At 38.4% G+C, this 250,443-nt stretch overlaps 1 protein-coding gene across 1 annotated transcript; it reads left to right on the top strand.

The window, feature by feature from the left end:
• Window positions 1-141,371: 141,371 nt before the first annotated feature.
• On the top strand, window positions 141,372-233,913 carry GLRA3 (glycine receptor alpha 3). The gene is made up of 9 exons (XM_039348840.1): window positions 141,372-141,881; window positions 161,109-161,236; window positions 170,036-170,103; window positions 197,665-197,888; window positions 205,807-205,889; window positions 218,759-218,896; window positions 220,767-220,981; window positions 221,739-221,885; window positions 230,841-233,913. Exons 1-9 carry the CDS (start codon window positions 141,811-141,813, stop codon window positions 231,120-231,122), a joined length of 1,356 nt encoding a protein of 451 aa, XP_039204774.1. The 5' UTR covers window positions 141,372-141,810; the 3' UTR covers window positions 231,123-233,913.
• The last annotated feature ends 16,530 nt before the right edge of the window (window positions 233,914-250,443 follow it).

Here is a 250,443-nt window from a genome sequence, read left to right as displayed (position 1 = left end):
GTCACCACAATGTAAAAAAGATATTGAGACTCTAGAAAGAGTACAGAGAAGAGCAACAAAGATGATTAGGAGACTGGAGGCTAAAGCATATAAGGAAAGGCTGCTGGAATTGGGTAATAGTAGTAGTAGTAGTAGTAGTAGTAGTAGTAGTAGTAATAATAATAATAATAATAATAATAGGGACTAATTCTGGCTGCACAAGACCAAGCCTTAAGGACAAATGCATATAAAGTCAAAATTGAGAAGAGAGCAACAGACAGTAAGTCTGTTTCTTCTATGCAAAGAAGCTGAAGAAACAGTGGACCACCTGGTAAGCTGTTGCAAGAAGATTGCACAGACTGACTACAAGCAGCGGCCGGGATATGATCGGACTCGCGGTATGACTGGATTATTTTATTGTTTTACAACTGTTTTTAACTTTGTACGCCGCCCTGAGTCCTTTGGGATTGGGCGGCATATAAATATTTGTAAATAAATAAATAAATAAATGACAAAGTAGCAACAATGGTGCATTGGAAGATCTGCAAAAAATATCATTTGCCTGTAAGCAAAAACTGGTGGGATCATAAAATAGAGAAAGTCATAGAAAAATGATAAAATTAAACTGCTCTGGGACTTCAGAATTCAAACAGACAAGCACCTGCAACATAACACCCCAGACTTAACAATTGTCGATAAGAAAGACAAAAAAGTCTGGATAGTGGATGTGGCAGTGCCTGGAGATAGCAGAATAGAAGAGAAAGAAATGGAGAAGATAACAAAATACAAAGACCTACAAATAGAAATAGAAAGACTGTGGCAAAAGCAAGCAAAGGTAGTACCAATAGTAATAGGCTCCTTGGGTGCAATCCCAAAACAACTGGAGCACTCCTTGAACACCACTGGCATTGACAAATTTGCTATTAGTCAATTGCAAAAGGTGGCCTTACTAGGAACTGCTTCCATCCTACGACGATATCTGTAATACCATCAAACATCCACATCTGTCTATCCCAGGTCCTGGGTAAGGACTCGATAGGTAGACAAAATGCCAAATCCAGTCTGAACATCTGGCTGACTGTGTGATGATTGATAATAAAATGGGAAGACAAAGCACTACATGGCCAATACATGAAAAAAATAGCTGGGAAAGCAGATAATAATAAAACCTGGCAATGGCTAAGAGCAGGAAAATTGAAGAAAGAGACCGAGGGACTAATTCTGGCTGCACAAGACCAAGCCTTAAGGACAAATGCATACAAAGTCAAAATTGAGAAGACAGCAACAGACAGTAAGTGCCGCCTATGCAAAGAAGCTGAAGAAACAGTGGACCAATTGGTAAGCTGTTGCAAGAAGATTGCACAAACTGATTACAAGCAGCGGCATGACAAAGTAGCAACAATGGTGCATTGGAAGATCTGCAAAAAATATCACTTGCCTGTAAGCAAAAACTGGTGGGATCATAAAATAGAGAAAGTCATAGAAAATGATAAAATTAAACTGCTCTGGGACTTCAGAATTCAAACAGACAAGCACCTGCCCACATAAACCCCAGACTTAACAATTGTCGATAAGAAAGACAAAAAAGCTGGTAGGATGGGCAGTGCCTGGAGATAGCAGAATAGAAGAGAAAGAACTGGAGAAGATAACAAAATACAAAGACCTAAGATAGAAATAGAAAGACGTGGCAAAAGCAAGCAAGGGTGCAGTACCAATAGTCATAGGCTCCTTGGGTGCAATCCCAAAACAAATGGAGCACCCACTGAACACAATTGGCAGTTGACAAATTCGGGCTTAAAATTTTTAGGGTCAATGCAAAAGGCGGCCCTTATTAGGAAACTGCTCTCCATCTGCGAAACGATTATCTGTAATCCCAATCAAACAGCCACATCTGCCGATCCCAGTCCTGGGTTAAGGACTCTATAGGTAGAACAAAAAATGCCAAATCCAGTCGGAACATCTGGCTGACTGTGCGATGATCGGCATAAAATAATAATAATAACGTTGGAAGGGACCTTGGAGGTCATCGAGTCCAACCCCCTGCTCAGGCAGGTAACCCTATACCATTTTGGACAAATGGCTGTCCAGTCTCTTCTTAAAAATGTCTAGTTTAATGAAGAGAAGGATGAGGGGGGACATGATAGCAGTGTTCCAATATCTCAGGAGCTGCCACAAAGAAGAGGGAGTCAAGCTATTTTCCAAGGTGCCTGAAGGCAGGACAAGAAGCCTTCACGTGGTGTTTCAGTTGTTTTCGGATTCACCCAAGGTGCCTTTTACTATTGGTATTACCCTTGCTTCCTTTGCCATAGTTGTTCTATTTCTATTTGTAGATCTTTGAATTTTGTTATCTTTTCCAGTTTTTTCTCTTCTATTCTGCTATCTCCAGTCATTGCCCCATCCACTATCCAGACTTTTTGGTCTTTCTTATCAACAGTTATTAAGTCTGGGGTGTTATGTGACAGTTGCGTCTGTTTGAATTCTAAAGTCCCAGAGCAATTTAAGTTTTTCATTTTCTATCACTTTCTCTATTTTATGGTCCACCAGTTCTTGCTTGCAGGTAAATGATATTTATTGCAGATATTCCAATGTACCATTGTTACTATTTTGTCATACCATTGTAATGCCAAGTGTTCCACTGTTTCTTCAGCTTCTTTGCATAGGTGGCACTTACTGTCTGTTCCTGTCTTCTCAATTCTGGCTTTATATGCATTTGTCCTCAGGTTTGGTCTTGTGCGGCCAGAATTAGTCCGTCCCTCTGTCTCTTTTCTCAACTTTCCTGCTCTTAGCTATTGCCAGGTCTTGTTACTATCTGCTTTCCCTGCTATTTTTTTTAATGTACTGTCCATGTAGTGCTTTGTCTTTGCATGCCTCCATTCTGTTTTTCATTTGATTTCTCGTAGGCCAGTTTGGTCTCTTCAGTAGTCAGTAAGCCTTCCTGGAATACTAACGTCAGTGCATCTTCTTCATTGTCTTTCAGATGTTTTTCCAAAGCCCTTTTTTCTTCTTCAACCATCTGATGTACTTGCAACATTCCACAACACCTATTTGCCTTGTTAGACAGAGCCTGTCGCTGTTATTGCGAGGATGAAGGGCATGATTCATTATCATTATTTTCTAGTCTTCCTATCTGTTGTTTTTAGTTCTATTTGAGTCCACTATTCCAGCTGTGTATGTAATGACTGGAATAGCCCAAGTTTTGATTGTCTTGATGGTATTTCCTCCATTGAGTTTGGACTTGATGTATTCACCTCTAATCTTTTTCTTGACCTCAGTGTGCTTGATGTCAGGTTGAAAGATACCCAGGTACTTATAAGTAATCATCTTCATCCAGACTCTTAATATTATTTTCATGTGGCATCTTGATTCCTTCATTTTTCACCATTTTTTCTTGTTTGATAGAAGTGTGGCACTTTTGAACGATCAAAATTCCATTGCGATATCTTGGTTATATATATGGACAGTGTTAAGTAGCGATTCTATTTCAGCTTTTTTTCATACACCTTTAGATCGTCCATGTAAAGGAGGTGATATACATGGCCTGAGTTATTCAGTATTGTTGGCAGAGGAAACAGTGCAATGATAAATAGTAGTGGTGATAGTGAATTTCCTTTAAATATTTCTCTCTTGATATTAACCTTCCTTGAGCTTCCTTGTTTCTAAGTGGTATTTCTTCATTAGGTATTCTTTGGTCTTCTTATTCTTCAGCTTCTTTTCTTTTATCTGTTCTAGGTTGCTTGCATTTGATCTCAACTTGATGATCTTATTTTCCAGTCTAATCTTCCATTTTTGTGGGTCATTGCTTGGTTTTTTTTCTCTTCTTTGTTGATTTTGCATTCCAGGTATTTTTGCAATGAGTTGGTGCTTATTGCAGTATTTGCATCTTTTAACACTTGAGCTAGATGTTACTTTGGAATAAGTTTCAATACAGGCAACATTCTGATGTTTTTGTGCTGTTCTAGATGCTCAGTTATTCTTTGTTTTAATTCTTTTATTTCTTTAGTTAAAGGGCTTTGTTATTCCTAAGGCAGAGAAGACGGTGCTGGTTTCCAAATGAAAACAATTTTATATCTCTGCTGGATTCCTGTACAAACCTCTGGTTTGCCTCTAGCAAACATCTAGCACGGACCTTGTTAATCTGGGCAACATCTGAGTTGGTATGGTTTTCTGAAATTTATGTCTCACCATATTTTTAATGGGAGAGACACTCTTTGTCTGACTCCTCTGATGAGACCTCTCCAGTAGGGTTGAACCTCTGGCATAGCTCTCATCTTCCTCAGAGCACACAAGCTCCACAACCACTTCAAGTTAGTGATTCACTGAGGGTTGTTATTATTTTTTTAATGAAAAACTTTCATAATGACTTTGAAGAGTATTTTGGAAAATCTCTTGTACAAGCATATCAACCAAAGAAGAAGGGCTGAAATTCAATACCAAGTCTTTTAATTTTGATTTATGTTTCTCTCTCTTTCAAAACTAGTTTTGTGAAAGCAGCAACAGTATGTGTTCAAAATTCCAAAATGTATCCACTTTTCCAAAAATCTGAGAACATGTTTCTAATGGTTTTGTAACAATTTCTCATTCCTTAGTGTCTTCTTCCTAAAATGGTAATGGCCTGGATTAAAATATTAATCTGCCTGTCTGAAGAGATTCCCACTTGTACTTAGGCACTCAAAGGACATAATTAATTTAATCTTCATAAAGATTACAGACTCTCTTATAATTTAAGAACTCCTGCAGCTTTTCAATACTCTTTCAAACCTTTTTACAGCTATTGTGCTTGCCAAAAATGTTGATACTGTATTTGAAATGCTGCATTTCAGGCTACTTACACACTAGATTCAAGGTGTGGTCTTTTTAAAAAATAAAAGAAAACTATAACTCTGTGGAACTTTTTTTTATAGTTTGGCATTTTATTATATTCTATTCTTCCTGAAAATATATTTCACACCTCATAAATTATGCTTATCTTGCTAGAACTAATCTGGAGAAATGTAATCACATTTAAGTTGTACTGAAATCAGTAATTTAACTATATTTTAAGGCGAATATGTTGCATTATTTTGCAGTCTGAAACTAAAAATGTGTATAAAGATTTATGCTGGATTGATATACTTAAAAAATTAACATGTATAAAAAAATAGTTCAATGTATTTTGAGACCCAGTCATAGTTGTCTGCAAACCATGGTTTGCGACTTAATGTTGTATCAGCTAATTTAATAGTAATTTATTGAATATATTTAACTCTTTCAATAAATCATCAAAATAAGTAAGTACTATTTAAAGTAAATTTATTGAAACAGTTCAGTATAATTAATTCTCACAACAAATTACTTCCTGTGCTTTTTAAAGAATTAGAAAATGCATTTTAGGAATGTAAGAGAATAGTTCTACAAAGATAAATGGTTTGCAAAGATTTTTGTTTATATTGCTTAAACACTATTGATGCGCAATTAGCATGGAAAATAATTCACTTCTGTAGAATTTAAATTTCAAAGTTACATTTTTTAAAAGATGCATTAAATGGCTGATTCTTTTTTTTTTTAACCAACAAGACAAAACAAAACAAAGCAAAACATAACACACATACACACAATATATATACTCCTCCTTTTTTTACAGCAATTGCATAATGGTAATCTATTATTTACATTTCCCCCCTTATTCTTCTTTAAAATATTTGTTCTTATAGCCCTGTTATTTCTTATTTACAGTTTTCTTCCTTCATGTTCTACTTCTTACTAAGAATAATTCATATTATTATTATTATACATTATTATACACATATTTTCACTTTTGACCTTTCCAGATTTATTCTCCTCTATTATTTCTAGTCTCCAACCAGACATACAACTTGTTCCATGTTATATAATACTCTGTGTCTTTCTTTTCTTTTATCTCTTTTGTTAATTTGTCCATCTCAGCACAGTCCAGGATTTTTCTTATTACTTCTTCCTCTGATGTATATTATTATTTTTCCAGCACTGTGCATATGCTATTCTTACCGCCGTTATTATATGTAAAATTAAGTACCATATTTCTTTACTATATTTTCTGTTTAAAATACCCAACAAAAAGATCTCTGGTTTCCAGTCTATGGGTTGGTCTATTATTTCTTCAATCCATTTTCTTATTGTAGTCCAGTATTTTTTTGCAAATGGGCATGTCCACCATAAATGATAATATGTTTCATGTACTTTTTTACATTTCCAGCATGTTGGCGAATTGTTCTGGAACATCTTGGCAAGCTTTGCTGGTGGAAGATGCCATCAAACATCTTCAACTGGTTTTCCTTGAATGAATGGCTGATTCTTCTACTGACCCAAATACCTCATTAAACTATCCTCTAGTATTAATATTTAAAAACAACTCTTGATGGTATTTGAATAGTTCCTTAATAAGAGACATTGCTTTTGTAGAATATATTAAAGGGAAACCTTTAATATATTCTACAAAAAAACAAAACAAAACAAAAAAAAACCCCAAACCTCTTTTAAGGCATGTATTTGTGGATATGTAAAGAAGGTCACCTGGTCTAGTGGCACCAGACTACAAAGCTGTGAGTTCTAGTTCCACCTTAGGTTTGGAAGCTGGGCCAGTCACTCTTTCACTTTTCACAATGTGAGACTTGGCCAAAAATCCATTCTATCAATTCCTGTCACAAGCAAATGGATCAACACTCAGTTGATCAGAAGAAAAGCTAACCTGCAAGTAAACAGTAGGAAGAAAAAAATGTGGATGTATAATAATTATTTTCGCCACTAAGAAGAAATCTACAATTTTGCACAGCAAAAAAGATGGTGAAAGGTTTATTGATATCATCTGCTGGAAACCCTACTTATAAATAATACAATGAGACCATTTATAAAGTATTTAAATCAGCTAGGGTTAACCTGAGATATCAATCTCCAGACAAATGTAATATTTCTTGAAATATATTAAGCAAGAATATTCTTTGAGGAACCTGGAAGTTACCAGCTTACCAGATGAACCAACAAACACAATTGAATGTCATTTCTGGAATCCAAGCGCAAAATCTAATAACAATCTTTTTTTTAAAAAAAAAATACACACCAGAGGATGGTTTAATGAGGTATTTGGACCAGTAGAAGAGTCAGCTATTTAATGAACATATGTTAAAAAATGTAGCAGAGAATAGCAACTAAGAACATTTATAATCATAAAAAGCTTATATAGTTATATAAATGTGATATCTTTGCAACTGTAGAGCGAACTGTAAGTTTTAAAGCTTTTTAGCATTGGTTTACCATATATTTATCAAGAATGTGAAAGCAGTTTGAGCCAACCTCTGTTTTTACAAGAAATTAAATAAAATCTATGAAATTGGGGGGAAACCCTAATCAATATGGTATTTCAAGTCATTATTGGTCTAGAATTTTTATAGAACTGTTGGCACCCATATTATTAGAAATTTACAATGATATCGTATTACAAAATTTCTTTTCTCATTCTGAGATTTATGCTATTGTAATATGAAAACCAGAGAAAATCCTAGCAGAAGTTATAGATCAATATTGCTACTCAGTATCAAAGTATCATTATTATTTATTTAACTCAATTAAGATTAAATAGATAGGCAAAACAAGATTATTTAGCTTCCTCCACTGAATAGTTGATATGTTTAGAGCTGTGAAAAGCTTCTGGAAAGTAATAATGACAGCCCTTGAATCATTTTAGTACTCTGAGAAAAACATGTCTGAATCTATGCTCACTATTAGTACTCTTTGGAGACTAAACTTTTTAAAACAGTTTTTGAAGTTGGAAGATATGGACAAGACACTTGCATCGATTCAGCATACAAACAATAGTTTTATTATGTACATGCTTACCTAGACAATGAAGCTTTAATAGAATGGGACTTATGGGGTTATTCAGGTAGTAGTAAATATCTGCATATAAAATACCAGCCCTAGAAAACGTGCATTAGCAATCCATTTGAGCCTTGGTGGTGCAGTGGTGAGAATGCAGTATTGCAGGCTAATTCTACTGACTGCCAGAAGTTCAGCAGTTCGATTCTGAGTGGTTCAAGGTTGACTCAGCCTTCCATCCTTCCAAGATCAGTAAAATGAGGACCCAGATTGTTGGGGGCAATCTGTAAACCACTAAGAAAGGGCTGTAAAGCACTGTGAAGTGTTATATAAGTCTAAATGCTATTGCTATTGTTCCCGGTTGGATTTCAGGGTTTTAGTAATAATGTTTAAGGCCAGTATTGGATTCAGATCTTAATAACTAAGGAAATTCCTCCACCCATATTTGTCTGAACAGATGTTAATCTACATTTGTGAGTGGTTTGTTAGTAGGAGATGTTCTTATTCTGTGCTTTGAAAGAAGAATGTTTAGCCTTTCACAATCAAAATTTAATGTCCAGAGTCTGACCATGACTTTTGCCTCTTAAGGGTACTCTGAAAATTGCTATTATGTCTTAAACTGTGCATTTATACATTTACTACTGATAGAAGAGAATATTTGTAGCTCAGGGTTGAACTGTTGCGTCTTTGGTGCTCTCAGAGCTTGGTTCTTTTCTTGAAAACATTTCATTATTAAACTAGGTAACAGCATCACTGCTAGAAAAGAGTGGATTTTGCTCTTTTTTTATACTAGTGGCTTGCCCTGTCATTGCTGGTGGGAATTCCCTGATTAGGCTTGTTTACTGTTATCTTGTTTGTCTGAGTTGGTAGTTATAAATAAATTAATTAATAGTCTGAGTTCTGGACTTCTAGGAATTCTTAAACATTTTTTCCCAGTTGAAATTGTGGTTAAGTCTCTCCGTGTATTGAGAAATTACGGAGTTTTCATCATGTCTTTTGGAGTTCATGGATGCGTTCTGGTAATCTTCTGCCTGTTGGTTCTACTTAGTGTCTGTTATAGTTCTCACACTATATGTTGTAGATGACACCTAGTTTTATTTCTTGGGCAACTGGGTCTTTTGGTTTACTAAATATATTTTGGAAGGCTTTTGTTGGGTTGTGTGCTAAGGTGTTGCTATGTAGTTATAATAATCTGTTGTTTGTTTCTGAAATGTTTTGATATATGGTAGGGTTATTCTTTTTATATGTTGTGTTGGTTGTGCTATAGAGGTATGAGTGGTCAGGCACTTTTTGATAAAGTTGTATAGATATCCAGTTTGTTGGAAAATGTTGTATAGGTAATCTGTTTCCTTTTTATTGGTTTATTGCAGTGTTGAGGTGGATGTTCCTCTGATTTGTTGATATATTTATCTATCAAGCAGAAAATAATTAGTGAGGGAGAAGTTGATGAGGTCCATGATTCTGGATATTTTGATCTTACTGAATTTGATTAGTTGGATGTATTGTGTGGTTTCATTTAAGATTTCTTGAATAACATATTCATGAATTATTCATGAATAATTAGCTGTATTTATAATTACCATCTAAGTCAAAAAATTAAAGAAAATAATACAGTGAGAGCATTTAATCTTGCTCTGACTTTTGTCAAGATATTGATTTCTCTGCAGTTGAATATTCTATAGTAAAAGAATGAGAGTGCCAGTTTGGTGTAGAGGTTAAAGCACCAGCTTAGAAACCTGGAGAATGGTAGTTTTACTTCCAGTCCTTGTGCCAGTCACTGTGGAAGGAACACTGACAAACCATTTATGAAATCTTGTCAAGAAAACTGCAGGGACTGGTTTAGGCAATGCTGACTTGAAGACACACATGCTTACAAGTAGAAGAATGAAGAAATCAGATTTATAGTTCTGTTAAATGATAAGCCATGATTGTAATGTATTGAGCTGGATTATGAAACAGGTTACTGAGAGCTGTGCAGGTACCATTAGTAGACAACGTGGCTTGCTAGCTAGACTTGCTGTCTACAAGACTGATTAGTATGCATCTGAACTGGAGAATATGGTGCATTCATTGGCTGACGCCGCCCAAAGCTGAATGACTTTTTGTATGGCCGCCATTTCATGGTCTTCACTGACCACAAGCCTCTTCTGGGGCTGTTCACTATGAACAAGCAGACACCCCAAATTATCTCTCCTAGAATGTTGATGTGGTCAATATTCCTCTCTGCTTATGACTATTGCCTGGTTCACAAATCGGGTAAGGAAATGGCCCATGCTGACGGCCTAAGTAGGTTGCCTCTACAGCTATTAGAATCAGATCAGGGTTGTGCCTGTGGGGTAGCAAGGTAGTGATCTTGACCTCACTGAGGACTAGAGTCCTTGATTCTTTGCATGAGGGACATCCGGGCATAGTCCGGATGAAGGCACTTGTGCGTAGCTACCTCTGGTGGCCTGGGCTCGATAAAGACATCGAGGCCCAGGTCCACAGGTTTCACATTTACCAGGAGTCAAGGCCAGAAATGCCACATGCTCCTGTACATAGATGGGAGACCACACAAGCCCCTTGGTCGAGGATTCATATCGACTTTGCTGGCCCCTTTTAGGGGCAACTCTTCCTCATTGGTGTGGACAGTCACTCCAAGTGGCTAGAAGTCATTCCAGTGTCTGCTATGACTACTGCCAGGACCATCCAGTTGCTGAGGGGCATCTTTGCAACGCATGGGCTCCCAGATGTCATAGTCTCAGACAATAGGGCTCAATTTACGTCCTCAGAGTTTCAGTCCTTTTTGAGGGCAAATATGATTAGGCATGCCACTTCAGCTCCTTTTCACCCGGCCTCTAACAGCCAAGCGGAATGCATGGTTTGCATAACAAAGGAATTCTTGAAGAGGATCACCCATGGAAATTGGCATCACAGGTTGGTAAACTTCCTACTCTGCCAATGCATAGCACCCTGCACTTCTACAGGCAAGAGCCCAACTGAGTTAGATGGGGGCGCCGGTTGATCATGAAGCTGGATCGCTTACATCCAGACAGGCTTGCTTCACAAGTGCAGCAGCCTAAGCCACCGAGGCACTTGCAAGAGGGTGATCTGGTTTGGGCACGCAACTATGGACCAGGGGCACTATGGGTGGTAGCTGTGGTTTGTAAGGTGTCAGGGCTGCTCTCATATGAAGTGGCCCTGGAAGATGGTCTTGTGCAGAATTCTGGCTTGGGCCTACTGGGACAGGCCAGCCACAGGGAAATGGACAAAGGCTCAGGTCTACTGGAACAGGCCAGCCTTAACGAACCAGTTCTACCCATGTAAGATGGGTCACACAGCCCCGGTCTGCTGAGCCTGGCAGGTGAGCATGCAGATCGGGAGCTAGCAGCAGCTCTGAAATGCTTGGAGTGGGTGAAAGGCCCACTGAAGTTTTTAAAGGACTACATAAGGTTTCTGTCTTTGCAAACTTAAAATGCTTATGTATGTTCCTTTGAAATGTTGAATGCATATGTACTTAAATACTATGTATGTTTCTTTGGAAAATTGGAATGCTTATGTGTTTCCTTGTAACTGAAATGCTTAGGTATTTGTGATTCTGACCAGTGTAACATCAGGCTTAGATATCGCTGAGTGTCAATGTGCCTTTTGAATATGTGTGTAAATTTTGAACAACAGACAATGCCTTGTACGTGTTAAAGAACCGGGGGGAGGAGTGCAATGTATTGAGCTGAATTATGAAACAAGTTACTGAGAGCTGTGCAGGAACCATTAGCAGACCACGTTGCCTGCTAGCTAGACTTGCCGTCTACAAGACTGATTAGTATGGATTTGAGCGGGAGAATACAGTGCATTCATTGGCTGATGCTGCTGAATGTATAAATAGGGGTGGAACAACATTTGTTAGGTTCTATTTTGACCTTCAATAAAGAAGCACTTGTTCCTATTGCTGCCTCTTCAATGCTGAACCAAGCAGAAAACAGAACAATGATACTATATTTATTGTCCCAATTTCTTGAAGGCAGTGGAACAGTTTAAATTCTGAATTAAGAGGTGGAATAATCTGTTGGACACTGTTTTGTTCTGTTATATATATTTACAATTTTAATAACAAGGTCAGAGTTCTGAAGTACTTGAAAATCCTTCTGTTTTCCAGTATCTGGACTATATAAATATCATCAACAACTTTATTGAAGTAAAAATGAATTCTGCTGAACTGCTAAACACATGCAGTGTTTCCAAAGCTAACATTTGTTTCAGCCAGCACAATTTTTAATAGGCTTAATGCTGTCTTAACACTCAACAATCATTAAAAATATAGTATCATTAAATACAATTAAAATTACTATTATCACTTTAAGAGCAGATAAAATGTCCCTCAGGCTTACATATGGCACTAAAACTGTCCCTACAACATTGTTGAATTTAATTAATTCATTTCAGACCAGGTTCTTCAATTAAAAAACAAGTGGATTCTACTCATTTGCATTCTCTGAATGACAGGGAAAACTAAGCAAAATATCTGCATCTGATTATATAGATTATTAAGTACACTGACTTATACAGCATAACTTTTTTAGTTTATGTGAATTAGAGATTAAAAGATGAAATAGTAGCTACAATCCATTGCAGGTGATACCTGCACTTAAATGCAAACTTAATGAAGCATTTATTAATACAGATTCTGAACATTATCTAGTAGTTATAGAAAAATATAATTACATAATTTAGAAAACAGCATTGCATTTTCAATACGTTACATAACCAGCTTGCAGCAACTTCTTTTTGAGGCACACCGAAGGACAAAAGGGCAAGTGCTAAGGTTTTAGAATGAGAATCTGATTCCAAAAGAATTCATATTTTTATATCATAGTTAAGGATTTATTTGGGAGTTAAAAGGCAAGAAGAAAAAAAAAGGGGTTTTAAAAAAGGAATACCTTTTCCTTGAGTTATTTCAGGATCTGCTCCCCCAGCCAATGGACAACCACTCACTCATAAAGACATACATTGAGAAAAACAAAGTAAAGGCAAGACAGGAAAAACAAAGAAACTTTGAATAGTGAGGTAGATGACAGTAAACATTTTTTAAATCACTACAAGACATGTATTATTCTTCTACTTGCTTTCTGGGATAAAACAAAAATTAATGAACTGTTTCAAGATGCCCAATTGCATTACATATTTTCTGAATCAAAGAAACGGATATTAAGTAAACTTAAAAAAATGAAGTCTGTTCAGGGCTGTGCATATTAGATAAGATCTGTCAGTAAGCCTTTTCACGACTGAGTGAATGATTATTATAAATCATTACAATAATAGTTTGAACATTGTATGGTGTTTACCTTTACTGTTGATGATAGTTTAAAATTACTATTGTTAGCTATTGAAAGAAGAGTGGTAAAAATCTATTCTCTTAATCATGTATAATTTAATCTCTTTTAGTGGACTGTTCATGCATTACATCGTGATTGTGCTTTGTATTTTTAAAATGAAGGAATCTTTACAAATAGAGATACATAGAACCAGGATTTATTTTCAAGTTTACAAAATCTAAGTTCTAACCAAGGGAGATGAAAACATAAGGACTTTTAAGAACCCAGTTTGGAATTATTTCATTTCCATGTATTATTGAAATTGCTTTATAGGAATAAAACTGAAATTGAAATGATGCTTTGTATCTATGATCCCGTTCCAAGACATAAGTAATATTCCTAACTTTTGTAATATCTAGTTTTGGAATGCTTATCTATCCTTAATATATTATTTAGGGAATTATGACCATGCCTGTTTACAGTAAAATTGAATCATAAGAAAAACTGTCTGGGATGTGGAGTCGTATTACTTTGTATTCAGTTGTGGGGCTTTAAAAAACTTTTTTAGACAAATTGTCTACAAATGGGGAAGGGCCTAACATACATGATCACTTCAGGAAATCCTACAAAAGATTCTTATAAAATCCTACAGATAGTCCTACACTTATATGAGTTCACAACATGTTGCTGCAAAAAGAACGTACAAAGCAAAACCACCAGCTGTCAAATGTACTTCTGAAACCAAACAACCACTCTTACCCCTAAGTGAACCAATTAATGTACATTTGGATATTTTATTAAAAATCTGGAAGGAAATCTAATGAAATATCTGCTCTACTCTATTGAATAGAAATAAAACTGATCAGTTTTAGAGAGTTCAGCAGATTCCTAGGAAGAAATAAGTCAGTCTTATCCTTTTTTTGTAATTACACTGATTATATAAACTGTCTTCATAAAAATGTGGGCAAATCATTTTATCTAGAGGTAAAAAGAAGAAAATATAATTTTACAAATCAGAATATCATATTATTATTATCTTAAATTTATACTAGCTGCCCCATAGACTCTGGGTGGCTTACAATTCAAGTAGAAAATAATAAAAGTAGTTAAAAATATGGAACCCACAGGCAATTTGACGAAAGCAATCATAAAAGTAATAAACAAAACCAAACCAAACAGGGGCCCAACAAACCACATCAACATGTGACCAAAACTAGGCTGAAAACCTAAAGAGAGGAGGCTAATTCACTTCTTGGTGGGTGGGGATGCTATTCCAGAGAGCAAGAGCATTGGAAGATCACTCTCAAAAGGGCCTTCGTATCTTGAAAAAGAAAAGTACTATGGAAATAACAGAAGTTAACAAATCTTGCTCCACCCTACCTTACACCCAAAATAAATATTGAAACAACTTCTTGATGAATGTCACTCTCTTCAATCTCTTTTGAGTTTGTGAGCTATATGCATAAGAATTTCATAAGCATATTATGATTTGATTAATTAAGCATGATGTGTACTTAATTAGAATTATGTTCTAATATTGGACTTTTAGCAATCAGTGCTTTCCTTATTGAGCACAAGGAATTTTAATGTGAAAATATGCATATAGACAAATGCAAGAACTGTTTTAAGAATATTAATTTTAGTAAGTGGGAATAAAAAGATATATCTTATCTCCTGCATAGTTATTTTATTGGTGTTATTGTTTCTTTTAATAGGATTCAAAGATTAATAATCCATATAGAGGCAGGTTATTCCTCTAATTAATTGTTCTAACTGTCAGGAAATTTCCCCTTAGTTCTAGGTTGCTTCTCTCTTTGGTTAGTTTCCATCTGTTGCTTCTTGTCCTGCCTTCAGGCGCTTAGGAAAATAGCTTGACTCCATCTTCTATGTGGCAGCTCCTGAGATATTGGAACACTACTATTATGTCACCCCCCATCTTTCTCTTCATTAAACTAGACATACCCAATTCCAGCAACCGTTCCTTATATGTTTTAGCCTCCAGTCCCCTGATTATCTTTGTTGCTCTTCTCTGTACTCTTTCTAGAGTCTCAACATCTTTTTTATATCGCAGTGACCAAAACTGGATGCAGTATTCCAAGTGTAGCCTTATCAAGGCATTGTAAAGTGGTATTGACACTTCACCTGATCTTGATTCTATCCCTCTGTTAATTCAGCCTAGCACTATGTTGGCTTTTTATACCAAGCTTTATTTTGTCCCAAGAACCAGTTTGGTGTAGTGGTAATGTATCAGACCAGAAACTGGAAGTTCTTATCCTGACAATGGAATGAAGCCAGCTGGATGACCTTGGATCAGTCTCTCATTTTCAGTTCTAGGAAGAAGACAATGGCAAACCACTTCTGAAAAATCTTGCCACGAAAACTGCAGGTAGACTGTCTTTGAAAACTTCGCAAAATTAAATGGAAGAGAAAAATATTCTTTAGCCAAACTAGCTTATCATAATTTTTACCAGTTGGTAGGAAATGTCCAGTTTTAACTGAAAATTAAATGGGGAAATTTTTCACACAAAGCATACTATCTACTATCTCAGAACATTTTCATTCTCTATAGATTACAAATCATACAAGCACAATAGAAAGGCTAGGAAAAATCCAGTAATGAAATTCTAGAAAATAAATTGTGACTTAATTTGAAAGAGGCTTTGCAAGTTATTTTATTGGCTGAAACAGAGCATAAACAACATGCATCACACATGCACTGCAAAACAAAATATATGGTATCAAAGGCTTGTCATTTTGAAATTTATGGCATAGAATCCCTTAAATCCCATGTAGATAATTCATTCAAAATAAATATAGCAATGGTAAGAAAAATAACTTATTTTTGTTTCTATACTGTTATGTATCACCAACCTGAGAAATCAGTCTAGCTAACGGTGGGAGAGACAATAACTCAAATAATGCATGGCCATGCCATGAAGGACTTTAAAGATCAACCACAGCACCTTAAACTAGACCCAAAACAACCTGCCAACCAATGCAGCTCACCAAGCACAGGTATAAGCTGTGTTCTTCCAGAAATACATACATATAACTACTCATGCTGCTGCATTTTTGCACCAGCTAATGTTTCTAGATACTCTTTAAGAGCAGCCCTACATAGATCACATTATAATAGTGCAATCAGAAAATTGCCAGGACTTGAGTGACCAAGAGTATAACCCTTCTGTGAAGGAATGAGAGAAACTGGCATACAATATAAAGTTTTATAATAATATTTATAATAGTATTTTTAAAGAAATGTATGTAACATGAAATGCATTTTCATCCTGGTCACTACTTTTTAAAATAACTTTCCTGCAATTCTAGTCCAATTTGGGATAAGTAAAATTTGTACAGTCCTGCATTAGTGGAAAGGGCAAGTTATTTGCACAGGTCCATCCTAGTTCACATTAGGGCATTTTCACTTGCAGTTTGTGGGATTAGAAGGCTTTAGGGACATATATGTACGTACTGTAGAATTGTGGAAATAAGAATATTTTTGTCCTATATATTAATGCTAGTTCTATAAAATTAAATCAATGGTGAATACATTAAATGATTGCAAGAAAACTGATTGTTTCTGTCTCCCACCTCTCCCATTTTTCTGGTTAGAACACATTCTGTATATAGTGTTCTTTTCTAAGGTGTCAAGAAATTATTTGACATTTCTTTGACTGTTTTCATTTACTTTGTTGCCAAAACATTGCTTTTTCTCTCTGCCCAGGACAAACTGTTCATGAAATTTTCCTGCTAGCAGAAGCATTTCTTAGTTACAAGATAGCTGTAGGATATGTGAGTCTGCTGTTTTCTTAAGAATCTTTTCTGGGTTACTATTCTTCATTTAAAATCACAGGAAGATAGGAAGCTTTTTCAGATCATAAAGAAGAATCTAAATAAACTGTGAAGGGAAAAATAACTTCAAGAAACTAGAAAATATTCTGACACGTTTATGTTTTTCATTGGTAAGCTTACAAGAATCATTTATAATGAGATTATGGCAAAAAAGTCTTCATTTGGAGTGCATGGGACAATAATTAAAAATACTACTCCACGGGTTATTCAATATTTCAATTGAATTTCAATAATAGGTTAGAGTGAATGTATCTGTTCCTTGATCAGATGTCAATAAACTTTCTTGTTTGTTTTAGGGTAGTCAGGCTCACTTAGTTATTTTGTTATGAGGAACATATTAGGGGAGATTCCCATCTTGTGTTATGACAGGAAGGAAGAATACAATTACAATAAATAAAAGTCCAGATTCTTCCTTCCTTCCCATGGGATCAAAGAAAAAGAATACATTTATGAAAAATGTTATGTCCCGAGCCTTGCAAACGGCTCGGGCGTTTGCAGGCAGTCCCGGGCAGGTGCAAAGCTGCCTGGGACCAGACAGGCTGTCGCCAGCGCTGTGCGCATGCACGGGTGCTGGCGCGGGAAAAGTAACACATTTACCCGGGAAGCGTCTATATAAGAAGCTGGGAGGTTTTGGGAGCTGCTGAAGCCATCTACTTGTAAGCTGAACGCTGAATAAAGGAAACTGAGAACTTCAACTGCTTCTCGTGTCTGCTTCCCGCCAAGGACTCAACACTGGCGACGAGGTGGGATGCCTTGCACTACCTGGAAAGGAAGAAGTGTAAGCTTACCCAAGGAGTCCTGAGCGGCGGAAAGGAACGGCGTCGACTCGGCAGCTGCCCGCCAATCCGGTGCGCATTCGGGGGTAGGCTGGCTGATAGACCCGTCTCCTGAAGATCTGAAGATGGCAAAAATCGGAAGGCTTTCGGAATTCGACGTCTCACATCCAGAGCGGTGGGAGTCATACGTAGCCAGGGTGGAGAACTACTTCAAGGCAAACCAAGTGAGGGAAGAGAGCTTGAAGGCTGCCACCCTGCTTTGTGTTTGCGGTCAAGACGCCTTCGACATCGCAGAAAACCTTGCAGCACCTGTTGCAGTAGAGTCTGTCAGCTACGCAGATCTGAAGAAGCTACTGAAAGAGCACTTCCACCCCAAGATGTCCATCATCGCATGGAGCCACACCTTCGAGCAGAGGGATCAACGGCCCAGCGAGTCGGCCAAAGAATTCATCGCCGCATTACGGAAGGCCGCCAAGCACTGCGAGTTCAAAGACCTCGAAGAACGACTGAGGGACCGATTCGTGTGCGGGTTAAGGCATCGAGATCTACAACAGAGACTTTTCGCTAAAGAAGAACTGTCCTACCAAGATGCCTTAAGGGAAGTCACCACAGAAGAAGCAGCAGGCGGCGCTATCAAGAACATGCGGCCGATCAGAAACAGTCCAGAGGTTGCATCCGTGCACCAGGAAGACGCCCAAAGGAACTCCGAGGAGGATCCAGACGAGGAAGTCGACCGTCTCCACCCCACGACGGAAGAAAAACAGAAGGGAAGCTCTTCAGCTCCGCTCAAGTGCATCGGCTGTGGAGGTCGCCACAGGAGAACCGACTGCAAGTTCCGCTCCGCTACCTGCCGGGCATGCGGCAAACAAGGACACATTGCAGCTGTGTGTCTGGGCCGACGAAAGGTACAACCTCAGGAAGAACTGCGCCTGAAAGGTACCAGATTCCCCAGCCAGAATAGGGTAGGGTTTTGCGCTTCGCGAAGAAGCATCCTTAGGACAGGCACACACAAGCCAATTAAGAAAAAGCTGTCACTCAAGGTGAAGCTACAAGGGGTTCCATTATCTATGGAACTAGACACAGGGTCTGCCTTTTCAATTATCTCCTTGCATACATTTAGGAAGATTTGTTCCGGTAGTGGAACTCAGGCCAAGTTAAGGCCTTCTGACATTGTGTTAACAGATTTTCAAAATTCAAGAGTGTGTGTTAAGGGGGAGGCCACCCTTAACGTGCAATACAAGAGTTTTGAAGGTCCACTAGACTTATTAGTAGTAGGGGGTGAACGAACGAGTCTCATAGGACTCGATTGGTTTGAGGCCCTGGGGATATACGTCACAGGACTCAACAGTTTACAAACACTCAACCTACAGGAAGTCTGCAAAGAATTTGCAGATGTTTTCAGCCCCCAGCTAGGCACATTAATAGGACCCCCTGTGTCCTTAAAGCTAGACCCCACTGTCACTCCCATTAGAATTAAAGCAAGAAGGGTCCCTTTTGCTTTAAAGAGTAAAATTGACACTGAGTTAGACAAACTGATTCAACAGGGAATCCTAGAACCTGTTGATTCCAGTCCTTGGGAGACCCCCATTGTCACGCCTCTAAAGGCAAATGGGGACATTCGCATTTGTGCTGACTACAAATGCACTCTGAATAAGGCATTGCAGCAACATGCCTATCCTGTTCCTGTGGTCAGTCATATTCTGGCCTCCCTCAAGGGGGGGCACGTTTTTGCAAAGCTTGACCTAGCTCAAGCGTATCAACAGCTGCCTGTTGATGATGATGCTGCTATAGCTCAGACTATTGTGACCCACAGGGGAGCCTTTAAGGTAAAAAGGCTGCAGTTTGGAGTGAATGTCGCTCCTGGGATTTTCCAAAGCGTAATGGAAAACACACTACGGGGTATACCAGGGGTTTGCCCCTACTTTGATGATGTCTTAATTGCAGGAGACTCCACACACATTCTAGCTGAAAGGCTAAGGGCTGTTCTGTTAAGATTCAGGAAGTCAGGCCTCAAGCTCAAAAAAGACAAATGCAAGATTGGGGTGCCTTCTACTGAATTTCTGGGGTTCAAAATTGATGCTGCTGGGATTCACCCTGCTGAATCCAAACTGACAGCTATTTTAGAAGCACCTAGGCCAAAGTCCAAGGCCGAACTTCAGGCCTTCCTGGGCCTCCTGAATTTCTACAATTCTTTTCTTCCACGTAAAGCTAGTGTAGCTGAGCCTCTTCACAGGCTACTAGACAAACAAGCAGTGTGGCAGTGGTCACATACACATGAGGCTTGCTTTAACAAAGTCAAGGCCTTGCTCACTTCTAACAGTGTACTTGCACATTTCAACGAATCTCTTCCTGTGTGCATCGCATGTGATGCGTCCCCTTACAGGGTAGGAGCTGTCCTGAGCCACCTCAGGTCTGATGGAACTCTGGTTCCTGTTGCATATTACTCCAGAACATTGTCTTCTGCTGAGTGCAACTACGCTCAGATAGACAGGGAGGCTCTGGCTGTTGTCGCTGGAATTAAAAAATTCCACGATTTTCTCTATGGCAGGCATTTCACGGTCTTTACTGACCATAAGCCTCTGCTGGGACTGTTTACCACACGTAAGCAGACTCCCCAAATCATTTCCCCTAGAATGCTTAGGTGGTCTATTTTTCTGTCTGCATATGATTTTTCTTTACTCCACAAGCCTGGGAAAGAAATGGGCCATGCTGATGGCCTCAGTAGATTGCCTCTGCCAGTAGTAGAAGCTGACCCTGCACCAGCTGTCAACATTCTATCAATCCAAGCCTTGCCCGAGCTCCCTCTTTGTGCCAGGGATGTTGCCGCTGAAACAGGTACAGATCACACACTTTCACGTGTCCGTTCCTGGGTTTTGTCCGGTTGGCCTGAGCACTGCCCTAGTCCTGAGTTTCAGAGTTTCTGGTCCAAAAGAAACGAGTTGTCCCTTTCTCAGGGTTGTCTGCTTTGGGGAAACAGAGTTGTCATTCCCACCTCAATGAGGACTAGGGTCTTAGAATCCCTCCACGAGGGTCATCCTGGCATTGTTCGTATGAAGGCTCTTGCACGCAGCCACTTGTGGTGGCCTGTTTTAGATAAGGATATTGAGGCTAAGGTGCATGCATGCCACCTGTGCCAACGATCTCGCCCAGAGATGCCCCAAGCTCCCGTGCATAAATGGGAGGAAACGCAGTCCCCATGGTCTAGGGTGCACATTGACTATGCTGGACCCTTTCAGGGCCAGTTCTTCTTGGTCCTTGTTGACAGCCATTCAAAATGGCTTGAGGTTGTACCTGTCTCTTCCACCACCACTGCAAAGACTATTCAGGTACTGAGGGGGATTTTTGCTGCACACGGGCTTCCAGATGTCATCGTGTCTGACAACGGCCCTCAATTCACTTCCTCCGAATTCCAAGCTTTCTTACAGGCTAACATGATTCGTCATGCCACGTCTGCACCCTTCCACCCGTCCACCAACGGTATGGCTGAACGTATGGTGCGCATCACAAAGGACGCCTTGAAAAGACTCACCTACGGGGACTGGCATCACAGGTTGGCTGACTTTCTCCTTTCTTATCGCACCACACCGTCCACTTCTACAGGGAGAAGCCCAGCTGAACTTCGTTGGGGGCGTCAACTTACTACTAAACTTGACTGGTTGCATCCGGACAGACTGCCTTCATCTACCTCACATCCTAGGGCACCTAGACAACTACTTGTGGGTGCCCCGGTTTGGGCTCGCAATTACGGGCCTGGTCATACCTGGGTCCCCGCTTCTATTTCCAGGGTCACAGGTCCTCTCTCCTACGAGGTTGCCCTGGACAACGGTCGTGTCCTGCGTCGGCACATCGACCAACTCCGCCCTAGGCGGGACTTTTCAGATGAGACTCCTGGGTCTTTTCCAGGGGGGGAGGGGGACCCTTTGGAGCAAAGGGAAGGGCACGAGCTGCTGCCCATCTCCACTGATGGAGCCACAAACGGCCCATCCCAGGGTTCCGCAATTGCTCCGAAAAGGAATTCATGGAGCTTACCCACACAACAGGCACTCACGCCTACTCCAGCCAGGGAGTCACCCCGGGGGCATACTCACCTTCCACACACATCACACAGCACTCCAGTCACGGAGGATACCCGGGGGCATCCCAACAAATCATTCCCCGCAAGAGAGCTGGCACACAATCCCCAAGGTTGGCCTGACCTTACCCCAAATTCTACAGGGGGTCAAACATACAGGGAGGTGGTCGAGGAACCAAGTCCCGACTACAACACCTCTAGCCCAAATCAGGGAGTAACTGAGTTTTGGGAAAGTACAGAAACCCACACAAGCCCGGACACAGAACGGGGTTCAGGGAATGGTCAGCCTCCTGACAGGTCTTGGACGGACCTAGGAGGTTCAACAGAGACTCCCAGCAGTGGCTATCACTTCAAGGGGCCCGAGGGTCTACAGCTAGGCAGGTCAACCAGGTCATAAAGTGACAGAAGCCCTGGCCTGACGAGCCCGGTGGGCAAGCAAGCAGGCCAGGCATCAGGGCACAGTCCTTGGAAGGCACCAAGGCAAAATAAGGAGAACAGGCTCACATCTCCCTCCAGTCAGGGAACTCATGCTAGTAACCCAGAGCTGAGAAGGTCACAGAGAGCAAAGAAGTCTCCTAAATACTTAGAGGATTACATAACATTGCTGGCTAAACAAAAGCCAGGTAACGATAGGAGCACTGAGAAGCAGAACACTGCATAAAATAAATGATTATATGTTGGTAGTAGTTTTAGCCCGGGGGAAAGGGGTGTTATGTCCCGAGCCTTGCAAACGGCTCGGGCGTTTGCAGGCAGTCCCGGGCAGGTGCAAAGCTGCCGGGACCAGACAGGCTGTCGCCAGCGCCGTGCGCATGCGCGGGTGCTGGCGCAGGAAAAGTAACACATTTACCCGGGAAGCGTCTATATAAGAAGCTGGGAGGTTTTGGGAGCTGCTGAAGCCATCTACTTGTAAGCTGAACGCTGAATAAAGGAAACTGAGAAGTTCAACTGCTTCTCGTGTCTGCTTCCCGCCAAGGACTCAACAAAAAAGGCTGGTGTTTGTGGCATATTTCACTTATCTATTAAGTCAAGAGACAGGCAACCTGCTGCCTTACAGCTCCATGCAGTTCTCAGCCTAATTTGAAGCCTACTGTACTGGATATTCCTATAGTAAGTGTCAGAATCCAATTATATTTCATCTTTAATTATCAAATATAGAAACTCCCAATTCTGCCTTCTTTGGATTCTGCCATAAGAGGGAGAGAAGGGGGAGAACAAAGGGGCTTTATGGCCCTCACTTCCTTCAGTACACTTCAAAGAGCTGAATGCTGAATGTGTGTTTATTGTAACATCAAAGCGTTAGCACTAGAGGACCTTATCATAACAAAGCAGGGTATTTGCCTTTCATGTAGTTACCTGAAGTCTCCATCCAGACGGAAGAAAGAAGAAAGGGGGTGGAATTGTGATACTTGAAACTATCACTGGAAGGGGGGTTGATTGGGTGGGACTACTGGGGAACCCCTTAAAACCTTGAATGGGAGAGCTTGGACCCCAAGTCCTGTCTAGCATGCCTGCAACCATTTTCTCTTAATAAAGGATTCCTGTTGGAAGAATTATTCCAAGAGTTCTGTCTTCTTAAGATGCAAAGTGGGGTGGGTCCTTACAGTAAGGGATACTTGCCCATTACCCTTTTACCTTCTACTTAGGTTAAAATAAAGAAGGCATGAGAAATGATTCTACAGTTCAATAATAATTCTTACTTTTATTTCTCTCGATAACCTACCATCACTACTTGTATAAAAAAATATTTGCAATGAATTATTTTAAAGCCATACCTGGGGAGGCAAGATGACTCTTATGGAAAGATCAAATAAATGGGTCATATCTGTTTGGAATCCTATTTTGATTTTTCAATGCAATTTACACATTACGTTATGTCAGTATCTTACATGCTACCACTTAGTCTGGGTAGGTATTGACAATTTTTTGATCTCTGGGTTTTTAAAATTTTTATTAGATTTTTTTTCACCTGTTGTGAACCACCCAGAGATTGAAAGCCTGTTTGATAATGGCTTTATCTATTCAGCTTCTGTATTTCCTTCATCACATTTTAAAGCAGCAAAAATTACTCTTCCATTGAAAACATAGCGCAGGGTTGAATAATGAATTATTTTTTGACATATAGAACATCCTTCCTAAGCAAAATTTCCTTTCTATTAACCAGATAGGCAGTAGATTTGTGACTGAGGTGTCAAGAGAGCAAACCAACCTTTCATGCTATGTAAATTTCATTTGCAAAAATCTTCACATGAAAAGTAGGATACCAGTGGATGACAAAATAAATATATTTGTATCTACAACATATATATAAAACCTGAATTGTCCGTATTAATTATCCTCTAAGTATTAATATCTTAAATAATGAAATAAAGTGAAAATGAGAATCTCACATTATGCTTTTTTCTGCAGACATTTCAAAGAAGCATCTCTAGTAGCAATAAAAATGCATGAACATATTTTATATATGCACAGTACTGACCAGCCTCCTGATAGTCACTAAGCAGATTCTTCAAAGGTCTTTCATATCTGTTCATTTGCTTAAAAACGCTTAACACAGAGAAAGATATGCACAAGTATTACACTGATTTCTTTAGAGCAAATCTCTTTACATTGTTCCTGAGCCTTAAGTACCATGTGAAAAAATGCAAAGATATCTCAATTGGCCCACCTGGCACTTTTCTTTGCGCATGTGGCATATATGAGGGCATTTTGTTTGTAAGTTAAAAAGATGTCATTTTCTGGGCAAAGGTACTGAAGTAGTTTGCCATTTGTAAATTATGTTTGTGTGTGTCTAATGGTATTAATGAGATCAGTCAAAGTTGCTGGATGGACTAAAACAGATATTTTTGGTTTTTGACAATTGCATATGTAATAAAGAGGTTTTCTTTATTTTTCCCTTTATTTATCCCACCTGTGCTCCAAGTGTAGTCAGCTAAGTTAAAATATTTGGGCCTAAGTAGGTTCATTTAGTCTTTTGGTCTTGGACTTCATATCAATTTTTTTTAGGAACATACTTTATAGAAACATGTAGAGAAATTTGTGTGATAGTATTGTGTAGATTTTATGATAATTTAATACTGTGGTATTATTAGGATGGGGGGGGTTGGCAATCGATAACAACATAGTGTGATTTTTGTTGTTGTTAGTTGCGAAGTCGTGTCCGACCCATTGCGACCCTTTGGACAATGTTCCTCCAGGTCTTCCTGTCCTCTACCATCTTCTGGAGTCCATTTAAGCTCACTCCTACTGCTTCAGTGATTCCATCCAGCCACCTCATTCTCTATCGTCCCCTTCTTCTATTGCCCTCAATCTTTCCCAGCATTAGGCTCTTCTCCAGTGAATCCTTCCTTCTCATTAGGTGGCCAAAGTACTTGAGTTTCAACTTCAGGATCTGGCCTTCTAAAGAGCAGTCGGGGTTGATCTCTTCTAGGACTGACTGAATGCCTTGCAGTCCAGGGGACTTGCAGGAGTCTTCTCCAGCACCATAGTTCAAAGGCCTCAATTCTTTGGCACTCAGCCTTTCTTATGGTCCAACTTTCACAGCCATACATTGCCTGGACTATATGCACTTTCATTGGCAGGGTGACGTCTCTGCTTTTTAGTATGCTGTTTAGATTTGCCATAGCTTTCCTCCCCAGGAGCAAGCGTCTTTTAATTTCTTGGCTGCAGTCCCCATCTGCGGTGATCTTAGAGCCCAGGAAAATAAAATCTGTCATTACCTCCATTGCTTCCCCATCTATTTGCCATGATGCCATGATTTTCGTTTTCTTAATGTTGACTTTCAAGCCAATTTTTGCACTGTCCTTCTTCACCTGCATCAAGAAGCTCTTTAGTTCCTCTTCACTTTCTTCCATTAGAGTGGTATCATCTGCATATCTTAGGTTGTTGATATTTCTCCCGGCAATCTCAATTCCAACTTTTGATTCATCTAGCCCTGCCTTTCTCATGATGTGCTCTGCATATAAGTTAAATAGGCAGGGTGACAGTATACAGCCTTGCCGGACTCCTTTCCCAATTTTGAACCAATCAGTGGTTCCGTGTCCAGTTCTCACTGTTGCTTCTTGACCCACATATAGGTTTCTCAGGAGACAAATGAGATGGTCTGGTACTCCCATCTCTTTAAGAACTTGTCACAATTTGTTGTGATCCACACAATCAAGGCTTTAGCATAGTCAATGAAGCAGAAGTAGATATTTTTTCTGGAACTCCCTAGCTTTCTTCATGATCCAGCATATGTTAGCAATTTGATCTCTAGTTCCTCTGCCTCTTTGAAATCCTGCCTGTACTTTGGAAGTTCTCAATCCACATACTGCTGGAGTCTAGCTTGTAGGATTTTAAGCATAACTTTACTTGCATGTGAAATGAGTGCAATGGTGTGATAGTTTGAACATTCTTTGGCATTACCTTTCTTTGGAATTGAAATGTAAACTGACCTTTTCCAATCCTGTGGCCACTGTTGAGTTTTCCAAATTTGCTGGCAAATTTAATTGTAGCACTTGCTGCATCGTCTTTTAAGATTTTGAATAGCTCAGTTGGAATACTGTCACCTCCACTAGCTTTGTTGTTGCTCAGATTTTCTAAGGCCCATTTCACTTCACATTCTAGGATGTCTGGCTCGAGGTCAGTGACCACCCCATTGTTGTTATCTGGGATGTTAAGCTCGTTCCTGTATAGTTTCATTTGCCATGTGTGTTAGATGTCTAGTACTGCTTAAATGGTTAAATTCTATTAGAATCTTTATGTTTTTTTGGGGAAGAGATTGTCTTTTTTTTATTTCTCTTAATTTTTATTTTGTTGTTGCTGTGTATTCAGAAACACACTCTCCCTCCCTTCCTCCCTCCCTCCCTCTCTTTCTCTCTGTAATCTCCTAAAAGAACCCATGTGAACAGTTCTAGTCTTGAAATGATTTCCAGTTATAACTGAGTTGCATTCTTTTTCCAAGAGCCTAAGTCACATAATCCAGCAGTTTGGAGTCCAACATTAAATTAGGTATATAAGAAATTATTGAAAACCCTTATATCACACCCCAGCTAATGTTTGTATCACTCTTTCAAGATAATTCTGCCTTTGTCTTTCTTCTCCTTTTCCTGCTTTCTCAACCTTTTGGGTCTAACCTGCCAATGCCATTTATGAATCACTCATACAAAATCATCCAATTTAATAATACAAAAAGTCAAAAACTGGAGGTGCTAGTAACACTTTCTACTGTATAAATGAAGCAGAGGGTGTCAAAAGGTTATTATTTCATCAAATTTAAAAGCATTTTAAAGCAACATCAACATACATATATTCCATCTAAATATGCTGGAATATATTATAATAAATTTGATCACTATTATAATTCTCTTTGATATAAATCTTGTAGCTTGTTGGCTACAGTGTTTATAGAATGTAATACTTCTAAATTCATATCATCATAATTTGTAAATACATAAAGCCCTATGTTTGTTATTAATGAGATTAACAGAACTAACCATATTGATTCCATTTATTTCCTTTAAAATCTATTTCCCAGCTATTTTTAAAGGTTCATTTCTTGATCAAAAGACAATGCTGTATTGTAGTCACATTATTTGTGCTCACTGTAGAAAATTGCCTGACTAATTTTATTATGTTCTACAGTATGTGAAATGACTGAAAATTGCCTTGAACTGCCAAAATATCCTACATTACAATTTATTCTAGGGGAGATAAATCACATTTTCAAACCGAGTTGCTCCTAACCTTTTTCAGGTGACTTTTCTAACATTCAATAGACATTTGAAAAGTTTAAATTAAACCAAACCCAAGCCATGTCAGTTATAGCTATTGCAGCATTTTGCCTTGCAATTTTTCTTTGTCATACAATAATAACTGAACTCTGACAACTTTGTTTCACTGCTGAATCATAAAAACTGTTGCAATGAAAATAGTATTTAGGGATGACTGAGGTTATTATAAGAAAATTCAAGTACCTTATAGAATACAGAATTGGAAGAGACCTTAGAGGTTTTTGAGTCCAATCCCCTGCTCAAGCAGGAAACCCTATTCCATTCTGAACAAATGGCTGTCCAATATCTTCTTTAAAAATGCAGTGATGGAGCACCCATAACTTCTGGAGGAAAAGCCATTTCACTGATGAATTGTTCTCATTTTTTGGAAATATATCCTTAGTTCTAGATTGGATCGCTCCTTGATAAGTTTCCATCTGTTATTTCTTGTCCTGCCCTCAGGTACTTTGGAGAATAGACTGTCTTCTCTGTGACAGTCTCTCAGATATTGGAAGACAGCTATCATGTCACCCCAGTCCTTTTCTTTGTTATATTAGACAATTCCAGAAACTGTTCATCTGATGTTTTATCCTTCTAATCAATTCTGTTGCTCTTCTTTGCACTCTTCCTAGAGTCTCAACATCTTTTTTGTATCATGGTGACCAAAACTGGATGCAGTATTTATTTGTTTGTTTGTTATTTATAAAATGTATAAGTATCAGAGCAGTGTAAAGTGGTACCAACATTTCATGTGATCTTAATACTATCCCTCGGTTGATATAGCTAGGATTGCATTGGCTTTTTTGGCAGCTACAGCACACTGCTGACTCATAGGTAAATGGCTGTCCACTAAGATTCCTAGATCCCTTTCACAGTTACTGCTATTGAGCCAGGCACACTTATTCTATACCTGTATATTTGATTTTTCTTACCTAAGTCTAACACCTGATTTTTTCTCATCACTGAATTGCATTTTGTTGGATAGGGCCCAATGTTCAAGTCTGTCAAGAGCCTTCTGGATCTTCAGCCTATCTTCTGGGGTGTTGGTTATTCCTGTCAGTTTAGTATCATCTACAAATTTGATGAGTTCCTTTTCTATCCCCTCATCTAAATTGTTTATGAAGATGTTGAAGAGTATTGGGCCTTATACAGAACCTTGAGACACCCCACAGCATGCTTCCTTCCATGTAAATGTAGTTCCATATAGGACTACACATTGAGTGTGATTGATCAGCCAATTATGAATCCATCTAGTGGTGATGCTGTCTATTTGCATTTTTCTAACTTACCAAGAAGTAAGTTGTAGTTTACTTTGTCAAATGTCTTATTAAAGTCAAAATATACTATGTCCACAGCATTTAGCTGTTCATTAATTTAACCACTTCGTCAAACAATGCAATAAGCTTTGATTGTTTTTGAAAAACCTATGTTGGCTTCCAGTAATATCTTTGCTTTTTTTCTAGATGTTCATAGATCTGTTGGTTGATTGTCTTTTCCAGGATCTTCCAAGGTATTGATGTCAGACTATTAGGTCTGTAGTTTCCTGGATCCAATTTTTTTAAGATGGAAATCACATCAGCTCTTTTCCAGTCCTCTGGTAGTTCCCCAGTACTCCCAGAGCTCTGAAAAATATGGTTCAGTGATTCTGAAATTATGTCAGTTCCTTCACTCTGGATGTAATCTATCTGGTTCTAGTCATTTAAACTTGTCTAGAGTGGACATGTATTGTCTTATCATTTTCTTGCATACTTTGACTTGTATTCCTAATCAGTCTTTTAGGGTATCACTTTTGATACTTCAGACTTTTTTTATGTAAAGACAGATGCAAAGAATGAATTAAGCAATTCTGCTTTCTCCCTGCTTTCTGTCATCTCCTTGCCATTTTCTTCAATTAGTGGACCAGTCGTTTCCTTGATTTTTTCTTGTTTTTGTTTACATGTTAAAATAAACTTTTTAAATTATTTTTGATACTTATCACAAGTTTTAGTTCATTCTGAGCCTTAGCTTACCTGACTTCATCTTTACAGATTTGGGCTATACGCTGGTATTCTGCTTTGATTATAGATCTCTTTTTTATTTTTTATGATAGTCCTTTTTCTGTTTCAGTTTGTCAGTTTTATATACAATGATAATAACACTTTTTCACCCTTTTTATTTAGAAATAGTTGTTTATGTTTTCATGAATTTTTATTGTCATGATTGGGAACAAAAGGATCAAATAGGCCTCTCTAGGTCTGATAATAGTCTCAGCTATTATTATTTCATTATTATTATAATGAAATATAATCACCCAGATGTTCAGACTGGGTTTGGCATTTTTGTCTACCTATTAAGTCCTTACCAAGGACCTAGGATAGGCAGATCTGGATATTTGATGGTGTTACAGATATTGTCGCAGGATGGAAGTTGTTCCCAGTAAGGCCGCCTTTTGCAATTGACTGATGGTGAATTTGTCAATGCCAATGGTCTTCAGGTGGTGTTTCAGTTGTTTTGGGATTGCACCTAAGGTGCCTATTACTATTGGTTCTCCCCTTGCTTGCCTTTGCCACAGTCGTTCTATTTCTATTTGTAGGTCTTTGTATCTTCTCCAGTTCTTTCTCTTCTGTTCTGCTATCTCCAGGCACTACCACATCCACTATCCATACTTTTTGGTCTTTCTTATAAACAGTTGTTAAGTATGGATGTAATGTGGCAGGTGCCTGTTGTTGAATTCTAAAGTCCCAGAGCAATTTAATTCTTCATTTTCTTTGACTTTCTCTATTTTATGGTCCCACCAGTTCATTCTTGCAGGCAATTGTTGTTTCTTGCAGATCTTCCAATGCACCATTGTTGCTACTTTGTCGTGTCACTGCTTGTAGTCAGTCTGTACAATCTTCTTGCAGCAGCTTACCAGGTGGTCCACTGTTTCTTCAGCTCACTTGCATAGCTGCACTTACTGTCTGTTGCTGTCTTCTCAATTCTGGCTTTGTATCCATTTGTCCTTAAGGCTTGGTCTTGTGCAGCCAGAATTAATTCCTCGGTCTCTTTCTTCAATTTTCCTGCTCTTAGCCATTGCCAGGTCTTATTATCTGCTTCTCCTGCTATTTTTTTTTAATGTACTTTGTCTTCCCATGCCTCCATTCTGTTCTGCATATGGGCTTTCTTGTAGGCAAGTTTGGTCTCTCCAGTAGTCAGTAAGCCTTCCTGATATACTAACTTCAGTGCATCTTCATCATTGTCCTTCATATATTCTTCCAAAGCCATTTTTTCTTCTTCAACCATCTGATGTACCTGCAACATTCCACACCCACCTATTTACTTTGATAAATAGTCTGTCAATGTCATTGCGTGGATGAAGGGCATGATTCATTGTCATTATTTTTCTGGTCTTCCTATCCATTGCTTTTAGTTCTGCTTGAGTCCAGTCCACTATTCCAGCTATGTACCTAATGGCTGGAATTGCCCAGGTGTTGATTGCCTTTATGGTATTTCCTCCATTGAGTTTGGAATTTAAGATCTTCTTCACTCTCTTGATGTATTCACCTCTAATGTTTTTCTTGACTTCAGTGTGCTTGATGTTGTCAGGTTAAAGGATACCTAGGTGTTTGTAGTAATCATCTTCATCCAGACTCTTAATGTTATTTTCGTGGGGCATCTTAATTCCTTTAGTTTTCACTATTTTTCCTTCTTTGATAGTGAATGTGGCACATTTGTTCAATCCAAACTCCATTGCAGTGATTCTATTTCAGATGGTGTTTTTCCATACAGCTTCAGATCATCCATGTAAAGGAGGTGAGATAGTCTGGCAGATGTTTTTTTATTTTTGATATTCATGGCTTTAATTATTCAGTATTGTTGATAGAAGGAACAGTGCAATAACAAATAGTAGTGGTGATAGTGAATTTCCTTGAAATATTCCTCTCTTGATATTAACCTCTCCCAGTTTCTCACCATTGTCATGCAACTGTGTCTTCCACTGTGCCATCTATCTTTGCACAAACTTTCTGATGTTTCTACTGACTCCTGTATTTCTAGGCACTTGATTATCCTGTCATGTGGCAGAAAGTCGAATGCCTTTTTGTAGTAAATCCATGCTACATTCAGGTTGGTCTTCCTTCTCTTGCAGTTTTCCAAAATATTTTTGTCAATTAGGAGTTGATCTTTTGTTCCTCTGCTATTGGGGCAGTTTCCTTTCTACTCAGGTGGAAAGAGATTGTTTTCCACTAGATGCTGTTGGACTGCATTAGCTACCACACCAGTTAACAATTTGAAATTTGTTAGTAAGCAAGTAATTGGTCTGCAGTTGCCTATGCTACCACTTTTACTGGATTTTTCATTATCAGATAGGTTTTCCTAGATGTTAGCCACTCTTCAATTTCACTTCCTTTTAGTATGTTATTAAATTGCTTGGCAATGAGTGGGTATAGACCAGCTAGATGTTTCAACCAAAACCCATGCAATTCCTGTTCACCTGGTGCTGACCAATTCTTGTTCTTCCTTGCTCTTTTCTCTACTATTTCTGCTGTTATTACTAGTTCTTTCATATCAATTTCTTTTTTATTCTTACCCACCTCTTTTATCCAAGCTGAGTCTTTGTTGTATTTCTTTGGGCTATCCCATATCTGCACCATTGTTTCTTCCTTATCAGGTACTGACTGATTCATTGCAGTTTCACTATTGATGGATTGGTAGAAATGTTTCTGACTGGATTGAAATTGGAAATTCTGGATATAATTTACAATTCGAGCTTTGTATCTCCTAATCTTGGTTATAGCTGTTATTTTCTGCTTTATTATTTTCAGTGCTTCCTTGATCTTCCTTGTTTCTAAGCTTCTTTACTTTCATCTGTTCTAGCTTGCTTGCCTCTAATATCAACTTGCTGATCTTATTTTCCAGTCTAATCTTCCATTTTTGTGGTGAAAAGTTTGGGTTTTTTCCCTTCTTTGTTGATTTTGCATCCCAGGTATTCAGTTATAACTGCATCTGTGCTGTACACTACTTGATTTGTTTCTTACAGTGAGTTGGTGCTTATACACTTGATATTGCAGTATTTGCATCTTTTAATGATTGTGCTAGATGTTTCTTTGGAATAAGCTTCAATGCAGACAGCCTTATTCTGATGTTTCTGTGCTGTTCTAGATGCTTAGTTATTCTTTTATTTCTTATAGTTAGAGGGTTTTGTTCTTCCCGAGGCAGAGGTGAGGGTGCCTGGTTTCCAAATGAAAACAGTTTTATATCTCTGCTGGATTCCTCCACTGCCAATTCCCCCTCGTTTGCCTCTACATTTTGAGTTACTTTGGAATGGCTTTAATTTCTTTGTTCTGGGTAAAACTTTTCAGTTCTTCCAATTCTGTTTCTGTGAATACTTTATTTTGCATTATAAATCAATGTTGATTTGCTAGCCTCTGTTCTGTTATTTCAGATTCTGGATTTTGTTTTTTTCAGAACTGGTACATTTGTTTCAAATATCCTCTTCATGCTGAACTTGATCTATAATAACAGATCATTATTTCTTTGTTTTCAGTCACTTGTGTATTTGCAATGGGTAAACACAGTGGTGGGATTCAGCCAGTTCGCACCACTTTGACAGAACCGGTAGCTAATTTTTTGTTGCCCAGGCCCAGAATAGACTTCCAGAAGCAGCATCCATACAGAGAACCAGTTGTTCACATATTTGAATCCCATCACTGGGTAAAACCTTTTGTTCCAATAGTTCTGCAGTTGTTTGCCCTGGTTCTTCAGCCAACAGTTCTGTCCTGTAGCCCATTTTTACCAGATATCCAGGAACTCCAATATCTAGCATGGACCTTGTTAACCTGAGAGACATCTGAGCCAGTATGGCTTTCTGGAATTTACTTCTCATCCTATTTTTTATGGGAGAGACACCCTTTGTCTGACTCCTCTGATGAGACCTGTCCAGTAGGGTTGAACTCTGGCATAGCTCTCATCTTCCTCAGAGCACACAAGCCCTTACCCACATTAAGGTAGCATCTCAATGGAGGTCACTACTATTATTATTATTATTATTATTATTATTATTATTATTATTATTATTTCATTCTTATCATTAAATAAGCCTGCTAATGTGTAGAAACTAAAACCTGACTTTGACATTATTTGAATACCAGGACTGATATAATTTTTCTTGTTCAAAGATTTAGAAAATCATCCCAGATATTATATGGCAGAAATGAGAATTGGGAATATGGAATTTTTATGGAAATTAAAAGATTTATATTTTTAGTTAAAAGATATGTATTTTAGACTTTCAGTGTTCTGCTCCTAACAGCTATGCTTTGTTCTGAAATGGTATAAAGTTTATTTTAAAAAATACACATTGCATATGAAAACAAAGGATACTTTGTATAGCAATGCAGTCTTTAGGACTGGAGGAAAAAACAAGTTTTGTGATGTAAAATGACAATTTGCTATACTTTGAAACAAATAGAGAGCTCTTCCCTTAAGGTTGATTTTGGAACAAATGTACAAATGCAACTGTCATATGAATCCTCTAATGTTATTTTTCCCCGTGTTCAAGAAAGCTTAAAATAACCAGGAGACAATGCAGAAGGAACTCCTGTTCTATTATTCTGTATGTTGTTTCCTATCATCTTTCCAGATACGTATGGCCACCATCAGTCACTTGAATATTATTATAATGTGCTGACCAGAATTCTCAAATTTACTAATTGTCATTTCATGTGTCTCAATTATCATTGCTGCAATGTTTTGATATAAAGGATCAAATTTTGATTCAAAGCATTATTATTTATTTAGGTTTTCCTCATGTTATCCTCAATACTTACGAAGCATTGTGAATCTTGACAAGAATGTGCCTTATTTTATTTTTAATTTGGTGTTAGTTCTATCAGTTTTATTTTGCAGAAGACATTTAAGTTTATACCTATTATAAATTGTTACTCAATTAACTGGAGTTAGTTCTGTATAACTACTATAGGTCTAATGTTTCTGTGAAAAAAGTAATATAGGTTTTAAATTATTTATTCAGTTAATTACTGAATTTTGAATTATTTTAAATCTTTTGGAGTGCTATCCTACAGAGACTTACTTCAGATCAGGCTTTACATATATATTTTTTCTTTTTCTTTATCCCAAATTAAAAAATAATATATGATTAAAACTGTCACTAATTTATGCTGAAATTTCTATATACTAAAAAAATATTACTTAATAATGTGTATATCAACTTGGATACATTTCTAATGTAAAACTGTTGATTTATATAAAGTAAACTGATATAATCTTAGCAGCCTTATGTATATTGCATCAGATGTAATACTTCTGAGGCAATGGACATAAGGCTGCTAAGATGGGAACCTGAACTCTTGAGGCCAGAGAGAATCTTGTACAAATGTCTGACAATAAGAAAAAAAATTGGCCACATTTTTTTGTGCTTCTATATTAAAAGTTACATGCCACAAATGGAATGTGTTGGAAGCTAGCTTCTTTGGTGGTGTAAGTTATAATGCTGTTAAGGATGATAGTATATTGACTTTTCGTTGATAGTTATTATTACTCAATATAGTTAACAACTGTTGTAAATTGAACTGTCATAAAAGCTTTCTTAATAAAGAAATAAAGTACAGTTTTGATGGATGGATTGATTCAAAGTAATGTTCAAATTGCGGCCTTAGGTCAGCGTACTGTCAATCAAATTTTAAAGTATCTGATTTATTGCAAGAAAAATTTGGATGGCTTATAATGGCAAAATGACACCATATTTAATTAAAACTTCTGATCATACAGTAAACAACAATACAAAAGAAAAAAGAAATTGTGTTATGAACAGAACATTTTGAAAATTTTATAATCTTTTCAGCATTATCATAACATTGAATAGTCATTAGATAATTGGTTGGTTAGTGAGGACTACTTGCAGTTGCAAATCTGATATATGTTTCTTTTTCCACCATTGAATAATATTTATTTAGACAACTTCCATGTCCTCTCTCTGGATGCTCTAATAGTTTCTAAATACTTGGGATATATCCAAGAAAATATAATATTTTTAAATATACTATAATTGCATTTTTAAAAGATGGCGATAGCATCTGTGTTTGTTGATGGTATTCTGAAGAGTTTTGCAGAAAAGGTTTTGGGAAGTTTTTTGAATGTAGAGATAGGTATGTGGAAGTGGAGGAGTCTTTAGAGAAAGACAAGAGGGAATCAGGCATGATAAGCTTGTTGAGAGGCTGGAGATTTGGTGGAGAAACAGAGAAGTGGAGAAGCAGAAAGGCTGAGAGTTTGAAGAGTAGAGAGATTGGAAAGAGGCAGCGGGAAGGTGAGATGGAGGATAAGAGGTGGATGATTTATGACTGTGTCACTTCCCTGGCCTCCCCCTGGACTCTCCTAGACTTTCCCTGGCCTCCCCCTGGATCTCAGTGAACTGCCTTCTGTGTGCTATAATCAGTTGGAGCTAAGCTCTGGCCTGAGAGCCCAAAAGCCGGCAGATGTAGCTCTGAAAGATGGTTTGGATTTTATGATGGAGGCGGAGCTGACAGAAGAAGCAAGCTTCCCTGGCCTTTGTCAGTAGCTGGACCTACTCATGTGGACGCCAGTACTGTGGAGTGTGGCAGGCTGCCAGATACTTAACTGGCTAGAGGTAGCTTGGAACTGTTTGAACTGATACTCTGTGTGCCTGGGACTTCAGGAGAATCATGGGACTGGACCTCACTTCAGGGCTGGCAGTGGAGTTCCCCAAGCTAATAGTGCTGGGTACTTCAAACTGCCATCCCCGGGGTTGGGGTTAGAGGTAGCCCAGGATTTCATGGAAACCATGACTTCCATGGGCCTTTCTCAGGTTATCCAGGGCCCGACTAGGAATAGTGTTCATGCATCTGGTTTAGTATTCTTGTCAGAGCAGTGCCTATGTGACCTGGAATTGGTGGACTTGTCTTTGGTCCCCCTATCATGGTCAGATCACAGTTTGGTGGCAATAATTTTCTCAATAGCTGTACCCCCCCCCAAAGGGAGACAGGAACTATTATACCCAGCAACTACTGGACCCAGATGGGTTCCAGAAGGAACTGGGGGATATAACTGCATATCTGCTGTGCAGTCCAGCAGAATTCTTAGTCACTGTTAGTCACTGAATTGGAAGATGACTGAGGCTCATGCAACCTCTTCTCACACAAAGACCACTCTGTCCTCCATGGTATAAAGAGGATCTGAGAGGGATGAAATGGATGAACAGATGTCTAGAGCAGGGTCTCCAAACTATGGGCTGTGGCCCAGTCCGGGGCCATGGGCTCTTGGCCAGTGGGCTAGGGAAATGGCTGGCTAGTGTGCGCACACATGGGCATGCATTTCCCCCCCCACTCACGCTAGCACTCATGACCACATTTGCACATGCACGCAGTGTGAACGGGATGCACCTGCGCCCCGTTTGTGCATGCACAAACGGGACAGCTAGCCTGGGGCTGTTAGTGTGAACAGGGCTGTATGTGCAAACAGGGCCAGTTTGTGTGGCCCAGTGCATGCGCATGTGCGCACACCAATTTTGAAGTTGCTCTCCTTTTCTCTGATTTACAAGCCTAAAAAGGTTGGAGACCTCTGGTCTGGAGCACTGTTGGTAGAAGACAAGGGATGAATTTGATTGAACACAGGTAAGAGCTGCTATTAAGGTCTACCTCATGGCGATTTGTGTAGCAGTATAAATATTTCTCCGTACTAATTGCGTCTGCAGATAATTGACTGGTGACCCTCTTTAAGGTAAGCCACCTCCTCTTGGGAAGAAGGAGACTGAGGTCCACCTTAGGTCCACCTGCAGATTTTCTGAAAAACAAAATTGCTCAACTTCGTTCCCAGTTACATGCCAGCATGTTGCTGTCCTGTTGAGTCCACTGAGGCAGGTTCTTGCCCTGTTATCTGAGAACAGTTGATCCTGTTGCTCTTGAGGAAGTGGACAGGATCCTAGGGAGTATGCATGCAAGCACATATGTTTTAGACCCACATCCCTCCTGGCTTATGAAAGCTTCCCTGGAAGTGACAGGTAGATGGACTCTGGCAATGATTAATGCTTCCTAATGTGAGTGGGGAGTCCCCCAGCACTTAAAGGAGGTTGTGGTCCATCCTCTTCTCATGAAGCCATCGTTGGATTCTACCCTGTTGGATAATTTTTAACCTGTAAAACACATAAGGAACGGTTGCTGGAATTGAGTATGTCTAGTTTAACAAAGAGAAGGACGAGGGGGGACATGACAGCAGTGTTCCAATATCTCAGGGGCTTCCACAAAGAAGAGGGAGTCAAGCTATTCTCCAAGGCACCTGAAGGCAGGATGAGAAGCAACGGATGGAAACTGATCAAAGAGAGAACTTAGAACTAAGGAGAAACTTCCTGACAGTTAGAACAATTAACCAATGGAACAACCTGCCTCCAAAAGCAGTGAATGCTCCAATACTGGAAGTTTTTAAGAAGAGACTGGACAGCCATTTGTCTGAAATGCTGTAGGGTTCCTGCCTGAACAGGGTGTTGGACTCGATGACCTCCAAGGTCCCTTCCAACATCATCATCATCATCATTATTATTATTGTTGTTGTTGTTATTATTATTATTGTTGTTGTTATTATTATTATGTGGTTGCACGGCAGCTCCGGAGGTTTCTGGATGAAACAGTTTATCTACTGTGTTTCCCTAAAAATAAGGCCTGCTCTTATATTTTTGGGGGCCTCCAAAAGAGGTGCCAAATCTTATTTTGTGGGAATGTCTTACCTTAGGACCACTGCAGCCAGGCATCCCATGCCCCAACACTTGTCGTGCCACTGCCCAAGTTCTTTGCAGCTGCTTGTGGCCACATGCCACATGGCACATTGCACCACTGGCACCATTCAAAGCAGGAGGCATGAAGCACATGTAAAAATCAAGCTAGGGCTTATTTATGAGATAGATCTTATTTCAGGGAAACATGGTAGAACCCTACCAGTCAGGATTCAGGCCTGGATATGAGACAGAAACAGCATTGGTCTCACTTTTTGATGATATCTGGGGGGAGTGGAATGGAGGGAGCATCCATCCTTGCTCTACTTGACCTCTCAGCAGCTTTCAGTACCATTGTATGACAATGGTATCCTTCTGGAGCAGCTTCAGGGGTTGGGAGTGGGATGCTCTGTGCTATCTTGGTTCACTTCCTTCCTCTGTGGATGCTCTCAGTTGGTATTAATAGGAGGTGAGAGATCCAGCCTTCACCCACTGCTTTGTGTGGTCCCACAAGGCTCAGTACTCTCTCTGCTCCTATTTAACATCTACATGAAGCCATTGTGTGAAATTATCCATCACCATGGACTGAGATATCATCTATATGCTGATGATACTCAGCTGTATATCTCAGCTCATGGTGTGTTAAGTGATGCCATGACCTCCCTCTTACAGTGCCTGAAGACTGTTAGGGGCTGGATAGGGAGCAACGGATTGAAACTGAACCCCCACAACACCAAGTGGCTCTGGGTTTGGGGCTCTTTGGCCCATGAGAATTGCCACATTTGGTCTTGGATGGGGTGGCACTGCTCCAAACAAACCATCTGTGTAATCTGGGGGGTCTTCTGAATGTATGACTCCTGCTCAAAGAGGTGGCAGTCATGGCCGGGATGGCCTTTGTGCAGGTTGTGCACCAGTTACACCTTTTGCTGGACCAACAATCCCTACTCACAGTCACTCATGCCCTAGTCACCTCCCATTTTGACTATTGTAATGTGCTCTACCCCTTTATGGATTACTGCCTTGTTGTGGTGAAGGGGCTTGTGTAACTCAATGAAGCTATAAGCTATGCCATGCAGAGCCACCCAAGACAGACAGGTCATAGCAGAGAATTCTGAGAAAATGTGATCCACTGGAGAAAGAAATGGCAAACCACTCCAGTATCTTTGCCATGAAAACCCCATGGACAGTACTAAAAGGCAAAAATATATGACACTGGAAGATGAGCCCCTCAGGTCGGAAGGTGTCCAATATGCTACTGGGGAAGAGCAGAGGGCTAGTACTAGTAGCGCCAGAAAGAATGAAGCAGCTGGCCAAAGCTGAAAGGACACTCAGCTGTGGATATATTTGCTGGTGAAAGGAAAGTCCGATGCTGTAAAGATTTTTTCTCCATAGGAACCTGGAATGTAATATCCATGCATCAAGGCAAGCTAGACGTAGTCAAAAAAGAGATGACAAGACTGAACATCGACTTCTTAGGAATCAGCGAACTAAAATGGACAGAAATGGGTGAATTTAACTCAGATGACCATCAGGTATACTACTGTGGGCAAGAATCCCTCAGAAGAAATGGAGTAGCCTTCATAGTCAATAAAAGAATAGGAAAAGCAATACTGGGATACAATCCCCAAAATGACAGAATGATCTCAATTCGAATCCAAGGCAAACCATTCAATATCACAATAGTCCAAATCTATGCCCCAACCACTGGTGCTGAAGAGGATGAAATTGACCAGTTCCATGAAGCCCTACAGCACCTTATAGAATTAACACCAAAAAATGATGTCCATATCATCATGGGGGATTGGAATGCTAAGGTAGGAAGCCAAAAGATAACCGGAATACCAGGCAAGTTTGGCCTTGGAGTACAAAATGAAGCAGGGCACAGGCTGATAGAATTTTGTCAACAGAATACGATGGTCATAACAAACACTCTTTTCCAACAACCCAAGAGACATTACCAGACGGTCAACATAGAAATCAGATTGACTATGTGCTCTGCAGCCAAAGATGGAGAAGCTCTATACAGTCAGTAAAAACAAGACCAGGAGCTGACTGTGGCTCAGATCATGAGCTTCTTGTTGCAAAATTTAGGCTTAAATTGAAAAAAGTAGGGAAAAGCACTAGGCCACTCAGGTATGAACTAAATCATATTCCTGATGAATATACAATAGTGGTGACAAATAGATTTAAGGAATTAGATCTGATATATAGAGTGCCTGAAGAACTATGGATGGAAGTTTGCAACATTGTACAAGAGGTAACAACTAAAACCATCCCAAAGAAAAAGAAATGCAAGAAAGCAAAATGGCTGTCTGAGGAAGGTTTGCAAATAGCTGAGGAAAGAAGGGAAGCGAAAGGCAAAGGAGAAAGAGAAAGATACACCCAATTGAATGCTGAATTCCAGAGAGTAGCTAGAAGAGATAAGAATGCCTTCTTAAATGAACAGTGCAAAGAAATAGAAGAAAACAACAGAATAGAAAATTGGAGATATGAAGGGAACGTTTCATACAAAGATGGGCATGATAAAGGACCAAAATGGCAGGGACCTAACAGAGGCAGAAGAGATTAAGAAGAGATGGCAAAACTACACAGAAGAACTATACAAAAATGAGCTTAACATCCCAGATAACCACAATGAGATGGTCACTGACCTCGAACCAGACATCCTAGAATGTGAAGTGAAATGGGCCTTAGAAAATCTGAGCAACAACAAAGCTAGTGGAGGTGACAGTATTCCAGCTGAGCTATTCAAAATCTTAAAAGATGATGCAGTAAAAGTGCTACACTCAATTTGCCAGCAAATTTGGAAAACTCAGCAGTGGCCACAGGATTGGAAAAGGTCAGTTTACATTCCAATTCCAAAGAAAGGCAATGCCAAAGAATGTTCAAACTATTGCACCATTGCACTCATTTCACATGCAAGTAAAGCTATGCTTAAAATCCTACAAGCTAGACTCCAGCGGTATGTGGATCGAGAACTACCAGAAGTACAGGCAGGATTTCGAAGAGGCAGAGGAACTAGAGATCAAATCAACATAGCTGGATCATGGAGAAAGCTAGGGAGTTCCAGAAAAACATCTACTTCTGCTTCATTGACTATGCTAAAACCTTTGATTGTGTGGATCACAACAAATTGTGGCAAGTTCTTAAAGAGATGGGAATACCAGACCATCTCATTTGTCTCTTGAGAAACCTATATGCGGGTCAAGAAGCAACAGTGAGAACTGGACACGGAACCACTGATTGGTTCAAAATTGGAAAAGGAGTCCGGCAAGGCTGTATACTGTCGCCCTGCCTATTTAACTTATATGCAGAGCACATCATGAGAAAGGCAGGCTAGATGAATCAAAAGTTGGAATTAAGATTGCCGGGAGAAATATCAACAACCTAAGATATGCAGATGATACCACTCTAATGGCAGAAAGTGAAGAGGAACTAAAGAGCCTCTTGATGTGGGTGAAGAAGGAGAGTGCAAAAGTTGGCTTGAAACTCAACATTAAGAAAACCAAAATCATGGCATCCGGCCCTCTCAATTCCTGGCAAATAGATGGGGAAGAAATGGAGGTAGTGACAGATTTTATTTTTCTGGGCTCCAAGATCACCTCAGATGGGGACTGCAGCCAAGAAATTAAAAGACGCTTGCTCCTGGGGAGGACAGCTATGGCAAATCTAGACAGCATACTAAAAAGCAGAGACATCACCCTGCCAACAAGAGTGTGTATACTCAAGGCCATGGTTTTCCCAGTTGCAATGTATGGCTGTGAAAGTTGGACCATAAGAAAGGCTGAGCACCAAAGAATTGAGGCCTTTGAACTATGGTGCTGGAGAAGACTCCTGCGTGTCCCCTGGATTGCAAGGTGATCCAACCGGTCAGTCCTAGAAGAGATCAACCTCGACTGCTCTTTAGAAGGCCAGATCCTGAAGATGAAGCTCAAATACTTTGGCCACCTAATGAGAAGGAAGGACTCACTGGAGAAGGACCTAATGCTGGGAAAGATTGAGGGCAATAGAAGAAGGGGACGACAGAGAATGAGATGGCTGAATGGAATCACTGAAGCAGTAGGTTTGAACTTATATGGACTCCAGAAGATGGTAGAGGACAGGAAGACCTGGAGGAACGTTGTCCATGGGGTCACGATGGGTCGGACACAACTTCGCAATTAACAACAACAACAACAATGTGCTCTATGTGTGGCTGCCCTTGAAAAGCATCCAGAAGCTCCAGTTGGCGCAAAATGCAGCAGTCTGCATGGTTTTGTGCAGACCTCGGTGTGCACATGTATCACCTTTCCTGCGGGAGCTGCATTGGTTGACGATTTGCTTCCGGCTGCAATTCAAGGTGCTGGTTGTCACCTTTAAAGCCCTTCATGGCTTGGGACCAGGTTATCTGAGGGCCTATCTCTTGTCAGTCACATCTACTTGACCCACTAGAGCAGGGAGGCAAGGAATGTTGTAGGTCGCATCCCCTAAGGAGAGGCATCTGATGGGACCCAGAAGAAGGGCCTTCTCTATGGGGGGTCCCTCTCTCTGGAACATCATCCCTGAGAAAATTAGACTGGCTCGCACTGTAACACTCTTTTGGAAGGCCCTTAAGATGTGGTTTTGCCAGTGGGCCTGGGGAACCCAGAGTGAAATGGAGCCCATTAAATGGCTGGTATGAATGTGTGTTGTTGCTGGAGTGGGGGGTTTTATTATTTTTATTTTAGTACTTTTATTTTAATTTCTTTTATATTGTGCTTTTATGTCTTGTAAACCACCTTGAGTGGCCATGTGCAAGTAGGTGGCAATATAGATTTTCTAAATAAATAAATAAAAATAAATATCAATCCTGTTTTCACTCCAAAAGACAATAATAAATAACTATGGATTAATTTTTCAGCTCCTGAGTTACTTCTTCAAAAGCAAGGTGAATGATGTTGAACATTCTGTGAGGCACTGAATATAATTAAAGCAATTTTAGTTGTATTAAACTAATTTTTAATCTTAGAAACAAATTTATGTCATGTAATCCTCTCTTCAGTTGCTTTACTCAGAGACATTTAAGATCATCTTTTCAAAGTTATATAATTAACATTACTACTATTAATTTTAACAGCTTTCTTCAATTTCCTCTAAAATATATGTTTGTTACTTTTTCTATTTTTAAATATTGTTAGCTGATCCAGGGACATGAACTTGAGCAGCCAAATCATTTGAATAAATAACAAATTTCTGCAATGGAAATCCTATAGGATATCCTTGGAAAAGGAATTGTTCAATATCCTGTAACTTTAATAATAATTATGGGATAAAAAGTCTCCAAAATATTAATCAAACTTGGAATTATATTTATCTTAATCATAGTTATTTTATATTATGTTGTTGTTGTTAACTGCGAAGTCGTGTCTGATCCATCGCGACCCCATGGACAACGTTCCTCCAGGTCTTCCTGTCCTCTACCATCTTCTGGAGTCCATTTAAGTTCACACCTACTGCTTCAGTGACTCCATCCAGCCATCTCATTCTCTGTCGTCCCCTTCTTCTATTGCCCTCAATCTTTCCCAGCATTAGGCCCTTCTCCAGTGAGTCCTTCCTTCTCATTAGGTGGCCAAAGTACTTGAGTTTCAACTTCAGGATCTGGCCTTCTAAAGAGCAGTCGGGGTTGATCTCTTCTAGGACTGACCGGTTTGAACGCCTTGCAGTCCAAGGGACTCGCAGGAGTCTTCTCCAGCACCATAGTTCAAAGGCCTCAATTCTTTTGCACTCAGCCTTTCTTATGGTCCAACTTTCACAGCCATACATTGCAACTGGGAAAACCATGGCCTGGACTATACACACTTTTGTTGGCAGGGTGATGTCTCTGCTTTTTAGTATGCTGTCTAGATTTTGCCATAGCTTTCCTCCCCAGGAGCAAGCGTCTTTTAATTTCTTGGCTGCAGTCCCCATCTGAGGTGATCTTGGAGCCCAGAAAAATAAAATCTGTCACTACCTCCATTTCTTCCCCATCTATTTGCCAGGAATTGAGAGGGCCGGATGCCATGATTTTGGTTTTCTTAATGTTGAGTTTCAAGCCAACTTTTGCACTCTCCTTCTTCACCCGCATCAAGAGGCTCTTTAGTTCCTCTTCACTTTCTGCCATTAGAGTGGTATCATCTGCATATCTTAGGTTGTTGATATTTCTCCCGGCAATCTTAATTCCAACTTTTGATTCATCTAGCCCTGCCTTTCTCATGATGTGCTCTGCATATAAGTTAAATAGGCAGGGCGACAGTATACAGCCTTGCCGGACTCCTTTTCCAATTTTGAACCAATCAGTGGTTCCATGTCCAGTTCTCACTGTTGCTTCTTGACCCGCATATAGGTTTCTCAAGAGACAAATGAGATGGTCTGGTACTCCCATCTCTTTAAGAACTTGCCACAATTTGTTGTGATCCACACAATCAAAGGCTTTTGCATAGTCAATGAAGCAGAAGTAGATGTTTTTCTGGAACTCCCTAGCTTTCTCCATGATCCAGCGTATGTTGGCAATTTGATCTCTAGTTCCTCTGCCTCTTCGAAATCCTGCCTGTACTTCTGGTAGTTCTCGATCTACATACTGCTGGAGTCTAGCTTGTAGGATTTTAAGCATAACTTTACTAGCATGTGAAATGAGTGCAATGGTGCGATAGTTTGAACATTCTTTGGCATTGCCTTTCTTTGGAATTGGAATGTAAACTGACCTTTTCCAATCCTGTGGCCACTGTTGAGTTTTCCAAATTTGCTGGCAAATTGAGTGTAGCACTTTTACTGCATCGTCTTTTAAGATTTTGAATAGCTCAGCTGGAATACTGTCACCTCCACTAGCTTTGTTGTTGCTCAGATTTTCTGGCCCATTTCACTTCACATTCTAGGACAGCGGTTCTCAACCTGTGGGTCGGGACCCCATTTGGGGTCAAACGGCCATTTCACGGAGGTCGCCAAACAAGGCTGTCCGCCATTTTTTCCCCTTTTTCTTTAGCTGTGCTAATCTCTCTTATTCTATTGGCTTTTGAAAGCCAATAGAATACTCTCTTGAATAGAGTCTAATTCTATTGGCTTTCAAAAGCCAATAGGAATTCTCCAGGCTGTCTCTGCCCTGCTGAGACTGCCAAAAGCCCCAGTCTGCAAATGGTGCTGCAAGGAAAGCTTCCCTCCCTGTTGAGCAACTACTAAAAGTAAGTAAAAGAGGCCAGGGGTGGGAGATTGGAGGCCTGCGAGTGCAGGGAGGGTTGCTGATGCGCGTAGGGCCCAGCGGGTGCCTTACCTGCCTGGGCTGGGCCAGCTGGTGGCCCAGCCAGTGGTCGCCCTGCACCGTAGCTGCCCCTTGCCAGCTAGGCCTCGGCCGGCGCAGGGGGCGGAACCATTCATGCATGGTGCTCCCAGGCAGGGAAAGTCCTCGACTTATGACCGGTTGGGTAGTCGTCAACTTACGACTGGTTGGGTAGTCCTCGACTTATGACCGGTTGGGGGTCGCATCATTAAAAAGGTTGAGAACCACTGGTCTAATTCTATTGGCTTTCAAAAGCCAATACGAATTGTCCAGGCTGTCTCTGCCCAGCTGAGACCACCAAAAGCCCCAGTCTGCAAACGGTGCTGCAAGGAAAGCTTCCCTCCCTGCTGAGCAACTACTAAAAATAAGTAAAAGAGAGCCAGGGGTGGGAGGTGGGAGGCCGGCAAGTGCAGGGAGGGTTGCTGGGGTGCGTGGGGCCCGGCGGGTGCCTTACCTGCCTGGGCTGGGCCAGCTGGTGGCCCAGCCGGTGGTCGCCCTGCGCCGTAGCTGCCCCTTGCCAGCTAGGCCTCGGCCGACGCAGAGGGTGGCACCACGCATGCGCGGCGCTCCCGGGCAGGGAAAGTCCTCGACTTACGACCGGTTGGGTAGTCCTCAACTTACAACCAGTTGGGTAGTCCTCGACTTATGATTGGTTGGGGTCGCGGCATTAAAAAGGTTGAGAACCACTGTTCTAGCATATCTTTGTGAATGCAGTGAGTATGGCACTATCAATTTACTCCTATAACATGACTATCTTTCATGAGCAAGAAAGATATTTATATATTATTTTTATTTTAAAACAATGAAGAATACTGAAGACATGTGTGTTATGTCATGTTTTTCAAATTGCACTTTGTTTTATGTGTATCTTTTATCTTTAGGGAAATAAATATTTTCTTTCAGTATTGTATTTATTTAAATATCTGTCACTGAAATATTACTACAACAGAGAATTATTGCAACACTTTCTTCAGAGAAGATTTCATATTATATAATCAGCTGGACAATTTAATAAATTAGGCAAAATATAGATCTTGATCTGTCAAGATATTAGTTAGGTATTCAGCAGTAGGTAAGAAAATACAGTATTTGTTTAACAAACAGTAACAAAAACATTGTCTTTATATAGAGAGAGACTATAAAGATACGGTTACAAATTTAGGACTGTTTTAAAGAGTTAATAGCAGCCATTGCTCTAAATATCATATATAGATAAAGTAACATCAGATATGTTATTTGAAATGGCTTATGTTTTCTTTTGAACGTATGCAACCATTTGAGCATGTTGCACATCCTTACACATCTCTGTTTACTGAAATTCAATGAACAAAAAAATGAACATAAAAAAACAATCACCTTTATAAAAGATCCTTTCAGAACTTGGGTTCCAATGCCCCCCAGGTCTTTAAGAAACAATAAAAACTATACCCTAAGTATGCTTCTGCAATAAAGATTCTTTAGTAAGAAGAAACAGAACTTTGTAAGGAAGAATTTTATTTTGTTCTGGTACTAATAATAATATTCTGAGTCCAGAATCCTTATACTTAAGGTCTTGGAGCCATAATAAAACAAAGAATGATTAAAATTTTTCCACCTCTGACAGTATTATACAATTAGCAAAGAATTTAAAGCCTCCTCACTTTAAATTTCACTTTTCTCTCTGATAAAATATTTAAACATTTGCAATATAGAACAGATTTCAAATTTATCTTTGTAATAAAATGACAAGACTAAATATAGTTACAGTTCTAAAAGAACTATTTTCCAGGATGAATTATCAAGTTTGAAAATATTAATTAGATTTATTGCAAGCATTTACAACCTGTTATGTCAGAAGGTTTATGATTTTTCAGTAAGGCAGAATATCAGATCTAGATAGATTTACTGCATGCTAGACAATCAATGACCCCTTTGAGTCATCCTGTCAGAGATATTTTCTTACCTAAAGAATAGGTAAATAATAGGCCAAATAACCACCCACAAGTGGGTAAAAAAGCAGTGGGAGCAGAAGCGAAACTGCTTGTTGGAAGCTTGCAGGCAAATTGGAAGTCACAGTTAATGCATGGAACTGCCTGACACTTTGAGAGAAGAAGAAAGGGATTCATGGAGGAAAGAAGGGTTCCCTCCTTCCAGTAAATTAGAGACCTACCTATCAATCACACCCCCCCCCCAGCCTAACCTCACCAACAGGCATCCAAGTTGCTTCCTTATCCTTCCGTTGTCACCCACCACCATTAAGAGATTTCAAATTTCAGCCTTGGTTCCAAAATGGCCAATCAATGCTTGCCTCTTGGTCCTTTCTGTCAGCTGACAGATGCAGAGGTCAGAGGGATGCAGGAAAGAAGGTAAGGATACAGCCTTCCCATCTTTCTTTGCATTGTGCAACCTATGGGCTTCTGCAAAGTATAGTTGGAAAGTGCAGTTGCACTGAAGCAACCACAACTTTCCCAAATTTCATTTCCATAGGAAGTCATGGGTCCTGGCATTCCATAGGTTAACTAATTTGAGGTCCCTTTGTCAAATAACTGTTCCCTATACCTTCCAGTTTCACCCAATTGAAAGTACCAAACATAAAGACAGGAGACTTTTAGTAGTAGAGATTCTATTTTTTTTCTATGATGTCTTTAACATACTAGGAATCATTCTCTATCTCTATCTTACAATTAACCAGTGGAATAGCTTGTCCCAGAAATCATGGGCGCTTCATCACTGGAGATTTTTAAAAAGAGGCTAGACAGTCACTTGTCTGAGATGGTATAGGTTCTCCTACTTGGAGCAGGGGGCTGGATTAGAAGACCTCAAAGGTCTATTCTATTCTATTCTATTCTATTCTATTCTATTCTATTCTATTCTATTCTATTCTATTCTATTCTTGATATACAACTAGTTCTTCTCTTCACCAAATAAATTTATATTTCTCTAAAAATAAGTAGATTTTATGCATCACTACAACTTTCAATGCAACTTTTTTCCAGACCACCCAAGCTTTTGAAAAATGACCTTAAGCTTGTGTCTTTTGAAAAGTAGTTAGTACAGTTTGTCACTAAGCTGTTACATGTGTCCACTTGGTTCACTCAAAAATATATGGAAATATATTTATTTATTAACTAGCTTCTTTAGAAGTAGGCTAAGCTCTAGTCTCATGGAATGTAAAGATTGTTCATATGTCAATAACCAGAAGAGTATGTTGGAGATGGGTAGCATATCTCAGCAACTTTTAGTTGTCTTGTCTGTAGCTCTTCAAATAAGTATTGCACTTTTTAAAATTTTCATTAAAAACATAACTTCAACAATAGTTTTCAAAATGAGGCACTTTTAAATCAAGAATATGTAAAGCTGTTAATATTTATATCCTAAGCAAGAAGGGAGGCCATTAACATTATTGTCTAGGAAAAGATAGATATTTAGAGAAGAATTTCAGTGTGATTTCCTAACATTTCAGATATGTTATTTTCCTTGTGAGTTTTTATGCTTATTATCCATGATTATGATGCAATGATTTGTAGCTGAAAGAGAATTAAAGAAATAACAAATCACAAAGCCATATTTAAAATAAAGACTACTGAATTTCTTATGGATACTTTTTAATTGAAATAGTCATTATGTAATTATGTAACATATAAAATGTACAAAATAATCATTATTATGTTTGTATTGATTAAGAATTGAAAAGTATTCTGAATTCATTCAAGAAAACTGCTTGAAGAGAAGTATTTTAAAGAAAATTGAATGTTCTTAAAGAAACTATAAAATGCAGGTAGTTCTCTGATTATAGCTATTCATTCAGCGACTGTTCAAAAATCACTATGGCACAGAAAAAGAGAGGCATACAACTGGTCCTTGAAGCTATGGCCATTGAGATTCTGGTGCTTGGCAACCAGTTGGTATTTACAATGCTTGCAGCATCTTGCAGTTACATTAGCACTAATTTTGACCTTCCCTGATAGCTATTCACAAGCTTAATGGGGAAGCTGGCAGAAAGGTTCAAGTAGCTCCTGCAAGTCACTCCCACTCCCACTCCCTCTGCTTTTTCTCCTGAGGAGTCCCTAGGGCAATGGGGGAATCTCATACTCCATACTCCATAGTTCACTTTTACGTCCACCTGTAATACCCATCCATGCACATGCCTGAACTCATACCTGGCAGTAAAATCCACCATGCCCACCTATACTCATGCCTATAGTAGCACCCATACTCACTTGTGCCAGATTCATAGCATTTACTCACCTGCCCATATCTCTCACCTTGCAAACTGCCTAAGAAGAAAAGGCTTGTAACTTGGACTTGAAACCTCCTGGTATGTTCCCCATTAATCTTGCTTGTTGGAAACTGGCAGGAAGTTGCAAGTCCTGGTCATGTGAGGTCCTCTCTTAACAATCAAATGCCGTTGAATTGCATGCCACTTCACTGTAGCCTGGAGAAGCACCAATGCTTCGGAGGCAGTAGTGGTAGTCTCTAGAATGGCCAGAAGCAAGGATAGCCACAGAGAAGTAAAGAGGAGCAAGGAAGAGTTGGATTTGTGATGCACTATATACTATTCCTCTTCCCAATCCATGGTCTCCTAGTATTAGTAACACTATAGTCATTTCCATGGAAGGGCATAAACTCTACAATAAGAGAAAAACATATGCTTGGGATGTATTTCAAATCAAAACTCTTACTGGAATTATTTTAGTAAATTTATATCTAATTCAAATGCTAAAACCTATTTGCTCTTTATCTGCTTAAATTGCATAAATGTACAATTAACTTTAGTCTTCTTAGATTTTTATGCATTAAAATTATCTTAAACTCTCTGGATGTAAATTAAGGAAGGTTTAGCTACACAGTCTAGAATTTGTTTAGGTACATAATATAAAATCCCCTTTATGGATTACTGCCTTGTCATGGTGAAGGGGCTTGGGTAACACAATGAAGCTATAAGCTATGCCGTGCAGGGCCACCCAAGACGGACAGGTCATAGCAGAGAGTTCTGACAAAATGTGGTCCACTGGAGAAGGAAATGGCAAACCACTCCAGTATCTTTGCCATGAAAACCCCATGGACAGTACTAAAAGGCAAAAAGATATGACGCTGGAAGATGAGCCCCTCAGGTCGGAAGGTGTCCAATATGCTACTGGGGAAGAGCAGAGGGCTAGTACTAGTAGCGCCAGAAAGAATGAAGCGACTGGGCCAAAGCCGAAAGGACGCTCAGCTGTGGATATATCTGGTGGTGAAAGGAAAGTCCGATGCTGTAAAGATTTTTTCTCCATAGGAACCTGGAATGTAAGATCCATGAATCAAGGCAAGCTAGACGTAGTCAAAAAAGAGATGACAAGACTGAACATCGACTTCTTAGGAATCAGCGAACTAAAATGGACAGAAATGGGTGAATTTAACTCAGATGACCATCAGGTATACTACTGTGGGCAAGAATCCCTCAGAAGAAATGGAGTAGCCTTCATAGTCAATAAAAGAATAGGAAAAGCAATACTGGGATACAATCCCCAATGATCTCAATTCGAATCCAAGGCAAACCATTCAATATCACAATAGTCCAAATCTATGCCCCAACCACTGGTGCTGAAGAGGATGAAATTGACCGGTTCCATGAAGCCCTACAGCACCTTATAGAATTAACACCCCAAAAATGATGTCTTTATCATCATGGGGGATTGGAATGCTAAAGTAGGAAGCCAAAAGATAACCGGAATACCAGGCAAGTTTGGCCTTGGAGTACAAAATGAAGCAGGGCACAGGCTGATAGAATTTTGTCAAGAGAATACAATGGTCATAACAAACACTCTTTTCCAACAACCCAAGAGACGGCTCTACACGTGGACATCACCAGACGGTCAACATAGAAATCAGATTGACTATGTGCTCTGCAGCCAAAGATGGAGAAGCTCTATACAGTCAGTAAAAACAAGACCAGGAGCTGACTGTGGCTCAGATCATGAGCTTCTCGTTGCAAAATTTAGGCTTAAATTGAAAAAGTAGGGAAAAGCACTAGGCCACTCAGGTATGAACTAAATCATATTCCTGATGAATATACAGTAGAGGTGATAAATAGATTTAAGGAATTAGATCTGATAGATAGAGTGCCTGAAGAACTATGGATGGAAGTTCGCAACATTGTACAAGAGGTAGCAACTAAAACCATCCCAAAGAAAAAGAAATGCAAGAAAACAAAATGGCTGTCTGAGGAAGCTTTGCAAATAGCTGAGGAAAGAAGGGAAGCGAAAGGCAAAGGAGAAAGAGAAAGATACACACAATTGAATGCAGAATTCCAGAGAGTAGCTAGAAGAGATAAGAATGCCTTCTTAAATGAACAGTGCAAAGAAATAGAATTAAACAACAGAATAGGGAGGACCAGAGATCTCTTCAAGAAAATTGGAGATATGAAGGGAACGTTTCATGCAAAGATGGGCATGATAAAGGACCAAAATGGCAGGGACCTAACAGAGGCAGAAGAGATTAAGTAGAGATGGCAAAACTACACAGAAAAACTATACAAGAATGAGCTTAACATCCCAGATAACCACATTGAGATGGTCACTGACCTCGAACCAGACATCCTAGAATGTGAAGTGAAATGGGCCTTAGAAAATCTGAGCAACAACAAAGCTGGTTCTCAACCTTCCTAATGCCGCAACCCCTTAATACAGTTCCTCATGTTGTGATGACCCCCAACTCCCCATCCAGCTGGCCGGGGGGTATCAAAAACTTGACCAAAAAAAGAGGAAAAAATGGGAAAGTATAGATAGTCCTCGACTTACAACAATTCACTTAGTGACTGTTAGAAGTTACAACAGCACTGACAAAGCGAATTATGATCATTTTTCACACTTATAATTGTTGCAGCCTCCCCAGGGTCATGTGATTTACATTCAGATGCTTGACAACTGATTCATACTTGTGACGTTCACAGTGTCCCAGGGTCATGTGATCAATGGCCAGGGGGCGTGGCCAGCTGATCACTCAGGTTGCAGAGTGCCTGTGGGGGGAGAATCTGTGGGTCTCTGGGGTGTGTGCCTGCCTTCCTTCCCTCCCTTTTCTCCCCTTGTCCCTTCCTTCCTTCTTTCCTTCCTTTCCTTCACCTCCTTCTTAGTCTCTTCCTCCTTCCCTCCCTCTTTCCCATTGTCCCTTCCTTCTTTCCTTCCTTTCCTTCACCTCCTTCTTAGTCTCTTCCTCCTTCCCTCCCTCTCCCATTGTCCCTTCCTTCCTTCTTTCCTTCCTTTCCTTCACCTCCCTTAGTCTCTTCCTCCTTCCCTTCCTCTTTCCCATTGTCCCTTCCTTCTTTCCTTCCTTTCCTTCCCCTCCCTTAGTCCCTTCCTTCCTTCCCCTCCCTCTTGTCCCTTCCTTCCTTCCTTCCTTCCTTCCTTCCTTCCTTCCTTCCTTCCTTCCTTCCTTCCTTCTTTGTCCCTTCCTTCCTTCCATCCCTCTCTCATTGTCCCTTCCTTCCCTCCCTCTTCATCCCTTCCTTCATCCCTCCCTTCATGCCCAGGGGACAAGGGGACAAGGGGAGGGGGACAGGCTGCCAGAGGCAGAGGAGAGCTCCACCCAGCTCACTTGCTCAGCTTCTCCAGAAAACATGCCGCTTGCTAAGTTAGTAGAAGCCCCAGGATCAGCGCCGGGCTACAGCTGATTTGTGTTTCTGCTAAATTAGCAAGCTAGCAAAACTCGAGCAAGTTTTCTGGGCAGGAGCCAAAGAGAGCTGCTACAGCTGACCTGCTTCTTGGCTGCTCTGCAAAAACGCGGATCAGCTGTAGAGGTTCGCCCTGATCCTGACCAAGAGGGTAGGAAGGAAGGGCGGAAGGGACAAGGGGAAAGAGGGAGGGAAGGAGGGACAAAGAGGGAGGCGAAGGAAAGGAAGGAAGGAAGAAAGGAAGGAAGGAAGGAAGGAAGGAAGGAAGGAAGGAAGGAAGGAAGGAAGGAAAGAGAGATTGAAGGGGAAGGGATGGAGATGGAAGGAAGGAAGGAAGGAAGATTGAAGGGGAAAGGAAGGAGATGGAGAAGAAAGGATATTGAAGGGGGGAGGTGCTATCAAAGATGCACAAGCAGCTCTGCACAATTGCCTGGGGAGAGCCTGGTGGAGAGCCTGGTGGAGAGCCTGGTGGAGAGCCAAGCGGAGAGCCTGGTGGAGAGCCTGGTGGAGAGCCAAGCGACGGGGCCTCAGAAGTCGCGCGGATGATCTGTGTGCCTCGGAGCCGCCAGCCGCCCTCTCACACCCACCAACCTGGAGCCCCCCATCTTCATCCCGGCACCTCTTGCCCTCTCCCAGCCGCCCCTCCAGGACCTGCCTGCCCCTCCAGCAATCACAGCGGTGGGGTTGCAGGAGCCCCTGTCCACACCGTGCAGGCCATCGCACACGAGAGGGGTGCAGCCGGAGTGCCAGCTCCTGCTCGGAAGGCACCGCTTCTCCCCTCCCGGCCCGGCCACTTGGCCTCTGACACACATGTGGGCATCGCCGCCGCCTCACCCTCTTCCCTGCCCCTTGGCCACTTCCGAGGCCCGGAGCCCGGCAAGCCGGGAAGGAGCCGCTCCTGCCCGGCAGCCCTACAGCTGCACTGGGTGCCAGAAGGCCGAGGCAGCCTTCAACAGTGAGGGAGGTGGGCTGGGCGACATGGGAGAGACTCCCACGTGGTGCAGAGGGTGGCCGGGGGTGGAGCGTGGCCAGGCAATCAGGAGGCATGGAGACCGGCTCGGTCCTGCAGCTCAGCTCAGCTGGCAGTGGTTTTCTTGCCCTTCTCCTCTCCTTCCTCCTGCTGCCCCAAAGTGGCTCGGGAGGGAGCCGGGAGGAAGAGGGGTGCCTGGGGAGAGCAGCCAGTCTGGCGGAGGGGCTGGTGGGCCTCATGGCACCAGCCCCCACCATGGCTTCATTGATGGACAGAGGACCAGGCCGGGCAGCTCGGGGGCTGTGGGGACGGCGGCAGCAGCAGTCGCTGCTGCATCATCATCTCCGCCGCCCCCGCACTGCCCAGCCTGGTCCTCCATCCATCAATGGAACTGTGGTGGGGGCTGGTGCCATGCAGCCCGCCAGCCCGGCTGCTCCCCCCAGGCACCCCTCTTCCTCCTGGCACCTGCCCGAGCCACCTTGGGGGCAGCATGAGGAAGAAGGGGAGGAGAAGGGTGAGAAAACCGCTGCCGCTGTCCTCACCACATGGCCTCGCCCTCCGCCCATCTGATAGAGCCAGCCCCTCGTCCAGTCTGGCTTTCCCCCAGACACCCCTCTTGCCCCGGAGCCCGCCCAAGCCACCTTGGGGGCAGTAGGAGGAAAAAGGGAGGAGGAAAAGGATGGCAAGGAAGCTCCTACCTTTGCTGCATCTCCTTCTTCCTTCCCGGCAGCCTGGACTCTGGCGCACCTTCCTGGCCAGCTTCCCCAGGTGGCTCCAAGGCCACAAGGCCCTGGCCACGCTTCTCCCAGGGGGTGGGGCACCCGGGCGCAGGGCGAATCAGGAGCCCTGCAGGAGGTAAGTCCACGAGAGAGAGAGAGAGAGAGAGAGAGAGAGAGAGAGAGAGAGAGAGAGAGAGAGAGAGAAGGGAAGTGAAAGTGCCTCTCTGTCTCTCTCTCTCTCTGCAAATGGCGGAGCGGGGTCTCGGTTCCTAAGACCATCAGAAATATGTGTTTTCTGATGGTCTTAGGCAACCCCTGTGAAACGGTCATTCAACCCCAAAAGGGGTCGCGACCCACAGGTTGAGAACTGCTGGTATAATCAACTGTTAGTTAGGTGGAGTTTAGATCAAAAGGTTGGTATTACTTTGGATGACGTGAATTTGGTAAAACAGATTAAAGATCAAACTCGAGCCCATATAAAGAGAATTTATAATGTTTTAATAGAATTGGATTCTGAAACAGAGTTAGTTAAAGACTGTATGGTAAAATGGGCATAAAATATTCAAGAGCCGATTCTATTGGACACATGGGAGACAATTTGGGTTAGAAATGTAAAATTTATTCAAGCTCAAAATTTAAGAGAAAATTTTTATAAAATGTTTTTTAGGTGGCATTTGGATCCTCAAAAGCTGCCCTGTATGTATCCTAATTTACAGCCCAAATGTTGGAGATGTGGAAGCTTAGATGCAACTTATTTTCATATTTGGTGGACTTGTAGAAATATAAAAGCTTTTTGGATTAAGATTTGGTGGAACATTCAAAAGATTTTTAAGAGAAAGATAAAGTTTATGCCACAATTATTTTTGTTAGGTGTTATTGTAGATTTTGATGTTAAAGAAATTAATTTGATGTTGAATCTTATAACAGCTGCAAGATTATTGGTGGGGCAATATTGGAAGAAAGATTCTTTGCCTACTATGGAAGAATGGATACTCAAGGTGTCTAATTTAGCAGAAATGGCAAAAATTTCCGCTTATTTGAAGGACTACTCACAAGAAAGATATATTTCGGTTTGGAGAAGATGGATAGACTATATTCAGAATAAATATGAGACTAAAAAGTATTATCTAGTTTATGAGTAAATTTTAGATTATTATTAATAGTTTAATACGGTAGAACTTACATTAGTCTTAGTTTTATGGTTTAATTATATTATTATTTTGTATTTAATTTGTTAATATTTATTTTGAAAAGGAGTTAAAGTATGTTATGGATTTGATTGTTTGTATAGTTGGGTAATGTTAGTTAGATTATGATTGTTTATTTGTAACCCTGTAATCAACTCTGGGAAGTGAGGGAGGGGGGAGGGGGGAGGGGGGAGGGATTTGGGATATATATTGTATAAAATCTTTAAAACTTTTAATAATAATAAAAAAAGAGTCAATAGAATTCACACGTGCTGGACTTGGTCACTTGTGGCAATGCAATGATTCCAGACTGATGACACATTTGACTTTACCTTCCAGCTTTGCATGAATTAACTGTTTAGAATACTACGTATCCTCCCAATATTCCCTCTGAATTCATGTAACCAAAAGTATATTTTAACTAGTTATTTATTAATTTATAAAATTTATTTGCTGCCCATCTCATATTCAATGACTCTGGGTGGCTTACAATATAAAGAAACATTGAAAAACATTAAAATCATCCATTATAAAACAATAACATATACAAACATTAGTATATAAAATCAAGGAGACAAGATGGCAAAGGAGATAAAACAGATAAAATCAAGGAAACAAGATGGCAAAGACATATAGAGAGGGGAGTTGCATTTAAATTTAACTAATCAACCACTTGCAGTATGAAACTCCCCTATTGGATCCCCAAGCCATATGGCAGAACCAGGTCTTGAGGCTTGAAACATCAGAAAGGTGGGAGGTGGCAAATTTCATCTCAGGGGGTAAGATGTTCCCGAGGACAGGAGTCATGGCAGAGAAGCCTCTTGTCCTGGATCTCACCAGCTGAAATTTCTTGGTTGATGGGATCTGCACTATATTCTTCCATTCTTCAGTGTTTTAATTCTAGTTTTTGTTCAAGCTGTCTTAAGTATTAGCTTGCTGGTTTCCTTATTTACTCACTTTTTGGATTTCCCTTCCTTTTTATTATACTCCTCCCTTCCCCTTCCTTTTCCTCTTCCCATCTGACCCCACTCAATTTTTGAAAAAATTAAGGCAAACTTTTTGTCTTAATTTTGGCATGACAACCTCTTTGTTAATTGGTGTTCATAACTGGATTTAGCTTTTATGACCAATATAGTTGGAGTTCAATGGAATTATCCAATCATAGTTTCATAAAGCTGAAACTGTAAACAGCATGGTAACATAGACGTTTAATTTTTATTACAGTCTATTGGTTCAAGATGATTAGTGGGTTCAATTCATAATACATTAATTTATTATATTTTGCTGATAACTTTCTAAGCAGAATCTCAAAACAGTGTTTTTGTTTACAATTTTCAGTCATTGCTGAAAAATATTGAAATACTGAATTTACAGAGTAAACAGACCAAATAAAAGAGGAAGTGGAGTTGATCTCTCTATAAGAAATAACTACATCTCTACAGAAATAGAGCACAACAATGATGAAAACTGTCTTGAATGCATTTGGGTCAATATAAAAGGGAGAAAAAATGACATTGCCATAGGTGTATTCTGTAGGCCAACCAACAAACAGAGGAAAAAGATGAACTGTTTACTAGTCAGCTAATTAAGGTATGTAGGAAGCATATCACAATAGTAATGGGGGATTTTAACTACCTGACATCAACTGGGAGACAAACTCTGCACCAAGTGGAAGATCAAACAGATTCCTGACAAACCTAGCAGACAACTTTATCTCCCAAAAAGTAGAGAAGGGAACTGGGGATTAGCCATTTTGGATCTAATTCTCACTAATAGAGATAAAATGAAGCCACATGAACCTTAGGAGGTAGTGATCATGCAATATTAGAATTCAACATTACGGAAGCACAAGCAATAGAACAAAGTCAAACTAGAGTCTTGGACTTCAGAGAGCTAATTTCAATAAATTTAGAGAGGGCTTGGGAAGGATTCCATGGATGAGAATCCTCAAGGGGAAAACAATTCAAGAAGCTTGGGAAATTTTGAAAAGTGAGATAATAAAAGACCAATCTAGCACAATACCAACAAAGAGGAAAAATAACAGCTCTCAAAAGAAACCAGCATGGCCGCATAAAAAAACTCTCTGATAAATTGAAATATAAAAAGGAAAAGTATAGAAAGTGGAAAGAGGGGCACATAACTAAGTCAGAATATCAGCAAATAGCCCGAGCCTGCAAAGATGAAGTGAAGAAAGCTAAGGCTCATAATGAACTAAGGCTTGTGACCAAAGTCAAAAATAACAAAAAAAGCTTCTTTCAACATGTAAAAAACAAGAAAAAAGTGAAGGAAATGATTGGTCCATTAGTGGGCGTAAGTGACAAGAAGGTGACAAGCAACACGGAGAAAGCAGAACTATTTAACTCATTTTTTGCATCTGTCTTTACACAAAGGGAAAAAACAGACCAACCTATCAAAAATAGGGCCATAAAAACAGAATAGAAACACAAGTTAAGATAGGCAAGAAAATGGTAAGTGAGCACCTGTCCAGCCTAGACAAGTTCAAATCACCAGGAACAGATGGATTACACCCCAAGATTCTCAAGGAACTGGCAAATGTAATCTCAGAACCACTGAACTATATTTTTCAAAGATATCTAGTTTAATGAAGAGAAGGATGAGGGGGGACATGATAGCAGTGTTCCAATATCTCAGGGGCTGCCACAAAGAAGTGTGAGTCCAACTATTTTCCAAAGCTCATGACGGAAGGACAAGAAGCAACAGATGGAAACTAATCAAGAGGAGAAACAACATAGAACTAAGGAGAAACTTCCTGACAGTTAGAACAATTAACCAGTGGAACAACCTGCCTCCAGAAGTGGTGAATGCTCCAACACTGGAAGTTTTTAAGAAGAGACTGGACAGCCATTTGTCTGAAATGATATAGGGCTGTGGTGGTGAACCCATGGCACACAGAGCCCTCTCTGTAGGCACTCGTGCCATTGCCCCAGTCCTAGGCCTTCAGTTGGGTTTTATAAAACCTTTTCACTTTAGGTCTCTGTTGTCGTGTGCAAAAAAAAAGATTCAATCAATCAATCAATTTCAACTTCTCGCAAAGTTGGAATTGATTGATTGAACTTTTTAGTCCCACCCAGTCTGCCGTTACCACTGCCCACCCAATTGGCCACACTCACCCAATTGGCCACACCCACCCAGTGGGCCCCACCCACCCAATGGGCCATGTCCTCCCGGCACCCAACGATACATAAGAAGGTTTTGGGTTGCAATTTGGACACTCGGTCTCTAAAAGGTTTGCCATCACTGGTATAGGGTTTCCTGCCAGGGGTTGGACTAGATGACCTCCAAGGTCCCTTCCATCATCATCATCATCATTATTATAATTATAAAAAAGATTGAATGCAAACTTCGGCTATGCAGCATTGCTTGGATCAGAAATAAAAAAATAGTGATTTTTTTCTAATCAATCCTTCAGTTTCTTATGCACCTAAAATCTATTTTGGTAAGTTATAACAACTTCTGGCATAATACAACTAAAGAAAAATATAAAGGAGTCCCTATGGATTTTACTCCACTAGTTGTTGGGGGGTGCTAATCTTCATTTCAAGGCCATTGAGGAAGCCCTGTCTGAAGATATTTCCATGATCATCTGGCCAGCATGATATTGTGGAGTGCTGTTACCTTCCCACTAAAGTGCTACCTATTAATCTATATGCATTTGCATGCTTTCAAACTGCTCAGTTGGCAGAGCTGGGGTGAGGATGTGAGCTCACCCCATTGTATGGTGCTTGGTTCTCAAACCTGGGCTGTCAGCTGACAAGCCCAGCATCTTAATCACTGAGCTACTATGCTACTCATCATAGTTTGAGTAATAGATCATAAACCTGCTTAAACCAAAATTGGTTTAAAAAAATAGCTTCACTTCCATTATGCTATTTATTTTAACTTGGCATTCTTGACTAAATTTAGTCAGCTGTCTGTTCTAGATGGATTCTATTAATATTGCTATTATTTTTATTGCCCCTGTTTGGTTTCCCACTTTGATATTCTTTACTATTTCTTTTTCCACGTTGGGCCAAATTTGTCTTTGTAGCCTTGTAGCCTAATTAATTATTATTAATAAACATAATTATTATTTTTTAAAAAAAATGTTCTGTAAATATTCCTAATAGAAAAAGTTAAAATTCAAATCAAGTTTTATTCTTTTTTAAAAAATAATGCTGTGTCTGTTTAATATATTCATTTTTTTAAAAAAATATGGCACATAAGATAAAATGTTCATTCTATATTACATTTATTACAGGAATTAAAAGTTTTATTTGTGACAAAAGAGTATGAAATTGAAAAAAATAAAGGTAGAAAAGAAATATTGGTAATGCTAAAGTGAAATACAGTAAATAATTTTGTTGTGAATAGAATGTTTCAGTTAAAAATATTTCTTTGATCTTGTTTACTTCTTCTTTTACTGCTTCACGTGTTGAGAGAGATACAAAGTTCTGATGCTTGCTCTTCTGGCGGCCTCAACCATTGTTAACTGATGTTGAAGTGGGTCTTTGATGTTGTCTCTCCATCTTCTTCTGGGTCTGCCTTGTGTTCTTTGATTTCTTTGGTAGCTATAATAAAATGTAATTAGGAAACAAAAACTTAATATTTCTGTCATTAAAATCTCATGCTGCTGTATATCTTGTACATATGCTATATGTCTTTGCATATATTGACAAGGATCATCTCTATAGATAATATGTAATCTATGTTTATTATCAAGGGGTTTATCTGGCTAGTCCAATTTGGTCTGCAGGAACGTCTTGTTGACAACCCAACATACACCAGGCATCTCCTCAAGAGAAAAAGTCCTTGCTTGACTACACTGGTGGAATCCTGTTACCACTTTACCTTTACCTCCATCAGTAGCATTGATTCACTTGCGTCTCTGGATCCATTGGTGTAGGTTCCTATAAAACAATCAAATGGGAAGAAAGCCCAGAGAATAAGGAAAATGCCGAAGGGAAAAATGCCCAGGCAGGTTGCTTAACTGAGAATGGCTGCAAGTAAGAATAGCAGTGGCTAGAAGTAGTTATGATGCTTGTGATGATCCAATGAGGTTAACAGCAACCCACTGAGCCAGACCAGCTGGAAACCTTTGCTTGGTAAAACGAGGTGGAGACTCTGCCTGTAGATTAATTTAGGCTGCCCCTCTTCTCCTGCCTCAGAGAATTCAAATTATTGTTTAAACCAATTTTTACCTAATTTAGATAAAGCCTGTGGTTTTTCTTTACCACTCCAGAATATAATAACTTGAATTTAAAATATAAAATATAAAAACAGCATGTTTACCACACTTATTGCTGTGCATATTATATTACGCTTAATAAATTAACTTCTGCCTTTAGTCAAGCTATTTATTTCTGTGATATTTGATGTTATTAAGGAAATTTTCTATTAGAAACAGAAAAAGTTGTATTGTTTCAGTTTGTTGCTTTTACCAAAGATAGTAATAACATCTAAAACTTACTGCCAAAATGCAGTGAAAAAAGTGTATTTTCTAAAATCTTGTCAAATCTTCTAGACATCAGTTAAACATGATTATAAATATATCCAGTGTTTTTTTTTTCTAAAAAAAAAAAAAAGGTGCTGGAACGCACACACGTCATACAACCTGCCTTGCCTACCCTATAAGGTTCCATTCAAAAAAGGTGCCGGAACTCCGTTCTGGGCGTTCTATGAGAAAAAAAAGCCCTGAATATATCTCTTCTAATTCTGGACAACTCTCAACTCCACTTTAGAAGTGAATAAAATCATGAGGGAATACCAACTGGATCTGAGAAATTAATCTAAGAAAGTTATATTTACCTTTGCTGGAAGGAAGGCCTAAGAAAGAGCGAGGCATTAATCTACGCTTCCCCATCTGGTTTTCTACAGAGGTGTCCTTCAGATGCTCTATAGCTTCAATATTCTCCAATATTCTCTCAGATGCTCTACACAGCTTCAATATTCTCCAACATTTTGTTTTGCTGGTTCTGGATAATGCAGCCCAATACATTTGAAGAGTTCCATGCAAAATAAGATGTACTGATATTTTCAACCACAATTCTGTCTTACATAGATTTTTATGACATAAAATGTCATAAAGTTTAAAGTACAAACCACAAAATAAATTAACCACTTTGCCTGAAACATAACTAAAAATATATATTGTAACAGAAAGCAGCATTCTGGGATAAACTGGAATACTTTTCAGAATACAGTATGAGTCTTATCACATTCCTTCCTTTAGCAACCCCAAAATACTTTTTACTATGCTGCTAATATTTCCAGCTACAAAGAATTGATTGGCTATCTCAATAACTTCCAGTATTCCCCAGCATGTTAATAATAATAATAATAATAATAATAATAATAATAATAATAATAATAATAACTTACCCAACAAAATAACTGTACAGCAGCAATAAGTCCATCTACAAATAAAATAAGCTTCAGAAGAACAAGCAAGACCAAAAAGCTTTTGAGAGAAGCACTGTCAAGGCTAGCACTTTCTGCTGCCAAAGGTTCTGAAAATTGATCTTGTTCTTAAAAGAGAAGCTGCAGATTTCTTGCCTTAAAGGAGTCAAAGTAAAATAATGTCATCAACTTTTAGAAAGCTTTGAGAACTTCAAGTAAATGCATGAAAATTTGACAATATAAAATAAGAAAATAACCTGTCATACAGTTACACTTATGTCAATTCTTCATGGAAGAGGCAATTATTCAAAAATCTTGCGTAATTTCAACCTGAGAAACAAATATGTGAGACAGTACTAAGGCAGTGGCTGGAAACTGTCATCTCTAAGTACATATAGGAAGCAGAATCAGGGCTATCATGAGATCAGAGGGATATATGATCATATTGTTGAAAATCAGTATTATAGCTTCCTACAGAATAGGAATTGTAGCTATTCATTTATAGGGACTAGATTGTCCCGCTCACTTTTCTTTACCTTGTACAGATAGCCTTTGTTGAGTCCGTCGCGAAATGGTAAGACACGAGAAGCAGTTGTAGTTCTCAGGAAACCTTTATTATTCAGTTCAGCTTACATTGGAATATGGCGGCAAAAGCCCACAACTCACAGCCTCCTTTTATAGGACTTTCCCGGGTCAATGTGTTACTTTTCGCGCGCCAGCACTTGCGCATGCGCACAAGCACTGGCGACAGCCTGTCTGGTCCCGGGCAGCCCGCACCTGCCCAGGACTGCCTGCAACGCCCCGAGCCCGCTTGCAAGGCTCAGGACATAACACCCCTTTCCCCCGGGCTAAAACTACGACCAATACCAAATAATACACAACCCACTCTTAGTACAATGCTCTGCTCCCCTCCATGTTCGGAGTTCCCCCGTTTCCATTGCCTCAGTGTTTCTACCCTTCTACTGGCTCTGTTTAGCCAATAGTGTTATGTAATCCTCTAAGTACTTAGGAGATTTCCTTGCTTTCTGTGACCTCCTAAGCTCTGGGTGTCTGACAGGTACCCCCTGACTGAGGGGTGATATGCATCTGTTCCCCTTGTTATGCCTTGGTGACTCCCAAGGACTGTGCTCCAATGCCTGGCCTGCTTGCTTGCCCACCGGGCTCGTCAGGCCAGGGCTTCTTCCAGTGTATGACCTGGTTGTCCCGCCTAGCTGTAGGCTCTCTGGCCCTTCTAAGTGACTGTCACTGTTGGGCATTTCTGTAGAACCTCCTAGGTCCGTCCAAGACCTGTCAGGAGGCTGTCTATCCCCTGAATCCCGTTCTGTGTCCGGGCTTGTGTGGGTTTCAGTACTGTCCCAAAACTCAGTTGTCTCCTGAGTGTAGTCAGAGGTGTTGTAGTCGGGATTTGGTTCCTCGACCACCTCCCTGTGTGTTTGCCCCCTTCTAGGGACAGGGTTAAAGTCAGACCAACTAGGAGGAGTGTGTGCCAGCTCTCTTGCAGGGAATGGATTGTTGGGATGCTCCCGGGTATTCTCTCTGACTGGAGTACTGGGTGATACGGGTGAAAAGTGATAATGCCCCCAGAGTGACTCCCTGGCTGGAGTAGGCGTGAATGCCTGATAACTGGTTAAGCTCCTAGAATTCCTGTTTGCAGCACTCGCGGAATTTTGGGATGGACCATTTGTGGCTCCCTCATTGGTAAGGGGCAGCATTCCATGCCCCTCCCTTTGCCCAAAGGGCTCCCCCTCCCCCCCTGGAAAAGACCCAGGAGTCTCAGCGGGAAGGTCCCGTCTAGGGCAAAGTTGGTCAATGTGCCGACGCAGGACACGACCGTTGTCCAGGGATACCTCGTAGGATAGAGGACCTGTGACCCAGGATATAGATGCAGGGACCCATGTATGACCAGGCCCGTAATTACGAGTCCAAACCGGGGCACCCACAAGTAGTTGCCTAGGTGCCCTGGGGTATGAGACAGAAGGAGGCAGTCTGTCCGGATGCAACCAGTCAAGCTTGGTAGTCAGTTTGCGCCCCCAACGAAGTTCAGCTGGGCTTCTCCCTGTAGAAGTGGACGGTGTGGTGCGATAAGAAAGGAGGAAGTCAGCCAACCTGTGATGCCAGTCCCCGTAGGTGAGCCTCTTCAAGGCGTCCTTGGTGATGTGAACCATGCGTTCAGCCATACTGTTGGTGGACGGGTGGAAAGGTGCAGAAGTGGCATGACGAATCATGTTAGCCTGCAAGAAAGCTTGGAATTCGGAGGAAGTGAATTGAGGGCCGTTGTCAGACACAGTGACGTCTGGGAGCCCGTGTGCAGCAAAAATCCCCCTCAGTACCTGAATATCTTTGCAGTGGTGGCGGAAGAGACAGGTACAACCTCAAGCCATTTTGAATGGCTGTCAACGAGGACCAAGAAGAATTGACCCTGAAAGGGCCCAGCGTAGTCAATGTGCACCCCATGGAGACTGTGTTTCCTCCCATCTATGCACAGGAGCTTGGGGCATTTCAGGGCGTGAGCGTTGACAAAGGTGGCAAGCATGCACCTTAGCTTCTATGTCTTTGTCTACACCTGGCCACCACAAGTGGCTGCGTGCAAGAGCCTTCATTCGTACAATGCCAGGATGACCCTCGTGGAGGGAATCTAAGACCCTAGTCCTCATTGAGGTGGGAATGACAACTCTGCTTCCCCAAAGCAGACAACCCTGAGAGGTGGACAACTCGTTCCTTTTAGACCAGAAACTCTGAAACTCAGGACTAGGACAGTGCTCAGGCCATCCAGACAAAATCCAAGAAAGGACACGTGAGAGTGTGTGATCTGTGCCTGATTCAGCGGCTACATCCCTGGCATTCAGGGGGGACTCGGGCAAGGCTTGAATGGAGAGAATATTGATGGCTGGCGCGGTGTCAGCCTCTATTACCGGCAGGGGTAATCTACTGAGGCCATCAGCATGGCCCATTTCCTTTCCAGGCTTGTGAAGTAGGGAAAAGCAGACAAAAAGATAGACCACCTGAGCATCCTGGGGGAGATGATTTGGGGAGTTTGTTTACGTGTGGTAAACAGTCCCAACAAAGGCTTATGGTCAGTGAAGACCGTGAAATGCCTTCTATACAAAAAATCATGGAATTTTTTAATTCCAGGAACAACAGCTAAGGCCTCCCTGTCTATTTGAGCATAGTTGCGCTCAGCTGAAGACAATGTCCTGGAGTAATATGCAACAGGAACCTGAGTTCCATCAGCCCTGAGGTGGCTCAGTACAGCACCCACCCCATAAGGGGAAGCATCACAAGCGATGCACACAGGAAGGGACTCATTGAAGTGAGCAAGTACACTGTTAGAAGTGAACAAGGCCTTGACCTCATTGAAACTAGTCTCATGTGTTTGAGACCACTGCCACACTGCCTGTTTGTCTAATAGCCTGTGAAGAGGCTCTGCTACACTAGCCTTATGTGGAAGAAAGGAATTGTAGAAATTCAGAAGGCCCAGAAAAGCCTGTAGTTCGGCCTTAGACTTTGGCATAGGGGCTTGCATAATGGCTTTTAGTTTGGATTCAGCAGGATGAATCCCAGCAGCATCAATTTTGAACCCCAGAAACTCAGTAGAAGGTACCCCAATTTTACATTTGTCCTTCTTGAGTTTGAGTCCCATTTTCCTGAACCTTAACAGGACAGCCCTTAGCCTTTCAGCTAGAATGTGTGTGGAGTCTCCTGCAATTAAGACATCATCAAAATAGGGGCAAACCCCTGGTATACCCCGTAGTGTGTTTTCCATTACGCTTTGGAAAATCCCAGGAGCGACATTTACTCCAAATTGAAGTCTCTTTACCTTGAAAGCCCCTCTGTGGGTCACAATAGTCTGAGCTATAGCAGCGTCATCATCAACAGGCAGCTGTTGATATGCTTAAGAGGCGTGACAATGGGGGTCTCCCATGGACTGGAGTCAACAGTTTCTAGAATTCCTTGTTGGATCAGTTTGTCCAACTCAGTGTCAATTTTACTCTTTAAAGCAAAAGGGACCCTTCTTGCTTTAATTCTAATGGGAGTGACCGTGGGGTCTAACTTTAATGACACAGGGGGTCCTTGGAATGTGCCCAGCTGGGGGCTGAAAACGTCTGCAAATTCTTTGCAGACTTCCTGTAGGTCGAGTGTTTGTAGGCTGTTGAGCCCTGTGACGTGTATCCCCAAGGCCTCAAACCACTCGAGTCCTATGAGACTCGTTCGTTCACCCTCTACTACTAGTAGGTCTAGTGGACCCTCAAAATCCTTATACTGTACGTTAAGGGTGGCCTCCCCCTTAACACACACTCTGGAGTTTTGAAAATCCATTAGCACAATGTCAGAAGGCCTTAACGTGGCCTGGGTTCCACTGCCGGAACAAATCTTCCTAAATGTGTGCATAGAAATGATCGAAAGTGCAGACCCCGTGTCCAGTTCCATAGTTAATGGAACCCCTTGTAGCTTCACCTTAAGTGACAGCTTTTTCTTAATGGGCTTGTGTGTGCCTGTCCTGTAGATGCTTCTTCGCGAAGCGCAAAACCCCATCCTATTCTGGCTGGGGACCCTGGTACCTTTCAGGCACAATTCTTCCTGAGGTTGTACCTTCTGACGGCCCAGGCACACAGCTGCAATGTGTCCTTGTTTTCCGCACGCCCGGCAGATAGCGGAGCGGAACTTGCAGTCGGCTCTCTTGTGGCGACCTCCACAACCGATGCACTTGGGGAGAGCTGAAGAGCTTCCTCTTGGTTTTCCTTCCTTTGTGGGGTGGAGACGGTCCACTTCCTCATCCGGATCCTCCTCGGAGTTCCTTTGGACTTCTTCCTGGTGCACGGATGCAGCATCTGGACTGTTTCTGATCGGCCGCATGTTCTTGATGGCGCCGCCCGTTGCTTCTTCTGCGGTGACCTCTCTCAAGGCATCTTGGAAAGACAAGTCCTCCTTGGCGAAAAGTCTCTGTTGCAACTCTCGATGCCTTAACCCGCACACAAATCGGTCCCTCAGTTGTTCTTCGAGGTCCTTGAACTCGCAATGTTTGGCGGCTTTCCTCAGTGCGGCGATGTACTCCTTGGCCAATTCTCCGGGTCATTGATCCCTCTGCTCGAAGGTGTGGCGCCACGCGATGACGGACATCTTGGGTTGGAAGTGCTTCTTCAGTAACTTCTTTAGATCTGCGTAGCTGACAGACTCTAAAGGAACAGGTGCTGCGAGGTTCTCAGCGATTTCGAATGCATCTTGACTGCAAACGCACAACAGGGTGGCAGCCTTCAAGCTCTCTTCCCTCACCTGGTTCACTTTGAGGTAGTTTTCCACCCTGGCTACGTAGGAGTCCCACCTCTCTGGATGTGAGACGTCGAATTCCGAAAGCCTTCCAATCTTCACCATTTCGTATCAGGAAGGGTCTATCAGCCAGCCTACCCTCGAATGCATGCTGGATTGGCGGGTAGCTGCCGAGTCAACGCCGTTCCTGCCTCTCCGGACTCACTCGGGTAAGCTTACACCTTCTCTTCTTCGATGTAAGGCATCCCACCTTCGTCGCCAGTGTTGAGTCCGTCGCGAAATGGTAAGACACGAGAAGCAGTTGTAGTTCTCAGGAAACCTTTATTATTCAGTTCAGCTTACATTGGAATATGGCGGCAAAAGCCCACAACTCGCAGCCTCCTTTTATAGGACTTTCCCGGGTCAATGTGTTACTTTTCGTGCGCCAGCACTTGCGCATGCGCACAAGCACTGGCGACAGCCTGTCTGGTCCCGGGCAGCTTGCACCTTCCCGGGACCGCCTGCAACACCCCGAGCCCGCTTGCAAGGCTCAGGACATAACAGCCTTCATGTTCCATGAAAATATTATGTGCTATCAAATTTTATCCTATCTCTGTAGGTGACAGTACTAGACTAGCTGTATCAATAATTTCAGTACATTAGATGGACTCTTTTTCTTCCCTTGTGGCACTTTGATGGATTAAAAAATAAGTCTGTTTCTTAAAATATGAATGAAATTTACACTGAGCATGCAGCATGGCCTTCAATGTTATGTTCATGAAAATAACAGACTAACCAATTAGTTACTAGATGTTCTTATATGTCGACTTTGATTCTTGAGTAGATCCATAGGAACAATATACTTTGATGATGAACTTGATGTAAGCTGAGAGTTGCCTGAACTGTGAGATGGGTGGCAAATAAATTTGATAAATTAAAATAAATGTTTTTTTCCTCTTCAAAAATGATGAAATTAGTAGCATAATGAAGCTTTCAGTAATATGGCAGAATCTTTCTCTTATTTCCTTTGATTGTCACCTCTATAATTTGCCATGTAACAGAGTATTAACTTCCATGGTTTAGTCATATGAAGAGAATGAATATTTGAACCTATTTTGATCACCATATAGGAGAAAAAATATCAAAGTTCTTGTTGAGATTACTTGAAAAGAAAGTACATCTATATGTACTTTCAAATTGTCTTTGACACCTATTGCCACTAAAATATAAGTTCTAATTATCACAATGTATTTTGAACTACATTATGGAAATTGATAGAATTGAACAGACCAGTTACCTCCAAAATCTATGTCATTAGTAGCAGCACATAGCATTTGTGCAACTTCATTGGAGAATAGAAAGAAGCAAAACATAATATTGTTGCAAAAGATGGATTGGAGAGAGGAGCAATTTTGATAAATTAGTTGCTGCCACAACTTTCTCCAGAATCTTAAGCATTCATATTCATTAGAATGTTTGTGATCCAGGAACTGGAAAGTTTGATGGATTCTGTTTATAATCCAGGTAACCTCATAACAAAAGATAATTTCCTGCACTGAATTATGGAATTATAGTTCAATAATATTTTTGGCTTTGATTGTTATGATAAATATATGAACACTACTATTACTACTACTACTACTACTACTACTACTACTACTATTATTATTATTATTATTATTATTATTATTATTATTATTATTATTATATTCAGGTAACTATTAAAATATTACAGTGTATTTCAGGTGGGCATTTTGTAATGTTGGCCCTGCTCCTCTGCACAGATAAAAATCTTTTACATATAAAATGAAAATAATGGCTGCATAGGAAACCTTTGCTAGCATAAATCTAAATGAAAATAGTTGGAACTTGTAACCCACATAAAACAATAAATAAATAAAGTGGTACAACTTTATTTACAGAAAAAGCATACATATATACAAAACCTATAGTAGGAAACTGCTGATATAAAATCATAGTTTTTGTTTTCTTAATAAAATATAAATTTAGAATTTGGCATCAAACCTATAATTGTTCAGCTAATTGAACTTAGCAACTAAGTACATATTAGAGATAGACTTTGAAGTTCTGATAAAATATTTCTGTATTAATAAGGTTGTACTGCAAAACATTTATTCATAGTAACATATATTCACTAACCCAGGAATCTAGTTTGGGATTCCAAAGGAAGCAACTACAAATAATTATATCATTTGCCATGGGAACTGCTACACATAGGTGCACTTTGTTACTATGGCAAATGGTACTTAGCAAGCATAAATAGCTGCAAACAAGTGAGCATATTATTCAGGTATGCCTGCAGAAATGAAAACAATTTTGTGTTACTTCTTTCTACCACAGCAATGTACACCAAAATTCAGCAAAATTCAGCAAACTACAATTACAGTACATGATACAGTTCTAAACCATTTATCATATTTATAAGATATTGTATTACATTATTAGTTGGTAAACAGTGGGAATGGACTGTCATAAAAGATCCATCTATTATGAGAAGTGATCAGATAGCACCCCAACATAACGTCTAGCTAGAATCATTTTACCTTTTTTCTCTTTATAAAACAAATAATTGTACTTCTAGACAAAGAATTGAACTGCAATCTCTATTTTATATTGGAGGAATATCTGTTTGATCTATGTATGGCCAGAGGTATTGCTGGAAATAAAAAAATATTGAAAATGATGTCTATATCATGCCTCCTTATAAATATTGTTTTTAATGTTTAATTTAAAAGCATTGCTAAAAAGTGGTTGGAAGGATCAGAGATGCTGGTGGATGTCAAGGAAGTGTTTGGACTATCATTTTTAATGCTGGCTCTCATGTGATGAGCATCAGATTGAGAAAAGACCAGTCTTAAGCCATTTAAAGAAAAATGTAAGTTAAGGCCCTTCTGTATTTTTGCAACATTGAAGTACATACATTTAATTATAATTGCAGTAGATACAGAGAGTCAGTCTGATGTAGTGGCTAAGTCATCAGGCTAGGAACTGGGAGCCAGTGAATTCTAGTCTCACCTGAAGCACAAAGAAGCTTCATGACCTTGGACCAGTCACTCTCTCTCAGCCCTAGGAAGCAGGCCATAGCAAATCACTTCTGAAATCTTGCCAAGAAAGCTGCAGTGACTTATCTGGGCAGTTGCCAGGAGTCAATGCAGACCTTAAATGTGTGTGCAAATACAGACACACAAGAGAAAGATTTACACAAATGTACCCAGCAGATATGGCATTTAATTCATTGAAGCGTATCCAAAGTGTCATGGTTCCGATAGATGAGACCAATTAAATCTATACTTGTATTAAGTAAAGTATAGATTTTGATTGAATAATATATGGAAAATATGCTAGGTTTTCTTTTGTCACTTATATCTATAATTCAGCAGCTGCACATACAGGTGGAAGAACATTTATATGCTCATTGGTTTTTATGTAAAATATTTGGCATATTTATATTTTAGTTATTCATCAAATAAAATATCCAGTTATGAGTAAAAGAAAAGATATGGGAAACAATGTACAGTATATTGTACCCATATATATTAATGCACATATAGAATATATTCAGCTCTGTACTGAAATTCATAGTCAGAATAAAATATTTTATTAAGTACAATGTCAACCGTCAAACAATTCTGACAGCAGCCATCTTCACTTTGTTTTCGATTACCACGGCAATGGGAGGGGAGGTGCATTCTTCTAGTTTAGTCATCACAATAACTTTCCTGTGGGAACCAAGGTCAAGCTACCTATGCTTTGGTGGGCTGGAGTTTCCATTAGAAAGCCTGCCAATGTAGTTAATTGGAGACTGTGATTTATGACATATTGCAGGGATGGAAAGTTGAACTGGTTACCATGTAACCTTGGGGGAGAGACTTTCAGTCTTGGTTTCACCTTTGTTTGTGCTGATACTATGTAGCCATTAAAAGTGTTCTTTGAGGAAAGCAATTGCCTCAGAGTTCCTATTTCTACTGGTCTCATCTATTGAAACCATGACATACAGCTGATTTTTCTAACTATTTTGATTGAAACTAGTATAATCCAACCAGTAATCCCTCAGTTTTATTGATTATGCATGATCAAGTGGTTGTTAACTCTTATCGATCACATGTATACATTTTCTCCATGAGTAACTATTTCTGATCCAGACTATCATATCTTTCAACAGTGTCCTCATCACCACTGTAGCTGAGTCCATCCACTTTGCTGGTGGTCATCCTACCTTTTCCTTTCACGTTTCACAGCACTAGAACCTTCTCAAGAGACCTATGTCATTGTGTAATGTGTCCAAAGTAGGAAAATCTGAAATTGGTTATTAGTACCTCAAGTAAGAACCTGAAGTGATTTGCTCCGTGATCCACTTGGTTGTTTTCTTGGCTGTCCACAATATTTTCAGGAGTCTTCTCCAACATCAAAGTTCAAAAATCATCAATAGTGTTCCAAGCCTGTTTCTTAGAAACCTCATTTTGGCTTCAATAGAGTGCTATTGAATCCTATGTCTTGCACATTTTCTTAGCACTTCAAAAATGAAAAGATGGTGAGTTAGTTCTATGGGATACCTTGAGGTCATTTTTGTAGGGGAAGATGGAATAGTATTTATTGCAAATATGAGAGAACTCAATAATTTGTATAATATTAAACTATAAAAACAAGTACACTTTTCAGTTTTTATAGAACAAAGCTTTTGTTGTAGATCAATTATATGAAATGCAGTAAATAAACTTTAAAAAAGGAATATATCATTGATGGATTTCTCTTAAATTTCTGATGGCAGTTTCTGAGGTACAATACCATGAACTGTAATTCAATCACATCTGTATATCTATAGAGTTCATTTTCTGTAGTTCAGCATACAATGTCTATTAATATGTGAGAATCACTGGAGGATCACTGGAGATGTCAGCAATGCAGTCAGCAATATCATCAAAAGAACCCTAGACAGCCTCATTTTTTTTGAAATTAGGAGAAAATCGATATCTTGTTTATATTAAAAATATAGGAATGATTAAAGCAGTCTGCAACAATAACATACAACATGTTTCCTTCACATAGACTTCAAATAGCCACTTAACCTCAGGCCTCTATGCTTTCTTGTTTGGCTGTGATAGAGACAGAACTTCTCTGGCAAACTTTTTTTCCCTTGGCTCAGGGCAATATAGACCTCATTGGGCACTGTTACACTCTTTGCAGCCTGTCTATATCTCCTATTGGTAAACATGTGGGCTTTTGCTACTGTTAGGCAACCAAGAAAAGGGAAAAAGAGTTTTTTTTTTCAGCTTTTCTGCTGTCTGCCTTTTTTCCCCCTCCAGCCTAGCAGGGATCCTTGGCCTTCCCTGTTTCTTTTCTACCTTCCTGTAATTCTGTGCTTGCTGGAGAACATCACTGATGACCTAACTGGAGTGGATCATTGCGGCAGTTAGATGATGTTTCTGGGACAACAGCAATTATCTTCAGCAACCGCAGATAGAAGATTGATGAAGGTAAGCCAAAGGCAGAGAAGTAAGAAGGTTGAAGGACTAATGGTAGGCTGGGGTGGGTGTGAGAAGTATATGACTTCATGGAAAGAAGAGAATCCCTTTCCTGTTTCCTGCTCTTTGTTCCCCAAACAAAAGCATCAGTAACTGATGACTTCTGATGTCTTTCATGCATCTGGAGTCTGTTGTCACTTATCACAAGATCCAACTGCTCAACCCCCATTTTAATTGATCTCTCATACCAATATTCTAGTAGCATGTGTAAGTTCAATGCACCTTTTGGGGTATGATTACAGTAGGACATTAATGTTAGGGGAACAGTGAATTAATACTGTGTATATAATCCAACAGGTTAATGAATTTTCCTGTTAAATGCTTCTCCCCAGTTTTTTTCCCGCTACTGGATATACAACACTGTGGAGTCGGAACTGCAAGGGACATAGAATACTGAAATAATGAGAAAAACAACTGATGTGCTATAATGAATTTTATTTATTTGGTTGCAATCCATTCAGGTCCTACCTTGTTAGACTTCAGGATATCATTAAAAATAAAACTTTGCAAGGGAGCCTTTGAGTTATTTTATTTTGTCTATTTTATTACTTTTGATTGGTTATTTTATGTTTTGATCTATGTTTTAGTTATAATTTATTGGTATGTAACATTATTTTGTAAACATTTTAATTGTGAATCTAACTAAGAGACAATGTTAGAGATAGATAAAAGATATATATGGAACATGATATAAACAGACAGACAGAAATGCTGAAGACAAGCAACTAGAGAGGACATGCAAGGGAGGGTTATTTACAGAGAGGATTTCAGCAGAAAAGCTTTGGGTGAGTAGAAGGACTATGTAACCTCGTCCTGACTCCGGCTCCAAGTATCACCACACAAACACCACGCCAGGTATGAGGAACAACGCTTTAATATACTTCTTACACCAGATGCACAAAGTTAGCACTAAGGATCATTTCTCCCAAGTGTGTTTATATACAATTCATTGTTGCCCCACCTTTCCCACACCCACACCAATGCCCATGCAGCACCACCCACGCCAACACCCATGCAGCACTCTCCTATGTCTTACCCCGCCCCGTTCTTGCATAACTGGCCATTAATCCCGAAGCTTCCCGACACTGCCTCTGATCAGCTGTAATGCGGTTGTTCTGTCGGCTTCAGTTCTGTGGCCACGCATGCGCAGTCAGTGGTTTAGGCTGTCCGGGTCCTTTGCGCATGCGTGGCTTTGTCCTAGGCACCAACTGCGCATGTGTGGCAATTGGCTGCTCAGGCATCATCTGCGCATGCGCGGCAGTTGGATTGCGCATGCTCCCATTGTCAGCTGGATGTCGGGCCTTGCAGATAGCCGTAGTCAAGTCAAGAAGCTTGCTGGCCATTAGGTGAGTATCCGTCTGGAACGGGGGTTGGGAGCGCCCTCCTCTAAGGCCTGACAGACTAATTTACTTTGAAAGCCTAAAGGTAGGACATAAATAAAAAAGCAAGCAAGCAAGCAAGTTCTTTGCATCCAGTGTAAATTCTTGATTTTTCAGAATATACACCTTAGAAATATGCTATAAATATTCCTACTTGAGTCAGCCATATACCCGGACAGCCAGAAACAGAAGCTGAAACAATTGGTCTTCTAGGGATGCAACCAGCAAGCTGATGGCAATGGGCAACTGCATAACAGAGCAGTAATTGAAAATTAATTCACATCTCAGACATGGAAATTATAATAAATGGCTCATCCAACTTGATAAAATGTTACAATCAACAGACAAAATGAAATAATTAATTTGAGTTTTTAGTGGTGAACTGATAAAACACAATTTTAATTTGCTACAATCCAAACTAGAGCAAGATCTGAACCATAGTTTGAAGTAGGGATAGGTATGAAAGGGTCACAAATAACATTTGATATCTGAAGTGGGAAAAGCAGAATATCTTTAACAATTATCTACCCATCTTTACCATTTTATGCAAGTTTTTAGGTTACATTGGCAAAAGTGATTTGCCAATATCTTCTTTTTAGGGCTGACAGAATGACTGGCCAAAAGTCACTCAACTGGGTTCTGTCCCTAAAGCAGAACTAAAACTCAGATTCTCCTGCTGTTCATCCAGGGCTTTCCCCACGACATCAAATTTACTTGAATGGTAATATAGCAGTTGCTAATTCGTTTTGGCATCCTACGTTACTGTAACTATCTTTTTTAGTCTACAACAACAATGATTTTATTTTTATTTCTCACTCATTTGTCATGTTAATCTTAATTTTAATATCTATCAAAAGGTGACTTTCTCTTCACTCTTCTTCTTCCTTCCAGTAGTCTGACATGTGGCAATGCCACAGCAATGTCAAGTGCAAGAGAAAAAGAGACAGATTTTCTTTCCTTCCACTCCAACACTATTGCTCCTACTGCTTCAAGCATCATATAAGTACACTTTACAGGTAGTTTATAACATAATATAGAACACAACGACCATAAAAGCAATATCATGCTAATGTACATAAAATCAGTCAGTACGGTTCACCTTAACCTTATACAACAGTTCATCTTTATGCTTTATCAGGTGAGGGTTATTATATATTTATATAGCCTTATCCACATCTGTACAGGGAGGGTTAATATTCACCTCTCCAAGCTTCTTATTAGATTTACAAACTAATTATAAGCAAGTACATCAAGCTCTGCAATTTCCTTTAAAAATATTGCTGCAGTGAAACTTAAAATTTTAAAAAAACTTAACAGATATTGTGGCTTTATTTTTCAATGCAGACTTGTGGCATTTAATATTTGCTGTATAAATCATGCTAAGAATCTTGGGTCACCCAAAGAATTACTTTGCTACCTAAAGTTGAACACTATATAAGACCAATTAAAATATATTCTGGAAAAATAGTCTTTGAGCACAATATTTTTTTACTAAGGAAATGTATCTGAGTCTAATGCCTAGCAAATAATTACAGATGCCTTTAGTTTTGTATTTTATCATAGATAATACATAATGTGGAAATATACCTACTTACTTTCCAATATACAGAGTATCCTTCCTTCTTCTCCAGATATGTTGAAGCTGAAACTTGCTATTTAATTTATTGAGCAAGCACATCAAGGTACTTTATCCAGAATCTCAATGAATGGCCAAATAATAGAGATTGGTTACAGCTGTCCATATCTGTATGTAATTTAAAGACAACTTGTGGGAAATATTTCAGTTACCTTTCTGCAAATCTTCTTTTTACAAAATATAATTAGTGGCTAGTCTATTCTAAAGTACTAAGGGTATCACTAGGGGTGACATGATAGCAGTGTTCTGATATTTCAGGGGTTGCCGCAAAGAAGAGGGAGTCAAGCTATTCTCCAAAGCACCTGAAGGCAGGATAAGAAGCAATGAATGGAAACTAACCAAGGAGAGAAGCAATCTAGAACTAAGGAGAAATTTCCTGACAGTTGGAACAATTAATCAGTGGACCTGAACCTGCCTCCAGAAGTTGTGAATGCTCCCACACTGGAAGTTTTTAAGAAGAGACTGGACAGCCATTTGTCTGAAATGGTATAGGGTTTCCTGCCTGAGCAGGGGGTTGGACTAGAAGACCTCAAAGGTCCTTTCAACTCTCTATTATTACTTCTGCAAAATCAGATGCTAGAAAACAGGGACAACTTTTTAAAAAATTAGTATTATCTCAAACATTAGCATTATCTCAACCTAAATCCAATTTAAATGCCTCCCCACTGTTCTCCAGAATTAAACAAATCGCTTTCGGCATCTGTTCTTTAATGACATCACCTCCCTCTTCTGCAATTCCCATTCATGACACTTTCACAAAGTTCACCTTGCCCAAACTGGAATTTTAGTTTTCTTTTTTTGGAAGCCTGATGGGCCTTAGTACTGCTTTTAATCAACCATGTTCTTTGAATTCCTTAGCAAAATATCACTCTTGGGATTTCAGCTGCACTTCAGTGATACTAATATGATCTTCTCACTGCCTCTCAGGAATATGCTTCTTGTAACATAATGAAAATAACAACTCCCGGTTTGCCATTGTGGCTGCTGTGGCCGCTGGAAGGCAAGCTCTGTCTTCCGCATTTGGTTTTGTTCCACTGGGAGACCCTGGAAATGGTCGAAAGTCACCCTGTGGGGGCAATGAGAAAGGAGGGGACCCCTGCTTGATAGTCGGAGGGCAGTAGCCCTTCTGCTCAATCTGGGGCAGCCCTCCAAACTGGTGGAGGAAAGACCGGCCATAGCAATATGGCTCATCGCTAAGCGGCAGATGGCCAACGTTAAACTTACCATCAAGCATTTATAAAACAATACGGATAGAACTAGATAACATCCGATCTTCTCGTTAAGATCCTAAGTATTTTCTTTTCCTGTAAAAGCTGCCAAAGTATCTTTCCCCCTGTGAGGAGAGAAGGAAGGGAATTTCTACCCCACCCTCTAAGAATAGCGGTGACTGACTACCCAGGTGAGTTAAAGCACTAAAAGAACAAATTTAATCGAATTGGATTTATAAGTTTCTGAAACTTGGGGACCAAAATTTTTCTTATTTTTACTGGAGACTTTTGTTTTTAATCTATAAAAAAGAAATAAAATTGGAAAAAGGATTGGACTTAAAAAACTTTAAACTTCTTGTGGTGAAGTCTGGTATTACAACTTGTTTTATTGCCTAAAAGAGATTTAGCTTGAAGCCCAGACTACAGATAAAACTCTTTCGACCTTGATAGATACCACCTGTGAGAAACTCAGCTGTAAAGAGAACTTCTCGGTGGCATAACTGGCCTGCTTGAACTATGAATATAAACCTTTATTGACTTTCAGAGCTATATGTGGGAAATTGTTTTCCTATTTCATAACATTGGTTATTATATGAGATGATGAAATACCTTGGACTATAAAATCTTACTTGACAAATGACTTCTACTATAAAGACTACCTACAAATACATGAAATAGAGGTCCCATACCTAGTTATAAAATTATTTTTATCATCTGATTTTAAAGTCCTCAACTTAACACACTATTAAGAGAATATGGATGAAGACCAGGAAAAGATTATTTCCATGTTGAAAGCAATATATGAAACCATTCTTTCAGCTTGTGACAAAATAAGACCCAACATAAAAGAACAAGATGCCAGCTTAGATATACAAACCCAAATTTTGACTACAACCAAAGAACTAACAATGCAGAAGATAACAGAAGAAGTGGAACAATTAAATACTAAGACAGAGGACTCAATTGACCAACAAATACAGTTAATGAAAAATCCAGAAAAGGGAGTGACAACACTGAAAATGGAAAAGACTTTCTATATAAATCAGAAGAAATTTGAGGAGAAAGAAGAAGAACAGATTAAATAGAAAATAAATATATCAGGATAATCATGGGGAAATTGAATAACAGGGAGATGATCTAATGAATACAAATGGGCTAGTCCTTCCAAAAAAATAGCAACTAAATGGTCTCTCTTACTTCAAATAAGAGATATATGTTGTTGTTGTTAATTGCGAAGTCGTGTCCGACCCATCGCGACCCCATGGACAACGTTCCTCCAGGTCTTCCTGTCCTCTACCATCTTCTGGAGTCCATTTAAATTCACACCTACTGCTTCAGTGACTCCATCCAGCCATCTCATTCTCTGTCGTCCCCTTCTTCTATTGCCCTCAATCTTTCCCAGCATTAGGCTCTTCTCCAGTGAATCCTTCCTTCTCATTAGGTGGCCAAAGTACTTGAGTTTCAACTTCAGGATCTGGCCTTCTAAAGAGCAGTCGGGGTTGATCTCTTCTAGGACTGACCGGTTTGAACGCCTTGCAGTCCAAGGGACTCGCAGGAGTCTTCTCCAGCACCATAGTTCAAAGGCCTCAATTCTTTGCGCTCAGCCTTTCTTATGGTCCAACTTTCACAGCCATACATTGCAACTGGGAAAACCATGGCCTGGACTATACGCACTTTTGTTGGCAGGGTGATGTCTCTGCTTTTTAGAATGCTGTCTAGATTTGCCATAGCTTTCCTCCCCAGGAGCAAGCGTCTTTTAATTTCTTGGCTGCAGTCCCCATCTGAGGTGATCTTGGAGCCCAGAAAAATAAAATCTGTCACTACCTCCATTTCTTCCCCATCTATTTGCCAGGAATTGAGAGGGCCGGATGCCATGATTTTGGTTTTCTTAATGTTGAGTTTCAAGCCAACTTTTGCACTCTCCTTCTTCACCCGCATCAAGAGGCTCTTTAGTTCCTCTTCACTTTCTGCCATTAGAGTGGTATCATCTGCATATCTTAGGTTGTTGATATTTCTCCCGGCAATCTTAATTCCAACTTTTGATTCATCTAGCCCTGCCTTTCTCATGATGTGCTCTGCATATAAGTTAAATAGGCAGGGCGACAGTATACAGCCTTGCCGGACTCCTTTTCCAATTTTGAACCAATCAGTGGTTCCGTGTTCGGTTCTCACTGTTGCTTCTTGACCCACATATAGGTTTCTCAAGAGACAAATGAGATGGTCTGGTACTCCCATCTCTTTAAGAACTTGCCACAATTTGTTGTGATCCACACAATCAAAGGCTTTTGCATAGTCAATGAAGCAGAAGTAGATGTTTTTCTGGAACTCCCTAGCTTTCTCCATGATCCAGCGTATGTTGGCAATTTGATCTCTAGTTCCTCTGCCTCTTCGAAATCCTGCCTGTACTTCTGGTAGTTCTCGATCCACATACTGCTGGAGTCTAGCTTGTAGGATTTTAAGCATAACTTTACTAGCATGTGAAATGAGTGCAATGGTGCGATAGTTTGAACATTCTTTGGCATTGCCTTTCTTTGGAATTGGAATGTAAACTGACCTTTTCCAATCCTGTGGCCACTGTTGAGTTTTCCAAATTTGCTGGCAAATTGAGTGTAGCACTTTTACTGCATCGTCTTTTAAGATTTTGAATAGCTCAGCTGGAATACTGTCACCTCCACTAGCTTTGTTGTTGCTCAGATTTTCTAAGGCCCATTTCACTTCACATTCTAGGATGTCTGGTTCGAGGTCAGTGACCATCTCATTGTGGTTATCTGGGATGTTAAGCTCATTCTTGTATAGTTCTTCTGTGTAGTTTTGCCATCTCTTCTTAATCTCTTCTGCCTCTGTTAGGTCTCTGCCATTTTGGTCCTTTATCATGCCCATCTTTGCATGAAACGTTCCCTTCATATCTCCAATTTTCTTGAAGAGATCTCTGGTCCTCCCTATTCTGTTGTTTTCTTCTATTTCTTTGCACTGTTCATTTAAGAAGGCATTCTTATCTCTTCTAGCTACTCTCTGGAATTCTGCATTCAATTGGGTGTATCTTTCTCTTTCTCCTTTGCCTTTCGCTTCCCTTCTTTCCTCAGCTATTTGCAAAGCTTCCTCAGACAGCCATTTTGCTTTCTTGCATTTCTTTTTCTTTGGGATGGTTTTAGTTGCTACCTCTTGTACAATGTTGCGAACTTCCATCCATAGTTCTTCAGGCACTCTGTCTATCAGATCCAGTTCCTTAAATCTATTTGTCACCTCTACTGTATATTCATCAGGAATATGATTTAGTTCATACCTGAGTGGCCTAGTGCTTTTCCCTACTTTTTTCAATTTAAGCCTAAATTTTGCAACGAGAAGCTCATGATCTGAGCCACAGTCAGCTCCTGGTCTTGTTTTTACTGACTGTATAGAGCTTCTCCATCTTTGGCTGCAGAGCACATAGTCAATCTGATTTCTATGTTGACCGTCTGGTGATGTCCATGTGTAGAGCCGTCTCTTGGGTTGTTGGAAAAGAGTGTTTGTTATGACCATCGTATTCTCTTGACAAAATTCTATTAGCCTGTGCCCTGCTTCATTTTGTACTCCAAGTCCAAACTTGCCTGTTATTCCGGTTATCTTTTGGCTTCCTACCTTAGCATTCCAATCCCCCATGATGATAAGGACATCATTTTTTGGTGTTAATTCTATAAGGTGCTGTAGGGCTTCATAGAACCGGTCAATTTCATCCTCTTCAGCACCAGTGGTTGGTGCATAGATTTGGACTACTGTGATATTGAATGGTTTGCCTTGGATTCGAATAGAGATCATTCTGTCATTTTGAGGATTGTATCCCAGTATTGCTTTTCCTATTCTTTTATTGACTATGAAGGCTACTCCATTTCTTCTGAGGGATTCTTGCCCACAGTAGTATACCTGATGGTCATCTGAGTTAAATTCACCCATTCCTGTCCATTTTAGTTCGCTGATTCCTAAGATGTCGATGTTCAGTCTTGTCATCTCTTTTTTGACTACGTCTAGCTTGCCTTGATTCATGGATCTTACATTCCAGGTTCCTATGGAGAAAAAATCTTTACAGCATTGGACTTTCCTTTCACCACCAGATATATCCACAGCTGAGCGTCCTTTCGGCTTTGGCCCAGTCGCTTCATTCTTTCTGGCGCTACTAGTACTAGCCCTCTGCTCTTCCCCAGTAGCATATTGGACACCTTCCGACCTGAGGGGCTCATCTTCCAGCGTCATATCTTTTTTCCTTTTAGTACTGTCCATGGGGTTTTCATGGCAAAGATACTGTAGTGGTTTGCCATTTCCTTCTCCAGTGGATCACATTTTGTCAGAACTCTCTGCTATAACCTGTCCGTCTTGGGTGGCCCTGCACGGCATAGCTTATAGCTTCATTGAGTTACGCAAGCCCCTTTGCCACGACAAGGCAGTAATCCATAAAGGGGATATATATATATATATATATATATATATATAAAATAGAGGGAGATCTGTTTGATGATTTAAAAGCATTTAAAAGCACTAATACGGAAGGCTAGTTGGCAAAGGAAGAAAGCCAGAATAAGGCTGAAGAAAATTGGGGTTTTGATTTATTAGAGGGGATTTCATATTACTAATTAGAGGGTTAAAGGGAGAAGTTAAGATAAGGGGAATTTTAGTCATTAAATTTAAAACATTTGGAAACTAGTTGAAAATAAGGGTTCTATTTGTTTAATATTTAAAAATTAGACCCAAAAGAAAAAAAAAATATGAATTTGTTTGATTTATTGATTAACCCAGACAATATATGTAATGGTTTTGATTTATTAACGGGATACTGTATTATTAATTAGATGATTTAATATAGTGGGAAATAGATAACTTTTAGGAAATAGAACAAGACTATGCTCAAATAGATAAGATATGTATTTTGAATATTAGATTCTGTTATGAATTGAGATAAGGGAAACTTTGGTTATCTAAAACCTGGAAATTATAAATATGAAATGTTAAATTTGAATATTGATGGGAAACTAAAAATTGGGAAAAATTAATCACAGGACATTGATTGTCTATAAAGATTGAATGTAAAAGTAATTAAGATATGTATAAGCTAAAAATATATTGATAAATGTAATAATGATGTTTTTACTTAGTTGATATAATAAGAACTTTATTAGTTTAAATACGAGATAGTAGATATTAAGGGAAAAAGAGAGGAAATATTTGATGTTTAACTTGAGATTTGTACTAAAGATTTTTGTATGTTATTGAACTATTGATTAACCTAGCCACCACATTGCTTTTTAAATACCAAAATGTAAAAATAAAACATTAATAAAATATTATTTTAAAAAATAACAACTGCAATAGCAATAGTAGGGATTTCTTTCCAGAATATTTATATTGTCATAAAACAATTTTCCCCCAATTTATTTTGCTATTGTCTTCTTCAGTATGAGTAATAGCTCCTTTATAAAAACTGGATATGTCTAATTTTAGTTATAATCACTTTTTTATCCTTCTTGGATGCTCAACATCCTATCCTATCCTATCCTATCCTATCCTATCCTATCCTACCCTACCCTATCTATCTATCTATCTATCTATCTATCTATCTATCTATCTATCTATCTATCATCTGCCTATCTACTACATTTTAAAATCTCCCATCTCACTCAGGGACTGTCTTTAAGAGCTAAATTGTGCCACCCTTACAATTTAAAAACTTTGACTAAGGCAGATAATGGGAAAAGGGAAAGCACATGAAGGCAGTATTTATCAATCATCTCTTGTTATTTTTATAGTACAGTTCTTTAGAATGGGACAACAATCTCTGGGCCACTACTTCTTAGGTTTATATTGAAGCTAAGGTGACATTGCTATCTAAACTTATATTGAAAATAATGTAACAGTTGAGAGATAAAATATACTTTTATTTTCAAATATTCAAAGCAATGTTTTTGCATTTATATACTATGTGTTTTTATTGTAAATATAGGCATAGATCATTTTACTGTTAGTATGGAAATTACATATTAAAGTATACAGCAAAAGAAGATGGGATCATCAATATCACATAGGGAACAGTTTTAGGAAGATTGTCACTGGCTCTTTAAATCATAAATATGGAACATTTTAGCTCAATTACATTTTTCTTTCTGCTGTGAACGTCATTTGAATAGTACAATGAGCATACCAGGACATTGAACAGAAAGTGACAGTAGATTTCTGCCATTTGTTGTATACAGTTTGACACATGCTTTTTACTATTCTGATTCAAAAGCAGCACAAACTTATAAGAAAATTAGAAATGATTTATTTCAAAAATTCAAGTCCTCTATTTGTGTAGATTTGTGATATTTTTGCAGCCAGACTTCTAAGGTTTATTTACATGAAGTTTGCATAATATAATTACTTTCTTAGTCTGCCACATTTGCCTATTCTGAAATAGTAATAAAATAAATAGAAAAGAATAACAGTCCCATGGGAATCTTTTCCATTTCTGCTAGACGTTTTTTGGCATCAAGCACATGTATACCTGATTATTATTCTTTAATAAGCTGTCTGACTCCCAAATGTCTCTAAGTAGCTTGCAATGTATTTCCAATGCATTACAATGTTTGTCTTTTAATACAATTAGAGATGTGCATCCCCATTTATTGTTCCATACACCTATAGGAAGTCAGCACCCACCCACCCTCCTAGAGAAGAAAATATTTGGGAGGATATTAAAGAAGACAGAATATTATATTTCCCCAAAGGAATAATGGAGAAAATCTTAAAACGAAGAATTTCTGATTCTCTCTCCGGCAGAAACTAAGCAGGCCAGCTCTGAAGAAATGAAAATTTGGTGATTCATTCAGGAAGACTGGGGCAGGAAGCTTGGAGCTGATGGTATTAGAAAGACAAAGACCCCTAAAATCTACATCTCCCATCCAAAGTCTAAAGACATGATGTTTAGGACATAATAGGATTAACCCACCACCATTAGAATACCAAGTACATGACACAGGAACAGGAACAACCTCAAACAGGAACAATACACAAAACCCCAAAAACTAACCACTCCCAGCTCCATTTTGTCAGCCACCCCAGAAACATGCTATGTCACTGAAGTTTCTTGCAACTAAATTGAAACTTCTTTCCTAAGCAATCTCCATTTTGTTTATTCCCAGCTTGGACAGGACCTGAAGATTTTTGTTTCAACACAACTAGCCACTCTTGAATAAATTGGAGAACAACACAACTGTTATTACTGCTGGCCATTCACTTAGCTTGAAATCATATTAAGGTTATGAATAGTGAACTCACCCTCTCCCTATCTGTGATCTCTATTGCCTTTGTTCTCTTTGGCTCTTTGTGAGGACTGGAAGGGACCTCTATGTACAATTACCTGAAAAATAAGTCTAGTTCTTCATGCAACCCAGGACTATCCTCAATAACATTCTGTAAATCGAAACAAATATCTTTTATTACAATCTTTGATCTGTTTCCAAGAAAAAAGAGAAATAATTTAATATAACAATTGTTATTGGTGGAAAAAAAACAGAAAGACAATAAGTCTGATAGTTGCTGGATGATAGTGTTCTGTATCAGTAGAGAGTTATTGATCATACAGATATGAAAAAAACTGTTTCCAGGTATACATGGTAAGTACAAAGGATGGAAGATTGCTATAGATATAGAAAAAAAGTGATTGTGTATAACTCCAATCCTTAGGCCATTTTACTCTATAAAATTTCAGCTGCTGAATCTGTATCAGCAAGACCCCAGTTCAAGTCCTCCTTAGTCGCATATTTTTTTAAAAATCCTTTCAAGCCATTGAGGCCTTTATACATTTTATTTCAGAATTTTAAATTGGTTCAAAATCTTAATTTATTATCTAGATCTTTCGCAAATTTATCAAGTTTATTCAGCTTGATTTGGGCTCCAAATCCTCATCAGTACCACCTAGTGGTTTTGTGTTGTTGTTGTTTTTGCCACACTCTGTTTTCCAAATAAGAGATCCCATTCCTTCCCTTACACCATTTTGTGGACTTCTTTGTGTAGAGCAATATTTCTCAATAGCAACTATCTAATGTGTCTGGGTTTCAAGTCTCAGGATTCCTCAGCCAACTGTTTTGGGGTCATTTTTATTTTTAAAAATGGAAAGGGAGATTTCTGTGACCATGATATTTTTCTAATCATTCATAACCAAACCAATAATGAAAAAATAGATAATTACAACTACTGTGTTTCTCCTTTTTTCCTATCTAAACATCTTTATTTAACAGTCCATAATTGAAACACTGTGCATAAATCTGAGTAATTCAGATCTAAGTTCTGTAAGACTAGTATCAAAAGCTGGTTAGATAATTTAGATGCAAATACAAAACTTCTGGGAACTACAATATTGCAGTTTAATTGTTGGACAGGAGTACAATAAGTTTAATTTTTACTGGAGTGAATACTTTAAAAAAAGTACACATAATTTTCAGAGTAGCCCAAAATACAAGACTTGTCAAAGGAATATTGAATTTTTTTTGCTAAGAAAGTTTACATTTTGCCTAATATCACAAACACACAAGCGTCTATGAATCAGTTTCCATTTCCCAGCAGTATAATAATGGATATTCTTAGCTAAAGGTTATTACTAAATAATATTACTGTATTATAAATATTGTATGTAGGTAACACATAATTTGAATTGTATTTATTAAAATGATTAAGCTAGTATCAATTGTACTTTCCACTTTCAAGGTGTCACTTTCTTTCTTTTTTTGCTCTGCATATATAGTAGGTGGTTAATATGTATGTGCTTTTCTTTTCATGCCTACAACTTAAATTCTGTGCAACGAATGAGCTATGAGACCAACGGGGGATAATAATTAATGGATATGTAATGAAAAGTCATTAAAATGACAATGACTAAACTGTTTAATTTCTATTGCTCAAGCAGCTATGGCTGATATTTCAAGTAATTGACTATGAAGTTTAAATTACATCAGTGTGTGTGTGTGTGTGTGTGTGTGTGAGAGAGAGAGAGAACTGTACATATATTCATCTCAAACATAATCATCTGGTAATCCAATAGTTTATGTTTATAGATATTTTAGCACTGAGTACAAATGTGTTAACTGAGTACATTCAAAAATAGATGAGGCTTATAGGTTAGATTGCTTTTGCTGGAAAAAGGTTGTCCTATAAAACAAGTAACTTACTTCATTTGGTATATATTTTATATATTCCACATAAATATACTCCATATTCATACAGTATTCTCCCATTTTATACTTTTACATAGTCATGTAAGAAATATATATTTCAGCTATAATATATTTGAATCTGACTGACTTCACACAGTTCATGATTATAGCCATATTCACATAAATATTTCAGACCTCCTCTCAAAAATTGTCAAACTGGTTAGAAAATTCATTTCTTTTTTGCAGTCATGATTCTTCTCCATGAATACCCAAAGAAAGCTTAGTAGTACCATTAAACTTTTGCAGTTTATTACAGGAGCAAGATTTTTTTAAAAAAATCTATTAGATTTCTGCAAATAAATCATGATTCAATTTGAATGGGGGATTCATCTGAATTTACTCTGTGACTTAAAATTTTAGGGAAATCTGTTTATCTGAGGCAACCTGAGATCAGACAATGAAGAAAATTCTAAAACAAATATGCATTTTTTATAGAATGAGATGAAAGTAGAAGGTATAATAACTACATGAGAGAGCAATAATCCAGTCAAGTTTCAGATACAATAATTTATTGAAATATTCCCATGTCCAAATGTTCAAAAATGTTTTAAAAATAAGAAAGCATTTAGCTTTTCATTTGGGTTCTACAGGCTTCTATTTTGCTGTTTCTGATAACTGGGTTTTCATGGTTTCAAGGCATCTGGCATAATTGTTTGACAACTTTGTCCTTCACTCTATTAGGTGCATCTTTAACACTGCTCATGGGCTGTGCAGGTTGTAAAGAGAATATTAGAAAAGATTATACATTTGCAAAGACTGATTTGTTTCTAGACATGTCAACCATGCACAGTAGTTCAAACAAGAAATACATCAAGATAAATGAATTTTAATTTATGGAAAGATTACACTAACAGTACATTTCCCCCTTCTGAAACTACGTGTGTCCCCCTTCATTGTCAAGTTCCAGCTGAAAAGCCCAACGAAGTAAAGCACCGGAGACATGGCAATCTCTAATGTAAACTTTATTAGGCATAGCATACCGGTATGATAGAAGGAAAGCTAGCTCTGGCAATATGACAGGAAACAGATAATTAAAAGAGTAAAACTTTCCCTCCTCTCTCTTAAGTTCAGGTCACATTGTCCAATTAATCTTCCAACATTTGTTATGAAAAGAAAATATTGGTTCGCCAAAACATCTCTTTGGCGGCCTCAACTCTCACACTGATAGGTGACACCTGTGGTTCCCAAGCTCTTCCCTCCCCCCTCACAACTATAGGCAAGCTAGAAGAATTATGGCAGTCCTAATGAAAATAAATCTTTGTAGCTTGACAGGATGGCCCCCTACAGAGGTGGGGGAATCTGGAAAACAAAAAGGATCACACATTATTATGTGTTAATCTTTCTCTTCTCTGGCTTCTGGAAGTATTTAGTGTGGGATCACTTTACCAAATGATCTGCTTTTACGTGGTGAGCTTTTACCCATCTAGCTTTTGACATTGGATAACCCTCCCATTGGATTAAGTACTGCAACATCCCTTTGAGGTTTCTAGAATTGAGGATTCTTTTGACCTCATCATACATTTTCCCCTCTACCATTATTGGGGCTGGGACTGCCTTCCCTACTGGTCTCATTGTGGATCCCTGGTATGACTTCAGTAAGTTTCAATGGAATACTGGGTGCACTTTACCCAATATCCTTGGTAGTTTAAGTTCTACTGTCACTGATTAATGATTTTTACAATGGGGAAAGGATCTATGTACTTCAGCCCTAACTTCTTGCAAGTTTGTCTCAACTTATGATACTTAGTAGAGAGGTACACTTTATCTCCTACATGGAACACTTCCTGGGGAGCTTGCTTCTTATCTGCTTGTTTTTTCTGACTTTCAGTCAAAATGGCCCGCTACAGAGATCGGGGAAATCTGGAAAACAAAAGGAATACACATTATTGCATGTTAATATTTCTCTTGTACTGGCCCCATGTTTGGGGCGATGCAAAGAAGGTTTTAACTAAACTGGCTGAAAGACCTGGTTGAGGAAAATTGCCAGCTTCTTGGGGTTCCCATCAAAGTTGCTCTCAGTGTTGGGGTGGTGGTGGTGGCCTTGGCATGGGCCAGGGTCCTGACGTCCAAGCCCTGCCATATGGATACATCCATGAGTGAACCCCATATCTAGGGGCTGGTGGCAATCACCAGTCTACTCCTCCAGGCTGAGGAGCAGGTGCAGGTGGCAGATTGCAGGCCCCCAGCTCTGGCCTGGAGCTGGGCTGCGAAGACCCCCTAGTTGTGGTCTAGCTGCTCCTCCAACTGCTGTGGCTGCTGATCCCACTGATGAGGGGGTCAGTGTAGGCACTGGAAGTTGAGCTGACTGGCCCCCCTCCTTGGACCTCCAAGCTGCTGAACTTTTGCCTCAGTTGACTGGCTGCCGCACATGGGTAAGTAATGCTGTCTTGGTGCTGCCCATTCTGAGGCTCTTTGTCCCACCACTCCAGTTCTCTGCCAGATTCAAGTCGCGGGTAGCACAATGGAAATTCAGCTTCAGTGGCTTTTCACAACCTCTCTCGCCATTTCTCCAATTCAGGTCGATTTAATGCCACCTCTCCACTCATCCACCCTGGTGTTGGGGTTGGTTCCTTCCATTCAATCTGCTCCTGGTGGGTTTTCGGAGCTGCCTTGACTGGGGTCCCACTGATTGACCCCAACCAGGCTCTAGCCAGCTGCTCCATTTCAGACATCTTCTCCTGAGTCTTTACTATCACTCTGGAGGTTATCAGAAAGGGCATAGGGGCTCAGGACCCCTTAGTGGAATCGAAGTTGAAAGAGAGCTAGCTTAATGTCAAACACTGGAGACATGATGATCTCTGATATAAACTTTAATCAGGCATAGCATACTGGTATGATAGAAAGAATGCTAACTCTGGCAATATGGCTGGAAACAGATAATTAAAAGAGTAAAACTTTCCCTCCCCTTCCTGACAGTTCAGGTCACATTGTCCAATTAATCTTCCAGCATTTGTTATGAGAAGAAAATTTTGGTTTGCCAAAAAATCTCTTTGGCGGTCTCAACTCTCACACTGTGTAAGGACCCACCCCACTTTGCATCTTAAGAAGACAGAACTCTTGGAATAATTCTTTCAACAGGAATCCTTTATTAAGAGAAAATGGTTGCGGGTGTTCTAGACAGGACTTGGGGTCCAAGCTCTCCCATTCGAGGTTTTAAGGGGTTCCCCAGTAGTCCCACCAAATCACCCCTCTCTTCCAGTGACAGTTTCAGGCATCACAATCCCACCCCCTTTTCCTTTCTGCCGGCTGGATGGAGACTTCAGAGAAAACTACATGAAAGGTAAATAGCCTCCTTTGTTATGATAAGGCCTTTTGGTGCTATCCACATTCAATCCCTTTGAAGTTGTACCGAAGGAAGTGAGGGCCATAAAGCCCCTTTGTTCACCCCCTTCCCTTTCTTGTATGACAGAATCCAGAGAGGGCAGAAATGGGATTTTCTATAATTGATAACTGGAGATGAAGTATAATTGGATTCTGACACACTGATAGGAATACTTGTAGATCCCAAGCTCTTCCTTCCCCCTTCGCAACTGTAGGCAAGCTAGAAGCACTATAGCAGTCCTAATGAAAATAAATCTTCATGGCTTGACATTCACATTTGCAGCTCAAGAAACTAGGTAGGGTCCCTTTTAAGATGTTTGCTACATTCCTGCTATGGGTAAATGACTTCTTAGCATATCATTTCCCTCACTGTGACTCTTTCCATTTCTCATTAGGTCATTCTCACATATGAGTACAGGAAAACGCTTCAAGGAATGGCCACCTATATATCCTTGTATTGTAGCTTTGGTACTTTGGTACTTTCTAGCAGTAAGTTTTCTGCTATCTAGAAGGCTAATATAGCTTTTTCGTCAGCTTGGTGAAAGAGTGCATCTTAGGAAGAAGAATTCTCTCACCACTATCAGGATTCAGTATGAAAGACTGTTAGCAATACTCAGTTGGTTAATTAGAAGTAGTAGCAGAGACTGGAAAAGAGAAATATACATATCCATAGATACACTAATGCTTATTTTCTGGATTCCTATTGTAGATACCTTTAATCGTGCCTTGTCTGTCTCTTCATTGTATCTTTTTAAGGCTTTTCATCTTAATATATGATTTACCTTATAAGTCAGTCACACTCCTCCTTTTCCAATAACTTGAGACTTTTCTCTGCCCTTTGACATATTTTCAGTCTTGCTCAAGACTAGGCTGTGACATATCTGTCTCTCTTGTATCATTTTAATCATATCTATTGCAAAACCCTATGTTTTTCTTTTATATAGCTAGAGGGTCTGTCAGAATGATGTGTGGTTGATTCATTTTACACTCCTAACTAGATTTTCCTTGCATGTTTATCATTTAACTGAGCTGCTAACTTCTCTTAGGTTCATATAATGTGTCCCTTCAGGGAATCTCAGATTCTATGTTTTAATAGTTTGATTCCAATAAGCAAAAGCTATGTGATTTTATAAATTATAGTTCAATTATAAAATACATAAATGGCTGAGCAAGATAATCTTTCTCATTCTTGGATATGAGAAACCTTATTCTTATTTCTATGGAAAAAGATAGTTGCTAGAGGCACATTCTTTCTGTTTTCTAAAGAAAGTCAAAAGTTTTTTGAAAACCAGCTTAAATAAGATAATTACATTTTAATACTTACATTTCAACAGGATTCCCACCTTCTTGAGTTATTCAGTTAATCTTTTGAAGGATATTCTAGTTTTCCCCATAGTATTGAAAATATTCTACATGTATGCATATGTAAAATTCAGATTCTGAATCCAGATTTCTATAAATGTAGGCTTACACCAAATTGAAATTTCAATTACTGACAGCATCAGGAAGTCAATATCAGCAACAGGAATTGAGATCAGTGTATGTGACCTCGTACACAATAAACATATAAGAAGAATGTTAATGTTTACTTTAACAGATATGTTAAATCTACAATTTATGAATTATAATTATAATTTATGAAAATTGTAATCCTTCTATGCTATCAGCCTCTTTGTGTATACAATTATTTAAAGCCTTTCATCACTAATCACAACATTAATGAAAATAAACAGCTATGCATGCTGCAAATCAGGAGAATTCACAGTTTTCCATATCTATTTGTCCCATGCCTCTCCATCTTTTTATTTTACATAAGAAGCAAAAGATTTGTAGTTTTTAAATGTCCTTATTGTGATTGCCAATCACATTTGATTAACCACTTTGGTCTAGGAGTTTGTGAGTTATAGTCTCACCTTAGGCATGAAAAACTGGAAGGGTGAATTTGGGCCAGTCACTGTTCCTCAGCCCAACCTCACAGGGTTGTTGTTTGGGGAGGAAGGAGTATTAAGTATACTTGCCTCCTTAAGTTATTTATAAAGTAATAAAGGCATGATGTAAATATTTATTTCCTGAATGTTGCTTGTTAGTTCTTGATAAAAGTAACATGTAAAAAAAAATGCTGGCAGGTGAGCATGCTTGACATATTCTGACTAGTATCTGGACTAGAATAAGCTGCTTCTGTTTGGCTTGATGTTTGTATACCTTTATTTCAATTCTGCATGCTACCCAATTCTGCATGCTTGTTGATGAATTCAGCAGCCTTAGTAATATGAATAATAAATAAACAAACAACATGAAAATATAATGAGTGCTGAGACACAGTGAAAGCTGCTGCTATGGTTTCTATTTTTCATTTCTTAATCTTGTCATGTATTCATCCAGTCAGTAAGTTTTATAAAATATAAATGTTCTCTCTCTCTCTCACTCACACACATACACACACACACACACACAAATATGTAAGTTACATTTTACCTTTTCTTTTCCTTTTTTATGTTTAATAACTGTATCTCAACAAAAATACTACTATTTGAAAAATAGATTATATGCATAATAGTTTATGTCTTCAGGTTTTCAGATACTAATTCCCAAAGATAAATTATCTTATGTATGGAAGACTTCTGTCAAAAATATAATTTTTAGAACAGGAGTTCTCAACCTTGGCAACTTTAAGGAATTAATGCCGCGACCCCCAACCAGTCGTAAGTCGAGGACTACTCAACTGGTCGTAAGTCGAGGACTACTCAACTGGTGCAGCACCGTTTGCAGAATGGGACTTTTGGCAGGCTCAGCAGGGCAGAGACAGCCTGGACAATTCCTATTGGCTTTTGAAAGCCAATTGAATTAGACTCTATTCAAGAGAGTCTATTCTATTGGCTTTCAATATAGAGAGAGAACATTTATATTTTATAAAACTTACTGACTGGCACCTTTTTTGAATGGAACCTTATAGGGTAGGCAAGGCGGGTTGTATGATGTATGTGAGTTCCGGCACCTTTATGCGTTCATCTTATATTTGTAACTCAGTGATGCACAGGCATAGATTATATTATCATATAGTATCATGTATTATATTTTCTTCTAGACAGCATACTAAAAAGCAGAGACATCACCCTGCCAACAAAAGTGCATATAGTCCAGGCCATGGTTTTCCCAGTTGCAATGTATGGCTGTGAAAGTTGGACCATAAGAAAGGCTGAGTGCCAAAGAATTGAGGCCTTTGAACTATGGTGCTGGAGAAGACTCCTGCGAGTCCCTTGGACTGCAAGGCGTTCAAACCGGTCAGTCCTAGAAGAGATGAACCCCGACTGCTCTTTAGAAGGCCAGATCCTGAAGTTGAAACTCAAATACTTTGGCCACCTAATGAGAAGGAAGGACTCACTGGCGAAGGGCCTAATGCTGGGAAAGATTGAGGGCAGTAGAAGAAGGGGACGACAGAGAATGAGATGGCTGGATGGAGTCACTGAAGCAGTAAGTATGAACTTAAATGGACTCCAGAAGATGGTAGAGGACAGGAAGACCTGGAGGAACGTTGTCCATAGGGTCGCGATGGGTCAGACACGACTTTGCAATTAACAACAACAAAATTATATTTTCTTGCCTTGCCTTGCCTTGCCTTGCCTTGCCTTGCCTTGCCTTGCCTTGCCTTGCCTTGCCTTGCCTTGCCTTGCATTGCATTGCATTGCATTACATGAGAGAACAGAATGAAAACAAAAAGATCGAACTGCTGGGATAATTGGAGCATTCAGTTACAACATATGTGGCAAATCTGTTATCCTCCAGTTCTTGATCTGGGAATGCCAGTAATTGTACACACACACCCCGAATACTTGAAGTTGCAATATCTGATGGACTACAGATTCTTCAATCCTATATTTTAGATTTCTTAAGATATGAAATATAACAGTGCTTCTCAACCTTTTCTTCATCACAGACCCCTTTAGATATCTTTTGTGACCCTGGACCAAGATTTAAATCATAACATTTTCTCAAGTCTTCATGGACCCCACAACAATATTCTGGTCCCACAGATGTTCACAGACCATAGGTTGAGAACCACTATCAGATTAAATACTGAAATAATATACATACATACATACATACATACACACACATACATGCATGCATGTATATATACATGCATATATATACATATATATATATATATATACATACATGTATGCATATATATACACATATATACATATACATACATGCATGCATGCATACATACATACATACATACATACATATATATATATATATATATATATATTAAACAATAAAATATACGAACACTAGGAAGTTATAAAACTATAAAAAGTTTTAATAAAACCAGAATAAAACCAAGCTTTCGCTGCCATCTGCCAGCATCATCAGGGTAGTCTCCAGTCGATGGGAGAAGCTATTTATAAGTGTGGCGTTCTTTGCGCCCGGCTTCTTGACCTCGTCATGGGTCCCAGCCAATCCACCTGCGTTTTGATCGTAGTTTCTGTGTTGCAAGCTGTAATTTCCTCACTTTCCTTACTTGTGCTGGTACCGCAGCTCTTCCTCCCTTCTTTGCATAACTGTAAGTCGGGGGGACTCCTTAATTCCACGTAATTAGATGTGCACTGTCTGTGTTTATGTTGTTTATTCACCTCATCCTCCTTCTTGGTACTCTCTATTTCTCTTCTCCTCCCCGTTTCTCTGTTTACGATCCTCTTTCAAAACTATACCCTCATTATTTGTCTCTGTAGCCCATGATTCCATTGTGTTTACATCATCCTGTTTCCCGATCCTTCGTATCACTTTATTAACTCCCCTTTCTATTTTCTCTTCAATGGGGGTGATTTTAACACCCTCTCCAGAATTCGTGGCACCCACAAATAAAACCCAGCTGAAGACCTAGCACTGGGGTGATGGTGCATGGGCCCACAGAGAGGGCTCTGCATGCCATCTGTGGCACGCGTGCCATAGGTTCGCCACCACGGCTGTAGTGTATTTCAATGTCCATATTGCACGCAGTGCTTACACATAAAATGCTAAATTCCCTTTTATACACATACTGTATAAATGTATTTACATCAGAATCACAATGCCTTTGGTTGTCTCCTGTTCTTTAATACTTTAAGTTTGTCAGCCTTTCTGCCCACACATGAAGCCTATGTATAAATACTTTGTTTACTAAGATTGAAGAGTGACTGCTAAATATAATACTGCACACTTCTGCACTGATTGCCACCATCTATTTCTAGGAGAAAATAAGATTGTTGTAATAATCATGCCTTATATCACTGTTCCATCAAATACCAAGGGATTAGAAACTGCCAATTCTATCAGGACAAAATGTAAACATTTACCATCATAATAAGAATTCCCAGTGCTGTTCACACTTAGTGAGTCACTTTTCTGAAGATAAATCAGGCATATTTGCTGTTAACTATTATGACTAAAAGTGTTGCCTCCTTTAACTTTACAAAAGCAAAAAACAAAATGGAGGATATAAAATGTTCTACTAAACAACACACCCACAAAAAGCAAAATAACATCTTTCTATAACATTTCTATAAATCAGATTAATAGAGCATCTTTTGTTACTATGGCCAGTTTCTAAAATGAGATATCAATTGAATTTAAGAAATTTACATGGGGTCTTACAAAATTTTATTGATATTTTCAGCTTTCCTCAGTAAATATTCTCTCAAAATTCCAATTCATTAGAGGCTATAGTTATGAAACCACCTCCCATGGAAGTTGCCATGATCTTCCCAACAGATTTGCACATTATGCTAAGGAGAAGTGAATAATATTTTTCAGCCTGTCAGTAATATTTTAACTTTGTGTCCTATTTCTGGGCTACAATTGGGGGCAGCATAACATCACCTGAATGAGTAGGGACACTGTTCTCGGTTATTTTTTCACATTTGGAAGACTTTAATAATTGAAATGGATATATTAAGCAGAATTAATGTTTTGGTCTTTGAAATCCCTAAAGCGTGTAATATCAGTGAACGCTTCAAAAGGCATCAGATGCTTTAAGGGAAAAAGTAGCACTTGAAAAGGAGTGGAATAGAATCCCTTAATTCCATCCAAACTTCCATAAACAAAAAGCCAAAAATTCAGCCTCACCAGATCATTAAAACTCTGACTGTTGCAAATGGAGTCCTGGATGAAATATGAAGCCATTCTAGTTGGTTGTCTACCCTTAATGAATATTATAGAAAAGAATAGAATTCTTTATTGGCCAAGTGTGATTGGATACATCAGAAATATGGTTCTTCACAGTCAGATATTTTTGTCCACCTACCAAGTCCTTCCAAGAACCTGGGATAGGCAGATGTTGTTATTTCATGGTGTTAAATGTATTACTATAAATTATTGGGTAAATAATAACAATCCCCCAGTGAAGCACTACTTTGATGTGGTTTGGGGCTTGTGTGCTCTGAGGAAGATGCTGGAGGTTCAACCCTACTGGATAGGTCTCATCAGAGGAATCAGACAAAGAATGTCTCTCCCATAAAAAATATAGTGAGACATAAATTCCAGAAAGCCATACAGGCTCGGATGTTGCCCATGTTAACAAGGTCCACCTAGATGTTGGAGTTCCTGGATACTCGGTGAAAAATGGACTACAGGATTCAGAACTGCTGGCTCAATAATCAGGGTCTGTAGTTGCAGAACTATTGGAAGGAAAGGTATTTACCCATCACAATTATACAGTGATTGAAAACAAAGATATTATTATCTGTTATCATAGATCAAGTCCAACAAGAAGAGGATATTTGAAATGAATGCACCAGTTCTGGAAAGAACAAAATCCAGAATCAGAAATAACAGAACAGAGTCTGGCAGATCATTGTTGATTTATAATATGAAGTAAAGTATTCAGCGAAGCAGAATTGGAAGAACTGCAGAGATTTAGCTACCTGATTTTCATGTACTGTATATACTAAACTTTCATTTTCTATAGTATAGTTTCATATGCTATAGTTTACATTGCTTTTGCTTAGCATATTTTAAGAATCCCATCAATTATAATTTATCAAATAAACCATGGTTACACAAATCACAATATATCAAAATTCAATGTAAAGAAATACATTGAATAAGTTTCCCTTGACTTCCCTTTGGATGATATGAAAATAGCCTTTCCTCAAGCTATAAGTGATCCTCAGCTTATTTAGAGCCTGTCCAAGTGTAGGAGTAAGATATGTAAAATCTGTTCACTTTATCCCTGTGTACATTAGAAGGAAGATTACCATGGCAAGCAGAATAAAGATCAAGAGCAGGACAGCCTGTTTCAGACTGATATAGCTCACTGCTGGTTTAATGACTGATGAAGAGAACATCAAGTCAGGAGTGAAGAAACAGCCACATAGAGAGAACCCTGCATACTCAATCTCATCCATGCTCTGCTCCTCCTCTAAAATAAAGACATTTTAAACAAGGAAATGAACAGAAACCCTTCCTCCTTTGAAATCATATTAAAAAGAAAAATGCACCTGACCATGGTAAATAGTGACACACTTGAGCAGGAAAGATAAATGTTGTAGTTTTCTCTGCTTCCTAATTCTATTAATAGAGAGTTGAACAGAAATATAAATCCCATGTTTTCAAATATTTGAATTTTCCTAATATATGAATTTATTTGTTGTCATTGCAATTGTTATAATACGAGAAAACAGAGTCTTTCTTACATAGCAAACTATCTCTGATTCTACCCATCATAGAATGGATTAATGTGAGAAAAGATAAGTTAGGATCTACAAACTACAATGGCTGAATTCATACAAGCTACTATGTACATCAAGCTATGGTTTAGCATAGTTTGTGAATTAAGTCTTTTTTTCAGTAACTTTGTATAAAAGCATAAATATTACTACAGCAAAATGACGGTTGTCTGGTGATAATACTGTGGAAACTTTGTCCCACTATTTTGTACATTAACATAGGTTATGATTTTGACATCATATGTCAGAGTGTGCACAGTCTTATTGTGCAAGATAACCCAGATGTAAACATAGAAAACAATGGTCTATAGTAAATGGTGGTTTATCTTACACTATCGATAATATCATACATCAGGAACAATATACATGTGCTAATACAGCAGGATCCAACAAACCACAGTTACAGCAGGAAACAAAAGAAAAAAATAACACATCAGCAGAGCCTTCCTTTTATATAAAGACTCTTAAAGAGACACAGACCTGCTGAGTCATTCCCATCATTACATCTTATATTTTACATTACATAAGCTGATTAGCTGTTAAATCAATACCTTGACACTCCTCCCATTTAAAGCTAAACAGCTGTTAACCCAAATGCTTTTACATACTCGATGCTTGCCTGCCTTTAAAGGATTAGTCAACATATTAATGATATTGTTGTCAGTGGAACAATGCTGTAACTTTATCAGTTTATCCTTTACAGCCTCCCTACATGTTTGCTTCTGCTTCCGATATGTTCTCCTGTTGCCATCTTTATATATGCAGCATTGTCTTCAAATATTGGCACAGCTTCTTTTACATCAATACATAATTGGACATACCAGGTTAATTGAGACAATGCTATAAATTCAGCTTCAGTAATTGACAGTGCTACTTAAGGTTGTTTTCTGGATTTCCATCCAATTACGGTGCCAGCAAACAATATCACAAACCCTGAGTTTGACTCTGTCATGCATATCATTTGCCCAGTCACTGTCTACATAGCATTATAATGATAATTCATCAGATGGCCTTATCCTTAATCCATTGAGCCTTTTACTGCAGTTCATTATTGTGTAAAACTTTCTTTTTATTTACCTATTTACACCCCATGGCCTTTTGTCCTTCTGTTAATCTCATAAGGGTAAACACCTGATGCACATTCATAGACTCTGTTTCTCTGTCCATAGCCTCCTTCCATTTATCCTGCTCTACTTTAGGCAATGATAACATCTCTTGGTAATTACGGAGTTCATACCATACCCCCACTTGCTGAGAACCGATCAGGAGGTACACCTTTATTACTACATTCAGACTTCCTCTGTATCATCTGTTCCTGTGTTTCTGTGACTTCTCTCTTTACCTAAGTCTATCCTCTTCTATTCCTACTATTTCTGACCTGCTATTCTGTTCTTCCTTCATTGGGCTTTGTGTAGCTTCTCCTTGAGAAGGAGCGCTTCATGTTGGCATGAACTAGCGCTACATGTTGGCATGAACATCTCGGTGTTAGCATGCACCCAATTGTTTTGTTCTGCAAAACTAGCAGACCTTGAAATCACAACCTTCTTTGTCCCATCTGTGAATTTATACCCTTTGGAACCTGGCTCATATCCAACAAACCTATGTTTCCTGGCTTTTTTCTGTCCCTTCCTTCTGGTGCTTTTGGGAATATGCACCCAGGCATAACTGCCAAATATCCTTAGGTGATCCAATGAAGGTTTCGTTCCATATAACAGGTAATATGGAGTTTCATTGATAGCAACACTCCATACTCTGTTTACTAGATAGTTGGCTGTTTTCATGGCTTCTCCCCAGTACATTTTACTCATTCCTGCATCTGCCAGCACTGAGTCTTTCATGGTTTGAAATATGCCGTTCTTCCATTCAGCCACTCCATTTTCTGGCATCCTTTGCAGCACTCTAAAACTTGCATGATCTAACCTCCTGTGTAATAAATGTACACAATTATCATGCGTGGGAGTGTTTGTAAGTATTCATGCACAACCATCCTGCTGCTTTCCTAACACGTATAAATTATCCAGTTTAACACCTTGTGCACAAATCCTCCCACCTTTCCTGATGGTGTATTGACCATTTGCAAACAGTACTTCATACCCTATATTATCTAAATTATGTTCTAACTCTGATACATATAATACAATATCCAATGTTTCTCCAATACCAGGTACATAAACTTTACCTTCCCCTTTAACAGCAGACTGTTGTCCATTAGCCAAGCTAACAAATGTTTGTTTAGTTAGTCTTAGGTTTGAAAACATTTGTGGGTCATTTGCAATATGCTGACTTGCTCCACTGTCCAACAACTAATTGTTATTTCAGTTAATGTTGCTTCAAGGGAAAATGTCAGTTATGTAGCTCTATGACCTTGTTTTGCTGCTCCTCTGTTTCTCCCCTCAGGGCAGTATCTGTGGAGATGATTTGTAGAACCACACTTGAAGCAGCGTTTCACCATGCAAATGTTCTCAGTTGCTCTACTGGCTTCTTTGTATGTTGCAGTTTTAGGCCTGGTCTATGCATTGTCACCCCTCTCTGCTGCCTTTCCAGCCATTTCTGTTCCTTCTCCAGCAATTGGCCAGTCAAATAAATCATGGTTAAGTCCCTCTCTTGCATGGACTCTAAACTGGTCACTAGGATGCCCCATGAAGTTCCAAAGAACTGAGCACCACTGTGTGCCTCAGTAAAAGTCATTCCTTGTTCTTCTAACTCTAGGAATGTCTTTCTCATGGACTGCAAATGAGTAGACATGCTCTCTCCTGGTTTCAGCTGGGCCTTATATAACTTTCTTGTTAGCATTACTTTGCTGTTCACAATCTCTCTCATATACACACTGTGTAAAGCTTCCTAGCACTCTTTAGTAGACTGGAGACCCCTCACGTGTATCAGCTGGCTATCCTCCAAACTCAGGATTATGCTGGCCAATACTTTTTTATTCTTTGTCTTGTCTCCATCATCCAGGGCTGCAGGTGGATTAGCAACTATCATCCACAACTCCTCCCTTTGCAGGTACATCTCCATTTTCAAACACCAGAAGAGGTAGTTTGTCTCATTCAGACGAGACACTATGAAACGTCCTCCCATTACGCTGATGGAGTCCATGTTGCCTGCTACCACCACAAACTACAACAAACCACAAGTCTGAACCCCTCTGGCTCTGGGTCAAGCTCTCACTGGGTTTCTCCTCTCTTTGGGCCCATAACCTGTCAGAGCATGCACAGTCATATTGTACAAGATAACCCAGGAATAAACACAGTAAACAGTGGTCTACAGTAAATGGTGGTTTATCTTACACTATCTATAATATCATACACCATGAACAATATAAGTACACAAGCTAATACAGCAGGATCCAAAAAAACCACAGTTACAGCAGGAAATGGAAGAAAAAGAGAACACATCAGTAGAGCCTTCCCTTTATATAAAGGCTCTTAAAGCGACACAGACCCTGCTGAGTCATTCCCATCATTACAGGTTATATCTTACATTACATAAGCTGGTTAGCTGTTAAATCAATACCTTCACATCATATAATGAACAGTCTTATGCATATCTTTTTAAAAGTAGGATCTTGTATTTTTTATTTTAATAATAGGATTTCATGCCTCTTTAAAATTTTGTTTTGCTTATTGTTTTGGTTACTGCAAATAGTAAATTGATTTCCTCAATATTAGTTGAATATTTACCAACTTCCATTAATTTTATCTTGATTCTGCAGATTTGTTTAAAAAGTAATAGAAGAGTAGTCTTTGAATTAATATTTAAATAAAAGAAAAATATATGAAGCCACTACCTGCTTTCTATAACTTTCTAAATTGACATTTATAAATGAATGTGTACAGTACATAATGTAAAAAATATGCTATGTACTTTCATTAACACATTATATCGGCCTTTACAAACTCTATCACTGCTTTAATAGTTTCTATTCCGATAGGAACAGTGCTTTCATATTAGCACTATTCTACTGCTAATGTGTATGGTAATAATAGTTGGTTTCAGATATTACCTTTGCATGTTCTAACACTTGAATAATCCGAGCAGCCCCAAATACAATCATCTGATGCTATTACTAAGGAAGTTGCTCTCATGTTTGCTATTCAATTGTTTGCAGAGTTTCCTGTCTCTATGTCTGCACACAATTGTTTTTGTAACGTAAGAGTTCCTCTACAAGTAGTCTAAACAGGGAAAGTCTTTCATTACTATTGTCACCAATCTGATTTGTAGACAGAAGGGTTTACTTATTGTTTCTCCCATCCTGAACCTGCAAATGTAATGCCTGAACTGGGATCTGGTGGAAATGATCTCCCAACAGAAATCATGTGGCCAGTACTGATTTATTTACCATTGTCTTCCCTTGAGTTTATCAACACAATTAATTACTATCTATGTTTTTAAAATGTTTGCTCATCTTTTTGTTTCAAAGTTTCAGTATTTGATATTTTTGTTATTGTAGTAAAATATTATTGTTTACTGACATTAAACAAATATATTCAATAAAATGTAACTGAAATTTAAATATTTTTAATGTTTATTAAGTTTTAATCAATTTAACTGAAAGATTAGAAAATCTCTTTCAAACAGGAGCTTCTTCCTTTTAAATCAGCAGCATAGTGAACTTTTCTATATTTTCAGCACAGCTTTCATAGCTCATCTTCCCCCCCCCCCATAAATGAAACAAGAGTAGTAATGAAGACCTGGGGGCAAGATCACAATATACAGGCAATGTCCAATGATTGAATTCATGAAGAAAGGTCTAGGCTATTTTCAAAACTGCTGCTATTGTTTTCACATATTTCAAGAAGAACAGGGCATGTTTAATCTATTTATTATAATATTGCCTCATACAAGTATCTCCTGAAGGTCCATTAGTCACAGATGTTCAGTAACTGCCTCCCTGTAACTTATTATGGAAAACTGGGAAATGACATTAGAAGTTTAAAGCCATTTACAACTTGATACCATACCTAAAGCCCATCATAAATTTCTTTACCTAAATTTCTTTACCTGGGACTTCAGTTGCACTGTTAGAGAAAAAAAAAATGATGCTATATGTATTCTTCCCTGTTGAAGCTATTTTGCTGATTGGGTATGTAAAGAATACTACTGTATATTATTAATTCCCTAACATACTATTTGACAAGAAAATGCAACAGATAATAAAATAGTGGAGGTTTACCTACAGTATCTTTTGGATCATTTGGTAAACTGAGAAGTATTTAATTTCAGATGTTCCACTAATCTATTTAGTTTAAGATGATTTCATTTTAATCTACCAGCATCACAATCCTACAATCCAGGGATGTGTCCTATTAATACTGTAGAGATTCAAAGGAAACACTCTGCTTCTAAACAAGTAATAAACTGTGTGAGGACAATGATGGTAGCAATGCCGCTCGGAGCACAAATATTATTGCTTTTAATCAACAAGGTTGGTAAGCTGCTCCCAGTGCAAGTATTTATATTCATAATGGTAGATGTATTGATTATCCTTTCAGTAATAAATAAGATGTGTTTTTATTCTGTCTCATATTTTAATCAAATAGTGCAGGGGTCTTCAAACTTGGGCCTTTTATGACTTGTGGACTTCAACACCCAGAATTCTTCAGCCAGACCCCTGAACTAGTGTATTCATTTTTAAAATACTGCTATTTAGAAACTTCTTTTTCCCCTGTTTCAATGTTATATTTTAATTACTAGTTTTATGGTACATTTAATTGATTTCAGTCAATTGCAAACCATTCATAAGAAAACATTTTAAAGGATAATATATAACTTTTATTTTAAGAAAGTTTTTATATGAATTGTTCTTAACATTGTTATTCTGTTCCTCATAAAAAGTATCAGTATCAGTGCTCAGCAGGTGCATAAAACTGTGTTTCATAATCTATTTCATAGATTTTTTAAATTTCAGTGATCACTACAATATACAGAAATTCTCATAGCACCTGTCTGTACATTCATAAACATAGTGTTTCTCAATTTCTTGGCAATTCTAAGATGGAATTCTGGGAATTGAAATCCACACATATTAGAGTTGCCAAAGTTGAAAAACACTGCAAAAGCAAAAGAATGCATTAGCTTTGATAATATTATGAGCTATAAAAAGGGCATTGCCTATTTATAGCTTCTCTTTTTAAACTGTTATGTCCATTCTTCTAAATATCCCTTTATTAGAAATGTAGAAAACATTGCAAACATTTGCAATCTTACAAGTTTTTTTTAATGTCTTTTAAATAACCCTTATCTTCTTATAGAGTAAAAACATACCGCATCTTAGATATTGTTTGTCCCTTGTCCTTTGTCCTCAGCCAAAATAAATCTGTTGTATAGTACAGGAAGACAATAAGTTCTAAAAGAATGTTACAATTTTTATGACTGTGAAGATGTGAATACTCATTTCCAAAGTCAAGGTTAAATCTCTTTCTTCTGTGTTTCACATGCATTGTATATATTTCTGCTTTCTTTCTCAAGGCTCAACTATTATACAAAGCAGAATTTTGCTGTGTATGCTGCTAGAAATGATTTTGGAATTTTATGAAGGTAAATCTGTGGTGCATCTAAATGAGAACAAAATTAGCAGAATAAAATATGACTAGAATTTATTTTTCCTTTGGAGAGAGAATTATTTTATAGGGCAGGTTGAAGCTGAACTTTAAAAACTTTACACTAAAGATTAATTCTTTATCCACATTTTTAACATATAAAAAATTCTGACAGATTTCCAACAGTGCTAAATTATTTTACATTTTGCCTTGCACTTCTAAGAATAACTATGAAACCATAGAACTTTGTTAAATCACATTGTCACTCCAGGAACACTTAGAAACAACCTTCTGTTTTTCAAAAAGACCAATTCTATTAAATGTGCAGCTATTCCTATTGTCTGGATGCCTTGGATAAAGATCTCAATTTATGCAGGTGTGAATCTCTATATATTTTCTGATTTACCGTATAGTGACACAGACAAACAGTACAATTATAAAAATTAAGGTTAATTTTAAAATACTTAATTTATGCTGTAATATTCTATACAAAGCCATACCTATATTCTTGAGCTTTATAGAAACATGGTAATTATTTGGGGTGTGAGTTTTTGTAGAGACCAGTAAATAAACTACAAGCTTGATGAAATTATGTTTCCACTAGCCACAATGATCATATATAGTTCCTGAACTGGTAGCAGCTTTTTTCTGGAGAGCAGTTTTGTGGAAGAACAGTAGAATATACCCATTTCATATCTTGCTTGTGGATATAGATAGTGAAATGAATTCATATTAGCAGTTTGAGATGGGAGATTCTTTCTGTTTATCAAATCTGGAGAATAAACATACCAGTTACTTCTTGAGAATTGGAAGCTGATAATTGGAAGCCTGAGGCAGACTGAGACGTTATCAAAACTATCTTGCTTGAAAAATCTACACCTACAAATTTATATATTTCACTGGAGGAGAGAGACACACTTTGTAAAGCTCCTATGGTAATATAGGATATTAATAATAAAAACAGAAATACTGGTTTATTTGCAGAAGATCTGTGTCATATGTTTCCCATTTTAATTTAATTTCCTGCAAATATGTTTGGTATAATTGATTGTTTTATTAATATTCAAGTACTTTCTCAGTCTAGAAGGACAGTTGTAAGACCTTCCCAGTGACAATTTGCTAGCTGCTGTTAGAAAAAAAATGCTTCTCTAGCTAAAATTTTTCTCTGATCTAGCAGAGCTATTCTTATGCTCTGAAATATATTTTCTTATGTATACCTTGGAGGCATTATTACTTTTGGATTTCAATATACTGTAGCTAAGGGCAGTCAAATATGGTATAGTTGTTAAGATGTCATAATTCTCAGAATTTCTAGATAGTACTGTATTACAACAGATTCTGTAGGTGAGAGCCAGTTTGGTGTAGTGGTTAAAGTAGCAAGCTAAAAAATGGGCAACCATGAGTTCTACTCTCACTTTAAGTATGAAACCTAAAGTGGATAAGGTTAGCTGGATAACCTTTGGTCAGTCACTCTTTCAGCCCTAAGAAGCAGACAAGGGCAAACCATTTCTTGTCAAGAAAACTGCAGGGACAAGTCCAGGCAATCAAAGTAACGTACTTTGGGTGAATATATATTTAGGGAAGCATTGAAAAAGTTCGTCCAAGTCATATTAAACTAGGTAAATGTCCTAAGGCCACATCTTATGCGTTCTTTTTAAGAGAGAAGTATTTTATTATATTTATCTATATATCTATATCTATATGAATCACACACAATTATTTTGTGGTTTCTAGTGCCAACAATATTGTAGACAAGAACTATTATGCAGGTTTTAATAATGTTTACTTTAGTTTGTTAAAAATACACTCCATGAATATAAGAAGCATTTAAGTAGGTAGTTTTCTATATTTTTGGAATATAAAGTTTGGGCAGGGTGCAACTAAGCAATTATATAAAAAGCATTATTAAAATTATTCATATTCAGATATTCAACCCACAAGGGCATGTTACATTTTAGGAAGCAATGCTTGTATATCCCTGTGGTATGTAATATAAGGCGAAGAAGAAGAAGAAGAAGAAGAAGAAGAAGAAGAAGAAGAAGAAGAAGAAGAAGAAGAAGAAGAAGAAGAAGAAGAAGAAGAAGAAGAAGAAGAAGAAGAAGAAGAAGAAGAAGAAGAAGAAGAAGAAGAAGAAGAGACGTTATACCAACTGCATGCTTGTTCTGCATCTGTTGTTAAAGCTCTTAATTAGTGGCCTCCACATTTAGTGGAGACAAGATGGTGCTGGCGTGGCATCCATTAATTTTCCTTCCATATTCAACAGTCAAAATTATAGGAGCTCAAATGAGACTTTGAACTGATCAACTATGGTACATGTTGTTGGATATTGTATGGCAGTTGTTTAGCTCTTATTTATTTATTTATTAAATTTATATGCTGCTTCCCCTCACCAGTAAAACCTGGCAGAGGAATGTTTGGTTTCATCTTCAGCCTCTACATTTGCTGCAGAAAGCTCACCTCAGCCTTTTCTCATGAATTCTGCAAGATAAAATTAACAGTAAAGTAAAACACAGTTTTACAAAGTAGCTCAAAGGGCTGTTTAATTTGATCAGACCTTTCAAGACTTTAGACAATTCTGGAATTTAGTTACAATTTTTGCAAGATCATGAAATATTCCAAATAAAAGGTGCTTCAGTTGGCTAAATCATAGATAAGCATTCTGAAGTGAATCAAATATGACCTAGGGTTTTACACAAGACATAACAAAGTCAACTAATCTGAGCCAAAATGAGAGTACGATCAGTCCTAATTTCAAACTCACTCCTGGTATTGATATCTGTAGATATGTGTGGCAGAAAAAAATAGATAAAATGTCAATATGACAGCATTTGTTTTTCATATAGCAAGTCCCTGGAAGAGTAAAATAAATGGAAAAAAGAAAAAAAAAACCTTGGACCGAAATACCATTGGCTAGCTGCCAGCTTATAGTATTCAGTTAGGTTAGGGTATAATTAAGATTACTTCCTAATTTGGGGGAAGGCAATAATTACACTATAGATATTTTAAAATTACTGAATAAAGTAGAACAGTCCATTAGAGACAAATAACTAAAAATAATATCGATGGAAATGCTTTCTGCATGGAGAGATCATAAATGTTCATAGCTCTGTGAATCACATAGCAAAATTATGACCTTCATTCTATTTATCTGTCATAAATTATGCCCTCCAAGCTTTAGAGAGCAGTGATGCATAGCAGGAACTCTAATGAAGCAGGGATTTTCCCATACAACTTTTGTCAGATGTGTATTTGATTTTCCTTGACAAGGATTAAAAGAAAAGAACAGAAGAAAAGAAAAGAAATAAGAAAAGAGCAGTGCCTAAACTATGGCTTCCACATGTACATGGATGGGTTAAAAGGTAGTACTTTCTGGAAATATTTTTGAAACACTATGCAAAGATTATTATAGAGAAACGGTACAAATATCTTTCTTTTTTATTAAATTAAGTACAATTTAGTTTGTAAAAAAAATAACCAACTCTTGGTTTGCATAAAATGTAGTTGGATTAAATATTTTTTTCACTGCATCTATTTGCTTCTTTTCAATTGATTAATCACATTTACACTTGCTTCTGAGAATTTCAATACAGAGAAGGTTTTTATTCTTATTAGTCCTATGACAATATTTCACTCACAAACTGAATTGGAAAATTGACCACCTTCGGAGTTTTGTGAAACAATGAAAATCATATTATAGTCAGCATGCCTATCAGAATATTGGTGGTGCTGCTCTCAGCTAACAAGAGTGCAATTTTGCAAATACTGTATATAACCATTAAAATCTATATATATATGTTCATAGCAATAAACCCTCTATGCAACAAGGCTTCTTTTAATCCATGCTACTATTTGTAAAGTGACAGAATAATGTGGTGATACATATTTTAAAAGTTTGCAATGATCATATTCTTCATATATGAATGTATTCTAGCTTAACAATGACTATTATTTTCTGTATACAGTAACAAACTGATACATTGACAGAATTTTATAAATTGGGTCAATCTCAAACATATTAACAGTGCAAGGTAAGTTGAAATGTATAAAACTTTGTGAGCTTTCTTGAATTTTGAATTATTATCCTAAAACTGTCCTTGGTATTACGTGCATTATATACATTTTTGCTGCAAAGTTTTAAATATGTAATTACTGGCTTACATTTTTCTCTTAAGAAAAGGGAAATCGTGTTTCTGAGAAATATCAACTAAGCTATTATCTTCAGAAAAGGGAGAGGCATTTGAAAGTTGCAACCAAAGTAAGCAAAAAGAAGGAACAAAGTGTGTTATGATTGCGATTAACCAGGGAGAAGAGCAGGGCAGGAGCACACCAACCAATCAATTCCAAAGACTAAACAAGAAGTAAGTTTAGTTACTGGTGAGAGCCAGTTCTACAAGTTTGTAAAAATATAACACATGATTATTTTTTACATCAAACTGTTTCTAAGGTTACTTGGTTACAAACAATAGTATTACAATAATAGAAAGAGCATAGGGTAGAAGACACTTTCTAGCTTATTAGTGTCAAATGTAAAACTATAGCCATAAGTCATGAGTTTTCTTCAGTGCCATTAGACCCTGGCTTTCAGATAGCAAGTCCAAGGTAATTGAATTACAGATGCTTGGGCAGCCAAAGAGATATCTAGATAAGTCATACCAGTAATTAATGATTCATTCCACTCCCAGATCGACAGCTCCTTTTTTTAAATTTTATTCTATTATTATTTAGAAAATCTATATGGCTGGCCAATTCACTGACTGTGACTCTGGGTGGCTTAGAGAAATAAAGCTCCCAATACAAAATCCAATAAAGCCCCACCACCCTGGCAACAACAATCATACAAATCACTTAATATGTTATGTATCATTTATTGTCAGGGAGATCAAGTTTCTTAGAAAGGAAGTCACTATTTTGAAAATGAAGATAAGATAACTTGAATTGTCAATTTTACTGTGAGCACACTGGCCCACATTAAAAATGATATTCTGTTGCTTGCTCTCAAATGAAAGTATATATTTACCCATACACATACATAACACAGATATACACATGCTACACACACACATACACATATAAATATTAATCACTGTCTATTTTGAACACATAGCAGAAAGAGGAAACTTGAGAGTTCACAAGGTTGATGCTATATGGAAGAAAACTATGACTGAATCTGGATGTTCTGCTTCGGATACCACAAAGCCTCCTCCCGGAAGTTAACAAGAAAAACAGGTCATGAAAAGGATGTATAGTGCCCAAGATAATCCTGTGGACCTTGCTCAAGCATTGTTTATATGCTATATAGTGGATAGAAGGAAGTGAACTACTAATAATCTTTTCTGCCATCCTTACCACTCTCTGCACTGCCTTCCTGTTTGAAGCAATAATGCTTCCAAACCAAACAGTAATGCAATACGACAGGATGCTCTCGATCATCCCTCTATAGAAAGTGGTAAGGACAGGGAAAAGAAGATATATTTTTCTCATGTCATGTGATGCAGAAAATGCAGGTGCTGCTGTGTCCGCTTCACCAGTGTCTTACCATTGAGCAACCAAGCTAGTCTACTCATTAGCTGCACATTCAGAAACTTGATGCTGCTAACTGTCTTCACGGGAGAATCATTAATACACAGAGGTGTGTGGCTATGCTGCCTTTTCTGAAATTGACCATGATCTCTTTAGTTTTTTTCTATGTTTTAAAAAAGGCTGTTTTTGTTACACCAGTTCACCAACCCTCTACTTCCTTGCGGTAAGCACCCTCATTGTCAACTTGAATAAGGTGATGATACACTACTGTTGTATCATCCATATACTTCACAATATGGTTGCTGGCAAACCTAGCATATTAGTCCCAACTCACATGTATGGGGCCTATCAATAAGAAAATCAAGAATCCAGTTGCAAAAAGGAATATTAAATCCTAAAATACCCAGTTTACCTACCAGACACTGAGGAATGATTGTATTAAATGCTGAACTGAAGTTGACAAAGAGTTGACAAAGCATTCGTAGATGAATGTATCTTTGTTAAGTGTGCCAAGCTCAGATGGAGAACAGAAGAAATAGCATCCTCTGTAGAGCGATTTGAATGGGGGGGCAAACTGAAGTGAAATGCTGGAGGGAAGATGGATACAATAATGTCCTTTATCAGATATCAAAACATTTCATAATGATGGATGTAAGTGCAACTGGATGGTAATCATCGAGACTCATAATTGGAGACTTTTTTGGCACTGGCAATGACCATCTTAAAGCATGATGGCACCGCTGCCTGCTGCAGTGAAAGATTGAAAATATCTGTAAGAATACAAGCCAAAGTGTCTGCACATTCCCTAAGAATATGCCCAGGGATATTATCTGAGCCTGCTGCTTTCCAAATGTTAACTTTCTGCAATGCTCCCTGGACAGAGGTAACATCAAAGCTAAACATTGCTTGTCAGGATGGGGCTTTCCTCACAGGGGTGCTATTTGATGCCTCAAATCTACCAAAAAATGTGTTCAGCTCATTAAAAAATCTCTGTGTCTCTCTTACCATATGATGGAGCCACCTTATAGTCTGTAATGGCTATAGTGAAGATGATGTTTCTGTGGAAGGACTCATAGTAAGACTATTCTTCTGAGGTGAAGCACATTTTTTGCTGTAATGAATCTTCTAACAAACAAATGGGCATATGGGCAGGGAAAAAACCAAGAGTAAAGCTTAAAATTATGCAAGATATTCGTGAGAGAGGTGGACTCAAGGTACCGAATTTGAAATTGTATTGATGCTGTGGCTTTAACATTACTTAGTGACTGGGTTAATTTAACAAATGTAGAAATACTCCACTTGGAGGGTTGGGATTTACTTTTTGGATGGCATGCCTATTTAATTTTTAATAAAAAAGTTGACCGGGTTTTTAAATCTCATATTATAAGGATTTCTTTACTTCGGGTTTGGAGGAAATATTATAAAAGTGATTTTAAAATACCATTATGGGCTATACCTTGGCATGCGATAGAGGGGATAAGGAGAGGAGTTAAGATGGATAGTGTTTCTTATGCACAATTACTCAGATGGGATGGTAAAAATTGGCACTTAAAATCTTTGGAAGATTTAGCACATGAAAATATTACATATTCATGGTTTCAGTATAGACAAATAGTGGATAGATGGAAGATAGATCATAATATGGGTTTGCTTAGAGAAGATGAAAATCTTTTTAAATAAGTAAAAGATCAAAGACGAACTCATATTAAGAGAATCTATTGGGTGCTAGTAGAACTGGATTCAGAACCAGAACTAATTAAAGAATGTATGATTAAATGGGCACAAAATTTTGGTGAACCAGTTCTACTAGACACTTGGGAAACCATCTGGGTGAGGAATGTTAAATTTACACAAGCCCAGAACTTAAGGGAGAATTTTTACAAAATGTTTTATAGATGGCACCTTGATCCACAAAAAATGTCTCGTATGTATCCTGACTTACAGCCTAAATGTTGGAGATGTGGTTGTTTGGATGCTACTTATTATCATATTTGGTGGTCGTGTAAAAATATAAAAGCTTTTTGGATTAAGATATGGTGGAATATTCAAAGAATTTTTAGAAGGAGGGTAAAATTTACCCCACAATTGTTTTTGTTGGGTATTGTTACTGATTGTGATGTTAAGGAGGTTATACTGATGTTAAATTTAATCACAGCCGCAAGGGTGTTAGTAGGGCAATACTGGAAGAAGGAATCTTTGCCTACCTTGCAAGAATGGTTTTTTAAAGTTTCTTATTTGGCGGAAATGGCAAAGATTTCAGCTTTTTTAAAGGATCAATCGCAAGAGAAGTTTTTGGCGGTATGGGAAAAATGGATAGATTTTATACAACATAAGTTGGATATAAAAATATTACTTAGTTTTTCAATAACCTATATATAAATTTTAATATTTTATAGATTGTATTTTTTTTCTTCTCTTTCCTTATATTTTTTATTTTTATCTCATCTTATTTTACTTCTTTTATATATATATATATCTTTTCTTCTTTCTTTTCTCTTTTATTCTCTTTCTTCTTAAGTAATTTTTTTTCTCTTTTTTTTAATATCTACGTTTTGTTTTGTTTTTACATATATATTATTGTTAATTATCTTATAAGCTTAGGTAATGTATTTAGATATATTAATGGTTTATATTTTTTAATTTTTTTAAAGATTTTTAGAAATTTTAATCAAGCCTATATTCAGCTCTGGGAAGGTGGGGGGGGATGGACTGGGAATGTTGGGGTGGTTGAGTAGGGTTGTTTTTTGTTTTTTATTTTTTTTTCCTTATTTGTAAAAACTTTTAAAAATGTTCAAAAAAAACCAAAACAAATGGGCATATGATGATAGGTGTGTAGACTGCATAGCAAATTCCTTGCCTGGTTTAAACTTTGTAGATATACTTCTAGATCAGCGGTTCTCAACCTGTGGGTCACGACCCTTTTGGGGGTCGAATGACTCTTTCACAGGGGTTGCCTAAGACCATCGGAAAACACATATTTCTGATGGTCTTAGGAAACGAGACACCGCTCTCTCTGTTGCAGCCTCATTCTGTTGCATCTTCTTTTCCTTCCTACTTCCCTGCGAGCTTGCCATACCCCCCAGGGTCTCACATTGCCTCCCGGAGGAGTCCGCTGTTCGGCGGCCAAAAGTTGGAGCCATTCAGCTGTTGGTCAGGATGCCCATAGAGCCGACACTCATGCTGCCAGGTAGAACAGCACTGGATTGGTCTCCTTTGCCGCCCTGCACATTGTCCTTGACCCCTCCCCTGCCCATTCATGTTGAGCCTGTGGGGGCTTGACAGGGAGAGAGGGAGGGAAGGGACTCCTCCTCCTCTCCTAAGGTTCAAAGCATGATCAGCTTTCCAAGCACCACAATCCCAATTCATGTGTTTCTGCTGTACCTCCTCGGCGCTCGCGGGAACTGGGTGGGTGGAAGAAAGCTTGGCTAGGCTAAGCAAAGAAAAGCCATGGAGCCGCGATCTCAGATCGCAGGCAGGCCGGGGAAGGGGGTGAAGAAGAGGAAGGGGATTTGGAGACAGGAAACGCCAAGCTTGTCCTTGCCTCTCCCAAGGACCTCCTGCGCCACCTCACAGGAACACCTGGTTTCAGATTTACACCACAAAAAAATTTCTCGCACAGAGGAGAGAGGAAAAACAATTATGGAACACTCGGGAATCCCTTGCAAGGCACCATGTACCTTGGTGCTTATTTCTTAATGCCTTCCCCCCATGTTTTCTGCTCCACCTCAAATTCGCCTCCCTTCTACTCTCCTTACGTAGCCATCTATGGTCTTAATACACCCCTCAGTCTGTCTCCCTTTCAACACCCCCTAAAATTCTTCATTCAGGCATGCTTCCAGAGTTCGACTGGCAGGATGCAGGTAACCCCTCCCCCTTGTCTTGGTGCCTCCCACGCCACTGCACCACTGTGCCTCAAGCCTCCATGGCACAGGACTGCTGGTGTAGTCCCCAATGGCCACTGACTTGCTCCCCACCGCTGGGGACCATGCAAGCCCTGGCAACTGCTCCAGCCTAAGAAGCAGGTGGCTGGGAGGCTGCCATGGCACCGACCTCCTGCGCCCATCAGCTGATGACCCCTGGACCTGCGCCTGTCAGCTGGAACATCCGGCAATGCTTTGGCCGGTGAGGAAGGCAAAGGGGAGGCCACTGCAGCGCCAAACTCTGCACCCGTCAGCTGGTGACCCCCAAACTTGAGCTTGTCAGCTGGGAGGTCTGGCAAGGGAGCCAGCTGGTGTGGAGGGCGATGGGGAAGCGATGGCTCGGCAGGCGGGGTCCTGCCTGCCTGCAAATGTCGGGCTCACCCACCCCATCTGTAAAAGAAAAAGTCTTCCACCCAAGCATAACTTTTAAGGATTTTAAGGATCTTTCAGAGGGAGAGAAAGAGGGAAAGAGAAATAGAGAGAGGGAGAGAGAGAAAGAGAGAGGGAGAGAGAGAAAGAGGAGAGGGGGAGAGAAGAGAGAGAGAGAGAGAGAGAGAGAGAGAGAGAAAGAAGGAGAGAGAGGGAGAGAGAAAGAGAAAGGGAGACAGGGAGAGAGAGAGAGAGAAAGGGAGAAAGAGGGAGAGAAAGAGGGAGAGAGAAAGACTGAGGGAGAAAGAAAGGGAGAGAGGGAAAGAGAAAGGGAGAGAGAGAGAAAGAGAGGGAGAGAGAAAGAAAGAGGGAGAGAGATTAAATTAGTAACATGGTTGTTCAGTGAATCTGGTTTTCCCACTAACTTTGCTTGTCACAAGGTTGCAAAAGGTGATCACATGACCCTGGAATAATTTTATGGTTGGGGGTCACCACAACATGAGGAACTGTATTAAAGGGTCGCGGCATTAGAAAGGTTGAGAACCACTGTTCTAGATAGTGTTGGGAATAAGACAGTAATCATGGTCTACACTGGCACCTATGATATTAGGAAATATAATAAGGTAGTGCTGGAAGCCTACCTGCAAATAGATTGACAGTCAAGAATGAAAAGAAAGAAAAGCTAAAGATGAAAAGTGCAAGAGGTTGTTAATGTGCAGATGAGGCACTGGTCTCAAGTGGATGGCCTCTAAGAACCATAGTGGGACAAGCTAAACTTATAAAAGAGAGATAGGGCTTCCCATGAACTAAAATGGAAAATTGTCTACTGGTGCATAGAAAAAGAAAGTGTCAGAGTAGCTTTCAGACTAATTCTTGAGGAAAAGCTGACATGAGTTGAAAAACATCCAGTTTGAAATAGTGCAATTGTTTCAAGAAATATTGTAATAGGCAGGACCAATTGTAATAGTGATGTTTTTAATAAAATGAGAATACTTGATTGTGAATAGAAATAATAATATTAATAACAATAACAATGATGACAACGATGACGACGACGATGATATATGGTTGCACACTATATAGGACTCTGTATATCAGCTTTTTCTGTACAGTAGATATAATTGATATATACTGGATAGAAACAAATTAGTAGAATGTAGTCATTTTTTAATACAAACTATAGAGGATGGAAAAGAAAGAATCCTGGGTAGGTATGCTTCTGACTATTAAAGTGAGCAAAAAATCTGACCTACATTACTAGAAAGCAATAGAAAATTATATTCTTCCACTATAAAAAGGTAATATAAGATGTAAATTAGACCTAGGGATATTTGATCATCCACCTTTTTGTGTTTTCAGGTCGCAGGTATTAAATGAAGATGCATGATGAACAGCAAAGCTTTCTTTATTGATTTCTTCTTACAAACAGCAACAAGCAAAAGACGCACAGGCCTTTTATAATGTCCAAAACCCAGACAGTGTCAGCCAATAGAAATCTGGCTCTTTTCGTGCCTTTCACATGTGTGCAAGGCTGGCAACAGCCAGTCTGGTCCCAGGCAGCTTTTGGTCTGCCCAGGACCATTTGCAACATTTGTGAGCCTGCTGAATGCTTCAGCAGGCTCAGGACACAACACACTTGATTTTAAAAAATAAGAACAAATTGAAGATGTTGAAGGAAATCATGGAGGCATGAAATGAAGTTCTTGGGAGTGTTACTGTTACATAGCTTATGACAGAAAATAATAAGAAAGATACATGTAAAAGGAAAACATCTTGATGAAGAGAAAGGCTGACAACAGGCAGTCTGGTCCCGGGCAGCTTTTGGTCTGCCCAGGACCATTTGCAACATTTCTGAGCCTGCAGAATGCTTCAGCAGGCTCAGGACACAACACCCCTCCCCCCTAGATAAAACAATATACCTTATGATGTAACAGCACAGGTACACTCTTTCTCTTCGTTACCTGCTTTTCCTCTGCCGGTAGACCCTTAATTGGGTCAAAAAGTCACCCTGGAGGGATGACTACCGATGAGAAGGACTCTCGTTGATTGTGCGGGGAGGAGGCAGCTCCTTCTGCAGTCAGAGGCAGCTCCTCAGGGCCAATGGAGAAAAGATCGCCCAGTAACATGGCCGATCATTTAGCTGCTCCAGCCAAAAGTCAAAAGAACATCTAAGCATTAGGAAACCATCGTGGATGATCCCAGTGAGAATTTTCCCTCTCTCTCTTTGCCTAACTACTCTCCTATTAAAAGCCTTTTGGAATTACTTCCCTGCTTTGAAAGAGCTGCCTTTGTTTATCTGGGGAAAAGAGCTTTCCATAACAAAGGAAAAAACTTCTTATTGACTATTTTTATTTTTGGTTACTTGGGGACCCTGGAAAAATCCTTATCATAAAACTTTATTATTGTATCTTCTAAGCTGGAGAATATTGTTTTCCTATGTCTTGGACTTTTTTTTTTTAAAGGGATAAATCTTTATTGTTTGGAAAAAAAAAACTCTATGAGAAGCCGGAAAAGAGATTCCATAGCTCTTTGACTTTGCTAATCTCATTCTTGGTGTCTAGAAGAGACTTTCATAGTTTACTGAGGACATCTTGTGGAGAAAGATTGCAACCATTTCTTGTTTATATTGGTCCAACAGCTATTATTAGTGGGGGTGGATACTGACTAAATGTTTTGGAATATAGCCTCCACTAAAAGATAATAGGACTGGATTTAGTTACTACTGAAATGGAGAAACCATATTCACAACTCAACTGTAAACTCATACTGGAAAAAAATTATGAAGTTACTGAGGAAATATGTTCCCAAATAAGAGAGAGAAGTGCGGAAATAATAAACAGAAATTCTACTGTGAACTTACAAACTGACCTTCAGATTCTATTTGATCATTCTACAGACCAAAAAGCAATAGAAGAGGAATTAATTTACATACAACCTATGGAGACTTTAGATGACCAAAAAATGATTGTAACTAAACTATCTACAATTGTAAAACTAACAGAAATGGACTTGAAATTACAACTGTTGGAGAATTATGACAACTTTGACATCAACTACTAATTATAAAATTGGTCATGATCGAGTGTTTTATCCAGCAGACTGGAGCCAGGCATCAAAAACAGAGGATGAGAGGTCTTTTACTGACCCAAATGACATTACAAGCAATAATGGGAGATCTATTTGTTGAAATAGAGGCTTTGTTATGGAAACCTGCTTGGCATAAAAAGAAAGCTAGAATAAGACTAAAAAGAGAAATTTAAAATTATATGTAATGGATTAAAAAAGGTTTGAGAAATATGGATTGATTTAAGGACTAAGATTTAGAGTTGAAAATTTGTGATTATTAGAATATATATGTTAAACAGAGTAAGAATGTATTTTTTTGGAATAATATATTTATTTGTATGAAAATTATTTTGTAATGGAATGAGAATAAGAATATGAAAGAGGTTTTTAGAAATTTGGATTGCTTTAACAACTAATTGAGTGTGTTAAGTTAGTAAGATGATGTTTTGTGTAATAATAGGTGTGTTCTTTTTTAGACATGATAATTATTTGAATGAGATTTAAATGCTATCTGAAGAAATAAGAGAGATTTGTGATAAAATCAATGATTTATGAGATTATGAATTAGAATATATCTGGATTAGTATTTTAGAAGGGATACCCGAAGTGATAATACAGTTATCTAGGATTAAATTGGACTATGGTAACTGTAAATTAATAAAGTTCAAAACAGGATTAGGATTTATAGATATGTAATGTAGAAATGGATTATGTTAAATAGGTTATATTATTTGAGAGAAATAGAGAGGGAACATTTAATGTATTTACTTAAACTATTATATGATTATGTTTTCGGATGCTTGATCACCTAACCACCACGGTGTGTCTTGAGCATTCTGTTGTAAAAATTAAAAAAAACAATAAATTTTTTTATAAAAAAAATCTCATGACCTTGAAAGTTCCAGAAGATCAAAAGTAGGGGCCTGACTGATCACTGTGAAAAACAAAACAAAAAAAAGAAATGAAATGAGTTTTGGATTAAGCCAACAAGGCTCTTCTTAATTATAATAATATATTTTTATATTTATATTTTAAAAAGCAAAAGCAAGTGTGTGTTCTCTTCTGCAATGAGTAATTTCTAATAGTGAAGTTGGTTACAGCTGGGTGGTTAATCCATCTACACAGCATGACTTCTTCCCTCAAGGCTTAGGACTGAATGTAGCATTCTAAATACACCCTGGTATTTTCTCTGTACCAACATACTTTTTTTTGAAAATATGAAAGAAAAAAAATCAATTTGTTCCACATTATACATTTAAGTATAATGTTAAGAAACATTTAAAAATATAGATTTTATATATGAGTCATTTTTAATACAAAACATTTCTATAGTACTAAAATTGTATTTAAATGAAGTGCAAGCTGTTTATTTTTATGACTTATGAGTTACATTTGTTTTTTTAGTTTGTGTATCATCCTTTGTTCAAAGCAGCAAAACAAATAAAATAGAATGGGAGGTTGTTTCAAAACCCTGCCCCATTTGATGACAAATAATTTAATAATGTGATATCTTGTTCATCTTAATTTCTTTAAGTACTTCTGCATTGTAGCTCCAATACACAAATATAAATATGAGATAAATATAAAAATGCTATATACATTTTAATTGATAAATAAACTAGTAAGGTCTCAAGAATCTAACAAAAACATCTACTGGAAAAGGTTATGGAAGAATGTTAGAGGTAAAAGACAGGAGGGAAAGTGCTATTCTAAAATAGTAAATGAAAATCAATACGCTTGGTGGCCACTGATAGCTTTCAGTGTATGTAGCTTTCTGTTTGGCATGGTAGAACAAGGATGACAATGTCCTATATTTTTATTTATTTATTTATAAAAAGGTAAAAGTTTTCCCTGTAAGTCATGCCAATTCCAGGGCACAATGTTCATCACAGTTTCTTGGCTGAGGAAGCCAGCATTGTCCAAAGACAATTTCTGTGATCATGTGGGGTACATTTATTTGCACCTCACTCTTATTATTATTACAAATAAGGCAGTGAAGATATCCAACACACCTTCGTCTTTCTGTTTTCCACACAACAACCATCCTGTCAGGTGGGTTGGACTGACAGAGAGTGATTGGCCCAAAAATTATCCATCTTGCTTTCATGGCTAAGATGGGATTTGAACTAATGGTCTCTGGTTTTCTAGCCTAGACCAAACCACTAGAGCAATATGGTGCAGTAACAACAATGTTAGTCATGGACTGCAATGTCATTTTTATGTAGTTCTATTATGATATCAGCCAATAAAGCTTTGTAATCACCACAGCTTATCCCCAACCTTGCAAAATCTTTGTTATCCTCCCTGGCCATGGAAATAGGATATGGTTGGAAATGGAAAGAATATTCCTGGAAGAGGCAGAGCTGGCCAGTTAACTATTAGCATAAGCAGGTCCTGTTGGTAGATACAATAAGACAGTGAAACCCTTGGTTGCAGATGGTATCCAGCTGCAGATATTTCAATTATAAATAATACTGCTTCTAGCTAAATAGAAAAAAGTTAAACAATTAATTGAGCCTGCTAGAAACTATATGCAGTATATACTAGGATAGATATGAAATCACAGGAGATATGTGATGAGTATTTAAGCTGTATTCCTTGATGAAATTATATGCTGCACGTGCTCAGAAGGATAGCCATAATTATTCCATTCTTTTCTTCCATGCATAGCAGATTCAACTGTGGCTATCTCATGCCCATTCAAAATCTTTTCAGTTTTATTAATTCACTGATCGACAGCTTCATGAAATAAGGTGCAGAATCCCTACCATAGTGTTATGTATGCATATCTTCAGTATACAAACTAATCAGCCTGGGAATCTTGCATCACCAGGACCAAGTCAAAACAAAAAAATTCTTATCACTGATCTTCCCCCATTTCTGAAAAAATATCCCTGCACACTTCCTGAATAGGCAGATAATCTTTTCACCATTCAACTTTCTTTCATGATATCTGATAGCAAACCTTACTTGATACATTGGTAAATACACTTCCAAAATATATTTGGGAAATAGAAAGCAACAGAGATGCTTTCTGCTCCTATTTGTATTTCATACTACTCTTGCTCCTGGCAGGAAGAGTGCAGCATGAGGACATCAGTATGCAAAAAACGCTACAGAAATATACATGTGATATATGTATGTAATTGAATTATTACAACCCAGCCTCCATGTTGCTTTTTCAAATATGTGAATGTTACATTAGAAAATCAATAAAATTTGTTTTAAAAAGATAATAAAAAGGAAGCAATAATCAGTATTCCTTTTGGTTTGGACTTCTGCTCTTGTATATGGAAGAGTTGCTATTATTTATAGCTCTATTGATTTCTATTATTTATTATTTTAATTTAATTATTTTTATTTTAATTTATAGATTTATACTTTGTCTTTTTCTCCAAAAACATAGGTCAAATACCATAGCCACTCAATTTACCCCCTCAATAACAACAATCCTGGGAGCTTCAAAATTAATTGACATTCCTAAGTAGACCCTACTGTTTATTTGTTTATTTATGTATGGATTTATTTATTTTATTATCTATCTATCTATCTATCTATCTATCTATCTATCTATCTATCTATCACTTTTCAAAGCAAAAGTATTCCTATGTACGGTAGCTTACAAAATACTTCAAAACCACAAACAAACTTTTTTAAATAATGTAGTTATGAATATTATAACAAGTATTTAAAATAAATATTATGGGTTTCTAGTCCATTATATCTGCTAACTCAGCCATAATTCTTTGCCCATCTTCTTTTTCGGGGTTCCTTTCCCTTATTTACAGACCAGTAACCACAAACTACCTTAACCATCTGACTAAGTGAGCTGCTGTTCACAGAAGCTCATGCCTCAAAAAGATGATTGGTATGATCTCCATGAGTAAAAATAATTAACATGCAGTCCGTAATCATGTTTAAATAGTACATGATAAATAACAGCAATAAAAGTAATTTAAAAGACACCATTATAATATATTAACACAATATGTAAACCTACCAATAACCTGAGATAATAAAAATATCTGCCTAACACTAAAAAATATCAAAATATGTGTTATTACTTTGGTACTTAACCCTATAGTTTAAGATTTATTCCTAGGAAAGAGCTATCTTACATAGATTAAGTAGGGCACCTATAACACGGATCTGAAAGATGATCTCAAAGCTGAAGTAGCAACATACAGACATAAGCCCCAAGAAGTTGAGAACATTACAAAAGAAGCAGTTGTCACTCATGGTCTTCTTTCTCTAACCACTGGAACAAGAAAAAATTAGCACACTTTTCATTGTCATTATTTTAAGGAAAAGATGAAAAGAGATAAATTTTCAGTGTTCTTGTAATTTTTAAAAAATATATTATACATTTCACCATGCACAAATATAAAAAAAATCTGAAAATAATGTTCCTGTACAAGTTCATATGTAAAGATTATTTTAGCTACTGAATTGTTAACAGTACTTAAGTGACATTCAAGCAAGCATGAAAAACTGATTACACTGATTATAGTCAGTTCTAATTTGTGGTCCATTATGGCAATCTTATACATTATAACTGATATCTCCCTACACTGCTCTTTCTTTCAAGTGATTACTATGCTTTTGGGAATCCATTTTGGATTCTAAAATTGTAGCGCTTGGTTAGGTTGCTGTAGAATAGACAGGGATGTTATCTAGGCAGTTAGGTTCAATTCATGTAAAGAAAGAGTTAGAAAAAGTTAGTTTTATAAGATTTAACTGCCACAATGGGAAAAGTTAATCAGGAAAAACAAGCCTGATACTACACCAAAGGGGGAGACCAACATTTCTAGTTCCCAGCCAATACTGTCAACACATCCTTTCTCAATACATTAAAATACAAAATAGTTGTTGAATTACAATGGCAATTGGGATCAGAATGTCTGTTACTAAGCGATGCAGTGGTAAAACACAATGCGACATAATTACATTGCTTAGCAATGGCAACTCCAGTATTCCTGGTTGCTGTTGTAACATCAGCACCACATAGGTCATTAAGTGTGGACCTCACATGACTGGAATGTGGGAACCCAGCCAAGCAGGCTAGTGAGCAAAAGGTATAAGCAGGCGGGTGGGCAGGTGAGCACCACAGGCACCAGAAGCAAGTGGGTGAATGCTGCAGGAGGGGGAGTGACTTGCAACCTCCTGCTGGCTTCCCCATTGTCTTTCTTTGTAGGAAGTTAGCAACAGCAAGAATCGGTTGTAAATCCTTCTCATTCAGCATCTTTGTAATTTTGGGCAGTCCCTGAACAAATGGTCATAACCCAAAGACTGTAATAGCTTCCATTCTCATTTGGGGGTATGGTTTTGGCTGGAAATGTATGTTGCCTCTTGCTTCCTTGTTCACATGAATCTCTTACGTACAGGACATAAATGGGAGAAATGATCAGAATTGTGGGTGCAACTAGAGTTGGGGAGAGAAGGATTAATGTAGGCCTGCAGGAGTCATGCAGGAAAGTAAAATGGAAGTGAGAAGGTGTGAGCTTTAGGACTTCAAATGATAGAAGAACCAATCGTGTTTATGTTTTTCTGTGAATAAATTTTATGACATATCATGGGACTCTTTGAATCAGAATGATCATAGAATATATTTTTGCCTAATTTAAATGGGATGCTTGGAAATAAGATTTTGCAGCACAGATCTGATTTGAAAAAATGGCCAAATGTAATACCTGTCTACAACTCTTTACAGCAGCTGGGTCTGATGACAATTTAATACTCAAATAACTAGATGGCTTTTTTTTAATTTGGAAATTAAATTCAGAACTAATTTTACTAGAGATCCTACATACATACAAGTAGAACTATGAACTAAGCTCATTTTTTATCCGTGCTGATTATCGCATCTGTTACAGAGTTAATCTTTCATTTCATTTTTTTACATCCATCTAGCATTTGTAAGTATAATCTGCTAAAGCTTTCAGTAAGAAGTTTATAAGATTTGCTTTCCTCCTTAATCAAGTTATTTCTTAGCATGTAACAGCAAGCCACCAAATATTTTATATACCACCTATCAGTAAAGCACATTTTATACCACGTACACCATACAGTATATCCTGCAGTTTCAATAACTTTCTGTGGAATCCTCAGTATCTTAGGGTGGAGTTTAAAAGAGTCTTAATCATCCAAAGGACTATAGGCTGAAGAATACAACGTTTTGCTTCTCTTAGTGCTATAAAATTGACTTTAATTTATTTTTATTTGATTCATCCCATATCTTTCCTTATCTTTATTCTACTAATTTAAATTTTTCATTGTCCTTAGCTTTTCAAGACACAAGAGTCTACACACTGCATCCAAGTAGACTACTCAACCAATTAGGTCATATCCCAAATTGCATAAGACTAAAAGAATCATCAGCTTTATCAGCTGGAGTACACTATTAAGGAATAATAAAGTTGTGCCACTTCAATTGACCACTACTTTTGAGGAATTAACAGGACATAAAAATCTAACCTAAATAGATATGTGTCCATATTTAATATTGTATATAAATAATATTATTTCAAGGTTTATTATTGTACTAATTTTCCACAATTTTTCCTAATAGTTTATGTATTTAAAGTATATGATATAATTCTGTTCTCAGTCAAATCCATAGTTACTTATTCACCACAGTCTCTGGCAAAAAAGCTTTTCAAAGATTTTGAAAGCCATTAAATACCTTTCACTTTTTTATTAACCTTTTTGAAAAGCTTGACAGGTAGGAGAACATACAAGGCTAACATAAGTTTCTAAAACTGATGAGAAAAAATGTAAAAGGGCAAATTCTGTGATTCATGAGTGCAATCTTTATAAAACATTTCAAAAGTCAATTGGCTAAAATGACATTTTAATGGTAGAATATAAACTATATTTTTTTATCTTTGGTACTTGGTGCTGAAAAATGTTGATTTTTTTAATATACAGAACAGATTACTAAAGGAAGACTTCCACCCTAACCCTTTAAATTGTTCGCGATTCCTGGAAAGGAATGGTTGCAAAGATAAATAAAAAGTATTTTTTCATAAAAATACTTTAAGTAAATCTGTGTATAAAAATACTCAGAGACCTGAATATATTATAAATGTTTAAAATTTTTAGAATGAGCAGAAAATCCAATATTACAATACTTCTTTTTAACAAAAAATAGAATAGTTATTTATTTGTTCCATTTCTATGGCCATGAATTTCAGTTATCTTGCAATTCAAAATTATATATTACAGTAAAAAATATTAAAAACATTTAAAAACAATAAAAACAATAAAAACCCTAAAATATCTAAATTAAATACATAGGAGGAAGACACTTAGCCAGTTAGCAATATATCTAGGAAATGGGGCCCTTGAAACATTCAGTGCCCCAAACTTTGCAGTTTGATAAGGTGAAATAATATACAAGATACGGTATTTGAATATTTTATGTTACACTACCAACAATGTTTTGTTGAAAGTCACACCATTTTTAACTATGATGTTTACCTCAATTTACAATGCAGAAATAAATTACTAAATATTCTATAATCCAGTATATTGTTCTACTGAACTGCTTACAATACTTATTAGGTGTAATTTCCAGACTAAGGACCACACATGAACAGTTAGTCATATTGTTTCTGATTTTAAAATTTCATCAAGCATTCTCATAAAATATCTTGCAATACTTTGCAATGATAATTAGGATCAAGAATTCATTTTAATTCTCATCTCTTCAGCCAGACTCAAGGGGAAAATGTCCCATCAGAAGGTGGAATTTTCTGTGGTCTTTATTTTTGTATGTAACTCCTCCCTTGCCCCCAAAATCATATATTTAGCTGTGGTTATTTTTTGGAATAGCCTTGGGTTATCAGACTAGGCAGACAGCAGATCAGCAGAAGTGGTTGAACTATCGTATTTTTCCGTCTGTAAGATGCACCCTTGTATAAAACATTATGGTATGCGAGTTTCTCTGTGCCGATCAGCTGTTTGGCAGAGCGCTGAACAGCTGAGCCAGCAAATCTGGAAGTTCGGCTGGCTGACAATCTTGCCCCCTCCACCTCCCATTAGTAGCAAGCCAACAGGGGCTTGACACCTGCACCAGGTGGCATGGCAACCCACATAGGCATACCCTGGGCTGCGGAGGTTACCATTATTTTTCTGTATATAAGATGCTGCACTTGCATAAGACGCACCTGATTTTTGAACAGGGTGTTTGCAGGAAAAAATAGTGTCTTATACACGGAAAAATACTGTAATTTTTTAATTTGACCTCTAACACTAGACATGGACAATACTCAAAGGGATCTTATGACTCCAATTTATAAGGTAACTGTAACGCTTTCCAGATATCTTTATACTGATTAACCTGGATGCCTATTCATAAATTTATGCAAAGCAGAAAATTACCAGTTCTTACCCAAAACTGTTTATTTTTTTCCTAATTTCCATTTCTGTAAAACAATTAGAATGTAAATCTGTTTTTAAAACTAAGTGGTCTAAAAGCAGTTTGTAGTACAGGTAGTCTTCAGTTTATGACCACTCATTCAGATTGGTTCATCCACCAAGAGAGAAAAGATTGAAAGAAAGTAAGAAAGGGGGAGAAACATTTGAGAGATATTATTCCTGTATGAAACAGGACCTTATTAAAAAAAAAACTGGGTCATGAATCAAAGCACCCTGTGTTTTAGAAAACATTTAGTCATATATCTTTTCATAGCTTTCATATTTTATTGTGTCTTCATTTGCTGTGCTCATAAAGACTCACACATTTACAGATTGGTACTATCTGAGGTTCTCTTTTAAGAGCAGAACTAGTGCAGTGTGAAATGACTAAAACTGCAGATTACTAAGTGACTTAGGGCCTGTTATTCTTTTAAATCCAGCCTATATCACTGGGTTATTCAAGTAGGAAAAATTAAAGAGAATTTTTATATAAACCAACTTGACCTCTGAAAGCAAAGTTAGGTTACAAATGTATGTATCTGTTTTCTGTGCATCTGTGATATGTGTGTGTGTGAGAGAGAGAGAGGGGGGGAGAGAGAGAGAGAGAGAGAGAGAGAGAGAGAGAGAGAATGAGAGAGAGAGAGAGAGAGAGAGAGAGAGAGAGAGAGAGAGAGAGAGAGAGATGTGTATATGACTAGATAAATGCCTGTCAGAAACAATTTACTTTCAGCAGATCTCACTGCAGACCAGAAGATTGGACTTGATGACCCTGGAAGCCTTTCATGGCTTCCTGTTATTAGAATGCACAATATTGCAGTTAATAATTCTTTCTTTCTTTTTTGAAAGTTCCTTTGGCCTCTGTTTGAATTGTTATGACTAATGCGTCAACAGCTAGCAACAGCAATATGGAAAAATGATAGAAAAAAAATACAGAAATGCTATTGAATGAAATTGTGATTTCCAAATTATCGTCAGAGGTTTTATATACAGTATCACACTAAGAAATACTACTTCAGTCAAAACAATATCAACAGATTTAAATTAAGGGGAAAAAATCTTTCATCCATATTTCTCAATTCAACTTGACAATGAAAATGAGAGAAACTGAAAAAGAGTGCTGAAATAAAGATATTGACAGGCAGGCTTTAATTCATTTTACTGCTAGTTTAGCTCTCATGGGGAGGCTGAATGGCACATAGCTTAATTTAATACCAGACTATGATGCCTGTCAGAAATTTCTTCCTGAGATTACTGCCTCATTTTGTTTAGTCTTACTGCCAGTCACCTATATCCATTTGACATCAACCTCTGCAGAATTATTTATTGACATATGTATTAACTAAATTGAGAAGCAGTTTGGTGTAGTGTTGAAGATATTAGTCTAGAAATTGAGAAATCTAGTTCTTCCTTAGGCAGAAAGCCAGCTGAGTGACCTTGGACTAGTCAATTTCTCTCAGGCCTAAGAAGGAGACAATAGCAAACAACTTCTGAAAAACCTTGCCAAGAAAAGTGCAAGGATTAATCCAGATAGTCCAGGAACTGGATATGATTGAATGAAGGAAAAAGTTAATTAAACTATAATAAGTTTTATCTATCATAAAATAGAAAACAGATACATACCACACAAATATTAACTGATCATTCATAAACATTAATCTTCTATTAAACTATCAAAGAGTCAATTATACTGATCTTACTACTCAATTTTCCAGCAAATTAGTTCCAATTTCCAAACTACCATGATCTCCTTTGAAAACATATCTTATTATTAGTTTACAAATGGCCACTAACAGAACATAACTGTTATTGATGTTCAGATGCCTCTCCCCCCCCTCCACCCCTCTAGGCTGATTGCTTTCTGTCTAGCTGTAATCTATCTTCTATTACCATTCATTATTGTTGCCTCCCAAAACTCTAATCAATTTAGATAAGTAGAAAAATAATCACGTACTTAGTATCTTTGTTTATTAGCATAGAGGGATATGAAAAAATATGAAATCAGATCTTCCCAGGTCCATACTCTATGCACTATATAACATGGGTTGAATGCAATGTTCTTAATAATTAGAGAAAGTTAAGTTCCCTACTGATTTCAGAAGGTTTGTTATAATTGCACCATGATACTTCTGAAATTAGAGAATGTATATAGGCTATCATAGCTTTAATAAAAAGTATACTAAACATGGTCTCATTAATAATTTACAGTTTCTGAAATGAATTCCTGAATTAGAATTCAGATCGTAGTGGAAAATTGTTAATGGAATAGAAATCATTCTATTTATATACCAGCTGGACTATATTTAACTAGAGGTTTATAGTTTGTAGAACTCTGACTAATATGTAAGCATTCTATTCTTGGCATTTAATTGGATGCTTTCACAAGGGAAGCACTCAAATATACCTCTCTGACATTCTTGCACACCTTTATCTAATGGTTTTTCTTCTCAAAGTCTTCAGTAACTATTTCATATGCAAAATTGAAGAGTATTTTATTCTGGTACTTGTTATCTTTTTAAAAAAAAATAATTTTAATAAAATATAATACTAATTTTAATTTGCACTTGGGACTAGTTTCTCACAATTGTTGGCTAGAACAGAGAAGTACAGAGGTAGCCTTGAGGAAGAAATGTAAGAGCAGCGCAGCCCCACGATAGAGCAGGGTGTAAGAAAGATTACCATCTTGGTTCTCTTTGGTATTAGAAGGGGCAGGACACTACTCTGTCAGACTTCAACATTCTTTTATTATATGTACCTCAATAAAGCTCCATTAGCCTTTGTGCTGTCTGTTTCATGACCTGGTCTAGCTGAAAGGGATGACAGTTCTGGCCATTAGAAAGTTCACTAGTGACTAGTAGTTTACTATTAGAAGTAATGAAGTACTATAATGTTATTAAACTGATGGGAATGTAAAAATCCTAGTTAATAGGCAAAGCATTACAAATTCATGTATATGAAAATATACCTGGTTTATAAGAAGCATGAAGAAATAGAAAACAGGCAGTGGCATCTCAGAGAATCTGTCCATCAATGGTTGAGTGCTTCTTATTTATAACCTTTCTAAAAGTAAAACAGATTTTAGGAAATATGCTGATGAATTCTGTTATTCCCGAAGTAGACTAGGGAATGGCAGGGAATCAGATTTCAAATAAATATCAGGAAAAGATCTTAAATGAAAGAAGGTGCTTACTGAAACAAAATCAGAAGTGGGTGGACTATTTTTTAAATTGGCTTAATTAGCCATTCATCCATAATGCTACATTCTATCCTTCTCTTATGTAGATCTACATGGTACAATTAATTGCATTATATGATTCTACAGTCTCTTTAACTAAAATGCTAAAATCCAGTTACACAGAAATGTGAATATGTTTCTCCCCCTTTATTTTCTCTTATTTTTAAATAACTCCAGGCAATAGCATGGGACCTTGTGTGGAATACAGGAAACCTGTGGTCTCCACTTAACAATAAATCTGCATCAAGATTTGGGGTTACACTTTAGAAAGCTAAGAAATGATGCATTATAACAAAAATAATTTTTTTTAGCAAATAATTTTTAGTTACTGGATTCTTTCTCTGGACACTTCAGATCCTTTTTCTGAAAACTTGCCATCTTGCAGAACCTAGAAAGTGTGCCTTTTCCATTGCAGTCCCCATCCTATGGAACAAACTTCCCTTTAAGATCCAGGTAATTGCTACCATTTTAACCTTCCAAAAACCCTTAAGAGTTGGCTTTGCCCCAAGGATTGAAGAGAGGGTAAAATTGGAGTAGGAAGAAAGTGCTATCATTGCTTTCGGGAAGTTTGAATGTGACACCACATTTTCCTGACCTTGTTTCTATTGGTTTTGTTTTGCTTTTACCATTTGAACATATTGTTTTTTCTTATGGTCGTGATTTGCCTAGGTTTTGCTTTAAGATGGGTAGACATAAAAATGTTTTAAATAGCTAGAAGATGATAGATAGATAGATAGATAGATAGATAGATAGATAGATAGATAGATAGATAGGCAGACAGACACAACAAAACACACAAAAAGAGAGAAATGTGGTTTCTCATCAAAATATTGTAATGTTCAATCTGTGCCAACTTTAAACCAAGATAAAGTATTTTAGAGGAAAGAAAGAAAGAAAGAAAGAAAGAAAGAAAGAAAGAAAGAAAGAAAGAAAGAAAGAAAGAAAGAAAGAAAGAAAGAAAGGAGGTGGTCTCCCATGGAGAATGAGACACGCACGCAGCAGGTATCTCGGGATGGGAGCCCAGAGCTGACTCTTGCACCCTATTTTATTGTTACTAAGGTTTTTACATCACACAGCGTAAGCAAAAGACGTATATAGGGGTGGTTACAATATATCAAATAACAGACATTTTCCAGATGCAAGGCTACTGCAGGTGTTCTTATCAGAGTCTGTCCAAATGGTTGATGAATGCATCCTGTGTCTGGAACAGTCCGTTTGTTATCTCAGGGACCTTGTGGGAGATGTCTATGGGCAGATGCCCATGGACATATTCGTGCAATTAATCCCACATCTCCTCCTTTTCTGTTTTTTCAATGTTACTCACTTCCAGTTCCAGAAGGGATCTTGATTCACTGATTAAGGCGTCCTTCCTAGTGGAGGGCATAACATTTTTGCACATTTGCAGGAGGGAGGGAATACATTGAATGCAACAACATAGCAATACAAATAATATCAAAATGGTTACTATAATAGAAATCAAAGATTGTAGCCAGGATCCATCCGGTAGCCAGGACCAAAGGGCACCCGAGATATCCATGGTGCCTGATCCATCGCTGCGTAAGGGATTATTTTGTAGCAGAAATTCCATTTTCCTGGCTGTAGCAGAAATATTAGGTTGAAAATCATGTATATACATACAACAATGAGAATGAATTAAAGCACACACACCGCCTTTTGCTGCTAAAATAATATCTAAAGCATACCGATTTTGCAAAACTACTTCCCTTATTTCCCCCATTTCTTGATTAATCATTTTAATGCTGTTGATTGTTTCATTAAACATATGAACAGTCCAATTGTTAAGCAAATGAAGGTCTCTATAGTTCATGGCAACTCCTAGATTGGGTAGAATCCCTCTGCTGATTTGAGTCTCTAAACTACCACCCAATGTTAGGGGTGGATCTGAGGAACCAGTATCACGTTTGTTCCGCAGGCGTCCATCAGGGAGATGAGGCAAGGCATATACAGCATGAGTCAAAAGGCCCAGTGTACAGGTGCCTTTCCAATCCTTAGGCACCTGGCGATAGGCTCTACGGCCACATAATAGCCACATATCGGGTAACTCATAATAACCCTGGTGAGACTCATTAGCAAATGTTATTATGGATTCCATGTCAAGGCAAGCCATGTAGGTACTGATGTTTGTCCATTGATTGCTTTGATAAGTGTCATTTATCTTAGTAAGGTTGCTTTTGATGGATATGCATTTCTTTGCTGAATTCCATATAATAACTTGTTGACAATTACTATAAGTTCCCAAATAAATGGCAGTACGGAATAGTCCTGTGCTATAAAAACAAAATCTGGCAGGTTCCATTATACGAGCGCCCACAGCATATGTCATATTCAATGTCTCTGTAGTTATGCTCCACAGCTGCTTCCATCCTGTTTCATTGAATGGGATGGCATGGAAAATAAGACCACCACGACTGTCACCAGGAATTTGCATGCAGATCCAACAGTTCGTGACGTTAAGTGTAAGAGCAGTGCGCCTGGCATCCCGTACAAAAGCATTAAAAGCCCACAGTCCCTGATCCTCATATGCCTGGCTGAGGTGGTGTACGTTGAGCCATATAAGGACGAACACAACGAGCTGGAGTCCAAATGATCTCGCCATGGTCGTCTATTGCAGCATAGCCTCGACCCCAAGTAATGAGGGAGGCAGGCCCTTTCCAGGTGGGATCAGGCAAACGTCGATAGTATACCTGGGGGCGTGAAGAATCTGTGGGAGAAGCAGAAAAATGCCTGCTTGCGGCAGTTGAACCAGGGGTGCCAGAAACATTCAAAAAGTTTAAGGTAAAAAGTACAAGATTAAGAGTGTTTTGTATCCCAGGCAAGCCGGGGGTATTTTCCCCTTTCTTTTTTGCATGCATGTCTAGAGCCTTTTTTACGGTCTGATTGGCTCGTTCCACGATCGCTTGACCAGTGGAGTTATATGGAATGCCAAATTTATGAACAATAGACCAGCGAGAGCAAAACTGCGCAAAGGAGGTGCTGGTATAAGCAGGAGCGTTATCAGTCTTAATTTCTTTTGGATTGCCCAGGCTAGAAAAAGTACTAATACAATGGTTAATAACATGTTTAGCAGACTCACCCCTTTGAGGGGTGGCCATAATAAAACCTGAATAGGTGTCAATGGAAACATGCAAATATTTCCAAGGGGCAAATGGCAAATATTGTGTAACATCCATTTGCCAAAGTTGACAGCTCTGCGTCCCTCTTGGGTTGATCCCTTGAGGAACAGAGTGTGCTTGGAGGCTGCAGGTGGGACATTGTTGTATGATAGCCGCAGCCTCCGTAGCTGTTAAAGAAAATTGTTTCATTAAAGCCTTCTTATTTTGATGAAAATATGAATGGCTGTCCCATGGAGTTATGGGAGATAAAACAAGGACAGAAACATCCTGGTGAGTGGAGGCGGCCGAAGCGGCAGCATCCGCCTTGGCATTGCCTTCGGAGATAATACCAGGGAAAGATTGGTGACTTCTAATATGAGCAGGAAAAAAACAAGTAGAGTGGGAATGAAGAAGGGATTGGAGTGTGAGAAATAGACTGAGGAAAGAGTCATCCAGTGAGGGTGACACATATGAGTCAGATAAAGAGGTGAGAACTTTATATACATAAAGACTATCTAAAATAAGATTAAAAGGTTCAGAAGAAAAAGTTTGTAAGGCCAGAATTGTAGCGGCAAGTTCAGCACGCTGAGCAGAAGTTTGAGGAGGAGTAATTTTTGTGTGCCATTGTTCACCCTCCTTCCATACACATGAACCATAAGTCTTGCTGCCATCAACATACAGGGTGACAGCGTTAGGAATGGGAGAGGAGGAAATGGGAGAATGCAGAGAAATTGAAACATTATTAAGGAGTTGGAAGCGAGGGTCAGAGGGAATATGACAGGAAACAGATCCTGCCCAGTCAGCAAGAGAAAGTTGCAATATATCTGAAGAGGCAAATAAAGGTTCCCATATAGTAAGAGACATGGGGACATATAAAAAAACAATATCAAATCCAATTAAACATTTTGCTCGAAAACGGCCCTTTGTAATTAAAAGAGCAAACATATATGGCAGTGGATTGATAGATTTGCGAGGGGTATTGGGGAGGTGAATCCATTCAACAATGGAGACACTCCCCTTTTGATGTTGGAGAAGGGCAGCTGTAGGAATAGAAGGAGTATTAAATATGGCCAAAGACAAAGGCTCATTGGGAATGGCCTGGTCCACCCATTGGGTGGAGAGGGCACTATTGATTAAGGCAAAAACATGTTTTTGAGTAGGGTTAAGAACAACAACAGAGGAGGGGGAAGTGTGTCCTTGCAAAGCCAAAAATAAGGGTGCCAATTGGGCAGTGGTGAGTGCAAGAAATGGACGCACAAAATTTATGGTGCCCAAGATTTGTTGTAAAGCAACTAAAGTGAGAGGAGAAGGAAGGTGGATGGCAGGGAGTACTGGAACAGAATGAGAGGCTAGGACTTTGTGTCCCAGATATAAAAAGGGAGATTGGGTCTGAACTTTTTCTGGGGCAACAATAAAGCCATAAGAAGCTAAAAGCTGAATGAGTTGGGGTAGGACAGTTTGTACTGTGCCAGGAGGACCCGGGGCAGCTAGGAGAATGTCATCCATATAGTGATAAAGCAAAAAGTTAGGATAGGATTTGCGAAAAGGCATCAAGGCAGCGTCCACAAAAGCTTGACATATGGTGGGGCTGTTAAGCATGCCTTGGGGAAGAACAGTCCATTGATAGCGAGGAGTAGGTCGGGACATGTTAGTTTGAGGCAAAGAAAAGGAAAAAAGTTGTTTGTCATCAGGGTGTAAAGGAATGGTAAAAAAACAGTCTTTTAAATCAATAATTGCCAAATCATAGTCTTTGGGAATCATATTTGGGTTGGGCATTCCGCACTGTAGCGGACCCATGGGTTTAATTATTATGTTAATGAGGTGTAAATCATGAATAATTCTCCAGTTGCCTGATTTCTTCTTGACTACAAATACTGGGGTATTATAAGGACTGGTAGTTGGTTCCAAATGGCCAGATTGTATTTGCTGATATACCAGTTTCTGCAATGCTTCTTGTTTTTCTAAAGTGAGTGGCCATTGGTCCACCCACACGGGGGTGTCAGAAAGGAGCGTAAGCTTCATGGGTGAAGGAGGCATTGTTAGTCTTCCAGAGTTAACTTCGCATTAAATTGAGAGGGTAAGTCTCTGCCCCATAAATTTGTGTGAAGAGGGAGGATGACAGGTTTAAATTTAGCAGAAATGCCTTTTGTGATTCGTTGTGCAGTAAGCCAATTTTTACTGGAACTTGCTCGTTGAAGTCCTCCCACTCCCCTGACTGCCGGCGAGAACTCAAGAGGCCAGTTAGAGGGCCATTCAGCTGTTCTTATGACTGAGACATCCGCATCAGAGTCTACAAGACCAGAGAAGAGAATGCCATTGATTAAAAAAGGCATCACCAGTTTTTGGGGAGTAATTTGCTTTGTTAGTGCCAATAAATCAAAGGAAGAATTCCCAAAGTGAGGTGCATATGCAGCCTCTGGAATGGGTGGTGCTGGACGTGGTAATAAGACCAAGCGTGCCACCGTATCCCCCCGGTACATTGTGACAGGGAGATTGGTATAAAATTGGACTTTTAGGGTGTCTTTATATGTGGGATCTATCAAACCTGGAAGCACAAACACTCCTTGTTCCTGAGCAACAGGTGTGGGAAGGATTATTGCCTCCGTTTCCGGAGGCAAGGGTCCAGAATAAAGGGTTTCAGCAACCGTGAGTAGGTTAGGAAAAGTAATAGAAAGATCAGAAGTCAATTTTAAATCAATGCCAGAAAAACATTGCGAAGCTGGAGTAAGATCTGAAAAGGATGCAGCCTTTGGAGAGGGGTTAGCTACAGACCCCTTTGTTAGTTTCCCCGATTAGACTGAGAGGAACGGCATTGATTGGCCCAATGAAAACCCTTTTTACATTTTGGGCACACAGTTTTGGGCTTGGCTCTGGGGATGGCAGCAGGTCGAGCTGCGCTGCCTCCTGGGGCTCTGCATTGTTTTTTAAAATGACCAGATTTTCCACAATTAAAGCAAGTGCCTTGGGGTTGATTCCCCTTTTGGACTGCAGCTGCAAGAGTGTCCATTTGAAAAGCATTGGTTCCCACAATGCAGCAGGCTTTAAGAAAGTCTGCCAGAGTGGCTGTGGGACTGGAAACAATTGGTTTAAGAATGGACTGGCAGTCTGCATTTGCATGTTCATAAGCCAATTTTATGAGGATTTCATTTGCTGCATCTCTGTTTGAAATTTGACGCTCAATGGCAACTTGTAAGCGATTCACAAAGTCTGCATAGGATTCAGTTGCAGTTTGGCGAATGGCAGAAAAAGATTGAATCGGGGTGCCAGACTCATCAACACGAGCCATGGCAGAAAGAACACAAGCATTAATGATAGGAAATGCAAAGGGAGTAAAAGTTTGAGCTTGAGCATTAAGGGTAGCAAAGTTGCCTTCTCCAAAGAGTTGTTCTGCTGTCCATTGTGAACCTGAGTGATTAGCTCTCTTTTGTGCCTCTCTTTTATATTCAGATTCAAAGACTACGTATTGTGTTCCGTTAAGAAGCATGCAGAACAGATCTTTCCAATCTTGAGGCAACATTCGATATGCACTAGCAATTGAATGTATCAGTCCTCTAGTATAGGGACTGGTTATGCCATAATCTTTTGTAGCCTTTTTCAATTCTCTGATCATAGCCAGGGGAAGTGCTTCCCAATCAACTACTAAGCCTGTTGCAGTCTGTTGGTAAGTAACAGGGAACAACTCTGTCTCGGATAGTTCAGAAACGCTTAAATCACCATTGTTTAAAGCCTTTTGAAAAGCACCACGGATGATTCCGGGCCGGGAGAGAGGCGGCAACGTGGCAGGAACAGGAGAGGCTGTTTGTTGTTTATCAGGATCCATAAAATTTGCAGGGGCAGAAGGAGGGTTAAAACCTGCTCCAGGGGGCAAGGGAGTGGCCAACATAACAGACGGATTTTTATACGGTGGAGGGTCTAATAAAGGCTGATGAGGCGAGTCAGCATGGGTTTGAATCAGGGTATAGGCAATTTTCCAAAGGCACAAAATCTCTGCTGGGGCTCTTGGAGACTGATGGAGAATGGTGCCAATTTCCCTCCATGTATCTACTTTTAAAGATCCAGACTCCGGATAGGATGAGCAGTTAGCCCATACGTAAGCAAGCAATTTTACAGCCTCAGATTTAGAAAGGTGACGGGTTAATTTCTGTTCCTGATCAGTAAGATATTTTTTCCTGCCAAGTAGCCTCAGCTCTTCCACATGCTGCTTTTGAGCATGAGACATTCCACCCCCCATACTCACGAAGAGGAGTCAGTTGCCAGCAACTTCGTCGGGTGCACCAAGCCTATTCCAGGCGATAAGTAAAGGGTCGGCAGGGACGTATCCCTCAGTGGATCACGTCGGGGTCACTAGTTGAGGTGGTCTCACATGGAGAATGAGACACGCACGCAGCAGGTATCTCGGGATGGGAGCCCAGAGCTGACTCTTGCACCCTATTTTATTGTTACTAAGATTTTTACATCACACAGCGTAAGCAAAAGACGTATATAGGGGTGGTTACAATATATCAAATAACAGACACTTTCCAGATGCAAGGCTACAGCAGGTGTTCTTATCAGAGTCTGTCCAAATGGTTGATGAATGCATCCGGTGTCTGGAACAGTCCGTTTGTTATCTCAGGGACCTTGTGGGAGATGTCTATGGGCAGATGCCCATGGACATATTCGTGCAATTAATCCCACAAAGAAAGAAAGAAAGAAAGAAAGAAAGAAAGAAAGAAAGAAAGAAAGAAAGAAAGAAAGAAAGAAAGAAAGAAAGAAAGAAAAACATGTTATTACTTGGTGCTAATAATAATCTGTCCCATATTTCAGGTTCAATGGAAGCATAATCTGACACAAATTATATGAAATTCCCATTCTCAAGCAACATTGAACATTGAATGTATTGTTTCAATAGATTCATAGCTGCTTAAGGACGTTTTGAAACTACTTGATACAGTAGGTGTTCATTTTTAAATAAATATAAGCATTTACTTATTTGGCTCTGAACAGATGTGCTTTTATTTTTCTAAAGCAGTTGATAGTGCCTGGATGACTAGGTTCATAAACATGCTGCTGAATGGTGTGTAACTGTGACTAGCTATAGTGTCTGAGATATTTTAAAATGTTTCTGATTCTCATGAAGCAAGTCTTTAAAATAAATTCCACATGTCTCTTTACTTTATTTCAGCAGTTCACAGTTTAGAATTTTGAAGAACTAGTTTCAATAGCATTTTTCTCACAATATGCAGCAGCTAATCCTTGTTTTAATGAAGAAAAAAACTTCACCTGTTCAGAGAATGCTATGACTAGCTAATATAAAATTAAAATAAATGAACAAATACTATTTGTTTAAAGAAAAGTTAAGAGCCATGCTGGAATGTGGATTTCTTCTATTTTTACTGATTTTCTTATAATTAAGTAGATTTTCTTCTGTATGACTGTCACAAACAGCAGGTGTTTAAATAATTTATATTATATTTGCTTTAGTTAATTATTCATATTTATATGAGAAAACTGACATATGGATGATGCCTTTGTTCTAATAATTAAATTCACACATCTTGCAGATTAACTATGATAAAAGGATGATGGAAAGTCTTTTTGAAGTCTTAGTATGTATCTCGTTACATATTGTCCCAGTGCTATTTATCAAGCACCTGAATCCATAGGAGAGATAATTTGAGTTTTGTATTTGAGGTTATATGTATTTGTCCATTTCGTCTAAATCTAAAAAGCTGTGTAAGCTCCAGATCAATGTCTTCATGAAGATTAGAAAGCTGGAGTTTATTCCAGACAAAATGAGAGTTGGACAGGAGATAAAAGAAACAGTATGTGATAATAATATTTTCCTCAACTTTACCATTTGGATGAAGGTCTGGCCAATATCTACCAGTGTTGGCTATGAATGTATTCTTTGTGACTATGTTTAACTGTATGTCAACTATAGCTATTCCTGGAGATGATAGGCACTAGTGACTTTTCATTAAAACTATTAGTATCTATTTTGTATAGTGCTATTATTCATAATAATACTTGGTAGCATAATGTTGCAATCAAACAATTATCAGTACATTAGTGCATGATTCCAATAATAGTTTTTTTGATGATACCAGAGTTAAACCAACACATTAGGCACTTTTTTATATAAATGTTTTATTGAGTTTTATAAGGGTAGGGAAGGGATAAGACCGGTATGGATATTGGATGGGGTTAGGGGATAGGGTTGGGATAAGGGTAGGAGTAGGTACAATAGTGGAGTTACCCCCAACAGAAAATACAACACTTTAGCAAGCAGACTATCGTCTGGGTACAAATATTAAATGACAGTAATTAATATAGTACTAAACAGTTATAATCACTAATAATAACAACAGTCATAAAAGTAAAGCTTAGTTAATAAATAGCATTCATCCTGTTAAACTTCACCATCCTTTCTCATTCTATCATATTGCTAACCATTAATAAAAATTTTCCCATGTTTTGAAAAAAACTGAATCTTCTTTCTCTTTAATCTCTAAAGTTAGTCTATCCATTTCTGCACATTCTAAGATTTTCATGATAATAATCTGGTCAGGTGGTAGATTTTCATTTTTCCAAAATTGGGCAAATACTATTCTCGCAGCTGTCAATACATGTAGCATTAAATATTCATTCTCTTTTCCATAATTAAGTCCTACATTAGGCACTTTTATTGGTTGATAGAATTATCTTTGAGACATATTTATCATTATTCATCACAAATTCATCTTAACTTGCAGCTAATATATGATAAACATTTATGGAGAATTTACTCTATCTTCATTGCTTTTAATTACCATAAAAATTTTTGTCTTCATGTCTGGTGACAAATTTCAAACCCTTCCCAATACATATACCATTAACTAAAATTTCTCAGTGGTCTAAGGTCTGTTATCAATCTATGTCTGTAACATTGATATGTGAAACAAAAAAAGGCAGGAGAGTTTCATATTACATTCACATCCTTTTATATTTATGTGAAATAATCTAAGAAACAAAGAGATAAGGTTTTCAGGAAAGATAGAATGGCAATCTGAGTCATTGTACAGCATCCCACATCTCCAGAGTTAAAGTAGCTACTGTCATATTCTATTAATTTTATTAAAAACAAAAAATGTTAGAAACCAACAAATTACAAAATACAACTTTTCTAAGGAGTGCTATGTTTCTCAGCATTTTGCTGTGTTTGGGAAGTTGTCTAGAATATTAAGGAACAATGGCCTATGACAGTGATGGTGAACCTTTTAGAGACTGAGTGCCCAAAGTGCAACCCAAAACCCACTTATGCATTGTTGAGTGCCGGCTGGGTGTGGCCCATTGGGTGGGCGTGGCCCATTGGGTGGGTGTCGCTGCGGTGGTAATGGCAGACTGGGTGGGACTAAAAAGTTCAATCAATCAATTCCAACTTTGCAAGATCTTTTTTTCCCGCGAGAAGTTGAAATTGATTGATTGAACCTTTTTTTTTTTTTTGCACACAGCGGCAGAGACCTAAAGCGAAAAAGTTTCATAAAACCCAGCTGAAGGCCTAGGACTTGGGCGACGGTGCGCGTGCCCACAGAGAGGGCTCTGAGTGCCGCCTCTGGCACCCGTGCCATAGGTTCGCCACCACTGGCCTATGATGAACTGTGATATATTTTAAAGCTTTCATTTACATTCAATATATCCTTGGTGTGGTGATAATAATTACATGCAATTGTCTTACTACTCTATAATGTTGATTCTGACATTGAGATTGCCAAAGTAAGCTGTTCTTCCATCAAATGGGAGACTGTTTTTTCTTGTGATAGAATTATTGCACTTCAGTGAATAGGTGTGTGTGTGTGTGTGTGTGTGTGTGTGTGTGTGTGTGTGTTTTAAAAATAGCTTTCTTTAGGTTTCAAATATATTTGCTTAGGAGTGTTTGATAAAAATTATACTTGAATATATTTTCTAGAAAATTTTAAGATGGGTGTTCATGTGCATCTCACAGAGTTTTCTTTAAAAAAAAAGATCCATGTCTTATATTAAAAAACTGGTTTTAAGAATTTCATTTAAAAATAAAATAAAAAGATGGTACTCTTCAGTTCAGCCCATGTTTGAAGATAGCACAATTTAATAAGTTATCTTACTTGTGGATAGTACAGAGTTTAGTACATTTCAATAATAGGAATGTATGATAAAGATGCATAAAGAATAAATAATGAAACCAAATAGTTGCACAATACAGCAGAAGTAAGTATCTTTACATCTGACATGTTTTCAAAAATTGCTAAACTTGTTTGCATGCTTAATTGAACATCTCAAACCAATTTTTCAGTATCCTATAAAGCCTTCTAGGCTCCCCCCCCCCCCCGGAAATGGATATTTTTAATCCTTTGTTAAAAGCATTCAGAACATCAAATCAAAATATGTGAAATAAGTAAAATAAATTGCTATATATAGCACAGATTCTGATACAACATTTTGGGACTAACTGAATAATGCATATATAATGCAATACTACTTTACAAAGTAGAACTTCTTCATGTTTACATTAGAAATGCCATTATATAAATTTTAAGTACTAATATGAAAAGTATTATTAATCACATCAATCTCTAAAGAAAACAAGACAATTACTTTGCTTTAAAAAAAAGTGTATAAAAGGAACCTAAATGTACTTTCACCTTTATTGCACTATGCACTTACAAATAGTAATAGTATTCATTTAATTTGGATGGAATTTGCTAATTTCTACTTAAGTGATAGTTGATGATTTCATTAAAAATGATCCTTATATGTAAAAATAATGCTTACATTGTATTAAAAGAATACAATTATAATGCTTATTTTGTCATCATCCACATATGTAGGTAAATGTTTTATCATTTAGACTCATATGCTTGTGCAAATATATAAATAAAATAGTATATGCATCCTCAGAGAAGACCATTAATGCAGCTTTATTAATAGAGCATTTATACTGATAAATTATGAGTGAAAGTTTTACCATCTCCAGTGCATTCATAGAAAGGGAGACAGAAGGAGATAAAAAGAAGAAGAAGATTCAGTCCACCTCCTTCCCCTCAAGTCTTCCAAATACACAAAAGACTGGTAATAATTCTCTTCTCTAGAACTCTAAGATCACACATGCCTCACCACAGGTTTCCTCCAGGCTTCCATAGCTAAACCTTTGATATAAATTTCAAGACAAATGATTCCCAGACTGACCCATTTTTACATTAGGCATATTAGGCATGCATATCAATCCAGGAAAAGCTATCTCTTTGGAATACTTTCTTCCCACAGATTTTTTGTCCCTTTCAGTAGTTCCGTCCTGTAATTCTGTAGTCCCCTCCTCTTTTTTCTTTCTAAAGGATCCCTTTTGAGAAGATCACACTACCAATTTTGTCCCGCCCCCACCTCATTTTTACATCTCGTTCTCTCTTATTCATTAGTAAAACAACTCTTGCACAACCTTCTATTTGTCTGGGAGTTCCCCGAATGACAGGGGAGGTGGGAGGGAAGTCCACTGCTTTGAATCTGTCTCCACCTCCTTCCCTTCCCTTTCTAGCCTTGCTATTGCCAGTGTTCAGGAATGTGGCGAATTGGCTTCTGGACAGAGAAGGAAAAAAGGGTCAGAGGAAAACCTCAAAGTAGGTGTACTTTGCTGCATCTTGCCTTTTCCCGATGCCCTTCATTGGCTGCCTGGTCTTGCCCCCTGGGATTAGCCTCTCTTTTAGATGCACAATACAAACCCTAGCGAGCTGGTTGCCAACAACAACCCCAAAATGCACGACATCCCAAACGCCGGCGAATAGATCACCCTGGGAAAAGACGTCCTCGGTTCGTACAGGTTCTGTCGATTGTCAAGGAGCTCTCCAGGGTCCTGAAAACTCGGCAGCTTTTCCAGCTAGCGATCTCATTCCGAACTCTCCGATCCTCCAGGAACCTCCCCCTCTCCTTATGACTCCAACACGTTCTTTTGGGAGGAGGTTGTAAATACCTCGCCATACCATGGCCCACATTAAATACCTGCGTGCTGCTGTCTCAGGATTCTATCTGTGGGAAGCTGCGGTGCTGCTCAGGTAAGCTCGGTAAATATCAGCAGATATGTTTTGGCTGATGTAAATGGATAAGAAAAAAAGTGCAATGATAGAGCTGTAAAAAGGACTCTGTAATCTAATATTCAATAGATATTGTTTTGGAAGATGACTTGGTACACTCTGGACAATATTATTTTGTCTTAGTTTCTTGTCCTAATATTTTATTCTATTTTATAAAGACTTCTTTTTAATCTCAATTTATTATTTTTGTAACTAATTCAAATCAGCAAACATACCTAATACTCCTTCCTCTTCCTATTTTCCCCACAACATCATCTATGGGAGATGAGTTGGGCTGAGAGAGAGAGTGATTGGCCCAAAATGACCCAGGTGGCTTTCATACCTGAGGCAGGACTCGAATTCAGAGTTTCTAGCCTGGTACCTTAACCATTAAACCAAACTGTTTGTTGGCAGTTCAAATGTTTCTTGCCTCTCTTTGCCCATGGTTCAATACATTTCTGTTTCCTGCTTTAAACTCTCTCATTTCTCTTAAGGATCATTGCTTAATAGTGTGTGTTTGTTTGTGTGTGTGTGTGTGTGTGTGTGTGTGTGTGTGTAAGGGGGGGGAGAAACATCACAAATGGAGCAAGGCATAGCAAATATTCAAAAAGACATAAGTTTCATTCTCCTATTAGTGTAACAAAAATATGAGTTTCAACCAGTATTCAAGGTCTGCTGTTCAGCATCCATGTCTAAATATTATATATCTTATAATTTAAACTACATGACATACTCTTGTTATAAAAAAATGAGAATTATGGTGTCTCTTCCTAACTTGCCCTTCAAATTCAAATTTACTTTGCATAGAACAAATGAAACAAGTGTGTGTGTGTGTGTGTGTGTGTGTGTTACCTAGGACAATAATAACAAAATACAGTTTAAGTTTCTGCATAAATCTTTTCCCTAAATATCTTTCCCATACTGAAACATGATGAAATAAAATACAAAATATACTATTAATACTATAGGATATATTTATATTTCTTGTGACTGACATCACAAACACTTTCAAACTAAGGTGTTTGGATTTAAGACAGTTTAATTTTATTCAAATGAAATGGGAGGATAAAACTGGATTTTTTAAAAGGTTAAATAATTTATAGAATTATTACTGACTAGTAAAGCTCAAACATTACATTGTAAATATTTAACGATACACAAGGTTTATAAATCATATGTTATGCTGAGTTCTAACTACTATTAATAATTTTACCAAGATATATGAAATTTAAGTCTGTTCTGATGTTTTGTTTTCAAAATTGAATACATCTTGCATAATATATATGCCTAAGTTACTGAAAGGACATATCAACCATCTACAATAAATAAAATCTCAAAAAATACAAATAGTAGCAGTTGCAATCCCTTTAAAAGTTACTCTTAACATTGAAAATTATTTCATTCACATGAGCTAATGCAAACAATGCAAATTATATAAATAAATTATATTTAAAAACTGAACTGAGGTGTTTATTTAAATATTTTCAATAAAAAGTTAAAAATATAATATCAATAAAAGTGTTTCCGACAGCATATACATATATATATGTGGTTGGGTAGATGATTCTATCTCTGAATTATAGAAAAAAATAAAAGTGTATATGCCAGTGAGTATGAGTCCTTGTATAGACTATGGAATGATTTTCAATTTTACATAACTATTGTCATCTAAACACTTTTACAACCAATTACCTTGTGTTTTATGTAAAAAATAAAAGGAAACAGTATATTCTAGCCTTGTTTATACAGTTTGTTAGCACAGTGAAATTATCTTCTGGTTGCTTACCAAACATTACTAAACCTTATTGATGCCTTTATAAGAAATTAGGATAGATGTTATATTAATAGCATTGATTTTTTTCCATTGATTATTTGCATTTTTCCCTTCTCAGAAAATGCTGTGAGGAGGGCATGAAAAGATGTGCATGCAACTATACTGTAGCACACACAGAGTTTCTAAAGAGATTTAGCCAATCTGATAGAACATTCTTCCACAATGATACATGTGACCATAGGTTAATGTTTTGAGTTTTCTGAATTTTCTGATTCTGATAACTCCTCCATATATTGCTGAATTACTTATACAATTCCTCATCACTAGTCATGCTGGTTGAAACTGTGAGCTGTAGTTCCACAGTTTCTGTAGTGTCACAGGTTTCCTACCCATACTTTATGAAAGAGAGTTTTCTTAATCTTATATTTATACTACAATCCTAATCTCTCTCCCCATGATGGATTTCAGGAATTCAATATTTTCCTGTATAGCTGCCTTTAATATTTGAATAGCTAACAATTATGCATAAATGTTTGTTTTACTACTGGGATAAAATAGACAATGTATTAGATTAATCCATTGGATGAGATCCTAAAATATATTAGTCACCTATTAGTCATCCTTAACTTGATTTCATTGGAATCAAAGGGTGAGTAAGATTGTTTAAATACAATCTGTACTATATATCTTATAAATTTTAATTAGTGATTTTTAGAATGAAGAACAGGCTAATATATCACAATTAAAATGCTGGTATTACCAATATTACTCATATAAATATATATTGTCCCTTATTTTTCCTGCAATATTTGTAAGAATATTATAGAATTCAATAATGTTGTCACTTAACATGCAATGCTATTTTCTTGTCATGACTTGACAGTGCCTTTCCTGTGTGTTGCAGTAAATAATCTTCATTTATTCTTTGCTTAAAACTGTCGGGCTAAAGGAACTTTTTCACCCTGAAGCCAAGGGTTAAAAATAATTTACAAAAGTTCTTCATTTGTTTCATGTTCTATTCATATTGATGTCTTTTTGATATTTAGATTGCATTCTTTTTTCTGATGGATGGCATATAGATGATAATATAACTTGTTCCCTGATAGAATGGTGCTGGTCTGTATCATACATGAATGCAAAGACCTTTGTTCAGAAAGGGAAACCTTTACATTTACCTTTATTCATCAAAGAAGACTTTCATAGAGAGAACTGACTGAGTTAAACTTTCATGTCAAACATTTGAAGTTTTCACTTTCTATCCACCCTTAGGGTCTTATGGCATTAATAGTCATATGGTGCATTTTCATTTGAAGCATGCACAAAACCTGTCTTTCTACATGATTACTTGTAGGGAAAAATGGATCTTTTAAAAATTGATATTCCTGTATTGCATAGATTATAGGCCTATTTAGCCCATTATTATACACCCTGACTCATATACCTATATAGGAACTGGCAGTGCTACATTACAAATGTGGAAAGCATTTCATTGATGCTTTCTCAAGCTATATCAACTGGGGTTCAGGGATTTTTTTTTCTTTTATACACTTTCTGTTTTTTATATTCCTTTATTTTTTCTTTTAGTTTGTAATACATTTTATCTTTATAATTGTAAAATCCAATAATGTTATTATTTAGATAGAAGGTGAACCATCATTGTTTATAAATCCCAAGGAGGACCTAGAGGGTATTGAAAGATGATAACAGAAGAGGATGTCATTTTGCTTTGCAGCATGCTAGCTCCCCATCTTTCTTCTGGGTGCATTGATACTCAGATATTATTATTAATAATAATAGTAGTAAAGTTGGAAGGGACCTTGGAGGTCATCTAGTCCAACCCCCTGCTCAGGCAGGAAATCCTATATAATTTCAGACAAATGGCTGTCCAGTCTCTTCTTAAAAACTTCCAGTGTTGGAACATTCACCGCTTCTGGAGGCAGGTTGTTCCACTGGTTAATTGTTCTGTCAGGAAGTTTCTCCTTAGTTATAGGTTGCTTCTCTCCTTGATTTGTTTCCACCAGTTGCTTCTTGTCCTGCCTTCAGGCACTTTGGAAAATAGCTTGACTCCCTCTTCTTTGTGGCAGACCCTGAGATATTGGAACACTGCTATCATGTCCCCCCTCGTCCTTTTCTTCATTAAACTAGACATATCCAATTCCAGCAGCCATTCCTTATATGCTTTAGCCTCCAGTCCCCTAATCATCTTTGTTGCTCTTCTCTGTACTCTTTCTAGAGTCTCAACATCTTTTTTGCAGCATGGTGATCAAAACTACATTGATCATATGTTGTTGAGAGTCACTCGGAGTTACTTAAGATGGGCAGCCATAGAAACCATTTAAATAAATAATATTGCCTCTCCTTCTCCAGCAGATAAAGGAGAAGCCTTTTTGCAAGGCCATCTGTCCTATTTAGTAAGGGATAATTAAATCAAAAATTATTTTTCAAGGAAAACCATTGTTACCATTTCTTTCTCTCAGTACCTTTGATTTTTTTTATCTTGTGGGTCATTTTTTAATCACTGGACAAAGAGAATGAATATAGATCAATATTAGCAGCTTAAAAATGTATAGATTTTATTTTATTTTTTATATTAATTTATATACTGCCCATCTCACTAACTAAAGTGACTCTGTACTTGCTGGCTGGGAAATTCTGGAAGTTAAGAAGCTCACACATTTTAAAATTGCCAAGGTTGAGAAACACTACTTTAGATAATAAAGGCAATTTTAAAATATATTTATTGAGCAGAAGAAGGAAGAAGGAGAAGAAGAAGAAGAAGAAGAAGAAGAAGAAGAAGAAGAAGAAGAAGAAGAAGAAGAAGAAGAAGAAGAAGAAGAAGAAGAAGAAGAAGAAGAAGAAGAAGAAGAAGAAGAAGAACCAGAGCGAGGCATAACGTGTTCTTGCATGAAATTCCAAACAAAACTATAAAATATCTCCAGATCCATGAAAACAAGCATAAAAATGTAAAAATATTTTTGAAGTCTTTCTTCTTTGGGTTTAGAGAGCAGGAGTTATCATCTTTTCCATTTTTATGGTAATATCCTGATAGATTCTGTTTGATAGATTCTGTATAATTATTTGTATTGGCTTGTTGCATGTTCCATTATAATGATTTGAAATGGATACCTTCCTTCCTTCCTTCCTTCCTTCCTTCCTTCCTTCCTTCCTTCCTTCCTTCCTTCCTTCCTCCCTCCCTGCCTCCCTTCCCCTCCTCTCTCTCTCTCTCTCTCTCTCTCTCTCTCTCTCTCTCTCTCTCTCTCTCTCTCTCTCTCTTTCTTCTTTTTCTTGATATTTGCAAGTATAGATTTTGTACTTAAATAATCTAGCTTGTTTAAATATTAGAGAGAGCAGCCACATTTTTATAGATAAAGAAGTTCTTTATTGGCAGTAGTCAACATTACTACTGAAGCTAAGAATCTGTATAAAATGAAGAACATGATCTTCCATAACATGCTATAGTCATGCATTTTTGTAATTGTAGTTAATATATGTTAACAGTCTCTTATTCACTTTGAGTAAGGATACTGAGATAGCAGTCAGTGGGAAGCTCGGGTGAACATGGGGAAGCTTAGTGAACTTTTATGTACATTATGTTCCAAGCATCTGTCCCAAACCCCAGACATTTGGCATTAAATAATGCTACTGTTAACGAGAATAGATGTTTCTTACCAATTGGGTGTTAAGATTTCTGGATAGCCCTTTTTTATGCCTTGCCAATATTTGACCTACATTAATAGCCCACCTGGGAAAAAATGTTATTCTTTAGAGTACATTTGTCCTTTGTAACTCTTCCTGTCTAGTGACTCATCTAAGCTCCTTAATCTTGATCTTTGTTCATAAGCAAAAAATGCACCATATAATTGATTTTATTTACCAAACTTCCCAATTTGATCTTATATATGAGGAATGGCCAATAGAGGCACGATGAGGCAGGATTTCTGGATTTTAAATATAAAATACAATTTATTTTCACTTATAATAGTTTTAGATAATTTTTTTCTAATGAAAAATAAGCAAGATGTTTTTATTTGTTGTTGTTGTTGTTAATTGCGAAGTCGTGTCCGACCCATAGCGACCCCATGGACAATGTTCCTCCAGGTCTTCCTGTCCTCTACCATCTTCTGGAGTCCATTTAAGTTCACACCTACTGCTTCAGTGACTCCATCCAGCCATCTCATTCTCTGTCGTCCCCTTCTTCTATTGCCCTCAATCTTTCCCAGCATTAGGCCCTTCTCCAGTGAATCCTTCCTTCTCATTAGGTGGCCAAAGTATTTGAGTTTCAGCTTCAAGATCTGGCCTTCTAAAGAGCCGTCGGGGTTGATCTCTTCTAGGACTGACCAGTTTGAATGCCTTGCAGTCCAAGGGACTCGCAGGAGTCTTCTCCAGCATGATAGTTCAAAGGCCTCAATTCTTTGGCGCTCAGCCTTTCTTATGGTCCAACTTTCACAGCCATACATTGCAACTGGGAAAACCATGGCCTGGACTATATGCACTTTTTTTGGCAGGGTGATGTCTCTGCTTTTTAGTATGCTGTCTAGATTTGCCATAGCTTTCCTCCCCAGGAGCAAGCGTCTTTTAATTTCTTGGCTGCAGTCCCATCTGAGGTGATCCTGGAGCCCAGAAAAATAAAATCTGTCACTACCTCCATTTCTTCCCCATCTATTTGCCAGGAATTGAGAGGGCCGGATGCCATGATTTTGGTTTTCTTAATGTTGAGTTTCAAGCCAACTTTTGCACTCTCCTTCTTCACCCGCATCAAGAGGCTCTTTAGTTCCTCTTCACTTTCTGCCATTAGAGTGGTATCATCTGCATATCTTAGGTTGTTGATATTTCTCCCGGCAATCTTAATTCCAACTTTTGATTCATCTAGCCCTGCCTTTCTCATGATGTGCTCTGCATATAAGTTAAATAGGCAGGGCGACAGTATACAGCCTTGCCGGACTCCTTTTTCAATTTTGAACCAATCAGTGGTTCCGTGTCCAGTTCTCACTGTTGCTTCTTGACCCGCATATAGGTTTCTCAAGAGACAAATGAGATGGTCTGGTACTCCCATCTCTTTAAGAACTTGCCACAATTTGTTGTGATCCACACAATCAAAGGCTTTTGCATAGTCAATGAAGCAGAAGTAGATGTTTTTCTGGAACTCCTAGCTTTCTCCATGATCCAGCGTATGTTGGCAATTTGATCTCTAGTTCCTCTGCCTCTTCGAAATCCTGCCTGTACTTCTGGTAGTTCTCGATCACATACTGCTGGAATCTAGCTTGTAGGATTTTAAGCATAACTTTACTAGCATGTGAAATGAGTGCAATGGTGTGATAGTTTGAACATTCTTTGGCATTGCCTTTCTTTGGAATTGGAATGTAAACTGACCTTTTCCAATCCTGTGGCCACTGTTGAATTTTCCAAATTTGCTGGCAAATTGAGTGTAGCACTTTTACTGCATCGTCTTTTAAGATTTTGAATAGCTCAGCTGGAATACTGTCACCTCCACTAGCTTTGTTGTTGCTCAGATTTTCTAAGGCCCATTTCACTTCACATTCTAGGATGTCTGGTTCGAGGTCAGTGACCATCTCATTGTGGTTATCTGGGATGTTAAGCTCATTCTTGTATAGTTCTTCTGTGTAGTTTTGCCATCTCTTCTTAATCTCTTCTGCCTCTGTTAGGTCTCTGCCATTTTGGTCCTTTATCATGCCCATCTTTGCATGAAACTTTCCCTTCATATCTCCAATTTTCTTGAAGAGATCTCTGGTCCTCCCTATTCTGTTGTTTTCTTCTATTTCTTTGCACTGTTCATTTAAGAAGGCATTCTTATCTCTTCTAGCTATTCTCTGGAATTCTGCATTCAATTGGATGTATCTTTCTCTTTCTCCTTTGCTTTTCGCTTCCCTTCTTTCCTCAGCTATTTGCAAAGGTTCCTCAGACAGCCATTTTGTTTTCTTGCATTTCTTTTTCTTTGGGATGGTTTTAGTTGCTTCCTCTTGTACAATGTTGCGAACTTCCATCCATAGTTCTTCAGGCACTCTGTCTATCAGATCTAATTCCTTAAATCTATTTGTAACCTCTACTGTATATTCATCAGGAATATGATTTAGTTCATATCTGAGTGGCCTAGTGCTTTTCCCTACTTTTTTCAATTTAAGCCTAAATTTTGCAATGAGAAGCTGATGATCTGAGCCACAGTCAGCTCCTGGTCTTGTTTTTAACTGTCTGTATAGAGCTTCTCCATCTTTGGCTGCAGAGCACATAGTCAATCTGATTTCTATGTTGACTATGGTGATGTCCATGTGTAGAGCCGTCTCTTGGGTTGTTGGAAAAGAGTGTTTGTTATGACCATCGTATTCTCTTGACAAAATTCTATCAGCCTGTGCCCTGCTTCATTTTGTACTCCAAGGCCAAACTTGCCTGGTATTCCGGTTATCTTTTGGCTTCCTACTTTAGCATTCCAATCCCCCATGATGATAAGGACATCATTTTTTGGTGTTAATTCTATAAGGTGCTGTAGAGGCTTCATAGAACTGGTCAATTTCATCCTCTTCAGCACCAGTGGTTGGGGCATAGATTTGGATTATTGTGATATTGAATGGTTTGCCTTGGATTCGAATTGAGATCATTCTGTCATTTTGGGGATTGTATCCCAGTATTGCTTTTCCTATTCTTTTATTGACTATGAAGGCTACTCCATTTCTTCTGAGGGATTCTTGCCCACAGTAGTATACCTGATGGTCATCTGAGTTAAATTCACCCATTCCTGTCCATTTTAGTTCGCTGATTCCTAAGATGTCAATGTTCAGTCTTGTCATCTCTTTTTTGACTACGTCTAGCTTGCCTTGATTCATGGATCTTACATTCCAGGTTCCTATGGAGAAAAAATCTTTACAGCATCGGACTTTCCTTTTACCACCAGATACATCCACAGCTGAGCGTCCTTTCGGCTTTGGCCCAGTCGCTTCATTCTTTCTGGCGCTACTAGTACTAGCCCTCTGCTCTTCCCCACTAGCATATTGGACACCTTCCGACCTGAGAGGCTCATCTTCCAGCGTCATATCTTTTTGCCTTTTAGTACTGTCCATGGGGTTTTCATGGCAAAGATACTGGAGTGGTTTGCCATTTCCTTCTCCAGTGGATCACATTTTGTCAGAACTCTCTGCTATGACCTGTCCGTCTTGGGTGGCCCTGCACGGCATAGCTTATAGCTTCATTGAGTTACACAAGCCCCTTCGCCACAACTAGGCAGTAATCCATAAAGGGGGATATTTTTATAAGAAACTATAAAGTTATAAAGCTAAGTTATTTCTAGAAAACAAATTAAAATTGGCTTTCTATTTATACTTCAAACCCCATGCTGTGTTAAGCTCATTTTCTCACTGCCAGCACACATAATATGCCAATCAAACTGAAGTGAACAATAAATAGAAGGAAATCATATTGAGATTACTAACATTATTCTACACAAACTGCAGGTTAACCCAATAGCAAAAAATTGGAAGCTGAGAACTCTCAGCTTCTCCTAACTATTACTAGATTTTATTAAAACCCCACAAATGTAGGAATACATTCAGGTATGCACACGTAACACTATAGCACATATGTTTTAATACAAATACATACAACATGTTGATGTATTTATTACTTGCTTCTTTTCCCATTAATGTTCATTCTTAAGTGAGCAGAAAAGTTTGATGACATAAATCTCACTTTTTCTAGAGCCAAGTTTTATTGTAACAGCAACGAAGCCAAGGAGCGGTGTTGTCCTTACTATTTTTAATGTAAGTTCACTTGGGCAGTGATTAGTGGATTCTATGTCATCATTTCTCCTACAATTCAGCATCACCTATCAGAGGGATCTATTGCTCTTCAGAATTTGTGGTGGAATAGGGCTGGCAGGATCATGAACATCATGGGAGAGGGGTTTGCCACAGAATTATGAGTAATTTGAGATTAAAAAATATTCTACCATACCTACCCCTACAATCAAGTAACAAAATCTTTCTTGGGCTTCCTAGTTTTAGGGTCATTTAACTTTGAGATTAAACAAACAAATTTATAGTAAGCTATTAATGGAATCACAGAACAACTTGCTCTGAGTTTCCTACCTCAAACTGTAGAAAAATGGCTTGAGAACCACAGTTGCATTAGATTGTCTGCCTGCACTATAGATAAATGTCTATATTCCATATTTTCAAAAAAGGAGCATAATTTTGTAATTGTTTATTATTGGTTACAAAATAATTCCAAAATTTAGGTACATAAAGACAAAAAAACCCAAAACAAATAAAAAGAATAGTACCAGCACCAAAAGTATGAAAAAGATGCTTTACTTTAAACTGAAAAACTTACCTGTACAAACAAATTAATTCATTGATGGTGCTAGAATTTATTATGTTCAGTGTTGACATAATAGAGCAGATTGCCGTATAACAAATTCCTTCCAGATATGCTCCCATCAAGATAGGCATTCTAGTAGATCTCAAGGGGGAACCACCCATCTCACCCTAATTATTATTATTAAAACAGAGAACATTTTAGTCCACATAATTTAAAATTCTAAAATCAATTACCTTCAATTTTTTATTTCATACTATTTGTATCTTGCTCTGCTTTTCAAACTATTCAATTCCATTTTATCATAGTTTTAGGAGTTTTTCAAGCAGTCTATTATCCTAAATTTCTAGATTTCCTTTAAAGATATCTGATATGCTTGATCCTTAATACTGTATTGTGAAGCCATTACATTTGTCCTAGGTCAGTGGTTCTCAACCTTTTTAATGCTGCGACTCCCAACCGGTCATAAGTCAAAGACTACCCAACCGGTCGTAAGTCGAGGACTACCCAACCGGTCGTAAGTCGAGGACTACCCAACCGGTTGTAAGTCGAGGTCTTTCCCTGCCTGGGAGCACCACGCATGCGTGGTGCTGCCCCCTGCGCCGGCCGAGGCATAGCTGGCAAGTGGCAGAGACGGAGCAGGCTGACCACCAGCTGGGCCACCAGCTGGCCCAGCCCAAGGGAGGTAAGGCACCTGCCGGGCCCCACGTGCGCCAGTAACCCTCCCTGCGCCCGCCAGCCTCCCACCTCCCATCCCTGGCCCTCTTTTACTTACATTTTTAGTAGTTGCTCAGCAGCGAGGGGTGGAAACTTCCAGACAGCTCGCCTTCGCTGCAGACAACTTGCAGCACCGTTTGCAGAATGGGACTTTTGGCAGGCTCAGCAGGGCAGAGAGAGCCTGGACAATTCCTATTGGCTTTTGAAAGCCAATAGAATTAGACTCTATTCAAGAGAGTCTATTCTATTGGCTTTCAAAAGCCAATAGAATAAAAGGGAGTAGCACAGCTAAGAAAAAGGGGGAAAAATGGTAGACTGCGTTGTTTGGCATCCCCCGTGAAATGATCGTTCGACCCCAAATGGGGTTGCGACCCACAGGTTGAGAACTGCTGTCCTAGGTAAAGGTAAAAGTTCCTCTGTTCAATTCTAGGGGGTGATGCTCATCTGTTTCTTAGCCAAAGGAGACAGTGTTGTCCAAAGATGTTTCTATGGTCAGGTGACCAGCATGATTATATGCCAAGGTGCACAGAATGCTGTTACCTTCCCACCAAAGTGATACCTATTTATCCTCATTTGCTGGCTTTCAAATTGCAGATGAGCAGGAGCTGGGACAAGAATGGGAGCTCATCCTATTATGAAGCACTCGGGTCCCGAACCCAGGCTGTCAGCTTTCCAGCTGACAAGCTCAGCATTTTTAATCACTGAGACATCCCTCCACATTTGTCTTGCTTTATGTTAGTAATAATCCTGTGACCACTGTTGAGTTTTCCAAATTTGCTGGCAAATTGAGTGTAGCACTTTTACTGCATCGTCTTTTAAGATTTTGAATAGCTCAGCTGGAATACTGTCACCTCCACTAGCTTTGTTGTTGCTCAGATTTTCTAAGGCCCATTTCACTTCACATTCTAGGACAGCGGTTCTCAACCTGTGGGTCGGGACCCCATTTGGGGTCAAACGACCATTTCACGGAGGTCGCCAAACAAGGCTGTCCGCCATTTTTTCCCCTTTTTCTTTAGCTGTGCTGCTCTCTCTTATTCTATTGGCTTTTGAAAGCCAATAGAATAGACTCTCTTGAATAGAGAAAGTCCCATTCTGCAAACGGTGCTGCACCAGTTGAGTAGTCTTCGACTTACGACCGGTTGAGTAGTCCTCGACTTATGACTGGTTGGGGGTCGCGGCATTAAAAAGGTTGAGAATCACTGTCATAGGACATTCTCCCAATCCTCTTCTGGATCATCCAAATGCTCTCTAGCAAACTTCAGACGGGCCCGGACATGTACTGGCTTAAGCAGGGGGACACGTCTGGCACTGCAGGATCTGAGTCCCTGGTGGCATAGTGTGTTACTGATGGTTGCCTTTGTTACGTTGGTCCCAGCTCTCTGCAGGTCATTCACTAGGTCCCCCCGTGTGGTTCTGGGATTTTAGCTCACCATTCTTGTGATCATGTTGACCCCACGGGGTGAGATCTTGTGTGGAGCCCCAGATCGAGGGAGATTATCAGTGGTCTTGTATGTCTTCCATTTTCTAATTATTGCTCCCACAGTTGATTTTTTCACACCAAGCTGCTTGCCTATTGTAGATTCAGTCTTCCCAGCCTGGTGCAGGTCTACAATTTTGTTTCTGGTGTCCTTCGACAGCTCTTTGGTCTTCACCATAGTGGAGTTTGGAGTGTGACTGTTTGAGGTAGTGTACAGGTGTCTTTTATACTGATAACAAGTTCAAACAGATGCCATTAATACAGGTAATGAGTGGAGGACAGAGGAACCTCTTAAAGAAGAAGTTACAGGTCTGTGAGAGCCAGAAAACTTGCTTGTTTGTAGGTGACCAAATACTTATTTTCCACCATAATTTGCAAATAAATTCTTTCCAAATCAGACAATGTGATTGTCTGGATTTGTTTTCTCATTTTGTCTCTCATAGTTGAGGTCTACCTATGATGACAATTACAGGCCTCTCTCATCTTTTTAAGTGGGAGAACTTGCACAATTGGTGGCTGACTAAATACTTTTTTGCCCCACTGTACATCTTGGGTCCATAGGATCTTGAAAGAAATTTTGCACTTTCTTATTATAGGCTCACTTTGCTGATTTTATAGCATGCCTCAAATCAGCTCTTGCTATTCTAAGTACTAATTTAACAAATGCAATGATTCACTTAACAACTATGGCAAGAAAGGTCATAAAATGGGGCAAAACTTACATAACAAATGACTTATTTTGTAACAGCAATTTTGGGCTCAACTGTGGTCCTAATTCGAAGAGTACCTGTGTATCACTGGTCCTGTTTTTATTATTTCCAATGAAAATAACATTGTATAAGGACAAGGTACTCATTATTCCTATCCGAAGAATGGATATTTTTCTCAGGCTTATAGAAAATTCTAAAGTTTTCTTTCTATGCCTGTCTATATGTAGCTTTATTCATGTATGTAAAAGTATTGGTAACCTGCTTCTCTCTAAATAACTTTCAACTGCTTTGAAACAGTTATTTCACATAAAACAATTACATGCTCTGTTGTACATTGCTTACTCTAATTGCTCTTGGCCACTACAAACTAATATATTGCTGGATTTAAAGGCCTTTGCTTTGATTCAACAGTTTTTATTTTAAAGTTACTAGATCTTGGCTGCAAAGCTCTAGACCAGACGTATCAAACACAAGGCCCATGTATCAAATCCAGCCTGCTGTGTCATTAGATTTTGCCTGTGGAGCTGCCATGGAAACAGCAAAGAACCGGCCCATGGTTCCTCAGCCCAGCCTGGGTGCTGATCTAGAACACGGTCATCCTTAGATCCATGGTGCTGCCCTGGAGCCAGTGAGGGACTGCCTCCACCTGCCCTCTGGGGAATGCATTCTGAGTGCTTCCCTTTCACCCTTGCACACTCACAGCCTCCTGGGCACAGGTCCAAGGAGTGGGGCCGAGGTGGCAGGCAGCCCCTTGCTGGCTCCAGGGCAGCATCGCGGATCTAAGGCTGACCACATTCTGCACCAAATTATAGAACAGCACCGTGCCCACACCAGTGCCTCCATGTCCCACTCACCAGCCTGGCCTCGCAACCTGCAAAACTTCCCATTCACTGGGAGCACCCTGCCCCCAAGTAGGAAAGCCACAGCCGCTGGCAGCACAGCCAAAGGCAATGCTGCCAATCTCTCCCCCTCCATTCACCCCTTCCTGAGCATGGAGGAGACAGAATGGGACTTTTAGGCCATGGGGCTTCTGCCTGCCAGCGTGTGATGGGCGATAGGCAGAATGGGGGGATATGGCAGGTGAATGGCAGGGGCGGGGGCTTCTGGAATGGGGGTGTTGCAAGCAGAACTTCCCTTTCAGCAGTCAATCCAGGCATGGAGGCAATGGAGGGGAGGGTGGATAAAAAGGGAAGCTACTGCTCCGCATGTTTTCTTTTAAGCTGCCAGAGGCTCCGGGCAGAGGCTTCCCATTTTGACCTCTCTCCCTGTCATTGCCTCTGCTCCTGAAGGGCCTCTGTGTGGCTCTCTGCTCACCTCTCTCAGACCTGCACATGTGTTTGTGTGAGTGTGTGCATGTCCATGTGCAGGAGGGTCTCATGTCTTGCAGCCCCACATTGTGACATTGGGAGGAATGGGAGAGATAAGAGAAGCTGTGATGGGAGTTTTTTGCAGCCTTCCACGGGGCTTGGGGTGGGAGCTGAGGGAAGCAGGGTGCCATGAGGTCCACGGCATGTTGAGAAAAAGAAACAAGTACTCCCAAAAAAACCAGCTTTCATTAGTTTGCAGCCTGCTATCACAGAAGGTCTCTGTTGAGGGTGCAGGGCTGCAAGGAGTGAGACCCCATCACAAACACAACAACAACAAAGACATGTGTGGGTCTGGGAGAGGTGAGCTGAGAACCATGCAGAGGCAACGACAAGGGGAAGGGTCAAAATGGGAAGTTTCTGCCCACCGCTGCCTGCCTGTTGCCACCTCTGCCTGGAGCTTCTGGCAGCTTAAAAAAAAAAAGAAGGAAGGAAGGAAGGAAGGAAGGAAGGAAGGAAGGAAGGAAGGAAGGAAGGAAGGAAGGAAGGAAGGAAGGAAGGAAGGAGAGGCAACTTGGTTGGAGATGCCCCAGTTCAAGGAGAAAGGAGAAAGGAGAAAGCAATTTTGTATTGTTTTGTCACAGACAGAACTTTGTTGGCAATCCAAGTTAACATTGGTATTTTGAATTGTGAGCTCTTAGGAAAGTATCCCCCCTTTGTGTATTTGCAAACAGCCAGTTCCAATGGGGAAAGCAGAACAAAGTAGTGGGGGAAAATATTTTTTTTGCCATATTTGCACTCTGAATTAGACAAAGGAGAGCCCTTTTAAGGATTATGTGTTAATAGAAAAGCAACTAATCTACCTCTGCTCATAAATGTTAAAACTGTTGCACATAAAAAGCAAAGGAGCTCTGATCAACTATAAGAACCATCATTGACAATTTTGCTGTACTGTTGTCTGTGGACAACCCCACTAAAGGCAAGCATGGGATAAGTTGATCCTGGTTTGTTCTCAATCTTAAGTGACCACAAACTACTAGCAAAAGTGGAATTTGATCACAGGGCAAGAAGGCATTGAGAAATGTTTCCTCTTTTGAATTTGGGCACCCAAGAAGGGACAGGAAGGGAAAAAGGGGAAAAGGAAAGACAAAGAAAAAAGAAGGAAAGAGGGGAAGGAAGAAGAAATAAAGGAGAATAAAAAAGGAAGGAAAAAGACATAAAGGAAGGAAGGAAGGAAGGAAGGAAGGAAGGAAGGAAGGAAGGAAGGAAGGAAGGAAGGAAGGAAGGAAGGAAGGAAGGAAGGGGATTATAATGAGAAAGATGGAGAATCTGAGGGAAGTCCTGCCTTAGCACTTGGCCACCAGCAGCCCTGCTGCCCTTTTGCCATCCCCTTGTCTGCTCCTCCTGACCTCTCTTGGTGATCTCCCATCCTATCGCTGAAAATGCTTTGGTTACAAAGCCAGGCCATGAGCAACCTGGCCAAGTAGAGCGAGCACAGTAGTAGCAGCTTTGAGAAAGAAGTAAGCACAGCCAGGCACCATTGGGGAAACAGGGCTGGGCTGGACTGTGGGGTCCTGGTGCCCTGAGAATTCAAGGACTGAGCTGGGCACTTGCCGTCCACTATCCAGGGGCTCTGAGCAGCCTGTGTCACCATCTGGGGGTCCTCCGTGTGGCAAGGCTCTCTGATGGACAAGAGTTTGGTGCTTGGCCTGGTCTCGCCTTCCTTCACGGGAGACAGTGGATCACCCCAGCCCCACCCAGACTACACAGGTTCCCCCTGATATGAGCAATGTCGAGCTGGCCATGCCCACTCTGGCCACACCCGCCCCAGCCACACCCACCTGCCCCCCCGAGGTCAACCACAACCCTGATGTGACCCTCAGTGAAATCGAGTTTGACACCCCTGCTCTAGACAGTCATTAACAGCCAAAGAAAACAGTAGTCTGGAGTTTTGTAGCACAGATTTGGTACCATATTGCTTACACTTTTATTGTTCAACCACACCAAGAGCCACTAAGTTTGATATTTAGTTTTTATTAGCTGTTTGTGCTTTAATGAAGAATATTTAATTTTGTTGAAAGTTAAACATTTCATTATTGTCCTTGCCTCTGGATGCCTATTACGTATAATGGAGAAAAACTGGTTGAACCAGAATTAAATATGTTTACTTTTGTTACTTACTAGATGTTTTCTTATGAAAGGAATCTGGTTTATATGACTTAGTTCTTTCATTGGACTTTTTCTTATTGAATCCAATATGTTTATCTACTTCTGTTCTAACTTTGCTGAATATTTTTAAAGATTTCAGTAAAGCTCATAAAACTTGGCACCTTTTGTACTCTCACTTATCAACCATGAATATGTTAGGTAACATGTTTTCTTCTTTGTCCTCATGATATTGTCTTCTATGAGCTCTGATGGCACAACGGTTAAAGTGCAGTATTGCAGGCAAACCTCTGACAACAGCATGGAGTTCAATCCTGACAGGGCTCAAGATTGACTCAGCCTTCTATTCCTCCAAGATCAGTAAAATGAGGATCCAGATGGGGCAATATGCAAATTATGCTTCTACATTGTAAACTGCCCAGAGACTGCTGTAAAGTGATCTGGGGTGGTATATAAATGCTATTGCTATTTATTTTATCTCCACTCATAACTGAGGCAACTTAAAGTGCCATGATACCTACTAGCCAGATATAAAATGGGCACATCCAGTGGTGGGATTCAACCGATTCACACCACTTCGGCAGAACCGGTAGCTAATTTTTTGTTGCGCAGGCCCAAAATGGCCTTCTGGAAGCAGCATCCACAAAGAGAACAGTTGTTCCCATATTTAAATCCCACCCTATCCCTGCTGTCTCTGGAATTGTCTTACATGGTCTTCTGTTTTGGAGAGTGGCAAAGAAACATTTTTGCCAGATCACTAAACCAATTCCTGAATATCAATTGACAACAGTAGCAACAGGAGAGCTTCACAATAGAACTCTCCCTTTGTATATATCAAATGTTGTTTGCAGTGCTTTTGAGACAGATTTGTCATCTTCTGGGATAGCTTTTTTCTAAATAGTGAACAACATTGCTTGGTCTAGAGATGGCACCAATATATTAATTGCTTTGCTTAAGAACTTACAAAAATGAATAAAACCATCCAAAAAATTAAAAATGCCAAACAAAGCAAATTATGAAAAAGGCAGAGGAACATGGAATCAGATTGTTAATCAAATGAAAAACTGATGGGAGGAACAAGGATTTTAATTGATTATAACAAGGTTTCTGTGTAGAACATGGCAGATGTGGAATATATAATAATCACAATCATGCCAGACCTTTTTTTTTTTTTTTTTGAGAAACCCTTGCAATGAAGTTAAGTAGGTGAAACTGTGGTGTATCTTGTCTCCATATTTGGCTAAATTGGTTTTTTATAATTAACAAGTAGAAACATGCTATGTAATGTGATTAGGAGGTAGACAAGAAGTTTGGGGGAGGTTTGAAGGAGGTACATGAAGGGGAAAAACAGTGGAAAGGATCAAGTCTTCTGTCCATATTCAGCAAAAATGGTGGATACTGAGGATTCCATAATCCTTTGTCAGAAGCCTAGATATTGACAGTTTTTGTGATGCATGTTACATATATTTTTTTTGTCTGGGATTTCTTTTTTTAAATAATGTATAATAATATTTTACCTTTTTACCTTCTTACATAGGTACTTTGCATAGTTACAAAAAGCTACTGTAAGATGAAAAAGCTAAAGGCTATTAGATCTGAGCTGTAAAAAACCCTACTAGATGGTAGTTAAAGATGATACCTCTCCTGTTAAGGTTAAAAGCATACAGTATAACCTTGGCCAATTGAATTTTGATAAATATTGGATTTGTTTTTTATAATTTTGGTTAATTACAAATTGTTAATGTTAATTCTTGCTTAAACCTTTTCTAGTTCTCAGCAGCTGAAAATTGAATATTTTACAGCAGTTTATTTTTTTCAAATAGTCATGTAGTTATTAGCCTAACATTACATTCCAAGTTCTTAAAGAAACACTTTTATTATATTTTATATTTATTTGCTTAATATAATTATATACTGCTTCACTTGGATAGATTCTAATTGATGTACAATTAATTAATCCATATAAAATGAATCACAATTAATAATTAAGAACAAGAAACCCATGGCTTATAAACAGAAAAAAACCCTAATTTTTCATGTTAAAAACTGTGAGATTAAACTATTGATTTTTATAATACCTCCCCATCTTTTAAATGTAATTTCACTCTTGATTGTAGTTCTATTTATTGTCTTTAGAAATATTTATGTTTTATGGTTTCATATCTTTTAATGTTATAAGCTGCCCAGAATTGCCTTGAATCAGGATGGGCAGTAAATACATTTAATAACTAAATAAACTAAAAATGAATAATGTAAATTCCTTAAACCACTTAGCAATAATGCTGGCCATAGCATAATTAAAAACAGAAGCAAAGTATGTGAAACCAGAAAAAGGAAAATATGTTCATAATAAAGGAAAGAAATATACCTCATAAACTAATCCAACATGGTTCAGTCTAAATGGTCATTTGAAACTGGTCTTCAAAGCCCATTGAAAGGATGGCAGAGTCAGGGTGACAGTCTACCCTTGAATTGCAAGCTAAAAGCTCATTGGTAACCTGTACAGTTTTTGTAGTGGGCATGTTTTTTTCACAAATCAATAATGAGACTGGTAAAAATATAATAAAAGAATAGAAATAAAAAGAAACAAAATCTAGCAAATCATAGGGAGCTTTGGGGAAGATTGGCTTTGACTGTGATGCTGAACTGAAATTATGAAACCTCATCTAACAAAGACATAATTTTTAAGACCTGAAAAAATTGTATGATTATACTGATGAAAAATTTTCTTGTTTTTAGTTTGGTGGCCACCAAGGAAACTGACAGTGTGAGATCCCGTAGTACGCCAATGTCTCCTTCGGATTTTCTGGATAAATTAATGGGAAGAATGTCTGGCTATGATGCAAGAATCAGACCAAATTTCAAAGGTAATTTAATCTCCTAAATTATTTATTTAATTCTAGTATTTTCATTTGTGCCAAATATATACACATATTGAAATTTGGAGAGAATTTGCAAAGGAGAATCTTAATTGAAGACAAAGCATTTTAAAAAAAAAAAAAAAAGAATACAGGAGATACTGAATCAATTACAATATAAAAAGGATGCTTATAAAATTTTTGAAAGAATATGAAAGGGTTTATTTTGTATTTACACAAATATATTTGAAACTAGGATATTTAAAATTATATTAAATAAGCCATCATTTTATTTATTAATAATGGTAACCTGCGGGGTAAGGAAGACATAGTGTGTTAATCCAGCAACAATTTCATAATCAAAACATTATTACAGTGAAATCTAGGGTCTTTTATAGTTATTAAAATCCTATTATTTTTATAATTAAAATTGACATGTTTTTGTAATATTAAATAATACTAGTATTAGTGTTAATATTTCTAATACTAGTATTGCCTAATACTAGATAACACAAACAAAAATCTATGAATAGGTATACAGTGAAAACAAATGCATTACACTGAAATTCTTTTCATTATTCATTTATTACTTTATAGGCCCTAGGTACATTTCTTTCTTAAATTTCCCATGATTTTTTAATTTATTGACAATCTTCTTGTGTTTCTAGAATTTCACATTCATTTGATTGTGAATTTATATTGTATTTATTATTATTGCTGTTATTTTTATCCTTACTGTTGTGTCCTGAGCCTGCAAAAGTAAGTTCGGGACATTGCTATGGTCCCGGGGTTGCTGCAAGCTGCCCGGGACCAGACTGAGCGGTGCCAGCCTTGCGCACATGCAAGTGCGCCATTAACTGTAACTGTTTTGCCTGGGGATCCAAACACAAAAAGCAGAGACCTGCGAGTCTCACAGTTGTTGTTGGAGTGAGCAGAAGGAGAAATAAAGAGCTGTTGATTCAACCATGTGTGATCTTCATTCACCATTAAACAAAGGACTTAACACTGGCGACGAAGGTGGGATTGCTTGCAAGCTTAAAGAAGAAAAGTTGTAAGACTTACCCAAGGAGTCCTTGAAGAAGGGAAGATGGTGTTAAACTCAGCATTCTAGCCTGCCAGTACAACATCACTGGAGGTAAGCTCGGCTGATAGACTCCTTCTCAAGCAAGAAGCAAGGATGGCAAAGATAGGTCAATTATCTGAGTTTGATGTTTCACACCCAGAGAGATGGGAGTCTTATGTTGCAAGAGTAGAAAACTACTTCAGAGTAAACCAGGTCAGAGAAGATGGCTTGAAAGCTGCAACTCTGTTGTTTTGTTCTGTGGTCAGGACGCATTTGAAATTGCAGAAAATCTGGTAGCCCCTGCTCCTCTGGAGTCTGTAACGTACACAGATTTAAAGAAGCTATTGAAAGAACATTTCCAGCCCAAGATGTCTGTTATTGCGTGGAGACCCACATTTGAGCAGAGGGACCAGAGGGCAGGTGAATCAGCCAAGCAGTTTATTGCGGCCTTGAGGAGAGCAGCCAAACCATGTGAATTCAAGGATCTGGAAGAAAGGCTGAGAGACCATTTTGTATATGGTCTAAGGAACAGGGACATACAACAGAGGATCTTTGCAAAGGAAGATATCTCATTCCAAGATGCTCTAAGAGAGGTGACGGCTGAGGAAGCAGCAGGTGGGGCAGTCAAGAATATGCGGCCCATCAGGAACAATCCGGAGGTGGTCTCTGTGCACTATGAGGGCATTCAAGAAGGATTGGAGGAAGATCCTGAAGAAGAGGTGGATTGGCATTACCAATCAGCAGAAAGAAGGCAGAAGGAAGGCAAAAAAAAAAGCCCCAACAGCACCCAAATGCTTCTGGTGTGGAGGTCACCATAAGAGAGCCGACTGCAGGTTCTGTTCTGCCATCTGCAGAGTGTATGGCAGGCAAGGCCACATAGCATCCATCTGTTTGGGTCGCCAGAAGGTACAACCTCGAGAAGAATTGCATCTGAAAGGTACCAGGGTCCCCAGCCAAAATAAGGTGGGTTTCTGCGCGTCGCGCAGGAGTGTTTACAGAACAGGCACTCACAAACCCCTTTAAAAAAGCTGTCACTTAAGGTTAGGTTGCAAGGGGTTCCTTTAGCCATGGAGCTGGACACTGGGTCCGCTCTTTCAATTATTTCCATTCATACATTTAGAAAGATTTGCAACAGCAGTGGCTTTCAGGCCAAACTTAGGCCATCCAACATAATACTAACAGATTTTCAAAATTCCAAGGTGTGTGTAAAGGGGGAGGCCATCCTTACAGTGCAACACAAGGATTTTGAGGGTCCACTAGATGTGTTGGTTGTTGGGGGTGAATGAACGGATCTTATAGGACTCAATTGGTTTGAGGCCTTGGGAATCCAGGTTACTGGACTGCAAAATTTGCAAATGCTGGGCCTAGCAGAAGTCTTCGAGGAGTTCGCAGATGTGTTTAGTCCACAGCTTGGGTCCTACAAGGGGCCTTCAGTTTCATTGAGGTTAGACCCAACAATCACACCCATTAGGGTTAAGGCTAGGAGAGTACCCTTTGCCCTCAAGGGCAAGATTGATGCTGAGCTGGATAAATTGATCCAGCAAGGCATTTTAAAACCTGTAGATTCAAGTCTGTGGGAAACCCCCATAGTAACGCCTCTCAAGGCTAATGGGGACATACACATATGTGCAGACTACAAGTGCACACTAAACAAGGCGCTGCAACACGTGTACCCAGTACCAGTAGTCAGCCATATTTTAGCCTCCCTCAAAGGGGGGCGAGTTTTTGCAAAGCTAGATCTGGTACAGGCATATCAACAATTACCTGTTGATGAAGCAGCTGCTGAGGCACAGACCATTGTAACGCATAGGGGTGCATTCAAGGTCAAGAGACTGCAATTTGGGGTAAATGTAGCCCCTGGCATATTCCAAAGTGTCATGGAGAGTACACTTAGGGGTATCCCTGGAGTCTGCCCCTATTTTGATGATGTCCTTATTGCTGGAGAATCTTCTCAAAACTTAGCAGAGAGGTTAAGGGCTGTCTTGCTCCGTTTTTGAAGAGCAGGCCTTAAGTTGAAGAAGGACAAGTGTAAGATAGGAGTCAATTCTATTGATTTCTTAGGATTCAGGATAGATGCTCAAGGTATTCACTCTGCTGAATCGAAGTTACAGGCTATACAGCAGACTCCAAGCCCCAAGTCTAAAAGTGAGCTGCAGGCTTTTCTGGGCCTCTTGAACTTTTACAATGCATTTCTCCCTCACAAAGCTGCAGTAGCAGAACCATTACATAGGCTTTTAGACAAGCAGGCATCTTGGCAGTGGACAAAAGTCCATGAAAAGAGCTTCAATGAGGTCAAGGCTTTGCTCATGTCTAATGCTGTGCTTGCACACTTCAATGAGCAATTGCCTGTCTGCATTGCCTGCAATGCATCTCCATATGGGGTGGGAGCTGTACTTATCCACTTGAGGGCTGATGGAACTCAGGTTCCTGTGGCATATTACTCTAGGACTCTGTCTTCTGCTGAGCGTAATTACGCTCAAATAGACAAGGAAGCATTGGCCATAGTGGCCAATTGTCAGAATGAAAGTGCTTGCGCACAGCCATCTCTGGTGGCCTGGGCTAGATAAGGCTATAGAGGCTCAAGTGCACGGGTGTCAGTTGTGCCAGCAGTCATGGCCAGAAATGCCTCAGGCCCCAGTTCATAGGTGGGAGGAAACTCAATCACCATGGTCCAGAGTGCATATAGATGACGCTGGGCCCTTTCAGGGGCAATTCTTCTTGGTTGTTGTTGATAGCCATTCAAAGTGGCTAGAGGTTGTTCCTGTTTCCTCCACTACTACTGCCAGGACAATCCAGGTGTTGAGAAGCATTTTTGCTGCACACAGCCTTCCAGATGTTCTGGTTTCAGATAACGGTCCTCAGTTCACTTCTTCTGAGTTCCAGGGTTTTCTTCAGGCCAACATGATCTGTCATGTGACTTCAGCTCCTTTCCACCAATGGTATGGCTGAGCGTATGGTGCGTATCACCAAGGATGCCCTCAAGAAACTGACTTACAGTGACTGGCATCACAGGTTAGCAGACTTTCTTCTTGCACACCGCACCACACCTTGTACATCCACTGGAAAGAGCCCAGCTGAACTCCACTGGGGTCACAGACTAATAACTAAGCTTGACAGATTACACCCTGATCGGGTGGCATCTCAGGTTTCACAGCCACGGGCACCACGGTGTTTGCAAGTGGGTGCTCCAGTCTGGACCCAGAACTATGGGCCCGGTCATCTTTGGATTCCAGCTGTGGTCTGCAAGGTCATTGGACCTTTGTCCTACGAGGTGTCTGTGGATGACGGCTCCGTTCTCTGGCGGCACATAGACCAGCTGCATACGAGACTGGACTCTTCCACTCCTGGCTCTTCTCTGGGGAGGGAGGGTTATAGTGTGCATGTTGGGGATCGCTATCAGCAGTCACTGGCCACCGAGGAGGCCAGGGAAGGCCCATCTCAAGTTTCTGCAAGTGTGCCCAACAGGAATTCATTGGGAAGGGGAACATTCCCCACACTGTCACTTACTCCAGCCAGGGAGTCACACAGGGGGTACCCACACTACTCAAACACACCAGACAGCATTCCAGACAGGTAGACTAACTGGGGGTATCCAAACAAATCAAAGAATACAAGAGAACTGGCATCAACCCAAGGGAACTGCCCCAATTCCGCAACTGCTCTCAGAAGGAAGTCACTGGGAAAGGGGGTAAACAAAGAGGGGGGCCACGAGGTATCGGGGCACAGCAAATACCCCGGACAATCCATCAGCTGGGTTGGGGAATGAGGGGCTGTGTTCCTAAGGAAGGTCCATTGTGGACCTGGAGAATACCACAAGTCCAAGGAATACTGAATGGGACTAAGAGGGTCCAGATAGCCTACAATTTGGCAGGTCAACTGGGTATGGAGAGGAGCAAAGTCCTGGTCTGCCAAGCCTGGTGGGCAAGCAAGCAGGCCAGGCAACAGAACCAAGGTCACCTGGGCAAATGGGGCAGCAAAGAGTGGTAATTGAGCAGGGAAGCCAAGGGTGTTCCCTGGGTCCAAGGAGGTTGCAACGGGTTAAATACCCACCCAAACACCTTAGGGAGTTTGTAAAGTGACTGTCAAGTCACGGGGGAAACAAGGCAGTAATGCCTTAAATGAATGGTGGAGTTATTGGTTTGTTTTTGGAATGTCAGGTACAATTATTCCCAAAGTGATAGCATGGTATCACACAAGGGTGTGATCCATGAGTAACATCAATATCCACAGTCCATGCATTTGATTTGATGGAATCTTATACCACATCCCTTCAGAGAGGTTGCACATGTGTGCGGAGAAAGTTTCATCTGGGGGGAAGAGCTGTTGTGTCCTGAGCCTGCAAAAGCAGGCTCGGGACATTGCTATGGTCCCGGGGTTGCTGCAAGCTGCCTGGAACCAGACTGAGCAGCGCCAGCCATGCGCGCATGCGTGAGGCGCGAAAGCACGCCATTAACTGTAACTGTTTTGCCCGGAGATCCGGACACAAAAAGCAAACCTGCGAGTCTCACAGTTGTTGTTGGAGTGAGCAGAAGGAGAAATAAAGAGCTGTTGATTCAACCATGTGTGATCTTCATTCGCCATTAAACGAAGGACTTAACACTTACCATGATGGATTCTGTGTTGCTTTATAAAACAAATCATCATTAAGCACAATAAGAATAAAAATTTGGATAAATAAATAAATAAAACTTTATTATTGTATCTTGTTACATGTTTTGACTAAGTTTTATACTACCTAAAGCTGGAAGTAAAATCCATAATGGAAAGTAAAGACTGCATGGCACTTAAACCAAAAGAGGAAAGATATTTCTGAAAATAATGCTAGAATAAAAAACACAAGTAACTTTTATTCTATAACTTTTTGGCACCAAATAAATTTAACCAAAAAACAAACAAATAAATTAATGTTCCAAGTTGATATCAATTAGGATGGTCAAATGTCCAAAAGCAGGATAGTTGGGACTAAGACTTGGCTGCTAAAAATGGAAAGAAATCATGGCACTTAAAATGGTGATGGAGGAAAAATTGGTTATTTAACTAGAAAAAGGAATAAATTATTTGATAATTTAGTTCTTATATATTCAAGTTAGTTTATTATGCTAATTTTGGGACTCCAATTTTTAACAACTACATAGCAGACAGTTCAATCATGCTCCTTTTTACATTGGGAATTTAGTATAGACATGTACAGGCTTCAGTTGCTTCAGTTATTCAAAATATGTAAGAGATGACATAGTTTTTTTAGTGTTTTTCTTTCCACATACTTGCTTTTATCTGACTGTTTTTAATAGATAAAGAAAATAGAGAAAAAGAATTGCCTCTCTTACGCATTGTCCACCATCTGCTGTTCTTCCATCCTTGCTCACTCCTCATCTCGACTTGGTTCATTCCTTACTCCTCTCTCATTAGCTCAGGCTTTGCTCATCTTCCTGCTTGCACAGGGTCCATACACTTCAGTTGGTCAACCCAGGGTTAGTGTTGGAGGGTTTTTGTTCGGTCACTGGGTTTTTATATATATAAATCATGATCTCCCTGGGAACCCCTAGTGGCCTCTTGAAGAATCCTAGGGTTCCCGTAACCTTGGTTGAAGAACCCTGGTTTAGCATACAGACAATACTGCCAAAATGAGTCTAATTTTCTTTCAACAATTCCTTATGATTAGATCTATACAGTAAATGCTTTTTTACAATAGCCTTAGAGCAAAGGATTAGATCAGATTTACTAACTAATTCATTTGCAAATCAGCAAATCATGCAAATATTGCAGATATGTATAGCCATGCAATGCTACACTGATCCTCAGGCCATTGAAGATAAACTGAGGCAGGTATACTGTATACTGTAAACTTCTATAATTACTTAAGATGAAGTATAATTATAATACTGCAATATAATTTCAGATCTGAATTATCTTCTTCATTATTTTTAATTCCTATGCCACCATTGCCATGACTTAAGCTGTTAATATTTATTTATCACTGTTTAGCTTATCAGCACAACGTCCAGTTCAATTTAATATAAAGCTGTTCTAAATAGAAGATTATTTCAAACAAATAATTTCCTCTTCTTTCTTTGTGCTTTTAAAAAGATCTCATAAAAGAGGATATAAATAGAAAGCTTAAGTCTTAGTGATTCATTAAATGATTGGATTTTAAGCTTAGAATATATACAGTACAATATTCCGATCTACTATATTATAGTGTAGAATGGATTTCAACTTCAACTTCAAAATATTTAGGATGCTGTTTTGTATTTTTGGCTGATTTTTTAAAAAAAATTATATACTGAATTTGAAAATTCTCTGCTCTTATTCTTGTAGTACAGTTGGCCAGTTGAATGGTTTTGGAGTTTGATCTATACAATTCTATTCAAATTCACCAACTACAAGGGGCAAGCTTCTGTTTGCAAGTTTGTGTTGGTTTGCAATTACTGTAAAAGCTAATATGCATTTTCTTGGCAGAATTTCCAATGTCCATTTCTTTTTTCCTGGTGGTAGTTTGTGGTATTTTACAAGTACTTGGATTCCAGTTAAGCAGAAAGCAGAAAATACAATAAACAAAATATTATAGTTACACTATGTATCCACAGTGCTATATATTTGAAAAAGAAAAATATGTGAAAATTATATACAACTAATTTAATTAACTCAGCTGATTAAAAAGGAAGTTACTATGCTGCAAAACAAAACATCAGCTTTCAGAATTTTATTTTATTATTTTTTAAAATAAATTTACAATGGGTTTCATTGTAAAAAAAAAAGAAAGAATGACTACAGCATTATTTATTAGTTTGTACCTGTTTATCCTCACAAAAGAAGGGAAAAAGCTGTAGGTAGATAACAGATATCCTATAAGAGTGGGAGAATGTGATAGCAACTAAGGCTACCAGATTTTTTTTCTAGTGAATTAGTGTTTTTTGACTGGCCATTATCAATTGGGCAATTAGTTCATCAATAGGATTTGATCATTCACACATAAAACATGGAAGTGATATTAAGATAGGCAACAAATAATCAATTGATCATCTTCATTTAACTGAACCATTTGGGACAATTTAATATTTCTCTTTAATTTAATTACAAGAAGGCATGCTTCAAATGATTTTTAAAAAACATTTTAACACTATAATAATTGCCCAAAAATGGAGTGAATACCCTTTTACTAGTATATTCATGTCATTTATTGTAAATATTTTACATTTTATTTGTGCTTTTAAATAGAAGAGTTTTTGCCTCTAAATGTTTGCAGTTACGATGTAAAACATATGTGGATCATGACACTGGCATGAAATTTCCTTATTACCTTTCAGAAGTATGTAATATGATTAGATTGAATTAGATAGGTTTGAATTGGAGGAATAGCTTTGCAAAATAATATCACTTTTAGTCATTGTGCTTTAGAACTGCATTGTCTATTGTATCCCTCAAAATAAAATCAGCAACTCAACAAGTTGCACGAAATTATTTTTCAAAAGCTTCCAAATATTTGATTCAATTCTCATGAATTCTTTATTGTTCAGAAACAATACTTCTAGCAGCTTGGTCAATTACTAATGGATTGCAAGAATTATCAGTATCAATCCAATATAGACACATGATTATCATGCAGTATAATATTCGATATTCAAACTGCATCCTCAAAATATCTTTCTTTTCCACTGAAAATTAGGCTGTTAATAAATCTTGAAAATAATACAAACTTCACTTTCATATAGACACTGATTTCTTCATGCCTTATTGTTTTATAGGGCCTCCAGTAAATGTTACATGCAACATCTTCATTAATAGCTTTGGATCCATTGCAGAAACAACAATGGTAAGATGCTCTTTATGGAAAATTCAATATATTAAAGTTTACTTATTTAGTATATGGCATCACTGATATACAACGCTAATAAAACACAATATACATACAGACAAATACAAGTTTAAAAGAAACATCAGCTAATATATGTACAACATACAAGATGAAATATTAAATTAAGGTAAAATAAAATAAAAATACTATGATGTAGCACTATAAAGTCACAACAGGATAAATGTTATAATTCAATAGGATGCTAACCATCTAACTACAACATATTTTAGTGACCGTTGTACACAAATGACTTTGAAATGAGTCCCTAAATATGTGTAAGAATAAGTGGTGGAGCAACTAAAAATATTATGCATTTATTGCATAATAATTATGCATTATTCTATGTGATTCCAATGCTCCTTTACAAATATATGCTTCCATTCATTCTTTAGAAAGGAAAAAGAAAATCCCAAATTCTCCTTTCATCAACCCTTTTCACACTGAATAGCCTTGTCAATTGCTCACACGCACAGCTTCAAGTTTGTTTTCTGATTCTTTTCATTACCTCATTATGGATCATTTCTAGAAGCATATTACTTTTTGTACAACACTAAAACAAAACTAACCTTCTGTAGCTGCCTTCCATTTATTGTTAAACTTGAACTTATTAATTTATCTATTTATTCTCTTCATATATTAGTTCTTACTGTTACACTAACCCTTTTTTGTCTACATTATGTTGAATTGCCTATTTGTATATGTAAGGTTTGAAATAATTCAATGGTTTAAAATTAATAAGTGCAGCAATTAAATTAGTTTCTTCCCCTAGTCAAAGTAATGGATTTCTGATTATATTCATTGTCTCATTGATCTTTTTCTATTCTCTCCTTGGGGTCTCATATTGTCCCTTTGCATTACTTTTATTTATTCAAGATTACTATCTCACCTGACCAGAATTTCCTGCTTTAATAAAGATTCCTCTATGCTTATTTATTGTTTGCTATCATGTCCACATACTTCTTAAGTCTCTTTGTTCATTGATATCCCTGTTTTTCCCTCTCCTTATTTGTTTGTGCAGTTATTTATTTATTTTGTAGGACACCAAATCTAGATGCCTCTCCATAGGTTCACAAAATTAAATTAACAATTTTATGAGCAACTTGTCTGAAGGAACAAAACTACTCTTCCGTATACTGCCCTAGCTTAAAGTGGCCCATCCAACCAACTTAACCCAAAGCCTGGCAGAAAAGCTAGTATTTTAAAGAACTCTTGAAGGTAGACAAAATGAGACCATATGTATCTACAGAATGATGTTGTTCAAACAACAGGTACAGCAACATTAACTAAACAACATGACATTACTTAATCAGTGGATTTTGAAACAAGTTGACTCTATTGAAGTGCACAGACAGTTAAAGACTATGGGGAAACAATTAGGCCCTGTGGTACTTATGGTTTTATAGGCAACAACCAGCATTTTGAATTGCATCCAGAAGCCAATTGATAAAGAATATGCATACATATCAGTTTTATATGGGCATAACAAGATTTGCCCAACCGATAGTGACTAACTGAATGAAAATGTAGCCAAATCCATAAATAAAAGTGCACTTCTGGTTCTTATTAAGAGTACATTCAATCATCTTAATGATGAAGAAGAGCAATCTAAACACATTGATTTGCTTCTGTCACATAAAGAAATGGAAAATATTGTAAGTGGAGTCATATTTGAACTGTACATCCATTGGATCTGTCATCTGATGTAAAACCATATGGGGAAAGGCCCTGGTTGCCAAAGAGGAATAAGTAAATCTATTCTGATTACACTGACTATGCTTGTTCAGCCTTAAAGAGATCTTGTCCTTGCATCCAGAGACCTCTTCATTTCATCTCTCATTTTAATCAAGAATGAAAACTGCAATTTTGGATACATATGCTCATATAAATCTCCAGGGCCCTGAGTACAAACAGTTATAATTTTTCATTACACCAAATAAATAGTTTTCATCAACTAGTATTAAATTGTAGTCCTTATTTTAGATATTGCCAGTATCAAAAGGTTTCCTTTTAAATTATGCATCTTTCCAGCTAAAATGATTTTTTTTTTGCCAAATTTAGTCAGGATCAAAGCAGTCATTTTATAACATGAGCATGATAAAATACACAGCTCTATTTCTGAAAATACATTGCTTCAGCTTCAATGTTCTTTAACTTTTTTCATAATAAGACAAAATAAAATTGTAAGCACCCAGTCACCTGGTTGAGTTGGGCAGCTAGAGAAACTGAATAAATAAATAAATAAAATTAAACTAGGCTATTTATATGCATTATGCATCACATATATGTAGTACTTTAATGTAGTTTTAGTTAGTAGGATATCATTCTCTAGATGCATGCTTACTTTTGAAAATGTTCCAGAGATTAGAGATTCAAATCAGACAATTTCACCAATATCTAGTTATATTGGGAACTAGTTGTCAAAGAAAAGATTGTATTGGTAAAACAGTCCCTTTACATTATATAATCTTTCAAACATTTTATATAAAGAGGTGTCATTTGATTCTTCCTGTTGTGTCCTGAGCCTGCTGAAGCATTCAGCAGGCTCAATGTTGCAAATGGTTCTGGGCAGACCAAAAGATGCCCACGACCAGACTGGCTGTCGCCAGCCTTGTGCGCATGCGCAAGGCACCAAAACAGCCAGATTCCTATTGGCTGACACTGTCCGGGTTTTGGACAGTATAAAAGGTCTGCATGCCTTTTGGTTGTTGTTGGTTGTAAGGAGAAGTCAATAAAGAAAGCTTGATGTTCACCATGTGTCTTCGTTTAATGCCTGAGACCTGAAAACATAAAACTGGCGACGAAGGTGAGATCGCTGCAGGCAAGAGGGAGATTTACAACTGAACCAAGGATTCACAGAAGGTTCTGAAGCTTGGGAAGTCAGTGTCCAGCTCTGTGACTCAGCCTGCAGTACAACATCGCTGAAGGTGAGCTTGGCAAACGGACTCCTTCCCCCCCAGTAAGATGAGCCTTGCAGCGAAAGGCATTAACGAGGCCTGTGAAGACTTAAGATGTTGAAGATTGGCTGCTTATCTGACTTTGATGTCTCCCACCAGGAGCGCTGGAATTCATAGGTGGCACGGGTGGAGAACTACTTTAGGGTCAATCAGATAAGGGAAGACGGCCTAAAAGTGGCGACCCTGCTGTGTGTTTGTGGACAGGAAACGTTCGACATAGCAGAGAACCTGGTGGCCCCTGCGCTTTTAGGTCTCAGGCATTAACTTATACTGACTTCAAGAAAATGCTTAAAGAATATTTCCAGCCTAAACTTTCTGTAATTGCTTGGAGGCATGTGTTCGAGCAGAGAGACCTTAAGAGAAGTGGCCAGACCTTGTGAATTCAAGGATCTGGAAGAGAGGCTGAGAGATCCTTTCGTTTGTGCCCTACGAAGTAGGGAGCTGCAACAGAAGATCTTCACCAAGAAAGAAGTTTCATTCCAAGATGCATTGAGAGAGATTGCAGCTGAAAAAGCAGCAGGCGGCGCTGTGAAGGCTTTGCGGCTCACCAGAAACCCTCCAGCCACTGTGACCATCCATCAAGAGGTCGCTAGAGAAGATCCAGAAATGGATCCTGAAGAGGAAGTGGATAGGCTACACCAGCCAGCTGAGAGAAGGCCAAAGGAGCGTCCAGACAAGGCTTCAGCATCTCCTCAGTGCTTCGGGTGTAGGGGATGCCACAAGTGCACAGACTGCAGATTCCGCTTCGCCATTTGCCAGGCATGTGGAAGGCAAGGCCACATTGCCTCCATCTGTTTGGGTCGCCAGAAGGTCCAACCTTGGGAAGAATTGCTTCGGAAAGGTACCAGGGTCCCCAGCCAACACAGGGTGGGTTTCTGCGCATCACGCAGGAATATTCTGAGGACAGGGACACACAAGTCCCTTAAGAAAAAGCTTCACATTGACGTGAAGCTGCAAGGGATTCCCTTATCGATGGAGTTGGACACAGGGTCTGCTCTATCAATCATTTCACATGACACCTTCAAAAGGATTTGCAGCAGTAGTGGCCTTCAAGTCAAACTCAGGCCATCGAACTTAGTCCTCATTGATTTCCAGAATTCTAGAGTCAGTGTGAAGGGGGAGGCTATGCTCAAAGTGCAGTGTAAGGCTTTTGAAGGCCTATCAGATGTGGTGATAGTTGGGGGTGATCGCACGAGTGTCATTGGACTTGATCGGTTCAAGGCTCTTGGAATCCAAGTGACTGGGCTACACAGCCTGCAAATGCCAGACTTGCAGAAGTCTGCAGGGAGTTTGCTGATGTGTTTATCTCAGAGCTTGGCTCTTACAAGGGGCCTCCCATTGCCCTACACTCCCATTGCCCTGCCCTCCCATTGCCCTATCACACCTATTAGGATTAAGCCTAGAAGGGTGCCTTTTACTCTCAAGAGCAAAATTGATGCAGAGCTGGACAAGCTGCTCCAGCAGGGCATCTTAGAACCTGTGGACTCTAATCCATGGCAAACCCCCATTATAACGCCTTTAAAGGCTAATGGAGAAGTCCGAATCTGCGCGGACTATAAACGTTCATTGAACAAAGCACTGCAACAGCATGCATATCCAGTCCCTGTGGTAAGCCACATTCTGACCTCCCTCAAGGGGGGAGCAAAACTCAATTTGGCACAGGCCTACCAACAGCTACCTGTTGATGAGGCAACAGCTGAGGCTCAAACAATAGTAACACAGAGAGGAGCCTTTAAGGTTAAAAGATTACAGTTTGGGGTTAATGTAGCCCCTGACATATTCCAAAGTGTCATGGAGCACACATTTCGTGGTATTCCTGGGGTCTGTTCCTATTTTGATGATGTCCTCATTGCTGGGGAGTCATCTCTAAACTTAGCTGAGAGATTAAGGGCTGTCTTGCTTCGTTTCCGCCAAGCAGGTCTGAAACTGAAGCAAGAAAAGTGTAAGATTGGAGTCACTTCCACTGAATTCTTAGGTTTCAGAATTGATGCTCAAGGCATCCATCCTGCTAAATCGAAGCTTCAAGTGATTCAGCAGGCCCCAAACCCCAAATCCAAAAGCAAGCTGCAAGCTTTCTTGGGGCTGTTAAATTTCTATCACACATTTCTTCCACACAAGTCTGCAGTGGCAAAGCCATTACACCAGCTTTTAGATAAACAACTCCATGGAGTGGACTAAAGTCCATGAAAGGAGTTTCAATGAGGTTAAGGCCTTGCTCTCTTCAAATGCTGTATTAGCACATTTAAATGAGAAACTGCCTGTGTGCATTGCATGCGATGCATCTCCTTATGGAGTGGGAGAAGTACTTAGCCATCTGAAGGCTGATAGGACACAAGTCCCTGTGGCCTACTACTCAAGGACTCTGTCATCTGCAGAGAGTAATTACGCTCAGATTGACAGAGAAGCCTTGGCCATAGTGGCTGGCATAAAGAAATTCCATTTTTTCAAATCTTCAAGGTCCTTTTTCATTTCCATTTTAGAGTCTTCAAAATCCTTTTTCATTTCTATTTTAGAATCCATAATTGCCTGGAGAATGGCTTGCATATCCTTCTGCTGTGTGTCTGGCTGTAAAAATGTTGTAATCAATTTTTGAGGCACTGGACTAACTGAGGTTGATGCAGGAGCCAAGGATCCCTTCCCCACCCCTTTCGCCAAGTTTGAAACACTCATCTTGATTATTGTATTTATTGTATTTATTTATAATCCAACATCAAGCCCGATGGCCCAATTAATTGTAATCCAAAAGTAGGGCCTGATGGCCAATTATATTCCACCAAAAAGCTTAAAGGAGAGGAGATAAAAACATATATATAAAAACATATATATATATGTAATCCAAAACCCTCAGGAAAAAATAAAAGTAAAAATATCCAGCAATAGTAATATAAAAATGTAGGAAAAATGTAGGAAATGTAGGAAAAAATATAAAAAGGGATAGCAGATCTCTAGGCAAAAAAAAAAAAATAGAAAAAGAAGAAAGATAAAAAAATATGTTTATATCCACACAACAAGGCTGACAAAAAAGAGTGACAAATAAAAAAGAAGAGCAAAAAAGAAAAAAAAAGAGTATTCAATTTATAATCCAAATAGAGACATAAAAGACTTCTTCTATGGTTCCCTTATTTTAAAAAGAATAAAATCAATCCAAAAAGAGAATCAAACACCAAGCCAGGATAATAATAATAATAATAATAATAATAATAATAATAATAATAATAATAATAATAATAATAATAATAATAATAGAAAGCAGTCTGTCTTAGTAATCTCCAAACGAGGTAGGAATGTCTGGGCAGTCAGCCAACTGTCTGGGCATTGAGCCAAACTCCACAGCTGAATCAAAAAGATAGTGTAGCAAAAAATAGTGTAGCAAAAGAACAAAGGAGAAAAATTGCAAGAATAACCACCAGGGGATGCTGTTTCTTCCCTCACCATTTACTTAGGGAGAAAGTAAAAGACAAAGAGAAAGTTCCAGCAATAAATACAGAAAAATACTTCAAAAAAATTCTTTTAATTTATTTATTAAGATGGCTTTCCCCAAATAGGATAATAATAAATCTTTCTTCCCCTCTATGGTAAAACAAGCTAGTTCCTTCAATATAGCTTAGTTCAAAAACTTTTCAAAAGTTTTAAAACGCTGAAACCGCCACTTTTTGGGAGGGGGGAGAAGCAAAAATCCTCTCCTTCTCCTCCTCCCCTTAGGCTTCCAGCTTATCGTAAAAGGCAGGCAATTTTCTCAAGGATCCACTTTGCAACAAAAACTGATATCATCTCACCCAGATCAGTTGCTTGTTTCCTTAAACAGCTGACTCCTGTCTCCGATGATCTGCTGAAGATGGCAGCAGATGCAAAGCTCTCCGCCTTTCTCTCACCGGTTCCAGAGGCTATTTTGAGTAGCCAGCTCCCTTTCCTCAAAGAATTCACCTCTCAGTGGCCACCCCCCCCCCCAGGGTGGCATTCAGCCCTAATGGGCCCACCAGCGACAGAAATTTGGACCCTGGGCACGGAGAGTTCGTGTCCCAGGGTCTAGGACCAACGACGTTACCGGATTTGCTTAAGATGGATCAAAAAATGGAATCCTTTCAACAGGCAATGTCAGATACTCAACAACGATTGCAAAATATTGAAGACAAGTCAGTAGTAGTAGATCAGAAATTAGAGGCTCTCCAAGATGAAAATCAGAGATTGGCGCAATCTAATGCGGAGCTGGAAGAACATATGGCAATGATGGAGTTAGAATGCGCATCATATTTTCTAAGATTCCAAAATGTGATAGAAGAGAGTGATGAGAACTTGTTATTATTGATGACTGAATTACTGGCAGACTTGCTTGGAATGGAAATGGATCAAATCAAAAGAGAAGTTGATCAAGTCTATAGAGTGAATTCAAATTATGCAAGAAGAAATAGAGTGCCCAGGGAAGTTCATGTTAGATTCAGCAAAAGAGCAGTATGGGATGAGATCCTGAGACTAGTGAGGGATCAACCTCTGAAATATAAAGATAAAGATTTGGTAGTTCTCAAACAGATCCCAAGAAGAATTAGAGAAGCTCAAAGAGAATATCAATTCTTAACAAGGAAATTGATCAGTAAAGGAGTGAACAGATGGTTGATTCCAGAAGGATTATTAATTTTTTGGGATACAAAAAGATATAGATTGAACACCCCACAACAAGCAGAGGATTTCTTTAATAATCATAGAGCCTTCTTGGACAAAGGTGAGGTGGAACCTAAGAAGCCAGAGGAAACAACTGCAGGAACATCGAAACAAATGGAGGAGGAAGTGCCTAAAAAGACTCAACCAGAGGAAGATGTGAGGCCTAAAGATCAGAGACAGATAAGCTCTCCTAGAAAATTGAGATCTCGACACAACTGAAACTATGGAGGAAATTGGAATTCTTTCAATAAATATAAATGGTCTTAACTCCCCATCAAAAAGGAGTAAAATATTTCATAGACTACAAAAGCTAAAAATGGATATAATTTGTCTCCAGGAGACACACATCAAGTTATAACATTCTAGAATACTTGAATAATTAAAATTTGGTAAACTTTATTTTTCCTTGACATCACAAAAGAAAAGAGGGATAGCTCTATATATAAAAGAAAAGATGAATCCAAAACAAATTTATGCTGATGAAGAGGGAAGAATACTGATGGTTAAGATTACATGGAATCAAAAACAAATATTGATGGTTACGATATGTGCTCCCAATGAGAAGCAAGATCAATTCTTTCAGCAATTATATGATAAACTTGTGGACTTAAATTACCATAGCTTATGTATACTTGGAAACTTTAACGCAATTGTTGATCCAGTACGGGACTATAAAAGTTATAAACAGGGGGAAAAAGGAAGTAATATCTTACCTAAATCCTTTCTAAAAATGAAAGATGAACTTTGTATACAGGACATTTGGAGAGAGATGTACCCGGAAAAAGCACAATATACCTTTTATTCTAATAGACATAAATCGTGGTCAAGAATTGACATGATATGGGTTTCTTGGGACTTAAAGGCCATGATACAAGAAATCGAAATAGAATCTAACATTTGGGCAGACCATAATTCAATTAAAATGACTTGGAAAGGATTTAAGAAAAGACAGAGATGGTCCTTGAATAAATCAATATTGAAAGAAAAGGAGTTTTTACAATTTGCAACAAAAGAAATGGAATTCTTTTTTAAAGTCAATAAAAAAGAAGAAACCTCTATTCAAATTGTATGGGACACGGCAAAAGCATATTTTAGAGGTTTGGCTATAACTTATCTTGCCAAAAAGAATAAGGAAAAGAAACTTGCTCAACATAGATTGAAAGAACAACTTAGTATGTTGGAAGCTGAGTTACAATCAGACCCTCAAAATAAAAAGTTGAAAATACAAATGGAACTATTAAAACATAAGTTAAATTTACTTGAGACAAATGCAATGGCACAACATATTAAACCATCCGAACAGATTTGCTTTTGAAAATGCCAATAAACCAGGGAGATGGCTGGCATATAGATTAAAAAAAGAAAGAGAAAAAAGATTAATAAGTAAGCTATGGGACACAGATGGTGACCTACATTGTCACAATGATTTAATGAAAAAAATTATGAAGGAGTATTATGAGACACTTTATAAGGCGGAGACAGTTTCTAAAGAGGCAATTCAGGCTTATTTAAAAGAAGCAAATCTCCCAAAGGTTCCTGAGAATATGTATCAGAGGTTAAACGAGAATGTTTCAATGATGGAGATTACAGAGGCAATAAAAAAGCAAAAGAAAGATAAAACACCAGGTCTTCCTGCTGAATTTTATGTAGCGTTACAAGATATTATAATTCCAACTTTGAAAGACTTATGTAAAGACGTTTTTACACAGACAAAAATACTGGACTCGTGGACTGAAGCTAATATTATTTTGATACCTAAAGAAGATACTGATCATACACTAATTAAAAATTACAGACCAACATCGCTACTAAATGTGGATTATAAAATCTTTGCTGCAATAATGGCAGAAAGAATGAAAATTTTTTTGAATGAATTTATACACCCAGACCAAAATAGTTTCTTATCAAAAAGACAGATAAAGAACAACTTGAGGATTATTTTAAACGTCTTGGAATACTATGAAATCCATCCAGGGAACCAGGTGGCACTTATATTTCGCAAAAAGCCTTTGATAACTTAAATTGGCAATTTATGTTTCAACAACTTCAAGAAATGGACTTTGGTGAAAATTTTAACAGAGCAATTCAAGCAATTTATAAGAAACAAACAGCAAGAATACTTTTAAATGGAGATTATACAGATGGATTTGAGATTAAAAAGGGCACTAGACAGGAATGCCCACTGTCTCCTCTGTTATTTATTCTTACGTTAGAGGTTCTGGCAAGAAATATCAGACAAGATACAGAAATTAAAGGTTTGGAGATTAAAGACCAGAAATACTGTATAAACTACAGGCTTTTGCGGATGACTTGGTCTTCATTCTAGAGGAGCCATTGCAAACAGCTGATAAACTCTTGCAGGAAATTGAGAAATTTGGAGAAGTGGCTGGTCTGAAAATAAGTAGGGAAAAGACTAAAGTAATAACAAAAAATCTAATAGACAAACAAAAAATTCAACTCGCTAAAATGACAAACCTTCAAATAGTTAAAAAAGTCAAATATTTGGGTATTTATTTAACTGCAAAATATACTACACTAAAAGAAGATAACTATGAGAGATTAATGAAACAAATAAAAATAGACTTGGAAAGATGGGAAAATCTTCAATTATCACTTTTAGGAAGAATAGCGACAGTTAAGATGAACATTTTACCAAAGCTAATTTTCCTATTTCAAACAGTGCCTATTAAACTTATTAAGAATTTTTTTGATGATTTAAATGCAGTGATTTTAATATTTATATGGCAAAAAAAGAAAGCGAGAATCAAATGTAAATTGTTACAAGAATCTAAGGAGAGAGGGGGCTTTGGACTGCCAGATTGGAGACTTCTATCAAGCGGCTATTTTGCTTTGGCTTAAAGAATGGATTGTATTGAGAAATAAAAGATTGCTTTATTTAGAGGAACACAACCTTCAGTTAGGTTGGCATGCTTTTATATGGTATGAGAAATCTAAAGCACATAAGTACTTTCAAAATCATGCAATAAGAAACATACTACTTTCAGAATGGGAGAAAATTAAACATCAAATATATATGAAAATACCTGAGTGGCTTTCAATAATGGAAGCATTTGCTTATCCAAATCTGATTAACTATGACAAACTGGTTAGTTATAAAGACATTTGGGACAAAGAGGGAAAATATAAGGACAGGCAAACTTTACAACAACAAGGTATTGACTTGACATGCTGGTCCTATTTGCAAATTCAAACAAGATATGAAAAGGATATAAAATCGACAGGTTTTTACAAAGAACAGACCCCGTTAGATAAAATTTTGCTAAAAACAGATGAGAATTTGATCAGAAAACTCTATAAATTTCTTTTAAACTGGAAGATGGAAGAAGAACAAGTGAAAGAAACAATGATAGTATGGGCAAAGAACTTTGGACATTCTATAGATTTGAAAGACTGGCAAAAACTTTGGGACAAAAATATTAAGCTTACAAAAGTGATAGCATAAAAAGAAAACTTATACAAGATGTTCTATAGATGGCATATGACACCAGTTCACTTAACAAAAATGTTTTAAAAAGTTTCGGATATTTGCTGGAAATGTAAACAACAGCCAGGCACTTATTACCATGCCTGGTGGATATGCCCTATTGCTAAGAAATATTGGTCTAAGATCCATAGATGGTTGGAAAAGATGATGAAACTACAAATAGAATTCAAACCAGAATTGTTTTTGTTAGGAATATTAAGACCTAATTATGGTAAAGAGAATGACTACTTGATATTGCATGTTTTAACTGCTGCAAGGATAGTATTTGCCCAGTTTTGGAAAAATGAGAGTCTACCATCTGACCAGATTATAATTACAAAAATTTTAGAGTGTGCAGAAATGGATAGACTAACATTAGAGATGAAAGAAAAAGATGACTCAATTTATTTTATAACCTGGGAAAATTTTTATCAATGGTTAGAGACATATTAGAACTTGAAGGATTCAATATTTTAGAGCAGATGACTGATTTTTAACCGAGTTCTAGTTAACATGTTGATGATATGACTATTTTTTGTGATTTACTGATTTTCATCTGTTACTCTTGATTGTTGGGATTTTTTGAGGTTTTATTAGTAGTGTTTACTTAATAGATCAATTTATTTGTTTACTAATTGTTTTTAATATGTTATAGTCTACGCTTATGGTAAAAATGGTTGAATATGATATTTACTCATTATTATGATCTGGACGGTAGCTTGTTTGTTGAAATATGTGATTGTACCTATCCTTATTTTACCCTAAATCCTTTATTCCCTTCCTCTTTCCCCCCACCCCTCCCTTTTCCATACCTGTATTGTTCCTATTTTTCCTCATCTATATAAACTTAATAAAATCTTGTTAAAAGAAAAAAGAAAAAAAGAAATTCCTCTGCTGGGTTTGTTTACTACTAATAAACAGACACCACACATTATTTCTCCATGTATGCTGAGATGGTCCATTTTCCTGTCAGCATGACTAACTCTAATTCACAAACCTGAAAAAGAGATGGGCCATGCAGATGGCCTCAGCAGATTACCTCTAAAACAGACAGAGGCAGATCCTGCTCCTGCTATTAATATTCTTTCCATTCAGGAGTTGCCTGAATCTCCCCTCAATGCTAGGGACGTGGCTGCTGAAACTGCCACTGATCACACGCTCACACACGTGCTAACATGGGTGTTATCAGGGTGGCCTGACACGTGTCCAGATACGGAGTTTCAAAGCTTCTGGCAAAGGAAGCACGAACTTTCCATTTTCAAGGGGTGCCTGTTATGGGGTAGTAGGGTAGTCATCCCACCCTCATTGAGGTCCAGAATCTTGCTCTCTCTGCATGAGGGACATCCAGGCATAGTACGGATGAAAGCGCTTGCGCGCAACCATCTCTGGTGGCCATCTCTGGTGGCTCGATAAAGCCATCGAGGCCCAGGTGCACAGGTGCCAAGTGTGCCAGTAGTCAAGGCCTGAAATGCCTCAGGCCCCAGTACATAGGTGGGAGGAAACACAAACCCCGTGGTCACGGGTACATATAGATTACGCTGGGCCCTTTCAGGGGCAATTCTTTCTTCTCCTCATTGACAGCCATTCCAAGTCGCTAGAGGTTATTCCTGTTTCCTCCACTACTACTGCCAGGATTATCCAGGTGTTGAGAAGGATCTTCGCCTCACATGGACTTCTAGATGTCCTGGTTTCAGACAATGGCCCTCAATTTACCTCTTTTGAGTTCCAGGCTTTTCTTCAGGCTATCTTGATCCAGCATGAGACTTCTGCTCCCTCCCACCCATCTTCCAATGGCCAGGCAGAGAGGATAGTGTGCACTACCAAAGATGCTCTCAAGAGACTCACTTACGGCAGCTGGCATCACAGGTTAGCTGATTTCCTTCTTGCACATCGCACCACACCCTGCACAGCCACAGGGAAGAGCCCAGCAGAACTCCACTGGGGTCACCACCTCATCACGAAACTGGACAGGTTGCACCCAGACCGGGTGGCTTCACAGGTGTCACAGCCACAGGTACCTAGAAGACTACAGGTGGGCGATCCAATCTGGGCAAGGAACTATGGCCCTGGACATCTCTGGGTCACAGCAGTGGTATGCAAGTTCTCTGGGCCGCTGTCATATGAAGTGGCCTTGGACAATGGGCGCATCATCAGACGACACATTGACCAACTGTGTTGGAGGCTCTCCAGCAATATTTCCATGCCTGGCTCTGCTCTCGGGGGGGAGGAGGACTATAATTTGCATTCTGGGCCACAGTCTCCCAGCTCCAGCAGTTTCTCACACGCTGCTGGAAACGTTCCTGTGGCAGAGCAGGGGCATTCTCATAATTTAGCTATTGCTTCAAACAGGGAATCCCAAGAGGAGTCCATTGTGGACTTGGGGAATAACACCCCACCATGTGACTTGGGGAATTCCACCCCCCAAGGAACTCTGGCTTGGGCTTAGAGGGTCCAGCCAGTCAGTAGCTGGGTGGGTCACCTGGGTCTTTGGGGCATCAAAGTCCTGGTCTTCCTAGCCTGGCAGGCAAGCTGGCAGGCCAGGCACACTCACCGGCCATCAGAAGGTCACAACGGGCCAAGGACCAACCTAAACATCTTGAGGAATATGTGAGATTTCTGTCAATTCTAAGGGAACCTTACTAGTCCTTAAACAAGATGCAGAACAAAACACTCAGTGAAGGGGTGTTATTGTCAGCTTATTAATTGTTCTATTTTCTTGCTGAATGATTGTATATGTAAGAGTGCTTGCCTGTGTGCAGGCAATTGTGATTTCCATTAACCCCTAGTCCCTTGCACATATGTACCTGTGCTGTTACATCATAAGGTATCTTGTTTTATCTAGGGGGGAAGGGTGTTGTGTCCTGAGCCTGCTGAAGCATTCAGCAGGCTCAGAAATGTTGCAAATGGTCCTGGGCAGACTAAAAGCTGCCCGGGACCAGACTGGTTTTCGCCAGCCTTGCGCACATGCGCAAGGCGCGAAAACAGCCAGATTACTATTGGCTGATGCTGTCCGGGTTTTGGACAGTATAAAAGGCCTGCGTGCCTTTTGGTTGTTTTTGGTTGTAAGGAGAAATCAATAAAGAAAGCTTGATGTTCACCATGTGTCTTTGTTTAATGCCTGAGACCCGAAAACATAAAATTTCCTGTTTTGGTTATTCATTTAGCACTAATTAGATATTTTTAAAAAGGATGTATATGTATTTCAATCATCAGTTAATAATTATTGTTTTCAAAATATGTTAAATCTTGCTTGTTTCTATTATACAAATTAAAAATAGAATGGAAAAGGTACGTAGATACAATTTATCTGTACAATTGATTTTAGGCCCTGTTTACACAAAACAGGACTCCATGACGTAACTATCATTATGTGAAAATGACAATCTGTATGTTTTGATATCATCATCATTATGAACTTGTATCATATCTCATATAAATACTGTATGTAATATGAATCCTAATACATGATCATCCTATGAATAAAGAAGAACAATGCCCTTTTCATGAGCTGGGAGCAGAGAAGCTTTGAAAAGTTGGATTCTCAGACTATTTATCAAAAGTACTGCAGCAAAATGATTATTCAGAAGCATGAATATACAGAATATAAATGAGATTATGGAATTATTCTTAAATTATAGTAACATACAATGGATACTCTATACATTACACATACACACATACATGTGTATAGTATACATATGTGTATATAGTAACATCAGATAAGGAGTAGTGTTCACTCTGTTCTTTTAAGAATTATGCAATGAACAATAACCATATACGTATTTCAAACCATATACTGAATAATAGGCAAATATTATACAGGACAAGTAAGTGATTAAAATGCTACAATAACTCTCTAGTGTGGAACATTACAGCAGCTGTGCCTTATTGTATAGAGGGGAAAAGGGAGATTTAATTGGTTGATAATCACAATAAAAGAAGACTCCTGAATTCCATGGATATCCCAACAATACCACGGATAACCAAGAAAAGAAACAAATCAATTCATAGTTCTCACTCAAGGGGTAAATGACAATGTTTAAATTATAATATTTTAGACATATTATATGAAAATCTAGATCACATGGCAAATATATAGTTTTGGGAAAGGTGGAGGAAAGAAGGAGAGAACCAGGAGCAGCAAGATAGATTGTACAATGTTAGAAGACCTGATGGGCCAGGAGACCATCTATCTATTTGTTGCTGGGAGCCAACACTGACTTCTGCATAAATAATCAAATCATTTACAGTAGAAATATAAGCAATTGTTTATGATGAAGAAAGAATGGATATTGGTTTTTATTCCTATTCAAAATATGAAGCAACTGAAGTTAAGAGTGGACGATTCAGGATAGATTTAAAAAATGCTGTTACAGTGCATAATTAATGAATTTGTTTCTTGGAGATGCAAAGATGGCCATCAAAGCAGATGAATTTTAAAAAAGGTGAATATAGTAATAGAAAATAAGTGGAAATATATCACTTCCAAAAGAAGAGAAAAAAGCCATAACATTATCAATTGCTAGAAACCATGAGGGGGTGATACTATTACACTCAAGTCCTCCCTGGGGACCTTTCATTGGTCCATGGAAAAAAATAATGGATCTCTAGTCTAATCAGGATAGCTGTTATATGCCAGAGAAGAGTCAGTTAGGAAGTTCATGTTAAAATGCAAACTCAGTACATTTCTGTCATAACTTTAGCATCACTTCAGAATAATTATAAATGTAAAGATAAAGTATGTAAAAATTGCAGAAAGCTGGCATACTTTAGTTGTCAAGTGAATTCTCAGCAATTGTTTCACCACGAGTTCAGTTACTTAGTGATGAGTTTTCACTAGAACTAAGTATAAGCATGGGGATTACATAAAAATCAGTACATCTGCAGTCACAGTCAGCAATCACATCTTTGGGCATATAGCTTATTAGTAAATTCATCCCTATCAAATAAATTTATCAGAGAAAAAAAAGGCATCACTGAAATTTGTAATGCTAAAGATAGCTAAAGTTCAGAAAATATTTTGATGATTTTCAAAAGAAGATATATTTTTCATTTCAATCTCACATTAATTTTTCTACCTTCTCCAATAAGAAGGAGAAACCATTGTAATTTTAATTAGATTAGAAATAGCATTAATTATTCTAATTAAGATTTTCAGCAAATCAAAACAAAAATTTTGCTTGGTATCTGTGTTGCTAGAATACACCATTATAAGGTATGAGGATGGCAGAGTTCTTTAATTAAGATTCTTTAATTTTTGGCATGATCTCAAAATTCCATCTTTGGAGCCAACAGAGGATTGGCATAATTTTTCTTGATTAATGAATTGTGCCGTACGACTTCACAGAGCAAATACAATCAGACTTTAAAGCATGCAGGCTTTTCTTAGACTATAGAATGAGAAATATCAAAGTGTTTCCTTTTCTTATTTTTTTTAAATACAATTGCTTGTTTGTATTGGGAAAATCTAGCAAGGCTAAATTATCTTGGAAAAAGTTGTATTGTTATTATCATTCAAAATTTGTAAAAAAAAAAGTATTTTAGTATTGATATCCTCTGAAACTACTGTAGTTTAGAATGAAAAAGGAGGGTCCAATGATTTCAGGTCATAACAGTATTAAAGTTTCTGTCAGAACCTCTCAAATAGATTTGCCTACAGCTTATTGCTTATGCCTCTGAATTAATTTTCAGGGCCTGCCATTCTGTTGGGAAAGGGTTTGGTTGGTTGGAGAGAGTTATTTGCTTTGCTCTGCTCTGCCCTCCCTCCGTGTGAAAGGAATGTGGCCTGAAAATATCTGTCTTATCTTCAGACAACGGAGCCTGGGACTGTTGGGAAATGAAACCAAGAGAAAACTTGAGAAGAGGCTAAATCATAGGTTCTCAAAACAAACTAGTACCTATGGATTGTCTGGATTTCAAATGGACAACTGGACATTGTGGGGAGGGAACCTGAATAGGCTTTTAGATGTAACCTTTCACATGCGAAATCCTCAGACATTGCTTTGCCTTCCTGCTATCACTAACTCTCAATAAAAGTTACTTTTGAAACAATGCCTGTTTCAGGAGTTCTGCTTTCTTGGGGGATCTAATTGAGGCAGGTCTTTTTACCTACATCTCTTTAAAAATAAAGCCATATAATAGAACCTATTCATTCCTACATTAATTATTGACAATATAAAAGCATGAAGCACCATATTTGATTATAACCTTGCTGAGATTGCATTAAATACCATCTGTAAGCACTCACTTAATTCTTTTGCAAACATATTAACTGAAAACTAATTTAGAACTCCATTTGAATGTAGAAATTCCACTTAGCATAAGTTTTGCATTCATTCCAGTGGAAGAAGCAATTTTCAATCTATGTTCTTTTGTCTAGAGTAAACTTTAGTGAACTGAAGTGACATTTTTTTTTAAAAAAAGGTTTAATGAGAGAAACACTCAGAATACTATTACAAAGATAAAGATAAGTAAAGCTGCAAGAAGAACTTGTAAAAAACATTTTATATACAGCTTGAAAAAAGAATGTCTTGCACATATGGGAAAGGAATTCCTTTTGAAATAGTCATAACTCTCCATTCAGAATGGGGGTAGTTAGAGTAATAAACTGGCATGAAATAACCCTGGTGCTTGTATTGTTCCATTATTTTCAAAGACCTATACTAAATTTTTTATGTCAATTACATGTGTTTTAGCAATGAGCCTAGGGAATAAACTCCTGCCCTTAGATTAGTCTAACTGCAGCTTTAAAAAAATAGTTTATGAAAAGCAGAACTCCATTATTATTATCATGTTCAATTTCTCCTGTTGGACTGTGGACATCAGCAAAGTTTACAAAAGTAAATGTAAATGGCCATTGTATGTATTGAACATTTTTCCTATTTTATTAGTCTCAATATGAAAATGAAACAGCACTTTTCCTTTGGAGTTCTACTAGCCTGAACAATTTACATATTTAGCATTATTCAAATGCCTGTTATTCTTATTTCTTTTATTCTACATAAATTCTCAAGTTTCAGATAGGTACAATATAAACATTTTAAATAAATAAAACAAACCACTAAAGTCTTGATGTATGAAAGGCACGAAGAATCCTCCATATATAAAGTAAGTGTCTCCAATCTCATCCACCACTCAGTCACTTTTGTTGGATCTCCAAAAGCAGAAGCAGGATATAACTTAGAATTCCCAGAGGTCTATCTAAATTTTTAAACATGTTTTAAAACATTTCCTTAAAAAATGCAGTGACAAACCTCTATTTCTTGTTTCCAAGAAAACTGTCTGAACACATCCATGTTATCACCAGAAATTGCATACAACTTCAAGCAACTATGTCTCATGTGGTTATGAATTTGTTATGTTTTTAATCACAGGGCCATTTTACCAAATTCAGTTTGGTAGTTATTTTTTAAAAAAGTAAAAAGTTAGGGTTTTTTTTAAAGTGAGGTTAGCATGCATTCACTCAATTCTGAACAATAGTAATAAAATTAAAAATCCAGGAGTTGTTGGTAGTTGTTCTTAGCAAGCTAACATAACTGTTTTGAAAGAAAAATCAAAGTCAAAATGACATTTGTGATAATTGTGAAACAAAAGTGGGAACAGAAAATAAGAGAGCAGAATAGAAAAAGTTCATTTAATAGTCAACAGTAAAGCTTATATTTTAATGCAAGGGAATCAATTTCTCTCTGAAAATGAGTAAGGCAAGAACTTTTTTTATTTTGTGACTTTGGTCAAATTAATATAATTATTATGAATTATCTTCATCCTCTCCTGCCAGCTTTTGCCATGTTCTTTAGGAATTTATGGAAATAAAAATATTCTTCAGGGAGATTCAAGCACCGAGATAATTTTACGATAGAACTGAATATAAAAATTGAGCTATTATTTTCTGTCCTGTAAGGCTGAATGGCTTAAAGGTGCATACATAATCTTGAATAGGTCACTGAACATATATTATATTTCAAAGAACAGCAGCGAAGGTCATATCTAAACTCTTAAATGTTCAGCTGTCAATGAACATCATCAGAGACTGTATTCAGAAAGTGCCAACATTGCCAAAAGGATTTTAATTCTGCCTTCATGACTCACTAAGCAGTTTCTATGGTTGGAGAAGCTGTCAGAACTGATCAGGTGAATAATTTCTTTAATATAAAGAAAGAAATTAAGGGCTGGAGAAGAACGAACCTTTCATTTTTAAAAGTCTTATATATTTTTAAATGAATATAAAATATATTCAAATTATAATTACTACATTAGCAACGATTTTAAGACATATTCTTCAATTTTTTCAAACAGTAAAACCATTGAAATAGTAATAGCTTCGTATATTATTCTGAGTCAAACAGGTGTTTCTTGTGCTTCACCATTATAAGGCAACTCCTCAACATTTATTCTAGCTATGTAACTAATGTTATACCAACTTACAAATGTATGTACATGTATAGACACAATCCCATCCCCTTGTCCAATATATGTGAATTTATAGTCTGTCTCTTGTCTGACTGTGTTTATCTCTCTGTGTATATGCATGGTGGCATGTGGATCTGGCAGGGTGAGAGCTGTAAACCACAAACACAAAGTTTTCGCTGTGTCTCTGCATAACAGATTCAGTGCCCTTGCTGACCTTAATAAGGGTGAACTAGAAATTCAGGTTAATGAGGGCAGATATGATATTGTTGCTATTTTGGAAAAATGGAACACACAGCTAGAGGGATTTAAATTATTTGAAAGAAACAGACCAAATAAAAGAGGAGGTGGAGTTGCTCTCTATATAAGAAATAACTACATCTCTACAGAAATAGAGCAGAACAATGATGAAAACTGTCTTGAATGCATTTGGGTCAATATAAAAGGGGGGAGGAAATGACATTGCCATAGGTGTATACTACAGGCCACCCAACCAAACAGAGGAAATAGATGAACTTTTTGCTAGTCAGCTAACTAAGGTATGTAGGAAGCACATCACAATAGTAATGGAGGACTTTAACTACCCTGACATCAACTGGGAGACAAACTCTGCACCAAGTGGAAGATCAAACAGATTCCTGACAAACCTAGCAGACAACTTTGTCTCCCAAAAAGTAGAGAAGGGAACTAGAGAATTAGCCATTGTGGATCTAATTCTTACTAACAGAGATGAAATGATAGAAGGTGTTGAAGCCATGGGAACCTTGGGAGGAAGTGATCATGCAATATTGGAATTCAACATTCTGGAAGCACAAGCAATAGAACACAGTCAAACTAGAGTCTTGGACTTCAAGAGTGCTAATTTCAATAAACTTAGAGAGGGTTTGGGAAGGATTCCATAGATGAGAATCCTCCAGGGAAAAACAACTCAAGAAGCTTGGGAAATTTTGAAAAGTGAGATAATAAAAGCCCAGTCTAGCACAACACCAACAAAGAGGAAAAATAACAGTTCTCAAATGAAACCAGCATGGCTGCATAAAGAACTCTCTGATGAATTGAAAGAAAAAAAGAACAAGTATAGAAAGTAGAAAGAGGGACACATAACTAAGTCAGAATATGAGCAAATAGCCCGAGCCTGCAAAGATGAATTGAGGAAAGCTAAGGCTCAAAATGAACTAAGGCTTGCGACCAAAGTCAAAAATAACAAAAAAAGCTTCTTTCTTTCCCTCTTTTTTTTGTAAAAATTTTTATTTTCAACTTTACCATACATAACTATCTTACAAGTACTTCAGATAAAAAATAAAACAAATTGATACACACCACATTCGGTCTTGCCTGCCCATTTCCCCCCAAACCACATCCCACCTCAAACCAACTTACTTCTTTCCCTCTTTTTCTTCACTCACCCCCTCTCCTCCTTCACCTCCACCTTCCTACTTACTTCTCACCTTCTTCTTCTCCCTCTTGATGCGGTCCAGGGGAAATGCCCGAGCAGTTCCTCTCTCAAAATTAAAACATTAATATTATATACAATAAGACTATTTCTACTTTATCTGAACTACTTAAACTCAACCCATAAACCCCCACCTCCCTCCCCCCACCCCCTCCCCCCCGACTTCCCAGAGCAAAATACAGGATTATGCAAACATATTAAACATAATCTATTTAAGTTTACTAATTATACAATGAACAATATCATAAAAACCCTTAACTCTCTTCAAACTTTAACATCATAAGTTTATAAACAAAATCATTATTCATAAAATAAGTAAAACTTTGTAATTCCATATTTCTTCTGAACATATTCTATCCATCTTCTCCATACGTTAAGATATCTCTCTTGTGAATGGTCCTTTAAATAAGCAGAAATTTTAGCCATTTCTGCTAAATTAGAAACCTTAAATACCCATTCTTCTAAAGAAGGCAGAGTATGTTATTAAATTCAACATTAAGATAGTTTCTTTAACATTAAAGTCCACGAAAATTCCCAAAAGAAACAGTTGGGGAGTAAACTTAATCTTCCTTTTAAAAAACCTTTTGAATGTTCCACCAAATCATAATCCAGAAGGTTTTAATAACTTTACAAGTCCACCAAACATGGAAATAGGTTGCATCCAAGCAATCACATCTCCAACATTTAGGTTGCAGGTTCGGGTACATACAAGACAACTTTTTAGGATCCAAATGCCATCTATAAAACATTTTGTAAAAATTTTCCCTCAAATTCTGGGCCTGCGTAAATTTAACATTTCTAGTCCAAATTACCTCCCATAAGTCCAACGCGATCGGTTCTTGAATATTCTGGGCCCATTTAATCATACAATCTTTAACTAACTCTGTTTCTGAATCCAATTTTATTAACTCATTATAAATTCTTTTAATATGAGCACATTTCTGATCCTTGATCTGAATTACCAAATTTTCATCTACTAGAGTAATTCCCACTTTCTTATCCAAAGTCCATCTCTGCACAATTTGCAAATATTGAAACCACGATTGTAAAATGTTTTCTTGCCTTAACACATCAGAAGACTTTAATTGCCAATCAGTACCCGACCAAGTAAGTAACTCTTTATACGAAATGTTGTCAAAATTCATCCCCTTGGAAACCCCCTTGATTGCTTGTCCAGGGATCCCCCAAATAGGTATTTTATAATTTAACTTATAATAATATTTTTTCCAAACTCGAAGTAAAGCATATCTTAAAATATGTGACTTAAAGACCAAATCTACTTTCTTATCAAAAATTAAATGTGCATGCCAACCATATAATAAATCCCACCCTTCAAGAACAAGAATATCTCTATTTGTTAAATTGAGCCAGTCACTTACTTAAGTTAAAGTGGCTGCATCATAATATAATTTCAAATTTGGTGCTTTAAGTCCACCTCTTTCTCGAGCATCTTGTAAAATCTTAAACTTTACCCTTGATTTCTTCCCGCCCCAAATAAATTTATTAATACCCTTCTGCCACTTATCCAAATTAGCATCCTTCTTTAAAATGGGTATCACCTGAAATAAAAAAAGAAACTTTGGTAGAACATTCATCTTCACTACTGAAATTCTCCCCAATAATGATAGTTGTAGCTTTTGCCAATCATTTAAATCTTTTTGAACTTTAACCCATAAGCGCTCATAATTATTCTTACACAAATTTCCATTAGATGTTGTAATATAAACTCCTAAATACTTAACCTTATTAACTATTTCATAACCGGTTGTTTCAGCTATAAAATCTTTTCCCTTCCTAGACATATTTTTCAATAATATTTTAGTTTTATTCTTATTTACCTTAAAACCAGAGACCTGTCCATACTGTGCTAAAATTTCAACCAAATCTTTGACCGAATCTGTTGGATAGGATAATGTCACAACCAAATCATCAGCAAAAGCTCTCAGCCTATAATCATTTTTACTTATTTTTATTCCTTTTAATCTAGATGAATCTCGAATTTTAAAAAGTAAAATCTCCATTGTTAATACAAATAACAAGGGGGATAAAGGACAACCCTGTCTTGTGCCTTTTCCTATTTTAAATACGTCTGTTAATCCCCCATTAATTATAATTTGTGCCGATTGTTGTTGATAAATGGCCTTGAGAGCAGACAAGAATTTATCTCCAAAATTCATTTCCTCTACAACTTTCAATAGAAAATTCCAATCTAATTGATCAAAAGCTTTCTTACTAAAAAAAAAGCTTCTTTCAACATGTAAAAAACAAGAAAAAAGTGAAGGAAATGATTGGTCCATTAGTGGGTGAAAGTGGCAAGAAGGTGACAAGCAACAGAGAGAAAGCAGAACTATTTAACTCGTTTTTCGCATCTGTCTTTACACAAAGGGAAAAAACAGACCAACCTATCAAAACTAGTGCCATAAAAAACAAAATAGAAATACAAGTTAAGATAGGCAAGAAAATGGTAAGTGAGCACCTGTCCAACCTAGACAAGTTCAAATCACCAGGACCAGATGGACTATACCCCAAAATTCTCAAGGAACTGGCAGATATGATCTCAGAACCACTGAACTATATTTTTCAAAGATCCTGGAGCACTGGGGAACTACCAGAGGACTGAAAAGAGCTGATGTAGTTCCCAACTTCAAAAAAGGAAAAAAAATGGATCCAGGAAATTACTGATCTATCAGCCTGACCTCAATACCTGGGAAGATTCTGGAAAAGATAATCAAACAATAAATCAGCAAATACCTACAGGCAAACAAAGTCATTACTAAAAGCCAACACGGGTTTGTCAAAAACGGATCATGCCAGACAAATCTTATTGCGTTCTTTGACCAAATGACAAAATTAGTAGACCAGACGAATGCTGTGGATATAATTTACTTGGATTTCAGTAAGGCATTTGACAAAGTAGATCACACCCTACTACTTGATAGGATAGAAAAATGTGGGTTAGACAGCACCACCACCAGATGGATCCATAGCTGGCTGACTCGCCGTACTCAGTGTGTGATCCTCAATGGAACCACATCTGCATGGAGGGAAGTGTGTAGTGGGTGCCCCAGGGCTCTGTTCTGGGCCCAGTGCTCTTCAACATCTTCATCAATGATTTGGACTAGGGGATAGATGGGGAACTCATCAAATTTGCAGACGACACCAAGCTGGCAGGAATAGCCAACACTCCAGAAGATAGGCTTAGGATACGGGAGGATCTGGACAGATTTGAACACTGGGTGCTATCTAACAAAATAAAATTCAATAGTGAAAAAAGTAAGGTTCTACATTTAGGCAAGAAAAACCAAATGTACAGGTATAGCATAGGGGGCACCTTGCTCAATAGTAGTACTGTAACTGTGAGAGGGATCTCGGAGTCCTAGTGGACAATCATTTAAATATGAGTCAGCAGTGTGCCTCAGCTGTCAAAAAAGCTAGGCTGAATTAACAGAGGGATAGAATCAAGATCACGCAAAATATTAATAACCCTTTACAATGCCTTGATAAGGCCACAGTTGGAATACTGCATCCAGTTTTGGTCACCACGATGTAAAAAAGATGTTGAGACTTTAGAAAGAGTACAGAGAAGAGCAACAAAGATGATTAGGGGACTGGAGGCTAAAACATATAAGGAACGGTTGCTGGAATTGGGTTTGTCTAGTTTAACAAAGAGAAGGACGAGGGGGGACATGATAGCAGTGTTCCAATATCTCAGGGGCTGCCACAAAGAAGAGGGAGTCAAGCTATTTTCCAAAGCACCTGAAGGCAGGACAAGAAGCAATGGATGGAAACTAATCAAGGAGAGAAGCAACCTAGAACTAAGGAGAAACTTCCTGACAGTTAGAACAATTAACCAGTGGAACAATTTTCCTCCAGAAGCAGTGAATGCTGCAACACTGGAAGTTTTTAAGAAGAAACTGGACAACCATTTGTCCAAAATGGTATAGGGTTACCTGCCTGAGCAGGGGGTTGGACGTGATGACCTCCAAGCTCCCTTCCAACTTTATTATTATTATTATTATTATTATTATTATTATTATTATTATTATTATTATTATTATTATTATTAAATGAAGCTTGCTTCTTTGACCTTTGCATGTTAGTGAATCCAGCAAAATCTGGTTATTTGGTAAAATGATTGTTAAGTAAATTAATGATATGGCACAATATCTGAATCCAATCAGTGTCTTTGTTAATTTAAAAAAATAAATTCTATTTCTTTCTGATAAATGCAGAATAAGAAGAGTAAAAGTAAGGTTTATTTAGTAACCCCTTTACACAAACATGAAACTATTTATAAATATTCTCTTTGTGTTTATACAAAATTTGAGAACTTTGCTTTTATACAAATTCCTGAAGAGAATAGAGATCAGAATATGCCCATTAATTAGTTAGGTTTCATACAATAATATGCCTAATAATAATAATAATAATAATAACAATAATAATAACAACAACAACAACAACTCAGGACATGGCTATCAAACATCAAAAACATCTGCCAGACTATCCCACCTCCTTTACATGGATGATCTGAAGCTGTATGGAAAAACATCATATGAAATAGAATCACTGCTCAACACTGTCCGTATATATAGCCAAGATATTGTAATGGAGTTTGGCTTGGACAAATGTGCCACACTTACTATCAAACAAGGAAAAATAGTGAAAACTGAAGGAATCAAGATGCCCCACGAAAATAACATTAAGAGTCTGGACGAGGAAGAATACTACAAATACTTGGGTATCCTTCAAGCTGACAACATCAAGCACACTGAAGTCAAGAAAAAGATTAGATGTGAATACATCAAGAGAGTGAAGAAGATATTAAAATCCAAACTCAATGGAGGAAATACCATAAAGGCAATCAACACCTGGGCAATCCCAGTCATTAGGTACACAGCTGGAATCGTGGACTGGACTCAAGCAGAACTAAAAGCAATGGATAGGCAGACCAGAAAAATAATGACAATGAATCACGCCCTTCATCCACGCAGTGACATTGATAGACTTTATCTACCAAGGCAAATAGGTGGGCGTGGAATTCTACAAGTACATCAGATGGTTGAAGAAGAAAAAATGACTTTGGAAGAATATCTGAAGAACAATGATGAAGATGCACTGAAATTAGTATATCAGGAAGGATTACTAACTACTGGAGAGACCAAACTGGCCTACAAGAAAGACCAAATGAAGAACAGAATAGAGGCATGGGAAAACAAAGCACTACATGGCCAATACATTAAAAAAAATAGCTGGGAAAGCAGATAATAACAAGACCTGGCAATGGCTAAGAGCAGGGAAATTGAAGAAAGAGACCGAGGGACTACTTCTGGCTGCACAAGACCAAGCCTTAAGGACAAATGCATATAAAGTCAAAATTGAGAAGACAGCAACAGACAGTAAGTGCCGCCTATGCAAAGAAGCTGAAGAAACAGTGGACCACTTGGTAAGTTGTTGCAAGAAGATTGCACAGACTGACTACAAGCAGCGGCATGACAAAGTAGCAACAATGGTGCATTGGAAGATCTGCAAAAAATATCATTTGCCTGTAAGCAAAAACTGGTGGGATCATAAATAGAGAAAGTCATAGAAAATGATAAAATTAAACTGCTCTGGGACTTCAGAATTCAAACAGACAAGCACCTGCAACATAACACCCCAGACTTAACAACTGTCGATAAGAAAGACAAAAAAGTCTGGATAGTGGGCGTGGCAGTGCCTGGAGACAGCAGAATAGACGAGAAAGAACTGGAGAAGATAACAAAATATAAAGACCTACAAATAAAAATAGAAAGACTGTGGCAAAAGCAAGCAAGGGTAGTACCAATAGTCATAGGCTCCTTGGGTGCAATCCCAAAACAAATGGAGCACCACTTGAACACCATTGGCATTGACAAATTCGCTATTAGTCAATTGCAAAAGGCGGCCTTATTAGGAACTGCTTCCATCCTGCGACGATATCTGTAATACCATCAAACATCCACATCTGCCTATCCCAGGTCCTGGGTAAGGACTCGATAGGTAGACAAAATGCCAAATCCAATCTAAACATCTGGCTGACTGTGCGATGATCCATAACAGTAGTAGTAGTAGTAGTAGTAGTAGTAGTAGTAGTAGTAGTAGTAGTAGTAGTAGTAGTAGTTGGAAGGGACCTTGGACATCATCTAGTCCAACCCCCTACTCAGGCAGGAAACCCTATACCATTTTGCACAAATGGCTTTCCAGTCTCTTCTTAAAAACTTCCAGTGTTGGAGCATTCACTACTTCTGGAGGCAGGTTGTTCCACTGGTTAATTGTTCTAACTGTCAGGAAGTTTCTCCTTAGTTCTAGGTTTCTTCTCTCCTTCCTTCTTGTCCTGACTTCAGGTGCCTTGGAAAATAGCTTGACTCTCTCTTATTTGTGGCAGCCCCTGAGATATTGGAACACTGCTATCATAAAGTATATCTTTAAATTAGGTGTAAGGCTAAATAATTTGTTATCATTTTTGTAAAAGTTAATTAAGTACTGTATATATTGTTCAATTAAATGAAACAATAATTTTGTTCATTTTTTATTTATTTCCTTAGGATTATCGAGTGAATATTTTTCTTCGTCAGAACTGGAATGATCCACGTCTTGCTTATAATGAATATCCAGATGACTCTTTAGATTTAGATCCATCCATGCTGGATTCAATCTGGAAACCTGATTTATTTTTTGCCAATGAGAAGGGTGCCAACTTTCATGAAGTAACAACTGACAATAAGTTGCTTCGAATTTTTAAAAATGGAAATGTTCTTTATTCTATAAGGTAAATTGTTGAGCACAAAAATATGAGGTTATGATACAATTTCATGGTAATCCAAGTTCCATTTAGGCATAAAGATTGTTGCTTTTATAGACTATACATTTTTTCACATTGATGTATATAAGTATAAAACTTGATCTTCAAGATATAAAAGGGGCATTGTCTTACCTGAATGCCTTTTCTCAGTACGGAGATGGAGAATCCACCAATGGGTTTTCTCTGTCTGCCTGCTCTTGAAACCATCTTAGCCAAACTTGACATGCCCTCTTTTGCTAGAAGACCCAATCTTGACAAGGGCGAAAGAGGCTGATGGTAGAACTAGGTGTTGGCTCCCTAACTCCAGCCTAACTGACCTAAGGGGTGGGTGTGGATTCTCCATCTCTGTACTGAGAAAAGGCATTCAGGTAAGACAACGCCCCTTCTCCAGTACAGGAGATGGAGAATCCATCAATGAGACATACCAAAGCCTCACTGTCCCAGTGGGTGGGAAACAGATAAGGTCAGCTCTACATCCCCGGAGACCATCTGCTGGAGGACCCTCTGACCAAAGGAGGTGTCCGCTGAAGCGAAGCAGTCAGTTCTATAATGGCGTACAAATGGGGAGGGCAAGGACCATGTTGCAACCCTGCAAATCTCCTCAATAGATGCCTGAGTGGCCCATGCTGCAGAGGTCGCAGCACTGCAAGTGGAGTGGGCTGTGATATGACTTGGAGCTGGCAGGGAAGAAGACTGGTACGCTTCTGCAATACAAGCCTTGATCCACCTCCCTATGGTGGAAGCGGACACCTTCTGCCCCAGGGAAGCCAGGAGGAAGGAAATAAAGAGGGCTTCAGACCGGCGAAAAGGTGCTGTGCATTTGATTTAACGCCGAGAGCCCTGCGGATGTCCAGTGTGCGCCACTGCCGCTCCAAGTCATGGGAAGGATTGGGGCAAAAAATAGGCAAAATGACTTCCTGTGCCCTATGGAAGAGTGAGTTGACCTTGGGCACGAAGGCAGGATCCAACCGAAGGACCACCCGGTCCTGGTGGAAGATACAAAGATCGTTCCTGGTCGAGAGAGCAACAAGTTCGGAAATACATCTGGCTGATGTGATGGTGACCAGGAATGCGACCTTGTGAGATAAGGCCTGTAACAGTATAGTAGTAATGGGCTCAAAGGGCGGTTTCGTGAGTGCGCGAAGCACACAAGGCAGCTCCCAAGAGGGGTACCTGTACACCATTGAAGGCCTAGTATTGCAAGCGCCCTTGATGAAGGCGCGTATCCTAGGATGGTGAGCTAGAGGGACTGAATTTGTGCAAGTAAGCAACGTTGATAGGGCCGACTCCTGCCTGCGAATGGTCGCAGGGGCCAGGTCTCTGTCAAGACCATCGAGAAGGTAGTCTACGATCTGAGAAATAGTCAATTGGTAAACATCCAGTTGGCGCCTTCTGCACCAATGGCAAAAATTTTTCCAGGTGGAATCATAAATGCGATTGGTCGCCGGCCTACGAGAGGCCTGAATCATAGTGATTGCCCGTGGCGAGAACAATTCTTGAGTCATGATCTTGCACTCAAGCACCAGGCGGCTAACTGCAACCACTGAGGGTCCGGGTGTTGAAGGACCCCCTGGTATAAGGACATGCGATGCGGGGGAATCTTCCATGGGGGAGAACGGGAGAGATTCATTAGGTCTGCAAACCAGGGCCTCCGCAGCCAGTACAGGGCCACGAGGATCACCTCCGCCTGCTCTTGGAACAGTTTGCGGATGGTCGCCGGGATGAGTGGGGGGGAAGGCGTAAAGTAGGCCCTCTGGCCACAGAGTCTGCAGGGCATCCATCCCCTCCACCCCTGGGAAGTAAGAGCGGGAGAAATACCTGGGGAGTTGGGCATTGCTCGACAATGTGAATAGGTTGAGGGCCGGTTGGCCGAAGAATGGGGACTACATCCAGAGAAAAGATCCGGATGTAGTCCCCATTCCGAGGGATCTATCATAGAGCGACTCAGAAAGTCTGCCTGCCGGTTCTTCTCCCCTGAGATGTGCTCGGCCCTTATGGATGCCAGGTTGGACTCTGCCCAGGATCCCAGCAACCTGGCCTCGGACATGAGGGACCTGGACCTGGTGCTCCCTGTCAGTTCATGTGGGTCTTGGATGCCACGTTGTCTGTAAGGACCAATATGTGACGGCCTCTGATCCAGTGGTGGGAGTGGAGAAGAGCTAAGTGAATGGCCCTGAGTTCCAGTCAGTTGATGTTGTATTTCAAGTCTGCATGGGGCCAATGGCCCTATGCAAACTGAGACTGTAGGTGGGCTCTCCAGCCGAACAGGCTGGCGTTTGTCGTGATGGTGAGGCAGTTGGGTTCCTTGAAAGGATTCCTTGGTAACTGCCTGTGAGAACCACCAGTGAAGAGATCTCAGGGTTTCGACCAGGAGCCTCACCTGCCGGCTGGATGCGCTGGCGTTCAACCGCTGGAATGGTAGAAGGAACCATTGGAGCTCCCGCAAGTGGAGTCTGGCCCAGGGACCTATGGCTATGCAGGTGACCATTTTCCCTAGGAGTTGAGAAAGCAAGACCAGTGGGATGGTGCGGTCCTTGTACACTTGGCGAGCTAGGTCCCTGATGCTGTCCAACCGCTCCTGGGAGAGATAGACCATACCATTGGTGGTGTCTATGATGGCTCCCAGGTGCAGAGGTCTGGATGAGGGAACTGTCTGGCTTTTCCAGAAGTTCACCATGAACCCATGCTGTTGGAGGACCTGAATCATTAGGTCCAGATCCGACTGGGCCACCCGGAAGGAGGACACTTGGATCAAGATGTTGTCCAGCTAGCACTGGACGCGTACCGGTACCTTCCATAGATGGGTGGCTAGTACAGCCAGGATCTTAGTGAACATCCTGGGCGCCGAGGAAAGGCCAAACGGGAGGGCCCTGTATTGGAAGTGGTGGCCCCTGTAACAGAACCTGAGGAACCACCGGTGATCTGGGAGGATGGGGATGTGGAGATATGCTTCTGTGAAGTCTATTGACACCAGGAAGTCTCCCTGTCTGATGCCTCCCAGGATGTAGTGATTGCATCTTGAATTTTTTGTAAGCGATGTAATAATTCAGACCCTTGAGGTCTAGAATTGCCCTCCATCCCCCCAAGGTCTTGGGGATCATGAAGAGAATGGAGTAGAATCTCCTTCCCCTGCAATCTGGTGGTACCGGTTCTATGGCCTCTATTTCCAAAAGATGGTGAATGGCCTCCTGCATAAGCCCCCGTTTGATTGGCTCCCGAGACGTGGGGCAGGTGATGAAATGACCCGGGGGGGCTGGACAGGAACTCGAGAGACAGGCTGTATTGAACAGTCTGTAATACCCAGCTATCCATGGTTGTAACCTCCCACTGATGGAAGAAGTGGGTCAGCCTGCCCCCTATGGGGACAGTGACATGAGAGTCACTTGGACCTCCTGAAGGGACATCCTGTCCCTCGAAATGGCCATTTGTTTTGATTCTGTTGTCTGGGCTGAAAGCCTGCCCTGTCATATGGATGGTCATATGGGCGGTCCTATCTGGGCATGAAAGAACGGGAGGGTTGGGTGGTTGTTGAGCCAAAAGCCGGCCAAAAGGACTACCTATGGGGATAAGGAGTGGCATGCTTGTCAGACTGTTTGGTGAGATGAGCCATGACCTTCTGCTTGTCCTTGTTTTCCACAAGGTACGGGTTCAGGGACTCCCCAAAGAGGTGGTTGCCTTGGTAGGGGGCGGTTGCGAGATGCCATTTGGCCTTGGCATCAGCCTGCCAGTGCTTAAGCCATAGCATTCTCCTACCTGTAACGTTGGAGGCTAAGGACCTGGAAGCAAAGTTGGCCAATTGAAGAGTTGTGTCTGATGCATACTCTGTCGCCGCAATCATTTTGCTTAGGTCCTGATGGGTCTGAATGTCTTTGGGAGGGAGTCTGGCCTGAAGCTGATGAAGCCATAGGAGAGTGGTTCAGATAAAAAAGGACGCACAAGAGGCCATTTTAATTGCCCACGCGGCCGATTGATGGGTCTTTCGGAAGGCTAAGTCCCATTTTCTATCCTCTGCCTTGAGCGCCTCAGCCATATCCCTGGAGACCGCAGTCTGGGACACGAGGGGAGTCCAGGCTTCATCCACCTTTGGTACCTCCAGAGCTTCAGTTAGAGGTGCTAAATAACTTTTTGTCTGTTTCACCATGGAGGGGAAGGATGATGGGGAAACCCATTGCTTCATAACCCCTTTTAAGAAATATAGAGGGACAGGGAACATGGTGCTGGATTGCCACGGCCTTGAAGAAAACCGGGTTCAGGCTTGCCTTGGATGTGGATTGCGGCTGAGGGAACTGATTGGACCCTATGCTGGCCGCCGTGGTGGCTTTGCGGAGTAATGGAAGGAATAAGGCCGAATTGAAAAGGCCTCCTAATGGGGAGGGGTCAGGGGGAAGCTCTTCCTTCTCTTACAAGTTGAAATCCGGCTGATCACTTCCCGTCGGGGATGAGTAGCCACTAATTGAGGAATGGGCGGGAGATGTGGGTTCCTGATATAGGGGAATCCCTGCTGAAGGTACATTTGTTGTTGTTAATTGCGAAGTCGTGTCCGACCCATCGCGACCCCATGGACAATGTTCCTCCAGGTCTTCCTGACCTCTACCATCTTCTGGAGTCCATTTAAGTTCACACCTACTGCTTCAGTGACTCCATCCAGCCATCTCATTCTCTGTCGTCTCCTTCTTCTATTGCCCTCAATCTTTCCCAGCATTAGGCCCTTTTCCAGTGAGTCCTTCCTTCTCATTAGGTGGTGGGTATATAAGGTGGAATAACAGAGGTAGAAGCCTCCTGTCCAGGCAGTTGATAAGCCCGTGCTGCGAGTGCCCGGTCTACAATTTTAGAGAGCAGGGCCTCAAGGCGGTATCGGAGAAAATGTCTCTGAGTTCTGGCTTCCTGAGTCCAGCTGCCATTGGGGTGAAGGTGGCCTCAGGGACCGAGCGCGAGGATTCCTGTCCTCAAACTGTGGGCGGGCTGGCAGCTGTGTTCTGATCTGTCGCTGTGATGGAGGCATCCGCCAAGGACCACACGTCCTGAGCCGAGGTTGAGGGACCTAAAGGGATGTCAAAATCCGGGGCCACCAAATGATCCGTGTCTGGCCTGGCCTGCCTCTGTACTCTGGAGAACTCCTTCTCCAGAGCCTGGTGCCTGTGGCTGGCTTGCTTCTCCCACCAACTTGGAAGGCTTTTTCAGGGTGGCCTTAGACTTGTTCTTGAGCTTGCCTGCTGCCTCCTGTTTGGAGGTTTTGTGCCTGCTGTAACTTGAGGACGGAGAGGCGGTGCTCATGGGATGAGGTACTGGTGAATCCTCCATCCTGGGTCGAGCTATCTCATGAAACCTGAGGGGGAGCTCTGGCAGGCAAGCAGTTGGCGGGAAGAGAAATGGGAGCAAGTAATATGGACTGCTCCCCTGACCACCTGACCAGTCAATAATTCTCTCTGGGCTTAGGTCACGGCTGTGAGGGCAGGGCTGAAGGCACAATTGGGACCTGCTAAGGATTCCGCTTGGAGGCCTTAGGTGGCCAGTCAAGGTGCACCAGAAAGTCCAATGAAGGATGCAGAGAGCCTGACTTGAAGGCCTGGCAGAGGAGCTACTAAAGGAGAGTTCACTCATGAGCTCAAAATGGTGGCCTAGGATCAAAGCTGGCTGAGAATGGCCAAGCACCCTTCTACTCCAGTTAAGGGCTGCAGTAAAACTGATTAGTCTAATTGCTGGCAATCCTAAAAACCAATCCACAGGGGGAGAGAGTGAAAAGTGCCCCTACAAGCAAACCACCATTGAGGACTGAATAATCTGCAAAAAGGGTGCGGTCAAAATGGCGGCTGCTCCGAATGCTTCAGGGTGATCTGAAGCTCCATGTGGAGCCAGGAGCCCTTCCACCAACCCCACTAGCTGGAAACTTAATTTTGGCTGGTCTGTGAAGGGAACCTGCTTTAATGATCAAATGGCTCGTTTTGGATCGCCAGAGGCTTCGGCGGCACCCAAAATGGTGGCCGTGACTTGCTGGCCATTGGGGAAGCTGTCTGAAGCCTCATGAGGCAAACAGCTCATTTTCAGTTCTCGGAGGCTTCGGCAGCACCCAAAATGACGGCCGCGACTTGCTGGCCGTTGGGAAAGGTGCCTGAAGCCTCATGGGATCATTTACACTGAGGGGCTGGTCGGAGCAGCAGCACAAGGGGTCCCATGAGTGAGAGGAGAAGGAAGGGAACTCACCCAGAGCCCTGGGAAAGAAAAAAACGGCTGCAGTCACCCCCCCCCCCCAACCAAGCCTCAGATCATCCGATCTGAGGCAGCGCTGATCCCAGCACTTCTGGAAGAGAGATGGGGTGTGAGGAGAGGATCAAAGAATCCACCAACCTGCTGAATTTGAAAGGTAAGAGGAGAATCCAACAATGGAAATCTATCTGCTAGCTAATGGAGACTGATGAAATCAGAGAGCCAAACCTGACACGTCTTCAAGAGCTTGAGACCAAGTCAAGACTGGGTGTCCTAGCAACAGGGTGTGTGTCAAGTTTGGCTAACTTGGTCTCAAGAGTAGGCAGACAAAGAAAACCCATTGGTGGATTCTCCATCTCCTGTACTGGAGAATAACTTATGCAATTAGTGAAGATTGATTCAAATGTCATAAGTAATATAAAAACTAACTGATCCCCAAAATATTGGACATTTTAATTTTGAAAACAAAAAGGCAGAACTTTGCTAAGGATAAGATGTATTAATTCTTAGTGTAAAATTAAGTCAGACATAGGATATCTTGTGATAACAAAAGTCATAACTTCTATACTTTTGTTCTTGGAGAATGGATCAGTTTTGTTCTTGTGTGCTTCTTGCTTTAAACAACAAGCACACGTGTTCACCTCAGCAACCGTCACCATTTCTTTTACATTCCCAGAATACTTCTACAAAGTACAACCACAATATTCAGAATTTTTTAGGGAAGAGAGTAAAAAGGGGGAAAATCAGTAATTATAAATAACAATTACTAAAAGCCTTAGTAGAATTTTTAACTTCTCAAATTTCCCTCAACAATTAAAGAGTTCCCTCTTTCAGTTTGTCTAGAAAGCCAATTTGTATTCTTATGCTGCAAGCTTTCTATTTTTGTTGCTATCAAAAGCCTGTCATATAACTACATTCAATATTTAAATATTCTTCCTTTTCCTTAAATGTTCCATAACTCCATTGCGTACATGAGGTTTAAGTTATAGTTTATTAGCATACAAGACATTGCAGAATACACATGTTGTAGATTCTGAATAAGGGTTTTGTGCTTATTCAAAGATATTTACTTTTTTCAAAATGTATCTGGATTAGGCTTTCTAATCATTTGTTCTTTATATTATCATCTATTCTCTGTCAAAATTCTTTCATTGATTGTCTCAGATTTTTAAGTCTACAGTGTACAGAAGATAACAAAGCTACTCTTATTTGAAATTAAGGATTAATATTCTTTGTAGCAGAAATAGTTCATATGACTTATTTGAAAAACTGAATATGTTGTTTTAATAATAATTTCACAAATCACTAAGAAAGATACATAGGATTAGGTTATAATGTACCATATTGCTGAACATAAGCACAAATTGCACAAAGAGAATACTGTAAAATACAAAGTTTAAAGATATTTATTCATAAATAGGTTTTTCTGATTTTATGAGGTTTGTTTCCAAAAAAGGTTGACAGAATTGCAGTTTTAAAATCACATGTATTAAAATCACATGGAGTCTAATACAAAGACAACTTTATAATATTTAATCATTTAAATGAACTGCAGTTTATTGTTTTGTATTAATTATACATATACTGGATTTGCCAATTTTTCTCCTTATTGTAGATGAATGTAAGGAAATGTATGTGAAGAAAATATTCTTTTTGCCTCATTTGCTTTGCATTCTTTCAGGTTGACTTTAATACTTTCCTGTCCAATGGATCTCAAAAATTTCCCAATGGATGTCCAGACCTGTATAATGCAACTGGAAAGCTGTAAGTATAAGTTAATTTATTCATAGAAAAAAGCCATGAGATACATTATATATTATTATTTGTGATAATGTGAACTTCCATGTGCAGGAAACCTTTTTTAGCTTCCAGGATTCCAAGCCAATGAAGTAAGAAATTTGGCACATTGAAATCCCAGTACATTTAGTGGTCACTCAATTGAGTAATAATGTTTGGAAAAAACAAAAACATTATAGATTACATAATCTTGGCAGAGAAGAATGTTTTCTGATGGGGAACTCATTAGTTAGGGGGAAAATATTCATAAACCCATTTGAGACATGTGTCTGCTATACCAGCAATTTTCAGTTTGAGGGGAAGATGGCAAGTTTGTTGGGAAATTTGTATTTTCAGCCAATAATTAGCCATCAAAATCCACACTCATACCTGAATTTTAAGCCTTACTGTTTCCAAACTAACCTTGATTAATGGCTAGGGCAATAAGTAGGGCTACTCTTTCAAGAATTTTATTTGTACTGACTTCAGTTCGCATCTGCACCCTATTTAGAATTTGGGCCAAAAATTTGTTTCAAAAAGTTTTCATGCAACTGATATTAGTTCTTTAGTAAAGAAGAAATATGTAATAGCAGTTCTGGAATAGCAGTTCTGCTACATAATCATGATGTGGGTCAAGGTAATTTTGGCACAGAAAATCAGCCAAAACATTTCCAGGTCAATGCTTTTTCACTCTGATGAAAAACCCTAAACCCAAACCCTATTTCAGCTTTAATGAAAAAGATGCCCCTGCACTTGTGGAAAAGGTAGGAAGAAAAAAATGGTGCCAGAGTGAGGACTCAGGTGAATTACATCTAATTCATAGAAAAGTAACACACTTCATCATTTATTGTATATATTCATTATATATACATTATATACAAAACCCATGTTTTATTTCACATATTTTTTCAGAGGAACAGGGAAATTTCTTCTTTTTATATATCTGAGGAAAACATGTAGCTCATCAGTAGTCTTCATATAAAATATGAAGATAGCAGGGATTCAAATGGCAGCTGTTGTCATTCAGTTCTTTCTGACTCAGGATTGTCTGGCAGTGACTGTTTCCCTCAGCACTTGTAAGCTTATATTTGTGAGAGATTGTGGTCACTTTGTCTTCTGTCAGCCTTTATTTCAATTGCTTTTCATTTTGCAAGCATCAGGGTCTTTTCAGAATCTCTTGACTTCACATTATATTAAATGGTTACCTATAGTTTTGTTATTAGTGCTTTCCCTGAGTTTTCCTTGTTTTCTTTTATTTAGTACTGAGTTTTTTGTTTTTCTTCTGGTTCAAATTATTCTCAACCACTTTGTCATAGCACAAACACATTAATGTGTTCAAAAACATTATTTTATGTTCAGACTTTCTGATTCAATTTTCACAACTATGTAACTAATAAAATCATAGCACTGTGTTGTTGTCAGTATGATTTCTTTGCATTTTAATATTTTGTTTAGATCTATCATAGTATTTTTTCCATGTAATAGATGACTCTTTTTCATGACTACACTCACCATCCCCATATAACAGGGCTTCATCATACTGAAACTGCGCCCACCCCATTGCCAGCAATGCAAAAAGAGTCATGATACATGTCACATGACGCAGCGAATTTGACACCCATGCTCTATAATTTTTAAGCCTATCAACAGAAAGCTTCGGAAGATTCTTCAATTTTATCTCTTATCATAAGTTGGACAAAATCTCAGCTATTTTTTATTGTTGGCAGCACACCAGCAGCTGTATTTGCTTTTCAACTTTTACCTTTGACAAGAAATTCCTTGAGTCTTTCTCACTCACACCTATCATTGTGGTATCATTAACATTTCTGAGGTTTTGTTGTTTCTTGCAGTAATTTTAATTTCAAATTTTCCTCAACCAGCAGTTTGAAATATTTTGGATGTGAATTAAATAAGGTTTTTTATATACAGATTGATGCAATATTTTCCAGTTTTGAAGATATTTGTTGTTCCATAGCCCATTGTATTAGATGATTCTTTAACAGACAGATAGCCAGTTTTGCTCACATTTCTAAGAGGAATCTACAATATGCTGTGGTCTGTATATTCTAAGCTCTTTGTATAAACAATAAAGAAAAGTAGAGATCTTTTTGAAGTTCTTTGAATTTACCATTATCTGTTAAAAGTTAGCAATTTGATATTGGATAGCTCCTGGGCTGGCAACTATCCTGGCGAGTTTACATTTATAATAATAATAATAGTAATAATGATGATGATGATGATGATAAAGTTGGAAAGGACCATGGAGGTCATCATGTCCAAACCGCTGCTCAGGCAGGAAACCCTATACCATTTCGGACAAATGGCTGTCCAGTCTCTTCTTAAAAACTTCCAGTGTTGGGGCATTCACTGCTCCTGGAGGCAGGTTGTTCCACTGGTTAATTGTTCTAACTGTCAGGAAATTTCTCCTTAGTTTTAGGTTGCTTCTCTCCTTGGTTAGTTTCCATCCATTGCTTCTTGTCCTGCCTTCAGGCGCTTTAGAGAATAGCTTGATTCCCTCTTCTTTGTGGCAACTCTTGAGGTATTGGAACACTGCTATCATGTCCCCCCCTCATCCTTCTCTTCATTAAACTAGACATATCCAATTCCAGCAACCATTCCTTATATGTTTTAGCCTCCAGTCCCCAATCATCTTTGTTGCTCTTCTCTGTACTCTTTCTAGACTCTCAACATCTTTTTTACATCGTGGTGACCAAAACTGGATGCAGTATTCCAAGTATGGTCTAATCAAGGCATTGTAAAGTGGTATTAATACTTCACGTGATCTTGATTCTATTTCTCTGTTAATGCAGCCTAGCATTGTGCTGGCTTTTTTGGCAGCTACAGCACACTGCTTGCTCATATTTAAGTGATTGTCCACTAGGACTCCAAGATCCCTCTCACAGTTACTATTGAGCAAGGTACCACCTATATTACACCTGTACATTTGGTTTTTCTTGCCTAAATGTAGAACCTTACTTTTTTCACCACTGAATTTAATTTTGTTAGATAGCGCCCAGTTAGAGAATGCCATACTGGCTCGGATGTCACCCGGGTTAACAAGGTCAGCACTAGATATTGGAGTTCCTGGATATCTGGTAAAAAATGGGTTACAGGACTCAGAACTGTTGGCTGAGCAACCAGGGCCAGCAGCTGCAGAACTATTGGAAGAAAAGGTGTTTACCAGTCGCAGATACAAAGTGATTGAAAACAAAGAAATAATGATCTGTTATTACAGATCAAGTCCAACAAGAAGAGGATACCTAAAACGAATGCACCAGTTCTGGAAAGAACAACATCCAGAATCAGAAATAACAGAACAGAGACTAGCAGACGAACGCCGATTTATAATATGAAATAAAGTATTCACAGAAACAGAATTGGATGAACTGCAAAGGTTTACCCAGGGCAAAGAAATCAAAGCCTTACCAGAAGTAATTCAGAATGTAGAGGCAAACCAGAGGGAGTTGGCAGTGAAGGAATCCAGCAGAGATACACAACTGTTCTCATTTGGAAACCAGGCACCTATACCTCAGGAAGAACAAAATCTTTTAACTAAAGAAATAAAAGAATTGAAACAAAGAATAACTGAGCATGTAGAACAGCACAGGCTGCCTGCATTGAAGCTTGTTCCAAAGAAACAGCTAGCACAAGCATTAAAAGATGCAAATACTGCAATATCAAGTATAAGCACCAATTCACTGCAAGAAACAAACCAACTAATGTACAGCACAGCTGCAGTTATAACAGAATACCTGGGATGCAAAATCAACAAAAAAGAAAAACAAACAAACAGTGCACCACAAAAATGGAAGGTTAGACTAGAAAATAAGATCAGCAAGTTAAGATCACATGCAAGCAAGCTAGAACAGATGAAAGAAAAGAAGCTGAAGAACAAGAAGACCAAAGAATACCTAATCAAGAAATACCACTTAGAAACAAGGAAGATCAAGGAAGCACTGGAAATAATAAAGCAACAAATAACAGCTATAGCCAGGAAAATCAGTAGATATGAAGCTCGAATTGCAAACTATAGGCAGAACCTCCAATTTCAATCCAATCAGAAACGTTTCTACCAATCCATCAATGGAGAAACTGCAAGGAATCAGTCAGTACCTGACAAGGAAGAAACAGTGCAGTTCTGGAAGCAGATATGGGATAACCCAAAGAAATACAACAAGGATGCGGCTTGGTTAAAAGAGGTGGATGCAAATAAAACAGAAGTTGAAATGAAAGAACTAGTAATAACAACAAAAATGGTAGAAAAAAGAGCAAAGAAAATCAAAAATTGGTCAGCACCAGGTGAAGATGAACTGCATGGGTTTTGGTTGAAACATCTAACTGTTATACACCCACTCATTGCCAAGCAGTTCAACAATATACTACAAGGAGGAGAAATTGAAAAGTGGCTAACAACTGGGAAAACCTACCTAATAATGAAAAATCCAGCAAAAGGGGCAACACCAGGCAACTACAGGCCAATTACCTGCTTACCAACAACTTTCAAATTATTAACTGGTGTGGTAGCTGATGCAGTACAACAGCATCTAGTTGAAAACAATCTCTTTCCATCTGAGCAGAAAGGAAACTGCCCCAATAGCAGAGGAACAAAACATCAACTCCTAATAAACAAAATGATCTTGGAAAACTGCAAGAAAAGGAAGACCAACCTGAATGTGGCATGGATTGATTACAAAAAGGCATTTGACTCTCTGCCACATGACTGGATAATCAAGTGCCTAGAAATAACAGGAGTCAGTAGAAACATCAGAAAATTTGTGCAAAGATCGATGGCACAATGGAAGACACAGATGCAGATCAATGGTGAGAGCTGGGAGAGGTTAATATAAAGAGAGGAATATTTCAAGGATATTCATTATCACCATTACTATTTGTTATTGCACTGTTTCCTCTGTCAACAATACTGAATAACTCAGGACATGGCTATCAAACATCAAAAACATCTGCCAGACTATACCATCTCCTTTACATGGATGATCTGAAGTTGTATGGAAAAACATCATCTGAAATAGAATCACTGCTCAACACTGTCCGTATATATAGCCAAGATATTGTAATGGAGTTTGGTTTGGACAAATGTGCCACACTTGCTATCAAACAAAGAAAAATAGTGAAAACTGAAGGAATCAAGATGCCCCACGAAAATAACATTAAGAGTCTGGATGAAGAAGATTACTACAAATACTTGGGTATCCTTCAAGCTGACAATATTAAGCATACTGAAGTCAAGAAAAAGATTAGAGGTGAATACATCAAGAGAGTGAAGAAGATCTTAAAGTCCAAACTCAATGGAGGAAGTACCATAAAGGCAATCAACACCTGGGCAATTCCAGTCATTAGGTACACAGCTGGAATAGTGGACTGGACTTAAGCAGAACTTGAGTGGAGTGGACTCAAGCAGAAGTAAATCAGATGGTTGAAGAAGAAAAAATGGCTTTGGAAGAATATCTGAAGAACAATGATGAAGATGCACTGAAATTAGTATATCAGGAAGGCTTACTGACTACTGGAGAGACCAAACTAGCCTACAAGAAAGACCAAATGAAGAACAGAATAGAGGCATGGGAAGACAAAGCACTACATGGCCAGTACATTAAAAAAATAGCTGGGAAAGCAGATAATAACAAGATCTGGCAATGGCTAAGAGCAGGAAAATTGAAGAAAGAGACCGAGGGACTAATTCTGGCTGCACAAGACCAAGCCTTAAGGACAAATGCATATAAAGTCAAAATTGAGAAGACAGCCACAGACAGTAAGGGCTGCCTATGCAAAGAAGCTGAGGAAACAGTGGATCACCTGGTAAGCTGTTGCAAGAAGATTGCACAGACTGACTACAAGCAGCGGCACGACAAAGTAGCAACAGTGGATTGGAAGATGCAATGGTGCATTGGAAGATCTGCAAAAAATATCATTTGCCTGTAAGCAAAAACTGGTGGGATCATAAAATAGAGAAAGTCATAGAAAATAATAAAATTAAACTGCTCTGGGACTTCAGAATTCAAACAGACAAGCACCTGCAATATAACACCCCAGACTTAACAATTGTCAATAAGAAAGACAAAAAAGTCAGGATAGTGGACATGGCAGTGCCTGGAGACAGCAGAATAGACGAGAAAGAACTGGAGAAGATAACAAATAGAAATAGAAAGACTGTGGCAAAAGCAAGCAAGGGTAGTACCAATAGTCACAGGCGCCTTGGGTGCAATCCCAAAACAATTGGAGCACCACTTCAACACCATTGGCATTGACAAATTCTCTATTAGTCAATTGCAAAAGGCGGCCTTACTAGGAACTGCTTCCATCCTGCGACAATATCTGTAATACCATCAAACATCCACATTTGCCTATCCCAGGTCCTGGGTAAGGACTCGATAGGTAGACAAAATGCCAAATTCAGTCTGAACATCTGGCTGACTGTGTGATGATCCATAATAATAATAATAAAAACTTGGAAGGGACTTTGGAGGTCATCCAACCCCCTGCTCAGGCAGGTAACCCTATACCATTTTGGACAAATGTCTTTCCAGTTTCTTCTTAAAAACATCCAGTGTTGGAGCATTCACCACTTCTGGAGACAGGTTGTTCCACTGATAGTTAGTAGATCAGATGAATGCTGTGGATATAATTTACTTGGACTTCAAAAGGCATTTGATAAAGTAGATCACAACCTACTACTTCATAAGATAGAAAAATGTGGGTTAGACAGCATCACCACCAGATGGATTCATAGCTGGCTGACCGGCCGTACTCAGCGTGTGGTCCTCATAGGAACCACATCTACATGGAGGGAATTGTGTAGTGGGATGCCACAGGACTCTGTTCTGGGCCCAGTGCTCTTCAACATATTCATCAATTATTTAGATGAGAGGATAGATGGGGAACTCATCAAATTTGCAGATGATACCAAGTTGGCAGGAATAGCCAACACTCCAGAAGACAGGCTTAAGATACAGGAGGATCTGAACAGACTTGAACACTGGGCACTATCTAACAAAATTAAATTCAGTGGTGAAAAAAGTAAGGTTCTACATTTAGGCAAGAAAAACCAAATGTACAGGTATAATATAGGGGGTACCTTGCTCAATAGTACTAACTGTGAGAGGGATCTTGGAGTCCTAGTGGACAATCACTTAAATATGAGCCAGCAGTGTGCTGTAGCTGCCAAAAAAGCCAGCACAGTGCTAGGCTGCATTAACAGAGAAATAGAATCAAGATCACATGAAGTATTAATACCACTTTGCAATGTCTTGATTAGACCATACTTGGAATACTGCATCCAGTTTTGGTCACCACGATGTAAAAAAGATGTTGAGAGTCTAGAAAGAGTACAGAGAAGAGCAACAAAGATGATTGGGGACTGGAGGCTAAAACATATAAGGAATGGTTGCTGGAATTGGGTATGTCTAGTTTAATGAAGAGAAGGATGAGGGGGGGACATGATAGCAGTGTTCCAATACCTCAACAGTTGCCACAAAGAAGAGGGAATCAAGCTATTTTCCAAAGACAAGAAGCAATGGATGGAAACTAACCAAGGAGAGTAGCAACCTAGAACTAAGGAGAAACTTCCTGACGGTTAGAACAATTTACCAGTGGAACAACCTGCCTCCAGGAGCAGTGAATGCCCCAACACTGGAAGTTTTTAAGAAGAGATTGGACAGCCATTTGTCCGAAATGGTATAGGGTTTCCTGCCTGAGCAGCGGGTTGGACATGATGATCTCCATGGTCCTTTCCAACTTTATCATCATCATCATCATTATCATCATCATCATCATCATTGATCATCACACAGTCAGCCAGATATTCAGACTGGATTTGGCATTTTGTCTACCTATCGAGTCCTTACCCAGGACCTGGGATAGGCAGATTTGGATGTTTGATGGTATTACAGATATCGTCGCAGGATGGAAGCACTTCCTAGTAAGGCCGCCTTTTGCAATTGACTAATAGAGAATTTGTCAATGCCAATGGTGTTGAAGTGGTGCTCCAGATGTTTTGGGATTGCACCCAAAGAGCCTATTACTATTGGTACTACCCTTGCTTGCTTTTGCCACAGTCTTTCTATTTCTATTTGTAGGTCTTTGTATTTTGTTATCTTCTCCAGTTCTTTCTCTTCTATTCTGCTGTCTCCAGGCACTGCCACGTCCACTATCCAGACTTTTTTGTCTTTCTTATCGACAATTGTTAAGTCTGGGGTGTTATGTTGCAGGTGCTTGTCTGTTTGAATTCTGAAGTCCCAGAGCAGTTTAATTTTATCATTTTCTATGACTTTCTCTATTTTATGATCCCACCAGTTTTTGCTTACAGGCAAATGATATTTTTTGCAGATCTTCCAATGCACCATTGTTGCTACTTTGTCATGCCGCTGCTTGTAGTCAGTCTGTGCAATCTTCTTGCAACAGCTTACCAGGTGGTCCACTGTTTCTTCAGCTTCTTTGCATAGGCGGCACTTACTGTCTGTTGCTGTCTTCTCAATTTTGACTTTATATGCATTTGTCCTTAAGGCTTGGTCTTGTGCAGCCAGAATTAGTCCCTCGGTCTCTTTCTTCAATTTTCCTGCTCTTAGCCATTGCCAGGTCTTATTATTATCTGCTTTCCCAGCTATTTTTTTAATGTATTGGCCATGTAGTGCTTTGTCTTCCCATGCCTCTATTCTGTTCTTCATTTGGTCTTTCTTGTAGGCCAGTTTGGTCTCTCCAGTAGTTAGTAAGCCTTCCTGATATACTAATTTCAGTGCATCTTCATCATTGTTCTTCAGATATTCTTCCAAAGCCATTTTTTCTTCTTCAACCATCTGATGTACTTGTAGCATTCCACGCCCACCTATTTGCCTTGGTAGATAAAGTCTATCAATGTCACTGCGTGGATGAAGGGCATGATTCATTGTCATTATTTTTCTGGTCTGCCTATCCATTGCTTTTAGTTCTGCTTGAGTCCAGTCCACTATTCCAGCTGTGTACCTAATGACTGGGATTGCCCAGGTGTTGATTGCCTTTATGGTATTTCCTCCATTGAGTTTGGACTTTAAGATCTTCTTCACTCTCTTGATTTATTCACCTCTAATCTTTTTCTTGACTTCAGTGTGCTTGATGTTGTCAGCTTGAAGGATACCCAAGTATTTGTAGTAATCTTCCTCATCCAGACTCTTAATGTTATTTTCGTGGGGCATCTTGATTCCTTCAGTTTTTACTACTTTTCCTTGTTTGATAGTAAGTGTGGCACATTTGTCCAAGCCAAACTCCATTATTATTATTATTATTATTATTATTACTACTATTACTATTATTATTACTAGGACTAAGTTATGGGAGAAACTTTAAGCTACTTTAATTGATTGCAAGCTTCTCCATCTGTTACGTGCCTTACATACTAAAACATCCCTTAAGGTGAGGTGCAATATCCAAGGGTCCCTCTCGAGCTCAGTTGAAACTCATAAGCTTTTCAAATTTTATATAAATGACATGGTAAAATGGTTAAATTACCACCCCAAAAAAATGAGCGTTTGAAGCATTGCCCTGCTGCTCTATGCAGATGACACTGGGATCCTCTCCAGGACACCAGTAGGCCTTAAAAGAGCCCTGCGAGCCCTTGTCCAGTATTGAAACTACAATAAACTGGACATAAATTACTAGAAAACAAAGATTATGGCTTTTGCAAAAAGGCCAAAACACTACTCAAAGTATCTTAATGGTCATAATATACCATAATTACCTAGGGATGGGCATCCATGGCACTGGCTCAAAAAAAAGCACATGGAGAATATGAGGCTGCCTCTGGTCAAAGATCAATGAACGCCATCCTCATTTTTTTCAGCACAAAGGGAGGACACTATGTTCCAGCCACAATTAACCTCTTTCTGGCCAAGTTGCCAGAAAAGCTTCTCTACTATGGAACCTTGCTCAGATCCTCAGCCTCATGTTTCACACCATTGAAAAGAGTTCAGTCTAAATTTATTAGAGCTGTTTTATGTCTCAAATTCATTTCTGTGCCTTGAGACAGGATTTATAAAAGTTGAAGCAAGAATCTGTATAGCTTCTTTAAATATCTGGCTAAAGCTTAATTTCTTTCCACAAGGCCTTGCTCCATTAATCCTCCAAGACAAATTTTCATCATCATGGATCAAGGCAGTTGAGTCCAATCTTGCCAAACTAGGCTTCTCTCTAGCCACAATATTCAAATTGGACTACGACCAAGCAAAACAAACTTTGCTACAAAGGGTAGTGGACATGAGAGGCAAGCAGACTTAGGGATAGGTCCACTGTTTCGGGCTCCAGACTTTACTACAGTGGTGGCGAACCTATGGCACGGGTACCAGAGGCAGCACTCAGAGCCCTCTCTGTGGGCACACAAACTTTGTCCCCAGCCCCGCTTCTTCCCATGGCCCCCTCCTCACCACCAGTCAGCCCGGAGGAGAGTCGCCTCTGAGTGCAGCCCACGCGAAGCAGCACAGCCAAGGATATGGTAGCTGGGCAGTGGGGACAAGACTCTGCCCTTGCACCCCACCACGTGCAGATGATGCTGCAGGGCACAGGCAGAGGGTGTGGCCATCATGGCGCTGCTGGGCTGCCTGGGTGATCGGTGATGGGCCATGGAGGTGGTGGGTGGCCCAGTGGGCAGGGCGGAGTGGGGACAAGGGTAGGGGGCGGTTTTGGGGCACTCAGTCTCTAAAAGGTTCACCATCACTGCTCTATTAGATGTTATTACTCCCACCAGCTATCTTACCCAATTGGAGTTGGCAAACCACTGGAAAACATTTTTGCTCACCGGGTGCCATGCACTTCCATTGGCCATCCTGTACGGCAAGTGTAAAAAGATACCATTGACTGAAAGACTCTGCTCCTGTGGCTTAGGAGAGGTGGAGACCATTGGACACATTTTTCTTTGATGCTCTTTCTATAGAGATATTTGAAAAAACTATATCCTCCCAATAATCAGTAGGTATCCTGGCCGTTCTGACACTACTTATCTCCAGTGGTTGCTTAAGGATGAACAGGTGGCTAGATTCTGCACAGCAGCACTACCGATTCATCAGAAACATAAATAAGATAAATGTATTTGAAAATATAATTTTTGATCTTTTTTAATAATATTTTTTAAAAAATAATTTTATTATATGTGTTCTTATTCATCATTAGATCATGTTCAGTGCATGTTTATACATGAATGTACATATGTAAGTAGCATACAATTGGATATTTTACTGTTTCTGGTCATATGGCTGTAATAAATTGATTTGATTTGATATTGGAAGCCTATTTTCATTCCAGCTTGTAGACCTGGCTGTTTTGGTTCCAGTTATTCCCAAGATCTGCATTGCAAAAACTTTAGCTTCAGCTTACCACCACATGTGATAAGTGCAAGCATTTGGTAGTTTTGTCTTTTCTTAGCACTCTGTTTTTGTTTTTGCTTTGGTCTTGGAATAGCAATAGCACTTGGCGATAGCAATTAGACTTATATACTGCTTCATAGTGTTTTATAGCACTCTCTAAGCAGTTTACAAATGTCAGCAGATTGTCCCCAACAATCTGGGTCCTCATTTTACCAACCTCAGAAGGAAGGCTGAGTCAACCTTGAGCCAGTCAAGATCAAACTCCTGGCAGTGAGCAGAGACAGTCTGCAACATTGCATTCTAACCATTGCACCATTACAGCTCTTACAAATCGATCCTTTCTAGTATTTGAGGTACTGCTACAATTTCCATACTTGCCTACACACTTTATGTAGTATTTTAATTGCTGGCTTTTGTGCTGAATGGAAGCCTGAAGATCTCCTGATTTCTAGGCCAGCATCTTAACCTCTGCACCAAACAGATTCTCTGCAATTCCTGAAATTTTGTCTTTAGCAATATTTTATAGATATCACTTCATGTCACTTTCAGAACATCTGGATCTAATTCAGTTATTTAGAACTTTATTTTCTGCTTTTGAGGAACTTATGATCTCAATTAGCAAAAATAAAAAAAATAGATGCAATTTAGAATTCATTCCAAAATAATGCACATATCTAACATCATCAGTTGTTAAGATTAATAGATTGTTGGTCTTGAACTGGTATAATTGTAATTATATATATGACTTATCACAATAATTTATATATTATATCATTAGTTGGATCAGATTGCTATTATATAGAGGTAACCCTCAACTTACAACTACAATTGAACCCAAAATTTATGTTGCTGAGATGTTTGTCAAGTGAATTTTTGTCCATTTTTTTACCTTTCTTGCCACTGTTGTTAAGTGAACCACTGTAGTTGTTAAGTTAGTGACAAAATAGTTAACTGAATCTGGCTTCCCCATTGACTTTGCTCGTCAGAAGATCACAAAAGGCGATTGCATGATCCTGGGACACTGCAAGCATCATATATATGAACTAGTTGCCAGGTGTCTGAATTTTGAACATGTGACCATGGGGATACTGCAATGGCCATAAGTGTGAAAAAGTCATAAGTCACTTTTTTCAATGCCTTTGTAACTTTGAATGGTCCCTAAAATACTGTTGTAAGTCGAGGACTACCTGTATATGATAAAATTATTGATATACTACATCCATCAAGGCAAAAGCTTGTCTTATTTTAAAAATCAAAATTAATAAAGCAATGACATAACTGGTACAGAAGTTGCATTTTCTGTCCATATACTGTAGCACTCCAAAAGTTCATACACTTTACATTTGACATAAAAAATTTAATTTGAACCACATGTAAGTGATACAGAGTTTTTTATTTGAAAACAGTATTAGTTTTTTTATGTTTGATCCTGCCTTGTTTAATTGGAGAAACATTTGTCAATTAAATGTGTGTTAATTTTCATTCAACTTTTTTTTTTACTTCCTTTCCTAGTTGGTTATACAATGAATGATCTTGTATTTGAATGGCAAGAAAATGGTGCTGTACAAGTAGCTGATGGACTCACTTTGCCACAGTTTTTGTTGAAAGAAGATAAAGATCTTTGTTACTGCACAAAACACTACAATACAGGTGGGAAAACTACTCAGAGTTTTGTCAGTTGAAAGAACATTGTAACTCTTTGTTCTCTGAAAATATATTCAAATGTGTAGTTAATCACAGAGTAGTAATGATTCTTGGGCTAAGGATTGTTTATATGTAGGAGAAGAGTTTCATAATACACATCATAACTTCATGAATAGGTGATAACATCAGCCACAAAATATTAGACAACAAACAATCCAGTACAGCGAAAGAAATAAAGTCAATTTAGACAATTTGTATGAGGGTAGACAAAATTAGGCAAAACATTGTAGGCTGGGTACCTGAGGTCCTGCTTTATAGTATTTTGAAGGTTTTTGTCCTCATTTTCAAATATATGATTCTTTTTATTAGATAATTTTATTTTAATTTGCTACTTCCAGATTCAACACTATAAAGGAGAACATATAACATAAATATTGTTATTGTAAATAACAATATTTTTAAATCACTGGAGTATGCTGATTCAAGAAAAAAAATGCTTCCTATGTCATTATGATAGAGTAAAGATTCTGCTGCTGGTCCCCTATGGTTTTTGTCTTATTTTTCACATACAAATGTTTTACATCTGGAATGCTGCAGGATATTTATCAAAACAGGAAATCAAGCATCTTTATGACCACTGGGAACAGCTGTGCTTCTGTCACTGTTGATTAAAGAAAATGATCATAGTGTTATAAGTAGGAATAGTAACATGTTGATTATGTCCGGTTTTCTAAGAAACAATTATTGTTGTATTTTACATGTATTTTTGCATTCCTTTTGTTTATTGTTAACATCAGCCCTACAAAGAAGCAGAGTAAAGTGAGTTTTAGACAGCCAATTATTTATCATTAACATTATTACTGAAGTAGCTCCATCTTTAATTATCTATTTAGTGGGTTGTAATAAACAACTTAAAATGAGTTCATTTGCTTTAAAGTTATTTAAATAAATATTTTCTATAAATTATACAACAAAACTCTTATTTCTTTAACTTTAAACTGAACAAAACTGTACACAGTAGGACTTTTTTTAACCAAAGTATCTCAAATTGGTTAACTTACAGAATGTGTTCAAAATTCAGGACCCATGATTCTCTTGGAATTGAAATTTAGCAAATTATATAAAACATTTTATGACATTGAAATTATCATAAAACAGTTTCTGACATGATATAAAATGTTCAAAATGGGTTATTTTCAAGGAAGGGACATTTTTGAATGTGTCTCAGTTTTTATAGTTAAGACATTAGAAATTCTGTCATTGTTGAAGAAAATGAGGAATCTGGTAAGGAAATATCTCTGAAAAGATGACTTAGTGGATCATGGATTGCCTAAAGTAAAATTAAATCTGGATCCATTCTAGAAATCTTTACAGGATTTTCTGCCTCATATGCTTAACCTTGGACACTGGATAAAATTCAGCTGAACTCAAGTTGATTATAAAGAGTTTCACCAATATAAGCATGCATTTTGTACTATTCCAGGCAAGACTGATTTAATCACATTGACTGGAATTCACAAGCAGATCATTAAATGCTCCAGGAAGTTAAATGAGAACTATAGGGGTTGTAGAGTACAGATACAATAAATAAATGAACAAGTATATGAACAATTAGTGAGGGATGTTGTAATACATTACAAACAAATAGTAATTGACATTATTCTGTAATTGCATCAAGGGCAGCTGATAATGGAAATAGCTGGTTCCTCTAACACAGGGGTGTCAAACTGCCGCCCTGCGGGCTGGATGCGTCACACCAAAACTACACCCACCCCATTGCTGGCAATGGGAAAAAAGTTGCGATATGTCGTGACACATCATGTGACATCGCGAGTTTGACACCTGTGCTCTAACAGTTGCTTTCTGTTATTACCAGGAAAGTTTACCTGCATTGAAGTTCGATTCCATCTTGAAAGGCAGATGGGATATTATCTTATTCAAATGTATATTCCCAGTCTCCTGATTGTCATACTGTCATGGGTGTCATTTTGGATCAACATGGATGCTGCTCCAGCTAGAGTGGCTCTAGGTATAACAACTGTACTCACAATGACGACCCAGAGTTCAGGATCACGGACTTCACTCCCAAAGGTGAGACCTTCTGAAGGTTTTTATTTTGATTGATTATAGAGAATTGTCTCTTATATATACAGTAGCTGTTAAAACTGTTCTTCTTATACTGTAAATATCAAAATTAATTGGATATAGAAATATAAACATGTTATTGCATCTTACAAGATATAAACTGTATATTTCTAAATAATCCATATTGTTGCTGCAGGCTTTACAATATAGTATGGATTACTACTTTACTTTTGTAATAAGGTTCTACATTTCTTTCTATTATCATGGCTATTATTGAGAAGTAGCATTAGTCAAGCTATCTTATATCCATTGCCATAAGAAAAGTGTTACTTTAAAAAATAATAATAAAATAAATTATTTTATTTCATTTTACAGAAAACAAATTGTGGCAATTAGGTCAATCTGATTTGTTTACCTGATAACTCTTGTAGAATGATGCAAGACCTAAAGCATCATAAATGGAATACCAAACATTCAGTAATCCAAGTCAAAGTTTGCTTTCACCATGAACAATCTCTGATGATTACTTAAGGTGATCTAGCATATTTCTGCCTAACATGGAATGTCATAAAGGTACAGTCTTAAGATACTTTGAGACTAAAACTCGCTTCTAATAATGTTGTTTTCAGGACATACAGATTTTCCGCTTTCACTCTTTACTATGATTTGAGGAGGCATATTTTCTTCCCTTGACATTTGGAGACATTATACTGTCCTATCTCTGTTTTTATACCAGCAATCCTCTACTCTGTATTATCTGTAGGTATCATATGTCAAGGCTATTGACATCTGGATGGCTGTTTGCTTGCTTTTTGTGTTCTCCGCACTTCTGGAATATGCAGCTGTAAATTTTGTGTCAAGACAACATAAAGAACTGTTAAGATTTCACCGAAAAAGAAAGAAGAATAAGGTAAACATGTCAAGCACAGATTACAGAAATATAAGCAGCAAGAAAATTCTGATAGTTTTATAACAATGATAGATTGTTATAAAGTGACTTGTAAAATAATGTATTGATCTAGAATGACATTTTGTATATGGTTGACACAAAGCATATGTAATTCACAAATTTTGTGATGTCTTCAAAGTAAGGATTTAAAAGAATTTAAGTGAAGAATCCTGCATAGGTTTCTGCAAAGTTTAATGTCACCAAAATACTAAAAGATTGATTTATTATGGAAACTGATGATTTGAGATATCTTAACATTATTTCCTACAACTATTCTATGGAAAAGAAATGATAAATATATTTAGCTTTTTAAATGAAAAGAAAAAGCAACTCATAATGCACTTTTCTTTCTATGTGGGTAAGAGGCAAGAGGAAATTTCTCATGTCAAATAGATGCTAAAAATGTGAGGTGTGTTAAAGAATCAAAACTATTTATTTTTTATACCTCAGAATTAATTTTAAACAATGATGCAATAAACAGAAGATTTGCCTATGTGTTTTTGACAACATACAATGGAATAGCAGTAGGCAAGGTATCCAAGAATATGATTATACCATAGGAATTATAAATGCCATGGTTGATCTTAGGGCAGGTGAGGGCAAAATATATGCAGGAGAAAGTAAAGGGTGGATATAGATATCAGATTTTTTTCTGATTCTGTCATAAGCATCTTAATGTACTACAGCCCTGTTGTATTAAATAACTATGAATTTTCTGCATACTTCTATGATCTTTATAAGATTTTAGAATGGGAATGTCAAAAGAAATAAGGATTATATCTGGATTACAGTATCAAGTGCTAGAGAGAAGCTGCACTAATGACTATATGTGGATGTTGCTTCTTTGAAATTCTAAGATGGGATGTCAAACAGCTGGCCCATGGGCTGGATGCGACACATAGAACCTGCATCCACTCCAGCTCCAGCAAGGGGAAAAAAGTTGTGATACGTCGCAACATGTCACATGACGCAGCGAGTTTGACACCCCTGTCCTAAGACATATTTTTTCCCTCAGATTGAGTCTTTACATGACATGGATACAGATAATTTATGCCACATATTGTATTAATTCATATTTGAGGTAACACATTTAAGCCTATTTTCTTTTCACACACACAACTACTGGATTTACACTATATTAAATATTAAATCATAGCAATGAAAAGGCTTCAATATTTATGGATTGTTGGCTTATTTAAACAGCAGGTTGGAATGAATATCTGTAGTATCTAATATTATATTTTACTGATTCTTACACATCTACATTGACAGTCTTTTTAAAGAATTATATTCTGTCAAGTCCCATCAGTTTAGCTATTGCAGTGACTAAACCTGTTCCTCCAGATCCATCTCTATGTAAAGTACTCAATACATTATACATATTAAATCATTTAATTGTTTTAATCAAAATGATGTAATATGGCCTGACTCATTTATTCTTTATAACATGTGCTGATCATGTTCTGTGGCACTTGGGTTTTCAACCTGGGCTGCCGGCTTTCCAGCCAACAAGCCCAGCATCTCAATCGCTGATCCACCACTGATAACCTTACCTTAAATATTACTCAAGCAGGTACTTCAGGATGCTCCCAAATTTAAAAAAAAAACCCTTGTGTTTACTATCATCTTCTTCCACAAAGGTATTTTTAACTTCTCAGTCTCCAGAATGTATTGATCTTTTCCATTCTAATATTACACAAGCCTGATATGCTTAGCAATTAAGATATATACTGCCAATTGTAGAAACAACAATGAAACTATTATTCTGCTAACTATGCTTAAGAGACTATTATGAATAATAAAAAGGATAATGCTAAGTAGTAACAACTTCAAATTTAATACAGAAGCCCTAAATTCTTTGGGGAATGGTGTCATGGTTCCAATAGATTGGCTGGGAAGCCAATTGCAGATGATAATATCATCTAGCCAATGATATCAATACTATTTTAGACTAAGCATTTATTGTTCACATTAAGCCAAGACTATTCTATGATTTTAAATTATTGTCTTTAACATTGTTATGATATAGTGATATATAATAAAAGTAGTCCTTTACTTGTTTTAAAAGAAAAACAAATTTCAGTTGTATAATAAGCATTCCATTTCTCATTTTATATATCTGATTCATATCTATTTGTTAGTAATCCATACAAACATATCGGTCTCTCTGTCTGTCCGTCCATTGATCCATTCAAAAGATTTATATTTCAGCCCAGCTCAAATAACATAACTCTGGATAGCATTAAAAAAATCACTAAACAAAAATATATACAATTATTAAGGTCATGTTCATTTTAAATTTCTTCTCTTGGATTTGTGGGCTTAAGTAGTTGTAGTAAATCCCAAAAAGTGTTTTGTTTGCTTGTTGATGCTAGCCACACATGTGAATTGCTATATTAAGTTTATGCAGTTTTTTTTTGAATTGGTTTGGCTCCATCTGCAGGTTTTCAAAGCAATTTTCTGTAAGGCTGTATTCATTTGACTGATGTAAAACAGTTTTAATCAAACTCACTTGTGGATAATTCATTCAACTCTCTGATGTGATGACTTGCCAAAATTAAAATGTAAATTGGCCCATCGTTAACTAGAATTACAATCATACAGTTTAATATGGGCATTTAGGTGATCATGTCCTACTCAGTCCAGGAATCTAAATTAAAATGTCTCCAACAGATGGCTATTTTAATTTTTTTTTTTTAACACATTCAGTGAAAGGAAGCCTACCATCTCTCTGGGTAATTGGTTCCATTGACAAATACTTTTTACTACATAAATGATTTTTCTAACGCACAATGGAATATGGCTTCCTGTTATTTAAATATAAACTATTTTGTAACTTGCACTCTGGAACAAGGAAGAGAACATTTCTTGGTGGGGCATCCTTTTAACTAAGTATTTAAAGCCTTGTTGCATTCTCCAGGCCTACTATATAATTGTATTTACCTTTTTCTTTGTAGCCCCATCATATTATGAGGTCATATTCACATTCCAAGATATTTTCCCCACATTTAATGTTTAAGTAATGTATCAGCCTTTGAGGCAGGCCAGTTTAAGAAACAGAATTATCACTGGAATTCTATTGATACAGAATCTGGAATACCTGATAGCATTTTCTTTTCTGTCCTCCTTAAAAGATAAGATCACTTTCAAATTTCTTTCTAATGTTTTCTTCCTTTCTCTGCCTTAATTAACATTTTGCTAACTTCTCCAAGGTTCTCTGTAGTTCCCTATACCAACTATCCCCCTCATTTCTCGGGAACTGTTTTGCAGGTACCTTTAGCTCCATGCCGAAATTTTAAAAAAATTCATAAATAAATACAAATTAACAACATACAAAAATAGACCTCTAGTAGTCCAAATCCAGCACTGTTTTAGATTGATCCTTCTCCAAAGCACATAGAGTCTACATTTTGCCCTTATCATATTTAACTACAACAAGTATGGCTAAGTTTAGGTGTGTACATGATACCCTTCTAAAGTTTTAATAAAAGATTGTCCTGTCAGTCCTGTCTGGCTCTAGAGTAAGATGTCATCTGTTTCTTGGCCGAGGGAGCTAGTATTGTTTGAAAACTATTTCCATGGTCATAGCTATATGCCAAATGCGCATGGAACACTGTTATCTTCCCAACAAAGTGGTAACTTGCAGTTAGAAATCATGCAAAAGTTTTACTAATTCCTCATAATATTAAAGCAAGTAGACTTTAAAAAACAGTTATTTAATAGATAAGAGTTAATCTGCCTTTTTTTGAATCACAGAACTGGAGTCAAAATGGAAACAAGAATCACATAGCAGCTTGTATTACCATTAATAGAGATACACCTGGGGGAAAAGCTGCAGAAATTGAGGCCAGAAAGTAGCCAAATATATCTAGAGAATATGATAAAATATCTACATATCTTACATTTTTCATATCAGAGAGAGAGAGAGAGAGAGAGAGAGAGAGAGAGAGAGAAGAAAAAAAGGAAGGAAATAGTATACTACTTAAGCTAAGGTACATATACACAATTTTTTCTATTCTTTTTAACCATATTCAAACAAATGTTTAAACTTTAAAAATTCCATCTAATAAATCCAATCATCTACTATTTTAAATCTATTCAGAACATTTTTATCAACTGAGATTTTCTCAAGATCAATTACACGTAAGTATCTAAAACATTTTCCTCATATAAATCACCCCAACATTTTTATATTTTTCATATCATAAAAAAATACTATGTTATTTGAGGTGCCCATAAATAAAATACATTTATAACCAGATTTTTTCTATTTTTTAACCATATTCAAACAAGTGTTTAATCTTTAGATATTCCATCTGATAAATTCCATCATCTAATTTCTTAATTCTAACTTTAGCCCTTTTTTTTGCCAAACATCTTTCCTAATCTGAATGCTCTGCTGGACCAAAAAGTCTTTTCATAGTCTTATAGATGTTGTAAGTACAAGAGACAAATCCAGTAAGATGTTTTGCCCCTTCGTATTCATTGAAAATCTTTTTCTTTCTTTCTCTCTTAATTTCTCTTATCATTTTTTGTCTCTCAAGTTTTTATAGTTCTCCTGACAGATCTATAATCCATTTTGTCAAATCTTTTTTCTTGTCCTCAGATTTATTTTGCAATCTTGAAGTGTAGGTTATCTTTTCCATGTCCAATATTTCCTGCAAGTTTTTCTCTGGGTTAAATCATAATTCCTTCCTTTGTTGTTACATCTTTAAATCTCTTTCCTCTGGTTTATGTTCAGTTGTTTGCTTTATCTCATCACTCTCTATTTTTATTTCTGAGAGTTTTTTTGTTGTAAGGTTAAATTGAAGATGTGTTCATTTATATTTTCAAAGTTGTTTTTAATTTCCTCATAGTTTAAAATAATTGTCATTTGAATTAGTTGCAATATAGCATACATTTCCTCCTGGAAAGTATTTGTTTTTTCTTGATATGTTCTTTCTGCAGATCTCTGATGTTCCATGATAGCCAAAAATCAACATTTTCCTTTCTCTGCAAACAGCTTTAGAGTCACAGTTCAATATGTACTTATAATCCAGTAAGGTCATTTTTTCCCCTAAGGTTTATAGTTCTCACCTTGTAGGTAGCTCAATGTTTTCTTTTCTTTGTTACAGCTGTTCTTTGTTTAGTTAAGACATTGAAAATCACAAAAACAAGTTAACTTTTTCTGGGCTTTCTGCCAATCCCTGTATTAGAGCAACTACAGTTGTATATTTTCATCCACCACTAGATGTCAGCACCAGTTTGTTTTTCAATTTTCAAAATAAGCAATTACTTTCTTCTGTTTTCATCTTTTGAAAAGAAAATCTTAACAAATTCCACCAATTTCAAACTTATACAGATTTAAGTCTTATATTCATTTCATTTCAATATATTTCTCTCCCCCATAAAAGTTTAATTTGCCATTTCCTTCTGTGAGAGGGTGGTGCAAGAGTCCCACTCCTTCTCACTTTCGGAGGATTTTTACTTCTTGGGCTTTTTTCCCAAGAAATCAATTATCAAATAGAAGTAGAGAATCAATATTCTTACCCAGTTCCAAACACATTGTTTATGATCAAGCTTAAAGTAATGCTTTTGGTCTTCAGCTGCTTGTAGCTTGGGCTAGACTCTGGAGTGAAGCTAGCCTTTTTTCTGCTGGTTTCTGGAGGGCTTTCCCTGAATGACCAGATCGGCCGTTGTCTCTCCGCAGTCGGCGGGGCTGCCCTCCTTTTTTGTTGCCTCTCCGGAGTGACTTTAGGCCCATTTAGGGTCCCCTAACATGAAAAAATTGGCCACAGGGTGCAGAGCCACACAATCCCTTGGCTGCTGCATTACTGCACAAAACCAGAAGCCATAAATTTGTATTTCTTTGGAGAGTTATAAATTTGACATTTGTGGCATATAATTCAAAGTATAGTCGTATTCTAAACCAGGGTGTCCAACACCGGCAACTTTAAGAGTTGGGGATTTTAATTTCCAGAATTCCCCAGCCAGCATGACTGCTGTGTTTCCCCAAAAATAAGATATCTCCCAAAAATAAGCCCTAGCTTGATTTTTACACCTGTGCCTAATATAAGTCCTATCCCCCAAATAAGTCCTAATTTTGGGGTGAGGCATATGCCTAAAAATCAAGCAAAATATTCACTTTTGGCAATGGTTCTGGTATTTTTAAAGTCAATTTCATGTCCTGTGGCTTTAAGGTGTTGGACCAGGGAAGATGTTGGTTCCTCTTTTTTGACTGAGTTCTTATGTTCTTCAATGCATGCACTTATTCTTCTGTTGGTTTGTCCGATGTATGTGTTGGGACAAGCAGTGAATGGAATTTCATATACTCCTTGATTTTCTAAGTCAATTTTATCTTTGGGGTTTCTAAGGATGGTGGATATTTTTCTGTTTGTGCAGAATGCTGTTTTGATGTTGTGTTTATGGAGGATCTTACCATTGCCAAAAGTGAACATTTTAATAACAGAATAATCAGAGAAGCCATCGAGATAGAAAAACGCCCACACAGCATGAACAAGCGAGATAATACCTCCCGCCTACCAGCCATTTGGAAACCCGCCCTTATTGACAAACAACTCCCTAACACAAAAAATGATACCAGACCCACACTCACAAAAACCACACAGGATGTCACCACCACACATCCACGCAAAAAACAAACCCAAAGCCACACCGATGACGAGGCACGACCACAAACCAGAAGCCAGACCACAGCTGCATCATTAGCCACTTTAAACCCCTCCAATCCATACATGAAGCAAACTGACACCCGTCCATGAAGATGAGGCACGACCACAAACGCGAAGCCAAAAAATAGCAAGGCAGCCCAAAATCTTAAACCCCCTTGCAACTCAGACTAACCTGAGCACAACCAAACAGAACACTCCCCCAGCCAATCAGAGCACAGCCAACCCCCCAGCCAATCAGAGCACAGCCAACCCCCCAGCCAATCAGAGCACAGCCATGCCCCTAACCAATCAGAACACACCTCTACCCAATCAGAACACAGCCAAGCTCCCACCCAATCAATTCATACCCCCACTGGCAGTTAAAAGGAAGAAACAGCTATAACCACACATTGCTCCTCGAAGCACGAAGCTGAAAGCACCAGCCTGAAGATGACGAATGGGACTTCGTCGAAACGTCGCCAAGACACTTCCAATTTTACGCAGGAGAAAATCTGAACAACCAAAGACCTACATACAAACACCCGCGAAAACCTCAGAAAACATATATATAAGACCAGGTCTTATTTTCAGGGAAACATGGTAACTAACTAATTCTGGGAGTTGAGGTTCACAAATGTTAAATTTGCCAAGGTTGGTCACCTCTGTTCTAAGCATTATGGATCTTCTTCAACACCATATTAACAAATTTGAGACACTGAAAGAAGATACTCATGTCATATGAGTACACCCACCCATTTTTATATGTGACAAACTTTATACTAATTTACAGTACATATAGGTTGACTTTACCTTCCAGAAATTATATATTAACTTTCTGAAAAATAATTATTTTCCCCATCTGCCAATAGTAAACATTCTTTCTCACAAACAAAATGACTCAGATATATGTTTTTCTTGAGGAAAAAAAAAGGAACTATTCTGACTCAAATCTAAAATGCCTTCTTCTAAATCCAGTCAGATAGTTAACTCAAAAGAAATGATCTTATAATAAACAAAATATATTTTAATGAGAAAGATTACTTGCATTCACGCTGTGGTTGATACTCCGGAAAATACATCTTTGTCCATCTTTTAGATCATCCCTTTAGGTAAGAGGATATTGCTCTTCATACCATCCTTATAACGATTCAGGCTCATTGTGTGACCTTCCATGGCCCATGCTTCTTACAGACAAAGAGATTCCCATGTGGCTTGTGTCCAGGAAGTCTCCCAATGACCTTTGAGACTCCTCCCACTGACCCATCAACATACGTAGCATTTAACCCAATAACTGCCAGACACTTCAACACACTGATACCTGCTCTCTACATAAGGTCCATAGAGCTATATGGTCCATAGAGCTATATGGTCCAGAATACTCCCTTGGAAATATTGGAAATTTATATTTCCACTACTAAAATAGTAAAAACATAGCATCAAGGCATGCAATACTCATTGTTAACTAACTTGTGACTAAATAGGTAAAACTTGGTATTAAACATGCATAACTATAAGGTAAATATAAAACATGCACAATTATGCGAAAAGGCAAGTGTTACATCAAACAATGCATAAGACAATACATAATTTGAGGTTTAATCTTCTGGTTCAGTCTTCATCAGCAACGGGACCAAATCGGTGATCAGCCTGGTACAAGTGTCTTTGAGTCACGACTTGACTCACGTGGCTTTACGATCTGGACCTCAACTGGACAAACTAGTTCATCAAGTGGATGGGCCCGGTGCGCAAGTCCCATGGGCCAATAGTTCTGGTATGCAGTCTTGTCTCCCAGTGAGACAAGGTCTTCTTCCTGTGAAGGAAACTGGAACCAAATCTGGAACAGAAAAAACTGGAACCTAAGCTTCTCGGGAACAAGGGGAACTGGATTCACAGGATACTCAGGAACACCAAAAACAGATTGGTGATGGAATAACTGCACATGAAAAGGAGCAAAAGAGAAATAGGGAAAATGATAAAAGCAAGAAGATAAGTATGAACAAGAGATAACAGGACAGGGAATAAAAAAAAAGACAGAAGAACCCTATTTCAAAATTAAACAGTCAAACAGCAACAAATCTTCAAGCTAATATTTAAAGATATTTCCTACACTTTGCAGCAGCAATGTTTTTGTTTTCAATATCTTTTTTATTTTTTACAAGAGATATCATCTTTCCTCATATTATTTACAAGAGGGGAAAAAAGAAAACTTTCTTATAAACACAGCTTCAAGAATTCTAATTAATGTTTTTTTTCTTCTTTCTAATAGGATGATGATATAAGGGAAAATCGGTTCAATTTCACGGGCTATGGAATGGGACCACCATGTATACAAGCAAAGGATGGAGTGGTCCCAAAAGGGTCCAATAATCCAGTTCAGTCTGCATTCCTTACTCCTGAAGAAATGAGGAAAGTATTCATTGATCAGGCCAAGAAAATTGATACCATATCCAGAGCCTGTTTCCCTTTAGCCTTTCTTATATTCAACATTTTCTACTGGGTTATCTATAAAATTGTTAGGCATGAGGACATTCACCAAAAACAAAATTAAGGTTTTCACTTTTTAACAGTTCTCATTTTGGTTACAGTGGTAAAAATCAGTATTGAAATACTTTTTAAAAAACAAGAGCTCGATGGGGGGAAAAAAATCCAAGAAACAAAATACTTATGTGATTTGCTATGCAAAGTCACAATGATGTGGGGGGGGGGAAGACATCCAATAAAGATGCAGCATAGTCTACCACAGTATTTCTACTTGTCATTAATTTTAGTTTTGCAAAGTAAATGACAATGCTGCTAGGTAAAATGTTACTGCCAATCTTTCTATATATTGTTACATAATAATATAGTATTCTTTGAAGTCCTTGTTATAATTTTTAATTCAGCTATATTTTTTTAATCTATGAAAAGGAAGTCCCCAAAGTCCTGAGATAAGTGCCATATAATCAAGCCTACTTTAAATTTTATAAGTGAACACTGTTTTGAGTCTTGAGTTTAAAAAATCTTAACTACTTTAAGTAATAAAGCTTGTTTTCTAGATTTAAGGACACTGCCAATGGCCTTTGTATTAAACAGAGAATGCATTTTAGATAATACACTGAAAAAAGAAACTGCATGCAAACACAAATACACGCAATCCACAAATCACTTATTCTATGAAATTGTACCAATGTTTCCTTTAATGTGTCGATTCTATTCTGGAAAAAGATACACTGGTAATTGCCAGCCATATCACAAATATGACTGACAACTGATTTCAGATACAAGATTTTTGACATACAAAAAGGCAGGTTAGGTCATTGCATATTATTCAGCACAATGTTAGAAATTTTGATCTTCTTTTGAAGGTGGGTGGGAAGTGAGGGAAAGGGAAGACAGAAGCTCAATGTCATAAATTTTTAAAATGTATTGTTTATTTATTTAGAAATTTTATATAACCTACTCACCCACAGTGACTCTAAGCAGCTTACAAACAATAAAACACAGTATAGGGGAAAAAATTAAAAAATAACCCAACACCCATCCACCCCTGGCAACAACACTCAGTCAAATAAGCCATTTTATGGGCTCCATCCCACTCTGAGTTCCCCAGGCCCACTGGCGAAATCAAGTCTTCAGGGCCTTATGAAAAAGTGTTAAAGTGGGTCCAGTTTAATTTCTGAAGAGATGATATTCCAAAGGGAGGGAGCCACCAATTGAGAAGGCCCTTCTTCTAGGTCCCACCAGAAGTACCTCCATTGGGGACAGGACCCATAACATTCCTTGCCTCCCCACTCTAATGAGTTAGGTGGATATGACTGGCAAGAGCCGGTCCCTCAGATAACAGTCTGAAATATTAGATGGTAGTGTAGTATTTCCAATTCAGTACAAAATTTTTCAACAACCATTTTATTACTGAAATTTGTGGCATAGCTTTGACAAATAAACTGGCCATAGTGCAATGATTTGGCTTTATCTATTATTACATAGGAGACAGATTTACCCATCCATTCATGTAAGTGCTCATTATAAATTGGCCTGAGAATGTTAACCATGCTTAAAATTATTCAACTTATAGGTAACATATACTCAATTAATTATACTGTATACCCACTTACTGAAAAGTTAGTACCATTGGAATCAAACTTCTGAGGTAAATACATTTAAAATCAGCCTGATTCAGCATTCATTGACAAGTCTAATAATAAATACTTAAATAATTTTTGAACCACTTTTTCCAAGAAAACAGGCAGCATATTTCAGGATAATGAAAGGTTCTTAACAAATCTATATATTGGTTGGGAAGAAAGATAAATCTTCCATTCCAAATATAGTTTGAAGGTCACTATGTACATTCTGAATCCAATTTTTCATTGAGGTGGATGGATCCTGAATCAATGTTCATTGGAAATATTAAATCATTGGTTGGATCAAAAAATATTTCTTGGATTAAAAAATATCCTAATGGATTTCTGGAATATTTTACATCAAAGTTATTTTCTGTTTACAAAAAGTAAACTGGAAAATTGTACTCTACTATCTCTTGATGTAGAAATGAGGCTGCAGAGATATATAATTATTTATGGTTCAGCTTTAACTTCATTCTGTTTACATGAACAGAGGCCTTTTAGTCATCTTTTCCTGAAACTTTAGTCTTGATAAGCCAAAATAGACTTTGTGTAAAAACTGTAGAATTCATATCTGAACTTGGACTCAGAAACATTTCAAAAAGTTTTAAATGTTTCTGCCACTTCAATTTTTGATTTTTTAAAAAGCTTTAAATTGTAGAATTTTTATATTCACATTGATTATTTCACATGTAATTAGAAGTTCTCAGCACAGTGAGAGTCTACATTGCTTTCTGTATCTTCTGACTTTTTAATCAAAGAAGTTAGGCACAAAATGCTAAAAGGATCATTATATGAAGAATAGCAGTTGTAGTTATTTATTCCATTATCATGTTTGGCCTTTCTTAAATGTTTAGTTCCTAATAGACATATCAATCATATTCCTTGTTTATATTGTAGTCTTCACTTGTTCAGCAAGAAACTATTTCAACTCTTAGTTGTGATTAAAGGAATCAGTCACTGTATGCAAATACTTCAAGCAGTACTTTAAATCATATTATTTTTCCCTAATTTGGCTTCTTCATTTATTTAATTTTGTTTATTCATAAACAAAAGTGTGTTTTAAATATGGGATAAAGACATCAGCATCAGACTGGTATTATAAGTATTCAAGTAAGATCTTGAATCTTGAATAGAATAGAGCTGGAAGGAATCTTGGAGGTCTTTTGTCCATCCCCCTACTCAAGCAGGAGAACCTATACCATCTCAGATAAGTGACTGTCTAGTCTCTTCTTAAAAACCTCCAAGCACCCACGATTCTGGAGGCAAACTGTTCCACTGGTTAATTATTCTCACTGTTAAGAAATTTCTCAGTGATTCCAGGTTGCTTCTCCGATTAGTTTCTTGTCCTGCCCTCTGCTGCTCTGGAAAATAATTTGATCTCCTCTTTGTGGCAGCCTCTCAAATACTGGAATACTGCCATGATGTCACCCTATTTTTTATTTTCTTTAGACTAGTTGGTCTTCTGGGGTCTTGGCTATTCTTGCCAGTTTAGTGTCATCTGCAGATTTGATGAGTTATGCTTCTATTCCCTCATCTAACTCATTTATGAAGATATTGAAGAGTACTGGGTCTAAGACGGAACCTTGTGGTACCCCACTGCTTACTTCCCCCCATGTAGATGTAGTACCTTTAAGGGCCACTCAGTGACTTTGGTTTGTCAGCCAGTTACAAATCCATTTGGTGGTGATGCTGTCTATCCTACATTTTTCTAGTTTACCAAGAAGTAGGTAGTGATCTACTTTGTCGAATGCCTTGCTAAAGTCTAAGTATACTATATCTACAGCATTTTGCTGGTCTACTAATTTAGTCACTTTGTCAAAAAAAATGAAAAAAGATTGGTTTGGCATGATTTGTTTTAACAAACCCGTGCTGTCTACTAGTTATAAGTTGGTTTGCTTCTAGTTGTTTCCAGATCTGTTTTTTGATTATTTTTTCCAGGATCTTTACAGGTATTGATGTTAGATTGATTGATCTATAGTTTCCTGTGTCTGTTTTTTTTTTCTCCTTTCTTGAAGATGGAAACCACACCAACCTTTTTCCAATCCTCAGGTACTTCCCTGGTGCTGTAGGATTTATGAAAGATATGGTGCAATGATTCTGAGATAACATCTGCCAGCTCCTTCAGAACTCTAGGATGTAATCTGTCAGGTCCAGGTGATTTATATTCTTCAAGGTCAGATAGGAGTTCTCTTACCATTTTCTTGCTTATTTTAATTTTTGTTTCTAGTCTTTTGTAGTAGTTTTTCGGTATGTTGGGCTATAATTTCTTTTTGTGTGAAGACTGATGCAAAGAATGAATAGCTCTGCTTTCTCCCTGCTTCCTGTTAATAGTGGGGCGAGTTTTAACATAGACTGAAAAATAAATTGAATGCGATTCTACTTGCATATAAAAATATGAGTTGAAATCAATCTATTTGCATACAATATTGTCAATTGAAAGTGCTTTTTCAAAAAAAAATCACTGAAATAGAATAAAAAATTCCTAATTTGTAGATATTCTGCTTCCCACTGGAATTGGGTGGTCAGTAAATATATAATAGTATTAGGAAATTGAGAGGGAAAGATCACCTAATTAAGTCCTATGTAAATTGTGCTGCTATCTTTATAGCACATATTCCTAGGAAAGAATTAGCCACTTTGACTAATTTTCTCAGGACTACATTACAGTACAGTTCTCAGAACTATAGTCTGCACACATGATAAAGTTGTGCAAAAAAACCAGAAGATAATAATAATAATAACAATAATCAAATGTCTGCAAAAAGCTGATTATCTTTTTGGAAACAAGACTAACAATATTTCCTGTCACCAGGAACGTACCCTTTCAGGAAACTCCGACAGATTTGGCCAATGTTAATTGGTTCTAATGAGGATAAGGGCTCACAATGGCTCAGCAGTAAAGACACTGAGCTTGTCAGCTGGAAAGCTGACAACCCGTGTTCAAGACCTTAGTGCCACACAAGTGGGTGAGTTCCCATTACTTATCCCAGCCTTTGTTAGCAGTTCGAAAGCACACAAATATTAATAGATAAATAGGTACTGCTTTGGCAGGAAAGGTTACTGCATTCTGAATTTTCATACTGGCCACTTAATGATGGAAGCATCTCTCAGACAAACATAGGCTCCCTTGGCTGAGAATTGGAGATGAGCACCACCCCCTTGAGTCTGTCATGGCTGGACAGGGATAATTTAATAGGATAATTATGTCTTGATTTGCATCCTTTCAAATAATAGCTTGAAATGAAACTTCATATTAATTTAATGCAAAATGAAGATAACGTGCAAACAGATTTGTTACATGGAAGTTGCTTTTTCACTGAAAAAATCAGTGGAGTAGCCAAACTGTGTGTTGTATAAAGACCTGTACACTGTTATTACCTTGGATGGATTCTGAGAGATTTAAGGAAGCAATTTGGTCAAAGCTGTGAAATGATGGTAACGTTGATCTCTTGATATGCTTCAACATTATAGCATTTTCTTTTTTTGCCATCTCCATTATATATGCATAAGACTTGGGGCCCGGGTTTGCAATAATCAGAGGAGACAACTGACTTACATATCACAGTTTTGGGATATTTACTTGTGAATTACTTATAAAGTTGTGCCATATGCTTTTCATATGAAGATTAAACATTAAATCCAGTAGCTTGTGTGATAGTGAGCTTCATTAGCAGCTTCCTCAAAATGTGACAACCAAATCAACCAAACAAACAAACAAACTGGATATAATAGTGTATTCATTATGTCTGTAATGTTTAAACAAATCTTTCTGTGAATTTTGTCTAGACAAGAACAAATACTAATTATGTCTAGAAGTGTTTTATTTTAGTAAAATCTAATAAAAATGTTATGCATGATTAATATTTATTTCTTATATTATTTCTATATTCTGCACTACTGTGAACATGTTCTGCTGACAGAGGTGTTAAGATGTATGCAGCCATGATATTCACCTAATTGTAAATATTTTGTCCTAAAACAAGAATAAAAATCACATTTTTTCATGAATTACTTTGTCTCGCACCATTGTTTTAGGCACTGGCTACAAAATGTCAAAAGTATAATATCTAAAACTGAAAACTGTGTTCCCTGTGGATGGTAATACCTAATCCAACGTTGAAGCAAATTTAGCATGACATTTTGAGGAAAGCAAATGCTAAGAAAATAAAGAACATTTTAAGAGATGGATTTTTAAGTCTTGGATAATATTGGGTAATAAAAGGTTTGCAGGCAAACAACCAAACTCAGAGAACACCAACAACTTACAGTTAGGGAATCATATTATTATTAATGCACTATTCCAGATTTAAAATATGGTCTGGGTCATCTAAACAATGAAAGAGTCAAAGTATTTTATTTTATTGAGGGGGCGTTACATTTATTATCACCATGATACACCACCTACCATCACAGTACAAGAATTTCTACCATTTTTTTAAAATCAGGATTGCCCAGCAAAATATTTACCTAATTCTATTTCAAAAAACTGGGAGAATGTAACAGATTCTAGAAAATTAAAAGCCAAATGTTCGTATCTTAAAGTAGCATAAAACATGGGAATTGATGAACTGTTGATCAATCAGTGAGACACAACAACTGAATGTTATTAGAGTAGATCATGAAATGATTTATTTGCAAGGGGGTTAAAGCAGTAATTATTAAACCCACATTTATTTGTTAAGAAACTTTATGAGTCTTAAACTATTTCAGTTTTTGATTAGATAATTTCCTTCACAGAGTCAAATATTTGCTAAAGTGGCCCATAATATTCTGTGTAGCAAGCTTGTTACAAATGGATGATGTATGTCTCTATGCAGTGGTAGGATTCAAATATGTGAACAACCGGTTCTCTGTGTGGATGCCACTTCCAGAAGTCCATTCTGGGCCTGGGCAACAAAAAATTAGCTACCGGTTCTGCCAAAGTGGTGCGAACCAGCTGAATCCCACCACTGTCTCTATGGCTTGTATTATGATTCATCATCAAATCTGTTATTTCAATCCTTCCTTATAGTAGATCCAGGAGTCAGAGTGGGAATGGCATTTAGGCTGAAAAATAGCCAAGGTAAGCAATTTACTGAAATACTTGATATGAAGCTCTTTAGTGATTTTGATGGAAAGTGAAAATAATGCACAAAATTCTTAAGAAAGCAGTAAAATATTATAGTCTTCTGCACCCTATAGGCATATAGGGGTCATTATTGTACATTTACAATATTCATAATTTTTGTCCAGTGTCTTATTATTAAAACCAACAAAATTACAAAATAATAAGTAAAGATATTAAAGCACTGGTGAAAACAGAAGATTGAGAAGCAAGTGTATTTATGGGGTTACTATCACTCAATTTTTATTTTTCATGTTTTAGCCTATCCTTTGTAAAAAGATGGTTTAATATTTTGTATACAAGATATGATTTTTAAAAACTTTTAAACTTTGCCTACAAGATGTGATTTTTTTAAACTTTAGACTGAGCCGTGGAGACACAGTGGTTAAAATGCAGGACTGCAGGCTAACTCACTGCTCACTGCCAGGAGTTCAATCCTGAACGGCTCAAGGTTGATTCAGCCTTCCGTCCTCCTGAGGTCAGTCAGATGAGGACCCATATTATTGGGGGGAATATGCTGACTCTCTAAACCGCTTAGAGATGGCTGTAAAGCACAATGAAGTGGTATATAAGTCTAAGTGCTATTGCTATTCTTTACCTTTTTTGCAGATTGCTTCTTTAAATATCAATGTGCTGAAAAGATTAATAAATATTGGTAGAACTTTATATATCTTGGATTTATTCAAATTCACTAGTCATATAATTATACATGTATCTTACAAGTGTACTTTCTTATATGAATGAAACAAAACTCAGACCACTTATCTAATTATTTTTAACATTGTTAGTCCTAAATTGTTATATTCCATAAAAACTTCAAGAGAACATTCAGTATCAGACTTTTAAATATCTAATGGGATACTGATAGATTACTTTTTTGTAAGTAATTTTTCACATATTCACCTTGAAAGATATGAACATCCAATAATGACAATACTAATGTATTAAGTGCTTTGCTGACTATATCATCTATGAGTAAAATGACAAAGAATCAAAATGCCACAGATGCAAGAGCTGATTACAAATGCTTCATGTTTTACAAGTCAACATCTTTGTGAAATTGTTTTTCTTTTAGAAATGAGTGAATGCTTTAATTTATGTTGCTCCTGATCTATGCCATGAACACTTCCCCATCTCTTCAGGCATAGCTAAAAAGTTAATGACTTTGGTTTTGTATCATCTTTGTTAATACATTTAAAATGTATTCATTGTCTTCTATTTGTGTTTTATACTTTTCTTTTATATTTATCACTTAAGGTATTTTATAAATTGAAAGCTTGGATAGTTTATTTATTTATATTAATATAAACAGAGTCTGTTTGAACACTGTTGAGGTAGCACCATCCAGTGGGGTGGGTTTTTTTTCTGCAATCTTGTAACCATTGGTGCTGCTAATTGCTGGGTTGATAACAGAGGTTTGATTACCTCCGTCTTGGTGCTGTTGTACTGTGGCATTCTGGCTAGAGTCTCAGCTAGGAAATTCTTCTCTCCTGGTAAATAGTGGAGAGTTAAATTTATTTATTTATTTATGAGACTTATATACCGCTTTAAGTGCAAGCACTCTCTAAGCGGTGTACACCAGTAAGCAATGTGTATATATATATATATAGATATATATATATATATATATATATATATATATACATTGCCCCCAACAATCTGGGTCCTCATTTTACCTACCCCGGAAGGATGGAAGGCTGAGTCAACCTTGAGCTGGTGAGATTTGAACCGCTGACCTGCTGAACACAGTCAGCTAAAGTGGCCTGCAGTACACGATACTTGCTTAGGAGACAGCTTCCTAGGCATCTTTAGGGCTTCTAAGTTCTTATGATCAGTCCATACTTGGAAAGGGATCTTACTCCCTTCCAGACGGTGTCTCCAGGTGAGGAGGCCCAGGGTACTGCATAAGCTTCCTTCTCCCAAACAGCCCAGCGTTGTTCAGTTTTGATAGCTTTTTAGAGGTGTAGGGGCAAGGCTGCAATTTTCCCTGTTCGTTCTCTTGGAGTAACACAGCTGCTACTGCTACATCATTGGCGTCAGCCTGGATTACAAATGCCTTTTCTGGATCTGGGTGTTTCAGAACCAGCTCTGTAGAGAAAAGCCATTTTAGTTTTTTAAATGCCACTTGGCATTCCATAGTCCACTTCAGGGGCTGGCTGGGTTTTGGCTTGTCACCCCCTTTTGTTTTTAACAGGTTAGTGATAGGTAAAGCTATGTGGGTGAAAGAGGGAATGAACTATTAGTAGTAGTTCGCAAAACCCAGGAAGCTTGGTAGGTCCTTTCTGGTGTGGGAGGCTACCCACTCTAAAACTGTGTGTACTTTCTCTGGATCCATCTCTACTTCATTGTGCAAAATCCTGTAGCCCAGGTAGTCAATTTTCTCTTTGTGGAATTCACACTTTGACAGTTTCACATAGCTGCCTGGAGTTTATTTAGGACCGCTGTGACCAATTTCATGTGTTCCACTTTCATTTCAGTGTAAATTAAGATATCATCCAGGTACACCAAAACTCCCTTCTACAGGTGCTCATGGAGTACTTCACTGATCAGCTGCATGAATACCACGGGGAGGGGGCCTTGTAGACCAAATGGGAGTACTCTAAATTAGAAGCAGCTGAGGGGCAGTTGAAAGCGGTTTTCCGTTTGTCCCCTTCCCTAATCCTAACTCTACAATACACCTCCTGCAGGTCCAACTTGAAAAATATCTTTCTTTCCGATAGGTGGCCAGCTTATCCTTCATGAGGGGCAGGGGGTACACCTTTTCTATGCATACAGCATTCAAGCCCCTATAGTCCATGCAGAGATGAAGAGACCCATCTTTCTTCTCCTGAATAGCACAGGCGGCTGTATGAGCCCATGGGCCAGATTTTTGTCAATTAATTTGCACAATTCGCTTAATTCCCTGGGGCGGGGTCATCGAATACAGCTTTGGCTTTGGTAGGTTCACCCTGGGAATGATCTTGATAGCACAGTCTCAGGGTCAGAGAGGGGGCAGTTCATCTGAACCCCTTTCACTGAAGACCTCAGCTAGATCACAGTAATCCATAGGTATGGTTTGTATGGCTTTGCTGTTTAAAGTGGCCGCTATTTCCCTGCTTTATTCTTTTCTCAGTGAGTTGTGTTTGCTCAGGAAGGGACTTTTTTCTTTGGGGAAGTTCAAATGTCCCTCTCCAGTCTATCAGCAGATTCCACTTTTTCAGCCTCATCAACCCCAGGACAGGAGGCCACTCCATTTCAGGATGGATGTTAGAGTCTCTGAGTGGCTCCCCATAATTAGTCCTATGGGTTCTGTAGCTAATGTGGCTGGGATGCCACCTGCAATAGATCTGTCAAATTGGCAGAACGAAATGGGGTTTTTTAACCTCTTTAGCTGGACCCCTAATTTCCTGATCAGGGTTGGCCTGACCAGGCATCTGGTACACCATGACTCTATAAAGGTGGTCAGGGCCACTTTTCCTTCTCTACCCAGGCATGGTCATTGGCACGATCGACCCACTTACCAACGAGCCATTGTCATAGTTGCGTTCTGGCATCCTTGGTTCATCTTCTGGTGAGGTCGGAGTTCCTGCCCCTAGTTTAGGGTTGGACAGAACTCCATGACCTGCACTCCTCAGAGCTATGTCTTTCTGGTGTTGGTTGGGCTTAGTTGGCTTTCCACCAGACTGCTGCTGCTTCTCTCTTTTGGCCGGAGTTTTGTTGTGGCACTCTACAGCATGATGATCTTCTTTGCTGCATTTGAAGCAGGCTGTTGAGTGTGTGTGTGTGGGGGGGGTGTAACCAAGGTCTTAGTTGCTATTCTCTTCTTCTCCAGTGGAGACTGTTTCCACATCTTCCCAGAGTAGTATGGATTGCAGTGCTGATCAATTTCCACCTCTTCAGCCAGGAGGCACCAGTCATGGACTGGGGCACCCCTCACCATGCATGCACTGTAGAGGTCATCATTCAGCGCATCCTGGAAGCAGCTGATTAATATGTCTTCAGGCCAGTTGAGGCAGCATGTCAGATCCCGAAATTCTTCCATGTACTCAGCTACCAGTCTACACCCCTGCCCCATAGACTTTATATGATCTCATGCCTTTTGATCAGCCAGGCAGTCTTCAAATCTCCATCTCAGGGCTGTCATGAAACAGTTAAAGTTTCACAGCTCCAGTGCATTGCAGTTGTATAGGGTAACCATTCACTGAGCTGCAGTTCCCTCCAGGGTTAAGGTGACAACCCTGACTCTGGCTTCCTCACTGGGAAGGGTTCTCCCATACACTTGCAGGTAGGTGACTCAGGAAGAAACCTAGTTGCTGGGGGTCTCCATCAAATTTCACCCCTGGGGAACCAGCTTTGATTCCTCCAGGGGAAGCTCTCTCTCTGATGGATGGTGGAGCTTTCTCTCCGCTGGGGGCTGTCATGCTGTCAGGGTGACCATAGCCATTTCTGTAGAGTCAGACACCCCCACCATGACTTTGGTTGTCCCCAACTCACCCCCTCTGCACTCAATCACTTCCAGGTGCTCCCTCCGTTTACTCCTGCATCGACTGGATTTCATCTTTAGGTCCTGAAAAGCTTCCACCATGTATTGCACAGCTTGCTTCAAGATCTGGTTGGTTGATTCCTGCTCTCCTTCAGAGCCATCCTCCTCATTGGAGAGCAGTTCCATCTCCCACTTCCAGCCTTTTTTCCAGCTGCCTTGAGTGAATGTTACTCACTGGGCTTTTCCTTCCCACTCTTCTCTCTTCCCTACCCCAACCAACCATCTCAGTTTCATGGACCTTTCTGCTATGGCTATTTCCTCCATCCATCTGGAGGAGCTTTCTTCTGGGTGGGTCTTTGCAGTGGACTCTCCCCAGCATTCAGTCTCATCTTGGAGGGACATGGCATGCACAGTCCCCATGGTAGGGTGGTTGCCTCTCCAGGTTGACCTTTTTTTTTGCAGAACTTGCTTAATGTAAGTTTTGCCTCAACTAGTTCTCCCAAGAAAGTAGAACTCTTGAAACTGGCATTGTCTCAAAAGGAACTTTTATTGAGAGATAGTGATAGCAAGAAAGCAAAGCAAGATCTGAAGTTTTCCCTTGGGAAACATCACATTAAGCCATCCCTTTCCCAAGCCCCACCTCAATGGCCAAATGTCCAGTTTGAATCCATCCAATCCCCAGGTGCAAATTTGTTATGGGAACCAAAATGATCACACAGTTTCCAGGCACTGTCCCCAGGGTTTTGTTTCTCTCTCAATGTCCTCCCATCGAAGTGGGGATAAGGCAAATGACTCATAGCACATTCCTTCTTTAATTCACACCCAGAGGCATCAACAACCCATATCCCCCTCCCCCTCCAAACAGAATAGCAGGCCCAACAGTAAAAGGCCATCCTCCCCCCTCCCAACAGAATGACCGACCTGAATGCAGAGCAAAGGAGCAGATTAAAAAATACAAATGCTGAGGAACTGACACCCTGTTTTTTGTCCAGCTGGGTAAAATATTTCCTGAAACTCTCTTAATAATAGATCACAGATATCTTAGATGCATTTTTGGAATGTAATGAATGATTATTAAAACAATAGATTGTTTCTGATGAAAAAAAAATGATCTACAATTAGAAGACACAACCAAGTTGGAAGGGACCTTGGAAGTCTTCTAGACCAACTCCCTATTCAAGCAGGAGATCCTATACTATTTTAGACAATGGCTGTCAGTCTCTTCTTAAAAGTCTCCAGTGATGGAGCACACACAATTTCTGAAGGCAAGTGTTCCATTGGTTAATTGTTCTCATTGTTAGGAAATTTCTCCTTAGTTGTAGGTTGCTTCTCTCCTTGATTAGTTTCCATCGTTTTTTGTCTTGTCTTCTGGTCCTTTGGAAAATAGGTTTACCTCTTCTTTGTGGCAACCCCTCAAATATTGGAATACTGCTATCATGACACCCCAGTCCTTCTTTTCACTAGACTAGACATACCTAATTCCAGCAACCATTCTTCATATGTTTTAGCCTCCAGGTCCCTAATCATCTTTGTTGCTCTTCTCTGCACTCTTTCCAGAGTCTCAACATCTTTTGGAGATGTCTCAACATTTTGGAGACCAAAACTGAATGCAGTATACCAAGTGTGGCATTACGTAAGCTTATAAAGTGGTACTAGTATTTCACATGATCTTGATTCTATCCTGTTATTGTAGCCTAGGATTGTATTGGCTTTTTTGGTTGTTGTCACATACTGTTGGCTCATCTTTAAGTGATTGTCCACTAAGACTGCAAGATCCCTCTCACAGTTACTGCTGTTGAACCAAATTTCACCTAATCTATACCTGTACATTTGTTTTTTGTTGCCTTTAAGGATTACATGTTGAGTGTGGTTTGTCAGCTAATTACAAATCTATCTGGTGGTGGTGCTATCAATCCCAAATTTTTCTACCTTACTAAGAAATAGGTTGTGGTCTACTTTGTCAAATGCCTTACTGAAAACCAAGTATGCTATGTCCTGAGCATTTCACTGGTCCACTAATTTAATCATTTTATCAAAGAATGAAATAAGGCTTGTTTGGCATGATCTGTTTTTGACAAATATGTTTTGGCTTCTGGTTATAACTTTGCTTGCTTTTTTGCTTGATTATCTTCTCCATTATCTTTCCAGGTATTGATGTCAGGCTAATTGGTATGTAGTTTCCTGGATCTGTTTTTTTTTTTTTTTTTCTTACTTTTTTGAAGATAGGAACCACATCAACTCTTTTCCAGTCCTCTGGTAATTTTCCAGTGCTCCAAGAATTTTGAAAGATATGGTTCAATGATTCCAAGATCACATCTGGCAGCTTCTTCAGAACTCTGGAATGTAATCTGTCTGGTCCTGGTGATTTGAATTCGTCTAGAGTGGAGAGGCATTTTCTTACCATTTTCTTGTTTATTTTAATTTGTATTCCTAGCCTGTCTTTTGCAGTTCTGTTTTTAGTAGTTTGGGCTATATTTTCTTTTTGTGTGAAGATAGATGCAAAGAATGAATTTGCTTTCTCTCTACTGCACTGCTTTCTCTCTACTGCCCATTATTTCCTTGCTATCTTCTCCCACTCATGACCAGATTATTTCCTTGACTTTTTTCTTGTTTTTTTATATTTTTAAAGAAACTTTATTTATTATTTTTGACATTTGTTGAAAGTCTTGCTTCATTTTGAACCTTGGTTTATATACTATCTTTACAGGTTCAGGCTGTTTGTTGGTATTTCCTCTTTCCATTTTTTGTACTTATCCTTTTTTCTTTCAGTGTATCAGAAAGTTCTTTGTGTAACTATGCTGGTTTCTTCTTGGATTTCTTGTTTTTCTCTTTCAGTGGTATTGAGCTGGACTGGGCTTTTATAATCATACTTTTCAGAATCTCCCAAGCTTCTTGAGTTGTTTTCTTCTTTGAGATTTTCATCCATGGAATCCTTCCCAAATTTTCTCTAAGTTTGTTAAAATAAACTCTTTTAAAGTTTAAGACACTTAAGAAGACAGAACTCTTGGAATATCTCGTCCAACAGGGATCTTTATTAAGAGAAGCTGATTGTAGGCATGTTAGACAAGATTTTCATCCATGGAATCCTTCCCAAGTTTTCTCTAAGTTTGTTAAAATAAACTCTTTTAAAGTCTAAGACATCTTAAGAAGACAGAACTCTTGGAATATCTCGTCCAACAGGGATCTTTATTAAGAGAAGCTGATTGTAGGCATGTTAGACAAGATCTGCGGAATCCTCTCCCACCCTTCAATGTTTTAAAATGTTCCCAAGCAGCCCTCACCCCGCAGTTCTTCTGGGCAATTCAATCCGTTGTCCACTCCGTCGGCACGAACACTCATCCTCTTTTTCCCAGATCCCAGGTGTTGGATTTTTCCCCACCCCTTTTTCATCACTGCCGGCAAAGAAGAGAACTTCAGAGGGACTAAGATGAAAGGCAGATGGCCGCATTGTTATGTTTAGTCCTCTCGGAGAGAATCCACAAATGGTCACTTTGTTGTTAATGAAGGAAGTGAGAGTCATAACCCCCCCCCCAGCTTGTCTTCCTCCCCTTTCGTAGTATGGCAGAATCCAGCATAGAGTAAGAATTGGGTTTTATCAGAGTAGGTAGATAGAAATGAAATATAATTGGATTCTGACACACTGATTTGATTATGTTCTATTGCTTGTGTCTGATTATATTGAATTCCAGTATGACATGGTCACTGTCTTGCAAAGTCCCTGCAAATCACCCCCCTCTATCACTTCTCTGTTAGTGTGAATTAAGTACAGTATAGTTGTTCCTTTAGTTCCCTCCTCTACCTTTTGAATGACAAAGTTGTCAGGTAGGTTGACCAGAAATCTGTTCGATTTTCTACTTGATGCAGAGTTTGTTTCCCAGTTGATGTCAGGATAGTTAAAGTCCCCCATTACTACTGTGGTGTGTTTCCTACATACATTTGTTAACATTAGCAAAAAGTTCATTTTTTTTTTTTGGCTTGATTGGATGGCAAGCTATGGTTTCAGCTATATTTTGTTTCATTAAACTTATTTAAATTGTTAATTATATTTATTAGACTAAGTGTCATTAGATATTAATAGGAGACCTGTTGTTAGTTCTCCAGACATATCTTAAAAGAGGAAAACATAGATGCAATCATATTGGGCCATTGGTTTCTTTCTAATAGTTCCAGGGATAATTTATATTGCAGCTGGCTCATTGATCACTTTCTATATTAGGATTTAAATGTGATCTTAATTTGGATGTGCACAGTCCTGCCTTATGTTTTTTCATGAAAATAATTGTTTCTGAGATATCAAGGCCTATATCTTTTTCACAATAAGTGTTTCTTTGACAGCTATTGTAAACAATGAAATAAAAAGACAACACTGGGATAATTCCAACAATGCTTTCCCTGCTAATCTTCTGAAAACACTTTGAATATTCCATTTATATCTGTAGACTTTAGAAGGAATCAACTACAATTTTCAGGAGATGGCAGCATTTAGCTGGTCTTAACTTATCTCAAAAAAACTAAATGAGTAAACAGATATTATGCGACATTGTAGGAAAAGCTGCCTGGTTACAAAACATTCATAAGAAGACAATGATAAACTATGTCCATATTTCTGCAAAGAAAACTGTGTGAACATGCTCATGCTGTCGTTTATAATGGAGACCGAACTAGCCGTGAACTGATTTTTTTTATGTACATGTTTGCTTTAAGCACACAAAAAGATTTCAGTAGTTTCATATTTTATGCTGTCATACATATATTGCTCTGCCATTTCGTTCAGGGCTATTATCTGTAGTTAGTTCGTATGTAAACATTATATGATTCAGATTTATTTGATTCTTCCTTGCCCTCCCCAAGTTATCCCTTTCCAAAAATATCAGTTTGACATGTTAATAGCCAGTGTAGAACTAAATTCACCACAAGATGTCTCCCTTCCATTATCTTTAGAGGATCATTCTATTCAACAGTTTTTAAAGAATCTTATACTCATGATGAAAATGTCTGGCTGAAAAGATGAATCTGCATGCCAAAGCAAACTGTGTTCTTAATTTGAGCTTCCTGTTTCTTTAGAAAAGGCTTCACCTCATCCACCAAAAAGAAAAACCGCTTTAGCGAGTCATTGCCTTCTTGCAAGCATATCTTTTCTAGCATTCTAGGCTTAGTAAATTTATCTGGCGCACTTGCCTAATGATGCAATCAGAAAGGTTCAATAGGAATGCCTCTTTAATTATGCAATATTATCTTAGATTGAGCTCAAGTGACTCACTAAAAATGGTGTGGTACCAAATGCAAACACACTGACTTAATAAAAAGTTCTTAGAAATCAGAAAATAAACAAAGAAAACATTTCAGTGAACAGCTTAATCTGGCATGTCAGCTCAAAACTATGTCCGCTTGATTTTAATTGCTCCAACTCCCAAATTTTGTGTTTATAGAAATGCAGCCTTAGAGTATAAGCGCATAACTAGCTTTTGCTTATGTTATTAAATGTTAGGCCTTGCCATAGCCAAACTCAGAAAAGATTCATTAAAATTAATGGAACTTGCTGATCATGTCTAACTAAAGTACATTTGATTTCAATTAGTGTTCTCTAAATATGACTAAGAAACACATGGTTTATTATCTCCTTCAAGCTAAATTGTGTCATTGGGGAAATATATAAGGAGATGCACTTTGATTTTATGATTCTAAACATCTGTATCTACTTGAGCTTAACCATAGTACAAAAATTCCTTGACATTAGCAATTTCTTCCTCTGTGACACTGTCTTCATCTCATCTCCTATCCATGACTGAGATAGACTTCAGCTGTCCTTATTTATAATGGTATTGAAATAGTATCTTCTCTCTTGTTCTGATACTCAAGATGCCTCAAGATATGTAAAATTTGTTAGGCTATGTCTTTTTAAAGATGTCAGATGACTGGCAACTGAAGTAAGATAGGGATTTGAAATGTCATATTGGTATAGTATTCTGCCAACTCAAAGAGGGTGGATAACACTATAAATCAGTGGTAAGGAAAGGACCAGAAAGTAGACATTTTAAACAGAACTTGTGTGGTATAGAGGTTAAGGAGAGATCAAGGATGAGAAACCCAGTTCCTAATCCATTCTTAGCCATGAAAACTCAGATTGATTTTGAGCCAGTTGCTGTCTCTTAGCCCAGCCTATCTCATAGTATTATTTTTACTGCACTAATATAAGTACTACATGCATATTAATTTACAATAAAATTGTTTAAAAGCTTTTCTAAACAGTATTACAAAAGACAAAGACTGAATCCTAGAAAAGCAAATTATAAGGAATTTCAAAACAGCCCATATATAAAAGTAATATTATTTCGAAGTGTCTTGTTACATCCATATGTGAACGCCACTATAAAAATGTTCTCATTTTTTATTAATTTATATAACTTAGTTTCTCTTACAAGGCAACAGTTAAGAAGAGTATAACTGCATGGTGATGCAGTGGTTAGAATGCAGTATTGCAGGCTAATTCTGTTGACTGCAGACTGCCAGTAGTTCAGCAGTTCGATCCTGACTGGCTCAAGGTTGATTCAACTTTCTATCCTTCTGAGGTCAGTAAAATGAGGACCCAGATTGTTGGAGCAATATGCTGACTCTGTAAACCATTTTGAGAGGGCTATAAAGCAGTATGAAGTGGTATATAAGTCTAAGTGCTATTGCTATTTTTTTCAGACAGCTGATTTTGTAAAATTGTGAGTCTATATAATCAGTATTAAACCACTGCAAATTAGATTTTTGTGTTTTTCTAAGAAATAAATGGAAGGTTGGCCTACCAGAGTTGGACTACAGAAAAAGAAGATATGAAAGCTCTAACTCTGAAGGTCATCTGGACTTTTACCTGTCTTTCTGCTTCCTCTCCTTGTTTTCCTTGCCATCCACAATTAAAAGAAAAGGAGCAGGGAGAGAAGTGGAGATCATGGCTCCTTTACTGCCATTTCTCCAATTCCATAAGATCAAAAGAAACAGCCCCATTCTGTCCCCATGAAAAGAAAAATAATGGGTACTTAAGGAGGGCAACTGGAGTCTTCTTTCAGCCTACATCTATTGCCTGTATGACAGGGAAACAAGGAAAAATAGGTCCTTTTCTGCAGCTCTCCAATCTTCAAAGTGATCATAGCATTAAAGATATCCTTTCCCATTCTCCTCCCTGCAGGCTATTAGTGAGGACAAAACCCTTTCCCTACTTTTAGCCAGAGAACAGAACAGCACCTTTTTAAGCCAGCCTAGCTTTTTGCCAGCAAGCACACTGGAAAACCACATTTTTAGTGCTCACATACACTGTCATAAAGAAATGAATTTGTCAAGAACAAGATATATTTTTCCAAAAAAGAAGCTTTCCAGAGTAGAAATATTATGCCCCACCTATGTTAAGGACAAATTAATAATTATTTACAGAGAGATGATTTTAAACTGTCCACTATCAACTTCTATTAATGGAAATTAAGGTCTAATCTCAGCAGTATGTACTTACATGCCCAAAGAATAAAACTGCAGCAAAGGAACATTGCTGTGGAGTTATATACAGTGGAGTTATATACAGAAATGTATACATTGTGATTTGTAAGTGAAAAGGAGACTATAATTAACAGAAAAATCATTACTCATAATGACTTCAATAAAAACACATTGCCTTGCTTAACAGGATGTCGGTTGGGATTCACCTAACATTCAAGGACAAATATTGTTCTATTTACATAATAGCTACATTTAAATATGCTTTCCATGTTAAATTAAGGAATGTTGAAGTGACATCTGCAAATCAGTTTACCAAGATTTTCTAAGGCTGCTTTACACATGAAAAATTTCTAAAGATGTCTAGCTGCTAAGCCATAAGAAGTGGGTTTATGCATTATACCAATATGAGGCTGATCACTGGAGGAGGCATAGTTACATCTGAAAAAGTGATGAATAAAACTGATTTCATTTTATTTAAAATGAAATATAATGAATGTAATTATACTCTAATTGTCTAATATACTTCTTCATTCTGCACATTAAAAGCCAGCTAGGTGGCAGTTCCCAGTAAATCTTGTCTGAATTTGGAAATCTAAACAAGATTTCATGAGGTTCACACTTTAAACAGGGCACTATTTGGGATTGTAGGTTAGATTAAGAACTCAAAAAAGCATCTCGGAAAACAACAACGATTACAGTGCAGGTCTGAGTTTCTGTGCCTTTG

The sequence above is a fragment of the Crotalus tigris genome, unplaced genomic scaffold (genome assembly GCF_016545835.1).
Source record: "Crotalus tigris isolate CLP2741 ecotype Arizona unplaced genomic scaffold, ASM1654583v1 scf7180000018183.1131761, whole genome shotgun sequence".
Lineage (NCBI taxonomy): Eukaryota > Metazoa > Chordata > Lepidosauria > Squamata > Viperidae > Crotalus > Crotalus tigris.
This window is presented reverse-complemented; position numbering and strand designations above follow the sequence as displayed.

Coding starts and splice junctions, on each gene's coding strand:
- GLRA3 (XM_039348840.1), top strand. CDS start 141,811: ATGGCCCACATTAAATACCTGCGTGCTGCTGTCTCAGGATTCTATCTG. Junction 141,882..161,108: donor GAAGCTGCGGTGCTGCTCAG/GTAAGCTCGGTA, acceptor TCTTGTTTTTAG/TTTGGTGGCCACCAAGGAAA. Junction 170,104..197,664: donor CCATTGCAGAAACAACAATG/GTAAGATGCTCT, acceptor TTATTTCCTTAG/GATTATCGAGTGAATATTTT.